General features: G+C 41.1%; 10 protein-coding genes across 37 annotated transcripts; 7 read left to right on the top strand and 3 right to left on the bottom strand.

Annotated features, from left to right (window-relative positions):
- The first annotated feature begins 21,349 nt into the window (after window positions 1-21,349).
- GCM1 (glial cells missing transcription factor 1) lies at window positions 21,350-28,382 on the top strand. The gene is made up of 6 exons (XM_071450765.1): window positions 21,350-21,451; window positions 22,964-23,216; window positions 24,149-24,261; window positions 25,200-25,328; window positions 27,792-28,034; window positions 28,086-28,382. The coding sequence occupies exons 1-6, from the start codon at window positions 21,350-21,352 to the stop codon at window positions 28,380-28,382; spliced, it is 1,137 nt and encodes a 378-aa protein (XP_071306866.1).
- A 12,025-nt stretch (window positions 28,383-40,407) lies between these two features.
- FBXO9 (F-box protein 9) lies at window positions 40,408-59,323 on the bottom strand. 3 transcript variants are annotated; one of them, XM_071442566.1, is made up of 13 exons: window positions 59,059-59,323; window positions 55,237-55,310; window positions 54,070-54,228; window positions 53,584-53,641; window positions 51,156-51,255; window positions 47,941-48,071; window positions 46,640-46,754; window positions 46,010-46,128; window positions 45,650-45,740; window positions 44,541-44,636; window positions 43,738-43,831; window positions 42,836-42,990; window positions 40,408-41,803 (listed from the first exon to the last, which is right to left on the bottom strand). In XM_071442566.1, the coding sequence occupies exons 3-13, from the start codon at window positions 54,214-54,216 to the stop codon at window positions 41,695-41,697; spliced, it is 1,215 nt and encodes a 404-aa protein (XP_071298667.1). In that variant the 5' UTR covers window positions 54,217-54,228; window positions 55,237-55,310; window positions 59,059-59,323; the 3' UTR covers window positions 40,408-41,694. The 3 variants fall into 3 exon arrangements, with proteins under 3 accessions (XP_071298667.1, XP_071298658.1, XP_071298677.1); XM_071442557.1 differs by having other exon boundaries at window positions 55,237-55,314; window positions 59,059-59,197; XM_071442576.1 differs by lacking the exon at window positions 54,070-54,228 and having other exon boundaries at window positions 55,237-55,314; window positions 59,059-59,197.
- Window positions 59,324-59,397: 74 nt separating this feature from the next.
- Window positions 59,398-86,121, top strand: CILK1 (ciliogenesis associated kinase 1). 16 transcript variants are annotated; one of them, XM_071442514.1, is made up of 16 exons: window positions 59,398-59,598; window positions 59,796-59,897; window positions 61,372-61,549; window positions 65,273-65,534; window positions 67,414-67,468; window positions 68,930-69,051; window positions 70,295-70,374; window positions 72,775-72,907; window positions 73,339-73,510; window positions 74,049-74,216; window positions 76,480-76,776; window positions 77,915-78,105; window positions 78,642-78,796; window positions 80,089-80,220; window positions 81,952-82,065; window positions 82,368-82,504. In XM_071442514.1, the coding sequence occupies exons 4-16, from the start codon at window positions 65,434-65,436 to the stop codon at window positions 82,451-82,453; spliced, it is 1,806 nt and encodes a 601-aa protein (XP_071298615.1). In that variant the 5' UTR covers window positions 59,398-59,598; window positions 59,796-59,897; window positions 61,372-61,549; window positions 65,273-65,433; the 3' UTR covers window positions 82,454-82,504. The 16 variants fall into 16 exon arrangements, with proteins under 16 accessions (XP_071298615.1, XP_071298625.1, XP_071298635.1 ...); XM_071442534.1 differs by lacking the exon at window positions 82,368-82,504 and adding an exon at window positions 82,511-82,542 and having other exon boundaries at window positions 59,399-59,598; XM_071442432.1 differs by lacking the exon at window positions 82,368-82,504 and adding an exon at window positions 82,528-86,121 and having other exon boundaries at window positions 59,400-59,598; window positions 65,352-65,534.
- A 1,252-nt stretch (window positions 86,122-87,373) lies between these two features.
- Window positions 87,374-97,313, top strand: LOC139597221 (glutathione S-transferase 3). The gene is made up of 7 exons (XM_071442283.1): window positions 87,374-87,512; window positions 89,852-89,958; window positions 91,754-91,805; window positions 92,521-92,653; window positions 94,686-94,827; window positions 95,868-95,999; window positions 96,545-97,313. Exons 2-7 carry the CDS (start codon window positions 89,872-89,874, stop codon window positions 96,686-96,688), a joined length of 690 nt encoding a protein of 229 aa, XP_071298384.1. The 5' UTR covers window positions 87,374-87,512; window positions 89,852-89,871; the 3' UTR covers window positions 96,689-97,313.
- A 10,783-nt stretch (window positions 97,314-108,096) lies between these two features.
- On the top strand, window positions 108,097-118,602 carry LOC139597244 (glutathione S-transferase-like). The gene is made up of 7 exons (XM_071442334.1): window positions 108,097-108,247; window positions 112,424-112,540; window positions 113,221-113,272; window positions 116,425-116,557; window positions 116,879-117,020; window positions 118,025-118,156; window positions 118,298-118,602. The coding sequence occupies exons 2-7, from the start codon at window positions 112,454-112,456 to the stop codon at window positions 118,418-118,420; spliced, it is 669 nt and encodes a 222-aa protein (XP_071298435.1). The 5' UTR covers window positions 108,097-108,247; window positions 112,424-112,453; the 3' UTR covers window positions 118,421-118,602.
- Window positions 118,603-121,120: 2,518 nt separating this feature from the next.
- On the top strand, window positions 121,121-136,092 carry LOC139597201 (glutathione S-transferase-like). 4 transcript variants are annotated; one of them, XM_071442242.1, is made up of 12 exons: window positions 121,121-121,204; window positions 122,268-122,381; window positions 122,987-123,038; window positions 124,771-124,903; window positions 125,765-125,906; window positions 126,563-126,694; window positions 130,426-130,539; window positions 131,148-131,199; window positions 133,409-133,541; window positions 134,403-134,544; window positions 135,200-135,331; window positions 135,689-136,092. In XM_071442242.1, exons 2-12 carry the CDS (start codon window positions 122,295-122,297, stop codon window positions 135,809-135,811), a joined length of 1,242 nt encoding a protein of 413 aa, XP_071298343.1. In that variant the 5' UTR covers window positions 121,121-121,204; window positions 122,268-122,294; the 3' UTR covers window positions 135,812-136,092. The 4 variants fall into 4 exon arrangements, with proteins under 4 accessions (XP_071298343.1, XP_071298362.1, XP_071298352.1 ...); XM_071442251.1 differs by lacking the exons at window positions 121,121-121,204; window positions 122,268-122,381; window positions 124,771-124,903; XM_071442261.1 differs by lacking the exons at window positions 130,426-130,539; window positions 131,148-131,199; window positions 133,409-133,541; ... (1 more) ...; window positions 135,200-135,331; window positions 135,689-136,092 and adding an exon at window positions 127,014-127,432 and having other exon boundaries at window positions 121,122-121,204.
- Window positions 136,093-136,969: 877 nt separating this feature from the next.
- Window positions 136,970-144,500, top strand: LOC139597249 (glutathione S-transferase-like). Of its 3 annotated transcripts, none has more exons than XM_071442362.1 (7): window positions 136,970-136,980; window positions 139,385-139,498; window positions 140,105-140,156; window positions 141,904-142,036; window positions 142,898-143,039; window positions 143,750-143,881; window positions 144,189-144,500. In XM_071442362.1, the coding sequence occupies exons 2-7, from the start codon at window positions 139,412-139,414 to the stop codon at window positions 144,306-144,308; spliced, it is 666 nt and encodes a 221-aa protein (XP_071298463.1). In that variant the 5' UTR covers window positions 136,970-136,980; window positions 139,385-139,411; the 3' UTR covers window positions 144,309-144,500. The 3 variants fall into 3 exon arrangements, with proteins under 3 accessions (XP_071298463.1, XP_071298449.1, XP_071298458.1); XM_071442348.1 differs by lacking the exon at window positions 136,970-136,980 and adding an exon at window positions 138,219-138,320; XM_071442357.1 differs by lacking the exons at window positions 136,970-136,980; window positions 139,385-139,498; window positions 141,904-142,036 and having other exon boundaries at window positions 140,138-140,156.
- A 2,126-nt stretch (window positions 144,501-146,626) lies between these two features.
- LOC139597227 (glutathione S-transferase) lies at window positions 146,627-157,317 on the top strand. Of its 4 annotated transcripts, none has more exons than XM_071442294.1 (7): window positions 146,627-146,748; window positions 150,649-150,755; window positions 152,147-152,198; window positions 152,432-152,564; window positions 153,144-153,285; window positions 156,119-156,250; window positions 156,978-157,317. In XM_071442294.1, exons 2-7 carry the CDS (start codon window positions 150,669-150,671, stop codon window positions 157,098-157,100), a joined length of 669 nt encoding a protein of 222 aa, XP_071298395.1. In that variant the 5' UTR covers window positions 146,627-146,748; window positions 150,649-150,668; the 3' UTR covers window positions 157,101-157,317. The 4 variants fall into 4 exon arrangements, with proteins under 4 accessions (XP_071298395.1, XP_071298421.1, XP_071298403.1 ...); XM_071442320.1 differs by having other exon boundaries at window positions 146,728-146,873; XM_071442302.1 differs by lacking the exon at window positions 146,627-146,748 and adding an exon at window positions 147,048-147,183.
- Window positions 157,318-158,886: 1,569 nt separating this feature from the next.
- On the bottom strand, window positions 158,887-167,991 carry TMEM14A (transmembrane protein 14A). 3 transcript variants are annotated; one of them, XM_071442383.1, is made up of 5 exons: window positions 167,522-167,941; window positions 166,197-166,282; window positions 164,478-164,579; window positions 160,348-160,435; window positions 158,887-159,349 (listed from the first exon to the last, which is right to left on the bottom strand). In XM_071442383.1, exons 2-5 carry the CDS (start codon window positions 166,270-166,272, stop codon window positions 159,310-159,312), a joined length of 306 nt encoding a protein of 101 aa, XP_071298484.1. In that variant the 5' UTR covers window positions 166,273-166,282; window positions 167,522-167,941; the 3' UTR covers window positions 158,887-159,309. The 3 variants fall into 3 exon arrangements, with proteins under 3 accessions (XP_071298484.1, XP_071298494.1, XP_071298474.1); XM_071442393.1 differs by lacking the exon at window positions 167,522-167,941 and adding an exon at window positions 167,174-167,422; XM_071442373.1 differs by lacking the exon at window positions 158,887-159,349 and adding an exon at window positions 159,356-159,627 and having other exon boundaries at window positions 167,522-167,991.
- Window positions 167,992-204,187: 36,196 nt separating this feature from the next.
- Window positions 204,188-258,688, bottom strand: AGPAT5 (1-acylglycerol-3-phosphate O-acyltransferase 5). The gene is made up of 8 exons (XM_071442229.1): window positions 258,211-258,688; window positions 243,486-243,555; window positions 243,162-243,277; window positions 237,887-237,976; window positions 230,586-230,676; window positions 221,890-222,051; window positions 208,386-208,509; window positions 204,188-206,715 (listed from the first exon to the last, which is right to left on the bottom strand). Exons 1-8 carry the CDS (start codon window positions 258,427-258,429, stop codon window positions 206,490-206,492), a joined length of 1,098 nt encoding a protein of 365 aa, XP_071298330.1. The 5' UTR covers window positions 258,430-258,688; the 3' UTR covers window positions 204,188-206,489.
- Window positions 258,689-262,904: the final 4,216 nt, after the last annotated feature.

Genomic DNA, 262,904 nt, shown 5'->3' with positions numbered 1-262,904 from the left:
TGGAACGTGCCTGGGCCTGTCTGGCCCTTGCTGCCTGACCAGAGGTGGCAGCTGTGGTGGTTTCACCTCAGAGACACCTTTGGCTGGCTGGATGTTGCAGCTGGGCACTTGGGACAAGTCCAGGAAAGCAGGAATTCAGTTTTCACCTCTAGTGGAAAGGCTTTAGGCAATGTGAAGAGGAAAAGGAGACGGATTCTGCCAGAGGGTTAATCCAGAGTTTTATTCCATGGTCACAGATCTCCGGATCTTGGTAACAGCTCCAACAGAATCCCAACTGCATGGTCCTGTGTCTTTTTAAGCCCTGGGGAAAGGGGAGGGGAAGGGGTAGGTGTGCCACCACCCAGGTGGGAGGGGGCAGTCTCAGGGGACAGTGACACCTGGACTGGCCAATGACCCCAGGGCTGAGGGGCATCTTTTGAGCTGCACCAACCAGACCATGCCATTGCTGCAATGTTAAGATTGACAGCACTTAGCAAGGGGGCAAGGGGGAGGGGAAGGGAGAGGTTGGCACACCTGAGGGACTGGGGGAAAGGTGAAACAGGATACTGCTTCACACCGCAACAGACTTGGTAAAAGAGAGCTACTTAAATGGCTGGCTGTCTTTTCCCTTGCAGGCTCTTCAAACAAAAAACATAGACCAGGGAAGTGGGTTTACACTTTGTGTGAAAGGCTCAGAGGTTTCATGCTCTGTTGGTCTCCTCTGGGAGGGTTCTCTGAGTGCCTGAGGTAGTTGCTAAGACAGTTTCCTCTCCTTCACATGCCAATTCAACTATGAAATTGTTGTGTTTCTAAGCAAGGCTCAGTAAGATGCAGTTCTTTGGCTGTTAGGCCATATCTCCAGGAAGTACCTGAAAGGCAGAAGCACCAACCTGGCCTCCCTGTGTGAGCCAGCAGAGATGGGGCTCTGCTTCAAACCTCACCTTCAAGGTTAATGGCACATGGTGACAAAACCCAGTGGCTTTGTCCAGAACTGGCAGGAGATGTGACCTTGGGAACATCAGCAGTGTCTACACCTCTGTGACAAAAACTGTGGCTCCTGGATACTCTTCTACAGTCTCAGCAGCAACTGAAAAGTGAGAGCTGGATGGGTTAGATCAGACATCATCTTGCCATAATTGATGGACCCAAGCACGAGCCTTGGGTTGGCCCACCTGGCTCAGCTTCCAGTGCATCATTGCCTCAATTCCTGATCACTTGTAGTTTTCCTAATAGCTGGGATTGGTGCCTGGGACTATGAGAGAGTCCTTAGAAAGGACTTCTTGTGTTGTAAGGCAGGAGAGCTGAAAAAAGATGAACTGCTGCCAACAGGATGGAGAGGTTTCATGTAAAGCTGGCTGAGGAGAAGGACACAGTTCAGTTATTTGCAGAGAGAATGACCAAGCTACAAACCACTAGGTTGAGATCTTGTGCAGTTCATGAGCTGACCAAATCCCTCCCTGCACTCAGGCTCTACAGCCTCGGTGATGAAATGTTAAGCTTTTGTTCAGCTGTGAATGGGATAGGTAAGCTCAAATGCCAGAAAGCAGCTTTTTTAGGGTGATCCTGCTATTGACATTGAGTGCTGTGTCCTGGATGTGCAAGCCACCTGTGGGCTGGGATTCTTAGGTTGGCAGGAAGAGGAAAAGCAGAGAACAATTATGGAAATCTTTGTGGTTGACCATGTATTTTACTTGATGCAAGAGAGATACTAAGTGTTGGAGCTTATGATAGGACTTATAGCCCCAAAACTCATAGAGAACTGTTCTGGGGGTTGCCTCTGCCTTTGATACTTGGTAGCTGTCTTGTGTTTAAGTTCGTAAAGTGTGTTCCTTGTATGAGACTGCAATGTGTGCTAAAACATATACATTTGTGCAAAAAAAGAGATGTAAAAGTAAGATGGATGCCAAAGAGAAGTATAAAAAAATCAGAGGCTAAATTACTTGAGCTCAAGGGGTTCTGCAGAGAATCCCTTTGAGGCAATGCAGGGAATGATGAAATACAGGTAGAGATCTGTTAGAGAAATGCTGCTCCAAGTTGTAGTGGTACAGAGGATTAACTTATATTGTCACTGTCATCCTCTTGCCAAGAATTCCTGCACCAGCAAAAGTGATTAGTTGTGATCATCAGGATGTTTCACAAACTGATTTTTAGAGCAAACTTTGATTCCATTTTTTATTTTAATCCATTTACTTTAAATAGATGGATATACAAAACAAGGTCCATATGTTTCTCAGTTTCAGTTGAATGCATTTGTATAAGCAAGGGAACCTGGAGTCCCCAGGGCCTCCCATAACATAACAGTACTAGAGGCATTAGTTTTTAAGTCAAAGTATTAAAATAATCTCCAACAGAAAAGAGGGAAAAGAGCAACAAAAGTCCAGTTTAAAAAAAAAAAGTGTATTATGTTTAAATCAGTCAAACTGGGATGTGGAGAGACTCACACGTCTTGTGTTTCAATGATATATAATATAGATACTATATTTTCTATAGGAGGAATGTAAAAAGTCTCTGGTAGATGGTATACCAGTGATTTCAATATGATGATAGGTTTCAGAATAAATGTGAAGAATGAGTAAAAGGAAGTAAAAAGAAAATGGGAAAAATGTAACAGTGCTTTTCTGGAAGTAATCACATCTGATTGACCCATATTGTTTTTTAATTAAAAAAATGCTGTGTAGACAAAGGAAATATCTCTTCCATTCCTCTGGGATAGGTAGTATTTTTAATCTTGGAAATTATTATGTAAACTAGAGGGTGTGGTGACCAGCAACAGGATCCATGGATAAGCAAGGTCAGACTGATGAGCAGGTGCTTTGTCTCAATGCTTTCAGCCAGAACAGAGCCCATTAATAATGTTTTAGGAGAAACCCTGGTGTAAAAACCAGGACTATTTCCAACAGTGTTTGGAGATGACAACATCAGAAAGTACTGTCAGTGCCAGGAAAGATTACATCTCCTACAGCAACTACCTTGATGGCTGGAGTAAGAAATGGAATACTGTAAATCCCCCTTAGGCACCAGTAACAGCTGTTTCCATGGGAGTTAAAGGTGGACATGACTGAAGAGAAGGAAGATATATTTCAAATCATCTCTTCAACAACTTAAAGCTGCAACTGTGGGGAAAAAAAAAAAAAAAAGGAGGAAAAATCTCTTATTTGCTAATTGGTCCATTTTCAGTAGGAGTAATGTGCTAGCATGGGAGGATGAGGCTCTAGCAGGACTTCCTTTTGATGAATACATCAGCTCTCAAGAAAACTGATTTTAAAAGATCTGCTGTACAGAAGAGTTACTGAGATGGGCAAAGAAATTGAGAAGTTCTGCAAAACAGATGTTTAACAAGAACAGTGTTGAGAAGGCATGTAACCTCAGCCAACACGGGTATCACATCAGTAGTTTCAAATTTTTGTGAAGGAAAATGAGCTATTTTAAGTGTATGACACAAATCAATTTGGTATAAGCTACCCAAGAGTCTTCCTAGGCTAGAAATAGGATGAGTGCTTTTTTTGGTGAAATATGGCTCTGGAGCAATTTTCCCATAAGAGTAGTGTGGAGGTCTGGGGGATTGCTTGAAGATGGGTCACTGACCACTTCTAAAGCTGGTAAAACCAGGGATGGGATCCCCTGGCGTGCTGCTCTGCATTCTGGCAAAAAGCAGCTGCTGGTACTCTGAGAAAGTATATCTAAGAAAGGGCAAAACAGAGAGAGGAGAGATGACAGAAGTGTGAGAAACAGCCCTGCAGACACCAAGGTGGGAGAGGAAGGAGGGGGAGGAGGTGTTGCTGGAGCAGATTCCCCTGCAGCCTGTGGAGAAGCCTATGGCAAGGCAGGTACCCACAGTGCAGCCCATGGGAGGCCAAGTGGTGGAGCAGGTGGACGTGCCCTGAAGGAACTGCAGCCTGGGGAGAGCCCATGCTGCAAGTTTTGCCTCGGGGACTTAAGCACATGGGAAAGGCCCACACTGGAACATGAGTAGGAAGGAGGAGAGAGGAGCTGCTATGGACTGATCAGAACCACCCCCACAGCACTTGGAGCATGGAGGAGGTAGAGGAGGTGGGAATGAAGGAGTGAAACAGCCTTGGAAGAAGGGGATAAGGAGTAAGTGTTTTAGTTTTTGTCTTTGTTTCTCACATTCAGCTCTATTTTAATTGGAAATTAATTAAATTATTTTTCCCAGAATCCATTTGGGCCATGACAATTATTGCTGAGTAACCTTCCTGTCTTTATCTCAAACCTCAAGCTTTTCATCTTATTTCTGCCCCCAATCCTGTTGAGGAGGGGGAGAGAGAAGCTGGGTGGGTGTCTGGCAGGTGGCCAAGGTCACCCCATGCCACAGGGACACTTTGTTCTCTTACAAATCAGCAGTCAGGCAGAAGGCAGCTTCCTTGATCAGAAGAAAGATCTGCCAAAGGCCACGAGGTACAGGCACCAGAAAACCTGAAGGCCATTGTGGTACAGCTGGCAGTCTTGTAGATCTGGGAAGATAAGCTCCCTGGAGTGAACCAACTGCTTTGGCTTTGGGGTTTTTTGATTTGGTTTTTTTTTTGGATTTTTTTTTGGTAGTTTATTTGGGTTTTTTTTTTTTTGTTTTGTGGGAGTTTTGTTTGTTTGTTTGTTTGTTTGTTTGTTTTGGGTTTTTAACATTTTTTCTTGGGTTTTTTTTTCCAGATCTAACACATGTTAAAGCAACACATTTTCCAGGAATCTGTCCCATAATTCTTGGAAAGTTTTTAAACGCAGTGTAGGAACCTCCCATGTGCTAATGGAAGGTACTGCAGTGGCACACTGTGTGAAGGAAGCCTGTGTTCAGAAGATCCTGAATTCCCTCATGAGAGGAGTTGCCTCACACCCTTCAGAGGCAGCTGGAGCTCCAGCTCAAACGGGGATGGTCCAGCCACGTGACAAAAAGAAATGCAAAATCATACTCATTGTCACATTTCATTTGGGAGCAGCTGAGACTTCCAGTGAACTGAATGTGTTGCCATAAAAATGCAGTCCCACAGAGTTGTTTACACCTGTGCATTTGCTGCTCCTGCGCTGGTGTAATGGGGAATGCACAACCCCTGGGGCACAACTGCACTTTTACTGCCTGAGACTTGCCTAAGTGGATATTCACAGCATTTCCACCAGGATTAGCCAGCACCAGAGGTAATTTTATGTGGTGATAAACTACTTGGTAAAAATGCTTACAGTGAAATTAAGTGAATTTTTTTCCAAACATACTGAAGCAAGGTATTGTGCTATTTGTGTAATTGGTTAGACATATGGTGTCTCATCCTATTTAGCAAGCAGGAAGCATGTCTTTATCAGCTGTTCTGTCTGCTGCTGGAGGCCAAATGTTTACTAAATGCTACAATCCAATTTTACCAGATGTTGTAGGAAATCAGAATCTCAGCTCACCTACCAGAAGAGCTTTATGAAAATAAAATTTAAAAAAATCTGTAGCTTTGTAGTTATTTAAGTGCCTTTCTTCCTTTAAAATCAATGGCATCTCAATGCTTCAGTGCCTTTCTAAGTCTAACACCTTTCTGTATATTTAGAAAGGATTGTCTCACTGAAAGATCTTCTGTTAATTTATCAAGTTGCTTTGTTTCCCACAGCACTTGGGGTTGGAAGGGAGTGTGAGACCAGCTCTTGGTGTGCTGGCCTGTTAGGGACTTGAGACATCTTTGATGCAAATGCACTTTTGCTCAGTAGAATAGTGATGAGTTTGTGAGAAAGACCAGGAAATGCATCCCATGCATATAGATGGCATAACTATTATAATCTAACTATTATCAGCTGTGCTTCCTTTTAAAATTGTTTGTACAGATTTTTTCAAATCATCATGAAAAAGACTTGTGTTCTCAGAAGTTTTAATAATAAGGTAATAAGTAGTCTTTGCATCTGACTCTGGTTTCCATGCTAAGTAGGTGTGAAGAATTGCTGCCCAGTCCTACTGTATAAAGCTGTACAAGTAGATTTTTAAATGAGTGGGAACTCCTGAAACCAGGCCAGGCAATTTGGTGGTGGTTGCTCTGCTTGGTTTCTTGGTATTTTTGCAATATGCAGTATTTGCCAGAAGCTTCCTTGCAACATAGGAAAATAGGAATAATTAATAACTAATTCTCTCTTGCTCAGAAAGGAACAACATACAAGGTTTCAGAAACCTCCAAAACTATGGGGCCAACTACCTGGCTCCATCCATCCAGAGCACTTAGAATAAAAATTATAGTCAATGTGAGATTTTACTTTTTGAAGTAAAAGTAAAAAAGTCCCAAAACCAAGTAGACAAATACCCACCCCCAGGTGCTCACAACCAAACCCCATTCATCTCACCTTGCAAGGATAATACTAAAACTAAACAAACAAACAAAAAACCCAAACACAACTATGTTCAGCTTTGCCTTCTGGCCTCAAAATCGGAGCGAGTCGATCTAAACAGCATCTGCAGAGGTGTTTTGTCTCTTAGGCAGATGATTTTAAGGAGGCTCAAGAATGGTGTAAGCACAAGCACTGGGGTTTTAAACCTAATCCTGCAAGAGTCAAGACTGGTTAAACCCAGGGCTGATGCCAGCCTGGCGGGCTGAGAGGGGGAAGTGGAGGAGGTGGCAGCGGCACCCGGTAAGGACGGGAGCATCCAGGGCCGCAAGGGGTGCGGGCGATGCGCGGGGGCTGCGCACCCCGGGGGATGCGCTGTGAGCCGATGCCCTCTCCTGGCGACACCTGGCAGGGGACAGCTGGGGACACGCTGCTGCTCCTGCACCCGGAGCAGGAGAATTTCATAGCAAGACACCAGGGACAAATATGCCAGCATTTAGTACAGGCAAGGATGGCAGATCAGTATGTATATAGAGATAGAGATTTCACAGCCAGAGCCTTTTTCCTTGCGATTGCACTGTAGTGTGTTCTTTGTAGATCATGTTTAGCTCCTTCTTTAAAGAGGAGGGCAGGGCAGAGAGGTAAGTATTAGACAAACAGAGCTCCTGACCTGTATTGGAAACATCTGCACAGTTGTTCCTGATAGTAGCACAGATGATCAGACTGCTTTTGAATACCACATACAAGAATAAACCACTGGGTTGTCTTTCATTTCACTGTTGCAAAGACTTTGTAATCAAGAGCATTTCCTAGTGTGGAAACAGGGATCATAAAGGGAGAGGAGATTAAAAGCAAGCATATCCTACATAAGGGCTTTTATAATGCACCTGACCTTGATTGCACAAATAATCTTGGGAACTTTGGCTTTCATGGAAAAGCAGGAACTGTTTTGTTTTGAATTATCAGAATACTGATCTGTGCATCCTGATACCCAGGAATATTTCAGAGCATTTTATAGGTAAAGATGAATTTATGCATTAAAGCAGGAAAGAAAAAAAGAACAAATTCATTAAACTCAGGCCAAATCTCAAATCAAATGTATTTTCTCATTAAAGCTTACCCTGTAATGGTTATTAACATAATACATCACCAGCTGTCCTGCACATACAAGTGACTGGTAATTATTTAAGAGCACTCAGTATTCATCATGCTTTAGAGTAGATAAATTTAGGAGAGCAAACCCCAAAATGTCTGGCCTTGTAAGAAGACCATGAAGAGTGGTGCTAGGACAGCAGCTCCTCTGCATTACAGGAGACAGCATCCTCCCTGCTCTGACACCTCAGTAACAGAAGGCTAGTTTGGAAAAAATGAGGAAACAGTCCAAAGGAAAACATATACAGGAAGCAGAAAACACACAAAATGCTGGGAAAGAAAGCTAATGGGGAGAGAGGCTCTAGCGGGCAAGAAGAGAAGTTTTGAGAAGAGGGACGGGAAGAGAAACTGGAGAATATGAACTGAATTGCTCTCATTTTCAGCAAGGCAAGGGAGACTGTGCAGAGATGAGAATGTGACACCAGATCAGTTTTTCTGACTGGCCACAGTTACTGTCTCTCTCAGCAGTAGGTGTTTGAGTAACACCCAAAACCATCCCTGCTCTCTGCAGAGCAGCCACAGCTCAGCTTGATACAGAGGTAAGTTTCCCTCAAGCAGCATTACGAAATGTGTTCCCTGTCTTTACTCCTTTCTTCCTTTGGCCTTACCTCAGAAGACCAGGTCCCCATCCAGGCATGGATTTGCTTCTTGTGACTCAGTCTGGGTCTGCTGTCACCCTGCTGAGCCTCCTCCTCTCCTCTGCACAGAAACCTGGGGCTGCACTTCCACCACACATGGGGATGTTGCTGTTTGCTGCAAGCATCTTCTCACTAGGCTACCTGGTTGTGTTTTGTTGAGTGGGAGTTCCTCTGCATTTCATAAGCCTTGTCTCCAGACTTGATGGCTCTTGCTAAGCAGAATCATTTAAGTATCTGTAGAGGAAGAAATAGATTGACATCGGAGAGGCATGAATAGCATCCCAATACTGGTGTTGAAACAAGTGCCACAGATCTTTGTGGCCATGTTAACCCTTGATGTCTTTAACAGTGCAGCTTTGTGGGTTGTGTGGGAACACCTCTGTCCTGGGCAATGGGAGCTCAGCAAAAGCTGAGACCAATCTGGCAGGAAAATCAAAATACAGGGCAGTATGGGAGCAGTGGAAGAGGTAGGAAAATGGTTACTAGGCTTCCTCCTCCCCTCATTCCCTCTGATCTGATCTTCCTGGGCCCATCCCCAGCAGCATGCTGGGCTGGATTATCTCCTGAGGAAGTGAGGATGGCCAGCGGCTGCGAGTGAGTTTTCAGTCTGTCTCCTCGTTGAAGCTCCTCCAGTACCATACTGTCCCTTCAGATGCTCCTACGGGGATCTGACAGCTTCCCTGGGAACCCTCCCCCAGGGAATATCACATCCATTGCCTGAACACCAGGTGTCACTGAGGCCCTAAGGTAACATTTCCTTGCTTTTTATTTCAGATGGTATTTTTCAGTTATTTTGTTCAAAATATCGTGGATTTTTTTCTCTATGGAAAAAATATATGACTCCATTTCTGTCAAAGTGATTTATAGAAAAACACAGCACAAAAAATACTCTCCACAAGCAGCACTGAAACATAACTTGAAAGAGAACACACAGCCTTCAGTGTCCAGAAGCCTGCTTGATATTTGTCATACTAAAGCAGCTGTCTATAAAAGCAAGCCTTGTCCAGCAGCTGCTGAAAGAGCAATTCACTTCCGTGGAGCAACTTTTTCTCAGAATAATGATCAGAAACATATTTATGATTGGACCAGAAGTGCACTTTTGTTGCAGAATTGTAATAACTTTTCTGACTATTGAGATGCAGGATCCTCTCAAGGGAAAGGTTATACATTAATCATTTAAGGTATAACATGAAGAAACGAGGTCATAAGGAGACTGAACAAGTTCTAAAAATAATGTGGTGGAGAAATGAAGAAGTCTGCGAGATGCAAAATTAGAGGACATTCTGACTTGACTCTTTTGTCCTTTGAAACTTGAAGATCCCAGATCAAATCCTGACTGGGTCTTTAGGAGTATAAGAACTGAATATGTAAAGGAAGCATCCCAGGTTTAACTTTTAATTGAATGAGGCTGTGTACCCTGCTCACCAATGTTCAGTGAGGATGACCTTTTTTACTAACTCCACTGTACTTTTAGGCAAAATGAGATATTTGGAAATAGCTTGTCTGTACCTAAGATGTCTGAAGTCTTTCAGTTGTCCTCACTTTTTGAGGATGCCTATTGGCAAAGCACCTGTGTTTCTGGGTCCTTTGTCTGCCAGAGAGCATTGAGATTCAGGGAGCTGCAGAGTAAAGAGGGGGACACCTCACTGCTGTTATCAGCTGCCTGAGGGGTGATAAGAGGAGGATGGGTGGAGTCTTCTTGGCAGGGCACAGAAGAAGACCAAGAAATGCAATGGAAGGACAAATGCATAAGTTGCAGCAAAGGAAATTATGATTAAGCATATGGGAAAATAATCCTTCACAATGAGAGCAGTCAAAGACTGGCACAGACTTTCCAGGGAGGCTGATCTCCATCCTTGGAGATGTTCAATGGCTCAGCCCCTGAGCATCCTACCATAAGTTTGAAATTAGCTTTGCTGTAAGGTGGGTGCTCTCCAGAGAGACTCTTTATCCCAAATTATTCTGTGATTGTGTCTGTGCAGAGAGACAGAGACAGACATCTGAGATTTAGTTTACAGGAGGGAAGCAACTGTGATAAAATCACTACTCTGAAAAAGTGGAAACACAGTGCCTTGGACACAGCCCAAATGAAGCATGCCTGAACAGGAGTGGAAGGCTGGAGACAGCTTTGTAGCATATGAACTTTGCATAGATGAACTCTGAGAGTGACTGAGAGAGAGCCTGGTTTGTAACCAGCACTACTGAGCTACCCATTAGTAAGCCAGTGGTGCCTATTTGTTCCTCTCTCTTACAAGGATTCAGTCAAACAGAAGAACAAGCCTTAAAGAAAGGCAAGTTATAAAGATAAAAGAGCAAAGCTGGAAGAGAAATATGTTGCACACTTGGGGATAAGGAAAGAAAATATCACCAAGGGCTTGCAGGTGATGTTTTTTGGAATTTGTTTCACCAAGGGAACAGCGTGCTATCCTTTACTGACAGAAATAAAGGCATTTATCAAAGACATGTTGGCCTTCTTCATCAGTGTTCTCTTGGATTGCAACTGGGAGATGGTGCTGTTCTCTGTGACAGAATGGTGGCTGATGGCACGTACAATCCCCTCTGTTACTGATTACACGGTGTGCTAAAGCATGCATGCCAGCTACCCTCACACTGGCATGCCTCTCAGTGTCCTGTCAGTGCTCGCTGGCTCCAGGCTTTCAGTGGTGCGGAAGACAGCTTTGTTCCTGCCCTGGGACACTTTGTTCTCCTGCTCGGCCGGAGCCCCACAGGAACATTGCTGACTCCTTCCCGTAATTGCCTACACGTGGCAAAGACTCTCAAGATTAGGGAGCCCAAATCATGTTTGGTGCGGTTTTGCTTCCCCCCCCCCCCCCCCTTTTTTTGCTCTGTGTTCTCATTTCGTCCCCAGATAGTAAAAGCCACAGATCTGGATCCTGTTAGGAAAGGAAAGGCGCATGAAGGAGGAGAAGGAGCGGAGAGGGCCGGGGGAGGGGCGCGCTGGGCGCGGTGCGCGCTCAGCCGTGAGCAGGCCGGGCGGTGACTCACTGACCGATACGGCAGCGCCGAGCGCGGGCAGCCCCGCCAGCGTTTCCAGCTAGCCCGAGCATTTACTGCAGCGAAATGATTCCGTGACCTTAAGAAGCAGCCAGGGGCTTTCTCTGGAGACTGCTGGAGAGGCAAAGTAATCTAATAGATGGGAAACTGCACTGAATACATTTTTTTCTCGGTCTTGTTAATGATCTCAGCACGCACAGCTCATTTCAGCCCTCTGAAAATAGCTGGCAAGTTGTTCCTGAGATTTTCCAGTCATTTTAGGGCTGGTATTCAGTTACTGCTGAAGATGATAAGAGATCTTTTGGCTATGTAGTGTAAGCTTCCCAAAGAGATTTTTGAGACCTTTTGTAACATAGGTGTCCATCTCTTACTTATTAAGGTCACTACAGAGCGCTTTCTTCTAACAAAATAAAAATAAAAAAAACGCCCTAAGGCAAAACTAAGGCACAATTTGGGTGCAAACTGCACACAGCTTGGAGTAGAAAGGAGCAATTCAGACAAGCAGTGGGTTTAGGTGAGTTTTGAAGTTTGTTACTCCCAACTTTACATTTCTGGAACATTTTTTAAATTACATGCAACTGTGCTAAATATGAAGGCACAGTACATGAAACAGGAGCTAGTAACATCCAGGACAAGCAGACAGTGTCTGTCCAGAGAACAATTTCAACACCTTATACACGTCCCTTTTAAACCTGTGCTTAGGAATGGTTGCTCAAGTTCCCACATGATTCAAATGGGAACTTGCCCTTTGAGCAGCTCAGGTGACATAGTGATTCCTGGAGTTATGCTGGAGCACACACAGCATAGTGGTGATGGTTTTCTGTTCCATCTCTGTAGAAATTGCTGATTTGTCAACATCCTGAAAGTCAGGCCAAGTCTTCTGCTGTCTGTAGACTACAGCAAAGCTCTGGTTTCTTACCAATGAAGAGCCAGTGGCAGGAAACGAATGCTGGAAAACTGACACAGCGAACTGCTCCACAGCCTTTCACCTGGGAATACTTTGGGGCTGTTCAACCAAAGAAGGGTTTGAAGGTGGCTGGAAGTCTCTTCACTTTGTGAATTATTTCCATAGTTTGTCAAAGACAGGGACAGAAAATGGATGAGAGCAATGTGTAAGGGCATTTTGCATCCTGGACCAGCACAAAGCCCTTTTCCATGTTGTCCTCTGTTTTCTCTCTGTGTTTCATTACATGGTGGGTATGATACTAACAGTAGATGTTTATCACAAATCCAGCCAATTTTTAAATTATTTTCCCTAAAAAGTTGTTTGTTCCGAATAAGATGACTAATTCAAGTTCTTTTTTTTCTTTTGAACAGTTTGTTGAATAGGAGTGAAAGAAGCAGCTTAAACTTTGCATTCCAAGTAGTTTCATGTTTCGACTTTTTTTTTTCTGCTGTTACGTGACTAATAGATGTTGTAATTGTTGCTATAATCATGGCTGAAAAGCCCCTTTGCACAAATTCTTTGTATATAGATAAGTGAATTTTATGGCTTAAAAAAAAAACTTTGGTGAGCTCAGCTGTTGCTGTCAGCAGCAGTCTCCATCTCTGGGATGATCACTCATTAAAGTGATACTCAATCCTCACTTTTCCACATGTCCCTCAGAGAAGCTGCATGACCAAATCTTAATGCCAGTAGCCAGTATTACCCCTTTTGTTGATGTTGCTTTTCTCTATTTTCCTGTACAAAATCTTCTAGAGATTCATTTCTGTGATTTAATTTAAGGGATCAAGAGATATTAGTAATTTTGTGCATCCCAATATGCACAATAGCAGCAAAGGTAGAAGATACCATTTTTATGTCCAAGGTAATTTATAAGAGCATCTCTTGCTTGTACTTACTTAAAACTTACATAGTTCAAATATTTTACATTTTAAATGAGGAGAAGGAACAGCAACATTAAGCAGCAGCTAAGAATGGAAATCATCATTTGCAAAGCCAGAGGACTAAACCATAGTCAATACATGTGGAAAGGAGAGAAGGCTCACCAGATGAAGAGAGGATAGTAGGAATTTGTTTCTGAGCAGGCAGCAGGGTGCAGGCAGTGAGCTTTTGAAGAAGGCATGAAAACTGCTGCCAGTTAGAGCATTAGGACACTATTTTAGCAGCTCTCTTCAAGTTGTAGTTCTTCATATGGACCTTTCCAGATCAATTTGCTGCCTTTGACAAGGTGGAGTCATGCATATACTGTGGAAGGAATGGACAAGAACATTCCAACTTTCTTTGTCTTTCTCACTTTGCAAGAACTTCTGCTTAACAGCTTTGAAGGTAATTGGAAAGGGTGTAAAAAGCAATTTTCATTTATTTATCAACAACAATTAAAAACATGCATTTTTTTGCCACAAAATTAGATGATCCCCAGAGAAGTAAGGAGCTAAAAAGGCAGCAAGAAAAAAGGTAGTTCAGAAAACAGCAGTAAAATTATTCTGGTCTCAGTGCTTTGAAGTGAGTTGTACAGCACCCCAGGCCCATTGTTTCCATAAGGTTAAGATGTATAAATAACACCATAAAATAAGTAGGAGTTCCTGCCATAGGTTGTGAGTGTCCCTGCAGGATTCTGCCCAAACACACAGGTTCCCTGTCTGCTGCTGCCTCTCATTTGTTGCCTTCCTGTTTCTGTGGCCCCACAAAAAACAAGGTCTGGGTTTTCAGGACAGTCAATGACAACTTGCTTCTAATTAATGGACACTGTGCTGTAACTTCTGTCCTTGGTTTCTGCTTTCCCATGCTGATGCCAGTAGCAAGGTCCCTGGTCAGTGGCACCTGGGCCACATTGCAGAGTGTCCTGCCTCGCTGCTGTGACAGATACAAGTCCAGAGACTTCAGTGCAGTGCAGTGCAGAAAAAGCTGCTGGGCTTCTTCTTCATGAAAGACAAGTGGACAAGCAAAATGAAGAGAAAAGGAAAGACAGGCTTGTCCTTCTGTGCTGAGAGGAACAGGAGGTGTAAGGAAACCCAGTGGTGCTTCCAGACTCCTGCTGCAGTTTGTGCCACAGCACGACAGCAGATACTTAGGCAGTCACTGGAGTGTGATCAGGTAATCATCAGATTACCTGAACATTGCTGCTCTGTGTTATTAGATCTGCTGAAAACTGTACTGTATCTAGTTCCAAATGCACAGTCCATCTCCTGAGAGGGCAGTGGTTTCTTTGGAGCAGTCTCAGAACAACTTGCAATACCATGCCATTCATGTGGTTGGGCTTTTACAGCAAGGCTGTACAAACTAGAGCCAGCAGAGCTGAGTAACCCTGGCAGAGCAGCCAGGTAATGTAGCTGCACAGCTTCCAGTGCCTGACCAGCTACCTTGCTTTATGGAGGCATGCCCACTTTTGGTGGAGTGGAGGATCAGTTTGCAGGAGTGCCTGGCAAGACAGTCAGTCATTCTGCAAACATGATTCAATCCAGGCAAGAGCAGAGGTCAGCCTCACAGCTAAAGAACAAACCAGGCATCCTAGGCTACTAGTTTTGCTGCCTACTATTCTATACTAAAAAAAAAAAAAAACAACTACTTGGAAAATGTGTAGGTGTTGTAGATTGTAGATCATTGTCGTGCACTTTACTGTGCACTCTTCAGATAGCTGGGGAATAGGTGAATGTGAATGGAGAAAGAAAGTGAGGAAAGGAACATGACATGGAAAACATTGCTGCTGTTATCACTTCTAGGAAGTGAATCTGTTAGCATGTGAGGACCTTAGCTGCAGTAGAGAGTCTACTCTCTCATTTTCAGAGAACAAGGTGTTGTCTTGTGCCATTGGATTGCATTACTGGAGTTACAGGTATCCTAATATGAATCCATGCTGCCAGTGAAACGAGGTCTGCAACGTGGCTACCACAGATAGAACCAGAGGAAAATACAGGGAAGGTGCACAGGCAAATGTGGGGGTGAAGTCCCACCCACAGGGGTATTGTAGGTGTCAGACCAGCTCACGAGCCTGGGAAACTCAGTTGTGTTCCTTCTCCTGGAGGGATACAATAGCAGAGACAGGCAAAACTTATAAGAGACATTTTTCTCAAGCCAATCTCGAGAAAGAAATAGTAGATGTGCATTAGTGTGATAGATAAGCACCAAATGAGAAAAGGGCATGCTGGCCATAATATTGACAAAGATGCAATTATTATCACCTGATCAGTACAAGCAGGGACTGCCCATGTGGGTGGACAGATCTGTCTGGATTTGGCTTGTTACCAGTTTCCATAAGGCAGAAGTGTAGCTGGCCTTTACAAGTTTTGTGAACAATCTACAAAAATAGTTGCTGGGGACTGCCATGAAGGCCAAGGAGAAAATTTTTGAATACAGGGTATTGGAGGAGCTTTTGTTGGGTTGCAGCAGATGAGACCAATGGCATGGAGGGAGCTGAGATATTCCAGGGTGTGACAATGTCAGGAAGCTACACCAGCCAGGCAAACCTAGGCTTATAGCTGGGATTCTTCTCTCCTAAAATGAACAGAGATAGGACCTGGAACAAAATAAATAATCAAGTGTAATCTGGCACTTCTCAAATTGTAAAAGATCTGATCTTGTGTCTCTGTTAACATTTCCACCAGCCTGCTGTATACTGAGCCCAGCCCAATAGGAAGAGTAGCTGTGATTTCTCAGGAGTAAAGAAAGCTGTGCTCTGTTGCAAAGCAAGTGACCAGAACAAAGCTCAGTTTCCCCACACAGAGCTCCTTCCAGTGCTCAGGCTGTGGAAAAGTGCCTCTCATTCTTGAAAGTATGGCAGACCAAATTAGTTAAACTTTTACAGTTCTGCCTGGACAGTTGAATCTGTGAGATAACATGGTTAGTAGAAAGAGGAACACACACAGGATCTCCACAGCAGCTGATTATCCCAGAATCTGGCTGTTTGAAGCTAGGGCATGGTTAACTGATAGGAATTTATTTTGGAATTACCAGCAGCTGAGGATGGATTTAGTAGATATGATACTCCTCCTGACCACGGAGAAAAGCAGAGCATGCTGTCAGAGCTACCAGAAATTAGTCAGCTCCAACAACTCAAAAATTAGAATGCATATTGCAGCAACAGAGTGGGAACACAGAAAACAGCAATCACAGTGACATATCAAATTCCTGTTCTGAAGCAGAGGGACGTGAAAGACAACTCATTTAGCAATTACACATTCTTTAAATCACAAAAGGGAAAATCACAGAATTGTAAGGAAAAGCACTGCATTCAGTAAGTGAGTGTCAATCCATGAAATGAGATTTTTGCATGCACGTGATGTTCATGCCAGGCAGAACTGCAAAATTAAATGTATTTATACCAGATGCAAAGGCAAGATAAGAAATTGAATATCAGATCAAGAGACAAAAGGACTGAATGCCTTATTCTTTGAAACTAGCAAAATAAGAAAGCAGAATGTCCATAAACTAAGGTAATTTTTAAATTGCATCATAATACTGTCACTAAGAGATTGTAATTTTTAAACATGACCTACAAAAAGTATTCCAACTAAAATTTTAGATGCATAGAAACCAGCGATTCCAGCTAAAGCATGTGAATTTATGATCTTAGTGAAAAAAACCTCACAAAAACAAACAAACAAACAAACCCCACAAAAGAGGACAGATACTTTATATGGTCAGACAGATGAACAAGTTAAGCCAAAATTTTACCCAGACCTACATTTTTTACAGCATCAAAACATTAATTCTGATATATTGCCCTGGTGATTTTGCTTCTGTGGAATAGCTATCATTAATTTTATCCCAGTAAGTTAATATGATGGCTAGAGCATCACACATTTTGCAGAGTGTCTGATATGTTAATACAGAAAAATTAAAGAGATCAATAAAGTAAATAAAAACCTAGACTTCACTGCCAAAGATTTATAGAACACAGCTTTAATAACATGATATCAAGAAATAAAGCGAAATATGCATTTTTATATACTCAAGCATTACAAACAATGATTAAAATGAGCTCAGGCCTCAAACCGTTCACTTGGAGCTATGTTCTTCACATGACAGAAAAAGACACATTCCTAGAATTTGATAGTAAAACACTGGAGAAAAAGAAAAAAATATTAACAGAAGCTAATTCAGATGGGGATGGATATCAGTTTGACTGAGAGGCCTGGCAAAAATATTTACCCTATGCAATACAAGTGTGTGGACATGAACCTCATGTGGCAGAGCCTCTGAAAAATCATGCCCCCAGCTGCATCTCTCTGGAAATAGCCAGAAAAGTAAAATAGAAAATGAAAAATGAGAATATTGCAGCCAAATGACTGTTCAGTTGACACAGAGGAAAAACTAAGATGGTTGCAGGCAGTTGAGTAAGAGCTGTTCAAGAAATTACCATCCCAAGAGCAGGATTTGAATATGCCCTCAGTAGATGGTCCATGTGTCCATCCTTGGTCTGTGCAGTACAGGCAGAAACACACAGCACCTCCCAAGCACTCTGGCAGAGACACCCTGAGTGCCTGAGTAGTAGCCTGAGCCCATGAGGGCAGGAGTGATGTAAGAAAAAGGAGGCCAAGACATGAATCAATGTTTGAGCTTTGAGATGAACTCTGTGCTAATCTGTCTGGTTTACAATCTGTGGTGTAGATATGTCTCTGTTACATGATGTCACAACCAGAGAAGCCTGCAGACTATGTCACCTGAGACAGTGCTCTAGAAAGAGAATGTTTGGAAAAGGTAGGAAACCAAAACTTGTTTTTAAAAGCATTTTTTAAAAATTGTTCACTGAATGTGACTTAAGTAGCAAAGCCAGGAGAACTACACCACCTACAACTGACTTTTTATCCAGAGCAGTCCAGAATTCAGAAGTATGGTAACTGAACAAAAATATGAGCTCATCGTCTGTTACAGATCTCAAGGGCCATTAAAATAAGTTTTGAGAAAAGAATTAAAGAGAAACAAAGTATAAACAAAATCAACCAAGGATTTAAAAGTATTTCTGTCTCAAAATACGTCCATCTTCCTTCTAAGACCCAGATCACAGGGGAGAAGCTTCCACTTTTGGATACTGAATGGTGAAGATAGCATAAGCATTTCAAATGATGTTGAATATAGAGGCAGCCAACTTGAGGATATGTCAGGACAATCTGAAAACAAAAGTTTGTCTCCTTGCCTTATTGAAAATACACAGCATCCCCAGTGAGTGCATTTTTCCACAGGCAGAAACTGTCTTCTCATTTTAAATGACTCTATTTGCAGTGAGTTTATACTCCACATCTGGGGATAATTGTATTGCTTCATCCTGCTGCCACAGTTATCAAACAGAAAGGCTGAACTGGAAGATAAACTTGTTTTTATTTTTAACTTTACAGAATGTATTTGAAAAAAGAAAAAAGTCAGGCCAGTCTGGAGCAATATTCCTCAAGGAGTATCAGTAGCATCTTGATATAAATATGCACATTCCTTGGTTCCTGTGGAGCAGCACCATGAAGCTCTGCAGTAATAGAAGTGGGATGAGAAGCTTGCAAAGGCAAACAGCAGCAGTGAAGCAGGAGAGCTCCCACAGCAGGGTGAAACTTGCAGTGTCAGAGAAAATCATGAACTTGAGGCAAGGCACAAAGGCAGCCATGGAAGATAGTGCAACATAGGCTGTTGGTGGGACAGGTAACTCAGCCCAGGTAAAGCTCCACTGACTGCACCTGATGTCACTTAAAGGTTGTCATCACTGAAAGATGACACCAAAGAGCAAAAGGAAGGCTGATGGAAGCACTGACTAAAGAACCCTCTTTGTGTGCTGGTGAAACGATGCAAGGAAGGAGCCTGACTGGAGACTGCCCTGTGACAGGTGACATCCCCATGTTCCTGCTGGCAGCCAGCAGGACTGCAGAGCTGGCAGCTGGACAGGCACAGCTGCTTTCCTCGGGGGCTGCTCTGCAGGGTTTGCACAGCCCTCTCCAGAGCAGGAGCCTGAGTGCAAGAGGCCTCTTACAGCTCCAGGGCTTTTTCAGTCCTCAGTCTCTTGCTGTAGATGGTTGCTGAAGAGCTGCTGAAATCTATCTGTGCTTATGGTCTGCCAGACTGTCCTTCCAAATAAGATTTCACAGATGATATGGAATTAATTTAACCTATAGGTTCATGTAAATTGGTAATACACATCATTTGTTTTAAAAATTCATAATCCTTTTCCTAAATGGTCAGCACCAAGTACTTGTAAGGAAGATAGAGGAAATTTTCCAAATCCTTGCTAGTTAAGTTAGAGAATATATGGCTTAAATATCTTTCTAAATGTATTGTAACCCATCTCAGATGTTATATAGAAATAAGAATTAAATAGCAGAACTTCAAATATTATTCCTTTCCTATGTTTTTGACTTTGTCTTCCCTTGTGTTCATCTTCCATGACATATCACAGCAACACTAGTAGCAATGCTGTAGCACAAGAGTCTAGAGAAATAAGTAGTGGAAGGCTTTGCCTGCAACTAGTTGAATATGTATGATTCTCTTGAACTTCATTTTTTGTGTGCATTATGATGAAATTATCTGTGTCTTTTGTTAATCTTTAAGGTAATATTTCATTATTGTTTTAGCCCTATTAATATAGCATAAAGGAGAAATATTCCATTTTCTCTAATGAAGAAAATTAAAAATCAATTTCCAAGCCATCTCATTTAGAAAAGTAATTTTAAAAGCAATGAGACTATAATTTTGAATTGTGTAACAAATCAATTCGTGTTTTAGAGCACACAGTAGTCAAGGGTGATTTGTTTAGCAAATTCAACTCAGTTTTCTAATGCAGCTTATATTTTGTTTGTCCTGACCTTACTATCTCCATTTTCATTGTAGCACAGTAGGAAAATACATGGAGACCCAGTGCTTCTTACAGAGGTTTTTATTTCTGATTACTGTGTTCCCTTCTCCTCTGTATTAACATCTCATTTGAACCTGTTGGTTGCCCTCCAAGTACAGTGCCCTCAGTTCAGATCTCTGAATTTAATGCTGACTACCAGGCCCCCTCTGTGGGAGTCTGTTCCCATGGAGGATGTTTTGCTTCTTTTTCCCCACAATCTGAGCCACAACATGAGGCAATGGTGCTCTGACTATGCTGCCAGAGAACCACACAGCCAAACATCTCAAGTGCTCTGCAAAAATCCAGAGTCTTCCTTTAGAGGTGATAATATAACATGAGAAAGTAAGATCACAGGTATTTTATAAATAAGTAAACTAAGGGCATAGAGGCCAATTCACTTTCTGAGGGTCATATATATATGCAGAGCCAGAAATAATAATGAAATAAATTATCCTTTTGAAAGTCTGTGTACTAGACTATCAGGTAGATTTTACTTCTCTCACTACCCAGTAGTCTTTAATAAATCCTTAATTGGCATAAATATAGTGACCTTCCTGAAAACACAGAAACTTCCCAGTTTCCAGAAAGAGAGAACTGATTCACCTTTTCTCTCCTTAGCAAAGGAAACAAAGTTTTTCATGCATGGGATCCTTGAGGATCAAACTCAAAAACATCTCTACATTATCAACCCTGTGTTCAGAACAAATCCAAAACTGCCCTATATCAGCCACTGTGAAGAAAATTAACTCTGCCCCAGACAAAACCAACACAATATTTTATTAAGCTTGGCTGGTACTGAAATTTATAGTAGGGCAGCCACATACTTTAAAAAATTTCAGGGAAAACCTGTTGGTTTTAACAAACATACTTTGGTGGGGTTTTTTTTTCAGTCTGCCATTGAAATAGGAAAATGCAGATAAGCCCAACCTCCTTTTCTATACTTCCCTGGTGCAACTGGTAAGCTCTCAGAGATACCAGCAATATTTGAAATGGTGGAGCACCATTTCTTCTGAAGTGGTAAAGCAGACCCCTCTTTTGCCACCTTTGTCACATGCAGAGTGAGAAATATGTAACAGGTAAGGAGCAACTCAAAAACCACTCAACAGCTGCTGAGCTGTTCAGTCAGTTTGGCTCTGGGAGAACAGAGCCAGGGTTGGATCAGATGTATGAAGAGCCTGTGAGCAGAGTTACATGGCTATAAACCTGGCATGAGAGGAGATTGAGCAAGCAAATCAGATGCCACAAGCACGATTTGCTCGCTGCTAATGATGTCTCTGTAACATCACAGGCTATCTCTAAGCTATATTTTCCACTGCCTTGCTGGCTTGCAAAACTTTTAATGGAACAAGTTTTTCTGGCAGAAGAACACTGATTTTTATCTTTAATGAGCAGCCTCTCTATCATTTAGCTTCAGGAAACAGCTTCCTGGTTGTAAACTGCTTGAGACTGCTGACAGCCAGGCAACTTCAAAAGCAGCCAGGAGCAACTTTCTTGCTGACTTTGGGAAGGAATTCAAAAATGCTGAAAAGTGCAGATGATTCTGTTATGGAGCAGGAGGACTCTGCTTCCCAACATGGAGAAATGACGAGTTGGGATATCAATGACATCAAACTTCCCCAGGTACGTGCCTGTGTCATAGAAATTTATTTAGTTCTGACCAGTCATCTCCACCACTGATCTTAAATGCTTTCTCAGTCATCTATGACTCATTGCCTTTATTCTCTTTGTCACCTCGAGGTATGGGGGAGTTTTGCTAGAAAATATTGAGAAAATATTGACATTTCCATGCATTTCTCCTTAAATGTATTATTGAAAGAGCTGTTGATGCATGAAAAATAGCAATGTTGCAAAGGCATTGTTTTCACTGGTGGATTAGGTGCAGAGAAAGCAGAGGAAAAAAAGATGCCTCCTGCTGTGGGCACTTAATTAGAGCTGTCGAGGATTTGCTTTTTGCCCTGGATAGTGTTTTTGAGAAGGGAGCACAGCACCCACCACTGCCTTGCTACTGTAGGTGTTCAGTCTCGTTGCAGACTGGGCTCCAGCTCCAGAGCTCAGATGGAGGCAAGTCTTTTCACGAGCACCTAGGGAAGCCTTGCTTCATGTTTGCAGAGATTTGCTGGGAGACACAAGAGTGATCTTCCCCTCCCTCTGTCCTTTTCTAGTTCTCTTAGCTAAAAGTTTCAACCATGCTCTCCAGTGAAAGCCCACACACCCTGCACACCAATGTCACCTCCCTGTCCCTCAGCTCTGCGTATTTCTGCCAGATTCCTCCAGCTGCAGTGCTTCAGCATCCAGCTCTGCCTTTCAGCTCCCAGCCCTGCCTTCTTACTGGATCCCAGCCTCCTCCCTACTATAACAGTGTTGTTTGCTCAAAGCCTCCATGTTCCAGAATATCCCCTTCCCTGCCCTTCAGCCCAAGGTCATCTTCACCTGCACTTCAGTCTAGAGGCATCATGGACACCCTTCCCTACACTATCCAGTGGCTACCAGGGGAGCATGGGAATTTTTCTCTTCTTGGTTGATGTTCTTACTGCTGTCATGGCTCTCAGTTCTGGGATTAGCAATTCAAAGGAAATTTCTACTAAGCTTTTGTATCCCTTATAAGAACTTTTCCCTCAAAATCATCATCAGGTATGGTAGATGCTTTACAGCTTTCTGCATTTTACTATATTGACTGTACCCACTGAAGTACACTGATGTGATGTGTACATCACATCACATTTGTGATGGTGTTTGATCACATTACATCACATTTGATTTGGGTCTTTGGAGTTTTTTTCCCAGTTTTATTTTTATTGCTCCTCACTCTGTTGTCCTTGAGGCATGGTGTTTTTTCTGGGTGGTTTTTTTGGGTTTTTTATTCTTTTTGGTTGGTAGGTTGGTTGGTTGGGTGAATGAGAACAAGCTCCTGGCCAGGCCTTCCCAATGCTCTGGGGCCTGCGGGGAGCCACAAAGATCTGTGTTTTTCCTGCCTTATCTCCACTGCTCCCTCCTGACAACCAGCATCACCTGCTGGGGTGCTGGAGTCACCTAGGCTACAGGAAACCCAGCAGGGGTCCAACTCTGCTCAGCTCCTCCACAAGCTTTTGTCTTCCCCAGCCTAAAATGTGGCTTGCTTTTCTGTTTTCACAGCATGTGAGACAGACAGACTGGTTTCAAGAATGGCCAGATTCCTATGTAAAACATATCTATAGCTCAGAGGATAAAAATGCTCAGCGGCACCACAGCAGCTGGGCAATGAGAAACACCAACAACCACAACTCTCGTATCTTGAAAAAGTCCTGCCTTGGGGTGGTGGTTTGTGGTAATAACTGCTCTACCTTGGATGGGAGGAAGATCTACCTGAGACCAGCAATATGTGATAAAGCCAGGCAAAAACAACAGAGTGAGTACAAACATGGCAGTTCATTGTATGGCAGCTCTTAAGTGAACACATCAGAGAAATCAAAGTATAGGATACCCTTTGGATTACCCAGCCTTCCTTCTGTCATTCTTTATATTCCAATGCAACTCTTGATTTGGAACAATGCATTTTACACTTCTTATTGTTGGAGTGTAGTCATCTGCTTATTTTCTTTTTTTTTCCCTAAACATTTGTAAATCTCTATTTTTGCTGGTTAGGGATTGTTTCCCAGCCTTCTCAGGCCCATTAGTGAGGGTACTGAGAAAGCTGCACAGTGCAGGCAGTTCCTGCACTGCCCTGCTATTCCTGCCCACCAGAGTGTTGGCTTCGTTATTGCACTGGCCCAGGAGGCAAGTCTTGCAGGAAAGAAGTTGCTCATAAACTGTGATGACTGGAAAATAGGCCCCACAGTCACGTCACTGGAGCCAGACAATGCAAACAGAGAACATGAGCTGCACACACATTTTTAACAAGACCATTCCAAACAATGTGATTGCTCAGTAGAGTTAGCACATACTGATTTCTGGATCTGATGTACATTTTAGCTAAGAAAGGTATTATTCAGGTGCTCACTGAGGCCAGAACAATGTTCTCTAGAAACACATATGACATTCCAAACACTGACAAGAGAAAAACTAAAAATAAATTATAAGATTGTAATAATATTGTAATAGAAATAATTTTTGAAGGTTATATTTAATAACGAACAGAATAAAGAATAAAATCCCTTCCAATGATTAGTTTGTTTATATTGATTTTTGCTTATGTTTGGAAGTTTTTCACATAGTTTCTCTCAGTGTAATTTCTGAGCACCAAACCAGAAGTGGCAATCTGCCACCAATGAACCATTGTATCACATGGGATTCATCTAACTGGTGTTGTATAGAAAGTGCTTCCCCCTGCCCTTGCTCCAGGGAAATGCTGTCCAAACTGCAATGGACCACTCCAGCTCCTTTCCTGCCGAGGCCATGGTGGTTACCCAGTTACCAACTTCTGGAGGCATGAAGGCCAATTCATATTTTTCCAGGTTGGTATAAAATTACTTAACATTATGCACGTTAATTTTAAAGACTGGTATTTTAAGTTTTATTTTGCAAATTTTTTTTGTTCCAACATATAGGGGTTATTGAATATGACAAAGTCAAATGACTGTAAGGAGAAAAAAATTTCACAAGGTCCTAAGCAACCTGATCTAACTCTGAAGTTAGTCCTGCCTGTGCAGGAGGTTGAGCTAGAGGGCCCTTCCAGCCTAAATTAGCCCATGCTACTATGATTTTACAGCACAGTGTATTTTTTATTTAGGCTTCTGTGAAAACTTGTTGATTTTGAAGTGTTTTGCCTCAGGTACATAGGAACCAGCAAATCCTCAGAAATACCATATTATGTCTTCTCCTTATCCAAGGCACTACGCATAATCATGAGGGAATCTTGGAAGAGGAGATGGTTGTACCCAAGGGACTGTCTATGGAAAATGCCATCTATGTATTATATATAACTTATATCTGGAACACAGTGTATGCAAGTGTTTAAATAATGGGCACTATTTCTGGAAGCTGTAGTCCCGTTTAGTAACATTACCACTTGCCTGCTTTCCACTCTTTCACTTATGTGCAGGCTAAATAAAATTAATTCTCTGTGGAAGCTAATGAAAATTAATGTTCAGGTAAATATGTCTAAACTGTAAGAAGAATTAAAGTGACTGCAGGGAGTTCAGCTGGGGCTCTGTTGGGGGAACTGATAAATGTGGTGCACTGATTTTATTATTTCAAAAGATTTCTACCCTACCCATCCCACTTCATCTGGGATATGCTTATTATTTGAGCTTACAGTAACTAAATCCTATTAAATACAGAGCATTAAATTAGGCCACAATATGTGATTTTGGCCTGTGGTATAAATTCTGTTCCCTTAAGATTATTAACAAGATTGCTTCTACCTTTAATGTACCATAATTACGTTCTAAAGTGCAAAGGAGCTCACGACCACCCACGTCCAGAAACAAAACTAGAAGCAGAAGCAAGAAGATCAATTCAAAAAGCAAAGACAGCTTTTTCTTCATCTTCTCTAAGACTAAAAAGAATCCAGGAGATTGAGGTAACTCTTGCTATTGGTCAATGAAATTTTGGTCAAGCAACCTGTGGTTCAAGGCATGGTGGAGGCTATCTGGGCTTTGGGTCTGGGTGGGAGCAGGCTTTACACCTCCACATTCTCCCATGATCAGGCCAAGAAGGACCAGGGCTGTCCTGAGCATCCTGCTCTCCTTAGTGCTGTCATCCACTGCCAGCAGCTCCTCTCCAGAGGAAATTTGCACCTGGTGGCATCTGGAGATTGCATCTACACTGGTAAACAAAGCAGGGCTGCAGGGCAAGCTAAGTTTCATCACCATTCATGTGGAGCTTCCTGTGCATAAGTTTCTGCCCATTGCCTCTTGTCCTATTTCTTGGCACTACTGAGAAAGGTGAAGGCATGCTCCACCTCTGCTTGTTCCCCTTGAGTTTCAGCGAGAAAGGGGGAAGGTGCATAACCTGTACCTGGTTTGCCTGGTTTGAAGGCAGAAGAGTGCTTTGAAGGACTTTGTGAAGCATTGATGTTAGAACATCTACTCTGATGGGTGTGGAAACATTTGTGAAAGCATCTCCAGAGATCCTTGGGACTGGTGCATGACTGATGGAGGGAATCCCAGTGACTTTCCTGCAAAGGCTGTGTTAAACTCAGTTGTCATCACCAGTATTCACATGCAGTGTGTGTTTTGATATGTTGGGGGGGTGCATTCCCCCAGCCTGGTATTAGAGATAGTAATCCATGCCCTTTCAGCCACAGACAGAGGAGATGATTGCTCTGGGTGGGGACAGATTTCTTGAGTGGACAAGGGGATCTGGGAACCCAAGAAGCAGATAAAATATGCACACAGGAAGTTAAACCCATTTGAATAGAATGTGAATGTAGAAGCTGCAGCTATTTCTACTGGAAATACTCAGGAGGACACTAAAACCCAGAACCTTTTGACACAAGTGCCTGGGAACAAAAGCATACGAAAAACCAGCTAATCTGTCTAATTGTCTAACAAATACAAAAACCATGCTTTTCCTATCACTGGTTTAGTTCTGTCTCCATGAACACTGAAATAGTTTCCACCTAGGAAATATGACTGAGCCATGTGGCTTTCTTTCTTTTATAGCTGAGCCTACTGGTCAGCCTACTTGCTTAGGTCAAGTTTCCTGTAGACATGCCTTCATCTTTCCCTTCCTCAAACATCTTCCTGAGGCTTTCACTTTCAATTGTGTGTGATTAGAAACAGACTAAAGATGTCACAAATGTATAATAGTAGAGCCTGCTTTTCAGCTGTTCTGACTCTGTACAGTCAGACCTAAACCATTTATCCTTGTTGGTTTTCCAGTTCATGGCTCTCCAGCAGGTTTTCCTTGGGAATAACCCATCATATTCATGTTTTGCCAAACTAGCTGTGGTACAACTAACTCAGGAGTCTGATTTGCCACACAGAACCTATGTTGCTCAATCTGCAAAAATATAATCTGAAAAGATTCAGTTTTAATGTGTTCAATCTGGAAAACGTATTCTGAAAAGAGTCAGTTTTAATGTGCTCACAAGAAATCAGGGAGGAGAACTTCAGAAAAAGGTATGAGCCCAAAATAGAGCAAGTGATTTATAGGATGGTCTCTCTATGGCATCTGTGGCAGGTCTGTAGCTGCAGGTGGGCTGGGTCCTACACCAGATTGTTGGAATTTTTTCTCATGGTGAGTGGAGAACAACTGAAAGGCACTTTGCTGCTCCAGCAGTCTGCAAAACCACTATAATTAAATGGATGAAAAAGCAAAATTATAAAGAAGACAGACCTCCAAGCACTCATTAGAAATGAATGTTCTGAAAGGAATTAAAGTTTGCATAATTATAATCCAATAATTGGAGCAATTAAAGAAGTTGTGAAATATCCAGAACAGAAGACCCAGAAGAATAATTATTGTGTGCTGATCCCTACCTGAATGAAATTTCTGTTTGTGGGGTAAAAAAAATGTAAAGATAGGAAAATTTATTTGTTAGAAATAGGGTCTAGTAAAGCTGAAGAATATTTTTGTAGTGAAAAGATCACTTCAGAACAATCAGGATAAAAAAAATCATACTTAGCTTTTCCAATCTGCACAGAAAAAGAAATCTGTGGTGTCAAATATATTAGCATAATTTCATTTGTAGGTCCTTCTTCAGTATATGCTGGCAGTGGACCCAAAGGTCTAAACAACACTTTCAGTGTAAAACAGGCTTTGGGCAAAAACTGGTGAAACAAAAGCAGAGCCAAGAGCTGGGAGCTGTTCAGTTTGCCCCCACAGCCCATGGGCACACCCACTGTGGTGGGAGAGGCTCTGCTGTGCCCTCTGCTTTGTTACCTGTGTTCACAAAACCACAGGATGGTCAAGGTTGGAAGAGACATCTAAGGCCATCAAACCCAACCATCGTGTTAGTTGAGTGCCTTTGTAAGCAGCTCAGAGAGGAGAGGTGCTACAGCACACCTTGTTTTACTAACCCATGCTTTGCTTTCCCAAGTCTCTGACAGGTGCAGTGCCGGCACAGGAGCCTTTGCCTTTGCTTCTTTCCAACCCGGATGCTCACATGCCACCTGCTAATTTCAGGGGACATTTAAGCAAAAGCTCCCAGGAGCCAACGCTGAGCAGCTCCTCTGGGCAGCTTCCATTCCCGAGGAGAGCTGGGGAGGATGGGGCCTCCAGAGAGACACCCACCTGGAGCCAAAGCACTCCCAGAGCCCAGAGGCTGAGCAGTGTCCCTGCCGTGCCCAGCACAGCCCCTTCTCCCCAGCAGTGCACCCACCTCAGCACCCAGCACGTCCTGCCCATGGCAGAGGGTGGCCATGGCCCCTTCAGCTCTGACGTGGGCCCTTTGGGAGATGGACCCTGTGGGACGGAATCCCTGCTGGCCTACGGCGGCGGCTGCCCCTGTGTGCCACCCCCCGCCGCACCTCAGGCAGGGCCCTGCCCCATGGCGAGGGGGGCACGGCCTCACCCACAGCTCCCGCTGCCTCCACGGGGAAGCGAAGGGCACAGGGGTGGGGGAGGGCACCAAGTCTGTCTCAACTACTGCAACAACGACATGTTTCTTAACCTGTACCCATTATGGTGACTGAGTTCAAATGTCCCTGCTCGATCCTCCTTTGGCAATGGGTCCAATTCTCCACTCCTGTGGCAACACAGATGTCAAAGTGCTACCACAACAGGTCTCACTTTAGCTCCTCTTTCAGGCCCCAGAAGGGGCTTTCATACCTGAAGGCTTGTCTTTGTTCCTTTTTATTGAACAGTCTTATTTCCCACCACTGTTTCATGGATCTAATAAAAGCTATCAGCTCCTCTTACAGAGTGCCTTGCTGCCATTCTGGTTTGGTAGTATTTCAACCCTCCTCGATACACAGCTTGTTCAAGCCTGTGGGACTGTGGAAGGTGTGGATGGATGATCTCAAGGACCACAACTATCATGTGCAACCTTCTGCATTCTTCCAGCTTCTTCAAGCAGTCCCTCTTCAGACCTAAGTCCCTGCACTGCACCAGCCTTGGACATGTGTTGTATAAAGCTGGATGAGGACTTCATATGGGATCTCAGGAGCATGGAGTAGGTGGGGAGAATCCTCCTCCTCCACCTGTGGCCACATTTCTTTTGAAGCAGCCCAGGATATGTTTGGGCTTCTGAGCTGCATATGCACATTGCCAGATCGTGTCCAATATACCAACTGCCCTAAATTCTTGTCTGCAGGGCTGGACCCACTTTCATGTATGAATATATTCAAGGTGCCTTGCTGCTTTTTCCAGGCACTTTTCATTTCTTTCATTGCAGACTGTAAAGAACCCTTCAGCATCCATTCCATACATCATCCCCTTTGCTGACCACTACCATAAACTGTATTTCAGCAGGACACATCAGTTCTCTACATTTGTTTAAAAAACTAAAGTGCCAAATAGGAATTTTCTTGCCTGAACTTAATAGCTCAGACACCTTTGGCAAAGATTCCTTTATGTTTTCCCATTACTGACATCTGATGGCTTTGCTGCATGACTGGCCTCTGCTGCTCTCTGAACCGGGTTTCAGGGACCACCAACCTCCTCTGCAGAGACAGGCACTGACACAGAGCCCTGCTGCCACCTCTGCAAGAAAGAGCTGAGGGATGTCATGTACAATGTATGGGGCCCCATTGTCTGGGAGGACAGTATTACAAAACAAGTGGCAATAAAAACTTCACAGTAACTCAGAATGGGATGTATCACATGTTCATCAGATAGGTTCAGTCTTAGCTGTTTTCCCCCCCCTAGTTTTTATATTAGTTGCTAGGGAAACCACTTTCCTGGTGACGGGTGTAGTTCAGAGACATTTACAAGACAAGAATGAATTGTATTTATAGAGTGTTTCAAAATGTTTATTGGAATTTGTGAATGCACAGTGATTTAAGTGGAAAAAATCTAAATGTAGATCACAAAATAACAGTGTACTATAATACATGAAGGTCAACTCACCAAACTTTTTTTTAGTCATTGAGTTACTCCCACACTAATTCCAAACTTGGCATGTTTTTTGATTTTTCAGATCATTAACTCAAAGAAGGAAACTTTGATCAACATTTGTAACAACCTCTAAGACACAAAAAGAGAAATTAATAGGAGCCACGAACACTTGTGCTTCAGGAGGTGAGCAGCAGGATTAGGGACAGGCAAGGCTGCTGGGGCTGGTGTCCCATAGCTGGGATTCCTCAGTCCAGTCACAGAGGTGAAGGACCACACAGGGCATGGCTCCTGCCATGGCCATCTGGCTGTCTCACCTTGTCTCTCCTCTGAATTCCTTGCCTCTCCACTGCAGTGCTGCCAGCATCACCCCTGAGCAGTAGTGCCATTCACAGGTGTGGCTGGGAGGCTCCTTGGTAATTGTTTCCACACCAAAGTTCTATCAGTTCCCCTTACACTCACCGACCACTTCCTCTGTTTTTAGAAACTTCCAGCAAAGGGGATTTGATAACCAATCCTGTTCCATGGCTTCTCTGTTCTAATCCCAGCTGGTAGCATTTTTTCACTCATCTGACTTTCTTTCCTGCAAATCAGCCATTTCTTCGAGTCTTTTAAGATGGGTAGAATCCAGTTACTAAGTTTCACAGGTTTCCTAAGGGTCTATTACAATCAAACCTCTCTACAAGATAATTACTACAAACTTTTCTCCCTGCCTGAGAAGGAGGAGCCTTTTTGTTGGTTTGCCTTTGAGTCTTAATCAAAAGGTTTCCAAAATGAAACCTACTCCAGTGATCTCAGCTCCCCTGAGTAGCTCCCTGCCATAGAAGAGCCATGCCCCCTTGCAGCTTCCATGTTTGTAATCCTGCACAAGCAGGACTGTCCTGCAGTTTGGGGTGACCCAAAATTCATGCAGTGTTCATGCAGCGTTCATCACACCCAGCCTGTTTCCAACAGAAACAAATTTCAGGCTCAAGGAGGACAGGTTCTTAATTTTTAAAAAGGAGGAACTAAACCTTTATGATTTTTCTTAGGTTTGACACAGAAAGTCTTTCCAGATTTATAACCTCCCAGGGTCATTTCCAAGCTCTTGAAACAACTTCTATGCTGGCAGCAACTCCCTCCACTTCAGGTACATTCAGCACAATGGGTCAATATAGCACCAAATTTATTTCTGTTTACAAAGATACCAATCCCATCTCTGACCTTCAGAAAAATTAATTTTTCAATGTGTTTGGGACATGTGAAAAGAAACATATATGTATCATTGCTTTAAGCCTCTTTTACCAGTTCTAAGGTACTGTGCCCAGCTGGGCAGTGATAAGAATAGTAGAATCATAGGATGGTTTGGGTTGGAAGGGACCTTAAAGATCATTTAGCTCCAAACTCCACTGGAATGGGCCAGGACACCTTCCACTAGAGCAGATTACTTAGAGCCCCATCCAGGCCCCCTCTAGGTACTGGAAGGTACTATAATGTCATCCCAGTGCTGCTTCTCCTCCAGGCTGAACAGCCTCAGCCTTTCTTCATAGAAAAAGGTTTTGAGCCCTGTGATCAACTTAGTGGCTTCCTATGGACTCATTCCAAGATGGACAGGTCCATCTTTCTTGTGCTGAGAGCCCCAGACCTTGATGCAGCACTCCAGTCTAGGTGGAGTGGGAGAATCAGAGGTGAAAGAGCACTGGATGCATGATCCTCTGATCCTATACTTAAGAAAATATGATGAATGCTCAGGTTATTCAGATTAACTTCATTAAGAAACACCAATTGATCTGTGAGGATCCACCCATAGGTAACCCTGTGAGCTTGTTCTCTCCTGCAGAAAATGGTTTTCTGCAAGGCCCATGTGCAGCAAAGGATTAGGTAGCCAGCAGAGATGCAAGGAGATCAGGGTGTAGATGATTACACAGGCAAAATGGTTTATTCTGGCTTATTGCTGTTTCTGATGGCTGTAGCTACTGGCAAAGCTAACACAAATCCCCATACATGGCATGGATGATGATACTACATTCCTGAGCTCTTAGCTCTGAAAGCACTGGGCTTAGTATCTAAGGCTAATTCTTTGGGAGCAACCTCTGTGCTTGCTCTGAAGCAAGTATTGTTATATATAAGGGCTCTTTTGAGGCCCTCATAGTATTACAATGTTACTCAGAATCCTACATTAGCCAGGCTGTATTTTACAGAAACCTAACTTCGATGTTTGGAGGATTTTGACTCATGCAGCATTTAAAGGTGAAATAGACACATAATGATAAGGAACTATAGGACTGTGCCCCCTGTTGACAGAGTGACAAAACTTTCCTTTGTCCCCTCTAAAAGGAAAGAAGCTCAGAAGTTTCTCTCCTCGATTCGGTGAAAAAGCCACCTCATAGGCCTAGAGGACTTCCCCTCAAACTTAAGGATAGCTAGTTGGACTGGAGCAAAAAAGTCCCGCCTGGGCAATTTACTAGAAGAGAAGAAGAGAACAAAGAAACTAATTACTTTTGTAAGGTGTTATACCAGGAGCAAGGACCTCCTGCACCTGGCTCAGTTTTTCTCTGTTATTTTGCTTTTTATTAAACCTTTTTGTTTCCAACACTGCAAATGAAGCCATCCTGCTGGTTTTTATGCCTCCAAGGGTAGCTGAGCTATCTTGGGTGTGTTATAGGCCTCCAAGAGGTTATGAGACCTGGCTCAAGGAGGCTACTATAACAAGGAACTACCTACAAGGCAGCAACTGCACACCTGAATTTATTAGCGCATTTATCCTGAGAACATCAGATTGAGAAAGGGTAATGTTTTTGTATCAGTCACAGCAAAGGGAAAATGAGAAAACAGAACAGGGATTTGACCCACATCTCTCCAGCCCTGGAAACATACACTGTGTTTCTTCTGGCTTTCCTCTCCCCAGGACCTCTACCTTTGCATGTGAAAAAAATTGCAGGTCAGACTGAGCAAAGACATATTTTTCTTTTCAACCCCTTGTACAAAGCTCCTGCCCCTGGGAAGATTGGTGAGGCTATGGACTATTTTCTACAATATGGTCCTAAATGTATTTTCTATATTTTTAAAGAAACAAGGTTGTCAAACTTCTGGTGGTAGAGAAAACTCCAGCTGAGGAAGCTTTAGGGGATACATCTCCATTCATTGTAGAGAGCTTTTCTTTCCTTGTGGTCTTTGGGTTATTTAGTAATCTGTGTTTCTGGTATTTCTGGCAATTTTGCTCTGCTTTCCCTCAGGGTAGTAATTTGGGGAGTTTTAATAACTATGGTTCAGAAGTCAGTGTTTTACTTCATTGCAAGCAATATGTAGAAGTGACCCCTGTGGTGGATCTCAGCAGGGACATGGCTGGGAAAAGGCTCTGTACTGAATCAGGATCAGTCAGCATAGATTGCAGGAGTCAGGTTCAACTTTGGGTGTTTAGATGTGCAATTCCAATTGCTATTCATGCTCTGCTTTGATTACTGATTGCATCTGTTTTACCCTGACACCAGCTGACTTCCTTAATTTTTCTTTTTAAATGAACTGTATCATTTTCCCATCCTCCTCTGCCTCTCCTTGGTCCCCATGCCGTGTAAATCCTCTTCCTCCCTGAGCTGCTGCAGTCCCCAGGCACTAAGGGGTTTTTGTCTTTCACAAGGTGAACTTCCCCAACATTGCTCATCTCCTGAACCAGGAGGACTCACCATCAATGCAGGGGAAACAGGTTAGGGAACACTTAAACAAACCCAACATATGTGAGTCCATGGGCCCTGATGGGATGCACCCATGATCACAGAGGAAGCTGGCAGGTGTTATTGTGAGGTCACTCTCAAAAATCATTGAAAAGTCATTGTGATTGGGAGGGTCTGAAGACTGGAAGAAAGTAATGCAACTTTTGTCTTCAAGGAGAATAAGAAAGAGGATCTGGGAAACTACACATTGCCCAGCTACGCCTTGAAATGTGCAAAGGTAATGAAAAAAATCCTCTTCATAACTTTGCAAACACACAGAAGACTAAAAAGTGATTAAGGCCAGTCAGCCTGCATTTATGAAAGGGAAACTGTGCTTAACCAACCTCAGAGCAGTCTACAGTGAGAGGACTGGCTTGGTGGATTGAGGAGAAGGCAGTGGGTATTTTTTATCTTGTCATTAGCCTGTCTTTCAGCACAGTCTTCCAAAACATCCTCAGAGACAAGCTGATGAAATATGGGATTGTTAAGTGGACAGTGAGGTGGACAGAAACCTCTGCTATGTTGGGATTCTGATAACAGTTAGGATCAGCCATAGCTCTTCTCATACCAGAGAGCTGCAGTCTCCAGATGTTTCTGTTTTAATCAGCCATGTGCAGTGTGGCATATGCAGGAAGTTATCTGAAATGTGGCATATGAAACACCCTGGGGCAGCAGGACACAGCCTTTGTGGCCCTGAAGACAGCAGCATCAGCAATGTGGTTGCCACAAGCATGCTTTGCTCTCCTTGTTGTATTATTTGATTTCTGTGAGCAATGTGAGATGATCTCCTGTACAGCATAGATGATGTCTTAGGGAACAGGACAAGTGAGGAAGGTCTTTGGCCAGCTTTTCACTCTGAGCTCATTTCTGCTGTTTCCAGTTAGTAAGTGAGGAAGCTGAACTATCTTGGGGGGGCATGCCTCAGATAAGTTTTTTTCATTTCTCCAAATCAGATTTAAACTTCACATCTTTTGGCAACGGTGTCATCAGTGATGTGGCTTAAATATTTTGTTTCCAAGGGTTGTCCAATCTATTTGTTCTTATGAAGACAGACAGAAGGCTGGGTGGCCTTGGCAGCTTGGTGAGGTTGCAGACTCTCCACACAGCAGATCTTGCCTGACCCCACAAAAAAGGTCTGGTTTGCTCTTTTCTGTAAAACTAATGCTTTCTCAGAAGGTCCTTTCTAGATGCCCACCAAGGGAGTGCTTCAATGTTTTTAAAAAGTTGATCTCTTGACAGCCCTATTCTTATAAGAGAAATAAATCTCATTATTCAGAAAGAAGTGTTAAGTTTTTCTAAGCAGATCTTTTTTTCTTGTCAGTGGGTTTTTCTTGGCCATCCACATCCCCCCAAACAACATACAGCTACTCTTCTCCAATCTGGATCACTCCTTCGTACTGGAAACCCGATGTCCTGAACTCCAGACAGCCTTCTCCCTCTCTCCTGTCATTGCACAGAGTGGATTTATGGTTTTCTACACTTATTCTCAAAGTTTAATTTCACTTGTAGAAGCCTATGCAAAATTTTACCTACTTGACTAAAATCTTGGTCTTACATGGCAGAAATTGTGAAGCTGGGCTTGGCTTCCTCTGCCAGACTCTCCCTTATGAATTCTTTGGGTTCTAGTAATGGAACTGTATTAAATTATTATAAAGATCATTTATGATTATAGAAATAAAACCTGAAAATAGATGTTGTATAACAGGCTTTCTTCCCATGCAGACATCAGAAATATGTCTCTTTCCCCCATTGCCTACTTTCATCATTGGAATTTGGTTCAACTGAATTTTTGGTCCATCTGTCAAATTTATTTCAAAATTGGTCAGCAAGTTCAAAAGCTTTTGGTGGAATCTGTCAGGCATGACAAGATGACAGGTTAACATTAGTTTTGTTAGAGAACTGTAAAAAAGGCTCTACAGAGGCATCTGGACAGGCTGAATTGATGGCCCAAGGCCATCTGAGGCTCAACAAGGCCAAGTGCTGGGTCCTGCACTGGGGTCACAACCACCCTGTGCAGAGCTACAGGCTGGGGGCAGAGTGGCTGGTTCTGTTGGGTCTTTTGGGAAACTTTAACTTAGGCTTACTGGAAACCTGGATAACCTCTTCTCTGTTCAGGTGCCATAAGTTTAAACTTGGTTTAGGTTACAATTTTTCTATAGCAAGAGCTTGATTAGAAGCTGAACTGCAATTTTAAGACAAGAGGATCAGGAATGCTGCTGTGCTGCAGCGTGGTGATCACCAGTTGATAACAATGTGCCTCATTGTTATTTTTTAAAATTCCTGTGGACATTAGTAATGACATGCTGACAATAGACTATATGATTATGGTTTCATAAAAGACTCTGAGTCCTTCAAGAAGAAAGAAGAAAAACTTGATTCGCTGTGTTGCACACACCCAGACAAATATTCATCTTGTCATTAGACTACTTTTTGTGGTAGTTTTTCAGGTTCTACAGACTTTGGTGAGCTGTTACGTGAAATGTTTAAAAAGGCACACTTTTTAAAGAGGGAGTAGGTTTCAAACAAAGTTGCTGGCAACTGTGTTAGCCCCCCACAGTCTTCTCCCTCTATTACCACTGGGAAATGTGGCTGACTTTAATATCTGTAAGTTTATTTTTCTCAGACCTTACTCGCCAGATCACCATCTGTCTAGACACTGTCAATTACTAATATGTGTACTCAAGGCAAGTGTAAGGGTACTCAGTATTTTCTTTCTAAATATTTTTATGATTAAATTTCCAAGGAGAACAGATCTAACCCACGATGTTCATGTTTGTCATTTAAGGCAGATGCCAAATTGTCCAAAAGAAATTGAAGACCTTTGCATTGATTCAAAGTACAGAAGTTGTGAAAAGTACTCTGAACCTCAAAGGTCTTAATGAAGTTTGTAAAACAGGAGCAATATTTTCCTTGGGTATCCCCTCTACTCCCCAAAAAAATCAGTGAGGTGTGGGAAGGTCATACCCATTTGGATAAATCAGCTAGTAAAAAACCCCTAAAGCCCCTGATATACTCTTAATGATAACTGTAATAATAACCTACTATTACAGATAATAACTGTATTACTTTCATACACATTTTTCATATAAATCCTTTCTATGAAGACATATGTGTATTTTACTCTACACTAAGCCACTGAATCCTATTCTCCAACCCTGAGATGCCTGCTCCTCAAGTTGTCTTGAAAGCAAAAGTCAGCTCTTCATGTGAACACTGAGTCAGGAGGCAACCTAAAATGGGTTCTAGGGAAAAAGGAGAAAAAAAATTGTAGGTTTTTTTCCTAGAAATATGCAACTGAGAGCCAATAAAATGTAATGCCCCTATAAAATATCTTAACTGGCCATCCCAGGTTAATAAACTCAAGTGTGAAGTACTAGAAGCTGCCTGAACACTCCTTGCAGTAAGAAACCCCTACAGTATCCTCTTAAAAATATGAGCAAGGATTGCTCCTTTTTGCTCCCCGAAGACAGCAGGTGATGCAACATCAAACTTTGGTGGAGACACACATCTTCAGTTCATGGGTTTACCTCTCTGCTCTCACCGAGGCACCCCATTCATATCCATGTTTACCAGTTTTACAGGGTTTCTGGGGAGGTATTTGTTATTCCTTATTAAAGCTGTTCTAGAACAAATAGATTACTTGCACATACTGCAGGGCAGGATGTCCAAAACCCCCAAAGCATGTCTGTTTGGCCCTGGCTGGGGCCACCAACCTTGCCCCAGCAAATGTAGACTGGACAGAAATGTTCAGAGCAGGGCAGGGACTGAAATGATGACTCCTGCTTTGGGAATGTACACTCTCCTCCAAGTGGCACTTTGTTTCAGTGCATCATCCTTCATCATATAACTGTTCATATTGGCTGCCTCAGATCCCATTTGGAAGCTGTGATTCAGATAATTAAAATCCCTCCCAAGAACTGGCCTTTCTGTTTATTCCCATTCAGCTGTGTTATTGTGAATGTCTTCCTAGTGCAGAAACATCAGGAGATGAAGGCTTGCCAGGCTAAATGTAATGTGTACTGATTGCTTGGTCCATTTCCTCTATTTTTCCTGGAATGTTCTCAAAATTTAAGTTGTAGGGGAAAATAAATATACTTAGTTTATGAAGTAGAAAGAAAAGCTTCACACTGTGGCAAGCCACCTCACGGCACAACAGCAACAGTGTGCACTGCCCCGGGAAACACATGAAGCTGCATCCAAAGCTCTTGTTTACTACTAAGCTGCAATAAGCTGCAGGGGCAGCACTACCTCAGAAATTAAATTTAAATAGAGGAAAAAAATCAAGCTGGCAAATTCCTTTGCCAAAAAAAAAAAAAGTTAAAAAGTTTGCAAACTAAATCTGGCAGAAAATTAGTTTTAGCAACTTCAGCAATCTCTTACCCTCACGGAAGTAGAATTAATTAAAAGTTGTTTACTTAGTGCATAAATTTAGTATGTAAATGCAGGGGTCACGGTGCTTGTATGAAAGGGGAAATTAATTCCTTCAGAAATAAAATGAGTGGAAAAAATGTCTACTCATCTTGGCCTTTCACATTAAAGAAGTATTTAATTTGGCAGGATTTAAAAGTCCTAGTTTCCTTACCTCTGCATCATATCCAGCTGTTCCTCACAGAGCATTCTGAGGCTAAATTAATAAACATCCTACAAGTATCTTCAAAAGATGTCAAAAAACTTGCAGTTGCCAAGGAAGGATGCCAATCCCCAAAGATGCAGGAATGCTGTCTTCAGAAGCAGTCATGCCCCATGATTTTTTTCTTATTCATACTCTGAACATGTGTTCCATGGAGTTGCTCTGTACTGTAAAGTTAACACACGTCTTTTTCTGCCTTGAATGATAGGTACACACCAGCACGGTGCACCTTTCAAATGGGCTACACTACCAGAGCTGAAAGCAGTCCTAGCTAAAAGAGAATGCCACTTTTATATATCCTCAGAAGGTCCACTGGATAAGAGTCTTCTTTCTCTTCCCAATCCTTTGTTTCAGTCAGTTTTAGGTAGGACTTCTGGCTCTAACAGTTATTTTAAAGACTCAGGAACTAGACTCTGAACAGGCCAGAGGCAAGGCAAAGGTACTGACTGTTCCTTTTAAGCAAGAAATTATACAAATTATTTTAATAAGCAAGCTGCTAGTCTTAGCATAAAGGACAAAGCTTGAATCCAGACTGAGCAACAATTAAATGGAAATCTTTGATTTCTCTACAGGTGTTAGCAATACGAAGTAGCATAGGTAACACTAATTTCTGAAATCCAAATTTCACAAATGTATGGCAGCTTTTATGTTTTTCTCGTATTGGACCATAGAAAAAATAGTGATGCACCTCAGTACTTCAGGCATTTTAAAGCCAACACAAGTTTCCAAATACCCTGGCACACATTCCAAGGGAATTCTGAATTTAAAAAAAAAAAAAACAAAAAAAACAACCAAAACAGATTCTATTGTTCTCTTCCATTTAAGAACCTCATGTAAGCACCACACGTTTTTTATATCCTGACCAGCTTGGCTCAGGGCTATTGAGTGACTCAGGAGCTGAACTAGCAGCTGGACAATGTCTACTTGCTGGTCCCTTGCTCAGGGCACTGAATTACAGAGTCTCTTTACACAGAAAGTTTAACTGATGCTAATCTCCAATCAGACTGAGACAAATCAGTTTAACACTTGATCACCTGAGCATCTTCTCTACATGAAACAGTGCACCCTGCTGTCTTTAATTCAATGTATACAAGAGATCTACAGCTCCAAGAATTATGTTTCTGTCACCTTTTGTAGTCTCCCTTTGATTTTTATAAGTTAACTTGTCTCAACGCCTTCAGTAAACTCTTGGGAAAAACGACTGTATAGGTGCACACCTTATTCTTTTATCAAGTTACTAATACAATTAGTAAAGAACAATTTCATAGCAGTAAACTAGTTATACCAACTAATGTCATTATATGATAATTACAAGCACAATAAAACTAAATTATAAAAACACAGAGCCTCTAGTAATTAGAGCCCTGGACTACTGAAAAACACTATACAGAATGAAGGAAAAGCAACTAGTCACCAATTCTTTGCTGAAGCAGGTGCTATTTTAATAGCTGCACAAGAACAAACAGTAATAGTATCTGCTCATTAACCATTTCAAAATACAAAACTAACTTGACTCTTAAATTGCTTATTGCAAGCATATTCATCACATCTCAGTCTCAGAGATAGAAGGCTCAGATAATTTTCTTGGTGAAATTCATAAAATCTCAAAATAATCATTGCTTGAGACTTCTGTTGAATCAACATCTCTATTTGTAACTAGTTATCTTTTCCTTACGCTCGGACTAATACATGGCCAAAGCAAGGAAAAACAAAAGGTCAGAAGAAGCAACTAAGTCTTGGTATGAAAAGAGTTCTGAGTTAAAAGGCTCCTCTATTACATCCAACTTACTTACTGGACAAGGCTGTACCTAAACTAATAATCACTATCACCATCTGACTCTTTTGGCAAAACTTTGACATTTCTCAGCAGGCAGAATCAGACCTTTACCTTTCACCCTCAACAAAAAGTGTAGGTAATTAACAGATTTTCCTGTTTACAAACTTTGCAGTATTTCAGAACCTCAAGCAGATATTCTAAGCAGTTGCTTTTCCTTTGAGCAATGAGAACACAATAGACTCTTTATTAAACATTCTGTTTATGAAGTGATAAGTGAAACAGCAGTCTAGGGACACAGACAAGGTCTTGTAGGCAGAGCCTTATTACAGTAGCTAGAATCATCATCAACTTTTGAGATATACACATCCTTATTGAGAACTCATGTACCTGAAAACTTCTCTACTTTTCTCATATAATCTGTAAGCAGTGTAATAAAAAGTCATTAAGAGGTTAATTCTACCTGTCAATCTGCCTGGCATGTAGTTTATGCATGGTAGTTCATAACTAATCACCATTAACTGTATGACAATAAGAATTTATTGGGAAAATAAGAAATTGCAAGGGATTGCATGTTCAAAATCATAATTTATTGATGTATTTTTTAATCATGTAGCTCCTTGCAAAGATACAGTTTATAAATTATAAAACAAGTATAGTTCTTTCCACAGCTTCCATATTTTAGTCCTGAAGTCCAGGTCAGTATTTTGAAACAAGACGGTCAAAGGTAAATTATGCAAAATGGCTTAAAAAAAAACTACAGTAAAAAGCTTCAGTTCTTCCAGGATCAAAGATACACACATAATAAGCAGCATTACAATGTCTGCACTACACCCCCAAGCGATAAATGCAGGAGAAGCAGCGTACAGTACCTGTACCAGACCTCAAGGAACACTTCATGATTAGCAGTACACAGCACCTGAACATCTACAGCAGCCTCAAAATTTATTTAGTAAAACAAATGCTCAAAGGGTTTACAGCATGTGTGGCAAGGTTAGATGATGGGTTGTAGCAGGTGACAATCATGTCCAAGTGAGCCCTGCTTACCTGTGCATTCACACCAGGCCAGTGCACAAGCAGTACACACCACCATTTCACCCCTGCCCTGTGACACTGCCCAAGCAGGGCCACGTACCTGCAAACTCATCCTACAGTACAAGGGAACAACTCACTGCCTGCATCCCTCTCCCCTCCACACACATCCCGTGGAGAAGGCAGGCTCCACTGAACCCCTACCAAGATCAAATTACACTGATGACAAACTGCATTGGTGGGAATGTACCTCTGCAGTTAAATTTTATATTTTGTGCTTCCTCGCCGTTGACGGTTTTTCCATAAGGTTGATGTCAACAAAATGCCAGATCTTAAAGGCAAACAAAATAAGTTTAATTTAAAGAAAACATTTATTTGAAGTTCTTTTAAGTCACAGACTTTAACAGATGACAACTTTTTCCCTTTTCACATTTCAAGTCTTCAGCAGAGACCATACACACTGTCCCATCAAGAGTGAGATTTTCCTATTGATTCCTTTTAAACGAATCAGTGTCTAGGCAGATGAAGATTCACATTTTAAGCAAACTGATTTAAAATTTAAAAAAAAAAAAACCCAACACAACAAAACAAAACTTTGTTTATCAAATTCTTATCACAGATAAAAGGTGTTTAACACTCATAAGCTTCTCAAAACAAAATCTCAAAACAAAATCCCAGCAATTCACAATCAAATACAACATACTGCCTTCAAGAAATTTCCCAGAATTTTAAAATGCTCCAAATATATACACATTTATAACTTAAGTGCTTATTAGCTACAACCTTTTACTCATGCAAAAGTTGTGAGAGGAGAAGGTGTTTCTTAGAGCGGCTTTTCTGAATATGCAGTAAAACTCTTCACTCGTGCAAAGAACAAAGGGGTGTACATTTTGTCAATGTCGAAAGTAGTAACAGCTGTCTCACCAGTTGATCTGCAAAGAGCGTTGTAAAAGTTAAATGAGACACAAGTTGCTGTTTGAGTCCCTATGTTCCATAGTACAGTGTGTGCATCAAACTACAATTGGAATAAAGTGTCTTTTGTAATGCCTTGTTCTGAAAGTATTTGAATTTTAGCTGAGTAACACTATACAGAATCCACTTCTACATTCATACCTAAGAAACCACTTTCTCTTTCCACTCTTATTATGAGCTCCAAGACCTGAGCAGTACAGAAACTTCATTCTGAAAAGAATGTCTGCAGTATAAATCAGGTAGGACAACACTAGATTTTACAAAAGCAATTTTTCTGTTTATGGAAGTTACCTATACTCCCAGCCCCCAAGTAGTTTTTTTCCTGCATTTTATATTCTCACAGCTCAATAGCTAAGCTATGTTTCTATAAAAACACTGAATATTAAGAACACTGGAAGACAAGGACTAAATCCACCCTAACTGCCAACATCAAACATCTGGAAAGCCAACTTGCCAGTAATTTGAAGTGTCAGGTGCAAGAACAGTGGTCATGGCTCCTGCCTGGCAAGTGATCAGAAGGGCTGGTCACATGCCCATATTCTGCACTGCTGAATTATATAGTTAGAATTAGAATTCTCACATGAAAGTACAGACATCTTTAGTCTGCACATCCACAGTGGAAAAGATATTTATCTCAATGAATACACACTTTCCATACCCCCTCACTAACACCACATTAAGTCATTCAACCCTGATTGAGTTCTGAAATCAAACACTCTGCATAAATCCTTTAAAAATCTAAAAAGCTATAGTTACACTACTTAGGAAACTTCCTATTATCATTAAAACAGGTTACTGAAATCTTGGGATTTCTTTACGTAAAAGTTCATTACATATTTCAAATCAGGACCAGTTACTGTTTTCACTACATTTTGTTAAAGTCACCAAAGTCTCAGACTCTACATTTTCTGTACTTAGTACTGGACAAATTAATGCCACCCATAATTCTACAGTTTAGTATCTTTCTTTGCTCTTGTTCTCCATTTACTCACCTGCAAGTGATGTGACAAGAATGATGTATCCACACAAGTTTGTTGAACCTCTGGCGCCCACTGGAGCACAACTGTAGTCCTACATGGAAACTGTGATCCGTTTCTTGAGCAGGAACTCGGCGGAAATACCTGTATTTGTGGTAATCAACTGGTTTCTGTACAGAGAAATAAGAAGTTTCATGACCTACAAAGAACACATTGTGCAACTATTTATCCTAAGTAACTGTAAGACCAGATTGCTAAAACTCTCATACTTATAAACAAGTACTACTGTTCCTTCAAAATACATAAATGTGTATGTTAATGATGGAAGAAGTTTTCACAGAAAGCAAAAGAAGCATGCAGGACACCACCCAACTGTGCATAGTCACTGTAACACTTCTTACTCTTCAAAAGTTTCTCTTGACTAGCACTGTGGTCATCAGAAGAATTTTTAAGTAAGTTGATCAAATAATTCAGAGTTCAATTAACAAATACTGCTTATATAGTTTTACTAAATGTTGTGGAACATAACTGCACACAGTCAAATCTGTTCTCAGAAAATGACCTGTTCATCCTTCTTTCCCGTTAACAATGCTGACACCTAATACCCCCATATATGGAAACTAAGGGGGAGAACAACTGTTTCAATTTGAACCAGGTATTTATTTGCTGTAATAAATTATTACAGATTTGGGGACAAAGGTAAGTGACATCACCATGCTTATTTATTTGTATTTTATTTTTAAACAGTTTATAAATAATTTAATTTTTTAATTAAATTATTTATAATTTAATTATATTGTGTATATTAATAATAATATTAAATTATTGTGTAAGGCAAATCTTTGGGTCCCTTAAAACACTCAGTCTGAGTAAAATCTTGTAAATCTATTTCTCCTCTATTCTATTTTTCTACCTACCTCTTCCTTTTTCTTCATTATTACAGCAAATACTTTGGTTTGATTGTCTGTTTCCTGGGAAAGGCGATAATGGCCAAGCAAGATTGCATCCGTTCTGGAAAGTTAAAAAGGAGGATAACGTCAAGGACATAAAAATATTCTGTCTCTCAAAAGTGTGATGTTCTTATAATAAAAGTATCAGCCATGAAACAATGACTCACTATATAGCATGATGATACAAACTATTTCTTATTTCCATTCAGTAAAGCCTAATCAATGATATTAAATGGTGAAAACATTTTGGAAACTTGCTTCTAATTTTCCCAAACAGGACAGTAAATATAAGTTAGTTAGTTCTACCTGGCCTACTGCTAAATATTTACAGATTTCTGGTGAATGGCTCAAACCTGTTTTGAAGTTGCAAATGATTTTCTATGTTTTTATGTCCAAATATCAAAAGTACTAATTGCAACATATCCCACTGAAATCTTCACTTTCATTCTGTTAAGGAAGTGTGAGAAGGCAGGCAGTAATGAAATAGTGTCTTTAAAAGGATTGTTCCATCTACTTGCCTTAAAAATTTCAAATCACATAATGACAAAGGAAATCTAATTACAATATGAGGACCCTAAAATGAAAGATACCTTTGCATAAGGATCAAAATTTTTTGTAGCTCTTAGAAGAGAATTATAAACATCTATAACACAATATAAATAACATTGTTTTGCTAAGCCAGGATATAGAAGCTTAAGACAAAAGTAAATAGAAATTGCTAGGTAAAAGCAAAATTAAAACTGCAGAGCCAAATACTTTATTTCAATAACCTTGTGTTTTTAGTCCGTAAGCGAGGAACTATAGATTGAGGATCTTCAGGAGTTGTTAGCATCATAACTTGACCATCTGGAAGGAATCTCAAATACCTGCAAAAACATAATTACACAATGCAAACCTAGAAAATATATTCCTTTCCTGTTTTTTTCTTTTCCTGTTTGTTTGCTTTTAAAATCACAGGATGTTACCCAGAAGGATTTAGAACTTAATTGGTAATAGCATTTCAAAACACATTTCTTCACACGTAACAGAAAACAAAGGAGATCAGAAATCAAAATAGAGTTATGAATATTGAAAGAGGGAGTTATGAAGAGTTATGAAGTTTTGTCACCTCTACCAAAGCAAGGTGGCTACTCTGGCATCAAAACTGACCTCAAGTTTCTCCATTCCTGTCCACTGAGACCAATGCAACAAAATCCCAATTACTGTATCAGTATAAAATTAGTAATGTCCTATGGACTTTTTCAGGTTCTGGAACCTGATTGATTTTTACTCAAGTACTGTAAAAATGTTTGAGACTACAGCAATAGCCATCAGGTTCAATGGTTTCTATGAGCAGTTTCCAGCCTCAGAAGAAACAGCAGAATGAAACAATAAATGCTGGGAGCAGCAAGATGAACAACAGGAAAAAAAACAAGCTAAGGAAACAAATGGCAAGGCATTTACAGCAAGATGAGAAAATTCAGCCTCTTGATTTTTACAATTGATTACACATATGCTAAATGACTGCTCTTGTATAATCACATGTATTCTCTTTGCTAAATTGTGTCATGGGTTGTATCAGAGTTGTAAAGCAAAAGTTGTTCAGGGAAAGAAATCTGTAGGTCAGTATTAATTGTTATAAGCCTTCAAGCTTTCACCACATGGTTTAAGTGAGCATGAAACATGCTTCTAAGCTCATTTCTAATTATCATGGAATTCTATTATTAAATCTATTATTAGATTCTATTTCTAAAACCTATTCTCAAAAAATACACATTGCTTTACACACTGTAGTCTCATTCAGTTTTCCAGAATGATTATTGTCTGTGATAGCCAGGGGTGGATTTAAAGAACTTAAAAGAGAGAAACATTTCACTCACTCATTGTACTACTGCTCTACCTGTAATATTCCACTTGGTGCCATGCTCTGTAGAAACCATCAAGAGACTGTTCTCCTTGACGTATGTATTTTGTCTTGCTGACATATACACCTACAGAAAAGGAAGATACATGAACAAAAACTAAGAATGTAAAATATTTATGATGAAAAAGCCAATAATCTAAAACTTTTGAGTATGGTTTTGTTATTTAAATACATGGAGGTTTTTATTTTCATCCCTTGCACCTTTCCCTTCTATTTGCAGATACTCGACAAATTGAAATGCACAAACTCAGATTAGGTCTATCAACATCACAAACATCAAACCCACCTGACTGTTTCTGTCACACAGTTACAACTATTTCCAAAAGTACAGCTTACCATCAAATCGAACGCGAGGCCTCTCCAGAAACATGTCCCTCCAAGACGCATATGGAAGAAGTTTATTGCAGCTCCTGCCCCATATTTTCAAACAGACTTGATGCCAGATTTCAGGATCTCTAGTGAAAACAAGAAAAAATGAAACCCCATAACTTCCCTACAAACCCTGTTTAGCTTTTATATATCAAAGTAATGCTCTCTTAATTAGCTTGGATGCAAAATTTCTTGAACAAAAATAGCTCATAATTTAAAACCCTTGACTAATTTACTTCATCCTGGAGTGTTTGAAAGCTTTTTCCTCTTCCCAGTGAAACTGAGGAACAGAATGTCATTTTCATCCAAGTACAGAACCACAACACTGCAGCACCCCTGGCACGTCTCTGAGTGGCTATATGAGCATGACAACAACATTCTGGAGACTTTAAACACTAATTTACAAACAAAGTAGAACAAGTAATAATTTCTGCTAGATTTTTATTACAGTAAAGTAATCTATCGCACAAGTAGTAATGTATTGAGAAACTGATTAGCACTGTCAGGAGCTTAACATGAAAATGTTCATGGGAAGGAAAAGCAGGACATACTAGTGCAAAAAAAGAAGTTTCACTCTAGATAAATTATCTACAATACCTGGCACAAATGTAAAATCCTCGACAAACAAGAGATAATTGCTCCAATGATCTCAGATCCAAGTCACTTGAAACCACCCATCGGAAAATGTACATTAGTACTTCCATAGGCAACGCTAAAGAGAGAAAAGAAATCCTTGTTAGATGCAACCTGTAAATCAACAGGTTATTTATAATTCCAGGTTTGACTTTGGACTTTCCATTAAAAATCCTACTTTTCACATTGTAACCCAATGCCAGAGAACAAAAAAAATTAACTTAAAAGGTTACTATATATTAGATATGAAGTCTATAAAGGATCCTTTTGATCCTTTTCAGCTGAACTTCTGAAGGTGATGTAATTTTAAAAAGTTTTCTTTCTGCTATAAAGAAGTCAGTAAAAAAGATACTATAACACAGGACTAGCTGGAAAGTAGAAAGACCAACATTGCTGCTCAAAGACACATCTCCTGAGATCATTTTAGCGTAATGTCTGCAACATCTTGTCTTGACTGGTAAAAAAAGAAAATACATTTTCCCAAGTGTACAACGCACCAGTTATTAAAATAAAATAATGTTTAAAACCCTGTTTTCTTTATGTTTTGATTTACTTCACTGACTCTATTTTCTTTCCTTGACCAGATCAAAGGAGATCAGGCCAAGATTTCAAAGTGCAACTGATAATTTAGGATGCAGAACCAAGCCATCTGTTTTTAAGAGAGATCATAGCTCATATACACTCTCTACAATTTAGATCTCATAAGGAAGTCTCAGGATAACTGTCCTAGAACTGAAGCACTGAAAGTCATTAACCTTCAAAGGACTTTCTAGCTTTGTTATTTAGTCTGACCCTGAAAACATACTTGTTGCAAAAATCTCATACAGAATCAGATGAAATCAAGAAATGTAAAGATGCATAGTCTACAAAACAATTGTTTCTTACTCACACTTAAAAATTGTAGTAACAACTGTACTTGCAAACCAAACTAAAAGAACGGGAAGGAAAACTGGAATACACTTACTTCATCAAGTCCATTCCTAGAAGTTGCGACTTTTAAGTATGCCTCTGATCCTGAAAATCCTACTCAGAAATACTACTTGGAAAAAGCTTGTGTGATAAAGACAAGATCTTGATGAGAACAACATTTGTTTACCTAGCTGATAATGTTTTCTCCTTTGTATCTAGCTACAGAAGTAAATAAAGAGATAATGTATGTGCTTCTTCAAAGGTGACTTTTGAATAAAGGAGAGAAATGTTTTAATGAAGTGAAACATCAATATAAATTCTGCCTCTCAATTCTTAGAGAGTATCTTAACTCTTACCTGAGATGTGGGTCTGGCTGACATAAACTTCAGGCTGACAAAGTTTGACTGAAGATTCCTGAAGAGTTAACTGCTGCTGGAAATCTGTCAGGAGATCTGCCATTTTGTCATCCTCTTTGCTATCCTCAACACTAGAAAAGGGGCAATGCCAACACTGTAATTAATATTGGACAAAACATACCAACAGATGTCCTCATCTTGACATCAATCCACTGCCATACTCCCATTCAATAGAGTTGTTTCCTGTACATTTTTAAAGCAATCACATTTCATCATACAATAAAACAACTACTGAAATATGATTAAGGTCATTAAGACATTGCTGGAATGCCTCTGAGAGTAACAACTGCGGCTTTTTCATTAAATTCCCATCCCAGTTTTTTGTTTTGTATTTCACTTTTTTATTGAAGTTACTGAAGAATTTCTTGACCTCATGAAAAGAAAAATCTTATCTTTTACTTTGTCTAAGATATGGCATATGCAGGAAATAAAGTGTCGTTAAATGAAAGTTGTATTTTGTAATCCTTCTCATGATGTAAGATATTGGAAACAATTAAGGATTATTTTCCACACTCGTGCTATTCACTAAAGAGTGATCCTTGGTGGGTGTATTCAACAGTAATGAAGGAAAACTACTTTTGTACCTATTCTGTAAACAGGCAGAAATAATAAATTTCAGGAGCCAGAACAAGATAGCAGAACATAAACAACAAGCTTGCTACTCATCAGTAAATTTGAAGGATTACTAAGTGATAAAAGAACATTACCACATTAATAAAAGAAATCTAAATTTAAGTTGTATATCACAATATGATCTTTTAATAGCTGCCTGCTTGCTTGTCCCAAATAACCAGAAACGACACAAAACTCCTTGAGCACATCACAAACCACCTTTTGTTCCCCGACTTGGTATACTGGCGATTTAAGAAATCTTACACTCACTTTTTAATACTGTTCAATTCTACTCTAAATAAGCTACTAAAATGAGTTGAGAATATAAGCAAGCAACTGGTAGACCTACCAATGGGTTTTGAAGTATCATAGAGAAGACAATTATGTTTGGGCCTGTCCTAAGACTACAGTAAGAAGTGGCACTGAGCATACCTTCCTTTATTTTGATGAATATGATGGTCAGTCCCAGTACCTACAGGCCACACTGTAAACTGGTTTTTCAAATCTAATTGTGTAATCTGTTTTTTCTCATCAAGACTGTATGAAACACCTACAACAGTAATTTGGAAAGCACAAACTAAAATCTCTCCCAAGAAATACATCTCTACAAGTACTGCTTTTAAAGAGCAGAGTAACAGTTGAGACTAAGGGTTGTTTTTCCCCTCACTGCCACAAACTGCTTGGAACAGTACAGCAACATTTAAAAAACTAAATAAAAATCTACAGAATTGTAGAATCATTTAGGTTGGAAAAGACCTCTGAGATCATCAAGACCAACCATTCACCCGGCACTAAACCACGTCCCTAACTGCCACATGTCACATCTTTTAAATACCTCCAGGCATGGTGACTCAACCTCTTTCTGGGCACTCTGCTCAAGCACTTGACAACCCTTTCTGTGAAGATTTTTTCCCAATATTCACTCCAAAGCACACCCTGAGGCCATTTCTTCTTGTCTTGTCGCTTGTTATTTGGGAGAAGAGACCAACCCCTATGTCAATACAAACTCCTTTCAGGTGGTTGTAGAAAACAGTAAGATCTCCCCTGAGCCTCCTTTTCTCCAGGCTAAACACCCCCAGCTCCCTCAGCTGCTCCTCACAGCCCTTGTGCTCCAGACCCTCCACCAGCTCCACTGCCCTTCCCTGGACTCACTCCAGCCCCTCAATGTCTTGCTCACAGTGAGGGGCCCAGAACTGGACCCAGCCCTGGAGGTGTGGCCCCAGCAGTGCTGAGTACAGGGGGACAATCCCTGCCCTGCTCCTGCTGGCCACACTATTGCTGATACAGGCCAGGATGCCATTGCCCTTCCTGGCCACCTGGGCACACACACACTGGCTCATGTTCAGCCACTGTCCTATCAAGCAGGACCCCACGGTCCTTTTCCAAGAGGCAGCTTTCCAGCTACTCTGTCCCCAGCTTGTAGCTCTGCATGGGGTTGTTGTCACCCAAGTACAGGATCCAGTACTTGGCCTTGCTGAAATTCACACAATTGGCCTTGGCTCATTGATCAAGAATATCCAGATCTCCCTGCAGAACCTTCCCACCCTCCAGAAGGACCACTCCTGCTCAACTTCAGGTCAGAGAGTCTTAATGGAGTAGAGAAAATGATGCTAAAGTAAGAAAATAATCCTATAAAAACCAAGGTTTTTACATGACTATAGCACATGATCCAGTAGTTTTCCTAGTGCACAAATGCACAGCAAAGATTTCATGCCAGCAACACATTCAGATATGAAACTAATGGATGGAAATAAAGCACTTAGCTCATCCTACACTCTTTTATATTAAGTCAACAGCTGCATTGGAGCTGTACATCCTGGGGCAACAAGACTGAGCAAGTAATACGACAGTGACACAGTTGTGCTTTCCTTTTTCATTCTCTCTTTCATTTAATCAAGTTAAAACTCTGGATTTTTTGATGCAGCTATCAGGAGCACCAAGAGCTGCTATGAGTAAGCAAGAATTTGGGAAGCTGTTCCATAAGCTTGTCTACGTTAGGCTGCAGGGGCTGGAACAGAAGTCGTGGCCCTCCTTAAACACAAGTCTTGGGCTCAAGTTAGGGCAGCCTTAAGTCACTGCACAAAGACTAGACTACTCAGATTGCCATCTCTGAGCTTCTAAACCTATTGCTCTACTGAAAATGCTCTTGTTTGGCTGTGTTGGCACAGAACAGATTATTCCTTTGCTTAATTAAGATGCCTATTTTATTAGTATGAAGCTTTAACTAATTAATCTTTCTGTCATCTGAAAATTTGTATATCATCCTAAATCTGAAATCAAAAATCAAAATAGTGACTGATGCTTTTTTTTTTATTAAGTAACACCATAACTATTTGTAATCCTTTGCCCTGACATTAGCTAGCTCCAAACAAGCTTGTTACTGCCTTTGGAAAATATAGTCTACTCAAGTGAGAGTGAGTAAGTTTTCCAGATACTGAGAGACTTACAACTGCATATTACAGCAGAATATTGATATCCTTCAGATAAAAAAATGTAATGTTTTAGTACTCCTATGCACTTAATTAGTAAAATTTCATACTCACCACCTCTTTCCAACTCCATCACCATCTGGGGACCGTGTATAGGTGATCTTAAACTCTATATCAGGTACAAGCTGCATGGCTAGACGATAAAACTTGATGGCTGAAAATAAAGGTTTAATGTTCAAACATATCCAATGTCCATACTAGCTTATCAAAGCAAAGACTATTTTCAGAGAGATAGTTTCGCCTAAAAGCACTAAAAATGTGGAAAATGCCTTTGCCTAGGCAAGCTTGTTCAGTCTAAACTGCTAGGTTTAAATTCAATACAGAAGACAGGAACATTAAAGACCTGTTTTCAAAACTAAAAACCTCATGTACTTTTTCAGAAGAAAGAGTTAGCTCAGCTTTTACAGATTTACCTTAATTACCACAAATTCAACTATGGAGTTGAAAATTTTACACTAGAACATTACGAACTCCTGATGTTGTTTGGTGCCTGGCACTTGCAAAGATTTCCCAGAGAAAGAGGTTCAAGAACATCATTGTGGCAACAAACTTATTTAAGCTGCAGAATGTCTTCCTACTGAGTCAGCTACGTGAATCCTTCTTAATTTAAATTAATTTGATGTATGCACATTCAATCTATTTTAATACTAGTAGTGAAATCATGTATGCATGTATATGTTTCTTTGTATTCTGACACAGTGATACCAAGATCAGAGGGCAATTCTTCTTTAGCTTGGACTCTTAAAACCAAAACTCAAATAGAACATCAGTCAGTGTGGAGCTCAGAATTTGTCTGATGAGTCTGAGAAACTTGAGTTTGGGACTAGTAAATGTTCCTATTTCCTTGAGTTCATGACTGACAAATAGTATCCTCTGGCAGTTAAAGATTGGAAATACCAGGAGCCAGCTAAATAGAGAGCAGTCTCAACTTTAGCATTTCATCCTGCAGACAAGGCCTCTGCTGTACTTAAGCAAGAACAAGCTGCAGCACATAACTGTCTCACAAACATCAGGAATCAGCAGATTTCAGAAGCAGGTTTAGATTCTGGTGACCTGGGCCAGGTCAGCAAATAAAAGCCTGGTCTGAAAACAGATGTCCCAACATGTGCTCAGTAATATATCTGTGTCTGGCATAGGACTGTGCCCCTAAGGTCTCATATATCATATAGATCTAAACTAAAAACCTCATGTACTTTTTCAGAATAAGGAGTTAGATCATATAGATCTATGTGTAGAAATAGTTCAGTTTAGTTTCTCTGAGTTTCAAATCAAATTCAATTGAGAAAGATGAATTCACATTCATGCAATCCACATGTCTGAAACACTTTTGTGACTGGAACTGTTACATATTAGTATTTCTTTCCTGCTTTTTAGTTTTAGGTTTTTTGTTCTGACATTATTTTTTACTGTGCATCCTTTACCAAACACCCACCATATCTTAGCCTAAAGTAATCTTGCCCTGTAAAAACACGTAACAAATTAGAAATTGAGACAACTGATTTTATTAACTACAGGGGCCTCATATTTCTCTCAGTTAATATGAGATATGAAACAACAACCAGAACTCCCTTGAAAATGAAGGAAAAATTCCCATGGTGAAGTGAAAATTTTGTATTCAGAAAGTGGCTGAGTTCAGGAGCTTCCAGAGTGCTCTGAGATTTCTGTATCTTAACTTATTTTGCACCTGCACTTTAAACACAGTGGCCAAGCCCTCTGGTGGATGAGCAGGATGGCACATACATTCTGCTTTGCTTTCTTTCTCATGTGAAAGAACCAGAAAATTGGTATCTCCACTACTGACCTACAGGACTTGGAAGTTAGAACAGTCTTCTTACTCTCTAGACTCTGAAAACTAAATATAAGAAAAAAAGACTTTGAATTTCCATTTTTACTAGTGCTGATAGCAAGAGTGCAGGTAAGCAAGCTAAGCACCTTAAATATTTTCTGACAAACCTCAGACTACCAGATTTGAATGTTCATTGCCAGAATTCTTGAAAAAGCTATTTAGCATGCTGTGTTAATAAAAAAAAAAAAAAACCAAACAAAACCCCCCAAACCCAAAGAGCCCTCTCCAAAAAGAGAAAAGACCAAAACACTCACACAACCAAACAAAAAAGCATTAAAGCAGTAGATTTGTTCACAGCAGAATGATGAGAACTGTGAGCACAGGAATTAGTTTATTGCCTTGATTAATTATTATCCTAATTTCAAGTTGCAGAAGTCACATGAAGAGGCATTCTAAGATACTGTTATATAGCCTGAAAGAAATTCCTTCCTTGATGTCATTTTTACTTTACCTCAACCTTAGAACTGATATGATGGTTCCTTCTATAGCATGTTTGTTTGCTTATCTGAACGATGGAGCTCTCAAACCACTGTTAGCCCATAGTTTAGGTTCAATGGCACAATGAAGATTTGCCCATAAATCACAGGTGTTAAATTTCTCTACAATAAGGGTGTTCGTTGTAGACTTTCATATTACCTTCATAAAGGGCCCCATTTCGTTCTTCTTCCACTGCCTTCAGGAAAAGTTCTTTTGCCTGCACAATAAATTACACAGAGCAGTTCTTTAACTCCTCATAAATACAAGTGCAACATCACTTGACTTAGAATTATTTTTGATCTTACCTACTGTACCTATGACAGAGATACCAAAATAAGTCCATAGAGAAGACATACTCATGTGCTACAAGACATAAGATGACTGAAATTCCCAGTTAACAAACTATCTGTATTCCTGCTGCTCACCCCTTACATACAGTCTTTCAGAAAGCAGATTGTGAAGGTGACACCAAGGCAAGCATAAAGAAAAATCACTGTAGGATTATGTAGACATCAGTATGGAGATAACGAGATAATAACCTCTGCTGTTTCTCCAGATTTAATTCAGCATTAGCTTTTAGAAAAGTTAAAGTGGAACAGTAATACAGACAAATAGAACCTTAATATTATGCATATTTTTCTGTACCTTTTCCTCTTTTGCTATCTCCTGTTTTCCCCTAGCATCGACAGATTTTAGTCCAGGTTCTCTTGATGATGCTCTGCACGGCAGAGGTTCCAACCCATTAGAACTCACACCTGGGGAAAGCTCAAACATCCACTGAGCTCTGAACATCTGGAGCTCTGCCTAAAAAACATGATTAATTCTACATAGTATCACATATTCAGACAGCATATCTTCTGAGGAGAAATTATAAAGTACAAACACAAAAAAGAATTTCAAAACTATGTTTTCCAAGTCTTGATGGCTTCAGTGAATTTAGGCATAGAAAGTCAGCAGTTGTTTTATGGTAAATTAAAACAAAAAAGTGCACAAGTACTTGTTCAGTCTCCTTCAATAACAAAAGTGCTTTTTTCTGGGACTGTTCATCTCAGAAGAAAAACTGATGTTTCAAGAAGTGCTTGTTAGTACTATGGTTATGACCTAAGATTCCACAGAAAAGTGATCTTTTCTGTGATGTGATCTTTTCTCCAGATGTGATCATGTTTGTTCTTGTTCATGTAGAATTATCATAAGCAATAAATCAATTAGCTCGTAATATTAAAATTTAGAAAATCCAGGTTTTTGTACACAAGCATTCTAAGCTATCTAACATTCAAGATGGCAATTTATATAATATACAAGTAAGACCTTACTTCTTTCTCTTTTAAAAAGTATGGACTATGCTCTGTGAAATAATACAAGTTGCAATTCCTGTCATGCCTTTTTGGAGCATCTTTGAAGTTACACCTTACAGGTCTCTTGCAATCAGCACAACTCCTGGGGAGCACCTACACAGAAATCTAGTCTTGTAGGAGAACACACTTTTCTACTACACTGCTTTTATCAGCTTTCTGGTCCAGTAGAAAGTGACAAGTTAAACTGGAATTTGATCACAGAAATTGCTGTCCAAGTTCCACAGCTCTTTGAAGAAATTCCAGATCTGTCACAAGCTTTCTTTTCATCTACACAGATAGCTGAAGACTGAATCTGACACTTGGAACACAATGCAAAGTTTATCTCACTTTTGGAGGGGCAGGAAGATTAAGCATTTGTCAGATCAACAAATGTGTGGTAAACAGATGAAGATAAGTGATGCAGTTTAAATCAAAGCAGTAGTATGTTTGTAAAAACCCACTAGCATGAGAGACATACCTGAAGATTTGTTTCACCAGATCTTTCACTGTCATCAGTTCTTACCAAATCAGCGTGACAATCTTCTTCAGCTTCTGCCTAGTAAAGAGCAGTCAAATCTCATTACAGGGTCTGCATAAGTCCCTACAGCACATTCACAAAGAACAACTGTCATGGACACACATTAAAAAAAGAATTAAGCATACTTCCCTTTTGATGATAAAAATTAATTTTAAAACTAATGAGATCATGAGTACTTCCATATTAATGAAGTTCATATTCAATGAAGATGGGTTTTGCATTTTAATCCAACACAGATTAGTTGTGTATCACTTGAAGCCTTCCATGCTGCAATACACCAGCATACCTGACTAAATAAACTGTGTCTGTGTCAAAGCACAGAGCAAAAGCTTCAGTATTAAAAAATAATGTCCTTTGTCCAACAAATTAAAATTTAATCACTATCTTCTCATTGTAAAGATAACCAGTAGTTTTGATTTGTTTAATATTTGCAAGAGCACAAAAGTGCTTTGAATTAACAACAGATAGTTTACATATACATGTGAAACTAAACAAGAAATGTACTGGAAAATAAAATAAAAAGCTAGCATGAGAGCTTGACAGTTGGCTTTATTTACAGTACAGCTGTGAGACAGGTTAAACAAATAAAACCTGAAATAAGACCTTTGCCTAAACCTAACATGGCTCTACATAGGAAGTTAAGCTAGCTAGTTTAAGAGAAAAACTTAAAAATATGCAAATTATTATAGTGAAATATATTAAGATTTATGGAGTCTATACTAAAACAAAGTAACACTAATTCTGAGCATTAATGAGAAGCCACTACAATGACAATAGCAAGATACCAGTAAGGGGGAAAAAACACCTCAAAATCTCAACTAAGACATTTGTTTAAGGTTCTTCCTGCAGCTGAAGCAAACCAGATTTTCTACCATTCTGCACTGAAATTCACATCTAGAGTTCTGCAAGTAGATAATGCAAAGTGAGATTACAAGCAGGCAAACCTAACATTAAGATTATCACAACTACTTAAAAAAGTTTTATTTCCCACTCCTTCCTATTGTACTCAGTACTCAGAGACTTGAAGTGACATTCTGTCAGTGAGATTCTACCAAGCTCTCAAAAAGAAATCTCTACCTCCTGCACAGTCAAAGTGCAGAAATCAAAGCATTCTCGTACTCAGAAAATTTATACCACTTTTAGAGCACTTGGAAGTTCAGATCAAACTACAGACTACCAAACGTAATGGGAAGGCAACCTTTAATCTCTCTGTCTTGGTGACAAGCACCTCCCTGGAGTTAGCACATGTCTTCAGATTCCCCAACAACCATAAACATACTGGTTTGTCATTTCTAAAAGTGCTTTCACTGAGGTTTCAGATAATTTATCATTTACAATTGACAGACATGGTTGATTGGCTGAAGATAAACAGATATTCAATCTACTTCTGCATTCTCATTTTTAATTTCCGTACATTTTTCATTTCCCAGTAGAGGAAACAGGTGAGCCAGAACACTATAAAACAGTAGTGGCATTAAATCTCAGCAAGAAGTAAATAACTTGGAAATTTAATGGGCTTTGATTCCAGAATTTAATTGCAGGCAGTTAATGCCCTATGAGTTGTGACAGTCCTACCACATTATTAGCATCCAGGAGTATTTTGTTGGCCAAGCAGAGCCAGCCTAGGAATGAGCTAGCTCTGAAATGGGTGTCTGTAAGTGCATTATTATGGCAGTGGGCTGACAGAAATAAGGCTTATTCTGTCTGTGCAGAGTGCAAGTCTTCTGGTTTGCAGCTGAATTATGTCCAGGCAGCTCTCCAGTCTGGGCAGAATAAGCCTGGTTTTATCTGCAAAATGCAGAAATTAGCAATTTCTGAACTAAATCAACACACTATCTTCTCGTGCATAAAGCCACGCCCATTAAAACCTTTAACTCCTGAAGTCTGTAAACAAACTGATTTAAGCTTTGAAACTGCTTAGAAGGTTAGGAAGCTGGATGAAGTTTACCTCATTCAAAAACCTTATATTTCACTAATCTGCTCAACTCTTGATTTTCAACCCCTCCTCTCCATTCAGCTGCTCTATTTCTTCATTTCTGAGTCACAGTCAGACATGGTAGTGGACCAACTGCATCCAAAATGTCATTTAATGCTCTTTGAAACTTAAATATGCTCTCAATTCAAACCAAAAATACTATGAAGACCTGGCCTACAGTCTAAAAATTGTCAAAAACCATCATGAAATTGATTACAATTAATGTTGTCATTACCTTCCCTATACTGTACGCATGTGTGATCTGCAATCTCTCATATCAAAGGTGTGTCTTGTGGCAGTAGTAGCAGCCTACTAAATGGCCAGCCCTCTGAACTTACTGGTAAAGCAGTGAATTCATTACTACTGCATAGGAATGAGCTGGAAAACTGATGTCTATTAACAACCTTCCACTATTTATCTGACCTGCTGAAACCCTATGATTTTGCTGGGACAAGTGAGTAAACACAGGTACTGTGAAGCAAGGACCTTCACCAGCAGACAGCTCATGAGATCACACCTAAAGCACTTCACAACGTGCACAAACTGGCTCATTGCCCCCACTCTGAGAATACTTGTGTTATAGTTTCTAAAATTCACAGAACACTGCTCTAACAGCTACTTAGGGGATAAATCTAGATAGTTCATCGTTGTGCTGCTGGCCTTTCTCCTGATACAAGTCAGCTGTCACATGGAACAGTGACTTCATCCTGACTGAAAGGAAGACATCATACTGTGTACTGGCTGATTGGCTTGGTTAATTTTCCATGAGGAAAGTAGTAGTCTATCAAACCACCAAAAGGTAATATGGCAAAAGTAAACACCTGCTTTAGACAGCAACTCATAAGAAATGAAGTCAGCTGAGTAGATTCAATTCTGATTTGCTTGCAAAGCTTTAGAGACCATTTGCCAAATGCAGAACTAGTTTATTTGCACAGTTCAGTTTTGTCTTGCAATCAATAATTGCATGCTGATTTCCTCAGAGTACATTAACCGCCCACTAAACTGTCTGTAACGTCAGGACCTTTAATAATTCTCATCTCTGTTTCAGCAAAATAAAACCAAGATCAGAAACAGCTGGAAGCTGAGTGTCACCAGTTGAACAGGGCTGTGTTATGTGTGAACCATAGAGAACTCAGGGAGGAGCAAGCACGGCAAAGCAAAACAGTGACTGCCAGCTAACATTCCTCTTGGTTTTATAAAAAAAATGAGAAAGCCACCCTATTTTTCTGTAAATGTGGTAGAAATAACAGTGTTCAAAACCAAGAGTTTTTATAACCATGGTGAGACATTTTAACAGGTCCTGTGTGATAGAAATGGTTTAACTTTGAATGATCGAGTTCTCATCATGGATACTTGAATCCATATTGAGGCGCAGTCAATAAAGCAATGCCGAACCAAAGAGTATTTCTGATATGTTAAATGACAAACTCAGCTCGAGTGCCTGGCCCATAGAGTCCTTTAAATTACTGAGTGACTTTATGCCACCGCATTTTTGATGGAAGAAAGGGAAAGAAGGGCACGCTCCCCTGTAATGACACAGGGATTTTGTTCACGCGTTCCTACGGAGGGCTAGATCGCTCCAGAACCAAGCAGCCCCACTCATCAAAACCCTCTGCGGGATCACGGCACGTTTCCCACATGCATCGCCCGTGCCCGGGGGCGGGCAGGGCAGGGCAGCCTGCCAGCAATTCGGCCAGGGGGCCGCTCCCACGCACACCCCCCTCGTCCTGCTCCCGCCCGGCCGTCCCTGCACGGCAGCCGAGCCCCCGCCGCCCGGGCCCGCTCACCATGCTGCCGACGCGCGGGCGGCGCTGTCCCGTCCCGGGGGCTCTGCTCCCCCGCTTGGTCCGTGTGTCCTCCCTGCCCGCGAGGGGCACTTAGCAGAGTTCTCGGTCGGAGAAGCGCACCACGCAGCGGGAGTCCCTGCGGGCCCTGCGGACGGCAGCCATCTTCCCGGCGAGCAGGGCCGGCGGCGGGAGCGGCGGGACACGGCCCGGGCGAACCCGCCAGGTCAGAGCGCCGCCTCCCGCGCGGGCCGCTACGACGCGCGACCGCACAAGACTCCCCGTCCCAGAACGCACCGCGGCCCGTGCCGCCTCTGCCGCCAGCGGAGGCGCGGCGCAAGGCCTGCTGGGGAGCGTAGTCCGCGGCGCACACCAGGGGAAGGGCGGCAGAGCAAAGGCTGCCGGGAACTGTAGTGAGTGGGAATCCCGGCAGGCGCGATCCCAGGAGTGGGAGCCGAGGTGAAGCGGCGATGTTGGGGAGCCGCGATTTCCGCTGTGACTGCGGTCAGGCCGGGACCTTGGCGCAGGCAAATTGCCTACCAGGTAACGGGAGAGCGCTCGGTGCCGCGCTGTGGAGATAACAGCGGTGCCGAGGCCATTGAATCTCGTGGCCGTGGTAATTTGCCCGTCCACTTCAGTGAGCACAGTTATCACCTGCTGTCAGCACACGCATTGTCAGGTTTTCTAAAAGTGGACGAAACCTATTTTTATAAAAGCGTATCACAGTCTTTTTGTTCCAGAAGAAAACCACGTGTATGGATCTGTGGACCTTTGTGCCAGTCTACTGCCCTGAGCGTTTTCAGGAAGACGATGAGGAGGCGTGTGTCTTCTCTGAAGAGCAGGTGAGCGCTCAGGCTTGGGCAGCGGGCCCGGGGAATGGGGCTGCAAGGGCTCTGGGAGCCGGCATCGGCAGTGGGTTTCCGATCTAGGTGAGTGTAGCGCTGATCCCTGGCCGGGCAGCCGGGGGTGGTGCGGAGCGGGGCACTGGGTGCTGCTGTGGACTGTGTGAGCAGTAGAGATGACACGGCATGGCCACCTGAGGATTTGAGATGGGGTGCTCACGGCTACAACTGGTTATCAGTAGTGCTGCTTCTCGTTTGGAGTCAAAGCTGATTTTCTCCTACCTGGGTGTGCCTCTGCTTAGATACTAAACGTTGCATTTTAGTAAAAAATCCTTCACTGTGAGGGCGGTGAGGCGCTGGCGCAGGTGGCCCTGAGAAGCTGCGGGTCCCCCATCCCCGGCAGTGTTCAAGGCCAGTTTGGGTGGGGGTCTGAGCAACCTGGTGTAGGTGAAGGTGTCCCTGCCCATGGCACGGGGGTTGAAACTACATGATATTTAAGGTCACTTCAAATCCAAATAATTCTATTATTCTGTTGGGAATGGAAAAGCCTTGCCTGTAACAACAGAAAAACGGCATCCTGTGGCTGTCGCACGGCTGAGTGCTAATACGTGATTGTGCACATGGGCTGTAGTATGGGTAGCTTAAAGCAGAAATCTCATGTAAGTGTACACTGCTCCTCCTGGCTTCACTGAGAATCATGCCTGTCTGTTGGAGGGAATTTGAGTCTTTATGATATATCCATGTAAATATAAAGATTAGCCTCTGACTAGATGGGGTGGGGGAGACACCCAGAGCTTTGTTTTTCCCCACACCTGTTTTAGCCAATGAATGTCTTGTCCTACACTGTATTCCTGAATTACAGCACTAGCTCATCCTGTCTTTCCAAACCCTGAGAATTAACTCTATGCTTTACTTTTAAAACCTAAGGGATGACGTGTAAAAAGAAGCTGACACTTCCTGAATCACGATTACAGTCCTGATAATCAATTGTTTTAGAACAATTTTTTGTTCCTTGTTTTCCTTTTACTGCTCTTCCTGTTATGTCTTAGGCTGATCCTGTCAGAGCCAGAGTGAGCTGCTGCTGCTTGGGTGAGGAAGGCACAGGCCCCCACTTAAAATTTCGATATTCTTCCCATTTGTTCACAGTTTTGTATTTCCACATTCTAGTTTTGTTGTTTAAACTCCTCTCTGAGATGTGAGAGGCCCATCAGTGTGGGGTTCGTGTTTGTTCGGCTGGGTTTTGTTTTCACAAGGATCACAGAACTCTTAGGGTTGGTGAGGTCTTCTGGAAGTCATCTAGACCAACCCCCCTGCCAAGACAGGGTTACCTAGAGCTGGTTACACAGGAACACATCCAGGGTGAGTTTTCAATGTCTCCGGAGAGGGACTCTATGACTTCCCTGTGCAGCCTGGCCCAGTGCTCTGCCACCCTCAATGTTCTTCCTCACAGTTAATGGAACCTCATGTGTTTCAGTTTATGGCTATTGGTCCTCGTCTTGTCACTGAGCACCACTGAAAAGAGTCTGGCACCATCTTTCTTTGCACCCACCTCTGAGATACATCTACGCATTAACGAAATCCCCTCCCAGTCTTCTCCAGGCTGAACAGGCTCAGCTCCCGCAGTCTCTCATAAGAGAGATGCTCCACAGATGGTTTGTTTGTTTTCTTTCTCCTTAACACCCAGCTCAGCGCCCCCTCTGCGAGGGGCCCGGCGGCTCCCCGGCCGCAGTCGTGGGGCGCTGTCCCCCCGCGGGGAGCCCCGCCGGGCCAGGCCGGGCCGGGGGCGCGGGGGCCGGGCCGGGGCGGGGGCCGGGGCCGGGGCCACGCCATGGGCCGAGCGAGGCCGGCCGGGGCCGCTCTGGGCCGCAGCTGCTCCGCGGGGCGGCGGCGCCGCCATTCCGGGCCTGTCCGCAGGCCGGGCCCGAGCGGGGAGACGCGTCCGCGGTGAGTCCTGCCGGGCACGGGCACGGCTGGCCGGGGGACCCGCGATCCCGTACGGCGAGGAACGGGAGCGGGGGCACGCGAGTGTACCGGGGTCGGGCCCGCCGCAGTGCGGAGGCCGGGCAGGAGCCGGGAGCTGGCCTGAGCGGCGGACCCGCCATCGCTCATCTGTCCCTGCCTGCGTGTGCAGCTCATGGGGCACCCCCGCAGCCCTCCGTAACAAACGGGGCGGCCGCGGGGACCGCACCCATGGACACCCACGGCTGTGAACCCCGCCTTTCTCACTGCTGCCTGCTAGTAATACCTTCGAGTAATTGCCACGGCGCAGGACGAGTTTGAAAAGGCACATGCTGTTTGTTTACTTTCTGCGTTTCTCGGCTGTGGCACCGCGAGCCAGTTTCGCTTTCAGTTCTCAGTGCTTCAGCACTTCAAACTGTAGTGGATACGTATTTAAAGGGTTCATAAGCGACAACAGTAGGTTTGAGTTGTACTTAGTTAAAAAGCATTCTCGATATATTGAATTAGGCTTGCTGTTAAAGGCGTTTTGCTGTTCGATTTCTGCGGGGATAAAAGTATAGGTGAGGTAGAGTTTGAACTCGGAGTTACAACACGGTGGAAATAAGGGGTTTACATTTTACTCTGTAGTATCAACACACTTTTTGCTTTAAGATATTTTTGCAGTTTATATTTACATCCTCTGGTGGTGTGAATTTGTGTAGATTGTATTTTTAAATTAGATGATACATGTTGTAGCTCTGCAGACTGCTTGTTGGGAGACTCATGCTCTTTTCAGTAATTTCAGTGGGGCTCAGGCGAAACAGTCTGAAGGCCAAGTAAAGTAGATTTTAAAACAACCTCACTATTTTATCAACAAGAAATGGTGCTGATTGAGTTAACCAGAGAAGACTTCATTCAGGTTTTGTCAGTGAGTTTTCACACAGGTGGATTTGTGCTTCCAGAGGAGCTCGGTTAATTTCTGTGCATCCTGGCATGTTTTTTAGCATTAATTCCTCATTGAAATAAGTGTTTTCTGACTTGTTGTTGTTTTTGGTTTCCTTGGAGTTTTTTGTTTGTTTGTTTATTTTGGGGTTTTTTTGGTTGATGGGGGTTTGGGTTTTTTTTTTTGGGGGGGGGGTATTGTTTCAATAGGGTGGGGGTTGGTTTTCTTGTGTTTTGGTTTTTTGTTTGGTTTTGGATTTAGGGGGTTTTGTTGTTTTGGGGGGTTTGTTTTTGTATGTTTGGGGTTTTTGTTGATTTGTTTGGTTTTTGTTTTGGGTTTTTTTTCTCACTTTTGGTCTTCACAAATATTTCAATTAGTCTGTTTTGGTCACATTTGACAATTGCAAAGATAATTTCATACAAATTTTTTTGAAAATTGGTGGCTGTGGGAAGGAGAGGCACTTAATTAGTATCCTCAGTAATGAACAAATAGTTAGGTTCACCACTTCCATCTGTTCAAGAGACATCAAACAAACAATCTATCCAGCCATTGGTGATCATTGCAAGTAGTGTTAAACATCTTTAGTTTTGCTGTGGTTCTCAAATATGAGGCAAGGGTGCTCCTCCACTCTTCAGTCACAGTTCCCTGAAAGGGATGTGTGAATGGTAAATAGGGACAGCATAGGAGTCTGAATTTTAAGACATCACAGCTGTTAGGATCACAGTTTCAGAACTGTATCATCAGGGCAGCATGTGCGGAAGAGTCCACAAGTCCCAACTGTGTTGATTTGAAATTACTGTATAAAATTGTTTGGATATTAATACATTTTAGGTTTTCAGACTAGGAGAGCATTCGAGACAGTGTCATTGTTTGAAATCTTGTTGCCAAGGATCTGAATGAAGGCTTTTGAGCTGCTATCCAGTCACTGACCATTTGGAGTAAGCAGGTTAAAGCTTTTTAACCTGGATGCAGACCACTGAACATAGCTTTGTGCTATTCAGGTGCACAATCTGAAAACCAGCCAAAAAGGACCTGGTACTTGAAACTGCTGTTGTTAGGGACAGGCTCTGTGTTCCCTGGCAAGTAGTACAAAATGTGGGATTAGGTCTCTAATGTAAGGTGCTCAGTCCTGGGTCTCTGTAGTAGTGAGCGTGTGGAAAGAAACAGATACTGCTACAGGGCAGTTCCTGCTGCCTGTCTGGGACACTGACCAGTGTCCGAGATAGATTTAGAGACATGCTGCACGATGGGTAGATTGTCAAAAGGTCTTCTAACTTCAGATTTCCTGGTCTTCATTCCTGGATCAGTATTAGTGGGGCTAGTAGGCTTAGAAGATGGAAAATAAAGGATGTTCACAACTTCTTGCATCTACAGCATTGTGGCTCTGCATTGATGTCAGTTCAGAGTTCCAGTAACATAATCCCATTACCTCTAAAATCATAACACAACTTTGTGAAATAAGGGAGATACAAGGCTACTGCAGGGAAAAAAAAGTGAAAATGTAGTTAAAATACACATTACAGAAGGCAAAAGTCACAAGTCATGAATATTGTTTTCTTTTTAAGGGGTGAAGAATAAGAGAATGCAAGTGACCAAACCTTCATTGCAGGGGAATTTTATTTCAAATGTATGATTAGTTTACATAGAATGGATTCCATTTTTTCTGAACTATAGTGGAGGAAATACCAGCAACAATTACATTAAACTAGAAACAAGAAGTTCTTTGCTTTATTATCTAGCAGAGATTCTGTGGATGCCCCATCCCTGGAAGGATTCAAGGCCAGCCTGGGTACTGGAAGGTGTCTCACTCAGCCCATAGCACAGGGGTTGGAACTAGATGATTTTTAAGGTGCCTTCCAACCCAAACTGTTCTATGGCGGTTTTTTTGTTCATGCAGTGTCACAACAAAAGATTAGGTAGATAATCTGATGTAGCCACTACTTCTAGAGACTGATTCATGCTTAGAGTTACTGTAGTAAAATACGTTTGGTCTTACCTGACATGAATGTAATATTCTTCCTCTGCACACTTTGTTTAAAGGAATGCATATGGCTATGCTCTCTCACATAGGACCATATGGAAATTCAGGATATTGGTTTAACTGATGGCAGTGTGACTTGTAAGGTGATGACTTACATGCCTAAAAATCTGGCTAGGACAGATCCCCTCCTATTGTATTGTAGAGCTTCATTTTTTCTGCTAGCAGATGATTTTCTCCAGGCCATGAGACTTTATCCTGTGACTTTAGCAATAGTGTCTCCCATCAGGGCTGCCTGCAAACTTTCTGTAAGGTACCTTTAGCTTTCACTTGGGACTGGCTTTGGGGATTATACCCAGTTACATCCAGATACAGGCTGGCTCTTTCTGGTGAGACACCAGGACAAGTGTATGTGTATGGCTCACGGGGACTGTTCCCTTGGAGGAGAGTGGAGTCTGCAAACAAGCAATCTCAGAAGGGTACAGAAATCAAATGGATTATGTTCTGTGCTTTCAGACCAAAGGCTAAATCTTGAAAACATGATTCCTGCAACTGTTCACACTGTCCTGAGTGCTCTGTATTTATGCTGCCACAGAAAGAACTGGTTACACTTGGAGGAGAAAAAACACAGGAAACGCCAAGGACTGAAATGCGCTTGCAGCTGAAGTGTCCTCATCATGAATAGGTACAAAACTATCAGACAGCTTGGTGATGGGACCTACGGCTCTGTTCTCCTAGGGAGAAGCATTGAATCTGGAGAGCTGATAGCCATTAAAAAGTAAGTGTTCTCATACATTACTTAATAATGCATAGTCCAGGTTTTTCCTTTCTAGGTCTGCATCAACTTGGTCATGCTGCTTTGAGTACTTCACATTCTGTGCAGCTTTTTAGTATGGAGTTGTATTTGGGCAGCATGATAAAGTGCCTTGTATCCTCCAAAGCCTCAGCAGGAGTTAAAGAGGGTGAGATATATAGGCTTATTGTGTAACAGCACTCTGCTGCTATGTGCAGTCAAACGAGTTTTACGTATTACTTAGAGTATTCTGCAGTGCTGCTTTGGAATCTACAGCCCTTTTGCTGCTGCATACATGGAACATATATTTTGTAGTCTAATTTTCAATGGAATATTAATACTGCAGTGATAATTTACACAACTGATCTCATTGTCCATTATCTGAATCTTTTATGCTGTGACATACTGGTCTTTTCAACTGAAGATTTTCTTGAAATCCCTTGAGAAATTCACTTGATTTTTCTCTTCTGCTTCAGTAGTGACTGTAGTTGGTAAATGGCTTATTTGTCCTAGCTATGGTAAGAGACAGCTGTAAAGCATTGCAGGCACCTTCCTGAAATACTGACCATGACAAGGGACAGATTTGTCAAAAGAGCTTTCAGTACAATGCTGTTTTGTATGAGCAGTCAATAGCTGGCTTTATCAACTTTCTAAGTCCCCTCTGCTGAGGGTATTTTGCCTGTATCAGACCTTGCTTAGAAGGTCTTGCTTTAATTTTCAGTTTGCAATATGGGAAAAACTCAGAAAAATCAGAACAAGCCAGAAGTATTCTCTTACTTAGGTGTTAATGCCGGTCCTTTGTTAAAAATAGAAGTGGCCCAGTAACTGAGTGCACAAGACAGTAACTGCAAAAACACTGCTAAAAAAATATCCAGACCCCTTAATGACATGAGGGGCTTGTAGTTCTTAAACTACTCTTAATTGTGAGAGCCATTTTCAAACTGGAAATTGCTACAATAATAAGTAATACTTAATCATCCTTAAAGGCAAAGGCTCAGATCCTCAGAGAGTGCCCAATTCCCTCTGAAATCCAGACTCTACACAGTTGAGTATTTTTGTGAGTTTTAATCTGTGATCTTCTGTGTGCATGTATATGTGAGCCTTCATCCTTTTGGTCTTGACGCATAGAGTTACGTCTCAAAGAACTGAGTGGTAATCAAAATGTGTTTGAACACACAGGACCATACATTACACACAAATACTGTGTTCAGAGTTACAATCTGGCTTGGGAGAAAACTGCCCCACAGTTTGTTTCTGTTGGAGCAGAGTTGCTTATAAGCTTGAAGGGGAAAGCAGAATTTGAAAAGCAGTTGGCATGATAGATGCACCTTGCAAGGGAAGTAGAAACATGGGGAGTAGTGGACAAAGGAAAATGTGGAAATACAGCAAAATACTAAAATCACAGAGAAATCAAAAATAGAGAAGAGGGGCAAGGAGGATATGATAAATTGGAGATCCAGTGAAGTGATTGGATCTTATTTGATTTGTGTCAAAACTGTCAAAACTACCCTTGTTCTTTTTACAGTTAGACTCTATTCTACCACATTGTTATAGCAGAAAGAAAAATAGCATTCCTGGGCTTGTTGAAGGCTCTGAATTATTTTCAGCAGGATACATATATAGAAAAATGCAATCCTGTGTAATAGGAACTATTATTTGACTGTAATTGTATTTGAGTGTGTATTCTAGTAAATCAACTTGACTGTACCTTGTCTAGAGATGTAAAGTCTTTTGACGAAGGAGCTAGCATCTTATATTTTCATGGAAGAACCGTATTGTTAAGATGCAGTGAGGCTTTTGGTTCTAAGAACAGCTGATGTTTTCAATGCATTATTAGTTATTTTTTCCCCCTCTACTTTTGTAGAATGAAGAGAAAGTTTTATTCCTGGGAGGAGTGCATGAACCTTCGAGAGGTTAAGGTACTTGTTTTGTTCAGTGATTGACTTCAAATTAGGTGATCACTGTCACATCAAATTCTTTACAACTCTTGTGTCAAAACACTACTCCCAAAGTGAGCTGTAGCATATGACATTACTGTTCTGTTTCCTGACTCTGCATTAGAAGGGAGTGTCTTATAAAAATGCTTAGTGAAATTCTGTAGTCTTACAAAAATTATGCAGTTGTAGAGAGCTGTAGTGAGGAGTGTGTGAGTAAGAGCTTTCCTGTCACAACACCTGGAGTTGATTGGTGCTTGTTTTTCAGAGCTTGAGAACACATGCCCTTTGTGCAGCATTAACTTTTGTACATGCAGTTGTTTCTCTATAGTTGGCTTGGGGACAGGCATACAGCATGAAATTCTGATGCCAACAAAACTTTGAGGGTAGGGTCTAGGGGTCTCCTTAATTTATAGTCAGCACTGAAAACATGCAGAAAACCTAGGTAATTTTTCTTACAGTACCTTGTAAAAATGGACATTGAGTACACTGAAAATCTAAAAAAAGAAGAGCCAAGTTTGCTAGTTTGAGCTAGGGTAGAGTTAGTTTTCTTTGTAGCAGCTTCTATGGGTCTGTTTTTTGGATTTCTGACCAAAACAGTCTTGACAACACAGGTGCGTTTTAATTATTGAGCAGTGCTTTCACAACCTCAGGCCCTCTCTGTTTTTCATGCTTCCCTGTCAGTGAGTAGGCTGAAGGTGGGCTAAAGGCTGGGAGGGGACACAGCCAAGACAGCTGACCCAAGGGACCTGCCTTGTGACATTGTGCTGAGCAATAAAAGGTGGGGAAAGGAGGAGGAAGCAGGAGACCTTCAGAGTGATGGCAGTTGATTCCCAAGTAACCATTATATGTGATAGAGCCCTGCTGTACTGGAGATGGCTAAACACCAGCCTGCCCATGGGAAGCAGTGAATGAATTCCTTAGTTTGCTTTGCTTGTATGCTTGACTTTTGCTTCACCCATTGAACTCTGTATCTCAGCCTATGAGTTGTCTCACTTTCTGTCCTTCTGATTATTTTCCCCATCCCACTTGGGGGGCTGAACAAGCTCAGCTGCCTGCAAAAGTTAATCCACAATACCAAGGAAGACTTTCCAGGGTTGTTCTTAGTCTTGACTCTAACCTGACTGTTGCCAGTGCAGGTGCAAGAAGAGTGTGAATTCTGCCATTAGGAAGTTTCTTACAGAGAAAATGCAGTTGTTTTGGTGCTGACAGTGACAGCAGATACCTGGCTTTTGAATGACCAGCACATTAAATTGCTGTGTAGACTGCATATGCATGTGGTAATACTTGGAGATCTGTTCTTTGTTCTCAGATCTGTCTGATTATTTAAGACACCAAAGAGTTATTGATGTTAATCCTTCTGCAACAATGAAAAAAGTTGGGGTTTTTTTCTCCTTCACTATATTAAGACCCTCTTAAAATCTGGTTTGTATTTTCTGTTTCTAGTCTTTGAAGAAATTAAACCATGCCAATGTGGTAAAGCTAAAAGAAGTTATCAGGGAAAACGATCATCTGTATTTTGTGTTTGAATACATGAAGGAAAATCTTTATCAGTTAATGAAAGAGAGGTATGTAACAGCATCACCCATTCCTATATAAATTAATTACTTGTGTAATGTGCTTTTAACACCCCTGATACTGTTCAAAGGACTTTGGATTATTTGTTCAGGCTTGGATCACTATAGCTTAAAGCTGCAGGCTGCAGCAGGAGCTGTGACTGTCCCTTTGAGCATATCCCAGCCCGTCTAGTGAGTTTCCAGTGTCTTGTCCCACGTTAGTGTGGTAGGGTGTTCTTTTGAGAGGTAGAAACTGTGGGTTTTAATAGTCCTCACTCTGTGGAGGCCTTGGACCTAGAACTTGTGATTTTTGTGTAAGTACTCCCATGGTGCTTTTATAAGAGATTGGTATCACCATCTCTTCTTTTATGGCTTCCTCAAATAAATGAATAAATAAAAAGTAGTTGGAACAGTAATCAAGAGATGTCAAACTTCGGATTGCTTCCAGAAATTATTTTTCCTTGCTGTTTGAACTGACATGACCAAAGACTGCTTATTTCATTTGTCAGCATTCTGAATAAAATGTAGCTTTTTGGTATTTGCTGGAGCATTAAGAAAGTCTTAATTTTAGCCTTTGGGCTATGATAACATCCACCAGAGGATAACTGAGGGCAGAATTTCCTGCTTTGAATTGTTTCTCTCTATGGACCATAGTATCAGCCTGGCAGATGACAAGAATCTTCCTTGATTCAGCAAAGTAAGGTCATTATTATAATACATCTATGTGAATGCCACATGAAATACCTTTTTAAGCATAAAAACACTATGCATGCACAGGTATAGAAAACTGTAATTTAATTGGGCACATATATGGATATATATTATATGAAATAATGAACTTTGAAGAAATGGTTCAAGTCTATAACAGAAACTAGTTATCTTTGGGAATGTCACAGAAATGCTTGATATCATACCTTCTTATGAAAACAAAAAGCCCAGATGTTTCTAAGAGTATGTTTTTCATCATACTCTACAGTTTAGCTAGGCCATGGACTTTTTAAACATTGTGTAAATCAGACCTTTAAGAATGTGAATTACTCCCTTAATTCTTAGTTAATTGTCAGTTTTGTGCCAAGGGACTGTAGAATAAGAAATAAGAATTTCTTCGGTAACAAGAAAAGAAAGTAGGCAAATATGAAAAGCTGACTAGCAGTTTTATTTGTCACTGCTACCTTTTATCTTTGGTTCATTAGATAGCATAAGCTAATGTATGAATTTAGTCATGAATATTTATTTCTTCCCTTTTATTCCACAGAAACAAACTGTTCCCTGAATCTACAGTTAGGAATATTATGTATCAGATCCTGCAAGGGCTTGCATTTATTCATAAGCATGGTAGGTTACATTTTTGTTATAAACCTTCTGAATTAGAGACAGATAGTGTTTGTGTAAGTTTTTTGATTAATACACAAGCAATTACATTACTAACTTTAGTAGCAGGAATGATCAAAAGAATGGCTCTGTATGAGAGAGTCAGATGATTGAAAACACCTGTATTTTATGGTTGCCTAATACTTCATTCTGGAGGTTTTCTCAGTTCCTTTTCTGTAGATTTACACTTTCTCAGTCTGGCCACTCAAGCTCGTTGGATGTTAATGAACACATTTCTTGATAGATTTAAAGGTCCCCTGAAACTGAGAATAAAGAAGAAATTACTCTTTTCTCCAGGTACTAACAGATACCTGAATAAAACACACATTTTCTATAAGATATACTTAAAGTAAGAAAGTCTGAGTGACAAGCAGCTTTCATTGCGTGGGCTTTCGACTAATATTTATAACAATGGTGAAAGCTAAAGCTGATGTACCAGCCACTAGTAACAAGACCCACTTAACTAATAAAGAAATCTCAAAACAAACATCTTATTTTAACAAAAGCTTCCTCACTGTTTTGTTGCTGACCCCTGCAATTCTGTCCACTAGATAAAGTGAGGGTTCTGGTGCTGGGCAGCTCTCTGGGTTATCAGAGAGAACTGACACCAGTGGCCGGAGTCCTCGAAGTGAAATGCTTATAAGGACCAGTGTTACAGTTCACTTGAAGAGCACATTTAACTGTGTTTTGCAAAATACTTTCCAGCTAATGACTTTATTCACTCTTCTAAGGGAGCTTGGATACTCATCTGAAACCTAACTATAAATTCCAGTCTGTTTCGGTGACATACATAATATGTAAACATAGAAAAATATTATGCTTTATATGCGAAAATCTAAGCCAGATTTTTTCAGTGAATTGTCAAATGGATCACAGCATTTCAGAACAGCTTTTATTGCTATTTAACTTACTATAGCTGTTGAGACTGAACAGTTCTGTGTCAAAACTGCCTTCTTCACTGACCTGCTACCACACTAGACTTGTATTTCTGCCAAGATGTTGCAAATCTATAGTTAAGAACACCTGGAAATATTTGGCAAGCTCAACGGGATGGTTGTGATGATATTGTGGCTCACAGAGTAAGAATGAGTTCCAAGATTGTCTCCACAACAGTTTTGGAAAAAATCACATGAACATTTTTTCACTCTCTCTGTTTCTCCATTCTGTTCCTGTGTAGCATAGAAATGCTTGTCAGGTAAACTTCTTACATTCTTTGTCCATCCAAACTCTTAAGCATCTTTTTATATTTGAGTACACAGTGGATTGCTCTTTCTACAAGTTTGTCATGAAATAAATTGCCTCACAAGCATTCTCTTGGTGCATGTCTGTGCAACAAAATATAGAAGTGATTGTCCTAAATGTTATGAACAGCTTTGATTGCTTTGCCTGGTACCTTTCACAAAGAAGCGGTAATTCAGGCTGGCACCAGAATGTCAACTCAGCATCCCTAGGAAGGATGCAATCTCCTGGTTAGTAGATACCTACAGCACTATGTCTTCAGTGATGTTATACATTAATCTAATGAACAAAAGCTAATCTAGTTATACTGGACAATGTAGACACATCCTGTGTCAATGTTTAGTCCATTCTCTGTGGGAGCATATTTAAAGTCATGGAAAAAGTAAGCATATTGGAGTCTCTGGAAAGGAGCTGGGAGAGCTTCAGTTAGGTACTGCAGAGGGAGCTGTATCTCAGAACAGTGGTTCAGGGTGCTTGCAAGAAAGAGGCAGAAGGACAAGATTTCCAGACTAATGGTGGAAGCAAATTTCAGAGACAGTAGTCAATGATACACAAGCCCTCTTCTCTCATTTGTATTAAAAGAGATCTTGCCAAGCATTCATTCATGGTCGGTTTTTGCTGAATGCAGGGAACACTAAAAAAATGCACTGAGATCCTCTTACATGGTGTTGAGTAGCTCAGTGCTTGCCAATTTTGTTCTCAGATTTAAAAAGAAGTTTGAAGCGCAAAAAAAGCCCTCATTGTTTAAAATAGCATTTTATGTAATTGATTGATAACTTCATTGGTCAGTTGCCAGTTAGAATGAAACTAGCATTAAAATGGTGGAAATTTTTTTATGTTAGAGGAGTGTCACTTGAAAGAGAGCTGTCTGAATAAATGCTCTGAATTGTTACAAGATAGCCATCTTGTGTATACTCTTTTTTCACAACCTAATAGAACAACACTGTACTGATCAGCTCTGCTGATCACATAGTAAGTACTTTGATATCTGTGTGGTGCTATTTCAGCTTTGATGCTAAGAACTAAAGCAAAACTATCCAGTTGGAAAATAAAGGATACAGGAAAATAAAGGATACAGCTGTGAGTGACATCGCAATCCACATCAATATTTCATTTGAATTTCAGGGTTCTTTCACAGGGACTTGAAACCTGAAAACCTGCTTTGCATGGGACCAGAACTTGTGAAAATTGCAGATTTTGGCTTAGCTCGAGAAATCCGATCTCGACCTCCTTACACCGATTATGTATCCACAAGATGGTAAGTGCTAGTGCTCACTTACATTGTAAGAACTTGCAGTCAACACTTGAAAGTAGTACAGTACTGAATTCGTGCTGGTTGTTGTACTACTTTTGATGCCTCCTCATTATGAAACTTTTATTTAAGCTTGGTGTAATTTGAAAAGCTTCAGTTAGTGCAAGATAGTTTACAGATAGCAACAACACAGGAGGAGATTGGGAGTGTAGTAAGGCAGGTGGGAACATGCTAGGATTGCTGTGTCAGGAAGGTGTGAGAGAGTTTACAGAAGATTATATAGTTTTAATCAAAAAAAGAAAAACAGTCTGTGTACAGGAGAGGAGGTGTTTAAATAATGTTTGCTCTTAATAGCAAAGAATGAAGAGGTGAGCAATTTCATGTATGTTTCAATTGTGTTGATTATTGGGATTTCCTTTTCTTTCTTTCCTCTACAGGTACAGGGCTCCTGAAGTACTTCTGAGATCCACCTGCTATAGCTCTCCAATTGATATTTGGGCTGTTGGGTGCATAATGGCAGAAGTTTACACACTGAGGCCTCTCTTCCCAGGCGCCAGTGAAATTGATACTATATTCAAAATTTGCCAAGTCTTAGGGACACCAAAAAAGGTAACTGAAGTGATATTCCAGACTGCACTAATCCTGCAGCTGTTCTACAGTACACAATGGCATGGTAGCAGTAAGCATAAAAAGAATAAATTTTCTTCCTTATTGTTAATTTATGGTATTGATCTCAGATAAAATAAACTAAATTAAAACTTATTTTCTGTGCAGTAATTATGCTGTACCTGACACATAGGAGAGGAAAAATAGGCCCCTGCATAGCAAACAAAGTCCTTAGACTGTGATTTCATTAGGTGGGAATTTAATTTTTTCTTGTACATTGCATAAAAACCTATGGTTTAAGAGGTTAAAAATTGGGATCATGGCAAGATTCCTGTTTCCTGATTCCGTTTGTGCCCTTGACTCTGTCAGATGTACAGCAAGACTCACCTCTCACCAGAGGTTTAGGGTGAAGATTCACAGTGAAATTTTCAGTATAAGACCATAGTAACGGTCTGTTTCAGGTAGAATATGTGCTAGTGTGTTTAGGCACTGATACTTCACAGCTGAACTTCTTTTGTGTTTGAAAATCTCATTCTTGCAGAACGACTGGCCTGAAGGCTACCAACTTTCAGCTTCCATGAATTTTCGCTGGCCTCAGTGTGTACCTAACAACCTAAAAACTCTCATACCTAATGCTAGCAGTGAAGCAGTGCAGCTCATGAGAGACATGCTGCAGTGGGACCCCAAAAAGCGGCCAACAGCTAGTCAGGTTTGATTTTATTTTCTTTTTGTCTGCTTGTGATTTTTTTCTTTTACTGCAAGGAACAGTCATTTAGCAGTTGCTCAGGGGTGCAGTTCTTAGAAGGGAGGAAAATCCAAGGACAATTTGAAAGACAATGGTAATTAAGAGAGAGTAATTAATCTTTTGCATGAAACATCAGCTGCTTGGGGTATGTGCTTAATAATCAAATGTATAAATACACTTAAGTGTAATCTAGTCACTGTGAATAGCAGCAGAGTGAAGGTAGGATATATGGCTGAAGGCTGAGGTGCTGTTCTTTCATAGTGGTGTGCCACAGAATGACTGGAATCTGGTTCCATCATCTTGCCCTAGGCAGCCTGTGCCAGTACTCAGTTACTCTCAGAGTAAAAAAGTGTTTCTTGATGTTCAGAAGGAGTTTCCTGTGTTTCAATTTGTACCCATTGTCATTGTCACTGGTCACACCTGAAAAGAGACTCAATCTCCTTTGCACTTTCCCTTCTGTTTTTTTGCATACTTTGATAAGATCCTCAAGGACCTTCTCTTCTCCAGGCTGAAAAGTCCCAGCTCTCTGGTTTTTCTCATATGTGAGATCCTCCAGTCCCTTGATCACCTTTGTGGCCTTTTGCTGGACTCTCTCTGCTATGTCCATCTCTCTCTTTTTCTGGGGAGGCCAAAACCGGACGCAGCAGTTCAGGCATGGCCTCACCTGTGCTGAACAGAGGGGATGGATCACTGCTCTTGACCTGCTGGCAACACTCCTGCTCAGGCAGCCCAGGACTTAGTCTTATTTGCAGCAAGGGCGTATTTGGTAGCTGTTCCATGTCCAACTTGGTGTCTACCAGGTCCCTCCCTGCAGAGCTGCTTTCCAGGTGGTTGACCCCAGCATGGACTGGTGCATGTAGTTATTCCTTCCCAGGACTTGGTATTTATCCTTGTTAAATTGGTGAGGATCCTGTCAGCCTGTTTCATCAGCCTGCCAAAGTCCTGCAGGGGGGCAGCAAAGCCAACCAGTGTGTCAGTCCCTCCTTCTACGCCTGTCATGAGCAGGCTTGCTGAGGGTGCACTCTGCACCACCAGCAGCATCATTAATGAAGGGGTTGGAACAGTATTTGCCCAGTAATGACCTCGGGGGACACAGATACTTCCTGGCCTCCAACCGAGACTTTGTTTCACTGACTGCCACCCTTTGGGCCTGACCTTTCAGCCATCTGTTAGTCCACCTTGCTCTCTGTTCCTCCAGCCCAGTGTTGCCTGGATAAGGCTTGCTTTTGCTGGGCAGCCTCAGCTCAAGTGCATTGCAGATATGTTCCAACATCCTGTACATAAGCCTTGCCCAGGTCATCAGTATTGCATATACAGGTAGTGGTAGCTGCTGGTTTTGGGTAGTACTCAACTAATACAATGAGCAGGGCATCTTTTGGAAAACAGATGGGATTCTTGACACTTGACTTCAAGGCCTATAGCTGAACCTTTGTGATTTAATTAGACCTTCAATATAAAGTGCAATTAAAATCTTGAAATTTAATGAAAACAGTTAAAAAGTTAAATAGATTATGAATTCTCAAAGGTAACAAAGAACAAAAAAACGCTGACTGTAACAGTATTTAAAAGCATTAACAAATGTTTTATGGTAAAGTACAAATAGAGTGAGGAATCTGAGCTTTTAGAAGCTTTTTGCAGTAAGAAGTCTTTGGGAATGGAAGATGAGTGTGCCTGAAACAGCAAGATAGATTAATTGCCTTACTGACAACTTCCTAATTACTTGTAAGGCAGATAAAAATACTTTTACTCACTAACTTTACTAACTTGTCAGAAAAGGTAGAGACTAATTTCCATAAGGGTTGTGTTTCTTTCACTTAATTCAGTCTCAGAAGGGGAGAATGGAGGAGATATCTCTGGGGTCATTGAGTTTTGCTGGCTGAATCTTGTAATGATGAGGGGGATGTGTTTCACACGTACACATGAAGAGACAGCATGAAATGAAACATACCTTTAGCTGCCATATACCTGGTTAACTATCTTAATTCTGCAGAACCTTTCCCTCTGTAGTAGTCCACAGAGGATTTGATAACTCAGTATCTCTTGAAATTTCTCTATTATTGCAAGTTTTTTGAAGTGGATTGTGCTCACTGGAATCTAGTGTTTAGAAATGGGTCTTCTGCTGTTTCCTACCCCATAAAAAAAGGAAATTAAATTTGTGCTGGCACATAGGACTGGGGTAAATGAAAAACTTCGGTTTTCTAAGCCTAACATCTTTATTACTTTTTAGGCACTTCGATACTCGTACTTCCAGGTTGGGCATGCCCTGGGCATTCAGGAACTGGGAAAACAAAAGGAACTGCAAAATAAATTGTCTCTGCATATTAAGCCTGTCCCTCCAGCACAGCCCCCTCTGAAACCTCATGCCCGAATTTCATCAAGGCCTTTTCAACAAAGCCAGTCTTCTCAGCACGTGGTGTATGCGTGTAAGACAGACAACTCTGGGGCTGAGCACAGTAACTATGCACAGGAGGACAAGTCTAACCAGGTTCTTCTGCCTGCAATACACAATAAGGTTCCTCAGCAGGTAAATGTCCATCTAGCATAGCATAAGCTTTCTGATACTGTGCCTGGCTTTTTTCCTTGTGTTTCTTTTTCTTGTTCTCTTTCAAGGTTCTTGTACTTCACAAGACAAAAAGGACAGTGAGTGGAACTAAAAAATGGTTCCAATGTTCCAACTTTCTGCTAGAAACTGGAAGTTCCTCTATTGAAATCTAAATTCAGTTGCTGTTAAACAAGCAAGTAAATTTCTCGTTTTAGAGCCATTTTGTAGTACCCTTTACACCTGCACCACTTACAGGATGACACTGATTTCATATGAATAAAAAGGATGTAAAGTGTTCAAAATATTAATGGGATTGATGCCAGAGAGAAAAGTATGAAACTAAATAGTATTGAAATGATGGAGAATATTGCCAGAGAGAAAAGTATGAAGCTAAATAGTATTGAAATGATGGAGACTATTGCCTTCATCCATTTAAGGCATCCAATTTATTGACTGGGAATAATAGTCCCTTTGGTCTTCCAAACTGGACATGGAAACCAACAGATTCTTCTTGCAGCATGAGAATGTACCCTTTCTGTCTACCTATGAGGAGACTGGATTCATAAAATAGGTGATGAGAGCAGACAGTGTGAATGCTACTGCTACAGGGTCAGTCATAAGCAGGGTCTGTACTCACCAGTGTCACACAAAGTCAAAATGTACTGCTGAATCTGAATGACTGAAGAGACACAAATTTGTGCCTGTGCTGTCCTGCAAGAGAAAAAAAAAAATTAAATGTCTAGACACAGGCTTGTGCAAACATAAGTGTTCGTGCAGTTTTATATTCCCAACATGGGTCTAGAAGTAAAAATTGAGCATAAGGTGATGGTTTGGGAGGTGCATACTGGAACATGAATAGGATTGGAATTGAGACCCAAGAAACTTCTTCTTCTGTAAGTTCAGGATGCTTTATTACAGGACAAAATGCAGAAGATCTGTAATAATGTCAGCAGGCTACAGATTGTGTTCTTAGGATGTTAGATGGAAGTTGAAGATTGTTGTTACAGCTCTACTACCACTATTACTCTTTGAGATAGAGGAAAAAAAAGTCCTTTTTACTCTTGTCACCTAGATTGTGGTGTAAGCATGTGGATTTGTTTCTTTTCAATCTTTGTAACAGAAAACATCTGCTGAGTCTGAGAATATAAATGGTGAACTTAAACCAAAACCTAGGCGAAGATGGGGACATCTTCCCAGGACAGTTAAGAGTTCTGAAGACTGGGATGATTTGGAAGACCTTGATTTCAGCTCTTCCATCATGAGAATGGACTTGAAAAACAAGAAGAGGCAGAATGATGAAACTCTTTGTAGGTAAGGGGGTTTTTATGTGTATGTGCTATTTGGTCTATTTCTTTGCCCTTTTCCTCTTTCTTAGTAATGTTGCTCTTCATGCTTTCTTTGTATCTAGAAGTGTATATTTATACAATTTCATGTTCTTTTTTTTTCCCACTGAAAATTATAACTAGCTTAAGTCTTTCAAGTTAATTTTTTAATATATACTTTCTATTTTACATGTGGACTATTTTGACATATTCCACGCATATAAACTGGTTTTGGACAAGTCTAAGCTGCAGTTTCCATGGATCGTATACAGAAGAGAGAAACTTACTGAGTGACTTACAAAACTTTAAAAGCAGTATATAAGGGAACTAGAAGCACAAATCTGATTTTCAGGGGCACTTGCATGACTTCGGGTTGATAATATTCCCTGTTGCCTGTGTGTTTATGGTGTAGCAAACACATTACAAGGAAATGATTCCTGGAGATGGGGTCTAGTTGAAAAAGTCAGCTGTGAATATACATGTGCTATAAAAATTGGACTATACATACCAATTTTTCAATTACAGATTTGAAAGCATTTTGGACCTGAAGCCTTTGGATGCTGTAGGCTCTGGCAGCAGTGCACGAACTTCCCATGCGACCTTTTTGCGGCAGGACACTCCTACATCGCGAGTTTCTGCAGCAAAGCAGCACTACTTAAACCATTCTAGGTATCGACCTGGTTAGTAAAATACTTTTCCTTTTCTTCCTGCAATTCCAACAGGAGTATGGAATAGTCATTGTACATTAGCTCTTATCCTTTGAACCCGTGGAGGCGGACCAGTGCTCAAAGAACACGAGGACAGAAAGAGCTTGTAGTGTAAATGGCCACAACACAAACCGCATTCTAGTAGTCTAGCAGTACAAACTAGGGGACAGGACTGTTGGTACTTCTTCCTCCTGATGGATACTTTTATACTTGGAAGTGCATTAGAAAATGTCTCTATGTGTGCCAAACTATTCCCTGTCTCCCTAAAAATTATAAGACTGGTCTTCTAGACTGGAAAAGAAATTGTCATGTGTTTACCTCATGAGCGTATAGTGCCATGAATAACAGGCAAACTAGTAGTGGGAATAGAATTACATGCCTGTCTTCATGATAACCTCTGCTGTACTGACACCAGTGCTGAGGCAGGATGAAGTACAGGAGGCAGACAGCATGTCTGCCAGTATTTAAAATGAGATGAATATAAGTATATTCCTTCTCATAATTTCTATTCATAAAGGTAGTGTTAGCTTTCTATTCATTTGTAGTACTACTTCTTCAAAATTAATTAAGTAAATTAGAAGGTATTGTGACAGCAAACTCAGTCTTTTTTCCTGAAATAATAATTGACTTCAAATTGTCTCACTTAGAGTTTTGGTAGCTAAAACTTGTTTTTACTAGAGGAAATTGTAAAATTTTGATCCCAATACTGCTTTTAGCCATATCCTGAATTGTGAGTGCATTCTTGAATGTTAGGTACCCTGCATAAATATGGGAGCTATATTAAAAACAAATAATAGGTGTCATCTGAACTGTAGTGCAAACTGTTTGCATAATCTGAGGTTTCAGTAGAGACAAAGAGTACAGTACTATGAGAAATGGAATTGCCATTATTGCCTCTCAAGTTATCTTGTTGCTGTTAGGCTTTTATTGGAAGCACAGATTTCATGTACATAGCAAGGTTCACTTTCTGTGACATGAGAGTATTTGTGGTCTTGATGTAAGGACCCTGTCCTGTGATATAAGCAACCATTGATGCTAGTGGAGCTACTTACATTGTGATTTCTGCAGGATTAGGGCCTGTGGCTAGTTCCAGCATTCCTGTATAATGAGAGGATGGAAAGTGATTCAGAGTTACTGAGAGGGGAGAGGTTTTGGCTAAGTTGAACCAGACATCTGCTCTAAGATTGTGCATTAGGTGGAATGAATGCAGGTCTGTGTGGCAACAGGGATTTTAGTGAAGTAATCTTTGCATTTTTGCAATATAGGAATAAGCACCAGGAATAACATAGTCTCCACTTCAAACAAAGAGTCTGTTCCATCTAATCACTGGCCCAGTTCTGATTTGTCTGGGAAAACCTCTGGTTTGGGAGGAAGTGCTACCAACAGGATGAATTCAGGTAAGAAGGTGTGCTTAAGACTCTGAGGAATGATGATAAGTGATGTCTGTGCAATTCCCCACCGGTGTATTTTGGAGTCATCCATTTCCAAAACATCAGTTCTGAAGACACCTGCTTACCCTGTCTGTTCTTTGCGTTAAAATCAATTATGAGTGCTCTTCTGTGGGAGACTGCCTTAAACTGAAACATAGTAATTTCTTCTAATGAAACTCACAAGTCTGACATACCCCATGCATAGAAGGCTGGACAGCTTAGTTCTGTTCAACCTGAAATACTTGCTCCTGCTTTTAGTTTCTCTCTTCAGTTTCTTTAAGTCATGTTTTCTCATTTTCAAACTATTTTAGTCCACCTAGTGCATAAATGGCTGTCATTACAGGAGGAAGCTGGTATCAATTGAACTAGCCGTACACACCACTCTTGTTACATGAATAAAGCAAAGAAAATCTAAGAAAATCTATCATTGTGTTTTTCAATTGATATTGTTTAAAATAATGTAGTATAGTTTAAAAATTCAGACAAAAAGCAAAACTCTTTAATCTTTCTTCTTCAGGGTTTTTTTGGCAGTTGGTATTTCAGATATTTAATCACTGTTTGAGTTGAAGTAATTAATTTGTAGATTTTTACATTAGTTTTTATCAGATATACCATGTTAATAACACGTTGGTGGTTTTAGATTGTATCTATGTTTAGATTGTATCTATTTCCTCTCTAAACCATGGCTTCAGGTTTTCATGTGATACAGTTCTGCAGTGCCATACTTCTTTTGCATATGTTGTTTTGAAAGTGTTTTATTGCCAAAGTTTGTGTTGAATTTGACCCAAAGAAGCATTTTGGGCCTCTAGAAACTCAGGTTAAAAAAACCCCAAAGCAACAACTTAAAGTTTTGGATGTAATTTAATCAGAAAGATTTAAGATGGGAGGACACTGTAAATAGCTAAACTACATGACAACCTTTATATACATAGGACATCTCCTTCCTGGCTCTTTTACAAGTTTTTGTTTCTTTTGTAGCAGCATAGGATGTCATTAGATTATTCTTTATTTATTACCATCATTTCCCACAATAGGCTTTGCCACTGCTCTAGGACAGCGTAGGCACATGTGTGATGGCCCTGTTCTGTGCATGATATCTTGTTTAGTGCCCCTCTGTGCTATAACAACTCTAGATTGTTTTGTTCCATTTCTGTGTCTTATCCTACAGATCAGTCAAATTTATTTCTGCTCATCTTAGGGACCAGTTTTGTAGCTGGCTTTCAAAATCTGAAATGTGAATCTTTACCACATTTTTAAGTTGTGCTCTCACAGGCTTCACTAAGAGCTTTGTGTAGCACCAAAGCCCCAGACTCACTACATAGAAACCATGAGTCAATATATTCTTAGCACATAGTTGCTGAAAGTCAAGCAAGATAATTCCAATTGAACTGCTAAGTTTTGAAAGCTTTGAGAAACCTTGAAAAAGCTGAGATGTCAGAGAGAACTGCCATTCTCTCTGACAGGTACAATTTGTACATATTTTCCATTCATCTCTAATGCATTCTGATGCTGACACTCTACTGAATGCAGGTGTTTATATAGGAGCTATAGGATTCAAGTGCCTTCAGTTAAGTTCTTGTTTTGATCACTCCATGATCAGGCTTGGTCTTGAAAATGATCCCTCAGGGCACACCTTTGTCTCCTGTTGACAGTATGGGAGATTCATTGTGTTCAGGTGTTCCTTGCCATTTCTTTCAGGGCCCATAGGATCAAGTGGTCTAACAAATGCTTATGTCCCTTCATTTCTGAAGAAGGAAGTAGGTTCTGCTGGGCAGAGGGTTCAGTTAGCACCAGTTGTGGACCCATCTTCTGGTAAGTCCAGTACTATAGTTCTCTTGGTCCTTTGGTCAGTACTCCGGTGATGCTGTATGTATGCAGCACTGAACTACTTCTCTTTGCTTTATTTTATTTGTCAGTATATGACTGACTAGAAGTATTGTTTGTAACCTTGCAGAACTTCATATGGAGAAGGATTTGGTTTGTGTTTACTTTGGTTTATTAAATATGTGGGTTTATCTACAGCTTATTTCAATGGTACCTATAGGTTGGTGTGAGAGCTGGCGTAGAATTCACACTTGCCAAATCAGCGATGTAAATATTCTTTGTCTGCTAAGGTTTTAGGGATTGGATCCACTATTGTTTCACATCAGCAAACTTGGTTAAAAAAGGAGACTCACTTCCTGAAGAAGTAAGGATCTGAACCTGCACCCAGTTGTTGTTCAGTATGGACAGCTCTCACAAAACCTTTTTATCACAGAATTTTTTGTCCTTTAGATTTTGCAGCTCTGACATCGGTCAGACCCCTTCTTGGATGGCCGTCGTTCAGCTCGCCCTCCAAGAGCTCACCGCGGTTGATGCCCCTGCCGCCGGCAGCGGAGCCGATCCACGGCCGCATTGACTGGTCTGCCAAGTACGGCGCTCCCCGGTGACCGAGCACTGCGGGCATCCCCCGAAATGGTGTCCAGCGTGGGACGTGCCGTACTGCTTTATATACCTGTGTGTTTAAAAGGAGCAGATCTTACATGAATGAGACATTTTTGGAGGGTTTTTTTACTACTTTGCATTAATCTGAATGCAATCTTGTACCTTTTTGTATAAAAATGTTTTGTTGTATACATGGGTCCAGTTATTTTCATAAAAGTGATGCATTTTGTATATAAGGCTTAGGGTATTTGGCATTTTTATACAGTAAATTTTTATAATGAACTTTTAAAAAATTTAAATTTTTTATTAGACTCAACTTTTTTTATAGAAGTGGATTAAAAAAAAACGTGGTGCAATATTGCAGTGAAGAAGTACTGAGGAAGGGGCATTCATTAGACATTTTCTGAAGTTTTATGTGCTAATTGAGGCTGTGTAATTTCAAGTGATGCCATGTCTCAGTGCCACACTTCTGTTGTCCTATGCTCATTGCTTCGTACTGACATCAGAGGGAGTGAGTGAGCGACTTAACAGTGTAAACTCTCCTTCACAGTCACTGAGAGACTGCTAAAAGATAGTGGGAGGCACCTTTTTTTAAATTTATTTTTACCTTTGAAAGGTTTTTTGTTGGACTGCTATTCAGATTTACCAAATCTTACTCTTGTTTGGTGAAGGGTAAATACTCTTCTGTGGATCTGTTTTCTGACACAGCTTTCCTTTTTCCTGCTTAAAAGTTGTTCTTTGGCATTGTTCACAATGAAATAGAATGTGGACCTACCTCTGTTAAATTCATGTAAATGGTCTAATGATTTCTAAGGAGAAAAAAGAGATTCTGTTTCATCTTTTTCTTTTGTTGCAAATGTAAAAGCTGGAGATATATTAAGAACATATTAACAATAAATTAATAGCACTAATAAAACTGGTTTCAGAGTAACAAAATATTAATGATATGCCAGCAACGTAGTTTAAGGAAACAAGATCTATGCAGCTGACTTAATTTTCACAATTGTTCTAAATCACTTAAGGAAAAAAAACTTCAAAAAACCAAAACAACCCAGAGGAAATGAGTTGGTCTAACCTTACTTATGTTTATACTCAGTTCTTCTTCACTCAATACATCTTTTACAATGTGAAGAATATGTCAGCTTCCATAAATTTGGCCCAGAGGCTCTACAGGAAAAAATGGGATCTTATGTGGTCCTGTTAAAAAAATGTTGTAAAACTGTGCTTGATTTCACTGAAATTGATAAATTTTAAATTGGTAAAACTGTTCTTTGAAGAGCAGTTTAACTCAGTTTATGAGAGTATGATTTATATCAAGGTATAGAGAAAAGGAAGTAGCCCCATAATCTGCTTTAGTTCTACTCTGGAAAGGAGTGCCAGAGTCCAGCCGTCAGCAGAAGATTCTTTTAGAGCCAGCATTTGTCTGTTCTGCACCTCCTTCTACAGAAGAAAGATAAAACTGTTCAGTGCTGTGGGAGAAGACCTTCCATAGCTGCATTCTGGAGCAGTGCTGCCAAAGCTGAAGTGTGCTGAGAAAATGCATCTCCCTGAAGAAGTGTGCAGAAATACTGATCTTACTGAGCTCATTGTCTGATCAGCTCAGGAAAATAGTTTATTTATGAGACTTAAATCCAGCCTAAAGGGATCAGAGCAGGTGCATTTCTCAGCTTCCAGCCATTTCACAGGAATTGAATAGTTTCTGTGTCAATGAGATCCTCTGCATGGGATCTGTCAGCACACACAAGGGGCAGCTGCTGTGATCGAGATTGAGAACATATTCTGGCCTTTTCAGTGCTTCCCATGGTGAATGTGTGGGATTTTGAGGAAACTGTACCCTAGGGTAGGCTGCTGGTTCAGTGCTACAGGGGGAACCACAGGGAGCACTGCCCACTATTTGCTTTTATAGGCTCAGCCCACAGTGAGACAGTACAAGACAAAGAAAGAGCAAAAGTGTGCATGAAAGACTTACACATGCCAAAGACCTCTTGTGTGTCCTGCTGCCCTGTTATCTGGGCATAGCAAGTACTAACTCCAAACCATACCTAACTGCTTCCACAGCAGTGATGCCAATGCTTAGCAGTAAAGTAAAGCAGCCACTTGATTTGTAAAGTGCACACTGATGGGTGTCTGTGGGTAAGTGGAAAGGGAAATATGTATATTTGTGGTAGAACTGGAAAGACAGTTGTTTCTCTTGGAAATAAATACCTGTATTTATGTCTATGTTTCATTTAATTTATTTTATCACCAGGTAATTTGTCTCAAGAATGGACACCCTGAACCTATCGCAGTATCCTTAGACTTAAGTAGGCCATGTAAGTAGTCTGGTCTGTACACTTAGTTCCTACAAGTGGAAGGAGACAAGTCATGAGAGCAGGCAGCTGAGGCTTGGATTCATCATACCTAAGTATGAGCTCCTTTGTTGTGAGGTGACTCACCCCTGGTGAGTGAGAATCATGTCAAAAGAAACCCGTCTCATTTGAGAGCATACTAACATTCTGGAGATACCTGAGTCTCTACTGAGGAGGGGGACAACTCTGTGAGATTTAAGTAGCACAGGATGAATCTGAACCTGGCCTGTAATCTCTGAACCTTTATCAGGCCATCAGTGATTCTCTTGACTATAGCATTCAGGCTTTAGTTGGTCCAGTCAAAAGATTAGAAAAGTAAGTTGTACTTATAATTTTCTTTTTTTTATGTATCTCCTCCTTTCCTAAGTTAAAGCCTTTTATTTTTGGGAAAAAAGCTAATAATCTTGACATTGAGAATCACAGCTAGTTTTAACTTAGTGAGACAGAAAATTAGCTAGATGTAATGGCTGTATCCTTTACTCAAGCACATTCTTACTGAAGCTGGAAAAGTTCTTTTTGAGCAGGATAGAGCTGAGTTTATGTATTTTACCGTGCTGTCCCTGTGCAATACAGATATGGAAAAGATAGAGGTCTTTATATACTGAAATCTGGACAAGCAGCATATCTGAGAATTTATGATATGTAACCTACTACTTTGTGCTTTAATATTTAGCATCTTTGTGGAAAATGTTTTTAGAATTGTACTGTTTACATTTTCTCAGGCATAACATGTAATAATAAAGGAGTCTGACAGTGGATTCATTTACCCCTGTAATCCATATTTTCCAAAAAGCATTGTGTAAGTGCCATAATGTTAGCAAGAAGAAAAAAAAGCCAGAAAATCCACTCTCTTGGTGTTCCTGTATCTGATATGGCTGTTGATATGAGCAGGATGTTCCATAATGTGAGGAGGAAAACGTGTACTGAAGGAACATTTTAGAACTTAATATGGAAGGAGGGGGTGGAATTGTCAGAGATGTGGAGAAATAATGGTTCTTGTTTATTCAGTGTTTTTGTTCAGCAGCATTCTAAATGCTTGTTTCATTCCTTCTGTGTCAAATGTCCTGCCCAGAATAAAGTTATCCTTGAGGATGCACTGGCTGACTGACTTGTTCTTTTATTCAGTTTTTAATGAAAGCACTTTAGTTTGTTTTTTGTTTGGTTGGGTTTTTTTTAGTTGGAGTTAGTTTTTTTTTAAATAAGCCACCTTGGAGGGACACTGCACATTCACTGGCCACATGGTTTGAGTGTAAGCATGTAATTCCTGCAACACACTGTGAGCTCCCTGTAAAACTGATCGCTTAGTCTTCCTTGGCTGTCAGCTCCTCTGAAACTACCTGCTAGACTGAATTGCAATATGCATAACAGGAGGACAGGCAGCTGAACTAGATTGTTGTGGGTCCCTTTCTAAGGGAAATTATTCTGTTCTGTTCCTGTTCTATTGTTCTGTGTCTTGTGTCACCTCTTTAGCCTTCTCCCCTGCTTTCAAGGCGGCAGAAGCTGAAAACAGTTTATACCTTACAAGCCCAGCCCTTTTGTTAGCTATTTAAGTGGGCTGACAAGCACTTGCACAGGTGAAGAACTAGGTGAAAAATATATTTACATTTGCAAGTATTCCAGTTTTACCTAGTGGGGGGGAAGTGTGACACGAGTAGCTCACGGATTTGTAGGTGAGTGAGGAATTGAAGAAGCGATACAGTGAAATAAAAGAATTTGCATACACACACCGTCACTCACGGAATGTGCGTATGAGCACAAAACAATGGCAGACTGCCCCATGCAGCGCCTCACTTGGATGTGTCTGCAGTCTTGGAAGCTTGACTACCCTACGTTCTCCTACAAATGGACCTTGAGCTTGTTTGGAGGTTCTAGCAGGGGAGCGCAGCTACCGTATACCCTTGACCGATGAACGGTACCGTCTCTATCGGGGAGGTCGTCCTCTTCGACCGAGCGCGCAGCTTCGGGAGGGACGCACATGGAGCGTTGAGGGAGGAAGGGGACACCCGCCTAGCCAGCCAGATCAGCCGAATCAACCCTGGCGATCAATGGGGTGACAGATGTCGCAGCCAGATCGCCCTCACATCCAGACAATAAGCGCTCCTCAGAATGTATTTATAGCTCAATACTGCCGGCTCCCTTTACCTCATGGCTTGGAAGACGGCTCAAAACCCAGTGACACAAGGCATGGAATCATCACTTTGTAGCAACAAAACCTAGAGAAACCAGTTCATAACCCAGTTTAAAAATTTTAGCGAAATTCTTTATGGTGAGATGTCTTTCCAGAAGGCTTTGCGAAACTTGCAAATTTACGGCTTCCCATTGGCGGCTGCTCCGCTCGTCGCCGTCCCGTGGCCTGGGCGGGGAGGGCGGCAGGCGGAGCCGGCTGCTGAGGCTGCAGCTGATCGCGGCTGCGGGCGGGGTCGGCCCGAGTGCTCTGCCTTGGGCGTCGTGTGCTCGTTCGGCATCACCGCTTAACCCTCCGTGTGTGTGAGTAATGTGGGCCCCTGGGATTTCCCTCTTCCCGTTCCCCCTCCAAGCGGTGCTTGGCTCAGGTGAGGCGGGCAGCCGGGAGTCTGTGGCGGGCTCAAGCCTGAGCCGTGGATCCGCTCCCGGTCCCGGGCTCCCCGTGTCACAGCGCAGACCGCTCGTCATCTCATGTCTGCCGAGGGCTTGTCCCCGGGAGGGGAGGGAGCCGATGGCCCCGGGGCTGCTGCCTGTCACACGCTGAGCAGGGGACGTGCCCCGGGCTGCTGTTGCGGGTGCAGAGTGGAAGCGCTGCTGGGCTGCCGAATGCAGGCAGGGAAGATCGGGCCCCAGAGCCCTGGACTGTGCGGAACGTGCCAAGCACAGCTGCTCCCCTGGCCCTCTTCACCGATGTCCTTCTGCTCCGTGTTCTCCTTGCGTGGGAGCGATCGTTTCTTGCACTGATATTCATGTTCCCTCATTGCCCCGTTCGCCCAGGTGGCCTTCATCAATCACAGCAAAGGAACAAATTTTTCACAAAGTCCATTTTCCTGTTGAGGTGTCAGGCTGAGGGGAATGGACAGCAACCTACCAGTAATTGTGGCTCCAGGCTGCAAATTGCTACTTTACTTCTTTCTGATAAAGGGCAGAGAAGGGAGAAGCTCTTTGCCCATCACTGAGTGCTCTTTCCATCAGATTTTAGTTCACAAGTTGGACTTTCTCTGCCAGTATGGTGTAGCAGGCTCAGTCCTAGGAACCTAGAATGCTACAGCTCATTTCAAAGTTTGTTGATCCCCTGGCATTTAAGAAGATATTATTTATAAAGTATTATAAAAGAAGCACCCACCATGCCTTTACCTTGAGGTGTGTTGGGCATCAGTGACTTGCTTATGTCCTGTGACCTGTTCACTGGCCTGCTAAGAGCACGTCTCCACAAGCGGCACTGAGGAAAAGCGATTCTTCTGTTTCTTTAGTTTTTTAAACTACAAGTTACAAATCACCTTTGCCTTTTTTTCTTCTTTCTCTGTGAATGTAACTGTATTACAAGTAGCTCCTGTTTAATTCTGTTCTTTTGTGTTGTTCACAGTGATACTTTTCTAATTCACTGCTATATTTATCAGTGATAGAGATAGTACTTGGCAGTGTTTTAGTTCCCTGTCACCTAAGAGCAATCAGAGGCTCCTGAGCAGGCAGGGTGGAATAGCCAGGCTCGTTTGAATTCCCATGGCCTGATGCACTCTCATATTTTGTGTCCTCTTTTCATGCCTGCTGGCTAACAAGCAGATCACTTTGTGCATGCTCAAGGTCTTTTTTCCCTCTGCTTATGAAGGAGCTCTTGGAACATTGGAAACTGGAGGTTATTGTTCACATGCCAAGAGCCTCTTTTCCAGAATTACTTGAACTGTGGATTGAAGTGACAATTCCTTACAGAGGGAAAACAGCTCTCAGTTGCAGCAAGGACTTGCTATAAGGGAGTTCTGCATGTGAAATGCCAGTGTGATTAAATTTGATTGCTCTTTTGTCTTATGGCTCTACAGCAGAATCCAGTTTCTGCTGAGGCCTAAACAGTAGTCTGTTCAAAAAACAACAATTAATAGCCTCATTTATGAAGTCATTAAAGAACTTTATGGACTTTTCAGATGATCCAATGCAAAGCAGCATTGGATCATCTGAAAAGTCCATAAAGTTTTGCATAGCAACAGGGTTTATTAATAGAAAGAAATGCAGCCTCTAGAAGGATAAGTAGTGCAACACTCTGAAACTCTGTATTTTAATCTGGATTATTACAGAAGAAACAAGCCATTCTTCTGAAGTTTCTACTGATCCTCATATTGTGATATTTTTGAAGTTTCTACTGATTGCTAGATCACCACAGCGAGAAAAAAAAGTGAGAGGCTTAAAAGTACATTCCCATGCTTCACCCAAACGAGTAGAATTAATGTTTAGATACTTTTGGCATTCCTTGATATAAGATCTGCCAGTTTTGGAAACTGGGTTTCCTACCTCTTCTCCTTGATCAAGACTTGGCTTTTAGTGGTGTCTGTGTAACTTCAGTGCTAAAACTTACATTTTCTAAACGTTTTAAGGTTTTTCTTCATGGTGATTTTTTTTTTTCTGTTATCTCCTACTTAGCAACTTGATACTTACTTTTCCTGAATTTCAGGGGGATGAAAAGTGTATGAAATAGTTTGACTTGACTGTGCAGCAAGAAAATCAAATCAGTTTAGACTGAAACTTTGCTAAAATATTTTATCAAAAATTAACTTAAATTTCTGTTGTGTGAGTGACCAGTGAACCATTATTCCAGCTGCCATCAGATTTCTGTATAATTATTAACTTTCTATCTCTTATAACTCTTTTAGATTACAGAAAGTTTGAAGTCATGTCCACAAAACCAAAACTTTACTACTTTGATGGAAGAGGCAAGATGGAATCGATTCGTTGGTTGCTGGCTGCAGCTGGGGTCGAGGTTTGTTTTAGAGTTTTTAACTCCTAGCTGCACATCGGTAAGCTCGTCTTTGAGGCAGATCACATGTCATTAGTCAAAAAAGAAAAGGCATCCCAAGATGCAATAGTAAATGAAGGTTGGCTATTCAGTGTAATTAAATACTTTTACTTCAGGCACACAAAAGCATGGCTTCAAGTTGCATGTTTTCTGAGCAGTGACACTGTAAGCAGTGGCACTTGCTTAACACAAGAATGTGCAGTCCTTAATTAAGCACTTGATTAATGAGCCAGAGCTGCTGAGCTGATAGATGTGTTGCTTGCATAACAAGTGTTACCTGTGCCTGGTAAAACAGCAATTTACTTTCTCTAGTCTTCCTGTTTTCAGTTGAATGCTCACACAGAGATTTTTGTTTTATTTTTCACTCCACTGGCTGCATCCTCCATAAGCTGTAACACAAAATATGTTGTGTCTAGCATCATTTAGATGAAACTTAGGAGGGTGAAGTGAGCAAATTGACTCATATGTGTAGGGAAATCAGAAATCTTTAAATACTTGGGTAAAACAGCTAAAACAGCCTTTACTTTTTTTCTGATGGTATATGATTTACTTATTAATTTGCTGGCCATCTTGGTGGTAAACTGGTAATACAGTTTGAGGACATAAAGGACTAGTATTTGCTCTGAGTGCCCTCTTTTACACAATAAGCTGTTACAGTACATACAGTTACTTGTGAACTGAGCCAAGGAATACAAGTTTTTTAAAAAGACCACCAGTGTTTTTTTGAAGGCCTTGCAGAAGACAGAACTGTCTGCTTCCATCCATCATTTGTTCCTATGTTTTAAGTCCCTCTCTCTTCTTTTTTGAGTTTAAAAAAAAGCTGTTGATAAGTACCAATTACTACATTTTTTCCCATGGAATATTATTTTCTCAGCTTCTCCTCAGCAGAAACCTGGGTCCTGAATTTTAGACTGTGATCATCCTTGCTGTGGTTGAACATTGGCAGTGTGTTAATGTGCCTGATCTTCTGGGGTTTCTCTAGTATAGCAAATCCTTAATTACTGAGTGGCACAGATGTTATGAGAAGCTGACTGAGCAAGGCATTTAGGGATTGGTAACATCAACCATTTTCTAGTCTCCATGTTGTGCACTGATCACAGACATGCACGGCACATGCAAACACATACATGTAGATGTCTAACTTTGGGGTCTTAATCTTGAACTCAGTTTCTCCATAAATAACACTGATTGGACCAGCCATCCTCAGCTGTACTGAGTGCAACTACATCCATCTGATCACCAGCAATTCTGTATCTTTTTGTTTCTCATCTTGTGAATATTTAATCTCAGGAGTCTGAAACATGCATCTATATCAAACTTCCTGCAGGGCTTGCTACTTGTACACTATTTTGTAAAAGCTTTGTTTTAACTTCCAAAGAATTCGTTCCTGTCTAGCTCCCAAATAAAAATATTGCACAGCAGATTTTTTCCACATTCCAGAAAGCATATTAAGGACAGCTTAGACTGTATTGTTGATTGTTACACATTATATTGCCTGTTTAATACCAAACAAACCATCCTTACTCCAGTTCTTATTGCCTGTTCTTCTGCTAGGGTTGCCCTTAGCACCATTTATCGAGTGTGACAGTCCAGGAGATACTGCCAGCACTTCTGTCCTTGGTGTGTTCTCCCTTTCCCATCTGAAATGAAAAGAGCCATGATGTATATTCTTTTCCTTTTATGGTGCTTTAAAAGTTTATCTCTTCTAGAAATGTGAAAAGATTGTTATTTCCTCTTCTTCCTCACTCTCTTTTGTCAGTTTGAAGAAGAGTTTTTGGAAACCCGAGACCAGTATGAGAAACTCCTACAAGGTGAGTCCATGTGGAACCTCAAGAAACCTGAAATCAGACTTAGAGAAGATGTGTGAAGTCTTTGAAGACTTTCCACACAGAAGAGTAAAGCTGAGAGCTGTGAGCAGCTGCTGAGGCTGTTTTTTTCCACATGTGGACAGATGAAATTGCAAACTGAGTATCTTTCCAACCTGCAGGGTTTGCCCAGCCTCTGGATTCTTCTGTTCTCCATTTGTCTACACATCCCACCTGGTCCCACAAACTTAACCGTGGGCTTCAGTAACCAGAAAATATGTATCTCAAAATTTCATGTTATATCCTGATATAGCCTAAAGATTGGTCATAAGAGGATCTAACATTTGCTTCAAATAGTGTTTGAATAATGGAACAGAGGGTTTTTTACATTGTTTGGAACTAGACACTTTTTACTCAGTTGAGATGTTTAGTGTGATTGTCTCCACTGCATTTCAATTTCATTTCAAAAGCTGCTGTACATAGTCCTGACTGAAACTTCAGTGAAATTTTTTTAAAGGAAGGATGGTAACCCGCAATAATTGTGCTTTTCAGTTGAATTTGTCTGCACCACTGGAATTTATTTTTTGCATGGAAGAACTCTAGTTTAGTACAATGGCTACCCACAGCAAGCTTACCATAAAAGCAATGTTCCTCTGAAGACAGCAAGAAATCTGACATGGAGTTATTACATCAGCTGAATAATGTGTGTCTGTCCTTTCAGGTGGATCCCTGCTGTTTCAGCAGGTGCCCATGGTGGAGATTGATGGGATGAAGATGGTGCAGACCAGAGCCATCCTCAGCTACATTGCAGCAAAGTACAACCTCTATGGGAAGGACCTGAAGGAAAGAGCCTTGTATGTAACAGTATTACTGTTCTTGAATTTAGTATAGTAGTTCAGATGCATCTAGAATTAATTGCATAGTTGCACACACACGTGTGGGCCTCAGCAATACACAACTTGCAGTGAGCCTGAGAAGCCACAGTTAGATGCAAGCCAACTGATTTGTCCTAACTCAGTTGCTTTTCACATACAAATATTTGAGTCATGGCTTTATTGTGCCTTACTGAAAGATTAATACAGCCTGACAGGTATTTGAGAGGTGACTGGCATGTAGATGCTGAACTACTTCTGTAACCAGAAAACTCTGGAAAGAAACGGTTAGTTTCTAACTTTGGGCTACACAATAAGAGTGGTCATTGATATTATCTGTGGTTGCATGATGTCCCACTGCACTGCAAAAACTGCGTGGTTTAGATCTTTGGAAGCTAGGGAAAGAACAGCTAGAAGCTGTTGAAAAACTATTGGTTTCATGTGAAATAACATCTGTGTGAAATTATGTTGTTCTTCTATTATTTCTAGAGTCCCATATTGTTGTTAGATTTCCAAAATCCATACCTCTTGGGTGTATTCTCATGGCTGCAGATCTTCACTGCATGGACTCCTTCTTCTGCACACTGTTCTCTCTTGGGTCAGGGCTCCTCCAAGGCTCTCCCCAACCGGCTCACCCGCCCTCTTTTATCCCGGTCATCTTCATCAGTTACAGCTGCAGCCCAATTAAGGACATCACAGCTGCAGCCCATCAAGGGCAACCGGGACCTCTGGGGCAAAGCCTCTATACACATATTTAAATACAATACATATCCTCTACTATATTTCCCCCTTTGCTTTTACTTAAGTTACCAGTTATACAGATGTTTAAATACAATACATTTACTCATGACTCACAGGTCATGTACAACACCCATATTCTCCCATGACTCACAGGCCATGTACAACCCACATAGCTCCTTGCTTAAAGGCCATACTCTTTCACAGCTCCCTGACCCAAAGGCTATGTTCCGTTGCTGCTCTTGGCCGCCACAGCTCTCGGCTGTCTTATGCTCTGCTAACTATCACATCAGGTTCATCACCTGTTGTTCTTCTATTATTTCTAGAGGCCCATATTGTTATTAGATTTCCAAAGTCCATACCTCTTGGGTGTATTCTCATAGCTGCAGATCTTTGCTGCATGGACTCCTTCTTCTGCACGCTGTTCTCTCTTGGGTTAGGGCTCCTCCAAGGCTCTTCCTGACTGGCTTACCCGCCCTCTTTTATCCCGGTCATCTTCATCGGTTACAGCTGCAGCCCAATTAAGGACATCGCAGCTGCAGCCCATCGAGGGCAACTGGGACCTCTGGGGCAAAGCCTCTATCAGATATTTAAATACAATACATATCTTCTACTATAAAATTACATCTTGATGTTGTGTCTGTGAAGAAAAAAGAAGTATGATGGGGCTGTCTCAGTATGTAGCATTTTAAAGGTCCATCTACAGTACAAAACCTGCTCTCATAGCTCTGGGAAAGGGACAATCCAAAGAACTGCTATACTGATAATTTAGCTGGATGAAGAACCTGGTATGCTACAGACTTCCAACCCCATTATTTATCTATTTGTCACTACTTGGACTTTGGATGAAATTCTGAAGATGGGATACTTTCAGACAATTAAGTCAGTTGGGAATGACTCCTTGTGGTGCTGTGTGTTTCTTTGGTGATTGTGAAGTGATCTGTAACACCAAAGGTACACACTTAATCTCTGTGCAATCCTGTTTAAACCTGCACAATGAAGCAAGTAAAGAGCCAAAATCACTACAAATACAAATAAGACTCCCACTGTGACATATTTTTTTAATTGCAGAAATCATTTCCATGAGGGGGTGTGTTGGAGATTGCTTAAAAAAGCATTTCTCAGATCACACTGCAGCCTGGAAAGGAGTGTGGGGGGGAAGGCACCACGACAGGGGGATGGGAAATGCAGTGTTTACTATCCTAAAACAAATATAAGGTGATTTGGCTTGTGAAGGTGCCTTCTATTTAAGGTTTTTGTTTGCTTTGGTTTCAAGGATTGATATGTATGTTGGAGGAACTGATGACCTTATGGGCTTCATTTTGATGTTCCCTTTCTTATCAGCAGAGGATAAAGAGAAACAACGTGCTTTAATAATTCAAAAGGCGACAAGCAGGTATTTCCCAGTGTATGAACAGGTATGGAGGAGGATCATTTCCTTCCCTGATTCTGGAGGGATGACAATGGGAACACTGGGTGTTTCACCACAACCAGAAGCAGAAGTGTCAGTGCAGTACTTTACACCAGAACATCCATACTGTCTGTTGGCTGGAGGGGGATCAGAGCAGTATCAGATACATTGGAGTGGGTCAACCCAAGAGACTTTCAATGTATTTTCTTCCCCATGTCCAGGTGAGGAAGGGAGTGATACAGCAGCTTTGATGGACTTCTGGTACCCAGCCAGGGTCAACCCCACCACAGTAATTTGCATTGCAAAAGCAGTGCTAATTGTCTTCTTTGTTTAACATTTCAAATACATCTCAGTTGGGTTTTTGTAAACACAGTAATACACAGCTATCACTGCTGGCTTCTGGCCATACTGTAATCTTGGTGTTTCCCTAACTGATCATTTGAGAGATAGGACCCAAGAGGTACTCTCAATGGAAATTAATATGCATGGACAGGATGATCTAGCAGGAATAGTTCCTCTCTATTTTAAAGACTAAAGAGAAAACAGTTTTTCACTTTGCAAGGTCTCCTATAGGTGGTTGCCAGGGTGCATTCTGCCCTATAGTCCACTTGTTGCATCTTAGCCCTATTGCTTTAGGCCAATCTCTTTTATACTATATATCTCTTTTATACTTTTATAGGCCTCTCTTTTATACTCTCTATTTTCCCATTGAAGCTGTAAAAATATATAGAAAAATTCCAGATAAATTAGACTTGAAAGATGTGAATACCAAGAAGGTGTCTAACCCTATAGTCTAGTACACAAGGTTACCTAGAGTTGTAGGAAGAAAGGATTGGTAAGAAAAACTCTGAGATTTGGTATTCTGGATTTCTGCTGTAAAATGATCAGTGACTGCTGGTGTATCCCCTGTTCCCCCTTTTAGCTGCATGAGAGAGAAGGATGAAAAGGAAACAGTAGTGTGTCAAAGAAGGTGTGCCTATGAATTCTGAAAACATGAACCTCAGCTGGCTGTCCACACCTGAGTGTTTTCATCTATGACATTTCTAGGTTTTGAAAGACCATGGGCAGGACTTCCTTGTTGGCAACAATTTTAGCTGGGCAGATGTTCATCTTCTTGAAGCCATTTTAATGGTAGAAGAGAAGAAGTCAGATGTGCTCTCAGGCTTTCCTCAGTTACAGGTACCTTGCTTTAAAAAGATGTCCATATGGCTATAAATGTGATAAATTTTATTTCAAAGTCTGTTCCGTGTAAATAATTCCACAAACATTTGTTACTTTTTCATTGTAGTCTTGCTTTTCCTGCTTTAGGAAGAGCCTTGTAAGATGTTTCATCTAGAGAAACTGTTATATTTTGGAGTAAGCCCTGTACACAGCTGAAGAAATGCATCCTCCCTTTTTTTGACACTCACCAGTTCTGTGATACTGCTAAGTGGAAGATATTTTCTGGATCACAAGAACGATCTTAGTAATGAACATCTTAGAAACCACAGATAACTTAACACTTCATCCCATGTCAATACAACATAGATGGCTCATTTGTTACTGTGGAAAATAAAAGGGTTGAAGAGAGTGGGAGTAAAATTCATCCACACTTGAAACCATATTTCCTGTCTTGTCTCCACATACAGCTTGTTAAAGGATGTTACACAAATCAGTAAAGTAGGGTTTTTTCTTGTATTACTTTCTGTTCTTTAAATACCCTGTACTTACTGTTTGCCTTTTAGGCATTTAAAGCAAGGATAAGCAGCATCCCTGCAATCAAGAAATTTCTGGAGCCAGGAAGCCAGAGGAAACCTGTTCCTGATGATAAATATGTGGAGACTGTCAGGAGAGTTCTCCGCATGTATTATGATGTAAAAGCAAATTAGTTTGCCTGGCTGCAGGCTGTAAGAGAGCTGCCTGATTGCACATGTCCAATTACACTGTGAAGGAAGGCAAAGGGGTGTTCCAGAAGTGTTTCAGTGGGAAAGAGGTTATGCCCTGACACAAAATACAGCAGGCAGGTGTCTTTTATAACACTTCAGTACTAGCCTATTTTCTCCTTCATTCATCTCGAGATTTTTTCTGGTAATTTTAAGCAAGTGAAATGGCAGCAAGCACACTGTCTTCCTAAAGACTTTGTGGAACAGCAGAAAAGAGAAATGTGAGTTGCTGACTGATAGCTTCAGTATGTCGTGCTATTTCTGAGGACTTTTTTCTAGATCCAGATCAGATTTTTATATGATAATTGCTTCCAATGTAGGCCTTTATTCCTCTTCAATATCACTGTTGGCAAATGAAACAAGTGGTTTTGAAAAAAAGTGGGAGTGAGTTCTTTCTCCTGCAAGTTCTACTGGACATCAGTGACTTGTCTAAATGTCAACACTGTGCCTTTATGATTAAGCTGCACTTTTATTACTGAATTAGGAAATAAACTGACTGCCAAATGATGCTTTTGTTTAACTGCTGTATCTAGAGGACCTGTACTAATCAAATAAACTTTTTATATAGTCACATTGTCCTGTTGTTTTGTGAATGAAAGCTGGGGCTTGCAAACATAATTTTTACTTTTCTTGGAGGATAAATTCTTTTTATTTCATATGAGGAGGGCTGTTGCTAATTCACATGCCTCATGGAAAGGTATACTTTGTTTGTGTTTATAAACAAGAGAATGGAGATGTGAAGGGGAGGTAGTAAACCATCGCACAAACCTGATATGGCTCCTGTCTAGTACCAACCAAACTCAAAATGTTTCTTTTCCTCTTTTATTAAAATTCTATGTTTTCCACAGACAGCTAGACAAAGGAATTTAAAATTGTTTTAATCACTTCAAAAAATGGCACTTAGTTTATGAAAAGCTGCTCTGCAGGATGTTACCTTGGTGTTTAATATTTTTTATTTATAGTTCTACATTAATGACATAGCTTACAAGAAAAGACTTGTGCTCAATCTCTGATGGCACTGGTTTATTCCAGTGTTAGCTGTGGGTTGAGAAATGAGGATGCTGCTTGACACTGGGATGTAGTAAGTACACTCATCTGATATTTGATGAAGAAGTTCCCCACTTGTGAGCTCATCAGACTCCCCAGCTTGAGCAACGTTGAAGTTTTCAGTGCTACAAACACTTTCCCCTCATTGCCAGGTATACAAAGTTTGTATTGACCTACAGTAATTTATCAGCTAATGTAGTGTCAGTTGCAATTACAGTTCAGTCCTTGGTTTAATCTCAGATTAGTTCATTAGAAAAGTTTGGAAAACACTGTGGTTGTTGATCATAATTCCTTTACTAAGTGAACTTTTTCTCCACAAAATGAGGCAAGTTTTTGTGTAATGCTGTTCAAGAGTTCCACAAGCAAAGATGTAGCAGATGTAGGAGGCACCTCTGCCAGTACCTGTTGGTGATAAGCCTAACAGCTGATGATTATTCCTATTAGTATATACAGTGGTACAGCAGCAATGAATGTGAGCAGAAGAACAGCTGGCACTGAAGCCTTGTCATCAACACTGCATGTGTTTGGGACAGGGTTAACTTCAGCAGAGCTCAAGAGTGGTTTTGTGGACTGAATGACACTTAAACAGCATTTGGTGCACTCTTGAAGCACATTTTTCAGTTTAACTTCACCCAGAAAGAACTCCAGTTTGTACACTCCAAGATCACACTATGATGGGAGCCAAAGCACAGTTAAGAAATTAATTTTTAAAACATCCTCCTGTTCCAGACCACTAATGCAGACATACCCTGTAAGGCTCCAGGTCTGGCCCAGGTGATGGTTCATTTCCTGATATTTCAGTAAATTGTTGATAAGAACTTCCAATTTTGTTTCATTTTTTTTTTTTACTTATCTTCTTGGTTTGTTTTGAAGTGAAAAATACCTAAAGGTGTTTATACATCATGAGGACTTCTCCATACAAAATCTACAGCCATGTTTGCTTAGGCAAGGCTGCACAGTGCTGTGGGTTAACTCTGATAGCCTTATTTTTATATTCCCATGCAGGTTGGTCAATTTACTTTCTAACCTGTAAAGAGCAGCAGGTTTACAAACTGTTAGGGTGATCTTCCATATTCTGGGCAAACTAGGGATGAAATCAGCTTAAATCTAAGCTTTTTACAGAATATCTTTTTTTACTGAGCAACCTTGAGTCCTGGTAAGCACTCTAGCAGTAATTATTTAGGGTGTTAGCTGACTTCAGTAATGCTTTTACAACACATAAGAGCTCTTCAGTTCTATTACCAACCTTCAAGACAGTGGTAAACAAGAAAAATGTACAGATGTTTGTTGCTGTTTCTCCTATGTTTCACAATGTTGCCAACCCAATAATTCCTGGCTAAATGTTACTTAATGCACAGTAACCTCAAGATTTGTTTCACTCTTACCTGTCACAAATCACTTAGGTGTTAGACAGGCAGTTTTGATGTGTTCTCCAAGAAGGACTAGGAGTTTTCTTCAACTCTTGCTCTGGTAAGACCTATTTATGTACAAATCAGCCTGAGCATCATTCTGATAGCCAAATAAATTATGCTTGGTGGAGGTAAGGGTTGTGATCCTATACAACCATTTTTGGTTTAAAACACTCTGCCAATGGAATGACAAATTAATTTCCATTGAAAACACTGGGATAATTCTCACTGATCTACTAGCAAGTACAGGATATTTACTTTAGTACCAGTTATGGTTTCTGATGATGGTATGGGATCTTTACTTGTGCTTGCTGATGTTTTGGTAGATTGCAGTTAATTCCAGTGGAACTCTGCTATTTGTTTAAGCACATCTGAACGTGCAAAAGAAGCATCACCTATTCATAGGAATTTTTCAAGTCTCCTGCATGCTTCTTGTGGCACTTCTTTTCACCTGACTATAGCAACATGAAAAAAAAAAACAAGATGCCAGATCCAGGGAAAACTAGCCAGGTCGACTGACTGGAGGATTCCTAACACTGCTTCTAGCAGGCATTTGGCAGATATTCCTATGTTTAGTATAACTTGCCAATTGCCACCATAGGCAAAATGGCAAGGGGAAAATGATTTGGGGAAAATTTCTTTATAACCAATGTTATAAATGATCAAATCGGAAGCCAAATTTATAAGAAAATTTAGCAAGGATTTATTAGCTCGTCATCAAAATAGAATTTCGAAAACCAACCACCACAGCCAAGAGTCAGCATCGAGCCCAGGTTTTGGCGCTGGGTGAACAAATGATCTGACCTCCCGAATGGCAGAGTCTCCCCCTGTTCGCACCGACTGCTTCTCACAGCGAGCTTATATACAGTTTATTCTGCCTGGGGCAGAAATGACCCAATGTTCCTTTGTGTCCCTTCACATGCAGAACTGGGGCCATACATGTGCAGGGGTAGACAAAAGTCCGGTTCCAGGTGTCTAGATGATGTCAGAGCACTCCTGAGAAGTCAGTATTCACATGTAAAGAGTGGCACCGGTAGTAGATGCAATCTCCGATGAGCAGATCACTCTTGAGTGGCCCAGACATTCCAGGGAAGTCAGTGATCATGGCCCAGGAAGGTTCCATTCATACATCAACAGGCTTGATATTATCTTAACGTTGCCCGGGAACTAATTGAATAAAAATTAGGCTCTGCTCCCGGCTGGAGTGGTCAGAGACATAGCTTGGATTTTACAATATTTTATACATAACTAGCATGAATTATCTCTACCATATACTACAACCAATTCATATAGTTGGTGAGAAAGAAAAACAAAAACTTGAACACCTTCCTCCCATTCCTTTTCTTCCCAGACTCAACCTCCCTCCTTTGTTCCTGACTCCTCTGCCTTCTTCCCTCCTTCTCTTCGTGGGTTTGCAGGCACTTTCTCCACTGTTTTCCCCTGGCACTCTGCCGTACTGCGTTTGCCCCCTTGTTAAACTCATTCCCCACTCCCGCCCAGGCCGTGGCTCAGCCGTGTCCAGCAGGGGGCGTTTGGAACCGGCTGGAACCGGCTGTGTCTGGCTGGAACTGGCTTGAACCGGCTGTGTCCGGCTGGAACCGCCTGTGTCCGGCTGGAACGGGCTTGAACCGGCTGTGTCTGGCTGGAACTGGCTGTGTCCGGCTGGTGCAGCCCGGGCCTCCCCTCACGGAGCCGCCGCTGGAGCCGATGCCCCGCACAGCCGTGCCTGGTTTAAAAGGCTGGTCCCTCAGCAGGTTTCCAAGCGGGTCGCGGGGATTACGGGGACCTGCTGGTGCTGACCACACCTTTGAGGGTCCAAGAGGGCGGAGTTCGCGTTCCAGAGGTGTGCAGGACGTGGACACCAGGGCGCCTGGACACTGCTGGTGCAGAGGAGTTCTCAGGAGAAACCTGCTGCACTCGGAACCCAGCCTTGCTCCTAGGAAAGGCTTTTTTTATTTGCTGCTAGGGAAAAATTTGAGCCGTAGGCAACTCCTCGGCGTGTCCCCGGGTTCCCTTTAAACAACTCAGGAGCTCTGGGCATGGAATTAGCCTGCCATTACTTTTCCTGCCCCCAGGTGGGGCCCTGCGCTTTCCGCAGGGGCCCGCGGCGGGGCCTGGCTGGAGCGAGGCGGTGCAGCCCGGAGCCATCCTCAGCCAGAGCCCCAAAAGTGCACCCGCCTGAGGGACAGACCCTGCTGCAGCAACCTCCAAGCACCAGATGCTCGGTTTTAACATGTGACACTTTTGGAGTCAGTGGCAACAAATAATATTTTCAGAATGTAATTTATCTGTAAGGCATGGTTAACCTCTGAGCGCCTAAGTGGAAGCATGTCTGCAAGCTGCCTTGGAGTGCAGGGCAGAGAGAAGGATATATACACACATTTCCAGCAGCTCCTTCCAGGCTCTGTTTCAGTGCAGATATCTGTTGGAATTTCTCGTGCTGCAGCCTGTGCCTGTTGCCTGTTCTACTTTAACTATGGTCCTCTGAGAAGAGCCTGGTCCTGACCCCTCTGCAACTACATATTAGGTAGGTGAAGAAAGAAACCAGCTCCTTGGCACTTCACTATTTCACATTTTTATCAAAGAGGTAAAGGAATAATTCGCACATTTCATAGTAGATAAAGTAATAATAAGTAGGAAAGTTGAAACTCAGTGATCTGAATCAGTATTCCATCCATAGGAATTAATAAACCAGAGGCATTTAGTCTAGTTAAATGCAGTTTGCCTAAATTCCCACTGATGTGAGAAGCAGGAACTCAGAGGAGGAGCAGCTGAAGAATACAGTGGATAATCAGCCATATGCCAGCTCTCAGTGTGCCACTGAAAACGCTTATGTGACCTTGGTGTATAGTGGAGATTTTCAAATAGCATCATTGTATGTTTGACTCTGACATTGACCCAAGAGCTACCTAGCTGTAGGCATCACTTAATTCTAATGCAGAACAGGGGACAATTTTCTAGTCATGCTGCAGATTTGTGTTGCTTACCCTACAAGCACTACTTTTCATTTCAGACCAATTTCAACACTGCAGCTCTACCATTTAATCTCACACCTGGAAATGTCATCCCAGAGATGGAATGGAATGTTAGGCTTTCTGGAAAGAGAAGGGGAGCTTCACCTGATCATTGAGCCTCAGATGCCAGAGCTTAGTACATAGGACCCCAGCCCTGCCAGCCTACTTGGATACACATTAGTTCAAGCAGAGAATATCCTTCCACTTACTTTCTCAAGGATGTAGTTATCTTATTTAACTCTTGCTATTATTCAGCAGACAGTTTTGCTGCAGAACATTAGTCAAGGGGTGATCTGGAAGACAACTCTTCTGGATTCCTTTGAAAACCTGATTGAACAATTAGTTCTGAGAAGTTTCAGAATGGGTTGCACAGAGACATCTTTGAAATAAGCAGTATAACTCTGATACTTTTCAGAGCATCTTGTTCTGCATTCTCCCAGAGTATGCCCACAGAGCAAAACAGAGCTATGACAGGAGTGTTTGTGTTTTAATTAGACAGGCACATTATTTTTCTAGTGCCATGGTGTTTTTTGCTAATAGTAACAGGTGCTAAAATGAAGGCAGTGTAGGGCTGAGGCTGGAGAACATGTATCTGCAGGATCTGGGGGTAATTTTTAGCCTTACCACGTAAGACTTCACTAGTTGGGTAGTGTCTTGTCTCTCCTTGAAGAAAGAGGGATGCCTCTTCAGAACTAGCAACTGAACTGTATAGGTTTGGGCCCCAAAGATTTTTGTGTCTTTTCTGCTCATTCCAATATAGAAGATTAGGAATCTCCACTTTCAGCAGTGAAACATATCCCCATCAACACTTTTCTAACATGAGTGTATGTCCTGTATTTTATTATTACAATTTTATTACCTTGTGTATAAAGACCACAGGCAGTTTCAGCATGGTTCTTAGGCACACCCAAGCCATCTTTCAATATTGGTGCTATGGTAAGGACTGTGCAGGTCTCTGTGTACATCCATTCAGTTTAACCCCTCACCATGCAGGCTGGTGAAAAGAGGCCTCTATGTGTAAGGGAGCTGTTGCCTTTGTGAACTGGGCACTGAGGTCTATAGTGCTAACTAGCTGGGCAAGATGAACCAGATTCCTATTCCATTATCAAACTTGCATTGAGAACTTCCCTTTGAGAACAAGAGAACAAAAGCACATGAAGGTTTGTATCTGACTCAATGCAATTATCTTTCCCTTTACTTTTTATGTATCTTGTACCATATTGCCAATTTCTTCTGATATTTTTTCATTTGTAGTTTTTATGGGAACGTAACAACTGTTGTACATGCGCAACCTACAGAACTGACTAAGGATGCAGAAATAAACCTGAAATGAAGGTTTAGATTGTTAATGACTTCATTGCCTCTGTTCTGGAGCAAAACTCAGAAAAGTCATTAGGTTTTTAATTCCTGTAAACATTTTTCCTCTTGAATCAAGCAGGTTACAATCTTTCATATCTGTCAAACTTCTGTGGACAGAAGTCCAGCAACTGATGGAAGCTGTCCTGATGGTAGAAGAGAAAGTCCCCTCCATTCTCTCCAAGTTTCCTTTTCTGTGGGAAATTAAATCAAATAGTTATGCACACATATTCATTTTCAGTTTTGAGGAAGACAGGATGTTTGGTAGTTTCTTGCACTCTTACAGAATGCAGATGTAATCAAGAGAGTATCAGGAAATACAACCAACAGAGCAAAACACAAAAGGAGAAAAGCAGAGCTGAGAAATGCATGTGAGAAGTGAATTACAAATCAATTAGTTACAAAAATTATTAGATAAATTATTTTTTATGCATGTGATTTCAGTACGAGAGACAGAGAAGGGCTTTCATCTCCCCTATCTTATGATGGAAGTGGAAGAACACAATTAAATAAAAGCAGCAAAATACAAGCAAATAAAAGCAACATTTTCACACTAAGACAGTGGATCTCATTGTTAGAGGATGTCATTGAGGCCAGGAATTTAAATGGATGAAAGTAATGTGAAGGATATCATGAACACAGTGAAATCTTGAAAGATATTGAACATTCAGGGCTAAGCAGCTCTCCAGTGCAAAAAGATTAAACTGTGAAAGGCAGGTTATCCCAGTATTGATCACTGTGTGGTTTTTAACCTTGTGTTGTAGGCTTGTACCATCTGACTTGTATCTGCTTTTCTCTGAAGTTGGACCATCTGCTCTTAGGAAATTGCCTCCTCCCTCATCAGCCCTGAGCCACCATCTAATGAAGCTGATTTCACAGGCTTTTTTTGGCTTGATTAAAGGTTTTCCCACCCCTATTCCTAGTAGTAGAAAATAAAAATATTCTTTAAACCTAAGTTCAGGTTATTAGTAGTTTTAGTTGTAATAATGCACATAAAGTGAGAGTCTTAGAAAGATCCCCAGAACACAACAGATACCAAATAGAGGAAACATACACTAATACAAGTTTATATCAAAATGTGATGTAATTACAATACATGGGCTATTTAAGTTAAATATTTTACAGTTAAATTTGTTAAATATACTAAAGGTATGTTTCAGTTGTCTTGGAAACCTTGATCTTGCCTATCTCGTGCCTTGATAAAGCAGCCCTTTGACCATGTTGAGACAGATCAATAAAGACTAAACAATCCAAATAACAATGTACTGAAAACCAGGTCTCCATTTAAACTCTCCTCACAGCACTACAGTGGGTGTAAATTTACAGTGGGTGTAAATCAGAATTAGGGTTATTGTTTTCAGACTTTCCTATGCCAGTGGTCCAACTGAAAGCCAAAGAGCTCAAGGAAATATGTGTGAGGGTTACTACAGGCTTGGTTAACCTTGCTTTGGGCAGTCAGTAAAGCTTCCTGTACAGAACCTGAAGGTTTGCAGCAAGGCTTGAGTGATGCACGACTTGTTCAGACTACTCATGTGGACTCAAATTATCTTTATCACAGTGGTGTTGTGTGTCAGTTTAGGAGCTTGCATGTTTAGGAGTGCAATAAGCAGCATGGGGAGAATCCTCCTACCCTTCTGTGTTTAATGTGGCATTTAGTGATGTACCCTGTGCTCACCTCGGAGAGGATGCTGCAATCAGGCATCATTCCCCAGGCCAGCTGCTTGGTGTTTTGTGAGGATTGCAGGTAGGTACATTTTGACAAGACTTTGAACCTACCTCATCTACAGCACAAGGAAGTGTGTCTGCAGAGTAAAGTGGGAAGGTGACATGCCAGGGCATGGTATACTCACTAGTTAAAATCTGCCTTTGCCCAAGCCCAGATCCCTTCAGCAGCACCTGGGCCCCATGCCCACTTCTTGAATACTCATGGGTGTGGCTTAACAAATCATGTGTAGAAGAAACTTATTTTCTTTTCTGCTCTGGAGGTTTACAGAACACCTATTCAAGTTATAGATAACAGCAACCTCCTTGATATGATTACCTTCAGGTTCCAAAGGAGCTTTGTAATTACATTATGAAAGGCTGTGCTGGAAGCAAAATAAAAAGAGAACAAGGGAGAAAGTCTTTCTGCCAAACAAGAATGGGTAGAAAGGGAACAACCAACAAATCTAGATGTGGCCATAGTCAGCAAATCCAAAAAGTATCAGAATGCTTTGCTTGACCACTCAGTCATCCCTGACCCTTAAATTAGGGACCTCTCCCTCCCTCTCTTTGCCACCAAGCCTACTGTTGTCCTTGGCAGCTTTTGAGACTGCAGAGAGGACAAAGAGACTACAGTTACGTGCATGCTCTTCTGTAGTCTCTGTTCCACACACTCAGGTGCATGCTAATATTAAACACCTCAAAAGCAGGAGTAGATTAATCTTGATTCAGTACTGGATAAGTATGAACAAATGCTCCTTTCCTACTCAGCTATCTCTGTATGTGCTGCATTCCTACTGGAGCCACATCTGCATTACACAGGGATCACCGTGCCCATGCTTGGTAAAGCATGCATTTACATAATGTTCAGGTATTCCAAAACAGGGTACCTATTCTGCCAGCTGGGGATTTTTCTGGGCCTCTGCTGGACTTCTGATTCATATTTAGGAATTTTCTCGAGAGTAGCCTGGTAGTAACTGGGTTTGACATAGAAAAAATACAGAGGCATGCATTAAATGTCATGCTTTACTCAGCACGTTATGAACTTATGAGAGAGTTAGAATTAGGCAAAGTGTAAAGAAGCACCATACAGTTCAGTTTTGCTGACAGCATCAACCTCCAAAGCACATAAATTACAAATTTGCAGGAAGCCTCTAAGGGAAGTGCACCCTCTGAAGAAACTGCCAGCAATTGCCAAGCAGAGAAACCATTACAAAACTCCACCTGAGAGGAAAATGTTACCTGGAGACTTTTGTCCTGAGATTCCCCATAGTGAGGTGCTAGTGAGATTCCCCATAGTGAGGAGACCTTATCTTGGCACCCAAATCCCTTTTTCCATTTGCTATGCTATCCTTGTGTCTGTTCACATCCACTTTTAGTTTTGGGATTTTTTAGCTGAAATACAGATAGAAAAGCTGAAACAATTACTTCTCATGGGTAAGAAAATCATCATTTATTTAATCTCTGAGTGTTAGCCATGTACATTCAATTTCAAAAATTAATGCTATTGCCTTGAGACATAGAGTGGGTTGTGACATAAACTGCTTGTCCAATTTTTATATCAAGTAAGCTTGATATTGTATTTCAAAGTAATTGAGCCCTGTTATTCCATACTTTGAGTAACTTCTCTATGCCATACAGCAGCAAAAATAAAGACCTGCCAAATAATTAAATAAGCCGAGAAACTTTAGTGGTTTTTCTTTAAATTATTACTATTACCTTAAATATGACCCAGGAAAAATCTATCATTTTCTCAGTGTGTTCAAATGTCTTGCTCTTGTATTTGGGTAAAATGCCCCCAAAATTCCAAGAGAACAGTTTGAATAGATGGCTACCTTAGAAACTGTGAGGTTGGTGTCATGGTGTAGTCAAATCAGCAAACAAAGACTGTCTCTGCTTGGGTGTCAGTTTTCAGAACCATACCACTTTAAACTGGATTGTGTCAGTTTAAGAGCAATGGGAGGCTTTTTCTCTTATTGGGTATGGCTGGAAACTCCCCCAGGCTGCAGAGTTTAAACAGCCCTGGGGAACCTGCCTGTGCTGGGTGGGGTCTGAGTTAAGGTAAGAACTTAAAAATTCCTTTTTCTTAAAGTGTTTGCATGACTATTTTAAAGTGACACAACTAAGTTTTTTAGGGCATCTGCTGGTCTAATGTGAATTCTCTGCTTTCCTTAGTTCGTCTGTGTGCCAGGTAGACTAAAAATTGCTTGATAGTTATTCACCAGTGGAAGCTGCAGGAGAGAAAATGCCAGAGAAAGGTGTGTTTTAATCAGGAAATTAATTCTGTGGTGCAGTCTAGAGCTGACCAAGGCAGCCATGAAACTACTGAGAGGACAAAGTGCAAGTCTCGAGCACTGTGTTGTTTCTTCTGGGTTTGAGCAGGAAAGCTGGCCCATGGGATATGCTGGACTCTAATCTCAGCTCCAGGGCTAAACAGCACTTCATGCTGAGTGCTCCTGTTTTTGGAAAATGATGATCTCTTAAATTGTTCTTGCATCTTGAGATGTATGCTCAGAGAAATTCTGGACAGGCATGTTACTGAGGCTTACAAGGCAGTAGGAAATGGAATAGAAATATGGATTTTAGACAAAAGCAATTTAAAAATTGTATGTAGTCAAATTTTGTGTTGAAGCTTTTGCTAGATGTCAGGGCAGTGTATGCAGGATGCAATTATTTATTTTACTGCAGCATAAATTCATGACATGAACCAGTTCTTCAGCAGTGTCTGGGTTAGTGCAGTAGTCCCCAAATGTCCTGAGTAGTGTTTTTGCTATAGGAATCAGATATTACTTAATTAAACTTAGAAGGTTTTGCATTCCTGTTCTCAACAGTCCCTGGACATCTGGCTGTTTGTACCTTTTGCAAGAGTCAATTTTGCTCAGCAGGAGCAGTCAGACATTGCTTTTCAGGAGCAAGAAACACCAGCTCATATCGTGGACTACTTCTAAGCCTGGTGGTTTGTACTGTTGTTATGCAATGTATGTTAGACCATTTCCTATCTCTTTTTTGTCCTTCTGCCATATGGTCAGGCTGACACGTTTCTCTGGCAATTGTATAACTTTAACAGTTCAGTAATTCATGGAGCATTTGATAGTTTACTTCCACTAGAAGTCATAAATCCACACAGCTTCCATAGCTGCCCAGAGGCACGGCACACTCCAAATGCATACTGAGAATCAGCATAAATATTTACAGACTCGGAGCAGCCGATAGATCTTTGTTAATGCAATTAATTCAGCTGCTTGTGTGCTCAGCTTTGGACTGAGTGGTGGAGTTTCTGCTGCTTTATTCTTAGTAGTTAGTCAATAACCTGTATAATAATGTGACCACCCACAAATAACAATTCCAGATTGGTATTTAGAAACAGCACATCTGTTACATCTGCTTGAGCCTTTTAGGGTTTATGGCTGGTTATTGCACAGCTGTGATGTCATTCCTTTCCCAGGTGGAAGGAGTAGCATAGTGGGATTTGGCATGTCAGTTACTGTCCCAGAGGCTGTTCCTTGCCCTTCTTGTGCAAACAAGGTGAATGATTTACCACAGTGTGGCAGTCCCAGGACAACTGCAGCTAACTTCAAAATCTTCAACACACAACCTTGTGTGTTGCCCAGTGAATGGGTCCTTCATCACCTTAGGTTATCAGTATCAGGGGTTTTCCTATTTCCCTGAAAGAGCTGTCTGGCACTGGCAGAATCCTACAACTTCTGAAAAGTGTTAGCTTTTAGTATCTTGTCTTGGAATATTTTGAATTATTTTAATATGATTTTCAGATAATAGCTACTCATCTTACTGAAGAATATGTAAGGGAACTACAGAATATCTGTGCAACAAATTGTAACTTTGGCCCAATGACCATTTTTAATTAAGGCAAACACGAACTGAAAGTACCTGCCTATATGTGAGCTACAGGTGTCAGCTGCTGTATAATCAATGGAGATGCATTCAGCAGATCTAAAGATTTAAAGATTTAACCAAAACTCAAGAGGGTTTTTTTTGGGATTTTTTTTTTTTTGGTTGGTTGGTTTTGGTTTTTTTGGTTTTTTTTTTTTTTTTTTTTTTTTTATTGGTAGTGTTTTTGGATGGTTTGGGGTTTTTTGTGTTGTTTTTTTTTTTTTTCTGTGTGGGAAGGTTAAGGTAACTAAAATCCACTCAGAGCTGACAGTTTTTTTAATTAAAAAAAAATCTTATGGCAAATTTTAATTCTATGTTTGTCATTGTTCTTCTCACATAATTTAATGCTACATAAAATCTCTTGTTCATGTGAAATGATAAAATGATACCTGAGGCTTCTTACTCCTACTATTCTTTGCAAATAAAAGACAATGTTTCCAGAAGGATTGAGGTTCATATACTTGATATTTCTGACGTTGGCTTTTTTAGTGAAAGGAAAAGTCTTATTTACTGTAAGTTTCTGTGCGTTACAAGTTGGGGCAATGTGTGTTGACATGATAGAGATGCAACGAAGCTGACAAGTATGATAATGAAAGAAGCACTAGCTAGTTGTTGTGAACTATATTGATATACTGCCCTACAGTGAAAAGTAGTCACACAAGATGCAGAAACTAATAAAACACTGTCCCTAGAGCCAGACATTGTAATTAGGAACAGCTATTCACACTTTAAAACTGAACATACTTTTTTCCATAATGTGTATTTGGATTATGTTTATTAAATTACCCCAAACATCCCTATTTATTTCAGTAGCATGACTTGGTTCTTACTGGAATTGCTCAAGGGGCAACTCTCAATTTTGATTTTTATTTAAGTGAAGTTTGGGCAGAATATGTTCCAAGTGTACTTTGTTTTAAGTACACCTACAAAGAAAGCACTGTGGCTTGAAGAAAACATACTACTGGAGTGTACTGAGCCTGATTCAAATAGGAAGTGTCAAGTGGATGCAAGGTGTGACAAATGTAATGATGCAGCTTTGGCTTTAACTCTGGGAAAACTGGAGTCATCTGGAAATTTTATTAAGTGAGGCACTCTGAGCCATTAGGATATGATTAGAAGATCTATTTTAAAGGGGTTTTTTTCCTTCTGATCATCAATGTATGATACAAACATCTTTGTGAAGGGGAATGCTATTTGTGTTCTTTCAGTAATTAGGGCACGGAGCACAGAGCAATTAGGCCTGGATGTAGAAGTGCTTATGCTGACATCTGAGCACTGCCATCCACATACCCCATCCACATACCCCATCCACATACCCCATCCACATACCCCATCCACATACCCCATCCACATACCCCATCCACATACCCCATCCACATACCCCATCCACATACCCCATCCACATACCCCATCCACATACCCCATCCACATACCCCATCCACATACCCCATCCACATACCCCATCCACATACCCCATCCACATACCCCATCCACATACCCCATCCACATACCCCATCCACATACCCCATCCACATACCCCATCCACATACCCCATCCACATACCCCATCCACATACCCCATCCACATACCCCATCCACATACCCCATCCACATACCCCATCCACATACCCCATCCACATACCCCATCCACATACCCCATCCACATACCCCATCCACATACCCCATCCACATACCCCATCCACATACCCCATCCACATACCCCATCCACATACCCCATCCACATACCCCATCCACATACCCCATCCACATACCCCATCCACATACCCCATCCACATACCCCATCCACATACCCCATCCACATACCCCATCCACATACCCCATCCACATACCCCATCCACATACCCCATCCACATACCCCATCCACATACCCCATCCACATACCCCATCCACATACCCCATCCACATACCCCATCCACATACCCCATCCACATACCCCATCCACATACCCCATCCACATACCCCATCCACATACCCCATCCACATACCCCATCCACATACCCCATCCACATACCCCATCCACATACCCCATCCACATACCCCATCCACATACCCCATCCACATACCCCATCCACATACCCCATCCACATACCCCATCCACATACCCCATCCACATACCCCATCCACATACCCCATCCACATACCCCATCCACATACCCCATCCACATACCCCATCCACATACCCCATCCACATACCCCATCCACATACCCCATCCACATACCCCATCCACATACCCCATCCACATACCCCATCCACATACCCCATCCACATACCCCATCCACATACCCCATCCACATACCCCATCCACATACCCCATCCACATACCCCATCCACATACCCCATCCACATACCCCATCCACATACCCCATCCACATACCCCATCCACATACCCCATCCACATACCCCATCCACATACCCCATCCACATACCCCAGCTGGTTGCCCGGGGTATGCAGCAGCTCGGTACGAAGGCGCTGTCTCTGCCGTGCTCTGGGAGAGGTGCAGGTACAGCAAAGCAGCGACAGCCTCCGTGTGCCTGTCCCACTGGAAACAGAGGGCCCCCACGCCCAGGGGATACTTCTCAAGGCACATGGAGCCAATGCAGCTGGGTTCTACATCTGGCTTTGAGGGACACCTCCCAGCTGCCATAAGCAGCAAGGAAATGGGCTGTAGCCATGCAGCTGGCTACAGGAAAATGGCCAAGGAACTCATCCTGTTTAATGAAATAAAGAGATATCAACAATTCATTCACTCCTATTTGAGGGAAGATATGGACTGCATATGAAGCTGCAAAATACACATATGGCAAACAAAGCTAGACAAATTTCAGCCTGCTGGTAAAACTTGTTTTCCTTTTCTTCTTTTCAATGATGATGATGGGCAATGAGGTGAGGTGAGTAATTTCCCTGAGGATGTGGCAGGATTTTCAGTAGCTTTGTATAATTGTCTTCATAGGCAGCAGTTCCCCCTGTAGCTAGGGACTCATACCACTTGTTTAAACAGGTCTGTGTTTGCTTGCAGTCATAAGAAACCTCCCCGGCAGCACTGGGGAAGGCTTTACAGATTCACACATCTTTCCTTTCCTAGCACTGGCTGTGTGGTGTCACTGGCCTGTCTCTCATTTTATGTTTGAACCAAATGAAGTTTAAACTTCAACAGCTATATAGCGAGAATAAAAGGTGCTATCTCCCCTCAAAGCAACGATGCTTAAAACACCAGTTTTATGAGATACTGTTTCCTGCTTAGTATCTTTCAGGGAACCAGGAGCTCAGGATCATGTCGGGGAAGCCCAGGCTTACCTACTTGAACGGAAGGGGCCGGATGGAACCCATACGATGGCTGTTGGCAGCAGCTAGTGTGGAGGTTGGTTGACATTTCCAGTAGAGTGTTACAGACTGGTGTTCTCTACTTTCCTCAGTGAGGGACAATTTAACATGCATGTGGCAAATAAAAGCTGCATGAGGGTGGCTAAATTCTTTTGTCCAATGGCACTGCATGTTTGTAACTACCTTGTTCCATGGTTGATACTTGGGCTGCAAACTCAGTGGCATTCAGAGTTTATTAGAAGTCATAGCAATCTCCTGATGTGATTAATCATAAGGGAACAAAATGGGGATTTATTTAAAGGGCTTTTATTAATCACACGTTATCTAGCTGTGCTAGCAGTCTTATTAAGTTTGCAGTTGCAATGTGTGTATTCTGGGGTGGGGTTAGAAATATTTGATGTGCCTTGTGTTTCCCTTGGCATTGGCTCCAACCTGTCGTGTTTCTGTAGATTCCTGCACACTGTTTGAGCTTGGTCTTCAGTTATTTCTGAATCAGTGCACTGATGCAGAAGTGTCCAGGCCCTCCTTCTGCTCCCCATCAACTGCCAGGGTGTGTGAGGGATCCTTGGGACATCTGCACCTAAACAGTGCAGCTGCAGATCTGGCCCATTACCTTTTGTTTGATTCAGTAATTCTGGGCATGGTTATGTGCTATCACTTAACAGAAGAAAAATGTTCAAATACAGCAGCGTGACACAATTCTTACTCCTTTTTCAGTTTGAAGAAGTTTATTTGGAAACAAAAGAGCAGTATGACAAGTTAATTAAAGGTAAGATTCCTGACACCTAAGACTTAGTCCTTCAAAATAAGTGTCCAGCCTAGCTAAACTTACGGTTTGAAATAACTTACTTAAACCAGTGGAAACTTCTGGGTGCACACCTTGAATAGTGCAATACTAGCTTTGAGTAACCTGCTATTTCCAGTGCTAAATAACTGGTATAAGCTAAAAGGTAGAGCTTCTCTGATTGTGCTTATTCTAGTACGCTAAACAAGCAAACACTTCTACTTAATACAACTTACTTACCTATGCTGTTGAATGGGACATTCCAGCATGGTACCTTGCACATTTTTGGTCCAGGACAAATAGAACTCCCTGAGCCTGAGATGGGAAGTTTCCCCTAGTTAAAAAGCATGGAGCCAGCAGGGAGACCTGTGGAAAGCCTGGCATGGTCAAAGCAGCATGCCACAAAGGCTTCATGCCAACTTTGGGAGCAAGACCAGTTCTTCCCACACACCAGTGCAAACCACTTGCCACTGCCCTTAATATCTGGTCAGAGTAATCCAGCAGTGAACCCCTCTACAGACACCCTGGAAAGAGAAGACCTTCCTGCCAGAGTGGAGAAGGAGTTGGGATAGTGAGGAGCAGCACAGAGAGCATACGCCCCACAGTTTACCTGCTGCCCAAGACAAGTGAGAAAAACCTCAGAGCAGGCTGGGCTTGCCAAGCTATACAAGGAGGCTTGGAAGAGGTCTTGCCTGCATTGTGGCTGAACGCAGAAAGAAAAAACTGTGTCTAAAGAAATTCTGACAGGGAAAACTAAAGTGAACAAAAATAAGATAGAAGTGGTATTAAGTAGATAAGAATTAAATTTGCAGGTCCAGTTTTCTGGGACTCTTACAATGTGGGAGGACAGCACAGTGTACAGAAACCAATTATAGCTCTAAATGTAAGAGCACAGGTACTGAAAGCTCAAATTTCTATATCTTTCACAAAAGTAGGTTATCTAGAAGCAGTGATACTGTAACCAGGATTGTATCTGAGCTTATTGATATCCAGAGAGAAGAATTAAATGGCGGTGAAAAGGATAGGGAAGTTTTATCAAGATCAAGTGTTTTATATCTATATATTGAGCTTAAGATGGTGAGAACACAAAGAAAAAAGGTGTGGTTTAATAGAATGGGTTGAAGGAAGATAGATAAATTAGTCATCCTGATAAAGGGGCCTCTGGAATGTTGCCAGTTGTGCAGGGCAGGACTCAACAGGAGTAACTCCACGTTACTTCTCCCTTAAACTTTTCTTCTCTCCCTACCAATATGATTTTTGACAGTTTCCTGTGTTTAGACTCTACCGCATCGTTAGACTGGCCCAGGCATGACTTTGGCCTGTGCCAGCTGATGATCCTCCAGGCAATGCCCCAGCAGTGTCAGGATGATGCCTGGGCCAGAGGCTGTTCCCAACAGGCAGCTTGCAGAGAGACAGCTGTTTTGGAGGCAAAGAGAATTAAATACCCTTGGCCTGTGCAGACCTGTACCTCTTGGCCTGCGGGATGACTAACCTGGCTCAGTCTGTGCAGCCAAAGGTTGCCCAGGTGCTACGTGGGTATCAGTGAGCTCTGCTGGTTGGTTACAAATAGCAGGTGATTGTTTTTTAATGTGTGCTGCACAGACCACCTTTGGAGAGAACAACCCAATCCCTGGAATTACGGGTAAACTCCTTTTAATCCTGCATATGTATTCTGTGCTGTGGTTATGTGAAGTGGTTCTCCCTACAAAATGAGGGAGGAGAGGCAGTCCACTACTGATTTTAAGAGGGACTCCTCTTTTCTGTAGATAAGAAACAAATGGTGTATTCAGTCATATTTGCTGTGTTGCTTTTTGTCAAGGGCCAGAAAGACAAATGTTATTTTTCACTTCACATCTTTCTGCTGAAAAATATCCTTCCAGATCTATTAATTTTGCTATTCTATTGTTTCTGCTAGATAGGTACCAAGTAATGTTTCTTCCTTAAGATGCAGAGGTGTGTTCTGGAAAGACAAGAACACACATGATCTTTCTGTGAATGTTTACAAGAAGCAAATACAAGCTATTTGTTGCTGCAGAGATAACTACTCTTTGAATTTCAACTGTCAATTAATAATGTAGAATGAGTGAAGAATATTAATTCTAGCCTAGCAAGATATTTTAACAGCTCTGAAGAAAAAGGCAGGCAGATGTGCCTGTTGAAATGAACCTTCATATCTGAAAGAAGAATTCACCAAACAGATATAAATTGAGCAATTAAAATAAATCATTGACTTTGAGCAACGCAAGTGGCAGCTGCCTATTTGGATTTGGAGTTCTGCTGTGATTATACACAGGGCAGAATTGTTCTCTGGATGCCATTAGTGTGTAGATGGAGGAGGGAGTGTCTCCAAAAACAGTGAATTAGTCCAACAGAAAACTGGTCTAGAATAGACTGACTTTGCAATGCTAAATCTCTGTGTGTACTTAGCTCTCAGAACTGCCTCACTGAAAGCTCAGACAATTGCTCCTACCAGCACCAGCAGAAAATGGGACTATAAAGATGTTTCTATATAGGCCTAAATTGTTAGAGAATGGCACTGGGACTAGGCCTGTAAAATCTATGGAGACACTCAAACTCTGGTCCTGAAGTGACTGTGTGAAACTTATTCAAACACCAACAGCTATCACAGGCTCTGCCTTTAGCTCTGTAGCTTCAGGATGTTTAAAGGGACCTAACCCCTTCTTGTAACCCTGCAGCTTGGTCTTGCTGCAGTACTACCTGTGTATGTCCCTGTCAGGGAATTGATCTGCATTCAAAAGAATTGGATTTTTTTCAAGTTCAGATTTACTAGGTATCTTCATTCTCCTCCTGTGCCTTGGGTTGGAAGTGCTGGTTCAGGCTTTTCCTGCCAGCATGGGCGGTCTCCAGAAGTGCAGAGGTGCAGGCAGGGCCAACTCCCACCAGCCACTGAAGCTCTGTCAATGCTGTCAAGCCCAGGGCCCAGCTGTGCTGTGGTGACTTTGCAGGAGTGTGATGCAGGCTGTTTGATCCTCTCCACAACGTTAGTTGAGTGCTATGAGTTGTACAGTTAGAGCAAGACATTAGTGGTCTACACTGCAAGAGAAATGTGCTCAGTGTCTCCTCCTGTGCACCTTGCAGGAGGAACTAACAGGCTTTCCTTCACCTCTCCACCCTAGATGGATTCCTGCTCTTCCAGCAAGTGCCCCTGGTTGAGATCGATGGGATGAAGATGGTGCAGACCAGAGCCATCATGAGCTACATAGCAGGGAAATACAATCTCTATGGGAAAGACTTGAAGGAGAGAGCCCTGTATGTAACACCTCCTATCACTAACAGAGCAGTCAGTTATTTGATAGCTACATTATATAAACCAAATTCAATCCTGTAAATCCCATATAAAGGCATCAAAAAGGCTAACAATAAGATTTAACCACTGCTTCTGAAATGCTCCTAACAGAAACAGGCTTCTTTTCTTTTAGAAAAATATTCAGGTTTCGTTCATGCTTAGTTTTGGCTGTGAAAATTGGCACTATATTGGTGATATAAAATTCCTGTAAGTTGCCTTAGTTAATTGGAAAACAGATGAAATAACGTCTGTGCTTTTTTCTCCCATCTTCCCCTGACCAATAGGATTGACATGTATGTGGAGGGAATATCAGATCTGATGCAAATGATTTTGATGTTTCCTTTCTCTCCACCTGATGCAAAGGAGAAAAATCTTGAGTCAATTAAGGAGAGAGCAACTAACAGGTACTTTCCCGTCTTTGAAAAGGTAAGTGACAGCAAGTATGTGTCTATCAAACTTGCAATTATCCAAAAAGTTTCTGCAAAATAAAAATGTGTTTGTAGTGTGGGTCAGTTTCCAATCCTCAGCTTTTTTGGCTATCAGAAAAGGGGAAATAGAGCAGCACATCTTCCTCTTTTTGTTTGCTTGTGTTGTCAGGGCTGTGGTATTTGAACATCTGTGAAGCAGTATGTTCTCAGCTGTACAGAAAAACTTTTCACTAAAAGTTTTGGGATTATTTTTCTTGAAGGAGTAGTTCTAGACTTATATTTGTTTGAAGCCCATCTCTCCGCCATACTTAATTTCATTTGGAAAAGTTTCAATGCAAAAGCAAAAATTCCTTGTAGAATCCTGTAGAAAGGAGTACTTTAGTAAAACTACAGTCACAGATTTATAAAACAATAAACCCAACCCATATGATTCACGCATCTGGCAATATTTCCCACTTTTGTAATATTGATCTAGTTTTCTTGCAAAACAATAATAAAGGCTGAACATCACACAGGTTCTTAGCACTAAAATAGTCTGTTCCCAAAAGCAGGGATTTTCTTTAGTTAGTTGTTGCAATTCTGCATTTCTAAGTTTGCTTCCTGATATCAGCATTGGACATCACTTCACATGAAACATGTGAATGGAAGTTCTGTGAATTCCTTAAATTGCTTGTTGCTTCCTCCATTGTCCCTGTTTCTAATTCTAGGACTGTTACTAGTCTACTGAAGCATGTGGTTTTGTTTTTGTTCCTAGTGCCCATCATCATCCATTATTACTTAGTGACCAAAGTTTGTAGTCTGTGTATTAGAACACAAAATGAACAAAACTTCATTTTTTCCCAGCAATAATGAAATTTAGGCTCAGCTTCAGCTGAAAGGTCCACCCTGAAATTTCAGATAGAATTGCTGCTCAGCTCTGCAGCTGTGCTGTGAGGTTTAGCTGCCAAGGATGCCCATATGCCCCACTCTCATCTGCAGCCCATGTTTTCTTGTCTTCTCCAGGTTTTGAAACAACATGGCCAAGACTTTCTTGTGGGCAACAAATTCAGCTGGGCAGATGTTCAGCTAATGGAAGCCATTTTAGCAGTGGAGGAGAAAGTTCCTGATGTGCTCTCAGGGTTTCCTCAGTTGCAGGTAATTTAATTACTGAGCATGCTGTATTCAGGAGCTAGAGGTCAGTCCTGAAGTAATCATCTCCCCATGGTGGATAATCACATTTTTGTGGCTGGAATTCCTCTCTTGCTCTGTTTTTTAATTATTTCAATCTTTTTTTAGGTGTTTAAAACCAAAATGAGCAATATGCCTACAATTAAGAAGTTCCTGCAGCCTGGCAGCCCAAGGAAACCCCCACCAGATGCCCATTATGTAGAAACGGTGTTGAAGGTTTTTAAGAAATGAAATCCTTGCCACCTTTGATGAGACCCAAAATGCTGGGAGAGCAGGAGAAAGCAGAGCAGCAACCCCAAACCCTAAACCAAAGGAGAAGGAAGCTCAGCAAATTAGTATTGTTTTAATTAAAACCAGTGCTAGAGGAACAAAGCAACCCATACCAGAAATAAAGCATTCTGTTACACTGGCAATGTGACAGCAGCTTTTTCTTTATTGATATCAAATGCTTGGCAAAACATGAAAACAAAGGGGTATGGAGGAAAAGAACTATTTGTAGGGTTGGGAATTTATTAATTTGGAAAAAACAATGCAGTGTTAGTATTGTCAAAATACAACTTGTTGGAGAAGATATTTTCTACATGAAAAGAAGCTCAGAGTAAGAGCTGTGGAAGAGAAGAAAGAGAAGACTTGCAGCACCACTTAGCCTTTAAAGAAGTAGACTTGTTTCAAATTTCCATTCTCAAATATAAAGCTTTGCATGAATTGGATTTTTAAGGTCCCTCAGTAAAGTTTTTGCAAAAGTTTGTTTTTTTTTTTGATTACTTTTGTCTATAAATCAGGTATTTCAAACCTGAATGATCATACCAGCTACTCCCAAGCTGCTTACAAATATATAACCTCTTGAGAGCAAAGTGTTGGGAAAGCAAGGTGCAGTCTGCTTTGCAGACTGTGGCAAGGCAGAGGGGGTTTATTTCTACACCTTTAGGACAGAACACAGAGCAACAGATACTCACAGTACATTTAATTTCAAATAAAAATATTACAACAGACAAAAAACAGCCCTGTGAAGTGGCCTGATGCAACAGAGAAGCAGCTGCTTAGAAGGAAACTGTGTTCCAACAACTGTCAGTAACCAGATCTGATGCTTAATAGTCTATGACATGAGCAAAGAAAAAAAGAAATTAGAAAAAATATGGAAAAATGAACCTGAGGGAGACAACAGAAGAATAATATTTCCCAAAATAGCTCAGTGAAGTGACATTTCTGAAAGTCAAGTTATGAGACAGACTATATTGGACTTAGTTGCCTGAAATCTCAATGGATACTTGTGACAGAACAAGAAATGTCAGTGTTGGCATTAAATCACCCTCTGACGAGGGTGCTCCTCTCCCCTACCTCTAAGGGAAGGCTGAAGGGACTGGCTTCATCAAAACTTTTAACTATCTCAGTTGAAACACAATCATTCTTGAGTAGTTCAGCTGTAACTGAAGAGCATGCTGAGGGATTCCTCCTGAATTTGGACCTATTGGAAGGAGACTAGACAGCTAGACCAGATGTAGATGTCTACAAAGTTAGGTGAGATGGGTTTTTCTAAGTTGTCTACACTATCATTAACTTTTAGGCTTGAACTCGTGTTTCCCTACCAGGTGATCACTAGACTCAGGATGTCTCCTAGAGTTTATCAGGGGCAGGCCTACAAATGTCAAATCCAGACAAGTTACCTAAAAGGGAGTTTGGGTTTGTGAAACAGCCAGATACACATTGGTGCACATGTCACTGCATGAGAGCTTCAATCTCCTACATTATCCTAGATTCTGTGTCCTAAGTCATGTGTGTCCAAAAATGTGGGAAACACTGTTTCCAACAGTGTCAGAGGCTGGATGGAAGACCTTCCCAAAATGTAAGGAGGGGACAGAGGGACATAGAGCCCTAACCAGAATGGGGAGCTACAAGAGGTGCTCTCAGTCAGGGGTCCTCTTTTGTGAAGCCTGGCTCCCCTTATGTGCCATATGGGATACAGTGTTCCACATGGGGACTAGGCACCTCCTAAAAGACAATACATTGAGTGGTGACTCTTTTGATGCCTTGTCCTTCTGTGATTCTAGCTCTAAATAAATTATTAAGTTTATTTTATTGTCAAGCATGGAACACCAACAGTAGGGATTGACAGGACGAGGATCATTTTCAGCTACCAAGCAATCAAGGATGCATACAGGAAGGACATGAAAGAGACAGCCTGCTGTACTGTAACTGCAGGTGATGGCTACAACAATATTACCCAGGTAGGTTAGATAGGCAGGAAGGTACATGGGAATGTATGCTGTATTTGAATGTATGACTTTTTGAAATCTATTGAGTTGTCCAAAGAAAGCAGTCAGGAGTGCAGAGTGCAGTTTGCCTTCTGATGCCTCACTTCATTTAGTGTCTCTTTCAGTCAAATACAGTCTTTGGTGTGTATTTTCACTGAGTCAAATTCAGGAAAAATAAAAAAAACAAACCAACCCAGATGTCCAGAGAGGATTCAACAGAAGTCACCTGAAGGAATATGCACTAAGAAAGGCATAGAAGCTTGTGAAAGATTCGAGCTGAATTAGTTGATGTGATTTATGTAAAATGGCAATGTGTAAAAAGTAAAAAAAAAAAACAACAAAACAAACCAACCAACCAAACAAAAAAACCAAAAAGCAAACAGCCCCTAGAATAAAAGTGAGATTGCCATAGCAGTATTCTTTTAATCTGAGTGAGCTTTTCAGCTGTTATAATTATTTTTAGCTAGCATGGTAACAAGCAATGAAAATTGGAGGCATATAACCATTTTGTGCTAGCATAGATATTTCCAATGATCATGACCTCTGATTTATTTTACATTTCTACGTAGTCAGCATTAGTCAGGAATTTATTTTCTGTAGGTGGGAAGTAGCATAACAGAGATAATGGTTTTTGTTTCCTTAAGAGAGAGAAGTCTCCTGTTTGCAGAGAGCTGTTTGGAATGCTCAGTGTAGGAGGAGCTCCAGAGTTATATAATCTTAAGGCAGAACTGCTGTAAGTTCAGAGTGGGTCACACTGTGCAAGGTAAGTGAGTTTTTTACTTTATTTTCCCTAAAATGCAGGGACTTGTACATGAAACTCAGTCATTGAATGGGTTTTATAGAATAAATGTGTGTATGTATTTTCTTTAATAATATGGATATGTGTACCAAATGTTAATTCTTAATCAGCTGCTTTTGAGGTGCACAGAATTAGAAAAAGTGCAGATACAACAAGTGGGGAATGTTTCCTCTCACCTCCTCCTTCCTACTCTAGAGAAGCTGACATGTTATTTACACGGGGATTATGGTGGTGGTTTGGCCGTTTTCCTTTTGCTGCTGATAAAGCTTCAGCGTTGTTGCTGACAGGGTGCCAATAGCTGTGAGGCTGGTCTAGGCTGGGCACTGTTTGGGTGTCTTTGTGGCTGATGTGCACACATGGTTCTGAGTGGGGTGGGTGACAGTCTGCCTAGAAACTGTTGTTGCTTTAAGTTTCTGCCTAGAAATTGTTGTTGCTTGAAATTCCAGCAGAGTTGGAAGTGGACCAAGCAAGCATTGCCCTGTGGCTGTGCCTGTGGTAAAGGCAAATCTGATGATACCAGGGGCAAAATTAACTTCCATGTTTTGGAGGTTTTGTCTAAAGACATTTCAGAAGCATGGAGTGTTGTAAAAGGGATTGACTGAAGGAAAGAATTCCTTCCTGGCTGGTTATAATGGAGCATAATGGCTGCTGGAGAAAGCAGAGCAATTGCTGAGTTTGTAGCATGTATCTGATTAAACAGTAACTGCGTTCTGAGATAATGCCAAAATACACGAAGAGCACATGCAGCTTTCTGGTCAGAACAGAACACATTGGATGCAAAGTTTAAAATACTTTAAAATCCTTGTTCTCTGTCTGGGCCAATTTCTCTAAGTCCAGAATTTTGCTTAAATACTCTGCATGTGTAAGAAACATTTGAAGGCAGAATGAATCATGGCAGTCACTCAATATAATCTTTTACCTCCACTGTTGATTAATTAAAGTCTTGAACCATAAATCATTGGTTTCAAAAAAGAAAGAGAGAACCAGTTAGAGACTCAAAATTGCAAACCTTCTTTCTTCATTGCAGATACCAGGGAATCAGGCACGTGGAAACATGTCTGGAAAACCCAGGCTACACTACTTCAATGGACGTGGCCGCATGGAATCAATTCGGTGGCTCCTGGCAGCAGCTGGGGTTGAGGTTTGCTTCTGGTCTTTTGTACTGAGACCCTGTGACAAATATGTGCTTCTCCTGTTCCTTCTGAAAGTGTGACTGAGCAGCAGCTTCAAGCTCTGCCTTCAGTGCATTGCTGAGCAGGCCAACAGGGACCACGAGCTTGCCCTAAGCAGGGGGCAAGTTCCTGTCTCACTTGCATGCATCGTGTGCAAAGCCTGCAGGTAGCACCACAAATGCTCCTCCCCTGTAGCAAGAGAGAGAAGAAATTTAAAACCCCAGCAGCAGAACCTGGCTTCTTAATCTTCTGATTAATCACAGAGGTCAAGCACCTGCAATTCTGAGTACCTTCAGTTAAATTCCAATGTCCAATGTCCAAAACTACAGTTTTGTTTTTTTTACCTCTGACAGATTCTGATACTAAACCAGAGATGGTGTATGGGAGTGTGTGTGTTTCAAGATCATCCATGGGTTTCTGTCACAGTGATGGCCATGGTGCCTGACAGCTTTAAAATACGATTTATGTTATAAAAATATAAAATGGCTCAAAACACATCTCCTTAGGCCTTCTTTACCTAAATTTGGAGAATCAAAATCATGGAATGACAACAGAACTTTTCTTCTTCCTGCAGTTTGAAGAATCTTTCTTGGAAAAAAAGGAGGATCTGACAAAGTTACAGAAGGGTAAGTTTCCTTCACTTTTAGATAATAACAGCTCAATAGTAAAAATAGGAAGAATCAGAATTATAATTAGAATTAGAGTTACTTGTCTGAGAACACTTAAGAATTGTTAAATCTTAGTGCCTTATAATGAAAGTTCCTTAACTGGATTGTACATGAGCTCTCATACATGCAGAGAGAGGTCCTGCAGTGTGTTAGCCGATATCATCCACCCAGTTGCTTCGATCTTCACTGAATCCAAGATGGGCTGAGGTCAGAAAGGATGTCTCAAGATTATCTACTCCACCTCCCCCATTCAAGCAAGGCCCCCTCCAGCCAGTTACCCAGGACCATGTAAAGCTGGGTTTTGCGTATCTCCAAGGTTGGAGAATGTACAGCTTCTCTGGACAAGCCACACAGTCAAAGAGCCTTTCTTGAAGTTCAGATGGTTGACTCTCCTTTGCTGCAGCTTGTGTCCATTGCCTTCCATCCTATGGCAATAGAGACCTTTGTCTTCAGATCATCTTGAAAGTCTTTAGCATCTTAGGTTGCCTACAAAGTTGTTGTTTTATGATCCCTATGAAAACAGAGTTCCAGATTTCCAAGTTTACCTGTTGCTCCCAAGGCAGCAACCCACTGTGCTGGCTTCAGCTTCAGTGTTCCTGAACATGATAATCATGTTTCCTCCAAACCAAATTGCATGGCTGTGCCCTTCACTTGGCCTGTGGAAACACAGCTGAGCTTGGGTTAACATTTGCAGTCCTGCTGTCCTGTAGGAATAATGACATGGTCCCCCTGTTACAGGCTGCTTTTCAAAAAGTATTTTGGGACACAATTATAAACCTAAATGCACCCTTACAAAAAAGAACATAGCTGATCAGTCATCTGAGTCAAGAAATATGATTCCTTAAGCAAAAACTCTTGCTGACGCTCCGACCTGACACCTCTCTTTCTGGTGATATTACTTCTTGCTAGGAAAAGGCTTCTGCATGCTAGCAGAAGAATTTAATGGCTCCAGCCTCACTCCAAGTGATATTTGGGTCTTGCAGGAATCTCATGGAACTCACTCATTGTTCCCACTTCATGCTTGTACAGATGAGATGCCATTTATAATGTCAAAAAAGTTGTCACAAAGATCTTCTTTGCTTTTCTATTCACTATTGTTTATATATTCATTATTATTCACATTATATGTTGGCCAGTGCTTAGAAAGTCCAGATGTATTTAGCAGAGCACGACAGAAACTGGCTGGACCAGATCTTTCAGTCCTTCTCATCTCTATGAACCTGCATGAAAATCACAAGAGCCATGCAGTGCATGTATTTTTCAGCGTGTGACTGCTGCCAGTTCTGCCTTGGGCTGTTTCCTCAATCTGAAATTCCCACAACTTCATTGCTATTGTATTAAGTTGTTATCATGTCACTAAGAAGAGGCTGCTGCATGGTGAGCATTTTCCACACCTGCCTGTAAGAATGAGGAAGGTTGCTACCAAAAGGTTGTCAAGCATTGGAACAGGCTGCCCAAGGAAGTGGTTGAGCCACTGCGTGTAGAGGTGCGCTTGGGGAGAGGGTTTTTAGTGGTGGAATTAGGCATTGTTGATTTTACAATTGGATTTGATGATCTTGGGAATTTTTATCCAGCCAGATTGATTCAGATTCTAAAAAAAAAGTAATCCATGTGGTTACTTTGCCTTACACATGCTGGTGGTTCTCACTGAGGGACTGAACTTCTCCTTGTGTTATTCCCTTTGGCCTAGATGGATCCCTGCTCTTTCAGCAAGTGCCAATGGTAGAGATCGACGGGATGAAGCTGGTGCAGACCAGAGCCATTGCCAACTACATAGCGACCAAGTACAACCTCTACGGGAAGGACATGAAGGAGAGAGCCCTGTACTGTAACAGTACCACCTTTGCTTGTTAGACCCCAGCTCCCCCTGTAGCTCAGGAAACACAAGGGTGTGCAGCTCACAGCTCGATTCAGTGGCAGAGGGCAGCACTGCATGAGATCACTGTGGCTGCAGCTGATGTCTACAGCAGAGAGAGCCAGCTGGATTCCATGGGGCAAGCGAGCCCAGGAATCATCAGTCAGAGGTCAATGCACTTGCCAGAAGAAAGCAGTCAGGGGGGCAGACTGTCCTTCTGATGCTGCATTTCATTTTCTTCTGCAGTTGTCAGCAGCATCATTTCCTCCTCATCACATTCAGGGAAATGTCTTTTAAGGGAACAAAAACCCTCCTCTCACTACTAACCAGGAATTAGTACAGATTTAATTACAGGTTATTAGAGGACAGGACTCCTGGGGCACATCTTTTGACCTGAGGTATTTCTGAATGCTTGAAATTACTAAGCCCTGGTAAACACATGTGTCAAGATATTTGCTTGAAATGGTATGGACCTGCTATTAATCTTAGGCTGATTGGATTTTTAACACAAGTCTGGATGGCACATGACAGTTTTGTAATCAGGTTCAAAAACCCATATTCCAGACAAGAATCAGTCCCAGTAAGAAGTGGGAGTCCTACAGTCTTCATGTTTCCCTAGGAATTTTGCATTTGCCTTAGGCCCAAGCTCCCCCCCCCTTCCTGGCCCCAGTGCAACTGCATTCCAGGGGGAACTTTGCCAGGGTATTGGTGTGTGTGTGGGATAGAAGGGGCAGGGATTTCCCAGCATCTCAGTGAGGTTGTGTCAGGAGTTATTGTGCTGTTCAGACCTACTGTGTGTGACCTGACCAAGTGGATCTCTTCCTTTCAGAATTGATATGTACGTGGAAGGAATGTTCGATCTGAATGAGTTACTAATGACATATGAAATCCAACCAGCAGACAAAAAGGAGCAGCATTTTGCAAATATGATGGACAAGGCTGAAAACAGATACTTCCCAGTCTTTGAGAAGGTATGTGGCTAAGAGTTGTAGCTCAATTGATGCTGTTACCTTGAACCTCCATCCTGGAAGCACACAAGTTTTATGGAGGAAAACAGAAGAGAAGCTATCACTGGAATATCTATGTTCTGGTTTTTAGTGGTGCTGGGATTAAGGTGGAGACAGGATACTACAGAGGGGACAGAAGGCACTTCAAATCTGGGAGAGATGTACAGCTGCAAAAACCCAGCACACCCAGAGCTCCCCAAATGTCCATGTTTCAGAGTGTCTGTTGCTTCAGACAAAAGACACTACAGCACCAGCTTTGACATCAACTTCCTCCTGGATTGTAGGTGGCCCATAGATGCTGTGTACCATAGATGCAGTGTAAAAGCATTGCAGTTCCTCCTGTATGTCATACAGCTCAGCCTTCAATGCAGCTACAGCAGCCAAGGCATGTTGAGCACAACTGAGCTGCCAGACAGGAATGTAGAAGTGAAAGAGCTGATAGATGATGCCTAGGATGGCAGTGCCTTCAGATCATTGTTTGTACTACAGGTGTTTGAACTGCATTTCCTTCTTTCACAGAGAACTCCATGCAATGTGTGACCCTGCTTTGAAGATATTACATTATTTATGAGAAAAGAACTGATAAAAGACATCATCTACTTCTGGTTCTCTGTTTTTAGGTTTTGAAAGACCATGGAAAGGACTTTCTGGTTGGCAACCAGCTGAGCAGGGCAGATGTTCAATTACTTGAAGTTATTTTGATGGTAGAGGAGTGGAAGCCTGATATCTTTGTCAAATTTCCTGTCTTGCAGGTAAATGAATGGGCAGTTTGAATGGAGCCTTAATTGGAAAGGACCACTGATTTAAAGTGGCTGGGAAATATGGGAGAGTGAGTGGGTCAGAAGTGACATGAAAAATAATAAAATACCCTAAGAACTTTTAGCTGGCCTCACATACTCAATGTTATTGCCACATTTTGTCACTACAACCCCAAAAGCATAAGAGAGGGAAGCATATAGTTTCTTCTGCAGCATCAAGCTGTAATGTGTCTTTCAGAGCATGGATAACATTAAAATGTCTGACAGCTGCAATGATTCTTAAACATGGCGCTGTTTTGATTTTGTTTTGTAGAGTTTCAAAGCAAGAATAAGCAATATCCCCACAATAAAGAAATTCCTGCAGCCTGGCAGCCAGAGGAAACCACCATCCGATGACAGTGTTGTAGACAAAGTGATGAAAATTTTCTACTCCTGAGCAGCACCCTAAAGCCACAGAAACTCTGTTTCACTGTATTTGCAGATAGTAGCAAGGTGAAATTAATCAAAAGAATGGAAATGTCAAATTAATGGAACGAGTGAAAAAATGTTTTTGATCTTTCCTTAGCTACAGGACTGGTTTTAGCCTACTGCAGACACTTCACTGTGAAACTACATGAGTGTAACAGCAAAGGAAATAGTTCACTAAATTTAAGGGGGTAAATTGGACAACACATAATGCCTTGAATAACTAAAAAACTACCTGAAATAAATTCTTACTATTGATACTCAAAACCTGGCTGTTCATTGACTTCTTGCTGCTACCTCTATGCCTAAGATCTGTCCAGTTCTGTTTTTATTGCATTCCCAAGAATTGTTGGAAAATTAGGAGAGATTAATCCAAACAGTAGTCATGTTTGTTTGTTTTTTTTTTTCCCCTAGGAAATTCATAGAAAAACCTGCAGGTTCTGGTTAGCTGAGGCTGAAAGTTTGGATTCAGCTTTCCTCTGAGCTTAACTTGGAATATCCTTGGACCAGAGCTCCTACTGCACCTCTGCTTTGCCACTAGACACTTGAAGTCTTGTGCTGCAGCTTCAGCCATGTTTCCTTTATCAGAGGGTCTATTGCAGCAGCTACAAGCCCTTTGAGGACTCTGAGAAACAAATGCTGGGCACCAGCTTAAAACTTACTGAGAAAGGAGGAGCCAGGATGGTGTCAGGTCTTAGTGAGACCCTGGAATGCAGGAATCCATGTTGACTTATGTCACTGAATATGAAAGCAAGTTTAATACAAGTTGTACTGCAGTTGTTCATTCTAATCACTTTGATCAAGCTCCACTACTAAGGTTAGCAAGACTGTTGAACTTTGATAAAAATGTGCATTTATGCAGTGAAATGTGTTCCTGCCCAGGGCAGGAGGGTTGGAACTAGATGATCTTTAAGGTCCCTTCTACCCCAAACCATTCTATGATTCTGTGATACTACTTAAACACCAAATCAAGCAAGTTTGTAAATGAAAGAGTCAGTGCCCTAAATCCAGCTACAACTAGAGCACTGGCAGTTTTCAGCTGGGCAAACTCAGGGCTCTGTAGCTCTTGCTAAAGCCAACAGTTTCTTCATAGGAGACGTCATGCAGCTGGAACCAGTTTTTGTCATCAAAAAAGGAAATAAACCCATGTTTTTCAGCAGCAAAGCATGCTGAAAGATGCAGAGAGTTGTTGCAGGAGCTGTTTCTCTCCTGCCTCACTGAAGCATTTGGACAACACTTGCAGCTCGTGTCCAGGAAGGACCTGAGGGAGAAAGCCCCTCCTATTGTAACAAACCGATTGTATTGTGTGACACACTGCAAGTTATACAACCTCCCTGTGTAACATAAGAAGAATATTCCTGCCCACTGCCATGTTCAGGGTAATTCGGAAAACTTTTGCATGTATTTGTTGACCTTGACCGCAGGTACTGCCTACATCAATATTAACCACGTAGATTAGATAGGCAGGATGGTGCATGGAGGATTATTCTGCACTGACTTCCTCAGATCAATACAGTTCTCCAGTGAAAGTAGTCAGGAGTGCAGAGGGCAGTTTGCCTTCTGATACCACACTTCATTCGTTCATTGTCTCTCACAGTTCTCTTTGGTGTGTATTTACACTGAGTCAAATTCAGGGAAATGTTTTTGACCAAAATTGTCAAAACCCACCCCAATGTCCATTGATGGAAGTGAGCAGAAGTGTCCTGAAGGAATATACACTTAGCAAGGCATAGAAGGTTATGTCAGATTTGAGGTAAATTAGTTGATGTGATTTATGTAAAGTGGCAATGTGTAAAAAGTAAACACCCAGAAAACATTAGAATAAAAGGTGATTGGCATAGCAGTATTTTTTTAATCTGAATGAGCTTTTCAGACACTATAATTATTTTTAACTGGCAAATAGGAGGCATATTACCATTCTGTGCTGACACAGATATTTCCAATGATCATGGTCTCTCATGTAGCTTACACTTCTGCATTGTCATCATTACTCAGGGATTTATTCTCTGTAGGTGAGAAGTAACTAAAGAGAGATCATGGGTTTTGTTTGCTTAAGAGAAAGAAGTTTCTCAATTGCAGAGAATTGTTTGCGATACTTGGTGTGGGAGGGGCTCTAGAGTTATATAATCTCAAGGCAGAACGGCTGAGAGCTTAGAGTGAGTTGGACTCTTCGCAAGGTAAGTGGGTTCTTTTATTTTGGACATGCAGGGAGTTGTTGTATGTGAAGCTCAGTTATTTAATGGGTTTTATAGATTGAATGTGTGTATCTACTTTCTTTACTAACATGGTTATGTGTACCAAATGTTAATTCTTAATCAGCTGCTTTTGAGGTGCACAGCATTAGAAAAAGAAGTGCAGATACCAAAAGTGGGGAATGTTTCCTCTCACCTCCTCCTTCCTACTCTAGAGAAGCTGACATGTTATTTACATGGGGATTATGGTGGTGGTTTGGCCGTTTTCCTTTTGCTGCTGATAAAGCTTCAGCGTTGTTGCTGACAGGGTGCCAATAGCTGTGAGGCTGGTCTAGGCTGGGCACTGTTTGGGTGTCTTTGTGGCTGATGTGCACACATGGTTCTGAGTGGGGTGGGTGACAGTCTGCCTAGAAACTGTTGTTGCTTTAAGTTTCTGCCTAGAAATTGTTGTTGCTTGAAATTCCAGCAGAGTTGGAAGTGGACCAAGCAAGCATTGCCCTGTGGCTGTGCCTGTGGTAAAGGCAAATCTGATGATACCAGGGGCAAAATTAACTTCCATGTTTTGGAGGTTTTGTCTAAAGACATTTCAGAAGCATGGAGTGTTGTAAAAGGGATTGACTGAAGGAAAGAATTCCTTCCTGGCTGGTTATAATGGAGCATAATGGCTGCTGGAGAAAGCAGAGCAATTGCTGAGTTTGTAGCATGTATCTGATTAAACAGTAACTGCGTTCTGAGATAATGCCAAAATACACGAAGAGCACATGCAGCTTTCTGGTCAGAACAGAACACTTTGAATGAAAATTGTTCTGATTGACTGCTTCTCTGTTTGAGCCAATTGCTCTAAGTACAGAGTTCTGCTTATATACTCTGCATGTGTAAGTAATATCTGAAGGCAGAATGATACCTGGCAGTCTCTCAATAAATCCTAACTTCTACCTCCACTGTTGATTAAGTAAAGTCTTGGATGATAAATCATTGGTTTCAAAAAAGACAACTTTGAAAGCGAATTAGAGAGTTGAATCCAGGATTAAGAATGTTTATTGTGCAAACCTTCTTTCTTCATTGCAGATACCAGGGAATCAGGCACGTGGAAACATGTCTGGAAAACCCAGGCTGCACTACTTCAATGGACGTGGCCGCATGGAACCAATTCGGTGGCTCCTGGCAGCAGCTGGGGTTGAGGTTTGCTTCTGGTCTTTTGTACTGAGACCCTGTGACAAATATGTGCTTCTCCTGTTCCTTCTGAAAGTGTGACTGAGCAGCAGCTTCAAGCTCTGCCTTCAGTGCATTGCTGAGCAGGCCAACAGGGACCACGAGCTTGCCCTAAGCAGGGGGCAAGTTCCTGTCTCACTTGCATGCATCGTGTGCAAAGCCTGCAGGTAGCACCACAAATGCTCCTCCCCTGTAGCTAGAGAGAGAAGAAATTTAAAACCCCAGCAGCAGAACCTGGCTTCTTAATCTTCTGATTAATCACAGAGGTCAAGCACCTGCAATTCTGAGTACCTTCAGTTAAATTCCAATGTCCAATGTCCAAAACTACAGTTTTGTTTTTTTTTTATCTCTGACAGATTCTGATACTAAACCAGAGAGGGTGTATGGGAGCGTGTGTGTTTCAAGATCATCCATGGGTTTCTGTCACAGTGATGGCCATGGCGCCTGACAGCTTTAAAATATGATTTATGTTATAAAAATATAAAATGGCTCAAAACACATCTCCTTAGGCCTTCTTTACCTAAATGAAGAAGAATCAAAATCATGGAATGACAACAGAACTTTTCTTCTTTCTGCAGTTTGAAGAATCTTTCTTGGAAAAAAAGGAGGATCTGACAAAGTTACAGAAGGGTAAGTTTCCTTCACTTTTAGATAATAACAGCAGGAATAATAATAATCATCATCATCATCATCAGAATTAAAATTAGAATTCGAATTGCTTGTCTGAGATCACCTAAGAATTGTTATGGCTTAGTGCCTTAAAAAGAAAATGTCTTAGACTGGATTGTACACTCTCAGAAGTGCATACTGCAGTATTAGGTGATATCATCCACCCAGTTGCTTCAACCTCCACTGAATCACAGAAGGGTTCAGAGGGGACCTCTCAAGATAATCTACTCCACCTCCCCCATTCAAGCAAGGCCCCCTCCAGCCAGTTACCCAGGACCATGTCCAGCTGGGTTTTGCATATCTCCAAGGTTGGAGAATGTACAGCTTCTCTGGACAAGCCACACAGTCAAAGAGCCGTTCATGAAGTTCGGATGGTCGACTCTCCTTTGTTGTATTGCACTAAATAGTTGATTTAGTTGTTGTTTTGCACTGGGTGTCTGGTAAATTGCCCTGATCACATGGTCTGTCTCCTTCTCCCCTTTCCCCCCTAAGCCCCAGTAGTAGTGGTTTCTCCTTGGTCTCCTCCTCCCCTCTCCCCCTCCTCACTTGTATCCCACTGCCTGTGGTTCTTTTCCTCCACACTCCATTCACTGGTTTAAAATCTCTCACCATCAAGCATTCCTCCTCTTTTCCCCCAGGGATGTTACCTGGATTTCCAGGTGACACCTATCAAGAAATAAAGTAGGACTTGGGTCCCGAGGAGAAGAGAGCCTTGAGTCTTTTACTTTTGTCCTCGTAAAGGCTGGGATGGGCGGGGGTCCAGAGCAGCCGGATGGGACCCGAACGGCCCCAGAGATCAGCCCCTACAGCTGGCACCCAGTGGCCGTCTTCCACGTCTCTCACTCCTTTGCTTCACTTTGTGACCATTGCTTTCCATCCTATGGCAATAGAGGCCTTTGTATTCAGATCATCTTGAAAGTCTTTAGCATCTTAGGTTGCCTACAAAGTTGTTGTTTTATGATCCCTATGAAAACAGAGTTCCAGATTTCCGAGTTTACCTGTTGCTCTGCAGCATTCCTGCCTCCCAAGGCAGCAACCCACTGTGCTGGCTTCAGCTTCAGTGTTCCTGGTCATGATAATCATGTTTCCTCCAAACCAAATTGCATGTCTGTGCCCATGGCCTGTGAAAAGCAACCTGAGCTTGGGTTAGCATTTGCAGTCCTGCTGTCCTGTAGGAATAATGACTTGGTCCCTATGTTACAGGCTGGCTTTCAAAAAGTATTTTGGGACATAAACAGAATGCTAAATGCACCCTTACCAAGAGGGACATAGCTGATCAGTCATCTGAGTCAAGAAATATGATTCCATCAAGCAAAAACGCTTGCTGACTCTCTGACCTGATACCTCTCTTTCTGGAGAAGTGTTTTTACTTCTTTCAGGCTAAGATAAGAATTCTGTGTGCTAGCAAAAGCATTGCCTGGCTGCAGCCTCACTCCAAGTGATATTTGGGTCTTGCAGGAATCTCATGGAACTCACTCATTGTTCCCACTTCATGCCTAGACAGATAAACTGGCATTTGTAATGTCAGAAAAGTTGTCACAAAGATCTTCTTTGCTTTTCTATTCACTATTGTTTATATATTCATTATTATTCACATTATATGTTGGCCAGTGCTTAGAAAGTCCAGATGTATTTAGCAGAGCACGACAGAAACTGGCTGGACCAGATCTTTCAGTCCTTCTCATCTCTATGAACCTGCATGAAAATCACCTGTGTTAGAGCCATGCAGTGCATGTATTTTTCAGCGTGTGACTGCTGCCAGTTCTGCCTTGGGCTGTTTCCTCAATCTGAAATTCCCACAACTTCATTGCTATTGTATTAAGTTGTTATCATGTCACTAAGAAGAGGCTGCTGCATGGTGAGCATTTTCCACACCTGCCTGTAAGAATGAGGAAGGTTGCTACCAAAAGGGTTGTCAAGCATTGGAACAGGCTGCCCAAGGAAGTGGTTGAGTCACTGGGTGTAGAGGTGCGCTTGGGGAGAGGGTTTAGTGGTGGAATTAGGCATTGTTGATTTTACAATTGGATTTGATGATCTTGGGATTTTTTATCCAGCCAGATTGATTCAGATTCTAAAAAAAAAGTAATCCATGTGGTTACTTTGCCTTACACATGCTGGTGGTTCTCATTGAGGGACTGAACTTCTCCTTGTGTTATTCCCTTTGGCCTAGATGGATCCCTGCTCTTTCAGCAAGTGCCAATGGTAGAGATCGACGGGATGAAGCTGGTGCAGACCAGAGCCATTGCCAACTACGTAGCGACCAAGTACAACCTCTACGGGAAGGACATGAAGGAGAGAGCCCTGTACTGTAACAGTACCACCTTTGCTTGTTAGACCCCAGCTCCCCCTGTAGCTCAGGAAACACAAGGGTGTGCAGCTCACAGCTCGATTCAGTGGCAGAGGGCAGCACTGCATGAGATCACTGTGGCTGCAGCTGATGTCTACAGCAGAGAGAGCCAGCTGGATTCCATGGGGCAAGCGAGCCCAGGAATCATCAGTCAGAGGTCAATGCACTTGCCAGAAGAAAGCAGTCAGGGGGGCAGACTGTCCTTCTGATGCTGCATTTCATTTTCTTCTGCAGTTGTCAGCAGCATCATTTCCTCCTCATCACATTCAGGGAAATGTCTTTTAAGGGAACAAAAACCCTCCTCTCACTACTAACCAGGAATTAGTACAGATTTAATTACAGGTTATTAGAGGACAGGACTCCTGGGGCACATCTTTTGACCTGAGGTATTTCTGAATGCTTGAAATTACTAAGTCCTGGTAAACACATGTGTCAAGATATTTGCTCGAAATGGTATGGACCTGCTGTTAATCTTAGGCTGATTGGATTTTTAACACAAGTCTGGATGGCACATATGACAGTTTTGTAATCAGGTTCAAAAACTCATATTCCAGACAAGAATCAGTCCCAGTAAGAAGTGAGAGTCCTACAGTCTTCATGTTTCCCTAGGAATTTTGCATTTGCCTTTGGCCCAAGCTCCCCCCCTGCCTGGCCCCAGTGCACCTGCATTCCAGGGGGAACTTTGCCAGGGTATTGGTGTGTGTGTGGGATAGAAGGGGCAGGGATTTCCCAGCATCTCAGTGAGGTTGTGTCAGGAGTTATTGTGCTGTTCAGACCTACTGTGTGTGACCTGACCAAGTGGATCTCTTCCTTTCAGAATTGATATGTACGTGGAAGGAATGTTCGATCTGTATGAGTTACTCATCATGTATTTTATCCAACCAGCCGACAAAAAGCAGGAACATTTTGCAAACATGATGGACAAGGCTGAAAACAGATACTTCCCAGTCTTTGAGAAGGTATGTGGCAAAGAGTTGGAGCTCAATTGATGCTGTTACCTTGAACCTCCATCCTGGAAGCACACAAGTTTTATGGAGGAAAACAGAAGAGAAGCTACCCCTGGAAAATCAGTGTTCTGGTTTTTAGTGGTGCTGGGATTAAGGTGGAGACAGGATACTACAGAGGGGACAGAAGGCACTTCAAATCTGGGAGAGATGTACAGCTGCAAAAACCCAGCACACCCAGAGCTCCCCAAATGTCCATGTTTCAGAGTGTCTGTTGCTTCAGACAAAAGACACTACAGCACCAGCTTTGACATCAACTTCCTCCTGGATTGTAGGTGGCCCATAGATGCTGTGTACCATAGATGCAGTGTAAAAGCATTGCAGTTCCTCCTGTATGTCATACAGCTCAGCCTTCAATGCAGCTACAGCAGCCAAGGCATGTTGAGCACAACTGAGCTGCCAGACAGGAATGTAGAAGTGAAAGAGCTGATAGATGATGCCTAGGATGGCAGTGCCTTCAGATCATTGTTTGTACTACAGGTGTTTGAACTGCATTTCCTTCTTTTGTGGACAACTCTGTGCAATCTGTGACCCTGCTTTGAAGATATTACATTATTTATAGAAAAGAACTGATAAAAGACATCATCTGCTTCTGGTTCTCTGTTTTTAGGTTTTGAAAGACCATGGAAAGGACTTTCTGGTTGGCAACCAGCTGAGCAGGGCAGATGTTCAATTACTTGAAGTCATTTTGATGGCAGAGGAGTACAAACCTGATACACTTGCCAAATTTCCTCTCTTGCAGGTAAATGAATGGGCAATTTGAATGTACAATGAATTGGAAATTGCACTGATTTAAAGTGGCTGAAAAATATGTGGGAGAGGGTCAGAAGTAACATGCAAAATAATCAATTACCCTAACAATTATATAATAGTATAAATATATATTATCATCAAATACCCTAACAATTTATCTGGCCTCACATACTCAATGTTATTGCCACATTTTGTCACTACAACCCCAAAAGCATAAGAGAGGGAAGCATATAGCTTCTTCTGCAGCATCAAGCTGTAATGTGTCTTTCAGAGCATGGATAACATTGAAATGTCTGACAGCTGCAATGATTCTTAAACACGGCGCTGTTTTGATTTTGTTTTGTAGAGTTTCAAAGCAAGAATTAGCAATATCCCCACAATAAAGAAATTCCTGCAGCCTGGCAGCCAGAGGAAACCACGAACAACAGAGGAAGATGTCGCCAGAGCAATGAAAATATTCCGCTCTTGAGCAGCTGTCTAAACCCATACAAACTGTATGGGTATTTCATTGTATTTCCTGTTAGTGGCAAAGTGAATCTAATGGAATGAGTGAAAAAAAAAGGGGATTGATCTCTCTTTCCTTAGCTACAGGACTGATTTTAGCCTACTGCAGACACTTCATTGTGAAACTACATGAGTGTACCAGCAAAGGAAACAGTTCACTAAATAGGGGGTATATTGGACAACACTCGAGGCCTTAAAAAACTAAAGAGAATACTTGAAATAAATTCTTACTTTTGATACTCAAAACCTGGCTGTTCATTGATTTCTTGCTGCTACTTCTATGCCTAAGATCTGTCTGCTTCTGTTTTTCTGGCATTCCCAAGAATTGTTGGAAAATTAAGAGTGATTATCTCAAAGAGTAGGTCTTTGTCACAATACAGCTAATCTGTAGCTGGACAAATAAATCTGGCTATAATATGAAACCTGTTTTGGCTCTTCTAGTTTGATAAATAACTGGGTAGGTGAAGAGTAATAGGATAGATTTGAACTCAAACAGAGCACCCCAACTAATCCCTCTCAACCATCAATGCAGAGACATTACTGGTAAGAGTATTGGGCTGTGTCAAGACCCAGACCAAGCAGCAGCTGAGACCTGGTAGTTTAGAGCTGCCTATAGAAGAAACTCTAAACAATAAAACACGTGGCTTGTTGAGGACTGCTTGGTGAGTCTGTGTTGTGTCTGCCTCCAACCAACCACCCATAACGTAAGAGGTCATGTATTTTTTTTCTGGGAAATGCCAGGAAAAGCCTGCAGGTTCTGGTTAGCTGAGGCTGAAAGTTTGGATTCAGCTTTCCTCTGAGCTTAACTTGGAATATCCTTGGACCAGAGCTCCTACTGCACCTCTGCTTTGCCACTAGACACTTGAAGTCTTGTACTGCAGCTTCAGCCATGTTTCCTTTATCAGAGGGTCTATTGCAGCAGCTACAAGCCCTTTGAGGACTCTGAGAAACAAATGCTGGGCACCAGCTTAAAACTTACTGAGAAAGGAGGAGCCAGGATGGTGTCAGGTCTTAGTGAGACCCTGGAATGCAGGAATCCATGTTGACTTATGTCACTGAATATGAAAGCAAGTTTAATACAAGTTGTACTGCAGTTGTTCATTCTAATCACTTTGATCAAGCTCCACTACTAAGGTTAGCAAGACTGTTGAACTTTGATAAAAATGTGCATTTATGCAGTGAAATGTGTTCCTGCCCAGGGCAGGAGGGTTGGAACTAGATGATCTTTAAGGTCCCTTCTACCCCAAACCATTCTATGATTCTGTGATACTACTTAAACACCAAATCAAGCAAGTTTGTAAATGAAAGAGTCAGTGCCCTAAATCCAGCTACAACTAGAGCACTGGCAGTTTTCAGCTGGGCAAACTCAGGGCTCTGTAGCTCTTGCTAAAGCCAACAGTTTCTTCATAGGAGATGTCATGCAGCTGGAACCAGTTTTTGTCATCAGAAAAGGAAATAAACCCATGTTTTTCAGCAGCAAAGCATGCTGAAAGATGCAGAGAGTTGTTGCAGGAGCTGTTTCTCTCCTGCCTCACTGAAGCATTTGGACAACACTTGCAGCTCGTGTCCAGGAAGGACCTGAGGGAGAAAGCCCCTCCTATTGTAACAAACCGATTGTATTGTGTGACACACTGCAAGTTATACAACCTCCCTGTGTAACATAAGAAGAATATTCCTGCCCACTGCCATGTTCAGGGTAATCCTGCCAAATTTTGCATGTGTATGTTGACCTTGACCGCAGGTACTGCCTACCAATATCAATATTAACCATGATAGGCAGGATGGTGCATGGAGGATTATTCTGTAATGACATTTTGAAATCCATGCAGTTGGCAAAAGAAAACAGTCAGGAGTGCAGAGGGCAGTTTGCCTTCTGATACCACACTTCATTCATTGTCTCTCACAGTTCTCTTTGGTGTGTATTTACACTGAGTCAAATTCAGGGAAATGTTTTTGACCAAAATTGTCAAAACCCACCCCAATGTCCATTGATGGAAGTGAGCAGAAGTGTCCTGAAGGAATATACACTTAGCAAGGCATAGAAGGTTATGTCAGATTTGAGGTGAATTAGTTGATGTGATTTATGTAAAGTGGCAATGTGTAAAAAGTAAACACCCAGAAAACATTAGAATAAAAGGTGATTGGCATAGCAGTATTTTTTTAATCTGAATGAGCTTTTCAGACACTATAATTATTTTTAACTGGCAAATAGGAGGCATATTACCATTCTGTGCTGACACAGATATTTCCAATGATCATCTATCTTACACTTCTGCATTGTCATCATAACTCAGGGATTTATTCTCTGTAGGTGAGTAGTAACTAAACAGGGATCATGGGTTTTGTTTGCTTAAGAGAAAGAGGTTTCTCATTTGCAGAGAATTGTTTGCGATACTTGGTGTGGGAGGGGCTCTAGAGTTATATAATCTCAAGGCAGAACGGCTGAGAGCTTAGAGTGAGATTGAGTGCACAAGGTAAGTGGGTTCTTTTATTTTAGACATGCAATGAGTTGTTGTATGTGAATTTATAGATTGAATGTGTGTATGTACTTTCTTTACTAACATGGTTACGTGTACCAAATGTTAATTCTTAATCAGCTGCTTTTGAGGTGCACAGCATTAGAAAAAGAAGTGCAGATACCAAAAGTGGGGAATGTTTCCTCTCACCTCCTCCTTCCTACTCTAGAGAAGCTGACATGTTATTTACACGGGGATTATGGTGGTGGTTTGGCCGTTTTCCTTTTGCTGCTGATAAAGCTTCAGCGTTGTTGCTGACAGGGTGCCAATAGCTGTGAGGCTGGTCTAGGCTGGGCACTGTTTGGGTGTCTTTGTGGCTGATGTGCACACATGGTTCTGAGTGGGGTGGGTGACAGTCTGCCTAGAAACTGTTGTTGCTTTAAGTTTCTGCCTAGAAATTGTTGTTGCTTGAAATTCCAGCAGAGTTGGAAGTGGACCAAGCAAGCATTGCCCTGTGGCTGTGCCTGTGGTAAAGGCAAATCTGATGATACCAGGGGCAAAATTAACTTCCATGTTTTGGAGGTTTTGTCTAAAGACATTTCAGAAGCATGGAGTGTTGTAAAAGGGATTGACTGAAGGAAAGAATTCCTTCCTGGCTGGTTATAATGGAGCATAATGGCTGCTGGAGAAAGCAGAGCAATTGCTGAGTTTGTAGCATGTATCTGATTAAACAGTAACTGCGTTCTGAGATAATGCCAAAATACACGAAGAGCACATGCAGCTTTCTGGTCAGAACAGAACACTTTGAATGAAAATTGTTCTGATTGACTGCTTCTCTGTTTGAGCCAATTGCTCTAAGTACAGAGTTCTGCTTATATATTCTGCATGTGTAAGCAATATCTGAAGGCGGAATGATACCTGGCAGTCCCTCAATAAATTCTAACTTTTACCTCCACAGTTGATTAAGTAAAGTCTTGGATGATAAATCATTGGTTTCAAAAAAGACAACTTTGAAAGCGAATTAGAGAGTTGAATCCAGGATTAAGAATGTTTATTGTGCAAACCTTCTTTCTTCATTGCAGATACCAGGGAATCAGGCACGTGGAAACATGTCTGGAAAACCCAGGCTGCACTACTTCAATGGACGTGGCCGCATGGAACCAATTCGGTGGCTCCTGGCAGCAGCTGGGGTTGAGGTTTGCTTCTGGTCTTTTGTACTGAGACCCTGTGACAAATATGTGCTTCTCCTGTTCCTTCTGAAAGTGTGGCTGAGCAGCAGCTTCAAGCTCTGCCTTCAGTGCATTGCTGAGCAGGCCAACAGGGACCACGAGCTTGCCCTAAGCAGGGGGCAAGTTCCTGTCTCACTTGCATGCATCGTGTGCAAAGCCTGCAGGTAGCACCACAAATGCTCCTCCCCTGTAGCAAGAGAGAGAAGAAATTTAAAACCCCAGCAGCAGAACCTGGCTTCTTAATCTTCTGATTAATCACAGAGGTCAAGCACCTGCAATTCTGAGTACCTTCAGTTAAATTCCAATGTCCAATGTCCAAAACTAAAGTTTTGGTTTTTTTACCTCTGACAGATTCTGATACTAAACCAGAGAGGGTGTATGGGAGCGTGTGTGTTTCAAGATCATCCATGGGTTTCTGTCACAGTGATGGCCATGGCGCCTGACAGCTTTAAAATATGATTTATGTTATAAAAATATAAAATGGCTCAAAACACATCTCCTTAGGCCTTCTTTACCTAAATGAAGAAGAATCAAAATCATGGAATGACAACAGAACTTTTCTTCTTCCTGCAGTTTGAAGAATCTTTCTTGGAAAAAAAGGAGGATCTGACAAAGTTACAGAAGGGTAAGTTTCCTTCACTTTTAGATAATAACAGCTCAATAGTAAAAATAGGAAGAATCAGAATTATAATTAGAATTAGAGTTACTTGTCTGAGAACACTTAAGAATTGTTAAATCTTAGTGCCTTATAATGAAAGTTCCTTAACTGGATTGTACATGAGCTCTCATACATGCAGAGAGAGGTCCTGCAGTGTGTTAGCTGATATCATCCACCCAGTTGCTTCGATCTTCACTGAATCCAAGATGGGCTGAGGTCAGAAAGGATGTCTCAAGATTATCTACTCCACCTCCCCCATTCAAGCAAGGCCCCCTCCAGCCAGTTACCCAGGACCATGTAAAGCTGGGTTTTGCGTATCTCCAAGGTTGGAGAATGTACAGCTTCTCTGGACAAGCCACACAGTCAAAGAGCCTTTCTTGAAGTTCAGATGGTTGACTCTCCTTTGCTGCAGCTTGTGTCCATTGCCTTCCATCCTATGGCAATAGAGACCTTTGTCTTCAGATCATCTTGAAAGTCTTTAGCATCTTAGGTTGCCTACAAAGTTGTTGTTTTATGATCCCTATGAAAACAGAGTTCCAGATTTCCGAGTTTACCTGTTGCTCCCAAGGCAGCAACCCACTGTGCTGGCTTCAGCTTCAGTGTTCCTGAACATGATAATCATGTTTCCTCCAAACCAAATTGCATGGCTGTGCCCTTCACTTGGCCTGTGGAAACACAGCTGAGCTTGGGTTAACATTTGCAGTCCTGCTGTCCTGTAGGAATAATGACATGGTCCCCCTGTTACAGGCTGCTTTTCAAAAAGTATTTTGGGACACAATTATAAACCTAAATGCACCCTTACAAAAAAGAACATAGCTGATCAGTCATCTGAGTCAAGAAATATGATTGCATCAAGCAAAAACTCTTGCTGACACTCTGATCTGATACCTCTCTTTCTGGAGACGTGTTTTTACTTCTTTCAGGCTAAGATAAGACCTCTGTGTGCTAGCAAAAGTGTTGCCTGGCTGCAGCCTCACTCCAAGTGATATTTGGGTCTTGCAGGAATCTCATGGAACTCACTCATTGTTCCCACTTCATGCTTGTACAGATGAGATGCCATTTATAATGTCAAAAAAGTTGTCACAAAGATCTTCTTTGCTTTTCTATTCACTATTGTTTATATATTCATTATTATTCACATTATATGTTGGCCAGTGCTTAGAAAGTCCAGATGTATTTAGCAGAGCACGACAGAAACTGGCTGGACCAGATCTTTCAGTCCTTCTCATCTCTATGAACCTGCATGAAAATCACCTGTGTTAGAGCCATGCAGTGCATGTATTTTTCAGCGTGTGACTGCTGCCAGTTCTGCCTTGGGCTGTTTCCTCAATCTGAAATTCCCACAACTTCATTGCTATTGTATTAAGTTGTTATCATGTCACTAAGAAGAGGCTGCTGCATGGTGAGCATTTTCCACACCTGCCTGTAAGAATGAGGAAGGTTGCTACCAAAAGGGTTGTCAAGCATTGGAACAGGCTACCCAAGGAAGTGGTTGAGCCACTGCGTGTAGAGGTGCACTTGGGGAGAGGGTTTAGTGGTGGAATTAGGCATTGTTGATTTTACAATTGGATTTGATGATCTTGGGATTTTTTATCCAGCCAGATTGATTCAGATTCTAAAAAAAAAGTAATCCATATGGTTACTTTGCCTTACACATGCTGGTGGTTCTCACTGAGGGACTGAACTTCTCCTTGTGTTATTCCCTTTGGCCTAGATGGATCCCTGCTCTTTCAGCAAGTGCCAATGGTAGAGATCGACGGGATGAAGCTGGTGCAGACCAGAGCCATTGCCAACTACATAGCGACCAAGTACAACCTCTACGGGAAGGACATGAAGGAGAGAGCCCTGTACTGTAACAGTACCACCTTTGCTTGTTAGACCCCAGCTCCCCCTGTAGCTCAGGAAACACAAGGGTGTGCAGCTCACAGCTCGATTCAGTGGCAGAGGGCAGCACTGCATGAGATCACTGTGGCTGCAGCTGATGTCTACAGCAGAGAGAGCCAGCTGGATTCCATGGGGCAAGCGAGCCCAGGAATCATCAGTCAGAGGTCAATGCACTTGCCAGAAGAAAGCAGTCAGGGGGGCAGACTGTCCTTCTGATGCTGCATTTCATTTTCTTCTGCAGTTGTCAGCAGCATCATTTCCTCCTCATCACATTCAGGGAAATGTCTTTTAAGGGAACAAAAACCCTCCTCTCACTACTAACCAGGAATTAGTACAGATTTAATTACAGGTTATTAGAGGACAGGACTCCTGGGGCACATCTTTTGACCTGAGGTATTTCTGAATGCTTGAAATTACTAAGCCCTGGTAAACACATGTGTCAAGATATTTGCTTGAAATGGTATGGACCTGCTATTAATCTTAGGCTGATTGGATTTTTAACACAAGTCTGGATGGCACATGACAGTTTTGTAATCAGGTTTAAAAACCCATATTCCAGACAAGAATCAGTCCCAGTAAGAAGTGAGAGTCCCACAGTCTTCATGTTTCTCTAGGAATTTTGCATTTGCCTTAGGCCCAAGCTCCCCCCCCCTTCCTGGCCCCAGTGCACCTGCATTCCAGGGGGAACTTTGCCAGGGTATTGGTGTGTGTGTGGGATAGAAGGGGCAGGGATTTCCCAGCATCTCAGTGAGGTTGTGTCAGGAGTTATTGTGCTGTTCAGACCTACTGTGTGTGACCTGACCAAGTGGATCTCTTCCTTTCAGAATTGATATGTATGTGGAAGGAATGTTCGATCTGAATGAGTTACTCATGAAATATGGCTACCTACCAGCAGACAAAAAGGCAGAACATTTTGCAAACATGATGGACAAGGCTGAAAACAGATACTTCCCAGTCTTTGAGAAGGTATGTGGCTAAGAGTTGTAGCTCAATTGATGCTGTTACCTTGAACCTTCATCCTGGTAGCACACAAGTTTTATGGAGGAAAACAGAAGAGAAGCTATCACTGGAATATCTATGTTCTGGTTTTTAGTGGTGCTGGGATTAAGGTGGAGACAGGATACTACAGAGGGGACAGAAGGCACTTCAAATCTGGGAGAGATGTACAGCTGCAAAAACCCAGCACACCCAGAGCTCCCCAAATGTCCATGTTTCAGAGTGTCTGTTGCTTCAGACAAAAGACACTACAGCACCAGCTTTGACATCAACTTCCTCCTGGATTGTAGGTGGCCCATAGATGCTGTGTACCATACATGCAGTGTAAAAGCATTGCAGTTCCTCCTGTATGTCATACAGCTCAGCCTTCAATGCAGCTACAGCAGCCAAGGCAAGTTGAGCACAACTGAGCTGCCAGACAGGAATGTAGAAGTGAAAGAGCTGATAGATGATGCCTAGGATGGCAGTGCCTTCAGATCATTGTTTGTACTACAGGTGTTTGAACTGCATTTCCTTTTTTTGCGGACAACTCCATGCAATGTGTGACCCTGCTTTGAAGATATGTTTTTTTTGAGAGAAGAAAAGATAAAGTTATATTTTATATGTTTACATATTTTATTTATATATTATATTTTATTAACAGAGCAAAGACTTCATCTGCTTCTGTTCTCTTTTTTTAGGTTTTGAAAGACCATGGAAAAGACTTTCTGGTTGGCAACCAGCTGAGCAGGGCAGATGTTCAATTACTTGAAATCATTTTAATGGCAGAGGAGTGCAAACCTGATACACTTGCCAAATTTCCTCTCTTGCAGGTAAATGAATGGGCAATTTGAAAGGAGAATGAAAGGAAAGGACCACTGATTTGTGGCTGAAAAACATGTGGGAGTGAGAGGGTCAGAAGTGACATGCAAAATAATAAAATACCCTAAGAACTTTTAGCTGGCCTTTTTATTTGTGGTACCTTCTGTCACTAAAACCCCAAAAGCATAAGAGGGGGAAGCATACAGTTTCTTCTGCAGCATCAAGCTGTGATGTGTCTTTCAGAGCATGGATAACATTGAAATGTCTGACAGCTGCAATGATCCTTAAGCACTGTGCTGTTTTGATTTTGTTTTGTAGAGTTTCAAAGCAAGAATAAGCAATATCCCCACAATAAAGAAATTCCTGCAGCCTGGCAGCCAGAGGAAACCGCTAATACGAGAGGAAGAGGTACCCAAAGTGATCAAGATTTTCTACTGAGTCTAAAGCTGCAGAAACTATATTCATTATGTTTGCTGACAGTGGGAAAATAATGAAAACACTGAAAACCAAGTCTTGATCCTACCAGCAAAGGCAATAGTTCACTAAATAGGGGGTATATTGGACAACACAGAATGCTTTAAATAACTAAAGAGAATACCTGAAATAAATTCTTACTATTGATACTCAAAACCTGGCTGTTCATTGATTTCTTGCTGCTGCTTCTATGCCTAAGATCTGTCCGGTTCTGTTTTTATTGCATTCCCAAGAATTGTTGGAAAATTAGGAGAGATTAATCCAAACAGTAGGTCATGGTGTTTTTTTCTGGGAAATGCCAGGAAAAGTCTGCAGGTTCTGGTTAGCTGAGGCTGAAAGTTTGGATTCAGCTTTCCTCTGAGCTTAACTTGGAATATCCTTGGACCAGAGCTCCTACTGCACCTCTGCTTTGCCACTAGACACTTGAAGTCTTGTACTGCAGCTTCAGCCATGTTTCCTTTATCAGAGGGTCTATTGCAGCAGCTACAAGCCCTTTGAGGACTCTGAGAAACAAATGCTGGGCACCAGCTTAAAACTTACTGAGAAAGGAGGAGCCAGGATGGTGTCAGGTCTTAGTGAGACCCTGGAATGCAGGAATCCATGTTGACTTATGTCACTGAATATGAAAGCAAGTTTAATACAAGTTGTACTGCAGTTGTTCATTCTAATCACTTTGATCAAGCTCCACTACTAAGGTTAGCAAGACTGTTGAACTTTGATAAAAATGTGCATTTATGCAGTGAAATGTGTTCCTGCCCAGGGCAGGAGGGTTGGAACTAGATGATCTTTAAGGTCCCTTCTACCCCAAACCATTCTATGATTCTGTGATACTACTTAAACACCAAATCAAGCAAGTTTGTAAATGAAAGAGTCAGTGCCCTAAATCCAGCTACAACTAGAGCACTGGCAGTTTTCAGCTGGGCAAACTCAGGGCTCTGTAGCTCTTGCTAAAGCCAACAGTTTCTTCATAGGAGACGTCATGCAGCTGGAACCAGTTTTTGTCATCAGAAAAGGAAATAAACCCATGTTTTTCAGCAGCAAAGTTGGGTTGTTGCAGGAGCTGTTTCTCTCCTGCCTCACTGAAGCATTTGGACAACACTGGCAGCTGCTGAGTGCCACCAGAAACTTGGCCTGTGGGTACTGACTCCATGCCATGAGGCCTGCTCTGAGGATGAGCTCCTGGCAGGGCTATGTGGTGTCAGGACCCCCCACAGAGACCCCAGTTTTTGGCCACACAGAGCCAGAGGCCCTGGCACAAGGATTGCTTGCATGCCTTGCACAGGGGCTGCAGCCCCAGCCTCCCGCTGCTCACACAATCGCTGCTGCCTCGGGGGCCTCTGAGCCTGTCCCCTGCTCTGGGTGTCCTGGCCATGTCCCTGATGTGCAGCTGCCTTGGAGCCAGCCCAGTGGAATTGTTGTCCAGAAAATCTACGTTTGTTACCCAGTGTGCAACGAACCCATAATTACACACTTAAGTGAGACATTGACTATTAATTTCAGAGTTAATTTCAAGCCTGGTTGCTTGGTGGTATTCCAAAAATCAATAACATGTTTTTACTATTTATTCATTTTAGCAAGCAAAGGCATTAATGTTCATTGACTACAAGTCGTCTAGTTCTCTTAATAATCAATGTTCTCTCTTCTATTGGTTCATGATTCTCCCTCTTCTCATGCTAATTGGTCTACATGCTCACTGGGTCTTTCTCTTCTTTTGATTTCTTGAGTTAGTGGGCTGTGAGTCAGTAGTGTGAAAATCTCTCCCTGCCAGAATTATCTTTTACCCGTTCAGAGCTGATCTCAGCAAAGTTGCTGAGTGGGCTTTTTTAGTTTCTTCCTTATCTTGGGAGTTCTGCCAAATGCCCTTGAGGCCCATAAATTCTGTATTTTATGTATCCACTATCAGAGGTACATCGTTCTTTCCAAGCCTTGTAAACTCCCCCTAGGTTTGAGATCATTAAAACATGGTCAACTCTTAACAAGGCAATTCTCCTGACAAGTAATTTCTCTTTCCCACAGCTGGACTTCACTTAGACCTTGTTAGGTAGCCGCTCTCTGTTTCACAGATTAGAACTTCTTTCTTGTTGATTAGGCTTGAAAGTATACAAAGATCAAACATCAAAGCACATCCTTTGTCAAGAAGATGTTTACATATTCCACATTTTGCAACAGAAACTCGGCAAGACTGCAGGGACAAGGCTGGGGGGGCTTTTCCCTGAGCCGCCGTGCTAGGGTTCGACGATGCGCCCGGCGGGGCGGGCGGTGGGCACGGCGGCAGCCGAGGGGAGGAGCGGCCGCCTGACGGGGCGGGAGGGTCGTGCGTCGGGGGCCGGGCTGTGTCAGTGCTGTGCCGGCGCTGTGTCGGTGCCGTGCCGGGGCTGTGGCGGCGGAGCGGCTCGGGCACACGGTACTGCGGCGGCGGGCGGGGGGCGGGCGGCGCCAGCCCGGTGGAGCGAGTGGTTCTTGCCGGGCTCAGGGCTCCTGCCCGGTTCTTGCCGGGCTCAGGGCTCCTGCCGGAGGGCAAAGGGCGAGGTGCGTGACAGACCGGCTGGCCCTCAGGAGCGTCCTGCCGTGCTGCTCCAGGGAGTTTGCCCAGGGGTTATTCCCCAGGTTGTCTCCTGCAGCAGGGACCAGGACGGGCGGGAGGGTGGGCACGGAGGGCGTTTATTTGTGTTTGGCTCTGGTACGATCAGCGGGGAAGCTGAAGAGAAACTGCGCTTTGGAGTGCGAGTTTTGCAATCTCTGGGAGTACTTTGCCTTTCCCCTCGTCCAGACCTGCGGCGGTCGAAGGACGCTTTTCGCAGGCGGACTTGGCCCGAGCCCCAGAGGAAGCCACCCGCTGGTGAGCAGCTGCAGTGTTAAGATGGTCCGGAGGCCGGGCCGGGCGAGGCAGCGCTGGGCTGCTGTGGAGCTGCCCGTGCGGGACGGGGCCGAGCAACAAAGCGCTGCAGAGAACTGCTCTGGGGCCCGTATCCAGATAGGAAGAAAGTTTAAGATCTTGGATCAGATTATGAGCTTGCTGCTAAATTCATTTACTTGTTCCTCACTGAAAGGCTGGTGCCTGAATTGTTTTGGACGAAACAACGTGGGGTGTTTTTAATACAGCGATCACAGCAGTAGCTGCCTCTCTGACACCTTTGTGGCTGTGGTCCAAGGAAAGTCTGATGTGCTAAAACATCAAGAAAGTTTGTGATTAATTTTCAGGTCCATTCTTGCTATTCAAGAAAGACAATTTACCAATTTTGCGACTCTTTTTTCACTGCTCAATATTTTACAAGTGATATCCATTACAGAGCCATAAAAGGGTCACCAAAATAGTTTGCAGCCCTATGTAAGTGTTCAGCCCGAGCCCCAAAATCGGACCTTTAGCAGTTCATTTGCAGGAAGATATTCCTGGCTTTTCAGGGGATAGATCCCGGTTTTCAGTGGAGCACTGAGTTGAGACTGGCAGTCAGTGATCTGCGTGGGCTGAATTTTATCAGCCAGCTCTGCTTTGTGGAGAGGTCAGTTTGCTCTTTCTGCCTATGCTAGCTTGTCCTTACAGTGTGTTTCTCAGCCTTGATCCCGCTGGACCTCCCACTGCTGGAGGTTAGAATGTTTGGCCATTCTGTGAGGGTTTAAGTGCACTTCTCCTCTGGTGAAGTTGAGACCAACACTTACTTTCTGAGCATCAGGGAATGAAGTATTTCTGAAGTATAGAAGGTCAGGAGCTCTCTTACTTGTTATAGTGTAAGTAGTACATGGGAAATAGAAATGAGGTTTAGATCATGGTCCTGTGTGTGTAGGGCCTGGTAGGGAGCTGTGCCAAGTCCCTTTCTGAATGACTTGTTCAGGTGTCAGCCAGGCATCCAGCAGTGCTGGAGTAGATGCCAGCTCCACTAGAGACACAATCTATTGACAAGCACATCCTTTTGTATCAGGGGAACTTTGCTACCAGGGACTGAGGTGTCCAGGGACACAGACACTGCCAGGGTGTCGTGGTTTTAGTTTGAAACTGGGTAGAAATCCTAATTTTGTGTAGTGGTTTTGGTTTGTTAATTTGAGATTTTATTACTTTTGAGATTCTTTTGATGAATATATTAAAGAGTGTGGTGGGTTTGGTGTTGGTTAATTATTAATGTATTTATTTTTTGTTGTGAGGTAGGATAAGGAGAAAGGTAAAGTAGGTTTAAAATTTTAAAAGAGTATAAAGAAAAGTTTATTAACAGTAACTAAAAGAAAGAGTAATAAGAATTAGAACAAAATTTTTAGAATATTTCTATTTATTTTATAAATTTTTTCTTACTGATAATGTAAATAAAATAAAAAATTAGTTTACTATTTTTAAAATTTTTTTTTTAGTTTACTTAGGGAGAGAAGTCTTTTTTGTTAATGTTATGGAGACTTTTCTGTAAGAAAAAAACCCAGTTTTCTTGTGTTTTTTTAACGAATAGTAATTGTTCGGGGAAATCTGTAATTTGAAGTTCTTATTTTTTATAAGCTTTCTTACAGTTTGTTTATGTTGATTTATGGGGTATTGTTTTAAAGATGAGTTGTTAAAAGGTAAAAGTTTTTATTATTTATTTTTAAAATTATTTTTATTTTTAGGAACGGAGATTTTTTTTTTTTCTTGGGGGTATAGGATTGCTTTTTAGAAACTTTTAATGGGATTACTGTTATTTTAATATTTGTTTATTTTAATATGGAGGTTTTTGTTTTATATTAATTTGATTTTTAAATTTTTTTATAGTTTTAGGTGTTATAGGGAAAAAGAGTTTTTTCTCTATAGTTTATAAGAGGATTTTAGTTTTAAAATTAAGATATTTCTTTATTTTTTTCTCTAGGATTTGCTTTTTTTACTGGCTTTGATGTTTTTATGTTGTTTTTTTGTATGTTTGTATTTTGAGGGTTTTTTTTCTTATTGAGGGAGGCTTGATGTACTGAAAGGGTTAACATGTTGTTTGGATCTTGTAAATGATTTGTTGGTAACTTGTGAAAGAGAAAAGAGGAAGTTCTCGGGTTTTTTCCATGTCTAGTTTTTTATTGACGTTTTCTATTATTTTTTAAAATTCTCCTCTTGCTAAACTATGACACAGGGATAGGTGGAAGCTGAGCAGTGGTTTTGAAAATCTGCATTTTGGATGGGGGCACCTCTTTCTCTTGTGAGTCAGTTGCTGACAGAGTGATGGCTGTATGCTGTAGAGCCTGTGCAAGACAGCACCCAGCACAAAGGACTTCAGTGGCGTGGCCCAAGGATGCAGTCTCCCCTGTCATTGTTGTGCTGTCTGTGCCTCTTTATTGATGCCTTGGGATTATGGCCAAAATTTCTACTTTGTGGCTCAGCTATGTATTGTGAAGTCAATGCAAGCATAAATAAGCCTGCCTGTGAACAGATAAACCTTTGGCTTGACAATGAAGCACTCTGTTAGTCTGTGCCTCTGTCTTATGAAATTTGCTTCATTCTTCTGTGACCCATTAGAGATAAGAGTACAGTGTTAGCTTTGTTTCCAGCATCAGGCAAGCTCACATCAGCTGCCCATGTCATACAGTGGCATGTGACTGCACATGGTAGGAAATTTGAAAGGACCAAGTGTTTCATCCCAGTGCCATCATCTGATGGGCTGACTTGAGCCCCCTGCTGCCAGGGGCATTGCCCAGGCCTTATCTGCCCAACAGAGGTCAGTTCCATCCATTTGGTTTTTGATTTTAAAGTTAAATGTTCAGGGCAGATAGAATATAAATCTCTGTTACAGTTTGACTGTAGCAGCTGGATAAGGAATGTAGAAGCCCTGGTGATATATGTTGCTTTTAAAAGCATATTTGTAAAGGCACAGGAGCTCAGGGCTCTGAATTGTCATATGAGAGAGGTGAAAACAGTGCTGGTGACACTAGTTTGGTGTTGTTTGGAAGCCATTCATTTGATACAGTACATTTTTCAAGTATGGTATGACATGTGACAAAACCCAGCACCTACTGAAGAGATTGCATCACTGCAAGGTTAAAAATGTGCTAGTTCAGGAATACCCTATAGTTCTGCTTTGGTTGTAAAACTCAGTAAGCTGTTCAAACTACAATAATATATTATTTAGGATATTATATTATCTTATTGTCTTGATGTGGCTGAATGGCTGAACATTCTGCTACTGTGTAGTTTTTCTTTTATTCCATTCATCCACAGGAAACTTGGTTGTATCAAACACAAGCATGTAGGACTTGATTGTTCTTCTACTTTCTCATTTATCCAACTGTATTTAATAGTTTGGAGTGGGACATTCAAAATGCTAATTTAAAGCATGCTTCCATAAGATTATAATCTTGATTTTATCAGGAAACAAGAACTCTGAAATCATGGCGGGGAAACCCAAGCTGCACTACACCAAGGGAAGGGGGAAGATGGAGTCAATCCGATGGCTGTTAGCAGCAGCTGGGGTTGAGGTTTGTACCTTTTTTTATAAAGTGATTTGTGATTAAAATAGGTATTCTCTGGAAGGGTTTCCCAGTTGCATCTGTGCTTAGGGATATGCACATCATCACAAATTGTGATGCAGAATGCTTAGATTGAGTGATACACTCTTGTGTTTTATTTTATGTATTCCTTGAGCCATAGTTACACAGTGAAGAGATTTTAACATATAAAGAGAATTGATGGGTGTAATTTTTGAAACATACTTTAAGATGAGATTGTAAATTGTTGCTACAGACAAAACTGTGACTTTTTGCCAATGCTCATAACTTCCCTGTATCTCATGAGTCTTCTCCACTGAAAGACCATGCATACCACATGAAAACTTATGAACATTCTCTCCAAAGAAAGCACCTTTTGTTCTTTGGGTCAGGACCTGAGTAGGATAAATCAGCAGATGTGCCCCAAAGGCAGTGTTAGGGGATCTATCTAGATTCACATCAGGTGAAGGCCATCCTATGACATCTTAATTCCTACATTAAGTTTTTGTTTGAATACATTTTTTGGAACTATTTATACTCTGTTGGAAATAAAAGGCTTTTTTAAAATGGTGCTCACTTGAGAATATTGCTGACAGAGAATTTGCAGAACACAAGTGCTGAGGAAACCAAGATCTTGTCCTCATTCAAATGTCCTTATTGAAAAAAATAAAAATCCAGTGGATTAAAGATGCAGATAAATGCTGTGTAAGAGAGGCATAATTTGCAATAGGTTTTTCAATATTTCATGTGGCATCAGCTGCTTTTTAATTGAGTAATTTGGTATCAATTTATGGTTTATGCAGGTGACTGTGGTCTTTATAACGAGGAAGTTCTTTCTGGAGCTTAATGCATGGAACAATCCTGTGGAGCTGGGGACACCAAAGTCTTGGGTTATAGTCTCTGCTGGAGCAGAGATGAAATAGGGCTCTGTTAAGGCAACTTTCCTGTCTGACCATCCAGGAGCCTCTCCATCAGTCCTTAAAATAATTTAATCGTGGTGCAACAACAGAGTAACATTATGACTCCAGGGAGGGACTTGAAACATAGGAAACTGCTGGTCTTTTATACCCTCACAGTCTAAGTGAAGCTTTGGGGTCATGGGGTCCTGCTGTGGCTCACCTGGCCAGTGCCACACGTCCCCATGCCCTTTGTTGTGCAAAGGGAGGCAGTTCCCAGCTCTTGCCTTGGGCTTCAGGGCTCCATGAGCAGCTGGAACTGCAGCTGCTCACCCAGCTCCTGGCACTGGATGGATTCCTCACAGGGTCAACACAATGAGAGAAGTATGGAGAATGGTGTGAGAGGTGAGCTCTAACTGCCAGACTTCCTTCCACTTCTCCACTGCCTTTGGAGTGACAGTGTTGTTTTCTATTGTTGCTTTTCAGTTTGAGGAACAATTCATAGAGACAAAAGAAGACTTAGAAAAATTGCGCAATGGTGAGTCTGTAAACCGTACCCTAAACAGAAATTCACACACACAGAACAAAAGAACAACAGGAGGTATTTTTTTAAGACCTGCAATATGATCTGACCTGTAAAGAAGAACTTCTTCCTTGTGTATGCTTTCATCCCTGAGAATTAGAAATGTCTTGTTCTCTTACCAGGTCTCTTCCTTATTTTCAGTGTAGTATTTCAGTGGCCTGAGTAGCTTGATCTTTTTTCTTCCCTAGATGGAGTCCTGCTGTTTCAGCAGGTGCCCATGGTGGAGATTGATGGGATGAAGATGGTGCAGACCAGAGCTATCCTCAGCTACATTGCAGCAAAGTACAACCTCTATGGGAAGGACCTGAAGGAAAGAGCCTGGTATGGTAACAGTGTGCCGCTTACTAACACTCCTCCATGATTGTTAATATTTACAGAAAGAATGTTGCTGTGAAGTATCTGCACAGCATTAGTATAAAGGTGAGTATACCTAGCAGACCGTCACTTACTGTAGAGAGTTTATTTTGTGAGAATGGAAAGGCACCTCCAGAGACTGTGGAGATTATTATGGACTGGCAATTTTTAGCCAGCATCCTCTCATGATTAGACCTCAAAACTAATTTTTTTTCCCCTAAAGTGGTTTGCATGTGCAGTCTTTTCTCCCACAGCATAAATGAATAGATTATTAATGGAAAATAGCATGAATTCCACTTTAAATACATTACTTGCAGCCTTTTTTTTTTTGCTTATTGCATATACTGTGAGCCCGTTTTACAATTTGTGCTTTGAAAAAAGCTGGAAGTTTTCTCAAAGTGGAAGAACCAAGAAAATAAACCAGTGTATTATGTTACATTCACTAATAAACATTTTACTTAGTGATCATTTCAAAGTTTTATTTCAGGAAAATAATCAAAATGGGAAATTTGAATGATCTATGTTGAACAAAAATATTTGTTCCAGGATTGATATGTACGTGGAGGGAACTACAGACCTAATGGGAATGATCATGTATCTCCCTTTTCAACCAGCTGATACAAAAGAAAAGAATCTTGCCTTAATCATTGAACGAGCTACAACCAGGTACTTCCCTGTTTATGAAAAGGTAAGTGATAAATGACCAGCAGTTCACAAAGACAGTGGGTTCTGGGCTCCCCCTCCTACCCCACTCCCCCACTATTCCCACACATATACTTTCCAGAAGGCAAGTGACAGTAGAACTCTAGAAATGTATGATGGAACCGGTATCCAGCAATGTGAAAAGAGGGCCACAAAATAATTTTTGGGCTGGTTTCAGTACTGGGTCTCTTTGCTGTCTTTCTTTTCCAACCTAGCTTAGTGTTGGAAAAGTTGTAGTTGATGGCTTCCAGTGTTTTGCCTAAATGCACCATTTCAATACTTGTGCCAGCCTTCAGTACTTATTGTCTGGAAGTGTAATGTGTTACAGAATTGTTAAGGGTAGAAAAGACCTTCTAAAGATCATTAAGTCTAACTGTCAACCCAGCACTACCACCATATTCACTATCAAACTGTGTCCTCCTGTGACACATCCACATGTTTCTTGAACACTTTCAGAGTTGGTGAGTCCACCAGTTCCCTGGCAGTCTGTTCCAGTGCTTTGCAACCCTTTACATGAACAAAAATTTCTTCAGATCTAATCTAATCCCGCCCTGGTGCAATGTGAGTCCATTTTCTCTTGTCACTGGTTACCTGGGAGAAGAGGCCGACCCCCACCCTACTACAATGTCCTGTCAGAGTGTTGTAGAGAACAATAAGGTGTCACACTCAGCCTCCTTTATTCCTGCTATTCAAAGTAAAATACACTTGTGCTTTACAGCTAAGGATCTAATTCTGTGATCTTCCTTAAATCAATTGCTTAAATGTATTATATTTAGAGACTATGATTTTCTTTCTCTGAATTGCTACTTGGGCATCCTTAGGTGTGCACAGAGAGGCTCTGCAAGCAAGATGCATGTAGCATAGAAAGCATAAAGCAATTATTTACTGGCTAGCATGCACCAGAGCCTGAGCTGTGAGGGAAGGCATTGCTGTGCCTGCCATCCCCTTAGAGCGCATGATGAGGCTTTCTTGGCTTGGGAGGAGTTGGTCAGGAGGGGATGGATTGTTCTTTTCTTCTCCCTGGAACATTGCCTGGATGTTACTGAACTGCCATTTTCCACCAACTTGCTGTTTGTTTTGTTCTTTTATTTCTCCTGTAAGGACATTTTCAATTTTTTTTTGTGTTAAGATTTTCTTGTTTGAATTGAGCCAGTTGTGATCCTCATCTCACAAGTTTGCTTCTGTTTGTAACTTTTCCTTTGGTGCCACATGTGGTTGTGCTGTACAGACTTTCTCACAGTGCTTTTTCAGGGCACAGTGGTCTCCTCGGAAATCTGCCAAGGGTACAAAGCTGTGCTGTTTCAGAGCTGAGCTGGGTTTCCAGCTTGAAGCCTTTGTTACCAGGCAGCTGAAGTCCACTCAAAAACTACAGGAAACTGCAATTTCATGTCCCACTTTATTAGAGTCTTAAATTGTACAAACAAAACCCACAGAGGCCTCCCTGTAAAATAACAATGTAAATGATAATCCAGCACTTCTGTAATCAGAGTTCATATATATCCACTCCCATACCAATGGAAGGCTGTGCTGAGACATATTGATTACACACCCAAATCTTTCAAAGTCTAATATGTGTTTTAAGTTACTATAAAATAAAAATGCACCAAAATTCTCTAAGCCTGTGCTTAGGTGGCAGAAAGTACTGTTGTGATATGTTTTAGCATGTACACTCCATGTAGGAGAGTCTTTAAAGTAACCCCTATTTGCTAATGTAAAGACACAGCTGAACTTTTCCATTATTTTAGCCTAGTTAATTTTGTTAAAATGGTTAATAATTTTCTTTCTGTACCAGCTGTTTAAGATGTCTATTGATTCGGCTTATCAGGGTTTGCAGTCTATGTGTTACTCATTCTGGAAGCTGACAGGAAACATACCTAGCTGTGAGAGTTCACTTTAAACACTCAGCAGCCAGATGGAGCAGCAAAAGGCAATACAAAGCCCTGCAGGCAATCAGATGCTATGTTTGGAGTTTCCACACGGTGTGATAAACAAGCTGTGCTAGACCTTGTTAGAGCAGTGTAGGAAGTAAGTATGTGAAGGGATCAGCTGTGACTCTGCCCATGATTGCTGCCTCTCTGGTGGAACTGACAGATGGGCCTGGAGAAGCAGTTGGCTTCCAGAGTCACAGACTGATGTCTTACTGCACATTTGTTAATTTGGAGTAGCCTTGGTGTGACTTAGGCACAGACATGGCCTCTCTTGCTCCTGATGGGAGGGTGACAGTCCTCAGGACAAAGGTAGGCTGGAGAGCTGGTGACTGCTCTGAAGCTGTGCTGCAATGTTCATCTCAACTTGTCCACTACACTTGTTAGATTTGGCGGGCTGTGATTCTTGCATCAGCAGTTTGCCATAAAGGAGTCCTTCCTTACAAGATAAAGGGTGGGAAGGTTGTATTCCTTCCTTCTGGACATACTTCAAACTGTAATCAGCAGACTCAAATTTTGCTGAAACATCTGGAAATTCACTTAACTTTTTTCTTAAAAATTAGAGGTGTGCTTACGTGTAAACTGGCCTGACTACCTCTTCCAATTACTTTAGTCCTGTTCCTTTTGTGTGATTAAGTCTTTCTTGTGGTACTGGACTTGGTATACAGCTACCTGGTACAGTAGGTTAGAATGAGAGATGGGACTGCACACACTGAAACATGAATTCTGATTTAATTTTTTGTTGAAAGAATACGTATCACTTTCTAACTTCATAGGTTCTTGCATGGCTTTGCTCTGATGTGTTTTTTTCAGAAATCTGTCTGCAATGAAATACCTAGATAAAATAGTTACATCCCATGTGAATTTTTTTGTTTATTTGTTCATACTTTATAGGCCTTAAAAGATCACGGACAGGATTATCTTGTTGGCAACAAATTAAGCTGGGCAGATGTCCATCTGCTGGAAGCCATTTTAATGGCAGAAGAATGTAAGCCTGATGTACTGTCTGCATTCCCTCTGCTGCAGGTCAGTAATCATCTGCTGTTAGTATGGAAGGTAACAAACAAATTTCACTGACTGTTGTTGGAAGTTAATTGATGTTTACATCTTTTGAGCCATTGTACTGACACTTCTCTGGTCTGCTTGACTACAAAAACCTGCACTCAGTGCACTGCCTTGCCTCAGAGCTGCTGGGGACTCACCTTTCTCCAGTTCTGCTTTTCCTAACTGTTCTCAGCTGGCAGGAATTCACTCACTAGTGCTACCAATTTGGTCCTTTAACTGCTACTTCCATATCTTCTAACACAGCAGCAATATCCAGAAGGAAAGTCTGTGCCCTGGTGTGTCTGCAGTTCCTGTCCTTTTCTTTTTGCCAGCAAAATTACATTTTTAAGAAATCATATACAAAGAACAGTTAAGTTTCCTATATCTTGACTTCTGTAGTGCTTTGCACTGAGATATTCCTGTCTTTGCCTCTTTTTTTTTTCCTCAAATATATCTGCAGGATTGCTATGTGGGGTTTTTTCTTCCACTTTTTACTAGATGAATCTTAACTCTTAAATATTAATTTCTCCCATTCCTATCTGGGAAACAAAGGTATAACATCAGCATTACAGATCAGAAAAAGCTAATACCTTTTACTGTTTAATAAGTATGTCTGACAAGTAAAAATCCAAGTCATCTGATCTTTAAATTATAAAGGATGGAATTATAATTTCCTTTATCTCACTGGCTTTACTGTTGTTTCTTACAGGCTTTTAAAGGAAGAATCAGCAACATTCCAACAATCAAAAAATTCTTACAGCCTGGCAGCCAGCGGAAGCCACCAACAGATGAGAAGTTTGTTGCTGTTGTGAGGAAAATATTCAATATCTAATCTGATGAAAATAACCCAACTGTAGTATATTACCAGAGCTTGCTTTGTAAGAGTAAATTGCATAGATGTGCTCTGTAACCTGCATCATATGGCCAGTGTTGAAATAATACACTGTGAATACACTTTTAAATTAGAGTAAAAGGCTGATTAGGATCTGTTGAGTCTAGAAAGAAGAATTTAATGAAGCAGTTATATGAAATAAAATATGCTGACACTTGCTGTGTGTTCAATTATAATGGATGCCTGGTAGAGTAAAATGTTCAGTTGTAGCTTCTGGAGTACTCTAGAAAAGCCACATGATCCCCAACTCCATTTTAATAAACTGCCAGACAGAGGAGCCACACCCTGAAAACTGAGAAGTCATTTAAATTCAGGCCTAGAATCTTCTGGGTTGGTTCTCTAGGTGGTCTCCTAGAAAGGTCACTGTCTCCCTGCTGTATTTCATGGCTTAAAAATTAAGGAAATAAAACCTTTTAAAATAAAACTAAAATTCATGATCCTTTTAAGTTTATGGGCAGAAGTAAAAATCTTTTCTAATCCCCACACGAATCTCTTAGGAGTGATTTTTTCACTGAAAGATCAAAGTCCTTGTGTTTAATTGGCCTGCTGTGATTTTCATCTGCTGAGAGCACTTATTCCCTTGCTCTTCTTTTGCTGCTTGGCTGGCTGGTCAGTGAGGCAAATGCTCCTTGAGTGGTTTTTTGTAAGGTTTTACCTTCTGCAGTCACTTCCCAATTTATAAAGCCAAGTGCACTTGCTGCTTACCTTTTCAGTAAGAGTGTGTTTTACCTCAACAGTGCCTAAAGTATGCACTCCTATGTCAGATCTTTACCCTAATTTGATGGGAACAATCACTGTTCCCTTAAGAACATTGCCATAAGCCATCCTTCTTTGCACTTAGTTGTTTCTCCTCAGCGGGACTCCAGCTGATTAGGCAAACAGTCAGCCAGGGTACATGAAGAATTGCTGCCCAGCAAAGTTAACTCCTTCCCTGACTTGTGCCTAAGAAGAGCCAGGTGCATCTCAGAGGTACAAACCACAAGTGCCCCAGTCACCTGGGCACTGCTGACCTCCAAACAGGTTTACGTTAGGATTCCCTCAGTAGCTTTGCCCAGCACAGCACTCGTTTCACTGGGCTATTCCTCTCTTCCAAACAAGTGCTATGATTTAGGAACCATCACAAAGGAGGTATCATGATACACAATAACCTTCATAAGCAAGCTTTGTGTGAAAAAAATGAAAAGCAGCAAAATTTCTGTTTGTCTTCAAGAGGGCACCCCCCCATACTGCTTCCTAATGATTTTGCTTATATTCCCTGTACACTAGAAGACAGTCTTAGCCAAGCTGTGAGACTTCAGGAATATTTATTTTGTACACAAATCAAAGCAACTTAAATCCCTGAATAGTTGGTGACTGAACAGTCTCTTCTGCTTACCAGGGGGGAGTTCAGCAAGATAATCTGTGTGAGAATGGAATGGCAAACCTGTCCCAGAGTACTGAGAGCTTGCAACCTCTCTGTGCAGCATGATGATGAACCTCAGCCATGGTTCATGTCACTGGCAATTTACAGCATGGAACATGTTTTAAACCACTACTGAGTACAAAGCAGAGCACCAGACTCTTTCATTGACAAAATGGCTCACTCCTCTGCTTAAAAAACTGATAAGTTTCAAACCTGTTACATTTTATGTGAGCACTGATTTTTTTATATGTAGAACTAGGGGAACAAGAGCGTGGGTTGGAAAGAAAGTTGGTTTTTAGTGCAACACAGTACAGGCCCGAGACCTTTTTGATTTAGAACTGATTATTTAATCTCAGAAACTACAAAATTATACTTCAATACAAGATACCTTTTTAGCATAAACATGTATTTATAGATATTCTTTAAGAGATACAGTGCAAGAGTAATTCAATTTCCTGGGGCGCTCTGCACCCCTAAAAGAGATCAAACTTACAAAGAAAAATCCCATGAATTAATAGACCGCTTAAATGAAAGTAGATCAAAATATACCAACAAAACACTTGCTTTAGTTTTTAAAAAAGCTTTTAAAATATCAACATATCAATAATTGATTAACAGGTACAGATCTTTTACAGAAAATATAAATGCAGTGTAAGACTTGTATTCAAACTTGTCTTTCAAGTACAGAGACCATGTCTGTTTGGTGGGCATGGCAGTCATATTCTAAATTCTCAGTTCTAAATTCTCCTACAGCAGCATAAAAACAAGCCTCAAAATCATCAATAGGCTGAAAAAAAAAACAAAACAAGAAAACATAAATATGGCTGTCATTAATAAAATGAGTGTAAGTCATCATTAAATAAGAGTGCATTCATAAATAACTGACACTAGAGTCTCTATTAAGCTGTCTTTTCAGGTGTCCAGATCTCCAGTCTTAGTGTCTAGAAAAACAAAGCCCACCTAGGCTGGAAAAGCAATCCACAATGGATAGTAAAATTTTCCAGTGTAAGTCCCGATTCTTAAATGTTGACAAATTGCTTCTGATTTTTTCCTCCCTGTATGTAACTGAAGTAAAACAGAATGGTGTTATATTAAATCTGTAATATTAAAATGAAAAAGCAACCGTTACTATTCCTTCAGGAGATGGGGATTCTGATTTACACCTCGAAAATGTTTTGCACTACAGATTAATTGGGAAAAAAGTTTTGAACTTACTCCATAATTTAATTCCAAATTAATAGATTCAGAAAATCATATTTTCCAGAATGCTGAACAGCAGCAATAAAGCAGCTGGAGCAGCCAGATTTTTTTTTAAATTTGCATTAATACTGGCCAAAGTTCTTAGGTCAGGTCTAAAATGTCCTGTTTTTCAACAGTATTGTGCTTCCAGTAGTTTTGAATGCAGCACTTCTAAACCAAAGTGTTGGCCTTTTTTTCTAAGATGACTATGTTGTATGAAATTAGACTAATTTTATATGTATGTGTTCGAAAACACTAAGGTTTATCTAGGTTCTTCCAAATGCCTTATCAATATGCATTAATGTTTAATTGCTGCCCTCTCCTTTCTGTGCCGAGAAAGTCCCTTCTCACCAGCTGTATCTGCCTAGTAAGATGAAAAAGCTGCTCACTGGAAACAGGACTGTGACCTCGAAACTAATTTCACTGAAGCTGTATAGTTGCTGAATAACAGTGACTTCCACCAACAGTGTCTTGAATAGGGTGTGAAATGGCAACTATTTGATAACCTGTGAAATCTTTACCATAAGATCTGCAATATGTATTTACCTCAGGCATGCTACTAGTCCGGCTGGCATTAATTTCTTGGACCTCTTGAACCTCATTCCCATTATAATGGTCAAAAGAAAAGATGAAACTGTAAAAGACAATCCAACATGTTTATGTTCTCACTTTTCTCAGTGGACCACTCAGGAACACGCAGAGTTATCAAAGGCCATTTCTGTTTTTCTATGAACTGCAATTTAGTGAAACATTAGATCAGAAACAGAGTCTATAAAACCATTCTTACTTTTCCAAAATACACCATTATGATTTCTTTTAGCTACAAATAAAGCTTCTATGTGCAGCACAATGCTGAATCCTATTCCATGAAGACTGGGTAAGTTTGTCAGTCAGTCAATTCTACTCACCAATATCTAAATTCATGGGGATACGAACAAAGTAGAAAGAATCTTGGCCATAGCAGTCACATGAATATTGAATTACAGAAATAGTGTCTCATAAATCCCACCAGTCTAGATCATTGCAGCTGTTTTTTAACTATTCAAGGAGCTAGAGCAACTAGCTCAACTTCTTATCTGTTTTATTTTTAGAATATTAGCTCTTTAATTGCTGAGCCTTAAAAACTATATTGGAAGGTTTGCCACCTGGTTTTGCTACAGAATATGGCTATCAACATCTCCTTCTTCATGACTACAATTCCTCTGGAGCCTTTTGCTATGAGGGAAACTTGCCTGTGGGCAAGGTGGGCAGCCCAAGAGGGCAATAAATGCAGCACAAGCAGCAAGGAACAACTATGAAAGAAACTACATCTTCTTTCTGGAGTAGTCAAATCTAAAAATGGAGGCACCATTGAACTCATCAGGCATAGGGATTTCACTTTGAACTATGGCTGCAGAGTGCTACATAAATGAGAAGACTGAGGAGAACACATGAAACTGCAAAGATAGCTACCTTCATTAAATAACTGGCACTTGAAATGCTTCCTAGAAGTGGGCAGAGAGGCAGGACTTCTCATGAGTAGCTGGGCTTTGTCACTTTCACAGCCAAAGTAATGGCAGTCACACAGGTCTCTTCCCTTTTTATGGTGTAGTTAAACCATCTGGCTAATTCTCTTCAAATTCCACTGTCTAATCCTGGGGCCAGTCCTGTGTTCATAGGTCAAAAATTAGTTTTAAACTCACTTCAGCATACAAAACAAGCCCTGACAGTTACAAGTATCTTACAGAACTCTACCAACCATGTGCACTCATCAAAGATATGCTGCAAAAAAAATATTATGCTCCATTATCCATTGCTCTTATTTTCTAGTCAAATAGCCTTGATCCTCTCAGGAATGTCTCAAGGAGTGAACTATTCCACAGCATGTGTCTTGCCAGAGTCCTGAGTATATTTACAGTTTATTACAAACTACAAAGCATATTCACTCTGTAATGTTCTTTTTTCCCCCATTTGCTAGTACCTGCCTTTTCATATGTTCCAGAGACTTTTTAATGCATTCAACTTTCAGACCAGATTTCAGAAAGTGCTATACATTCACTGTTTCACCTTAAACCAAAGAAATTCAATAAATCAAGACCAATTCAATCCACTGAATCATATACAGATCAGAATCAACTTGCATTATGAATGCTACTAACTCTTGCATACTGAGCTTTGAATTTCTAAATCTACTTCAAACACATAAAAATGCATTAAACTAGACAAGAAAACACAGAGCTTATTTCAGGTGAAGTAGGAAAATGCCTGAAATAGTAATTTATAAAACAACTAAGAGAATTTGCCTGGGGTACCCATTGGCTACATACTCTTTGTATGTAGGACAAGTTACAACAACCTTACTATCAAGGTCTTGTACTAGAATATTACCTAAATTACTGTAGGAGAGTCTTGCATAGGTGAAAACTACTGTCAATAATTATGGTTTGGATGGATGGGTTGTTTTTAGATTTCCTATTTTACATTGTAAGTTACTGCAGTGGTTTCTAAGTTCAGAGTGGTCACTTTGATGCGCTTAATTTCCATCTTTCATTTGTGCTCTAGCTGCTTTTCACATTTTGGCATGTTAGGCACAAGTGAAAACATTCTAGTTTTCTACAAAAGCAATACACATTTGTAATAAAAAGCAATTAAAACCTTTCTTTGTAAACATTCTAAACTAAGACTGCTTTAAAAAGTCTTTGTTCCTTTTACTTTACGTAAGAAAAACTTTCTAAGGCAGTTGTAGTGAACTCAATCTCATCTCATTGCTGTAACTTCTGCTAAAAAAGTACTGTACATTTCTCCAGTTGAGAAACTCCTCACATGCCTACGACTACATTAAATGTAAAAGACTGGGGGGGTATTTTAGATATCAGACATTCAAAAGCACATTAATGGAAAATTTTGTATTAGTCCCTTCAAAACCTGGGAATTCGGAAACAGGCAGCGTTTATAAAGTTTTAATGAGTCTTCCATAAGTTCTGTATCTAATTTAGTGACTTAATTGACCCATAGGAGTATAATAACATACACTACTTAAAAGCATCTCACACTAATGATTATAAATGTACATATATTTAAGGCTATGTCTTCATTCCAAAAAAAGTTTTGGGTTTTTTTTAAACAGTGGGATAGCTTAATCTGAGCAAGGTCATGGTGGCAAAACTGGAAATCCAATTTAAGGCCATCTAGGAGCGGATCAGGTCCACAATTACCACCTTTAATAAAGAACTTGCTGGGAACACTTTGCTGTCAATGCTACTCAACATTTCTTTAAAATGGAAATTTTTATAACTGTGATTGGTGCAAAGCACAAAGCCAGAATGAACAATACACCACAAATTCCAAGATGAGAAAAACTAATTGTGTACTCACACAATCTGGATTAAATGCATTTTAAATGCATTTCTGCATGTGAAACCACAGCCTAAACCACCTTTGCTAAAACCATGAGTGAGACAAGCTCCCAACAGCTCTTATTGCAAATTCACTTGTGCAAGGTTTACGTCCCCCAAAGGGATTGCAGTTTTTTGCCTCCATGAGGGTTTCATGGCAAACTAGCTGCCACGACAATTATTGCCCAGTCTGTATCCTGTCTTTCTTAGCAGCAAAGGAAAACCCCTAAGTTAAACTGTTCCATTCCCTGGCAGCTGAGGATATGTTACATTATGCAACAGTGGATCCCACATCTCCATTATTACTCAGATTGCAAAATTCAATCTGTAACTCTAACGATTTTATTGTAGTACTATGTCCTGTTTATCAGCTTGATTGCTCAATATGTACAATGTTAGGCAAACATCTCATAAAAGGAGTAACACACACCTACTGGCTTTGTGTCAATGATCTGCCTTACCTTGTAAATGGCTCCTGAATTTTGCAAGTGTTGAAGATTGCATGCAAGATGTTTTCCATTAGATCTGTATGGCAGATTACCTCTGTCAAGTGGGCAGTTTGTTTTATCTCTCTCTTTGAGTGACCACATTCACACCTCCCTCGGGAGGGGATCTCTGCTGATAACAGACTATTGAATGACAGTGCATGACTGATAAGAACTATGACATCCCGTTGTGAGATGCTCCGCCCAGAGGGAGGAGCCAAGCATTGCTACCCAGATATAACCTGAGATTCTGGAACACCAGCATAGCTCTCTCCACAGGATTCCCCAGAGAAACAGCAGCTGTCTTCATCTTCCACGGGATCTTCAGAGGAAGAATACATCCTTCTCTACAGATCCCCCTTGCTCCAACAGAACCACACCTGATACTTCAGGAGGATTGCAGCCCCATTTCCAATTGGACTGCTACCAACACCCCACAGGGTGTCAGGTGGGGTTCTGACTCTGTCAGGGTTGATCTAGTGTACTGCATTGTTTATTTTATTTTTTTTTCTTTTCCCTATTAAAGAACTGTTATTTCCTGCTCCCATATTTTTTGCCTGAGAGCCCCTTAATTTGAAATTTATAGCGATTCAGAGGGGTGAGGAGGGTTTACATTCTCCATTTCAGGGGAGGCTCCTGCCTTCCTTAGCAGCCTCCTGTCTTTCCAAACCACGACAGCAAGCTAAGCTGAAGTGTTGAACTCTAGTTAAAACCCAACATTTAAACCAAAGCAATACCAAAAATTTACTAAAAAGAGAATTTTACATGCAGTTCAGGATGCTGCTTGTTTGTTTGTTTACTGTAGTGAAACACTTACACAATGATATCTTCACATTTCTGGGATCACACGTTACACAGTAAGCTCCATAACCAGCCACAGAGCCAAAGGTGAGTCCAGCAGCTAAAGAGATTTTACTACCTGCAAGAAATCATTCCAGTGTTATTTCTCAACACAAGGTCTTTAAGCTCAATCTTTATACAGCAGCTGTCTCTCTACAATAGAACTGATTTTGGGTGAGCCACATTGCAGCTTAGCTCACCCAGCATGAAGAGAGAGGTAATATTTCTGCAACTGGGTCATTCTAATGTGTGGGATTAGGGGCAAAGTCAACTAAGTTAGAGGGAGATGATCAGGATCCAGTAATACTTGCAACTTGGGAAAAGTACAACCCTAAATTTGGCTATTTTCTCTATCACACTTAAGAAGGATTTTTGTAATTTCTCTGAACTGTATGTTCATTTTAACTATATCCTACAGCACTTAGGAGTCTACAAAAATGGTAGAAATGTACCAATATATATAAAGAGTAAATTGGAAAACATGTGTGGTCATAATGTCAGGCCTTTCAGTCTGACATCAGTCCTGGACAAAGAAATGCTATCACCAACATCACATTTAATGAATAAAGAATGAAAAAAACCAAAAAAAATGGCAGCGAGGATGAAAACAAGGCTTCTAAAAGTAACTTGACATCTTCTTGCTATTGAAAGACTGGTTCATAAATCCCAGATATATCCCTAATATTTTAAATTTCTGAACAGACATTTTTCTTGGTACCATATGATAAAAGTGTAGAATCTGCACAGCAGACCTTATTTGAATTAAACTGATCCCCAAATGTTTATAAATAAAGAATTCAGATCCCCAATGTCATTTAGTTCCCAATCCTTTTGAGTATTTTTAATCAAGACTCTGCAAGAAAATGTAAATCATAACCAATAAAAAATTATCTAGATCTGCCACAAGGATCAACCAAGTATTAGAGTGAAGAGAACAGGTGAATGGGATAGTCAGTGAATGCAACCGGCTGCAAACACAAAACCACAGCGTTTTCAGAAATTCGGCCATGTCTCTGAGAGCAAAGCGTGTGCACACAACAAAGGGAGATGGTGACCCTGAACCACAAGAATGGTGACGGACAATGGAGCAGGGGCGGTGACCGATGCGCTGCCGGGGCTCTGCGGGGAGCAGACAGGAACCCGCCCGCAGCTCCCGCCCGCCCATCCTCGGTACCGCTGCGACCTCTGCCGGTGCTGAGCCGGGACACGGGACTGCAAAAACCCCTGGAATACCGAACTGCGCTTTGTGGTACACTGCCACCTAAAACCCGACTCGTTATCTTACTGTGAAAAGGCACAATTCTAACAGTACCAGAGAATTAACCATCAAAAGGAGAGGGCTTTCTCCCACCGTGCCTCTGGAAATGTCAGAATCAAGCCTGGATTTCTCTGTAGAAAATAAGCTTTAATCAAGGATAGACCGTGCTCAACATAGGAATGATTGAAAGGCAATGAGAAAGCCCAAAATGTGTTTAAGGTCAAAGATAACATGACAACCTCCACTCTTAGCCCTGAAAACAAGCTCACTTAAATGCTTAAGTTAGCCCAAGAACATCTCATGAAACTCAGTGCATTTACAGCAGCATATGATGGATGTAAAATGCAGCTGTGCTAATTACAGCAAAGTTTTCATGTCTCACACTGCACAGAAGAAATCAAATGCTTCATTTCCAAATCCTTCTGTCCCAGTACTAACCTTTACGAGTGTATGCTACAACTCCTCCAACCACCAGCAATGAAGCATATGCAAAACCAATCCAGTCAACAGCCATGGTCCCAGCCCTGGAAAAAACCAAATATATTGCAACTGAAGGCAAACAAATTCCTTCCTCCTGGTAAAAAAGAAATCATTATTTAATGGGTTCTAAATAGCACTACACTCTCCTAAGGCATGTTTAGCACCGTGTCAAAACATTCAGAAGGTGAAGGTGTGCCTGCTGGCTATTGCACCATCCTTTCACTAACTGCTGCCCTTCCTTACACCCAGTATAGGGATATACCATATTTCCATTAGGGGATTTTTTGGGATATATGTGGCATACAAGCTTGACACCATCCAAAGCATGTTTAGTTGTACTTGTGTCATGCTGCTGAGCTGAGAGCACACTATGGATTCGTACAGGTCTCCTGAGTGCTCAGCGCAGGGCTTGCATTTCCTTTCACCAACACTATACCTGGAGCACTTCAAGAGGCATGTAACAAACACTGCAGCTGGCAAAAAACCGAATTTTTAGAGTCTATTCAAAGTTTCCAGACAGAAACTTAGGCTGTTTTGGGAAGCTACACATACAGGTACTTTATCCTGTATCTATGCCCCTTTTATTTCACCTTTACATTTCGGTGCATTGTCTGAAGTTAGGTTTCTGTTCCGCAGAAAGCATTTTAAGGCTCTGTTGTGATGCTGGTCCCTACTTCGCTGGCAGTGCTGTGTAAAGGCAGGAATGGCAGTGCCGAGCAGCCAGAGAGCCCCTGCAGCACCACGGCCTCTCTCCCATCAGCGGTGGGACACACCTTTGCCCTCGTCCTCCCAAATTAATTAAGCACATCCTTCTTTATACCTCAGCGTCTGTGCCCTTGACCACAGTGTTAAAGGGTGCTAGCAAAGAGTGCTCACTCAGCATTTCATTTCAGGCCTTTAGTATTTAAAGTAAGCAACTCGCAGCGAGCCCACACCTCCCCAGGTCGTAACCCCTCAGGACAAAAGGTGGCTTTAGGGGGCCATGGCACCCCGGAGACCGAGGTTTGCAGAGGCGGGGCCAGGGATGCAGGGGACAGGAATTCCCAGGCCTTTGATGTGCCTGGCCTTCGTGGCCGCCTCCCGCCGGGTCTCTCGCTTCCCAGCGCCGCGGCGCAGCCCCCGGGCGAAGGCAGGCGAAGGCGAAGGCGGCCCCCGGGCGAAGGCGGCCCCCGGGCGAAGGCAGCCTCGGGCGAAGGCCGACGCTTGAGAAGGGACGGCCCCGCGCTCCGCCCAGCCGCCCGCTCGCCCCCCGCCGTCCCCGCGGCAGCTCAGCCCCGCCGTACCTCGTCTCGCCGCGCCGCCCTCCGACCTGCCCCGGCCCCGCCTCCGCGCCCGCCGGGCTCCGTGGGGCGCCGGCCCGGCTCAGCCCTTCAGCGGCGGAAGGAGGGCGCCTGTCGCCGTCGTGGCGGCGGCGCGGCCCGGCCCGCTCGCAGCGCCGCTAGCGGAGCGGCGGCTGGCGGCGCTCGGCGGAGCCGGGCCGCGGGGGACAAGCGGGTGGCAATGAGCCGGCAGGGCCCTCGCGGCCAGGGGGGCAATGGTATCCGGGGGTGCATCGGGAAGAGCGTGTCCAGCGGGAGGTGATTCCTCCCCCCTAGTCGGCCCTAGTGAGGCCACATCCGGAGTGCTGTGTCCAGTTCAGGGCTCCGCAGTAAAAGAGAGACATGGAACTACTGGGGAGAGTCCCGCGGAGGCCACAAAGATGAGATGGGATCTGGAGGATCTCTTTTATAAGGAGACGCTGCAGGATTGAGTCTGTTCTGTCTAGACAAGAATGAGAGAGATCTCGTTCATGGGTATAAATCAAAGCTGGGTGTTGGGAGGGCGGTGCCAGACTTTCTGGTGGTGTGCAGCAAGAGGACAAGGATCAATGGCCATAAACTAAACCACACAAAGTTTCGGGTCAGTTGGACAGAGCATGGTACTAATAATGAACTAGACGGTCTGTATGGGTCCCTTCCACCCCCAGCAGTTCTGTGAGTCGTGGCTATGCTGGTGCAGTAGGGCAGCACACTCTGTTGGGGCCCCTCAGTTACTGTGCCCTGCTCCAGGGTGGGCATCTCCTGCTTGAGACTCCTTATCCAGCCATTCAGGCTCTGGAAAGGTCCATGGATATTTTACTCTTTTAAGGCCAACCCCCCTTGCCGTGTTGGGGATGGAAGAACTCAGGAATGAAGGAGTCCCATCTGCAGATCCACTTGTCCCCAAAGTGCGCCCATTCCACGGGGACAGGGTGAGGGTCTGCTGCCTGCAGCCCCCGCAGTCGCCCTGTGACTCAGCAATGGGCGCTCATTGCTGTGTCAGGCACCCTTCTGCCCCCTGCCCCTCTCATAAGCAGGTTCCTCTCTCTCCTTGCTTGTGTTTTTTCAAAGTCTGAGGGCTGCTGCATGAAGCCAGGTGAGCAGGCACGTAGGCTGAATGCTCGGATGTGTTTGTCAGGGTAAATATCAGGCACAAGCCCTGACACTCTGATACTAAACACGTAGCTAATTTATGAAACTGCTTGATGTGGTTATTTTAACACCCTGACTTCTTGTCTGCTAGCCCTTTCTGCTGGACCCATTCCACTGCAAGCTATTTTTGTCCATATTTTGTCCCCCTCCGCAGTGTTTCTTCAGCTTTTTCTCAAGTGAGTGATTCTTGACCAGCACAGGACGTGTCCTTCAGGGGTGATACAGGGGTGCCTGTGTGCGATGTTCCTCACACTTCCCTTGTTCCCACAAATAGACTGAGCATAAACATGGCCACAACAGGGAGAGACTCACAATGCCATGTGATAGGACTTGGATACCTGCCTTCTTCAGGGGTCATTTGAAAATCTCTGCCAAAATCCTGTGTTTCCTTTAGATTTCTTTGCTTAAAGGTGTGGGAGTTTTCCGCTCCAAAGAGCTAACTGGAAAGCAAATCAACATTCTCATTAGGGTAAACGTATCTAATTTCCACTCCTAACATTCCATTTGTTTTTTTCTGGTAGTGTTTAACTGCTGCAATACAAACCCACTCCATGTGAGCTGTCCAAGTCTGTCTGCTCAGTGGAAAACAGACTGCTCTCCTTATCTCACCACAGTGTCTGTGGGAAGGAAAACTTAAGGTACACCAGCTCTGGAAAACAAACACAGGACACTTGAGGGCAGGATGGCTCCAAAATGCAAACAAAAAGTGGATTCATAAGCTGAAATCCAGAAAGTGGATTTCTTGATGAAGTAGTATGAGACTTGTGGCTCTTGAAAAACACAGTAAAATAAACAGGGAATTAAATGGAGTAGAACCATGCAATTCTATTTGAGGAGATTCCAAAGTGCAACAAATACAGTATCTTTTGGCACCTCTAGGATAATAACCAGCTGTGTTCATTGATTCAATGATACTCATCACTTAATAAGACTGGGTAACCCTGAAGTCTGAATAAAATTTGAATTCACATAATTATATGCTGCTTATTATGTTCCCTTCAATTTTCAATTACAAAAAGTATTTGGTACTGTTTTCCCTAAGGTTTTACTTAACTATTGTCTGATGTGAAATGGTTGCTGTATTTTACAGCACAGATGGGAGGTTTTGAATAGGAGGACAATTAATTAAATTAGTTTTTGGTAGCATGACAAATCAAACACCTCAGTCCTTACAGAGAGCTGTAACAGAGTTAGCAGCAGAGCCAATGTTACTGTTGCTGTGTGCTTTCTAGTATAGTTTTCACTTGCTTGTTACTGCCAATCTGGGCTGAAATTCCCCTGTTGAGTGTCTGCTTCCAGCTGTTTTATTTTAGCTTGTTTTGGTTATTTTGTTTTGTATTATGATTTGTTTGCTTTGGTTTTGGAAAGTTCCATTTACAAAAATTGAGCCAACTACAAGGATGAATTTAGGCAAAAATACATGGTTTTGTCCATTATAAACATAGCTATTTCACTGAACAGCCCCTAGCATCTCTTTGCTTTGAAAAAACAAACTTTCAAATCTGGCAAGAAAATTGTCTTAGTTTCAGGGATATATTTTTCCATCTTCAGGAAAATGTGACCTGAAGAGGAAAAGAGCTAAAAGCGTTGAGTGGAGGCTTCTTAAAATTGTACAACCCTGTCCCTAGAAAGTTTCACCTGTATTATGAGTTACCTTGTGTTAGCCCCAGCTACATTCTCACATGGATGTAGGCATTCTTTCCTGAGAAAATCTGAGCTTCTGCCTTGCTTTGCTTATGTCATGTCTAAAACAAGAAACCTCTAAGAGGCTTGTGTAACACAGCCCATCTCCCTCCCCTGGAGCATTTTTGCTGAGGCTACCTGTGGTTAGAGAAGGTGTTGGCAGGAGGAAGCACATAAAAAACCCCATCTCTGGTGAGATGTTTGTGCTTTTTGTTGGTCTTCCTGTATTAACACTAAGGGCTACTCATAATCGTAAGCTTCCAGTAAGCTTTATTTCTAACTGCTATCCCAGAACATAAAGTGATTCCAGAAGGGATCTGGAGGGGAATGGTGTCTCTCTCTGAATGGAAGGAGTGGAAGAGTGCCTCTGAAACCCCATAGACAGAAGAAAAGGTACTGAGATGGGGAGAAGACAGCAGATAAGCACCCTGAGAGAGGTGTCATTCTGGAATATTTTTGTGCAAGGGCTGTTCTCCTCATTGGGTGGGATTATGGAAAAGGAAGAGGAGATAAAATACTATTTCTGAAATGCATGTTCAGAGGCTTCAGGTTTAATGATCTAGTTAATGAAGGGGGGAGTCAGTGGTTATATTCCAGTACAAAAAACTTATGTTTTTATATTATGGATAAATTCTGTAAGCTTTTATATACACACACATAGGCAGATAAGCGGTGGGAAGGACAGTAGTGTCAAAGTAACAGAAGGTTGTTTTAAAAAGCTGAGGAGGTTGATGTACAGACTGATGTACAGCTTTCTGGGCTGACTTTGTGGGTTATTACACTGCAGTTCTGAGGTGTCACTTCCTTGAAAATTTAGTATGAAAGCTCAAATCTGGAATCATCAATCAAATAGTAAAAGGCAGAGATACTGTTTTTAATAATAACTATGAAGTAACCTGGTGGGCAGCCACACAAATTTAAGGCCTTTTCTATGAATTAAACATATATTAACATGGACTAAAGGCTGCAAAGGAAAGAGAGATGGGTTCTTGGGCAGTGATTTCAGAGGAGATTGTGCTCAAGTTTAACAGGTCACTGCTACCAAAAGGACCTCTTCCTTTCCAGTTTTGTGTTCCAGTCTGTTAATTTATGAAGTAATTGATGAGTTTTGCTCCATCTCTCCTAGTCCTCAGTGACTGAGTCAACTCAGTAGTCTGGCAGAAACAAAACCAGGCAGAAAAGTTTATCACCTTTTGCTGAATTCATTCAATCAGTCATTTGTTTAAATAGTTATGTCAGGAGTCTTTACAAAGCATCAGAACACATCAGAAGGAAGAGATGGGATTGCATAACCAGCTGGGAGGCTGGGGAGAGTCTCTGTAGGCATCAGCAAAAAAAAAGTGAGATAACCTGAAGCTGTGCATTTTCTTTGACTTGTCAGGAAGCTTTGCCTGCAAGAAACCATTAGGTATGGCACCAACTGAAATTCTTGGTGAATTTGGGGAAATGCAACCTATGATTATGGTTGGTCAGTGGTATCTCAGGAATCTTCCCAGATGCTGAGTCCAGCAAACACTGAAACAAGGTGCATGCCCACAGAAACCTACCTATGGGCCTTGCATGCTGACAATATCCACAATATTAGTGTGAGAAATTAGGTTCTAGCTACATGTAAAGGTGGAGAGGCCAATAGTAACAAAATGCAAGAATGGTGTTGTGGTGTACAGTGGTTTGAGAGAGCAGATGTTAGATTGTTTCTGCTCACCAGGCATAATCAAAGGGCTGTAGGTGGTATTGAGAGTGAGTGGTTAAACTGCCTTGGCTTCTGCTCAATGTAGTGGTTTTGTTTTCCCAGTTGAGTTCTCAAAAGCTGATAGATTTCATCTGAAGAAATGGAGGTTTTTCTCTTCAGTATCTCAGGAATCCTCGGTCTAACTAAATCCAGATTAGGACCACTATCTGTTCTCTGCTACTGATAAATCCCACATTTTCCGTCTTTATAATAAGCATGTGGATTTTAAAGTAGTTCATGAAGTCAGAGTGAAACTCGAAGGGATTTCAAAGTTATTTGAAGTGGCTTAATTAGTCATTATTTGGTGTTTTCAGCTGGTTGAAAATAACTCATGAGGATGAAAGTTTCTTGGGTCAAAGAAGTGTGTGTATATTTTGTGTGTGTGTATATTTTCAGACCCTTTCCCTAATATTTGTTGTCCTATGATAGACATCAGATCTCTGATACCTCTCACGACTATGTGCTTGTACAGAAGGTCTGTTTTCACCTGCACACACTGAGAGACAAGTTTTTCAGACAACAACTCACTGAAGGACAGAGGCACAGAGGCACTTGCCCTCTCCAAGATACACCAAGATACACCAGATACTCCAAGAATTACCTAAAACCTGTATGTGCCTCAAAGCTTCCTGGTCTGAAAAACAGTTTGAGGCTAAGGAAGCTTTAGGATGAAAGTTCATCTATAAATGCCCTGTCCTTACTCTTTCCTAGATATCAGTTCATGCCCTCTGTTCTAACTCTTTCTCTCCTGCCCATGGCCATAGACCAAGACAAGAACATGAGCTGGCTGAACTTTGTTCAGGTCCAGTATGGGCAAGCTTGTGAATGGGGACTATCCACATCATAGGCATCCTTCAGATCATTCTCACACTAAAAAGAAGGAAAAGTAAGATACAACATCCCTCCCAGATGGAGGAGCTCTCTGAGATCCTAGCTTTTATGGGGTGCACAGAGTGTGACTCAGGCTGTGATTTTGCAATAACTTATTTCAGTTGCTGAATTCCTCATTCTTAGTCACTTCCTTGACCCATGCATTCAGCGAGCTCTGTGCTGAGCCATGATGATAAATCATCAGAAAATTTAGCTCACTGCTGACATTTTTGTTCTGAAACTGCAATCTTAGATCTGATCCTTAGAGATGATCTTTGCTTATGTATTGAAGAAGGGACTGAAAGATGGAGGGACAGTCCCACTCAAACCCACATCCAATACTCTCAGGGATCAAATACAAGGAAGTGAGGCTACCCACAGCATGAACCTCAGAATGGATGTAATCAGGATTTATACAATCAAGGCAGTGGGTAGAGTGAATAAAGATTGATGTTTTCCAAATCCTCCAGAACTAGAAGTAGGGGCAGTTGTTGAAAGCAGTAGGAAATTGGTTTAGAAAAGATAAAATGGAATATACTTTTTTTTGTAGCAGATATAATGAACTTGTGGAATTTACTGCTGGCAGAGGTTTTCAAATTGGTCAGCACACTGGAAAGGAGACTAAACAGTTAAATGGACTGCATATTCATAGAGAGATGCAAAAAGAATTTAATAGGGATATGCTCCCTAGCATCCCTAATATGATGATTGTGGATGCAGGAGGACAATAAAGGAAATTTAAATGCCTGGCTTGTTCTCTTTAAATAGTATCTCTTGTTATTAAAGAAAGGATACTGGGGATAGCTGGATGTTGGTCTAACCCACCAGGACATCCTTTATGTTCTTTTCAGGACTCTGATTTTGTATCTACAGGTATGTGAGGATAAATACAATGTTGGTAGGAGTTTGTATTTTAATTTTTGAAGATGATACCTCAGGGTTCTCTTACTTCAGTGAGACCTGAACCATTAAGTCACCAAAACTGCTTTGTACCCTATTAAGGAAACATACACTTTTAAGACAGTCCAGATAATATCAGTGCTTAGATAGGGACTCTTAGACTGAACTATAGCCCTCCTGATGTTGAACTTTCCCCTGAGATCCTTTTGCTTTGTCTGCATAGAACTTGATGAATACTCATGTCTCAGGAAAGATTTTGTTAAGTTGTGATAGAATTTCCCCCAGGATATCAGTGTATTTTGGAAATATTACTTGAGAGTCATCTGTTGGAAAATATCTAGTGCAGCTGAAGGAGAGAGAGTGCCAGATTAGACAGATTACTAGGCATGAATCCCAGCCCTTATTTGTATGAGTATCCCATCTGCCTTTAGATAATCACATTAACATCAGGAGTATTGCTTACAAATGTACTACTGAGAAAAAATGGTGAATGGCTTGGGCCCTCAAAGCAACGTTCTTTTTCCAGCACTTTCCTATTGAGATTCTGACCTTTTTCTCATCAGAGTTGGTACATCCATAAGGAAGACCACCCACTACTCAGCAGCCTCGGGTAATGATTACCAACCCATCTTTTACATCTATCAGAAGTAGCTTTTTTAAGAGTTCAGATGTTGTTTTCCTTCCCTTTCCTAAGCTCTTCCCACACTTAGAGATACACAAGTACCGTGTTTCGTGCTTGGTTGATTATGAAGCCAGATCTTTTGTCTCCTCTGAGGGATTTTTTGGTGCTCCTCCAGTGCAGATGAGCCAGGAACCTTCCACAAACATGTGCTAGAGGAGCCCCCAGTGGGTGGTGAGACTGGTATCTCATGGTGGTTGTCATCAGGCAGCATGGGTTAGGATATGTCTTGCCAAGCCTGCCTGGAGAAGCACAGCTCAGTGAGACCTTAGGGATATTGCCTAATAACAGCAGTAACTTAATTTGAAAAAAAGAGAGAAAAGCTGTCTCCATTTTTTTGTGCCTGATGATACCCAAAGGAGTACTGCTGGGAGTGCAAAGGGAAGATTATGAGCATCAAATGATAGAAAGTGTTTACATGTCTACTGTTGGGTGCAATTACTCACGCTTGGTAAAGATGAAGTAACTTTTCTTTATACACCTAAAAGAAGAAGCCAAGTTAAAGTACTTACATAGATCAGCCACAAACGTGAAAGTGGGAAATAATGCCAACAATACTGCAACATAAAATCCAGGTTTCAAGCCAAACATCCATGAAGGAAGAAGTATTCCACGGAAAATATCATATTCTTGCAGTCTTTCTGACCACAGAGTTACACTCATTATGGTAAAGCTATAACTGCAGCCTTGTGAATAGAGTGCCGCAGACAATGGTCTGTCAGTGTTTTTCCACTATAAACTCTCATGTGAGGTTTGCAATTTTGTGAAATACAATTATCTTTGGCTGGGATATTCAGCTACATTCTCATCCCAGAAACTGACCTCTTTTGTGTGCATGTTTGTTTCCTTTACCGAGTTGTTCAAAGTTCATTGTTTGGTAAGTGTTTGAGCCTTTCTGATTGCTTGGCTGCTTGTGCCTTATCTGTACTCTGAGGATGTGTGAGGAGTTTGCTGTCACTGGTAATGCATCAATGCTTTGTAATATTTAGGGCTGTCAGGCTGTTGCAGAGTCCACACTTTGGACCAAGCTGCCTACATTTGTAGTGATGTGGTTTGGGAAAGTCAGGGCAGCGGGATTATAGCAAATTAGCACTGACTAGCATACCCAGGCATGCACAGCAAAACGTGCTTTAGGGAATACTAGAGTATATTATTATAGCTATGGAAGGAAGGAGAATTGGCCAGGCCAGTTAAATGGGTAAAATTGTAAAGATTTGTCTTTGTTAAAGAACAAGAAATTCTGAACTGGTGTTTCAAAAAAATCTCATAAAACCTGTAGGATTAGAGAACCCCTGCAACATGCAAAAAACACTTTTGCAGTTCTGATTGTGGTGATAGAGATCCAAATCAGCCCAGTTCATTTTTTTTTCACAGATAACTCAAGGGGGAAAATACAGAGCCAACACTGAATGCTGATCCCCAGATTGAAGTATGCTTAGTTACAAATGCTAACCATGTAACATATGAACTCCTGTATGAAATAGGACATCTGAAATAACTGTATGTGTAATGCCTTACTTAAAAATATTTATTTTGAGACAAATATTACATGCACTTATGGGATCTCACCTGTAGTTAGATACAGTTTAATAAACATGAATTTATTCAGTGTTAATCAATGCTCTGGAAGAAAACATGAAATCCTTGTTCTACAGAGATCTCTGGTTGCTTCAGCAAGTCGTTACAGGTTGTGGGGTAAAGCTGCTGAGTTCACATAGTTTAAAATAAATATGAATCAAAGCAGTTTATTGCTTTATTGGCAGAGTGTAATTATACAGCAATCAGTAAACTCTGGAAACGAGATCAGTAGTACAAATAGGCAAAGCATGCTAGAGATTTCTAAACAGTCTTCTATAACTAATCTGAGAAACATGCAGGCACAGAGTTCTATGCACCCCCTCAAGTCATGGGCAGTATGTTACAAAAACACCCCCCTTACCAAAGATTGCAGCTTTTCCTATTTACATGTCTCCTGTGGGAGATGTGGATCCTCTATCTTTTTACAGATTCCTGAAGTTCCCTACAAGTCATGGGCTGAACCACACACCCTTGAGACAGTTGTGTCCCTTCCAAGGTCTGTCCTGTTACAAGTTTTCACACTTCTTTAATAATTTTTTTTTCAGTTGAGCTCCTGTTTTGTGTCAAGTCTTTTTGTAATTCCCCAGTAGCTGTTTAATCTGGCTGATGATCATCTTCTGTAACATGATCAGTTTGGACAAATGTTGGCTGGGCAGTTGGGTGTGTTTCATCTGCAGACACACACAGATACTCAATTCACACACATCTTTATCTTCAGGGATGACCATTACCTATGCCATTTGTCCAGGGTGTGCTGTGCATCCCTGCCAGGTCCATGCTGAGGAAGGGCCCTCCCTGGGAGGTGCATGGGCCACAGGAGCAGGGAGAGGAGCAAGGGGCATGGCTGAGCTGCCTGCAGCCATGGGGCTAACACTGTTCAAACCAGTGACTTGTGTTCTGGATGCATCCCCCTCAGTAGATGGTAATGATAAGTGGGCAAGCAAATCTATTTCCAGACTCCCTTCATGCTTCAAAATCCAAAAATAAAATTAACAGTTGCATTACTAAATGTGTTTTGAACACCTATTATGATTCTCAATAAAGGCATCATAAATGGGATGGAAACAGCAAATTGGATCATTGGAAAAACTGCAGAGAGACCATCTGGACGTGGAGCTTTAATTGATTGTAAGAATTTACATTTCACACTCCCACAGTTTACATTTTTTGAGGTGATAAAGACATGTGGATGATTTTATTTTTTGGATGTTTTACATAAAATGAAGACCGATGATTGAAACTGGAACTGGAGTCAGGAAATAACTAGATTGTGTACAATGTGGTAAAGTGCTAACAAATACCCATGTGCTACATGATTCATTTAGTATAAATGCCAGTTGTGGATTTGATTTGTCAGCAGTTGGCTTGGGTTTTGTGGTTACTAGCCAATAATTTAACTGATGATTTGATAACAGAATTTATTTGATTCTATAACAGAATCCTCAACTTTTGGGAATGAAAGAGAGTTGCAGTGATAGTGAAATGCATAAACTATAAGCAGAGCTGTTAGCTGCTAGAATGGATACTGATATGTTCTGGGGCCTTCGTGCAGCTGATGAATAGCCTACAGTATGATTTATGGTGGTAAATCAGGACAGGGAATAGAACCAAGTGACTGCTATTGTTTCAATATGTCTTCATGCAGTGTTTTTGAATTGCAGATACAGAGGCAAAGAACACTCTGGGTCTGTCTATAAATACAGCTGCAAAGTATAGCACCGCTCTTGCCTCTGAGTCAATCTCAAATCTGTGTTCTTGGCATATCAGCACTGGCCCTAGGGAAGGGCCATCTGTCAGAGGTAATTGAAAATGGAGGCACTGACCATCTGTGGTATTTAAAGTCTCCTGACATTTTTTGTGAGCTAAAGGATAATTCAGTGTTAGAATTTATAATGTGTCTACTTACTATTGTCTACATTTTTCAAGGGAATACCTTACTCTTGGTCTGTTGTCTTTAATTTCCATTGCCCATCTCTTTATGTCACACAAATCTATTTTTAACCCCTCTCTGCAGTTCACTCTTGACAGAAGTGACCCCTGTAAATCTTTGTAAGTTTGAGAATTTTTAGAAGATGTGCTGTGTAAATTACAAGTTACTGTTATTGCTGGACCAAGAAGAAGCTTCCCTTAAAGCCTTAAGATTTGACCAGGCTAAAATGGAATTAGATCTGGTTTCTACTTTGCAAAAGTCAATCAATGCTGTAGTACATTGCTTTCCCATTTTCCCTATGGTGTAAATGATTTAGCAAATGGAAAGGCCAGCTCTATTCCAAAGAAAAGATGTATAAATATATAAAGGTGCTTGCAGACTCCGTGTATGTGTACAGCTATAGCTGTTAACACGAAATAATAATGCACACTGCTTGTGGGATCAAACTCTTGGTTACATTAAGAAATTAATAAAGATTTGTAATGCTTATTTTACATATCGAACCGTTGAATTTTATTTAAACATTTTTTGGGTGTGTCAGTGTGAAGGAAACCAGCTCTGTCAGGCTGTCAGGTACACAGACACACATAAAGAGTAAATTTTCTTTCTTCCAGAAAAAAAAAAAAAGTTGTTGGAATATTTTTTTTGTTAATTATGCTTCTAATCCAGGCATTCAAATACTGTACATATGCTGAGCTCACACGAAGAGAAAGAAAAGATATAGAGAATTTTTAATAAAAATGCACTCCCAGCAGGATTTGAAGTACACTTCTTTGAAATACAAAGCCAGAACTTTATTATCAAAGCTAAGCAAATTTTCTGAACATATTCAAGGTACTGTTATGGTAACTGAAGGAAGCCTGTGAAGTTGCTTGGAGTTCAAGAGTATAAAAACTAAAACACATTTATGTTTCAGCAGATGGTTGGCAGAAATCAGAATGGAGCCCGTTTTTCTGAGCAGGATCTGCATGCACACAGAATACAGAGAGGAGAGACTAAAGGCTCATTTTCTGCACAGCCTTGTGCTCTTTCTAGGCAAACACTCCATCAGCGTTAGGCAGTGGGGCTCTGAGTATGGGATGCAATATGGAGCACAGAGCAGCTGAATATGAAGGCTGTGTATTTGTGTCCCAGAGAAACCAGGCAGGGAATACACCAGGGTATTCCATCCTTTCCCCATAGCATCCTCCTCTCCCATTTCATCTTAATACTGCAGTGCCAGGAGAAGAGTGCAGCATATAGGAGTTGCAGAGTAGAGAATGCAGAGACTGCCCATGGCATGCTCATCCCTGACACCTGAGAGTAATGGTGATGTTGGCAGTCCTGGCCCCTGCAGTGTGCTGAGGCTGCAGTGCTCTGAACACCTGCATGAAGCAGCATGATTTGGACCACAGAGAGTGCTGTGACCATCTGCCTGTTTATTTTCAGAGTTGGAAGCTGGCAGCTGGTTGTAGAGCTGGGAGGAAGGTGACTTTGTCACCTCCCTGTTCTTGCCACCTCCAGAGCCTGCTTCTAAAGGCCTGAAATAAGTTGCCAAAAAATATCACTGAAAGACTGACTCTTTCTTAGGGTGGAAGTGTTCTTCTCAACCACCAGAGACTGTAGACCAACCGGCTTTGGTTTCCAACAGGAAATAAATCTATTTGGATTTTAGTGGTATTTTTCTTCCCTCAGAAGCCTTTTGAGGTAGAAATAACTGCATGAATCCTGTGTTAGGATAATTAGTCTGACACAAACTAGCTATCGAATTCATCACCTGAGGGAGTTTCTGAGCTATTCTTGGGTACCACATTGCCTCACAGAAGCTTCTGCTGTCTATTGCATTCCTGCTGCTGTTTGCTGTCTCTGAGGAAAGGAAGGAATTTGCACTTTTTTAGGGGTTGGTTTGGAGGCTTTATAGAGGGAGGAGGTAAAATTGGTTCAGAGCCTTCAACCACAGACTCTACAAAATGCTTGTTTCCAGCATGGACATGGTGCTCGTGGTCAGATTCACACTTCTAATACTGCAGTGAAGGAATGTACTTCTGCAGCTTCTAATGCTCTACCACTGTTATCTCCAAGTCACCATCATCTTCTGGGATGCGAAGCATCTAACTTCAGCTCAGTCTGTCAAAACAGCTGGTGATCTGAATTCCCTTTTTATGCCTTTGCATAGAACAACATCTTAGCTGCATTTGATGACAGTGGTTTTGAAAGATAAGGAAGCAAATTCTCACTCTTGTTTATGATTTCAGACTCTTTTTGAGAAAAGGTTCAGTGCACCCACATTTAAATGTAACTTAGTATTCTTCCTTCCTATTTTTGAAACTTACTGTGCATGTATATTATGGAAGACGGATGTTACTAGCACAAAACAGTGTGCTGTTATCTATTATACCATGATATATTTACTGAGAAAATTTCAATAAATAAACCACAGGCTTGAACCTCTGAACCCTTCTAAACCAGCTGATTCCCATGGTGGATTCAGGAGTTTTTATGGATGGATGCTGTGTTCTCATGAGAATTTTACTGAAGCTCGTAGACTCGAAACTGACTAGCAAGAGAATTTATGAGGTTACATGGGAACGATCACATCTTTCATTCCAACACCCTGTGAGTTTATAAAATGAACCCTTCCTTAAAATGTGTTAGAAGAGTGTTATTGCAACTTTAATAAAATACCTCATGTTATCAATGATTTCTTATCAGTCAGAACAGCTGGTTAATTTTACCAATTTTTCAGTTTTCAGTTATCCTAGATTAGAGAGTTAGTTAAAGGTTTTTTGCTAAAAATTGTGGGGGAAAAAAAAAAAGAAAGAAGGGGGAAGGTCATAAATTACTAAAGGCATCAAAGAACTCTTGTCAAGATGGGTAATAGAAAGGGTGAATAGTGTCCACTATGCATTTGCTTAGCCTCTATTCTGTTTATCCTCTTGAATACTCTCTAAAATTCCTCTTGTGATTTTGTTTAAATTTAGAACAATCTTGATGTTCTGTAGCTGCTCATTATCCCACTTGAAATTTAACTTAAAATGTTATTTTGCATCATATAGTTGAGCTGGAAAGTTGCCTAAGCCAGGAATTGAGGTCTGTGCTAGTGAACTACAGAGGAAGTGGTCTAAGCAAGACTCCGTTCTGGGGATATTCCAACATTTTATTACATTGTGTGTACTAATGAGTAGAGAAAAGGACTGTGAGCCAGGAAGGGCAGAGTTTTAATCAAATGACTCATGATATGGCCCTCGGCAAAATACGTGACCTTGTAATTCAGTCATCTTAGCTGTAACACTGGGTAAAAATAGGGGTTCAGTGTAGTGTTCAGGCAGAGATACAGTTGTGCCTGCTTCAGCTGCATTCAAGGTCTGCAGTTTTTTTCCTCCTATGGACTAGATACAATGGGAAAACAGAAGATCTCCTTTCAGCTGCTCCAGAGAAGCTCAAATCCAATATGACATATTTTTCCCTGAACAAGAGCTTTTAAAACTGTCAGATGGTGGTCAGTCCTTTCCTCTCTCTGATTCACCTGTGAGTGATCAAATTTGTTGGCCATGGTGGTGATCAGGTGCCAGGGAGACCAGGCACAAGGAGGATGAAGATGTACATTTTGAATGGTTGGTTCAAATCAGGTACATTGCTGGTGCAGTTTGCCCAACCAGACAGAGCTAGGAGACTGTCTGGACTGCACAGTTTAGGACACTGATGCCCAAAGGCTGTTCTTTAATTAATTAGTACATGATGTGCATCAGATTTCCAAGTGGCACTGCAAATGCCGGCTTGGCCACCAACGAGCTGTGGTTGTATAAGATGTCACAGGCCTTGTTATAAATCAAGGGTACATCTTTGGTACTTGGCTAGTGCTGTGCTATTTAAGAGCAGCCTGTTTCTTCTGCTGCTTCCTTCAGCTCAGTCCTTATGGCTGTCTTGGATCATGGCCCCAGAACTCCACCTGGGAAGCTTCAGGCTCTCAGCAGTGTGTGAAAGCACTCACCTGTCCCCAAGATCCTGTCAGATAAAAGGTGCCATACAGAAATATCAAGGAAACCTATTGTGTGTCTAAATATTTCAGGCTCTAAAAGAGGAAAAGGACTGGTTCACTTTGCCAGATTTGGAACCACCCATTTTATTTCAGTGTCACATTACACACTGCATTCTCATTGTCTTTCAGAAATGTGGGGAAGAAAACCTGGGGAGGTTTTACTGCTTACCTGATCTGCTTTCATACCTTAAAGACCTGTTGTGATGGCAGAACAGAAGGAGTTGGAGTATCCTTGGTTCTTAGCCTACAGACTTAGCAGAACTGCATTTTCATATGATTGTTTAAGCATAGGGAAAACATAATAAATATGTCCCGTATCTCTAATCTTTGCTATCTTAGAACAGGAAGGAATGGGCAAGGGAGATACTGTAGTGCCTTTTGTAAATCAATTGATCTGTGTATTTTCACATGTTTATGCAGAGCAGGTTGACTAAGCCTCTTGTGCTTCAGAGAGAAAGTATCCTTGGGCTAACATTTTACTGATCCTGTGAAGATTAAAATAGGAGGAAACTGTGTACAAACAGGACTACAAATCATTGAAGTTATTTAATAAGAGAAGGGCACTAGGTTGGCTCAAAACCAATCTGGAAAGGGTCTTTGTTGACCACATCTGGCCTAATTTTTTTTCTATCTTATGTATTTTTATGAATTTGGTTATCTTCTCTTTGACAGTTCACATTCATTAGGTTTCTTGGTTTTCTGGTTTGGTTCATGTGAGCACAGCAGTTTGGAGCTGGATCATTATTCCTCAAGTTCTGCAGCAGTTAAGGAGCAAATGCAGAAACATTGTTTTATTCTTTAATAAGATCTTTACATTTTTCTCATGTTTATCAGCCCACAGCATAGCATGAATCAACAAAGATGTTCATTTTATATCTCTGAATGACCATCAGGTTCTCATGGGACTATGTTGCAAGTAATGCAACTGTTAGGAATGGGCCAACAACAGTTTTGGTATTTGGTGTCTCTGGCAAATAAAAAATTGTTCCCCTCATAATTGTTCCCCTCAGTCATATTGCTGATTATCTGGATCCTTTTCCTGATGGCCACTGCCCAGCAGAGGGGATGGCTGCTAAGCCTGTATCTCTACTAGAACTGCCCTACTTTTCTCTCTGAACAATTATTTCAGGCTCTGGCAAACGTCTGTTTGCACAAGCAGCTGGCCTGGTGCAGTGTACTGGCTGACACTGGCATGCTTTTATTGCCTTGTTCAGGTCAGCATCCTGCCCTGCTGCCTGTTTGCCAGCTCTGGCCCTGCCAGCTCCCTACGCTTCTTCAACCAGGGCTGCAAAACACAAAGCTTACTAGTAATTGTTTAGTGGTTTAGAGGTAGTTTTAAATGTAGGAAAACAGATTTGATTGTTGTGACCTAGCTAGGAATTATGATTCCAACTTGTGCTTCCAAGTGTGCTTCACTATTTTAGATATTTTCTGGTAAGATATTATTTGACCTTTGTACTATCTGTCAATGATGAATCTCTGGCCTAATCTAGGATTGTGGTGCCCTATTCATCCATTCTGTTTATCTGCTAGCAAGAAAAGCACTGGCTGTTCCCTACCCATCCGCAAAGAAGAAAAAATGCCAAGAGCCTTCTCATTAGCAGAGTTCAGGCTGAGAGAAGGGATGATCTGAGCAGCATTTCAATTTGGAGAACTTCAAATTAAAAAAAAAAGAAAAGAGGAAAGTCTTAAGAATGTTTTTGAATTATGGTTTCTGCTGGTTTTTAGTCAGAGTTTGGATTAAAAGAATGAGAGAAGGAATCTCCTTTTCTTGAGGTATTGATGTTGTGGAATAGCACAGAAATGTTTTGGAAATACTATGCAGCCATTTTCCTTCACAGCCAAAGAAAGAAAACCCAGGGGAACTGTTGCCTTCCTAATTGTGGAAAAGTACAGGCCTGCAACCCAAACATGCTTTTCCCATCTTCATTTAAATTATGCATTATAGTTTAAACTTATTTCCATAGTGTGGAAAACAGTGGATAAATTTGAACTCTAGGTCATGAAAGATATACATATGAATATTTGCAGAAAATGTCCTCATTGGGTGCTGTTTCAGAGTATCATTTCCATTGTAAAATTCCACATCCTTAGGACAATTATGTTGAAGAAAGTTAATTTCATCAAATATAATTGAAGTATATAAAATGCTCTTTAGATATGTTTAAAAATATAGTCTGAGAAAATCTCTTTCTAATGGCACTGCCATTTTATTAATCTGTCTTTTCAGGCATGTTTTTGTTGGCATTTTCATCTATGTTTGGCCTCATTTTTAATGAACTTTTAACTGCTTAATAGTCATTATCTGGAACACAAGAATCAAAGGTAGTTAAAGTTCCTCAGACCTAAGAAGAATAGACAGAAGTACTGCTCAGCATTTTATACAGTAAGCTGTGGAACAATGAGCTATAATTATCTCCTGTTAAAACAGCACAATAAGAAATATGCCAGTTTAGGTTTGAAGTTGGCAGCTGTTCAGAAGGTTGAGACAATGAGAAATTGTGGAAATTCATTGCCTTATTTTTCCCTTCATGCCTCTTCTATGTCAGTTTTTTAGGTTGTGTATGGATGCTCAAAACTTAGTTGCTCTGAAAGCTATGTATTTCATCCCCTCATTGTTAGTAGTGGTAGCCTGAAGCCAATAAAGCTCAAAAAGATGTCAGTTGTCATTTTTCTAGACATCAGGCAAAACACCATTCAGCCTCACATAGTAGTTACATACAGTTCAAATAGATGGGAGAAAAAAGGAGGTGGCAGCATCCTCACTTTACAGATAAGGAATTAAAATAAATTTAAAAGATGGCAAGTGTATGGCTCATCTTACTGACCTGATCTTACTGGCCTGAGCTGTATGCAAGTTAGATGTTTTATCCTGAGCTAGCTGCTTGAGCTCCTTCCCTGGTAGACACAGAAAACCCTCACTAATTTATCCCATCTCTCTTAAAAATCTATTAGAATGGATAGAATGGGTGATCCTGTGGTAAGGCTCTTGCTCTATCTCTCCACTGACTATAAGGGAAGCCAGAAGTGAAAGATTTTGTCCCCAGTCCTCCCATTGCAACTGGAGGGACTTCATGCAGGAGTCGGCACTTAGTAAACATCATCTTATTGGACTGCCCATCCATCCAACCATTCCAGGTCTCTCTGCAGAGCCCTCCTACCTTCCAACAGATCAACACAGGCTCTCAGATTAGTGTCATCTGCAAATTTACTGATGGAAGACTCAATCCCTTTGTCCATGTCATCAGTAAAAATATTGAACAGAACTGGCCCCAGCACAGACCCCTGAGGGACACCACTGGTGACTGGCCCCAGCTGGATGCAGCACTGTTCACCATCACTCTCTGGGCCCAGCCATCCAGACAGTTCCTAACCCAGCAAAGAGTGCTCCTGTCCAAGCCATGGGCTGCCAGCTTTTCCAGGAGTGTGCTGTGGGAGACAGTGCCAAAGGCCTTGCTGAAGTCCAGGTACACAACATCCACAGCCTTTCCCACATCCACCAGACAGGTCACCTGGTCATAAAAGAAGACCAGGTTGATCAAACATGACCTACCCCTCCCAAACCCATGCTGGCTGGGTCTGATACCCTGGCCATCCTGCATTTTGGCCACAATAACCCCCTGCAACATTACAGGCTGGGGATGGTGAGGCTGGACAGTGCTCAGGCAGAAAGGGACCTGGAGGTGCTGCTCGACAGCTGGCTGGACATGAGCCAGCAGTGTGCCCTGGTGGCCAAGAAGGCCAATGGCATCCTGGCCTGTATCAGGAATAGTGCAGCCAGCAGGAGCAGGGAGGTCATCCTTCCCCTGTACTTGGCACTAGTGAGGGAACACCTTGAGTGCTGTGTCCAGTTCTGGCCCCTGAGTTTGGGAAGGACATTGAGACACTTGAGTGCATCCAGAGGAGACAACGAGGCTGTGAGGGGCTGGGAACACAAGCCCTGTGAGGAATGACTGAGGGAGCTGGGGCTGTTTAGTCTGGAGAAAAGGAGGCTCAGGGGTGACCTTATCACTCTCTACAACTCCCTGAAAGGCGGCTGTAGTCAGGTGGGGGTTGGTCTCTTTCTCCAGGCAGCAACTGACAGAACCAGAGGACACAGTCTTAAGCTGTGCCAAGGGAAATATAGGTTGGATATTAGGAAAAAGGTTTTTACAGAAAGAGTGGTAAAGTATTCGAATGGTCTGCCCAGGGAGGTGGTGGAGTCACCATCCCTGGATGTGTTTAAAAAAAGACTGGATGTGGGACTCAGTGCTGTGGTTTAGTTGAGGTGTTAGGGCATGGGTTGGACTCGATGATCTTGAAGGTCTCTTCTAACCCAGTGATTTTGTGAATATGATTCTCTAAGTATGAAACACAGGAGGTGCTATCAGAATACAAAGAAACACTTTTTTTCTGTGAAGGCGACTAAGCATTGGCAGAGATTACCAAGAGAGTAATCTAGGGAGTCTTCATCCTTGGAGGTAATAAAAAGCCAGCTGGATATGCTCCTGGGCAGCCAGTTCTCGGTCATCCTGCTTGAGCAAGCGGGTTGAACCATACCATCTCCAGACATCCCTCTGAACCTCAAAAACTCTGTGAATCTGTGAAATTGCAATATTAGGAAATATAAAATATCATTAAAATTATAAGGCTATTCATGTTAAACTACTGAACCTGCCAGGAAGTTCAGCAATGTTTCTGAGGACTGTTCAAAGGGAGTTGTCAGCCACGTTTTTTTGCATGAACAATACTACGGTGCTTTATGTAAAATATTCTTTTATGAGGACTGTCTTCTACTGGAATTGGACTCTTCTTGAGGTACAGATGGGTGAAATCATAGCTGCCATCCACCAACAATTTCTTTAAAATTCTCAGCATGGCAGAATACTCCAGAGCAAGTGTGTTAGATGATTAGACACCTACCTCACGTTCAAAGACATTGCCTTGCTTATACAACCATATTTTCTTGTTCAGCTTTGATGCATTTATCTAGGCAGACACTCTTAGCTGAGCTCACAAACACAGCTGTATCCAGACAACGTGAATTTTATCCCAAGGAGAAAACTGAAGTGTTTGGTGTGTCCACAAGAGCTGTGGAGTCCTCAGTTTACACCTCTCCCCGACTGCAGCTCTGTGCTTGTGCAGAGCAGGTCTGCACTGCAAACACTTCAATGAGCCATTGCCATGGTACTCAAGCCATCAGTGCAGCGCTGCTTGTTTGTCTTTCTTTTTACATGAACTTTGCAACCCCAGTACATGGAGTTATCACACATGGTTGTGTCTAAACTCCAGGTTTACCTGAGTGCCTCTTTATTACACTGCAATCCATACAGCAGGTTTGCCCAGGTGTGCAAACAGCACGCCCTTGCTGCTGGCCAGGGCTGGCATTCTGCAGGGAGCCTGCTTTGCAATTGAAAGAGTGTAAGACAATGCTGCTTTATCAAAAAAAAACTAGATAGGAAGACAAAAGATACTATTTACTGCTACTCATTAACAGAATGAGCCCTGAAACCCTGGACAGTTTTCCACTGTCCAATGTGTAAGATTTTCCATTGCCAGTTAACCTTTTAATTTTATTCTTACCTAAACAGAAAGAGTCAGGACAATGAGGGGATAATTCACTTTTATTTTAGGCTTTACCCCAAGGCAGTATTATCAAGTAAAATAAATACCTTGTATACTAAAGTATAGAGATTTGGGTCTAGGAAAAAGAAAAAAGACATAGACAAGATTTAGATGGGTCTATGTGAAGCTGCAATTCTAAAAATTACTCTTGTTCTGCCCCAAATTTGGAAGATTCAACAGAATTGAGCTGTATTAATTTCAAGGCATTACCTATATACAGATATATGTTCCTAGAAACACACATACATCTATATAAAGTGATTTACAAACTTGAGCAGCATCACATTTGAGTCAAACAGTGAGAACAGAAAGAGAGGATCCCTTTCCTTCACCTCCAGTGTGGACTCTCATGGCCTTCCTTGGCATGGAGTGGGCAGCCCACACCAAACACCAAAGAGAAGTTTCCTTGAGAAATTCCTTCTGTATTTGACACAAACATGTTAAGGTTAGTTAGAATTTGTGTATCCTTTGTGAAATATATCCTTATTTTAAAGTGAAGTTTTGTCCTTCTGCATGTTCAATTTTTAAGATATAAAATATACCAGGCATTTGTGAGATGGAAAGCTGATGACAGTCCAACAAGACAATGTACAGACAGAAAGAGGAGAGGAGATAGAAAAATATAATGCTGAATTTTTGTGTGTTTGACTCCATGCTGAGTTTTAACACATTGTTTCATGCTTTAATCTTTGTTTGGTATCTCACTTGTTATTGTAACTTTGCCTAATTTTTCTCTCTCTTTTCTTTCTTTATGCTATTTCTTCATATAAATACAAAAAGCACAGCAGTAAGCATTAAAAACAGACAGATCAGAATGACTTCATTTGGCTTACAGCAGGGATGACTTTTCTCCCTTGCCATAAGCAGAGCCAAGGGGAGAGAAGATGTGAGGAATGGATCTCTTTAATCAGATGCAGACTTCTCACACTCATACAGTTTTGAAATCATCAAGGCCACACTATTTATCTGTCCACTCTTCCTTACTGTCCTTTGCTCTCACCATTAATGCTTTGGTTTTCTTGAGATATACTTTATGTCACATTGAAATGATTGAGAGATGGTTTTCTTGGTGCAATTCATTGGCTAAGAAATGAATGTTAGTGACCACCTCTCTATGGATTTACATGTAACTTTGGAAAGCAGACATGAAGCTTTACAAAGGTGGCCCAGTAACATTACAAACCTACCTGGCAGCAGCAGTTTCCCAGCTTGGAACAAATAAGAGCAGTGAAAGAGGCCCCCAAGTTTAATGCCCCAGGTAGGCAAGGGAGAGCGAGTGCCCTTTGTGTGCAAGCCAGGAACTGGTTACCTTGGCAGTCAGTGAAAGTCAGATCAAAAGGCTGTTTGAAAACCATGGCTTTTAGAAGCAAAGATGGGAAACAACATCTTTCTTTTCTAGCTCTGGAGCTGGGAGATAGAGGAAACAATAGCTATTACACAGATAGAGAGTCATTTGAATTCTACCTCTCTGCACCTGATCAAACAGGCTGCAGCTGAAAGGCTGATGTGCCATCAGGCTTCCTGTGTGATACAAACCTGATAAAAATTGTTGCACCTGAAACACCTGAAAGCACAAAGCTTAGAAGAAAACACATTCCAGGAAGGAAAAGTGGGGCAACACAAAAAGAGTCCTGACCCAGGGACCCTGTCATTCTGGCATGCATGGACTTCAGAGAAAGAACAATGGGAAGAGAGAAATGGTCTTTTCTCCAAGTATGCCTTGGATGGGCTGCACAAAAACACTAAAGACACACTTCCCACCTCACATTTTCTTTAATATAATCTTATCCCACAACACTAGTACATAAACCCCATGTACCCCTCTCTTATTAGAAACCCCCTCTCAGTCCAGGATGATAGTCTCCTACCTGCTACTCTGGAATTCCTAACATACTCCAACCTTCCTCCCTTGCTACAGCAGCTGGAATTCCATATCTTATCTCTCTCCACAGTAGCAGAGTAAACCAAAGAGGTCTGTCAGCTGGCCTGCATGCAGGGGCTCAGCAAGCACACCAAAGTGGTACACTGAACCCTGGCACCCCACACCAGCCTTGGAGATTTAAAAAACCTGACTGGACAGGGTCCTGGGAAACCTGCTGTAGGTGGCCCTGCTAGATGACCCCAGACTTGGGTCGGCCACTTTCTGAGGTCCCTTCCCACCCCAGCCTTACTGTGATTATGTAAGCCCTGAGCTCCATGAGAGGCAAGAGGAATTATGGAACTTAACTGCCCTGTTGAGATTCCCAGAGGTACAATTTGAAAGGAATCACCAAGCACCAAGCCTGGTTTTAACCACATTTGGTACCTAAATGAAGCCTCTCTGCAAACCTTGGTCAATTTTTCCTTTGAGAAAAAGCAGACAGGAGAAAACATTACCTTCCCTGATGCACTTGGCCAAGGACAGCCCCCAGTGACTGCCTTGCTCCTGGGCAGCAGGAGCAAGATGCAGGGATCTATGGGCTGCAGCATGAGGAATTATGTGAACTGATGGAACAACGGGAAATGATAGGGACATGCATGGGAGCAGGTGAAAAGCTGAAAACAAAATTCCAGTTTAGTCAGCACATTCAATCCTGACAGCTTTAGACAACAAAATGTAAGTCAATACTGCATCTCCAGGGCAGCATGGGAAAGTCTGGTGGCTGTGTTCATTAGGAAAATTAACTCTTAAACATGATTGCTATGAAAAGTATATCCATTTTAAAGTGAAAAGGAGAAACTTGTTCTGGTAAAGAAGCTGTCAATTCTATTTAAGGGATGGTATATTCATATCCCCATTATGATCTGCTCTAAGTAAAAGAAACAAAATCACTGCATTTTCACTGAGAATGTTGTCAAAACAACTTTTAGTGCAGCTATTTTGAGAAATAAAGTAATACCATGCAATCAAAAAAACATTATATTTAATATACTTCTACATTTTATCCACTTCCACAGTGTTATCCACTTTATCAACTTTTCAGCTTTATGACAATTTCAGTGTTGGCAGCCATTCTGATTTTGTGTTAGCAGCAATGTGAAATACAGAGTGTGATCCCTGATCGTTTCTGTCACCACTGGGGAGGGCTGTACTATTTATTTGCAGTGATCCAAGGCTGATGGAAACCAATGGCATGGCCAGCATCCACTGGGCTGGGCTGGGTTGGGCTGGGCTGGGCACCACAGGCTATTCAGCAGGTCAGCTTTGCCAAGTTAATCTTACAGGGCCTGCCTCCTAGTTTGTGTTGTTCTTTTGCTTTTGGTTTTATTTTGATTTTTAAACTATAATGTTGGAGAAAGCATTTGAACACTAGAAAATTGTTCTTTGACTGGAGCCATCAGAACAGTGAAGGGAAAAGTTTATCCTGATGTCCTGGGGACTTTGAAGGGGCTTGTAGTGACATCTATGTCATTCAGGGGGCAATGAACACATCTATGGGAGTTGTACAGGATAAGCATGTTTGAGATAGTAAAACATTGTGGCTGTATTAGCCTGGATTAAACACAACCTTTTAAGAATGCATACTGACAGACTGGAATAGAAGCCTCACCCTACTTGCTGGCAGCATTACCAGCCCTGCAAGCTCTGTCATCAGGAAGGTGACTGAAACAACTGACAGCCTGGCTCAGAGACTCATTGCTGTTACCCCTGGTCCTTTAATTTTAGTCTCATGTTTTTTTCCTGCTCACTCTAGCCACTGTCCTGCTGACCCAAGTACAAACCAAGGAATAAACTATGGCAATGGAAAGTGCTACTGAGCTGTATAACTGCCTCACACTAGAGACTGGGCTGATAGCACTGTTTTAATAAATAAAAATAGTCTCCCTAATCCCATGATTTGTCCGTCCTTAACAAATTATATCAGATTATTTGAACAAAGGGAGAGATGTTCTTTGTGTTTCATAGACCAGAGACAAATATAGTGGGAAAAAGAAGAGCTCTCTATCACTGATAGAGAAAAAGGGAAATCAAATGACAAGGGGAAAAGGTGATTAAATGCAGGTTGTATAATGTGAGTTTCCCCAGACAGCTATAGGCCAAAATTCAGTTGGAATGTGGGACTGTGTCCAGTGGATGAATACGCTGCTTTTCCATAAGAATGCTGGGAAGTGGTGCATGTGACCTGACCCGGTATTACTTGGCTCTGGAGAGCTCAGGTGAGTTTATGGCATGCCAAGCTGCACACTGCAGTCATGCCAGCAGGTCTGCTCCTGGGTCTAGCAGGATTTCCCTTTGCAACCCAGGAACATCTACCTTAAAGATTATTATAAGCTTTCTCTTCCTCATTTTACCACTTCATGCTATCTGGCTTTTGATCTCTCCCAAATTAGATTATCCTCTTATCCATTCCAGTTCCCCTGAAATCAATGAAGTCAATGTAGTATAAGTGGTGGTGAGATTGTACTAGAGATTAAAGAAATGCAACAGGTTTTATATGAAAAATAAAGATCCACTCCAAGAAACAGCATGTAATTCAGGATACAAAAAAACCCAAGGCAAAACATGGTGGAGAAAAGAGTACCTCAAAGTGAAGAGTGGTAAAAGACAGAGGGAAGGGCCAAGATAAGTAACAGAAGTTGCAAACATGCAAGAAAACAATACACAAAGAGATACACTGTGTGTTTGGCTAAGAGAGCAGTGTTCCATAAAGCACAAAGAAGGGAACAAAAAGAGGGAAGACAGCATGAAATAAGGATGATAGAAACAGGACAACTGAAGAGAGAAATAAAGTTGAAAGCTGAGAATGTGGAATGCTTTTCCATTAAAAAAACCCACAAGCGCAGAGAAATATAATGAAATAGTGTGCTGAATGCATCCTGTTCAGGCTCATTTTCCCAGCAGCAGTGATTACTGCAACAACCAGAAATGGGAGAGCTCTCAAGGTCATCTCATCTGACTGCCTGCAGAGCAGAGCTTCTCAGAGCCAATAGTCTTTTATTTGATTCCCCTAGCTTTTAATAACAACTAAATATAAACCAAGCTCTTGGCAATATGAGTTATGTTCTCTGTGAGCAGTAAAAGCATGTGCTTGATCTTGACCATGAGGGGTACACTGTGGAGGCGAGGGAGGCTGTAGGTTTCAGTGAGTATGTTGGTAAGGACAAAAGTTAGAATGATGGCCAGTTCAGAGAGAGGTGATGCTGGTTTGTCTGTCCTTCCACAATTCACTCAAGAAGACAGGCCCCAAGGAGCTCTGCAAAGCTCTGCTCTCGTAGAGCACAGTCCTCTGATGTGAGACAAGACCAATTCCTCCTTTTTCTGTTCCTTGGTTCTCATTGACTGTGGGCTGCACAGATAGCTGCCCATGGTATGTTGTTGAATACACACCAGGATGGGCATTCTGGCTCTGCTGCAGGTATTTCATTACAGGAGTTTGAGAAACACTATTATAATGTAATAAAATACAGCCCTGCTTTAATCATGCATCATTCTGCACGGAGAGTTAAACAACAGGAATGCTTAGGAGATCATTAGCACCACAGAGCAAGTCATCTTTCCTGAGAGGAGAAATAAAACTTGTAACAGTCCAGTGACTATAATGCAAGTTTGTTGAAAACCAGATAGGAGTAATTTACTCTGAACCCAATGGGGATGTGTCACAGCTGATCCCTGTGCAGAGCCCACAGCCCCAGCCGTCTCATTGTGCCAAGCTTTCAGTGTGAATAATGGTGCTAAGCTTCAAGGTTTGTTTCTTATCATCCTCTAAGTGCACCACTGACTACCTTGAAATGCATTTTAGAAGTTTCTGAAGTAAGTTAGAAATAGATCTGCCCATGGCTTAGATTTTTCCTTCTAAAAGTAGGCACATAATTGCATTTTCTGGGCTTCCTGTTTGCTTGAGCAATAGAAATTTCTGGATCAGAGTATGGCACTTAGCCATGTAGTTCACTAGATGCAGTACATCCAACATTGCCTAACAAGACTGATCTTTTGTATGGGAACATTGCTAAATATAACTCGGCTTCTGTTGGTCTTCACAGGACAAAACAAGTAGATCCATATCAGCTGGAAATCAAGAAAACAAGGGGGCAGAGAAAGCAGACCTGACAAGAGGGCAGATTTCTCCTGAGGCCCATCCTCAAAAGGAGGGGGGTGGGATACTCCATGAGAGGATCTCAAGACACACAAGCCAAACCACACACACATTGCTCTGGCAGCTCAGTTTTTAACAATCCCTGAAAGGCTGGCACCCCACGTCAACCTCTGTGCCCCAGGCCAGGGGCAGAGGATGGGTGATGCCTCTGCCCAGGGGTGGCTGCCCTGCCTGCAGCCCTTCCCCCTGGGCTGCAGGTGCTGATGCCCCAGGGGAGGCAGAGGGACAGGGCCCAGCACCCACCGAGCTCAAGGCAGCCAATCTGCACCACGGGTGTCTATGCCTGAGCTGCTCAGGCTGGGCTTTCCATAGACACATAGTCAATATAATGAGCCAGGCGGGGCTCTCCTTACAGCCTGCAGACATATAATCAATATAATGATTCAGGCCAGACTCTGTTTCATCTTGTCCTGGAATTGATGTCTAAAATTGTTCAGATGAAGGAAACACTGGACATGCATTTGTTTCCCAAGTGATAGTATAGAGAAGTAAAAGGGCCTGGACTCCTCTGTCTGCTATAAGGCAGTCCAGATCTGCTCTAGCTGTGTATATCATGGATGTCTCAAGTTATCTGAGACAAGTGTGATGCCAAATGCTTTGTCTGCACAGCTATAGCTTGGGGACCTGCTGATCACCACCCACAGATTTAAATCAAACACCCTTTTTCTAGCTGGGACAGCCAAGAATTGAGTAAAGGAATGCAGAGGGCTTGGCATGGGATCCAAAGACAAAACAGTCCACACTAGGGATCCCTCAAAAATGAGATGAGAATGTCTTTTTTTTCTGGAGGAGATGGAAGTTAAAGTACAGGGATCTCTCTTCTCTTTGGTTTTTGCAGCAAAGTAGAAGATATGGGGGCATGGGGGGGGAAGTATTTTGTTCTATGAGATTGGCTCATTTGGTCAGAGCCAATTTGGTGCTAATATTTGGTGCTAATAATGACAAGGCTGTGGGTTCAGTTCCTGTGTGGGCCATCCTCTTAAGAGTTGGACTCGATGATTTTTGTGGATCCTTTCCAACTCAGAATGTTCTGGTTAGTCAGTACATGGAAGCTAAGGCCCAGCTAAATAGGCTCTGCAGGGATAAACCACATGTGACACACCCTGTGTTTTCTGAGGGTGCTCAGTGAGCACCACTGGGTTTGCCTTGCCTTAGTCCTCAGCCCCCTTTGATCTGGCTCTGATTGCAGCTCGCTGACCCCACACCACACACCCTGAGACCACGTCTGATTCATTACCGACCAGAGAGAACCTCAGATGTAGAAATTAGTCCATGGTCCATTAATGGAGTTTCCTACATAAAGCATGGGGCATTAAGGCTTGTTACTGTCACTGGTTTCTAAAAGCAGCTAAACTGAAGCTCAGAACTGCTTCACATATTTTCAGTAGGAAATCATAAATCTTCTCCATCATTTTGGCATTCCTCTTCCTTTTCTGCCCTGCCATGAAATTCTGTTTTCTAAACTGATTTTCTTGGTTTCTGCTGTGAACCTGTCTTGCTACTGTCACTGGTTTCATTTATTTGACCATCCCACAGAAAAAGGAGCAGGCACTATCTTTTATTCCTCCCTGCAAACAGTATTTATGCCAGCATTGGAGGAGAAGCATCACGTCCTCTTACAGCACCCCTCGGGAGTGAGGGCTCCTTGGACGGCAGGTCTCTGACTCAGGTTCTGGGGGCCTGCTGAGTGCAATGAACTCAGGTCTGTCAGACAGAGCTTTTTGGGTCTGTCCTGGTTTGGGCACATATTGCACATCACCTGGGAATGATCTCTCCTGGGCTGGGCACATCGCCTGGGAATGAACCCGCCGCTGCTTTCCCTCGCCCTTGGTGCGCCCTGCTCAGTGAGCTCCCGGCCCTGCTCTGCGTGGGGGGTCAGGGGGGCAGCACTGACTGTAAAATCCGAGGATCAGCTCCCTGCCCCTTCCCTTTGCTGTCGATGGTGAGAACGGCCCTGAGCTGGGATCTGCTGGTTCGCCACGAGATGGTGGTAGAGGCAAGCGCTGGGCTGGAGCTGCCTTCGGGCGCCCGCCGCCCTTCCCTCCCGAGCCGGCCGTGCCCCACGCCGGACCCCTTCCCTTCCCTTCCCTTCCCTTCCCTTCCCTTCCCTTCCCTTCCCTTCCCTTCCCTTCCCTTCCCTTCCCTTCCCTTCCCTTCCCTTCCCTTCCCTTCCCTTCCCTTCCCTTCCCTTCCCTTCCCTTCCCTTCCCTTCCCTTCCCTTCCCTCTCTCTGGGCACCCGCAAATACCGGCAGGGCAGCACACTCTGCTCTCATTAGCGCTTATTTGTCTCCCTTCCTGCCTTCTTTACCTTTTGGAGTTACAGTGCCTGCCCTGCATCTTGGACCTGCCCTCCCTGTTGGCTCCGTTCCCAGCGCTGCCGGCTCTCCCTGCTGCGGGAGCCAGGCCCGGCTCCAGGGGCCGCTCCCAGCCGAGTCCCCCGCGCGGGTCGCGCCGCGCAGGGAAGGAGCGGGGGCGGCTCTCGGCAGTGGCTGCCCCGGGGCTCGTTTGGGCAGAGCAGGATTATCTGCCAAGGGCAGGTGGGAAGGCTCCGTCACAGCCCGGGCTCCCCGGCGCTCTGGCACAGGACTCCTGAGGGAACATCAGAAAGTGCCTTCTTAATATGCATTGGCTACCTTAGAGTAGCCGCCGTGTCACAAAAGCCGTGCATGCAGGGCAGCTCAGGTTTGAAGCTTCATTATAAACCACACAGAAGGATCTGGGATTGACTTCTTCGCTGCCATGAAAACCAGCGTGTCCCTTCTGTATTTGCTGCTTAATGTGGGGAAACACCAGATAAGGGAAAGGAAAAGCTACCAGTCCTCATGCCCAAGCACGCCTGCATTCCCTGTGTGCTGCTGTGCTTGCTGTGGGCACAGTCCTGGAGCGTGTCATGGCATCAGCACGGGCATGCTGCTGGATAATCCCTGCCCCCTGACAGCTCTGGCCCCCTGGCTTACAAGCTGTCATAGCTCTGTGCTCTTCCAGTGTAAGAGCTTCTCCCAGGATAGGAATTAGGTGGGAAATGTTTCAAAAGGCTGAGCTAGCCCATGTCACTGTGGGGGTACTGGGGATGGGAAGTAGGATAAGATGGGGCGTTCAGCCCCAGGCTCCTGCCTCCAACGGAGACTGAGCTTGCAGGGATGGAGTGTCACCCACCATGGCTGTGGCTTGCTGAGAGGACAAGTGAGTTTGAGTTCATTTGAGGTCATTTTCAGGGAAAAAAGTAGTTGGTACCCCAGTGCTCCAGTTTGGTGAGTGATGACAGCAGAAGTAAAAAAGGCAAAATACACAGAGGACAGAGCCTCACAGGACTGTGGTAGCTGAGTGCCTTGGAGTGGATATGAGCAAGGGGAGGCTCGTGTCAGACAATATGTAAGACAGCATCCACACTGCATGTGTCAGCTGGGCCCAAATTCTGGGGTTTAATCCAAGATGCTGGCTGAGCTGCTGCTGTTGTGAACAAATTACATCTTAACAAACACTGGACAAGCCTCTTGGCTCATACTTGCCTCTTCACCGAGATCTCTGCTTGTCTGAAGCTGCTCCTTGGCTCTGTTCCTGTGCAAACTCAACAGAGTCACTGAGGTGGCAGGTGGTGTAAGAGGAACTCTTGGACCCAGAACAGAGAAGGATATGAGGCTTGGCAGAGTGCTAGGGTCTTACAGCTCTGCTTCTCACAACCAACTCGCACAGCATGAAGATGCAAACTCCAGCTGCACTGGCAGGCCAGCTTGTCTGCAGGGCTAAGATGCTGAAACTCCCCAGAATGAACCCCATGAGCCTGAACCTCCAAGGCATGTGGCTATTGCTAACATGTAGTACTGGCATACTGTATGACTGAAGAGCTGTGTATTGTAGGGTGCTCTTCATGACAGGAATAGCTTCTCTTTTCAATTAAAGCCTGCATTCTTTCCTTCAGCCTTAAGTCTCATGTTTCTAATGCACTTCATTATCAAATTGTCAAAATTCTTTGAGGCAGAAGTTAGTAATATCAGCCAGCCAGTTTGGTTACAGCAACACTGACCCCACCTGGGTGGCAGGACTGATCCCAAGCACTTGAGACACATCCGTGCTGGATGATAAAGGTACACTCAGGAACAGTGTTAGAAACTGATACCCAGTGAACAAAACACAGTATTTGCTTACACGAGGAAACAAAACACTTAGATATTCTGCACATGACTTAGCTACTCTCTGCTCAGCCCTTTGGTTTAGTTAAACCCTTGTAACCTCATTTTTATAGCCAATCTTCCTAGGCATATTACTGGGTTTGGCTCAAGTAGCCAAACTTCATTACATGGAAAGCAAGTCTGAGATATGTGCAGCCATAAAATGGATTCACTGAAGACATCAAGTTAAAAACAAAGACTGATCCAAACCACAACCAATCCCACATCGATCCTTGAGTCCAAATTTTCTCAGAGTTTGAGGCTGAGGGAGGGAAAGATGCAAGTTACATAGATGGCTGATAGTGCAACCCAAGTTTTGGACTGCCCAATGCATCTTGCCTTTTCAATCCTGGGATTATTTATCATTTATATATATATTTTTATTATTTCTTACTTTTACCCAATTAGCAAATATTTAGCCACACTTTGCTTGCCAGGTGTGTGTTGAAGGCTGGGTTTTCTTCAAAGTTTCAACCAAAATAGCTCATATTTCTGAGAGCATCTTTTTTTCTTGATATAATCATGGCCAGATTGAAGCCAAACAAAAAGCCACTTTCCCCTCCCAGTACTCTGGAAATCCTTGAAAAGCAGTGGTGCTTTTTTTCTTATTGGAAGAGGGACTTGGAACTGGACAAAATTTAACCTTGCTGTCGAGATGGACTTTTTATACTCTCAGTGAAAATTTGGCCAATTCATAGAGCTTTGGATAAAAACCAAGCCAGCTGCAGTTCACATGTGCTTGCCAGAGGCCAGCCAGAGATTGCAGGCTTTGTTCTCTAGTGAGTTCATGAGCATGGGACAAGCTCCAGGACTTGGAGTGGGACTTCCCTAGAACTTGCAATTCCTAACTGCTTCAGGCCAAAGCAGCTTTAAATCCAGATACTTGAAAGTACAGATTTTCAGGTTGGTTTTTTTTTTAACTGTTTGTTTCCAGTCTACATGAAGGACATCAGTTGAACTACATTCAGTGGAGGTGAGACATGCAAGAGGAGATAATTTGGAAAAGTAGACTTGGAACAGACAAAGGGAATCCTGGCAGAGAACTGGAGGAACCTGAAGTCTGTGAGCACTGAGGTGGGAATCAGGGGATGGAGAGGAGACTAAAGCACAACAAAGCATGGAGGCAACTGGAAAGTGGTGTGTGGGAAAAGGATGTGAAGGATTTCATTTTGGCCTCTTTGCATGTTATTCTGAGCTCATTTAAGAACACTTGAGCTCACTCAGATGGTCTTCCCATCCATTACTGACTCCTTGGTAAATAAACCTGGCTATGAAGACAGAATCATGCATTTCTTTCTGATACTGTCATGGTGAATATTATAAAAAAGTGCCAAAACTTCACAAAATAAAGTGTTTGTTGAACACCTCTAGAATGCAAGGAAGAGCACTGCCATCATATTACAAACAGAAAACCAGAGCCTAGAAGTATTTCCTGATTATTCAACCCAAGAAGTACATTGTACCAGGTATAGTGATGTGTGCATGTTCTTTATGTGTTGCCTTCTCCAACAGCTGCAAGTCCTAAATTCTTCTGCAAACTAATTTAATTTAGATCAGGCACCTAAGGAATAAGGGAAGCTTATAACTTCATGTGGAAAGATTCGACCTGAGCTGAGAAAGAAGAGAGGGATGAGAACCTGGAGCCTGGCAGACCCTTATTCAATTATTCTGTGGCATCATTTGATCCCAAAATTGCTCCAAACTTGGAGGGTTCAGGACTACTACCTTCCTTTCCAGGATGTCATATAATTTGGAGAGGACTTTTTTTTCTTAAACTTCAAATTTGTTCTACTATTAGAAAAGGAATATGAAGTCTCTGTTTACTTCAGCTGAGCCTGGTGTGGCCCCTGAAGACACTGCCTCTGCCACACACGTGCTGTAACCCCTGTGGTGCTGCCAGTGCCCACCCTTGTGCTGAGACTCGCTCTTCAAACAGGCACGTGCTTGTCTCACTGTGGCTGCAGCTCCGTGTTGGCCTGAGTTCCCACTCCTGGCTTCTGCAGGGCTAACTAATGGGCTGCCCAGGCTTCATTGCAGTGCCCCATCCTTGGTGATGGGACATGTCCCAGTTCACACCTCTGCTTTCATACGTGTTTGTGCTGCCAAGAATGATTGTTAGTTTTAAACAGGCTCTGAAAGCAGCGGCCAGCATTCCAAAGGGATACACAGGATGAGCTAGCGACAGCAGCCACTTGGCATTTCCAACCCTGCAGTGCAAAAGGGGATGTGTTCTAAGCATTGAGACTTCTTGAATCTCTTGTGATTTTGTCAGGAATACAATTGAAAGTATCAGGATACGTACGCACAATCTCTTATTACTGTTTAAACTTAGAAAACAATACCATATCCTGTGCCAACAGAACTACTATGGGTTATGCAGAATTATTTGTCAGCTCTTTGGAATACCTTTCCTTTTCTGGACAATAAAATCACCATTTCTCCAGCTTCCAGAGAACTTCTATTTCTCTGTCTTTAAACAGCTGTGTGAACCAGGTTATTCAGCTATGACTACAACCAAGTCCTAGCTACAAGTGTGGGATTCCTGAAAGAAGTATTTCTGCATTCTGATTTATCTCCCCTGGCTATAAAAACAGTGTGTGTTTTTAAAGTCTTTTTAACATCTCTCAGTATGTGACCATACTAATGCAATCCTTTGTGATAAACAGGAATTTATTAAAGCATCCTGATGTCAAACCAAATTTTTTTATACCTCATGAGACAAAAAGTGAAGACTTCGTAGTTTATAGAAGCCAAAAAATACTCATAGCTTATACAGATTAGGGTAAAAATTTTATAGCCTGTTTATCATGAAAAACTTGGGTGCAAACTAGCATAAAGGCAATGTCATTTTCTGGACCTATAGTGTTTCTGCTAAAAGTGCAATAGGACACTATAGGAGATGCAAATGCCTGCTAAACCGTGACAGCCTTAAGCAGTGACTGTAATGCATACAGCATGAAAAGCAATTTAACTTAATACCTCCAGTTCAGGTTTCAGCCTTGAGAAATCTGCATGTTCTTCTGTTGTGCTTAATGATGTTGTACAGCATTTGATACTTTTTGGGATCATTACAGTGTCAACTCTCCCATCTTGGCCAACTGGAAATTAAATTCTGTTTTCTTGTGGTCCCAACTGGATGAAATAGTTGCAGAGCTGAATAAAGCCAGGGTCCGGTTATATCCAGAAATTCAAAACTGCTTTGGCAATTTCAGCCTTTGTGAGTGTCCCTGAAGAAGACAGAGAAGGAAGGTCTTGGTGTGGGGTGTGGGACACAACTACTGTGGTGGTGACAAGATCTGCTGGTGCCCATGGCACGCTGGACTCATTCCTAACATGGAAAGGCACTTCAAAAATATGGCACTTCCCCTATTCCTTTCTCTGTGACCTCTGCCTGCAGACTAATGTGAGCCATGGGCTATCTCTGGTTCCACCTTGTTCCTAGGGCAATTCAGAAATGCCCTAGGACCAAAGCTGAGTGCAGACATCCACGTACCCAGCCAATGCCTTTGGCATCAGGCAGTCATGCTGGTCCTATAAATCTTCAAATCTCTTCCAAACCTAGCCAGGTGAAAAGCAGCACTGGGAACTCCCTGAGGGCATGGAATGGTGGGAAAAGTAAAATATCTCTGGTCTTTCTCAGGCCAGGAGTTGTTGAGGCTGTATCTCCTATTTCTCATCCCAGTGACTGGGCTTTGATGCCCTAAAGTAGGCATAACTCTGCAACTCATTGCTCATCCCTACTTCAAAGCACCAATGAAGCCCAGCCCACCCTACAGAGAGAACACCACATCCTGGATGCTTTGCCAACAAGCCAAGTGGGTTTTAGGACCTACCACTCTGAAACTGGTTGTACTGGCAGCCCGTGGTGATGGAAGCATGGCTGTGATGGTGGGACTGGGATTTGAGGGGCCTGTTTTCTGCAGAGGTTTTGTGGGGAGCCCAGCAGTTCTGACCAGCAGCTCTGTCACTGCACAGACAGAAAACTGGCAGCAACTTCTGCCCCCGAACATCTGCATCCTCTCTAAGTTCTCTGGGCCTGTCAGGCAAACAGGTTGAAATGGCTCTGGTTCGAATTAGTCACACAGGGAATACAAACAAAGGCATCAAAACGTCCTTCGAAAACAGGGTTCCCACAGAAGATAAAAGGCTATGGAATAGTTTGTACAAGCCTAACTAATGGAGCTTTCACATCACAAATATGACCCAGGAACAAGTCACTGTTTTTCAGGGGATTGTCTGGCCTTTGCCTTTACTCAAAACCATGCCAAGTGCCAGTCAGTGAAGGAGCGGGCTCTGGCACAGGCAGGAGGGAGGGAGATCCATCTCAGATGTCCAGTATAGACTTCACAGAGTAGTTTGGTTGGAAGGGACCTTAAAGACCATCTAGTCCCAAGCCACCTGCCACAGGCAGGGACATGTTCCACTAGCCCAAGTGGCTCAGAGCTCAACACTCCCTCTTTCAACAGCAACATCTCCTTCCAGCCCAACAGCAACAGACCCCTGCCTTTCCACTGGCATCTGCCCACTACATGCCAGTCCTCTAAAGGAGAACATATTAGAAGGACGTGGGTGGCAGTGGTCAGTCAGCAGTTTATCAGGCTGAAAACAAATAGGGAAATTCTTCAGTTTCAGAAGAATGAAGGAAACCCAAGATTTGCATCAGTCTGAAAAGTATTGGAGGACTCATTAGAAAAAAGGGACTGCAGTCAGCCCAGAGTAAAGCTGCAGATCTGGGACTGAAACTGGACAGGTGGGAGAAATATTCACCATGCTGACAGGGAATCTGGTCAATCTGGTCCTCACACAGGAAACAAATTTTCCCTGGAATCAGTCAGATGTGGTCATGCCTGACTAGAGCTGAGGTTTCTAATATTCGTTTCAGATTATTGTTGCTTTTCCTTCTCTGAACATGCTATGTTTTGCTTGTGTGACTTTTGCTATTATACAAACTAAAGTAACAATTTCTTCTTTTGTCTTATGCTCAGCAAATTGGGCAGCACACTTCACTGGGCTCCAAACTGATGAGACAGGCATGAAAATGACAACAAGAGAAACCCCACTGTGTTTGCTCCAAGCCCAGCCAGCAGAGCCCCTGTGCTAAAAAGTGACTTAGAATTGCAGGTTAGGACCAAACCCTGGTTCCCATCTTTAGAATGGAAAAGCATTTATAAAGCAGGTGCCAAGATCTTGAACCTGTTAGCTGGTTTTCTATTGCATATTTGAAATTTCTGTCATTAAATGTTTTTTTATTTGGAGGTGGGTATGGGAAAAGTATCTTTTTTCACTTTTAACGCTAAGCCAAAAATCCCAAACCTTCTCATGGTCCTCTTCATTATCCAAACACAAAATAGTTACCTCTCTCTCCCTTGAAGTAAGTATAAACATTCTCTGCAAGCTAAAATGCCAAAACAATCAGGGGCCAACTTTAAATACTAAAAGAAGTTTTACAGGTATGCTACATTTGACTGAAAGGAGAAAAAACAAGTATTACAGCAAAATGCTTCAGAGGAGTTAGCAAAGGACTGCATCTGGGTGGAGCCCTTGTGTCCTCCTCAGTCATTTCTTCACTCCAGTATCAAGCAATGTTTTGTCACTTCACTTTTTGTGCTCTCCATCACGTAAATTAATGCTTGCTCAGCCCAATTCCTTCCCCTAAGGAAACACAAGGATGTCATTTAGTGATCTTGCAAGTTTTACACACAGCTTGTGCATATGAACAGAGTGGTACTTGTGGGAGGGAAACAGCTCTTATCAGAGCCACTGATACAGCTGGCAAAGGCAGTTTTTGAACATAAAGGTCCTTCTGAGATTTAATACATCACTACAACTTTGGTGGCATTGCTACCAAGATATGCTTCAGGTATTTGTTTACAGTACTTCTTCCCTGCCCCTGGGTCTGTCCACCCTCTGCCAGTGCTGTCAGGCCAGGGCCTGTTGCCACTGAGGCCAATTCCTGGGCAGAAGCTGGTCCTACACACTAGTGAACATCATTAATGAGCAGCAAATGGTGCATGTGCTCAAGGGCAAAAAGCTGTTGCCACTGGACTGACCTGGTGGTGTGCTGCATTGGAACAAGTACAGATCAATTCCAACACATTTCTGGCTGCATGGGAAAAAAGACAAAGTTGTTTTCTTTCAGTTCACTGCTTCTCACACAAGTCCTTCCATTGGGGACTTAAAACCACACTTGCAGCCTTTGTTTAAACAGCTCCGAATTATAAATATGAAAGTGCAGAAAAAATTGAACAAGCAGACAGGACAGAAAAGTTGAATGAGCATTGGCTCTTCTTATTTTAATGAAGAAATATTTCAAGTTAATATCAGTGCATATTTAGAAATAGCATGTGATACTCCCAATGCCAAATACATCAGCAAATTACAGTTTCAAAACTTTATAAATTAATGGCAAGGAAAAAAAAGATTAACATAGAGAATAAGGTTCAAAATAAACATCCTGTTTGTTTGCTGCACTGTGTCAATTATATTCCTGGTACTTAAACAGCAAGAGAGATCCAATATTTCATGTAATTAGGCTCTCCAAAATAGCAGTTATTTTCCTACAAATGAATTAAGCATTTTGCATTTATTTTTGATGTATAATTAAATGTTATTCTTAGCTGTTACAAAGAAATTTAGCCATGTCAGAATAAAATTTCATTCCATGACTGAAAAAACTCACACTAACATAGGAACATTGCCTTCTCATTATACCCACTGGTAACAGTCAGCTGAGAATAGGAAGAACTACATGTAAGCACATTTGGCTGTTACATAAAATGGCTTTTTTTTTTTTTTTCACAGCCTCATAACAATACTGTTTTTCAACATTGTTCCCAGTCATTGTTTTTAAAATGGTTCATCAACATATCCTGAATCAATCACCGATATAAATAACTCCAGTGACAAAATCCATTATGGAAGGACACAGAACTGCAAACTGAAAGTTGTACTGAATGATTTTAAGGTGGAACTGTAATTCCTCTGTAATACTCTGTTGAAAACAAAAACAAAAACAACCCCACACAGTAAAACCTTTAATTAACTGGCAATGGTGGAATCTGAAAAACTGAGATATAATTTTAAGAGATGTTTAACTCCCAATGGATTCTAAAGCAAGACAAATCGTACTGAAGCTAGAAAAAGATGCACATTTAAAGCTTGCAAGTGTGATATAAAAATATTCTCTAGTTTTTAAATTTTGATACAGGAGTCCAATTCCCTAATGGAAGAAGATAAAATACATCTTCTTTCCTACCCCATTGCTGTATATATAGACTGTTCCCTATGAGGAATCAGGAAATGGCTTTCCCCAACAATGATACCAGCCTTGGGAATCTCAGACTTTCATAGAGTTTGTTGATTTTGCTTTTTAAAGTATATTTTCAAGCAGGTGAAACACTGATAGGATATGCATTTCATTGATTATTATCTACTGTGCAAACCATATACATCAACCCCATAATTTCAACCTAAGTGCAGTCTGCATGGCCTAGAATGACTCAGAATGTAGTGGGATACTACAGCACAGAGATGACTGCTAGCCTATGGAACACCAGACTAGATCAGGTTAGTGGGAAAGGCACACACTCCAGATTTACCAGGAACACTGAAGGTTCCTTGTGACAGTGATTCCGTGCACTTCTCAAACAACAAGGTTTGCTTCCAGAAAACCGCGAGGTAACGGGAAACTTCTGCTTATGGCACATACACGTGGAGGAGGGGTGTGAGCTCAGCTGAACGCTCGTGCTGAGAGGGGTAATGCAGACACAAGGGAGGCTACAAGGGTTCTGGCCAGAAACAAAAACTTCACATTTCCTTACACTGCACACATTCCTTTTATGCACAAATGTGAGGTGCGCAAAATAAGCTGTTTGCTCGGTACCATTTAATGTTTTGCATATGTAAAATAATCGCCTAATACTGCAATATAATCAAAAGTCATGCACTAGATAAACAGAGCTTCTTCCCCATGAACAGTAGTTCTCAGGAACATTTTATGCTGCTTCTGGTAACATCTCATGATTTGCCAGCTTACACAGTCCCTTTTAAAAAACACAGTATTTAGTGAAAACTGAAGAGCAAAATTAAGAAAAAAAAAAGGAAAATTTTGATTTTAGTTGCGATACAGCTGGGATAGATGCAACTGAGCTGCTGTAATGCACCAAAGAGTAACAAAAATTCAACATGAATATCAGAAGAATAAATATATACCCTAAATTAATCTCTGTAAATACATTCACATGTCCACATAAGACACCCTTATGCATAACTCATACTTTTTCAAATCTGCAGAAAGAGATAGATGTTAGTTCATGGGGAAAGCAATTTATCATATGACTTGGTTTATCTGTCATTATTCCAGCAAAAATCAGTAGCAAATTTGAAAATCTACATTTATTTTCCCCAGACCAACCACACAGAGGCTTAAGTCACAAAATCTATTATTTCCAATATTCGATCAATAAGGCTTTATTTACACTTTTTTTCTATAAAGTCAGGAAAAAATTTGGTGGAATGTGCAAGAAAAGACTGCACATTTCACTGATTGGAGACTAACATCTGCTTATGGTTTAATGCTAACCCACAGGCAGCCAATTAAAGTTCCATATATCCATGTTTTTACATATAGTTTCCTTCCTGATTCTGTCAGAAGCATACTAGCAGTCAGGCCACCTAAAAACAGCAAAGATGGCAAAGTTTTCTTGAGGCTTAGTTTGGAATGAACACTTTTCCCAGGGAACTTATTTCTTCTTTTAGAATCCTTTGCATCATAAAATTCTATTAGTAACCTATAAGCAGAGAAAAAGGAGATGGTCAAAGTCAGACAGTAAGACATTTTAAGCAAACTTACTTTCATCCAGTAACTGCTTCTAACCAAAAATTTTTAGTAAATAATTTCATAATATGTAGCAGCTCCTCTGTAACAAGTTCAAACAATGAGTACACCTTACAAATATGATGCATGTCAAAATACTCAACCTGAAACCTTGGAGGCATTAAGGCCATATTTTCCTTGTGGACCAACTGCAACAGTGAATATAAAAGTAGACAAGAATTGATTTCTTTCAGCTTTTAGCAAAAAAGTCCAGAGCAGTGTACAATATTGTATGACAAAGCAATACACTGTGCACCAAAGGAGGAGGAAGTATCTTCATAAAATAAATTAATAAATAACAAGGACATCCAATACACTGAATATATTGGAAGCTAAACATGCAAGAGTAAGATGCTGCATTACTGGCTTAGTAGTAACCTTTTTCCTCCTAGTTTTTAAAAACAGTAATAAATGGGTCTGGAAATTTTGAGGTTTTGTTTTAACTATCTCTAAATTTGCTTGACAGACTATTTGGTCCCAGGCAAGATGTTCCAGTGAACAGGAGCTTACAATGACACATGGATGATTCAGTTTTGTTCACTTTCACTAGATAACTAAAGGGACAGACATTGGATAGCCTTTTATTTTATGTATCAGCTCCTTGTCAATTTAAATTAAATTCAGACTTTCTATTTTTCAAAAGTAGTGATCCTAAATGTCTAAGACACTTTAGAAACAGTGTCATGTTTACAGATAGTCATGTTAACTTCTACATGAATTCAAAGTTCTCAGGAGAAATGAATACATTTTCCACTTCCATGGAGCGTGAGACTGGCAGAACAATATTAAAGAACCAGGGAAATTTCTGTCTTACTCAAAGTATTCAAGGATTTAGAAAGTAAACAGATTCACCTCCCTTAAGCAGGACTTCAGGTCTGGCAAATTAAACCATCATCTCTCAAAGAGTACTTAAATCCTACATTTAGACACAAAGTCCTTCTGGAGAACAAGGTCCCCCAGGATCTGCTGCATATACTCACTAGTGACCTTATCTGGAGATGCTGGAGGAAGCCAGGCACTTAACTTCTGCCACAAGTCAAAAATGGCCAAATGAAACTTCTACTTCACCTTGTTTCCCCGGTGAAGGTAGGAATTTTGGGGTTAACTGTGTTTTTATCCACTCGCTGTCTGGATGAAAGATTTGTAAACAATTTTGGCAGAAGAGATTAGATCAAGACCTGCCCCTCTATCACTCCAACTTAACACTGATTACAAGGGCAGAATCACACTGCTCTTTCTTGCTTGCCTACCACAGGCATCTTACATTCCTGTGCAGGACTTAACTACGAGAAGATGAATGGAGAGTATTCAGATGAATGAGTCTTGCCTGCAACATGGACTCACATTTCTTCAATCTAAAGAAGGACAAAACCTGAGGAATCCCAACCTCCTGAGCAAAAGGTTTAACCACAAGGTCATATTATATTGTATTATAGTACATTAACAGGAGTACCAACATCACCCCCTTTTCAGAGAGCCCTATAGCAGGCACCACTTGGAACCCAGAAATCATGGGTATATTTATTAATATAAAAGCAATAAGACAGAGTCTTCAAACAGAAAGTTCTACATATTTCTACTCACTTATCCTTTATTTCAAAACGCTCATGAAGCCACCTTCTCATATACATCTGCTCTTCTGGAATGTCCTTCAGATCAATTCGGTCAATGAAAATATGAACTCTTGGGCATTCCTTACAAAGAAACTCTAAGAAGAGAGCAAAGCAACATGACTGAGTTACAAAAACACTGAGTTATAAATACACCAAAAAATCTGACTGTAAGTGCCTTGGAAGCCTAACTTCAGTGCTCAAAAACCTTCCCTCCTTATGTTTGGATCCTGAGCACTTCACTGAACTTAGAAACCATCTGCCCTCACACTTGAAATGGTGGACCACTATCATGCACAACACGGAAGAACTGTCCAAATATGCCCCTTGTTAACTCTAAAAGGCTGTGCTTGAAAATATTACCCTCTACTTTAGTAGCAATCTACTCACTCAGTAGTGTCAGATGCAGTAACTTTGATGTCATAAATCCTGCAATTTTGTTTAAAGTTAGTAATCCTCCTTGCTTGTCCTTTTTAAAAACTAAATTTTGTTTGCTGCTGAATGACAAAATTGGAATTATAGTGATTTCCCAAAGCATCTCCAAGAGAAAGTATGCTTCAGTTTAAGCAATAATCTGTAATTAAAAAGTGTAATAGGATAAAAGACTTAGAACAAAATGTTGCTTTCTATTTTGTATCCCTTCCTTTTTTTTCTGTCTCACAGAGCTCGAGATAGCCCTATTGCAAACTGCCTCCCCCCTGCCCCCAAATGCCATTTCCTCAATTTATCCCTAGACAAACTTACCAAGCAAGCATTAAGGACAAACAAAACTCCATTACTCAAATGGCCTTGTGGGATTTCTTACAACTAACAAGTGGTAAAAATACTGGGCATGATTACTGTAATATACTGCATATTGTAAATGCGAAATCCTGCACAGAGTGTATTGGTAACCATTCATATCTATCAGTAGCAAGGGGTATGGCAGTAACCACAGTAGCCCTGGCCAGAGATTTGCATGATGTGAGGATAGAAGTCCTCAGAAATTTGGATAGTAATCCTATTTTGAAAAGAGACCGGAAGTGCCTTCCTACAATACATGCAGGCAACAAATGTAACACAGACTGGGTGGTCCCTTTAGGTTGTTGACATTTTTCGGACAGCAGTGCAGATCCACAGAAGACTTTGACCCGTAACTGTAAGGGGTATCTGGAGGAATGAATCTGCAAATAAATTGTTACAGCATGTACATCTTTATTGTTGTCTGCCAAAGCAGATATCCCCCATTTGTTTTTCATCTTTACAGGATTATTGATTTGTAAGGACTCTGCTGTAAAAACAGTCCTTATCACATACTAGAAATTGCCTTAAGGAATTTTAAAAGCCTGTTCATGCAAATGTGTGTGTGTACTTGCAGAGGGGGAGGGAAGGAGAAGAGATAAAGAGATCCCTAAGGTCTTGAGGTGCTTGGATGCAGAAATCTGTGAGGTGCTGTGTGGCTGTGTCCGGACGTCATGCACAGAGCCCGCAGCGTAAAGGGAGAACACGGCCCCGCAGCATCAGCTGGGGAGCTGGATGAGGGCTCCAGCCAGGCACGAGTCTACCTCTTGGCCATGGAGCAGCAAACACAGCTTTTGCCAAGAGGCTTCTGGTAGAACCTTCTCCTAGCTATTAGATGGCAGTTAAGTATATAAGATGGCAAGTTAAGGACCTGGAATGATGGTATGAGATGAATGTAGACATTTCCTTCAGATTTATGTGCAGTGCTTTTACTAACCACAAAGAAATCGATATTATCTAAAAGAAATTTTTTTTCTCTTGCTTTAATGTGAAGAAGGGATTTTGCAGGACTGTTTCTCTAAAGATATTATCCAGGCCACTACATGAAGGTCAGTGACTATATGGGCACCTAAAAGCATTCTATTAATATCTTAAAGTGACAGATGTATTATCCATGTCTTAAATGCTTATAATGTTCATGATGTACAAATCCTCTTTTGAGTGGCATTACCTATTAAGTGGAATATTCTAACCATATGCAAAACTCTCTAGAAAACAAATGCTTGGAAGCCAGATGATCTGGTCTTTTCAGAAAAAGTAATAGGCTCCTATATAAAGCATCTATGGTATGCATATTCAGTTAGAGCTGAAGATTGAGCTTCAAAAGATACTTAAAACATTCTGTGCATTGTATAGTGTATGTTTCTTTTGCTTCATAGCACATGGGCTGTTCTGTATAGGAACAAATAAGTCCTTACTGATGTTACTTATAACTCTGTTATAAATGATTAAGGAAAATTATAAACCAATCAAAACTCAAGACATAAGTATTTAAAAAGAAACACTTTCCCCCACAAAAGCTGAAGTGTAGCAATTCTATAATTCTACTTAGAGAACAAAATCCCCTCCTCAAATACCTGAGTGTTGCTGCTGGCTTTCCACCTCCGGCCCAAGTTCCAATGCAAGCTGATTCTTACCCTGGTCTTCTTCAACTACTCTAAATTGAATCCCCATATGTGAAGGTCCTAAACTTTGTCATTATTTCCCACCTTTTATGAATCCCACTGCTTTTTCCAACAACCTCACCCTCCCTTTTGAGTTTGACTTAGTTCAGCCTCACTCAGGGCTGTGTGATCTGCTACTTCAGGTACTACCCTGAGGAAGGTCATGATTCCCACACATTGATTCAAAGTCCTTTTATCCAAAGCCTGGGTATTCAGGACATCTGCAGATGACACTGTAATGCATGCAGTCAGCCAAGTGAGGTAATCTGACTAGTATTTAATTATCCAATTCATGTCAGTGTTTAATGCAACTAACCAATCTACAGTGTTACAGCAATCACATAAGAACCCCATTGGATAAGGACAACATATTGGAGGTTGATTGTGAGAAGAAACAGCTGGATTTTATCACCATAACCTCCAAAAGTTTGTGGTGGTCCCATGACCCTTAATTTCACATTAGCTTAACTCCCAAAAGGCTTATGTAATTAAGCTAAGAAACAAAATCTTATTGAAGCAATTTATTATGCACAAATTACATCCAACTTCAGGGACACTAGCCCTTAAGGCCAACATCTGACAGGCTTTTCAGATTCCTAAACTTGCCAGAATTTGTTATAATTAACAGCAGGAACAAGCAAGCCTGAACTTTCCTTCAAGAGACAAAACAGAAATGCAAATCAGACATTAGAAGCAAACATTATGTTGGGGATAGCATTAGTCAAGAACCCTGTACAATTTGGGTTAAATGAACACTAACAACTTTTGTGTGGGAGCCAAATGGACTGGCTTTCGTGTGGGACATAATTTCCTAATAAAACTTCCTAGCTGGCTAAATAACAGATACAAGCACAGAATGTTTATAATGCTTCCAGTGACCAAGCACAGCAGAAAGAAGGAATTGAAAATTGTAATAAAGTGGATTAAACATTTTTTGTTATTGAACTGCGACACTGAACTGTATCCTTCCTTCAGTGAGACAGGATTCACACTAACACAAGGCTTCAGAGGGGGAACCACTGCAGCACTGGGATTAACAAAGAAGGTGCAACAGACTCCAGGAAAGAAATTGAATCCAAGGAATTTTTAATTGGAAACCAATATTTGGGGCTCCTGCAAAATTCTACCAGTTCTCAACTGCTCACCTTCAAAAGCCAATTAACTGTCTTTGGAATTACTAGAATTACCAGGGAAACTGAGGGAGGAGAGAAGCTGTGAAGCAGGGATTTTTCTGTAACTGAGAAGGGACAAACGACTGGCCTCAGACTACCTTCCCCTTCTGAACCACATAAATTCATTCCACCACTCCAAATTATTTGCCTTGTCCCTTAAGAAAGTTGTGACAGCAGTGTTACACTTAAACAGATATTCCAGTTTTCAATTACTAATGAAGCCTATTTTTATATGCACTTTAAATATGACAGCAATAAAGTAGCTCAGATTTCAACCTCCTACACCGACTCTTCCACTGCAATGTAATTGTTGCCAAAGTCCTTCAAAATTAAGAATGGACAAACTGAGGCCTTCTGTCTACTTTGAGAGCTCTCAAATCTCTCTGTTTTAATAGATTTCAGTAATATTTGTGATAAACTGATAGTGATATCACAGGAAAAAGAAATCTGAATAATGTATATTTATTCTAAATAACTAGAGCATTTCAAATGTGTAAAAATACATCTCTTCAGTAAGAGAACACTGTGTGTTGTGGTTTGCATAGTTTTACAGGCAAAACCAGCAGAGACATTCTTCTAAACTGTAGACTCTTTCTCCACTTCTTAAACTTGCGTTAATCTGGACTTCAGCATTCAGCTACCAAAGCAGTTTGTACACTAAGTCCTCTTCAAAGAAAGAAATCCCATCTCTCCACTTCCATTTACTTTGTACACCAAATTAACAATTAAACAGCAAAACAAACATAAATTTAAGTGCTGCGTTGTTTCTCAGCTTCATGCTTTCCATCATCCCAAGCTGAGCTGACAGGAAGCTATTTCACGACTTGCTCTAACAAAATAAAGCAGCAGTAGAGCAAAGGAGCACTAGACAGGAAAGCAAACATCCAGGGCAGCAGTGGAGGAGCAGCACCTGCGAGTACCTGCGAGTAGTGAGGATGTAGGAAGTGTGGAGGGGATGCTGTGCAGCCCAGACTGAAGTTCACAGCCAGGAAACAAGCCTGCACTTGAGGAATAGAGCTCTCAGGAATGCTGCCAGTACCTTGTGCAAGGACTTACATGCACACAGAGATCAGCGAGCCCCTGCATGCACAAGGGGCACAGTGTAAGGAGGGTACAGCTCAGGAGATGGGGGATGTTTTGAAGTGGGAAATGGGATGCGCCTGCATCATTATTAGGCCAAGGTGCTGGCCATGAAAAGTGAAAAATCGGAGACTCTTTCTACTGGCAGCTGGGCAAGACTGAAAGTCAGAAAAAGCAACTTGTTCAGATGGATGTAACATGAGGTGGATGTAGCTAAATTCGCTGTGGGGGCGGATTCAGAAGTGCCTCTGTACCAACACGAGGAGCCTAAATATGAGGTCATTACAAGAATTACTGGCACCTAGAGATCACTCCTTCCTGTAACACAGGCATCCTGGTGGGCTTGCAGGAGTGGGCAATGTTAGCAGACTACCAGGAATGACAGAAGAGGATGTACAAGTGAGGGTAGGGTGCTGTGCATGAAAGATTATATGAAGTATAATAGCTTTATATAATAAGGGGACAAAAGCACAATAAAGTCCTTGTGGATGGAAAATCCAGATTCTACTAGAATATATATAAGATAAATAATAAAATTACTTCCAAGTAAGCTTAATAATAGTGAGCAGAAACTGTGAAACCAGACTGGGACCTGCAAGTTCAGGAATGACAGCAGGAGGCTGACATTCCAGCTACCTTTATTAAACTACATTGATACTTCAGCAGGAGAAGCAGGGAGAAAAATCCCAAATAAACCCAAACCAAGATGACCCAACCAATTGGACAAAAACATCAGAGAAGAAAAAAAAATATTTCCTGGAAGAACTAGTAAGTAAGAAAACCCACAAGAAAAGATGCTGTTCCTGGTGTGGTCTTGCTCTGCAACCACAATACAATTAATTTCAGTGCTGTAGAGAAAGAATCCAGCACAGAAATGAAGAATTCTTTGGGTTGGCCTCTTCTCCCAGGCAACTAGTGACAGGGCAAGGGAAATGGCCCCAAGGCACAACACAGGAAATTCAGGCTGGATGGATATTAGGAAAACCTTCTTCACTGAAAGAGTGGTCATGCATTGGAACAGGCTTGCCCAGGGAAGTGGTGAACTTGTAATCCCTGGAAGTGTTCAAAAAATAAGCAGATATGGCACTTTGTGATAAGGTTTAGAGGGTGTGGGTGGTGTTTGGTTGAAGGTTGAACTTCATGATCTTAGAAGTTTTTTCCAACTTTAATGATTCTATGAATTAAAGGAAGTACACAATGGGAGGGAAGGCAAAGTGTCAAAACACCCTAAAATATACAGTCCAAAAGAAGGCAACCTAGAAGCTATTAAAAAACTCACCAAATACCAAACCCCAGAAAAACTTGTAATAGAAGCTTGCATAAAACACTGTAACACTGCCAAAGGAAAAGTCTGTGTGGGTCTGAAAACCTGCTGTATGACTTTAATGGGAAAATCAAGGAGGCTACCATGATACTCATACCTTCTTCTCCCCTCTGAGGAATGGAAAGCTCGTCCAAATAAGGAAAAACCACAAAACTGCTCATGCCAAATGTAAACATAAACTTAAAAGGACTGAAAATGAACTTGAAAAATAGAATTTTTAACTTTTTTCAGTATATTAAAAGCAGTAAACTTGATAAACCACTGGTAGGATTGCTGGATGATAAAAGTGTGAAGAGCAGCACTCATGGTCAAGTATAAGCCCATCCAAGAGAAGCTCATATATCTGCTTGCATAATTCTTTCTTGTTGAAAATGTTTGATTCCTACACCCACTGCATTCTTTGTACCAGATCATTCAAAGGAACTAGATCAATAAGTAAATAGACAGAAAATATTAGACTAAATATAAATAAACAAGTCAGATGTCAGGAAGTCACCAAGACCAGACAGCATTCATCCAGAAGCTCTCAAATGTGGAATTTAAAAACAAAGATGTGTAACCTATCATCACAAACAGCCATTGTGCCAGAAAAATTGAGAGTTTCCCTTCTACAAATGAGGACTTTAGAGATGATGCTGGGAAATACAGAAATACAGACCAGAGTCTTACATCACTGGGTAAGATAACAGGTCTGTAACAAAATCACTGAGCACACAGATTATCACAGTCTGTTTGAAAAAGATTTTGTGGGGATTCTGTAAAGGGAAATCCTGTCCCATCAACTTGCTGGATTTCTACAACAGTGTCTAGGACCAGGTGGATAAAGGAGATTCACTGGACTTGATATTTTTGAATTTTCATAAAGCTTCTGACAGGGTTCCACATTGAAAGCTATTAAAAAAATTAAGCTGCCACAGGATTAGAGGAAATGATGTTTTAAAGACTGAAAGCTGCTTAAAGGAGAGGAAGCAAATGGAAGGCCTTAGGGATGGAAAGGACTTGGCCACTGGGGTCCTCCAGGATTGATGCCAGGATTGGTTTTACTCTGTCTCATGATTGATGAGTTGAAGAAGGGAGCAAACTGTGAATGCTCCAGTTTTTCACATCTCTTTCAGAAGACCCTGAGCTCTTTTGGGTAGTCAAATGTTGGCTGAACTTCAAAAAGCCCTCAAAGCTGAACAAACAGGGTAAAAATGTGGCAGCCAAGCTTCAGTGTAAACAAACATGGGGAAAAAAAATAACTGATACCTTGATTACATGATGCTTAACTTGGAATTGGTGGTTACAATCTGGGAGTTGCTGACCCTTCCCTAAAATCATCCTCTCAGCAGCAACCCCAAATCCCCCAAATACTGGGCAGCTTGAGGAAGGACATCAAGAACAAGGCAAAGAGAGTCACTCTACAGATAAAGATTATGAATCCACTTTTTAAATATGGTGTGTAGTTCTGGTCTCTGCATCTGAAGGAGGATGTAGTGGACTCAGAGGAGGCCACAGAAAAGACCAACTAAAACATTTAAGGAGGAAAAGTACCTCCATCACAAAAAAGGAGACATGAAAAAGGCAAATTTTCAGTTTGGAGAAGGGAAGCAGAAGAAAGGATATGACAGCTTAAAAAAAATTATATATATATATTCTAAAAAAATTCCTGAAGATGGCAGATAAGAACTATAGTTCCACAAATCCTGAAAATTCGAGGGTAAATAATCACTTGCCTGTATCTTCCTGAAGATGCTGAGATCTAAAGAATCTTAGAAAATGGTATCTATAGTTTGCTACACTGATATTAACAATGGAGAGCAGCACAGTGTCATTGTAAGTTGTCTTGCTCTTCTGATGAAAACCCACAGTACTTGCACATTATAGCTCACTGAAACAATCTTTGAGTGGCTTTAATCTGTTATTCTAACAGCTGCAGTCTGGCCTTTGTACTGCTCTGTAACAATATGTGAATATTGTATGTTGGCTGAGTTAGCAGGAGGTTTTCTACAAAAGTGTAACAGTTTTGATCAATAGGCTGCCAGGAACAGAACCTGGATCAAGTTAGGTCTATGGATTACATCTAAAGGGTTATCCCACCATTGGTAACTAAAAGTGAGCAAATTCAGGAGATATCTGTGTCTTTCCTGGAACATTTTTAAAGTTTCAGAAGTGAAAAAAAAATCAAACTAGACAATTAAGAAAAAAAGCAACAAGAAATACAAGGAGTGGACCAGTTCAAAACTCTGTTCTCTATAGCAAAAACACAGGATCTGTTAGGAACTATGCCAGTGCTGCTAGCATTGATGTTTTTGCCTTTCTTTCAGTCTGTTTTGATAACAGGGAACAGCACCACAGAGCAGAAGGAAAGGATTGTGATGCATAAAACCCCCAAAAATAAACACAGACTCTCAAAGCAGCAACATATTTTTGGCCAAATCTGACGGTGTGAAGAAGTTAAAGTTGTTTTTGTTATCCTCAGGGTTTAGATACACTTTTGCATAAAGATCAGGAGTTCCTTGAGCCTTTGTAAATAAATGGTTGCTTGGGGAGTGGAATGCTTCCTCTCACATGTGCACGAGGTCCAGGGTGCAGGGTGATTTTATTTATCTCCAGTGTAAATACTTTCAAGAGCCTCTTGTGTAGCAGAGGTTTCCTGATGACCATTTGTCTTCAAATCCCAAATTCCCAAAGGGAAGCTACAGATGCTTACCTTCAGTAAGAGCTGCTTGGGAATACCTGAGATACACAATAATCTGGTTTACAATCAGAGAACACATGCCTGGGGCTCAGAAGGAGTTGCAGAGGGTCATTACCCCCACCAAGGGGGTGTGAGCACACAGATACAGTGCCCACAGGGGTTTGTGACTTGGGAAAAGTTAGACACATTTAGGGTTGCCTGAATCTTGCATTCTTCCTTAGGCATCCAAGATTGGCTGATGGTGGAGACAAGAAATTGAGTCACAGGAATTCCAAACACAGTTGACATCTTTGTGTCCTTGTTTTCAGATGGATAAAGAAGCAGAGGTGCTACTCATGCTCAGACTGACCTTCATTTTCTCTGATGAAATACATCAAGGCTTTCATACACTCCCATAAACTGATGCTGCTCTTTGGTGACATGTTGTTTTTGACCAGAAGTACAATGTTTAATTCTTACAGCATGAAAGGCCTAATCTACATCCTTTGGTTACTCTAAAACAAATGACATTTACTCTTCAATATTCTTCCATGGAATAGAAGATGACAACTAGCACAGATCTGAAAAGATTATTAGTAATTTCATAACTATAAAACTTCCTTTGGACTGTTTCATACTTCTGTTAATGTTTATCAGCTTAATAATTCAACTTTTTAATTCTTTCTTTGATGGTTACATCTGTAACCATGTGTTTGTTATCCTTCTTTGGACCTGGAGAGACAATGGATGTGAACAAATTTGGGCCACAGTCCAGACAAAGACTGTTTTCTATCGCTCCAGTTTCTTGTCTATAGTCTTGTCTTTTCTATAGTCCCTGTCTAACTGGGTCCTAACAAAAGTGCAAGCTTTGGGAAAAGTGTACTTTCCCTGAGGGAAGTTAGGCCAGTCTGACCTCCTCAAATTATACTGATCAAAGTGATGTACAGATTTTCAGAAATGCTCACATACACAGGCTTTCAAAGTGTTTGTTCTGGAACTGATATACAGCAGAGTCAATAACTCTCAAGAATTCCTCTGACTTCTTTAAGTCAGAGTCTATATATACTTGCTATTTTTATTCAGTGTTTATCATTGTCACATGCTGCTATTTCACACACTCTTTCATCTACAATGGCCAGATAAATACCATCTGGTTACACTAAAGCCTTCAGGCAGAATAATAAAGATGTAGATGTGTACATAATGCTCTTTCAGGTGCAAGAATGATAACAGTTCCCACGTCCCACGAGACCTGCCTTTTAACACCAGACAAAGCTAGATGTGAACGTTTAGCACATTTATTCAGAAGGGGGAAAACCACATTCTCATCCTTTCTTCCCAAACTTATTTCTGCTTTTCACTTGATGACAGTGTAGTAAAACAGTATCAACAAATTCAAAAGTTTCTTGTCCTCCTTTTCCCTTCTAAACCTGGGATGTCCTTCAGCTGTGCTGCAGTGCCCATATGACTATTAGCAACTTATTCTAATGACCACAAATAAATAGTGCCTATCAGCCTGGTCCTCCCCAGGCAGGACCATGGTGTTCTGGCATTAATGATCTGGACAAGCTATCTTCAGGAGTAGAGAAAGGGGAGAAATCTGTGGGAAATTGCTGTCCTTTGGAAAGGCTGCCATGTGCCAGATAAACTTGCACCAGAAATGTGCCAAGATCCAAACTTGTAATAAAGGGAATGAACAAATGGTAGGAAAAAAAAATCCATCCATTGATTACAGCTGGATGTGAAGCAACAGCAGAAAGCAACATCCCTGTGTAAAGCTAATCTAGTCTGTCAAGGACTGTCACTGTCAAGGACTAATCAAATCTGATGTCTTCTAAAACAAACTTGCCACTGAAAAGTGCCAAAAAATATTAACATGCATAAGTAGTGACAAAAAGCTCAACACGTTCGGAAGTATATACTACAACGATTTGCCTGCTCTAAAATGGCACCATGTTATATCAGGTATGTTTGGCATTCACTGTTCTTATGGTGAAACCCATACTATGCTGTGTTTTAATCCTATTGAGCAAGTCAACACTATATTTAAAATTGCTGGACTTGAAAAAAAATTTCAAAAATTGAATTTTGCTAAGAAAGACTACTTAGACGAAAAGTTGCATACTACAAAATTTAAAAAGCAATTCACCCTTTCTTCAGATTTTTTCCCGTTCACATTTTGCCAACAATTTCTCAGACAAAGTGTGCTAGTACTCCTCACACTAAAGTCACTAAAAGGTTCTTTTTAATCCGTTTTGTCTACTACTGAACACAACAGCCAAGAGCTGATGATGTCCCAGGTAGGTATGGGTTTTTCCTAAAATGGCACAGGCTCTGCAGAGGAATTGAGATTTATAGAACTGAAAGCAAAATGCATTTCAAGAAATACTGTATCTGTGTGGAATTCAGATTTCATTCACATGGGAAATGTCATAGTATGGGAAATAAAGTCCTCAAGTAAAGTTGTGTTTATCAGAAGTTTGTTTTCTATGCAATAAATTTCCATCAGTGATGCTGGATTGAAAAAGACATGTCAGCCTTATCTTTTAAAAATTACCAGGATTGCACTGCCATTTTATTCCGATGAGAATGGAAAACAAAATTCTCAACCAGCCCTGACACAAATATGAAATGTTCATATGAAATAGGATGTCCTTTTCATGTGTGCATAACTCAATTTAGCACTGTGAAAGCGAAATAATGCTAAAAAATGTCACATGCATAAGTATGCCTAATTCATTTCTTGTTATGCTCCTGACAGACCAGTTGCTGGACTTCTGCATAACGAATGGTGAAATGATCTTGATCTCTTACAACAGAAATTGTTTTTCTGTCACTCTCTGTCTGGAGAGCCCAAAAGAATGACAACTATATTCCACCCTGTAATTCATAAAGTGTTCTTAATCTACATAATTTATATTATATGAAATACATGTGACTGCCACAATAGCATGGAATGTGATGTTGATCTATCATGGATCTATGATTTATCTGCTCTGTAAGGGGTAACAGCTGGTTGGCTGCACTTCATTCTGTATTACTGCCTTATTTTTACCCCAAGGCTGAGCCACTAATTACCCCAGCCCTAACAGTAAGCCTGGCTGAAAGATATGCCTGGACTGCTGCCATGGAGGCTCCAAAAGGCTGGATGTGGAGTGGCCACCCCAAAGCATCCGATTCCTGCTTGACACCAGGGAAATTCAGCTTGTTGGTTCCCCTTCCATAATTATATCATGCTTCATGCAAACCATAAGGTTCAATAGGTGAAGAGGTCTTGTAAGGAATTTGAACATTTGCCATCTTATCATTAGGTAATGACATTTTAATAGTTTAATTAACCATTAGGCAGTGAGAAGTTCAGCATGAGAATGGCTGAAACTGCCTAGTAATTAAGTCATGAAACAAGATATGCTGCAGGGAAGGAGAAACAATCCTATTTGTTTTGAAGGGGGTCTTAGGGTTGGGTGATGGGACAAGAAGGGGGCTGCTCAGTCTCCAAAGGCACAATAAAAGGGTCAGAAGGCATTTAAAAAAACCAAAAAACTGTAAATAATAAAAAGAACTTTTGATATTAAAAATGCCCATTAGGAACAAGATGTACATAGAATAAAACCATCCTAAGACATGACAGTAAAATACAATGTTGACAGTTTTGTTTCTCACCTATCCTGAAGAACTTTAAACAGGGTGAAAATGTAAAAATAGACAACTGCAGAACTTCTAATCAACTAGCACCTGGGAAGCAGTGCATGTGACACAAGGAGTTACACCTGCTAATGAAGTGATATGGAAACAGCTGCACTACAAACTATTTTTAGCAGCAGAAGGAACAAGTCCCAGTGACACTGGGTGAGCTGAGGAGCAGAGAGTTAGATAAGTTCCCTGCAGGTCCCTCAGTCTACACCGATCCCTCAGCCAAAACTCTGGAGAGCTCTGTGGAACTACTGTAGCTGTTTTTTCCCCACTTGGTATTGGTAGTGCAAAAGACTCTAAAGTGCCACTTTGAGCCAACCAGCAACAGACAGTCAGGCACAGATACAGCTGAGTAACACAGCAACTACAAACGGAAAGAAAGATGATATCTGGCACTCCAGTAACAGTGCAGGCAAATTATTTACTTAGGAATAAATTATCAGTCCACCACCAAGCATAATAAACAGCAAACCCTGAAGCTCTCTGTCCCCGAGTTTTCCCCAGCAGAAACTCCAGAACATGTTTTCTGGTTAGAATACTCAAGGAATGTAAAACCAATCTGATTTTCTTAAGGTCCTTAAAGGTAGGTAGTTTAAAGTACTAAAGCAAGTGAAGCTCACTTGCATAAAATGCTGTTGAGTGTTTGTAAGATTATTGGCTGTGTGCAGCAATTTGAAAATTTGTCAGTAGAATACTACTGCTGTGCATTTTACCTTTAAAATATATGCACTTCAGCAATTAGATGTACATGTGTACATGTACACATATGTAGCACAGCAGAGGAAACGAGAGGGAATTTAAGATGATGCCAAATCCCAGTGCTAGAAGAAACATGAAGGTAAATGGAATCTACTGCCTATGTCTCCAAGTTCCCTTTGACTGCAAAGGGCACTTGTATTTAGAATTGGAATAGGGAAGCAGAGGGCAGAGGGGTCAAAGGTAACTCCTGTAAAAGCCCAGTGATTAAAACAATGCCCTACCAGGGGGCTATAGGATGGCTGAAGTGCTGTGGAGATTATCTTCAGAGCATTTCAAAGCACTGAAGTTGGTTCTGTATACAAACAAGCATACAACAGCTACAGCATGTCTCATAAGCCTCCACTCACCTGTCATAGATGGTGCCAGTTTTCTTTGCCCTTTGTGGTCCACAGTACCTTCATAAGCCACAGTCACATCATACACTGCATCCAGATATTCTTTCATGGAGTCAATGGCTACATGAGTCGCCTTCACCCGTGGAGTCAGCACATGCTTTAATATAGCAAGTCCTAGAGGGAAAAAATAAAAAATAACTACAGTGTTTGAAATTAAACTGGACTATATCCACAAAAGGAACATCACACTAAGGAATGTCAGCATCTCCATTCAAAATCACAAGAGGTTTATTTTCAATCTCAATTCTCAGTTGAGAGAGTGTGCATGTGTACTCACTGCTTATGCTCTACTGAACATATGTAGAAGATGAAACAGAAATCCTAAAGGACATTAACAATAGGAAAGCTGCTCAGTAAGAGGGCCCTTTTTTACAACTCCTCACTAGAAGTAGTGATGGTTTCAATGTGGCTCATGAGTGATGACACAGCACTTCTCTTTACTGTTTATGTGTGTCCAGCTGAGGTGGAAAAAAAGAGCAAATTATCTGAGAAATACTAAACACACATAGCACCACCTCCTGAAATTCTGTATCAGAAAAAGATTTCACAGATAATCACAGAGAATTTTAAGCACACCTAATGCTCATCCAGCATTTTACTTCCCAAGGACAGAGCAATTTTGTGAACATACTGAATCCTAACCTACTCACTATCCCAGCAGAATCTTAGCAGCAGTGGGGCAAAATACAGCACTGAGAACCAAAACCAAGGAGGAAATCTTCTGTGCTTCTCTGCAAACAATCTGTTACAATTGACTTGGCTACTGACAAACTCTTAGTGACAGAAATCGACTTTTAACTTTTCCAGGCCAAGCCACAGAGATTGGTATGTCAAGGACACAAGAATATCAGGTTTAACATCACACCACACATCTTAACAACAGTATTTCATATCCATGTTAACTTCAGTTGACCACTTCCACTTAGAGCATACTTAAGAACATTAAAACACATTGGGCTCAAGAGTATAAACCTGGTTCTTTTTCCAGAATTTTAATATACAATGACTTTCAAAATTAAAACCAGCAAGCAAATAAGCCCAAATCCAAAACCGTTTCTTCACCTGAACATAGCTCTTCCACATTTACTTGAAAGGGATTCTAGAAAAAAAAAAAAGCATGCTATGTAAAATTTTTCAGTATTTTTCTATGAGTATCTTTCTCAAAGAGAAGTATCAGAAGAAAATCGTGGATTTTCATTTCTAGCCTATTTTTCATTGGCTTACCATCCATTGGTGAATCTACTGGTTCCTGGTGGGTGAACAGGAAATTTTTCTAAACCAAAGTATTGTGTTATTGCTTTTGATACCTTTCTGCTTGCTAAATCAATTCAAAACATTCTATATTATGTCCTGATTTTGTACTGAACTCCCTTGCTGGGTAAAACATACTTTGATCTAACATTATCAAAGTATCTAGTGAACATTGTAAGATAATGCTCATTTCTACACCAATCTTAACATTCTTAAGAGTAGAAAATTTCAATATAAATCACTATCTTGATTTTTTAATATTTGCTAAGAATCTCCTTGTCTGAATGCAAAGATAAAAGACTTTTTATCAGCACTCCTTCTGAAGCCATTGTTCCATGCCTTACTGGCAACAGTGATAACTGTCTATGCAAAATGTTATATGGATCATGTAAATATTTTGAAGCATAACATAGTGGTAGTGTTTTCTTAGCTTGTGAACTGTTACATCAAACAGCTAATTATGTTATGTTTCAAAATGTTTACTCTGTAAATGAAGCACTGAATATTCTTGTGCTGTGTCAGCAATGATATTAGTGTGGACATGACACTCCACAACTCTTGCTGAGCGAAATTCCCAAACATATTCTAAAAACACTCTCATTCCTTTCCTGCCCAACTCATCTTCCCCTTCACCAAACCATTACTGTGAGGAAGAAAAAGGGAAAATTGTGAGAAATGAATCATCTAGACAAATTATTAAGTTAGGTATCTATGGCTATTAACTGCTAATTTTTTTTTTAATCCATGTCCAGTTCTGATGATGAAGATAGTCAGTGACAATCTGTGAAGTGCAAATGAGCCATCCCTATTCCACATGCTCTCAGTGAGCTCTTGAGAGTTTAAGTACAATATGAGTATGTATCTAAATCAATAAAGTCCATAATCCATTATTCAGAAACACTACAGTGCATGATAAATATGCAGCAACACCAGTTCAGCACATCCTTTAAAAGAATCTGTTCTATAAAAACATTATCACATATTCTTGCAATTACTTATGATCTTTGCTAAAATCAACATAACAGAATTTAAAACCAAGTAGTTACAGTATAGTTACCTTGGCAAGCTGCCTGCATCCAATTCACAAAACACACTGTGCTTAAACTGTTTTTAATGTTGTGCAATACAGTTAGGACCCTCTGTCAAAGTATTTAAGGTCATGAGATTTTATTTTAAATGCCAAAGAAAATGAACTAGATACTAGTAATATTGGAATGTTCTACCTTAAAAAGCCATAGCTTTGCTCTTCTAACTTTTGAATGATAGACATTAAAAAAAAAAAAGAAAATCTGAAGAAATATGATGAGGAGTGATACTTCAAAAATCATCCATTTACTACATTATTGTAAGATGCAGAATTACATCAGAAAGTCTGCAAGAAAACTGAATGAAATAAAATAATAACTTTGACAAGTACAAAGGCTATAATCATTAACATCTATAGAACTGATTTTTTTATCTAAACACAAAATAACAAAAAGACACTAAACAAAACATCATTTATCCAACTTCATCAGAGTGAAGTAACATATAATAGTGGCTAAGTACAACTCTGTGTAGAAGATTGCCATCCTCTTGATCCAGGCCAGAAACTCAAAGAGCTGTTCAGTACAGGCAGGCCATCCACATTTTCAGAGTTGGACTTTGTTAGTTATATTTCTACCCTTGATGTGTACACACCACATTTGAAAAAGTAAACAGTAAAAATTCTCAGCTCTAATTTAAGAATACTCTATGTGTATTTCATCAGCATTACCACATTTCATCAACAAAAGTTAATTACTCACTGAAAGTGGATGTCAGAATTAGTTTGAGGTCTCCACACCTCTCTCCCCTCCCCATGAAACCATGTATTGAAACTCAACTTTCACGTACACAAAAACTAAAACCAGGGTGAAAAGCAATGAATTGATTTCAAGAACAATTAGATCTTTCCTTTTCCATGTGAATGTGTGTGCAGTGAAGAGATTAGACTGAATTACTAATTAGACAGAAAAACTGCAGCTCTGCAGTTATGTGCAGTGTCCCAAGTACTCACCCAACTCTTGAGCTCCCACCAGCTTTCTGGAATGCCTCCAGTGATTCAAAGCTTTACATATTGAAACCAGAGTCCATAATTAGATTTAAAAAATAACAAATAGTGGGAGAGCTCATCCATTTGTATGCTAGTATTCCATCAACTTACAGAAACAGGACTCAGATGATAGCAGTATAAAAAACTGCATGCACTAGTAAAATTGCTTTTCTGTTACCATGTACAAAAGTATACAGGAAATGCAACTAATCTCCACGGGAGAGCATGACCAGCCCACAGCAAGACATGGGAGACACCACACATTGGTACACTTTCTTCCAAGATGGGTACTTACAGAAATACAATGTAGCTTCTTGTTTCCCATCTTAATTTCCTATGGATGGCTTTTAACAACACAGACCCTTACTTCATTCTAATGCTTGGTCTCAAATGCTACTCAAGGCCCATAACCTACTCTTTTTTAAAACTATATTCTTTGTCCACATCTCACTGAGCACTTTCAGACCAAGCTTGCTTTCATGAAAGTGTAGAATAAATACCACCAAAAGCTATTTTCTTTAGAGACAATTCCAAATAACTTTTAAGGATACTGAACACTTTGAATTGCCTTAGAATACAATTGAAAACTAATGCCAAGATCTAGAAGGGAAACATTTTCAATTCGCTCCATTGAAACACCTCTTTTTTACATGACTTGTAAATAATTTTGAGATAAGCATATCCTGCACACACAAACATCTTAGCAGAAAGCATATTTGTCAAGCTAAGCTTAGCATTAAAAAATATTTACATTAGCAACTTTTCTGCATAAAACCAAAGAAGATAATAAATGCATACCTTAAATATTTGCTTGATGAAATGACCTTTGTAAGAAATTGAACATTAATACAAAATTCCAAAAACGCCTTTCACCAAGGAAGATTGTTTTGTCTTCATTCAGCAAAAACAAGCCAAGTTAAATTTATGAAGCTTCTCATCCCTTTGGCTTTGACTTTTCAGAGTTAGCAATATTAGGAGTAGGAGGGCTTTGGATTATTTCTATTTATTTTCAAATTTTTAAAATGCTATATGTTAACATCTTGATAGAATTAATATTCTGCTAAACCAAAGAAATTTGTGGTGTTTGGGATATTCTGTGCAGGGCCACGATTCAGACCCAATGATCCTGATAGGTAACTTCCAACACAGCATATTCTGTGATTCTATGACTGACTACTATAAAATGATAAGAAATCCACACATAGATATTTTGGCTACATACAAATGAAATAAATTTTATACCAGAAGTTCGCAAAAAAAATAACCATCATGTGTATCACAGGGTTTATAAACATTTTTCTCTATAGTCTAACATCATTAAAAAGACCCAGGGTTAAAAGATTTACAGTTTGAATTAAATAGATCCAATAAAAATTACCACTTCTATTATTATGACAAACTTAGTTAAATCCCTATGAAAATATGAGTCCCACCTATGTATTAAGACTGGACTCAGCAACTCAAGCTCACTGACTAGTGGGGAAGAAGTCCTGCACTTTTAAGATTTCTAAACCCATGGAACAGAGCCTGAAAGGCATCACCAGTATGTAAGGTGAGTGACTGCATCAGACTTTGAAGACAGGAACCATGTTGGCTGACTACTCCCACACAGTGGAAAACAAAAGCAAACTTGACTACTGACTATATACTTAAATACTGGAAATTGGAATGCAAAAGCTCAGAAGACAAGGGGCAAAACCCATGCTATCATATTCCTAGTTCTTTGAGAGAGCAGAGGAAGAAATATTTGATTATGGGAATGTTGCAATATGTACCATTAGAAACATGGGAGTCACTAACCATACTGAAACATGGAGGGAGTGCCCATCCTGGTAGCAATTCCTGGAGTCATCTCACCCAGGCACCTACTTTGTGCCAGGAGAGGACAATGAGGTGTATCAGGCTCAAATCCAGCTACATGGCACACATGCCCCTTAGCTTGGAAGCCTCCACCAGAAATGAGAAAACCTAACACACATCTACATCTGATATTGTGGCAACACGTGGCTTATGTAGCTTGTTGTAGCTGTAAAATTCCAGTAAATATTATTATTTTGGTCAAAAAATATAAATACTGGATTAATTACCTTAACTTTACAAAATTCAACTTGTTCTATGATTAACTCCTGCATTAACCCTACTACAAATAACCCAACAACTTAGTTTTAGAGACTTTTGCTTTCATTTTCAAATGTCAACAAGTTTCTTTCCCAATAGAACCAAACAAACATATTTTGAGTTTACCTTTTATCCCAGGTAAGAAGCTGATCTGAGGGAATCTTCTGCCACTTGTAAAAGGTGTGAGTAATCCTTCAGTTTTTGGAGGTACTAGCATTGCCCTTAGATGACAACATTCTCAGTTCATCACCACAAAATCAGTATTCCTGGAAGTAACCAACTTTCTGTTGCTAATTCTGACTTGAATTCAATTTACTGTACAGAGCTTACAATGGACCCACTCTGTGTGTTTGATTTGCTTGTTTCATAAAGAAGAAAACCATCTTTTCTTGCTAGAAATTGAGATTTTGTGTAGAACTCAAGCCCTATGGTAAAATAAACTGTAACATGAATTATTATTGGTATTTTTAAATGCTGCCTCTCTTTCAAGGGCTTAGAGTTTTAATTTTTTTGCTGCTTGATATCCTTCCATCCTATTCAGAGACAGTTAAGATTTATTTAAATATTCATATCAACACACACAATAGTTGAAATCAGGTATGTCACAATACTTCATTGTATGTCAATATCAGCTTTTCAAAAATTAATTTTAAATTTCATTTTGTCAAACTGGTCCTAGGATCAACTGTAAAGAGCCAGTAACTGTATGCAAAACTTAAAAAGAACATCAACATATGAGATGCAGCTCATCAACTGGTCCCACTAAGAGCAGGTAATTAAGTTCAGCCCAAGAATTCTGCCTAAACCAATGAATCTTCTCTAGAAGAGGATGAGAGTAAAAGTAAAATCCCACAAAAGCCTTTTTATACTTCCTCTCTGCAAAACTACTAAAACACATAAACACACTAATGTCAAAACCAGTATTTCAGACAGCATCATAAAAATTGAGTTATGCTTGTGCTCTAGGAATAGCTTTGTTATCTTTGGGGGTAATAGCTCTGATTCTAACATCGGTTTCTAGTTTATTTTTTCTTAATTAAACCACTTTTCCCAATATTAGACTTGCAGTATTTTGTCAACATAAAATTGAGCAAAAATGTAGAGAAAAAAATCATTTCAAAGTAAAAAAAAAGGAAACAAATTCCCCTATGTGTTGCTAAGGCTCACATTGAAGCACCGTGCTCTGTAACAAATATACTAAGATGACAAGACTAAATGATTAGACTACATTATATCCCCACAAAGAATCACATGCAATTTTATTTAAACTGTAAGTTACAGTATGTCCTCCTCACTCCTCTGGCTGGCAGAACTGCTGTGTGTTACTACCCTTCCTACAACTGTAGGAAGTGAGAAGTCCCTGGGATCTCTCGGACAAGCATGGCAAGGTGTGTTTGCTGGAGCTCAGCAGTTCCCATAACAGCGCTCCGGGGAGGCGGCCGAGGCTCAGCCTGCCCATGGCCACGGTGGCTCCCACGCTGCAGCCCCTGCACCCAGCCGGCACCGCGGGGACACCGGGGCTGCTCAGGGCAAGCCCCAGGCCAGGGCCAGCAGCACTGCACAGCAGCAGGGTGGGACCCTGGGGAGCTGGGATCACATCCTGCCAGCAGCCACGTGGAGCTCCCCATCCCCACAGCTCCCAGTGTACTGGGATGTGCCCTGGACTGGCACGTGCTCGAGGCTCAGCCCTCAGAACAGCCTGGTTCTGCTCTCAGTGTTGGCCCCTGCTTCTCAACACACCTGCACGAGGGGAGGGATGCACCAGTTCCCCTGAGCATCTGTATCTGTGTGGACATGCAGGTGAGCAGGGCCCCAGGGGAGCATAGACTGCCTCCCATCCTCCTCACCTAAAAAGTGGGACAGAGGCCAACAACAAAATAATTTAGCAGTGGGGAGAAGGAGATCAAGAGGATTCTTCAACAGAATTGGAGATACTTCTTGCTTAATAATTATTTGTTGTGAGAGTTTTTAAAAGGAGTAATTGTTGCAAAATAAAAACAGACCGGTACTGGAGAGAAAACCATTACAAGAAACAAACAGGTGCTCTGAAAGCACAAAAGCAGTGTTTTACTGTTTTGCAGACTGCAGAGATATAATTAAAAGGTGAAATAAAATAATAGTAAAACAGTAAGAGCCTTTTCCCTGAAGAAGAAGGTGAGGAAAAAAAAAACTATCAAACAACCCCCTCTCTCTGAACTCTCAAGGAACCACCAACCTAAATGAAACATTTGACTTTCATTTCCGACAGGAAACTGAAGCGATGAACAAATACATTATGACTTCAGCTCTCCTGCTCATACACGCAAACAAATTCCATTCTTCCCAAGGAGAAGAAAAGCATATATCCTTTTGGACAAGAGCTAACAATACTTAATAGCTTGATTATATCAACAGGCTGATTCACAGACTTGTGAATTCATTTCAGTGTGTCACAAAGATGAATTTACCAGACCTATTTGTTAGTCTTTGTTTACTTTTAGAGTGAATTATTTCACTTTTGGTCAACAGGAAAAAACAAAATCAGGAAACATGCTCACTGAAGTGTTGGATTTAAAGTTTACGTGCATACGATGTGAGAAAGTATGAAAAATCTTGGGACTCTTGGATTTTCTGCAAGCCTTTCTGAAAATGAAGTAATTCCATCTGTGTTATAGAGACAATGCCAACAATCAAAGCAACTCCAGAATAAAGTTCAACCATGGAACAGTGAGACTGGAAGGTGAGAGAGGAAGAAAACCAAAATGCCACAGGAGTACTAACACTAATTAAAAGTGAAATGGTGGAAGACTCTTTCTTTTAAAGCACAACAAGCTTTATGCAAAATATTCTTTATATTGACTAACAACTGTAATTGGAGCTACAATATCAACTTAGATGGACCAGTGCCCTGATTCAGTGTAGGCAATTCCTACAACCTTAAGGAGCAAGAAGATAAGTAAATACACAGCCATAGGTAGAAACTGCAGCGAGCCTTCTGGAGTACTGTTACTATTGTACATTGTAAAATGTGTGAAATGTCTGTATGTGAACTACCTTAATCTTATTCTGTAAGCAAAACAGTAGTTTATACTATTATAAAGCTTTAAATACCAAGCAGGTTTAAAAGTCCAGTTAAGGTGAGATGATCTTCATATTATGTAACAATTTTATATAATATATGTTAGCACAGTAACAAAAGAATTCTTTCAAAATTTTTTTTGCTTACCTTCCTTTTCAGCAAATGATTGACTATCCGCAATGACTTTTGGTATTTCTGGATTGTAACGAGTCCCCTCTGGAAAAATCACTAAATACATCTGTGGAATTAAAAAAGAAACAAAACAGACAAGTTCTTATGATGAATGTAAACTGACTGCTTTTACAGAAATTATCAACACTTTATAGGTCCATATTGTATTTAGCTCACACCATTGAGTATTGTAAGGATCAAAAGAAAATCAGAATACTTGAGCTAAAACTTCTTAGTCCTAAGAAACTTACTGCTCAAGGTTCATAATAATTTCCTTTGAAAATACACCATAGAATATACTCCATGTGATTTAGGAAGGGAGACAGCATGTGTCAACAGAAGTCAGCAATTCAGGAGCAGCTGATATCAACAAGAATATCAGTTTGAAGAGATTTTGAAAAGACAGACAAATAAATCACAAAGTGACCAATTTTTTTTAATAGTGATCTTGCCTCTAGTCTTTCCTTATACTGAAATATACAATAATTCATTCTTTATTAGAAATATTATAAATTGAAATGATAGATCTTTTGTGCCTTTTATGTCTCTCTCTGAATTGGATATTAAATATACTAGGAACTCAAACTCATAGTTTAGCGTAATTTGAACTTTAAAGTCACATTCCTTTAAGCATGAGTGTCTGCAAGGTTAGATTTCCCCAGTAAATTAATTTGCTTGTCTTTCAGCACCAAATCTATGGGTTCTCAAATGACTACACACTACTACTACTAAAGGTTGCCTAAGTATCTGCATATCTGACTGTAAAATTATGTATCCAAATAGGAGGAGTCAAATTTGACAATTTTCCATTTTCTTTTGAAACAGAACAGAGGGGTTTCGGGATTTTTGCGTGTGTGTGTGTCATACATAATCTCCTACAAACAAAGCTGATGCAAAACATCACTTAAACAGTGAAAATTCCATACTGGGGGCTCCTCTGCAGAAGCAACTATGGTCACAAATGATAACTGCTATGGAGTTAAACACAACACATTCATAGTAAAATGACTACTGTAAATACTTAATTTATTAACTTTGAAGAAAGCAGTCTCAAGAAACATTTGAAAGAAAATAAGATAATGGATTTACAAAACAGTCCAAGGAATATTATCATTGATTAGACAGAGACTTTGAGAATTGGAGTGCACATCACATTAAGATGCAAAGTTAAATAAAAACTCAAAAAGAGACACATAGGAATGCAACTTTGTGCTTCTGGCCCACAAAATATCAGTGTGTGCTGGTATTTGCACTTAATGATTGTGGAACAGCTACAAAAAGGGCTGAATGCCAAAAGACAGGCCCCAGCAAATGACCTCTCCAGAATCACCCCACAGTGAGGAAGGTTGAAAGGTGTACTAAAATGCAGAGGTGGGAAGAAATCTAGGAAATGTGCCAACCAGAGAAGCCAGCTGGAGATCAAGAAAAAGGAGAGCTGAGTACATAGCCTAGAACCTGACAGGGGAAGAAAAAAGGAAACGAACATCAAAAATAGCAAAACCAGTGTCAGTAGAGTAAAGAGAGTTAGGAGAAAGACTGTACAGTATGTTTGGGGGAAACTGGCAGACTGCAGAGGCAGGTGAAGTCCAAGAATGTTCAAGGACCCACAGAAATGCAAGATGTGTATAGATCTGGTGGTGAGGGAACAAAAGAAAATGGGTTTAAGAGTCAAGGTGCTTACTTTTTCATATATAACTGTAGCATAAGTATAGGGACAAGTACAGGAATCCTTAGACCCAGATGTAGTCCACACTTCCCCCAGTCATCTTTGCATTTCATATAAGAAGTATAATGTTGAAATATTTAAGTGACTAAGTAAAACTTTAGGACATAACATTCAAATCCAGATGCATTTTTCTTTCTTTTCATATATGTGCTTATGTGCAAAACTTGTAATTTGGATGCTTAAAATGGTACTTCAAGATGAGCTGTTCCAGTTGCACCCCCATTAAAGACTGCATTGCTCAGCTCTAAAGGGTAATACAGAGATGGTAACAGGTTATAGAGCATAGGAAATGAAGCACACAGGACAGGAATACCAGTCTTGGTACACAGCATTTACAAGCAGGCAACATTGTTACCAGTCTTCAAAGCAGATAATCACCCCCAAAAGCTGGTTGCACAGGGAACAGTATCTACTTACTGCAGTCCTATGTGTAACACAAACCAGGGACTGAAATTGTATTTTACTTATTAGTAAACCTCTACAACACAAGTAGCCAAACAGGTTTGTTGACCAGAATCTGAATATCTCTTGAGTTGAAAGCATACCAACAAGACAGAGGACTGGCCTTTGCATTAAATTCAGCATGTAATAACCTACCATATAGCTCATTAGGACTGTTTTAACAGTAGAATTCATGAATGTAAATAGATGACCTACTTATACTCCCATATAGTCCTGCACAAGACAAAGATATCCTGCAGTGCCAGAAGCACTTGTACAACTGGCTTTTCTCCCACCATGGGCAGCAGAAGTTAAATCCTTAAGCACTATTTCCAAACACTGTAAGAACTATAAATCTCTAAGATTTTAATAACTAAATAAGCTCCCCTGAACTTGAAATAAGAACTTGTAGGAACATTTTAATTGCCTAGAAACACTAGCTGCAGTTTAGGCTATTTTTAATACAGATTTTTGAGTTAGGGCAATTAGCTACATAAAAGTTACACACTTTATTGCTGCAAAATACAGTGCTCATGTTCAAAACAGCAGAGAGACAGTTTTGGTTTACCACAGTCCCTGATTCACTGAGACATCAATTTTAACCCAAGCAATAGGTGCCTATGCTCAGGTATGCATTTAATTCCATCTGTGTAATGGGTGGGTGTCAATAAACTTGGTATCTCTCATCAATTTGAAAGTTTCAAGGAGTGGATCAGGATTCATTTAGTAGAACCCTACTGATTCTTGTTGGAGACAGAAAATCAAAAAAGATGCAAGTCTTTTGCATTTTGCCAGTCAGGGCCTGAAGAGTCCCCAGTGCAATGTCCATGCACTTGCCCCAACCCACAAATGCAATGAATGGGAGATGGTAACTGCATTCTCCCAAACAGCAATGCTTCCCCAGCACTGTCAGGGTCTCATAGGCAAACAGAAATGGCAATGGCATTAAGAGGGGGTCATGCTCCCAGAGAGGGGATAGGGTAGCTGAGGGAGTCCCTGAGATAGCTGAGATAGCAGAGTGCCACAAATTGAGCTGGTGTGAGTGAAGCACAGGAAAGCAGCAAAGCGACACACAAGTCCCTGGAATACAGAACAACCATAAACATACAGCAAGAAAAGGTGGCAAAGGGCTTTGGAGAATGTCCTGGAGTGAGTAGATGCTACTCTGTAGAAGAACATAGGGCATGAAGAAGTGGTAACTACTGACTAAAGGTATCTTGCATTTACTGTGCTGCTCTCACGTGAAAAAGGGAAAACAAATATTTTCATTTACAAAATTCAAAATTGTCTTACACAATGCACTTGCTTAATTTTAGTATTATTATCACTGCTATTGTATCCTGACAGCTAAACAGATTCATATCTGCATCCATTTAGACCACTGCCTAGAAAGTATGCTTCTAGTGAATTGGATGAGAAACACTACCACTCAGATCAGTAACTGAAAAGCATATGGTATGAGAAAGCCTATCTGGTATAATTGGAACAAAATACAAAAGGTGATGTGGAAGAAGCAGGCAAGGACATCCGTGATTTATACGGTTGTCAGGGATTTGCAAATTAGTAACCATATCACAAAATTATTACATTAAGCCTCATAAGAGTTGTATTAATTAAACCTCTATGTTTTTATTGTTTGATTTCTTTCTTCATATGACAATGATTGTTCTATGACTGAATGAATGACAAAACCAAAACACATAGCAATCAGCTAAATATTGGTTGCACAGGGTTAAATCCCACATCTCAGAATGCAGATTTCCTACTCTGGATGCATGATGAAAAAAATAGAAGTGACATTTTCAGTCACAAGACATATGATTGCAATTTGTTAGCAATCAGTCAAATTTTATGGAATTTTAAACCAAATCACATCTTGAGTGAGTTTTATCAACAGAAGTCCTAATAATGCACCATTTAAGCATATAATTCAATGAGAGTTTGAAAAGCAAAGTGACTTCCAGAAACAACTAAGAAAATATATTAGTTCAAGATGCCCACTAAGAAAACACAGGTGCAACAATGTTTCAGTCTGCTATCAGCTTTGTGCCTGTCTGACACTGCTGGGCTGCATCTGGGAAGAGGCGTGGGCCAGTTGCACAGCTGAGGGCAGGAAAAGGGGCTGTTTATAGCAGACAGGTGGGTGCAAGTCACAAGACAAGGTGAGCAAGGAAAATCATGCAGTCCACTGTTGTCTACACAAAAAGAGGCATATCAGAGCACTGAGCAACTCATACTGTGCATGTAAGAGGCCAAGAGGCAGCCTTACTTTGTCTGTCAGTTTTAACTCAAATTTACTTGTCATACCTTTAAAATAAAAAAAAAAAAAGGTCCACAGAGAAGCAGTAAAGAACTTGCTGTGCTAAGGAGAACAGAAGACTGGTTCTGTTTTCCTACACATCTTCAATTTCTTAATGGGAAAAGGGATGGCTCCAGACAGACTGAACATTAATCATCTGGATTCTTTTGTTTAAATTGTATGCGGAGAGAAACTGTAAATAACAATGTGACCCTTAACACAGATTCCCGTCCATCTCTTCTTTATTGGTATATAAATCTTTCCTGAGCAGCTGAAAGGCCAGCTCATCTCTAGCACCACATTAAAGAAAGAACTCCACCATGTACACTCAGAATGATTAAGCTACACCAGCTGCCCACTACAGTGAGGAAAGTCCACCCTGAGCTGTACCATATAGTGCATGAAAATTCCAGAGTCATAGATTAGTTATTTTTGCATGAAGCTGATGAGTTCAGGGCATACTTGATCAAAATGTCTTCATTTTAAAAGCAATATGGTTGCTTGTAAATGTCATGCTCAGTTTCAGAACTGCATGAATAATGCAATAAGGACACAGGTTATCACGTTCTACAGTAGTAACTGTAGGTTAAAGGCCATTTAAGAGCATCTACATTTAAATTCTCAGATAAAGTGGGCTAAAAGAAGTTTAGTTTTCCCTCAAATGACAGCTCAATGGTCTGTGTCTTTTACCCCTGCAGATGCAAACATTTGCCTCAGTAAACAGGCTTTTAACAACTTTGGTTTTGTAAATTTAAGTGTCACTCCCTATACATTTCACTGAAAGATTTTAAATAATTAATTTCTGCAATACTTATTTCTCTTCTCTACTGCAATGCCTGATAATATGAGGCAAATGGCAACAACTGCCTGGTATCCAGATCCAGGTTCTGTGCTCATTTCCAACAGCACCAAACTCCCAGAGAGCTAAACAGCAGCAAAAAATAAGCATACCCAAGTGGTCTCATAATAACTAGGCACTAACTTTGATAGGTTAGGTATAGGCTTTCAATCTACACACAACTCAGGAGGGAGAAGAAAGATGATTCCACAAAGACTTCTGGATTTATTTCACTTACTAACCACATGGAAAGCAGAACCCACATCAGTTCTTATCTTTAAAGAAAAGCATTATGCTTAAACCTCTCCTTACATTCCAACTGTGCTAAAATGACACACTGCAGCGAGGCTGAACACCATGTACAGGTTTCCAAGGACATAATCAGAAGAGTTTCTAGGCACATCTTCCCAAGATTGTATTAAAAGAAAAATATACATTTTTCTAAAGGAGATTAATTCAACACAGACTTCAAATTAATACTCCTACCACAATGTAAACCTTATAATAACAACAAACTCCTGCTTTTTAGGGGGTGCAGAGGGAAGGCAGAAAGCCAGACTCAAGCAGAACCTGTCTTTTTAGCTAGCAAGAAAGCCATGGGCCTATGCAGGAAAACACCTTGCTGGCTTATTTCATCCAGACTAACTAAAATGAACTTAACCAGCACTCTGCAGGAGGAAAAATTGCTTAGGGGGATGACAACAAGCATGTTTCATACATCCTGCAAGCAGCCTTTGCTTATTCCATTACATCCCAAGTTTTACAGCAAGCAGAATCTTTACCACTGACATATGGCAAATAATGAGGCAACACAGCCTATTTATATCCCAGAACCCTCCCTGCTAATGAGGGTGCAGGTTGCCACCACTGAATATGACCATCTTCTCCATGAACATCCTTGATTAGATACTGTTTAGTTGTTGTAATGTATTTCTGGCCTAACTTATATGCTAACAATTGGAACTTTCTTTTCTTAATTATAACACAAAAAAAATAATGTTAAATCTTAACTGAAGACAAAAAGAGTTTGAGCACTGTCTGAAATAGGGACACTTTACTCATTTAAGCCCCTCAGTAAGCACAAGGTCAATTTACTTTTTCAACAGAGACACATGCACAACGATAAACTCACCATCTCCACATAAGAAAAAAAAATACTACTATGAATGTCAAAACAGCCCATGAACTCCTTTTACCCAAGTCTCAGGATATAAAAGTTTTGACAATATGGGGAGCCTAAGTCCTAATAACACAATTTTAAATAAAGTGGAAGTTTCACTGTTCTATATCAAGGCTTGCTTAGTTGTTTTCTTTTAGCTTGGCCAAAAAGGAAGAAAAAAGTCTAATGCACAGCAAGTAATGGAAGCAAGCACAGTGATTCTAACTACTGAGCCACAAACCATACAGGGAGTCATGAGAAAAGTCACTTGGCAGTAACAGTCATTCTTCAAATAGAAAATTATCAAGAGTTTGTTTTGGTTTTTTTTCCCTCCTCCAGGCATAGCAGACAAAGTTATTCAATTCTAAGATGTCACTGCCATTAAAAATGATTGATCATTGTGATGACTAATTAACATTTGGTAGGAAAGGTTCTTGACTTTTAGAAGTCGAGTGTATCAGTCTCTGACAAGCACACAGTAGTCAAAATGTTGTCTTTTGAAACAGAGGGTTTCTCCTTTGAAATAGAGGTTTCTCAAGGAAGGTACTATAGTTCATGTTCTAAGTCCAGACCCCCCTTGTCCTCTACAGAGAGGACCACAAAGCTGCTGTCAATCATAAAGAACCAGTCAAACTTTCCTTAGTTTAATTAGAGGTATCACTCTAATCACAGAAAGTAACTGTAAAAACACAGAAAGAAAACAAATCCATGATTACCATCTTAGTAGTTTGTGGATATCGGGCATGGCTCTTTTCTCCAACAAGCCTTTGCCATTAAAAAAGTCAAAGAAATGAGAAGGAAGGTATAAGCTTACTGGAGTCTCAGCTTTCATCTGGGCCCGCAACTTCTCTCTCATTTCTTTCTCATTGAATTTGGCACTTCTTTTTACATAGACTCCTCCATGCTATCAGAGAGAAAAAAAAAGGGGAAAGCATTAAATATTTAAGTAGTTTAAAGTAGAATAGCTGACAGAAGAACAAACAAGAGACAATGACAACTCATCTTTATGACTCACGCTGCAAATTGCCTACAAGAGTTTCTCTTATCACAAAAACATGTGAAACTAATTTTACATTTGCATATACTTCAGCTCACAAAATCCGTTTAAATAAAAATCAGATATAAAACCCCCCCAATGCATTAGACACTTGAAGTGTCTTGTTTAAAGGTGCTAAGTGATTAACTAGAAGATGGCATTAGAAGTCACCCCAGGGTATTTATTCCTGGCAATGCTGACATGCAGCTTCATTTGTGTATCAAGGCAAAATCACAGAACTGAAGTTACTCACATGCAAGTACTTACAGGTCAATGCTTTCAATTCTATGTGCCCTCTCTTAAATAGTAACTAATGCAAATACTGGAAATGCAAGTATCATACTTCTACATACATACTTCAAAATTTATCAATAGCACAAAAGTAACCAGCATAGTTTTTGAAAACCTCCATGCATTTTACTAGAGAACCAGACTTTTAATAAAGAAGTTATATACCAAGAAAATAATTAAATAAGTAAACCAAAATCTTCACAAAGCAAAGAATTTTGTAGAAGTATTTTTACTGAAAATTGTTATAAAAAGTAAAACTATGTCCTGGAAGAGATTAATTTTATAACTTGTTGCACACAATTTATCACAAAATTTCATTTAAAGTACACACAAAGAAAAATTTGCCCTATCATTTCCCTCTTCCACCACATTGTTTTATCTACAGAGAAAGAGTATGTAAACAAACATGCACCAACTATGAACTACTGATACAATGAAGTCTGGAAAAAACATGATTAGCTTCCAAATAACAGAATTTCAGGTTTAAGGTACATTGTTTTCATGGGTTTTCTGACTGACTCCATAACTTGGTAATACCCTTTTCTGTTCACCATGACAATTGGTATTGGGATTTGTCAGACAACTTCTGTTCATTTATGGTTTTGCATGCTCTTAACAGAAAGATGACAGCAAGATTAAAACTACTAAGAGCTGAGCCTCACTCAAATACCTGATCTCATGAAAAGATACAGTACATGGTAGAAACAGGACTGGTGGCTGTATGCAGAGCTGTGTCCCTGGCATGGACAGGAATAAAATTGGAAAGGTTAGGAGGAGGAAGGCAGAAGAAGGGGTCATGCAAAGTGCTTTCAGCATTCTCTTTTCATGGTGTGGAGAGATGGCTGCTTAGCTAGTGGTGTTGGATGTGACTTTTGAGTTGTTCTTCAAAGATTGTAGTGACAGGGAACAGAAAGCCAATGACACATTAGCTGCATACTAAATATTCTGTCTTAACTTTATCATCTGTGGTTCCCTCCCAAGGTGAAGTAGGCAGCTCTAACACTCAGCTCTGCTGCTGTGACTGGCAGGGGACCAAAACCATGAACAGAATTCCCCAGCTCACTGAGCTTGGCTGTGGCATGGTGTTGGGACCATCCCACAAGCAGTTTAACAGTTTCAGACAGAAAGCAACATGAACACAAAAACGTTTCTTCAGCTGTGTAGCAAACAGAGAGCCTCGTTATCTCCACACTCCACATGTAAGACCGTTTTCAAGATCTGACACTATTAAAGGGAAACAGAAGTCTGAAGCAGACTTAAGTCCAGCTGTATTCTGACACCCAACACAATCACCCCTTCCAGGAAGGGCAAACTCAGTTCAGTATAGGAAAAATTCATCTACTACATAAGACTTCCATGTAATAGGTAGGTCATCATTCTCTGTGAGCTCAGCTAGGTCAAGCCTTGATAAATGAGTGAAACCTGGAATTAAGGCATTCTCTTACCATCAAATTACTAATCAGTTGCAGTAAACTGGAAAAATACTGAACCAACTTTTCCTTGTTTGATTTGTCAACTTGGACAAATGAAGTTACTATTGGACTTTTTGGTCAGGGACACACACCATGACACCAAAGATAGATCTGGTGCTGCATGTCAGACATTTTAATGCTCAGAAATAGATTTGCACTTCTCAAGTAAATGAGCACAGAGTCATGTAACATAAGAACAGACAAAGTATCACAAGATCAGCGTTCCCTGCATTCACTCCAGCTCCTCCACCATGGCAGGTCCCCATGGCTCAGGGGTACAAAGCTAAAGACAGGCAGGATATGTGGCTAAAACTCGGGAACAGCCAAAAGGGTACACAAGCTGATGCTGGATAACAGAAAAGATAAAGACATACTCTCTATGACAGAAAGTCAAGATAACTGTGGGGTATCAAAAATACTTTTCAAAATTACATCCCAGCCTCATCAGGGATATAAGATAAATAGGAATGAACTGGATAGTATAAGCAAATAGGAGTGATGAGATGAATTGGTAGAAAATGATAGGGACAAAAAAAATAATTCAGATCCACGCAAAAATAATAAAGACAGCTTTAGGAAAAGAAAATTATTCTACTTAATAAATCAGACTTGGAACATAATAGGTTAATTTAAGTGTTTCTTTTCTTTCCTTGCTATTAGATAGCTGCCTCAAAAAAGAATGCTAGCTATGTGATTGTATACAGCTCAAATTCCCCAACTTGTATTGCATTTCCTTTTCAGTAAGAGATCAAATATATGAACGCTCTTCAAAACAGATTTCTGGAAGTACTGTTTTTAAGGTTATAATTTTTTTCCGCTGTACTTTAAAAGCCCCTCTCTCAGTCAACAATGGATTGTGTTTACAAATATACTTCCTTTGTGCCTGAATTTTGCTCTCCTGGACATCCAGACCACGTTTATTTCCAAACAGGATGTTTACCTGAGGAAGGGAATATGAATTCCGTAAGCATGGCGTAATTATGTGGCTCTGGAAACTTTTAGTGGAGTGTAAGTGACATCACTGACAGAACATCAACAGGAAGGGCAGGAAGTGTTTTATGTTTTTGCACTGTTTGGTGTGATAAAAACAATAAAAATACCTATTAGCTTGCACTGCAGGCCTTCTGCATCCCGTCTCAGTCATTTAGCCATATATGCATCACCACTGCCTGTCAATTGTGTCACTGATTTAAATATATACATAAATGTATATATAATCACTTCCCACTAAATCTTGCATAAGTTTTATTTTCTGAGGAGTCCAAATCTGAATAGATTTTATTTAATATATACATGTTTTGATTAAAAATGTAGGTAACATTCAGATTAATTTCCACAGGAACCTCCTTTTAACAGTCAATATACAGCTCAGGAAACTGAGCACCGGATATGCCACATAGCAAAAGTAATTTTCCAAAATCTTGAAAAAAATAATTTCCGGAAATCTAGTGATAGTGGATGGAATATATATCCTGTTTGTATTTCAATTAAAGCAGACTTAAATCACCACCACTGTAATGACTAAAGGCAAGGACAAAGCCTATTTCCATGCAGCAGATCAGTCACTTTGGTGGACAAAAAATGTAAAGAAGCGTTAAGGGCAAGCATTAGAAAATTGAGAATTCAATTTTCTCCTTTTGCATACCCTTAGTGAGGTATGACAGGGTCTGACAGTTTGTAGTTATTAAGGGGACAGGGACAGCAGACCTACCAATAAAAGAAATTGTGAACAGTTTTCTCATTTTCTCTGCAGCATACACTTCTCTAAACATACCAATTTTACCAGAAACTATGGCAATCACCCATGCTCCAGCCTAGATCTATAGCCTGCTCACTAAAGTGCTCATTCAAAAGACAACAAAGATTTTCAACCATCAAGCTGAAGACATTGGATGTGCTGCAAAGATGAGGGAAAGAGTAAATCCTCCTATTTGGACATACACCTGTAGTTGCCTACTCTTCAAACACTCCTTTACAAATTAGTATGTTGTTCCAATCATATCCAACATAATATTTTTCTCAATGTTCTCCACCTTCTTGCCCTCTTGGACAGGGCTGACAGTAAATTCAATCAAACTGTCTAATTCTATTAGAAATATTTTCCTAAGCATGTGGGGGTTTAGTTTTGTTTTGGTTGGGATTTGGGGTTTTTGTCTGTGTGTTTGTTTGTTTTGTTGTTTTGTTTTGGTTGGTTTGGTTTTTTTTCTTAATTTTTTTGCCTGGGCAATGGGGTGAGGGACAGAAAGCAGATTAATATTCAGAGAACACATGAAGAGAAAATGCAAAAGACAAAGGAGAGAAATCTTATTGAATAAGCACTTTGGAACCACTACCCAAAACTCTATGTATTTCTATTCTAATAACTAAGCACCCATCTAAACCCTGAGATAAGTATCATGAAGCCATTTCTGCTCACCTAGAAAAAGGACAGTACTTCCAAACCCATCCACCTCTACATTTTATTTTGCTTCACATAGAAATAGTTCTGCTTTCAGAAAAAGCAAAGAACAGACATGACAGATTCACAGAGGATTTTAGGGAAGTAAGCCATCTACACTGTTCTCCACCATTTTAGACTGAATATCATATCCACTCAGTATGTTGGCTGCTCAGTGACCATGGCCCACTGTTTCTCATTAATTGTAGAAAATTGAGTCACATCAGGCTGAGCTCTCAGACTAGAAAGAATAAAAGGAATATTATGCAGAAAGAGAAGAAAGAAAAAGGTAGGAATACTGTTAGACTCAGGTTTTTGCATAATTGAAATCCAAAATAACCATCAACATTTTCATGGACGTGGGATCTGCCTTTCCTCCACACTACACTAAAATCCAATTTCTCTCTTTTATATTGTGCTAAAACCTAAACAACTGAAAAACAAAGAAGTACATCAAACAGTAATGCAAATTTCCTTCCAATTTGTAGCATGATGAGTCTGTTTACACCTGCTAACCTTCTGAGAGCATGACTACAAACTGGAGTTTTAGATTGTGAAAAGAACAAAGTTTTAGAATTTTCTGAAATATTTAGAATATTCTGAAATACTCCTAATAGACTCCACAGTTTTAATTCTATTATAAGTATTCATTTAGAAAAGTAAACTGAATTTTTAGTAACTCTTTCTCAACTTAGATACACATCTAACTACGCTGAGTGAAGCCAGTTGTCTTCATGTTCAAATAATTGAATGCCAGCTCAGAACCACACCTTCACAGCATGCATGGAAAACAGGGAGAAAGTACATCTTGCATGTTTGACTCACAAACAGCAAGGAAAGAGTGAAGGCTCACCTGTGAAAAGTACCACCCGTAGAGTGGAAGCCATTTTAAGCCATCCTTCAGGACATAGCGGACGTGCCCCAGAGCGTTCTGCCTGATGGCCAGCATGTCCGCGATAATCCAATCAACTGCAACGACAAAAGCCCAAAGCAATCAGCTAAATTACCTCCTAATTGCCACTGATGAAACTAAAAGTACATGTTGTATGTATAAATGTCATTAAAGGTTTCTGAACTAGAAGTTCTTGCTTGTTAGGGCAAGCCTGGAAAGAGACACAGTAAACAGACAAGCAGATTTTTAAAATCTATGAAAGTGTTAAGCAAAAGAAATACAAACCTGTACATTGATGATTTGATAAATATATTACATTTTCTTTATTTTTTGGCAAATCCCCGTAGATAATTACCTAAAAAAAATTAAAAAATATGCAGTATTACTTTATAATTTACTTTCATTGCATTAGGCAGTGATGAGATCCAATGCAGTAATAGGCTTTTTACTATGAAAACTGTCAGCAAGTGAGCATCATTAACAGACAAACACCCTATCACTACATCAGTACACCACACAGACAACTGTCTTATCAACAAAGCTATAAATATTAATTAATGATGGCTTAAGAAACGTATTCTGTTCTTGTGCCATAGCCCCAGAACTGGATCCACGGAATGTGACCTAAAGCCACAAGCTCCCTACATTAATATAATTGAAGTTAATAAGGAATCACAGACATGTACAAAAGAATCATTTCATTTATACATCTAATGAAAAACACATGCTTTATCCAGACACCTGCTATCATTCAACCTAAAATGGTAAATTTTCCTGGATTAGATCAAGAACAAAATCTCAACCATTTGCCATTATTTTAACCATCAAGAGTGAACAAAAAAAGCATGAGGTTAAGGGGTGCCTTAGTCTATGGCTTCCAAATAGCAGTTTTTTTAATATGTTTTTCCTCTGCTACATTAAAGACATACTTCAACCTTGTAGTGTCTCACCCCTGAAAGGCACTGGTCTTCTAGTGAAATAATCTTCTGAGAGCATGACTACAAAACAAGATTCTGATGCTAGAATCTTGGTCACCCTTTTAAAATGGGTTCATTCAATTAATTAATTTCTCATTTTATATTTGAAAATAATTTAAATTCTGAACTGAAGAAACAATTCAGCTATTCAATTACCTTTAATAAACATTTTCATTACTTAATGAAGCATAGTTTTTCTAACCAGTACATTCTAGGTAGGCTTTCACCATTGTTCTGCCAATGGACATACTCCTTGTCTCTAGAAGTTGGCTGTATCAGACATACATGCTACTTTGAAATTATTCCATTTACCAAAAAAGCTAAGTGCTATATGGAAGGTTTACCCATTTATTTTCATCACTTCCCTAGTCTGGGCAAAATTGGAATTTCATCAGGAAGAACTAACATTGATCTCTTAATCGGTATAATTTAGTATGCCAAGTCTCATATTGATCCTTACAGGAGGTCTCTACCAGCATCTCTGGAAACTGTGTCCATCTCTCAGGTAACCTGTGATACTGCATGGCTAACGTCTCCTATTGTTAACTTTAGGCAAAAACCCCACAAAACCACTGTATGTTTCACATTCCTGCTGTTTCTTCTTTGAAAATACAACCACACTGTTGATCAAGTTTTGTTTTGAAGGCCAAAACCAGATATTGGTGAACTGAGATATTCAGTTAATATGTGAACAAGAGATCATTCAACATAGAGTAAAAGAGGATATAACTTGAATTATTTTTTTCCAAAAATGAAAAAGAAAAGGCATGCCAAATAAATTCTAACGGAACAATATCTGTAACAAGTCAGTGGACAAGTATATTCTGAACAGTATCTGAGAAATTTGAACAAGATTCTGCTATAGGAGTAGTCCTCTCATTGAAGTACCAGAATTTATAACCTTACTGCTGACACTAGGTACCACTCACAGTTTAGAGCAAGGTACCTATCTAAGGGTTGACCTTACAGTTCAGGTGCACAAATTCCTCTGAAATAAATCTTCCTACTCTTACTTATAGAGTTAAAACTTCATTTTACAAGTGTATGCTTTCCTAGCACTGTAATGCACAATGTCCATAAATTCTGTTTTCTTTAATTTCAAGTTAAGACTCCACTATGCAGTTTCTGGCAAAGAGAATTTTAGAGTAAGAGAGAAGGCCCAATACAACAAATCATTAAACCAGAAGGTCTTGAATGTTATTTGAGCTTTCCTAAAATGTAGAGAAAAACTAAGAACAAGAGGAAAACAAAACTTGCCCTTGACACCAAGAGCTGCCCCACACAAGAAACAGGGTTTGAAATACACAATTTAGAACTTCAACTTGTAAATATTTCCACTTTAATGTACCAAGTCAAAATCTCAGAGCAATCAGACCCACAATTGAAAGCACTCACTTTGGACTATCACATGGGTAAAAACAAATATAAAGGATCATTCCCATAAAAAAATACATATGCCGGTGTCCGCCAAATATAACAGTTAATCTGCGTAATTTTTTATTTCAGTAAGATTGGATCTAGTTCACTTTTTAACCTCAGAGGAACACCCACTCACTGTTCCTGTAAACAACTTCTATGCACAACATTATGGCTTACCCTAAGGGTTAGATGTGTTTACGTGTAATGGACCAAAATCTTTTACTCATGATAAAACACACAGCCAAACTGTTGTACAGAACTAACAAAGAAAAAAAAAAGTCTTATTTATATTAGTTCTCATTAAACACACAAAAACTGGATGCTTAATTTCAAAGCAAATGTAAGAATGAGAAAATCTGAAAGCTCTGTGTTGCTTGCTCAGATGGCTCAGTCTAAGAGGATGCACCAGCTTTATCTGCAGCATCATCCACTTCAGCACCGCCCATCTCACAGATCTCCAGGGAAGGCTTACACAGTTCATCAAAGGCCAGCAAACAGCAATTCACCTTAGACACTCTCAGTTAAAGAACTGAGATACAAACTTACAACTGTTACTACAAGTAGCTAAGAATGGCAGCTTCCAGCCGGCAGTCCCAGGAGACACCTACTCTGTGGGCACCCACGCAGCTCTCCCTCTGAGACCAAAGCATTTTTGCTTTATCAGGCTTCTGAAAATATTCACCATACACAACAGAAGTGTAACAGTTAAGAGCTTTGAATTCTACAGAATGCCCTTTTCCCTTTGAGATGGTGTCTGAGGAATTAATCTGCCTGCGTATAAGCAGAATAACCTACTCAGGACAAGACTTGAATTTCTGGCCATCTGATGTGTTTAGGTAAACCAGAGCACCTAATGTATATTATAGCTGCAGAAGGAAACAATACAGTACTCTTCTTCATGGCCTCCAGAAAACCTTCGACTCCCTGCTGTTTCTCTTAGCTAACTTTGCAGAATTCCTAGCTGTAGAGGCTGTGCAGCCTCTAACTCTTTCTCATTTTTCTGGTGCAGATGTTTGGGGGCCACAGTGAATTAGACAATCACAGGATATTCTGAGTTGGAAGGGACCCACAAGGATCCTCGAGTCCACCTCTTAAGTGAATGCCCATATGGGGATCAAACCCATACCTTGGTGCCTCTAGCCCTGTGCTCTAAGGCAGCACTTGAGTGACTCACCTGGGACAGCAGGGCAGAAACAGGAGTCCACATTGCCCACCTGTATTCAAGCCCCTTTGGATGTAACCTGAAGACATCAGAGTGGCTTAAAGACTCCCAGCCCTCCTCAGAGGAGCAGTGCTGCTCCAAGGATGCACAGAGCATCGGCAGGGCTGGTCTTGCCCCCTGCAGCCAGTGCCAGGGAAGCAGCACAGGACAGGCAGGACATGCTTGGGAGGCAATTTGAATTTTAGTATAGTGTTTCACATATTTCATGCATGGCTGTCCAGACACTACAGTACACATATATTCTACCTATCAGCTTAATGAACTGAAAAGTGCCCTGTCAGCCACAATGAAGCAAGTGAGGAACCTGTTCATTTAGAATAGAATCTGCTGTTTAAAAAAAGGCACAATGAAGTCAAGCAAAGAAAACAAGTCAATAGGGAGAGCAACACAGCAAGCCAAAGTAAGCAGACTTGAGGCAAAATGTTTAAAATGCAGATGTACAGTCTAACACTGCAAACATTACTTGTGTACACAACACTGAAATGTGTGCTTTTAGCCAGGTTTTGGTTGCTTAACAGTCCAGTTTGCAATAATGGGTAATACAATTAATGTTAATGTGGGCCTTTCACATCTGTTTACACAGCAGCACTGTCAAACTCAATACAGTGAGGTCTCAAATACAGGAAACTGGATGCTATTAGATCCCTTCTGTGGGAAGGCTGGTACCCAGCTTCCATGGATGCCACACACCAAGCTGTTCACAGGCTCAGCAGCCACAAGACACACCTCAGGGTGTCCTGTCCAGGTGAAGCTTTGATGGATTAGCAGGAAATGACAAGTAGTTCTGCTGGGAGAATGTACTAATTCAGTGATAGGCTGATCTAGGCATGCAAATGGGAGCTCCTGGGTGATCTGGTGACACCAGTTTCAGCTTCCCTACCAGACTGCTTTTTCCAGTGCAACATACTTAACTATGGCTGTGCTAATTGTGGTAGCTCATGTAGCAATATGGAAGAGTTCTGCATGGCAGCCACACCTGAATAACCCATAATATGCACACATTTTCACTGAAACAAAGTGGACACTCCTAATTTAGAGTTAAGAATTTTATTTCTTGCTTATGAAATCTTTACATACCAAAGAAACTTAAATAGATCATTTAATCACATCCTAGCACTATCAGCTCAGTAAACACAGCCATGGAAAAAATAACTGTAGGTAAAAGTAATCATACTATCAGAAGATCTGCTTGCAGGTCAACTGGTGATCACATCCAAGTCCTAGCAAAGAGATTAACTTAATATTTTAATTGGATGTGGCTCATAATGGGAGCAGTTAAAAGCTGATCTGCAAGCACATCTTCTGATAGTGTGACTTCTGCTTCAGCAGCATTAAGGCAATACAACTGGTTATTGCTGGTAAAAACTTGGGCCAACTCATCTGGTGTCTATCAGTCCATCAGCACACTCAGTCTTGGTTCCTCAGACTTCTTAACCCTCCTCCCTTCTCTATTCAAAGATACCAGATGGGAATTAAAGAATGATGTTCCCATCTTTGCTGTCACTTCAACAAAACTTACGTTCACTGGAGTACTTTATGAAAGCAGAGCACTGTGCTCAGGAAAAACATCAGCTTCAAGCACAGGTAATAGAAACTGGGAAGAGAGATAAAAGCAGGATAACAGGGGAAGAGCATTCCTTCCCTGTTCTGGAGAACAAGTCAAGACATCAACACTTAAAAGGGACCACACAGACTTCCTACTCAGCTGTACTATCCTCACAAAATGCACCTCTCTCCACCTCACTATTTCTTCACGATTAATAATGGGGACTGTGTGCTCTTTGGGCCAAGAGCATCTCTGTTAGCTGGGCACTATACAACACATCTACTAAAATAAATAGTATCCTAAATCATATTTCTCATCTGTTTGTTACAAACTCTGGATACAGTTTTCTGGTGAAAGGGTGGAGCTTGCATGACAAACCACCAAAACAACCAGCACTTCCCCGGTGCTAGCTGACCTCTGCAGCCCTGCTGCGGGCATCAAAAACCTGCCTCATGTCTCAAGTCCTTTGAGCTCCCAGAGAAAGCACCTCAGACCAGAGAATCTATTTACCCTGCTTGACTAGAAGCAGGCTCAAGACAGGATACAGACAGGGAATCTGTACTTGGGGCTGACACATTTCTCAGGTTTTCAGCTGTCTTACTATATGAATTTTAAATGTTTATATTTCTTCATAGAAAACAAGGAAGCACTTTTATTCGCATTTAACAGATACAGATTTCACTTGCCTACAGCATAAGGAATATGAATAGAACAGAAGAGGAAGGATTTTGATCTTATTAGTTGCATTTTCTCTAGATCTGAAAAAAAAAGTTTATAAATTTTCTAAAATATCTTTAGGACACATAGCTTTAAGGTAACGATCATACTATTGCTACATGTCATAACCTCTTTAGGGGCTATCTGCTCAACACAGAATTGCACAAGTCTGAAGTCTGCTGCTCAGACAGCTCTAGCAAGCTCAGCAGCAAGCCATAAAATCACAAAGCAACCCATTTTATTGAAGCAGAGTTCATTCAAGCATTCTGCAGCTATGTATTTTGCTGGGGTTCAGTGGGAAAAAAACCTTGCTAAGAGATTAAACTGTGGAGAATGTTGAAAAGATTCCTATATGTAATGTAATTCAATTTTAAAAAATACATTTGTGACTTGATTCAATGAGAGAGCATAGATCTTTAGAAAATACACTTACTGTCATTTAATTTCCTTTTTGTAAAAAAATTATAGTAGCAACTTATTTAGACTAAGTAGGACTAAATCATACCATCAAATGTTAAATTTGAAGCCTGTACATTCTTATTTTCATACTAGCTTTTAGCCTTATGGTTTAAATTGACCAACTTTTATGAGTGGTTGGTTATACTTCATTCCATGTACTAGATACATGTATAAAAGTCACTTTGTTCTGATGCTGACTGTAAAGGCTTTACAGATTATGAGCTGAAATAAAGATAATTGTCCGGTGTACTCCTTAGTTCTCTGATGAATCCTTAACAAAATTTTTAAAAAGCATCTGTATATCTTAAATGTTCCAGTCTTGATAACAGGATAACCCCCAAGATTTGCCATGATTTTAAGATTCTGATATCTAAAGTCTGAAAAAAATCCTATTTTCAGTGCCCAAATAATTTACAGATCTTTCTCCAAATTACTTGCTTTTGGTTACAGTACAGTTCAATGGCACAAATCCACCATTACAATCAGTGACCACCTGGGAAAAATCAAAACTAGAGTACCTAACTTTCATCATAAATCAGCAGTAATGAAATTTTTAAAATAATAACTGCCTATACTTCAGACATATTTGAAAGGTAATTATTTATATGACAAAATTTCAACAGGAGTATTTTTCTGAACATTTGGCATTTTGGTATTATATAAAACCTGAACATGTCTTCTACTACAAGAGTGGCAGTAAGTATTGCACCTGTTTCAATAAGAGAAAGTCTCCTTTATAAGCCTTTTGCATCTCTGGAGACTTCTTCATGTACATTTCAGTAATTTCCTTAAAAGAAGGGCAAAAGTGACCCACAGCAAATGTAGCCATTGTTTACTTTATTACACTTCTGTAGTGGAAAATATGTAACATCCATTTAAGCTCACTCGGGAAATACCCTTTGCCCACCGCACAAGAGCAGGAAACCTTGTGGCAGTTTGCAGTGTTTCCTCCAGCCATAGCTCTTTGTAACAGGAACTTGGCTTTTAAATGCATTGGATTCCACGGAGGAGTTGTTTGCATCTCTACTTGTAATACTGTTACAAGTGCTTGTAGCAAGTAGAGACTGAAAGCTGCTGGGAAGCTCTCGGTGAGTTGAATGAATGAGGATGATTATGAAACCTCTCTAGTCCCTGCTTGTGATTGTGGAATAGGATTTCTGAAAGCTTCTCCACACATCCTCAGTAGGTATTTAGAATTTAGGCACTCTGGACTTTCACAGTAAGGCAAAGGAATCACTGCACAGCATAAGAATGCATAGGGAGATACCTGCAACAATTCTGCCTCCAGAATTGAGCCCAGTAAACTGATCAGCCTCAAAAATCCCCACATTACAATCACTCTCATCTATCTGCTCACCACCAGAGCATGTGAAGGAGCCAGTTCCCCTGCAGCTTGCTCGGAACTATGTACTGTTTGCTTACTCAAAAAGAAACATGCATGCCCCCAGACTCCCATGCAGCCCTATGAAATGGAACAAAGTAACTCTTTGAGTCAAGCCATAAATTCACCAGGTAAAATTATTTCAACTACCACAATACAGGTTCAAAGCAGTCCAAACTAATATTATTTTAATATCTAGTCATGAACTAAAAAACAAAATTTGACCAAATCATGCATAGTTTATTTTACATTTAAAAAAATCAAACTAGCATAAATGCTATTTCCTACTCCCACAGACGATCTAGTTGTAACAGAGAAGATGACAAGTAGTATATGACAGAAAAGAAATGAACAAAAGAAAATAATTTCCCTGGCATTTTATACAAATCCCTTCATAGCATTCAAACTGATAGAAGAGAGATTAAAGAGTGTTTTTCCCCTGAGAAGATATGCTTCCTCATAACTGTAATGTCAAAATCCCTGACATCTGAGCCTACTTTATCTAACACAACTAAGACTGAAAAAAAGAATACCCCCCTGCAAGCCTATGGCAAAAAGTTTGAAATAAGTGCACACAAATGTTTAACTATGAACAGAATCTTCTGTTAGCAAGAACAGTGTCTGATGGTAGAGTACCAGGAGAAAAAACATCTAAATTAACAATCATCCTTACATAAAGTATCTGGACATATTATGTAAGCAGAAGAAAAGGGCATGGAAGAGCACTGTAAAACTCCACAGCCCAGCATCTGCCAGAACACAGCTAAACACAAAAAGAGTATAATGTATAAAACTAATGCTGGCTAAGAAAATATCAATAAATATCACTTTTATTTTCAAATGTAACAAATTATGCTAAGTCAGGACAAATTTAATGAAAAATCCACATACCAAAAATACTAAGATATTAAAAATTAAATTTTTAAAACCAAACTATAAGATTGCAAAACTTACTGGTCAAATACTTGGAATCAGAATTTGTAAGAGCACTCAAACTTGCTCTTTGACTCCTTAGCTTTTCCTACCTGACACATACTTTCTAATATTTTCATAAGTACATGCAGCTAACTTAAAAATGTAAACACACATTTTTTAAATTGTGGACTGAGACAGATTCAGTTGTGACTTGCCATTTATGAAACACATGCTAGGCAAATCTCCACACAAAGCTACTAGTTTATGAACCCAAACAGCAGTTTTGGTTCAGGTAGCTGATATTTGATTTCTAAAAATGCTAACTAGACCTCAGTTTTTATTTATTTTATTTTTCATATATCAGGCAGTAAGTGGAGGATGATCAGGACCAGCACTGAATGCAGAACCTCTCCATCCCAAATTCCTTCCAGATTGCCCCAAAGCCAGATCTGCAACAGACTGGAACTCTCAATGGTATATTGTTGAACAAGAGTCCTGAAGGACACCACTTTCACCTTCAGATCTACAGTCAAAGGCACAGAATAAAAATGAAGATATATGCAAATATTTGGTCTGCAATATCTAAAACAGAAAGAGCACAAAATTAACACACCTAATCTATTTTTGCTACCTCATAACACAGTTGAACGTAAGAGTCTAAAATTAGGCATGCATCTCAATTTGAGAGCTGCATCCCTCAGGCTTAGCAGGTATCACTTAATTTCTGTTCTAATAACACAGAGAACTTAGCTGTGTACTACAAAAGACATATATGCCTGGAAACAGCTGTACACTGAAATCTCTAATGAAATGAAGCAGGGTAAACCTTCTTAATGGAGCCAGAAAAATTTCATCACAGCAGAAAAATTTCACTGGGCTTCTTTCAAAAGTTTATCACACAAACATGATACGCTTCCCTACCTTCTCCTAGTTTCTTTTCAGTCTTTGCATTGCGCCAGTCCCCACATTTCTATCACTTCCCCAAGACCTTTACTTCATTATTTCCACCATTGCAATTAAGTTACAAGCATGATTATTTTAACCTCTCAACACACCTCACAAGAACTAACACTGTTTCACAAAGCAGCAATGTAAGCAGGTACTAACTGGGGTTACTGCCACAAGCTACACGAACGAGGAAAGCCCGAGCCCTCAGAGGCCACTCAGCTCCAACCTGAGCTTAGAGGTTTGCCTTGATGGCAGCTCTGCACATTCCTGCTCAGCTCCCACACCATTCCAGAATCCTCCCACTCCTGAGCACAGGCAGGAGAGCTCAGGAAACTCAAGAGCAGGCTCATATACCCAGGTTCATGCCAAAATGCAACTGCCAGCACTTTCCTTCCAAACACAACTGAAGAAGGGTGAAAAGTTCTGTTTCCTTTGGACTTTCTGGTTATGCCACTTGCCTGGGAAATGGGTCCTCATCTAAAGAGAAGCCAAACCCTATCACTCACATCTACCGACAGGAAGCAGTCAGAAACCAAACCTTCACCCTGCCATGCCTGGTTATGATGCCTCCCCCAGCTCAGAGAGGGAAGAACCAGGTTCCTAAGAGATGACAAACTACCCCACCAACAGCAACCAAAGCACCTCCTTGTATGCTGCAACTTGGCTGTCAAACTTGCACTGCCTCTTGCCTTCCCACTTCCACCTTGGACCCTCAAGAATTACCTGTTGGACAGCTGAACAGCTTCAATAGGAAAAGCAAGACGTAAGTAAAGATTATCTTGTCTGGGAAGGTTGCTGACCTGGGAACAGAGATGGGCACAGACACTCACTTGCATTGCAAATTGGTCAACAGCTCCAAGGCTAAGCATCCATCCAAATCTCAGACACCAAGCTCTCCTCACACGTTTCCTAGGAAGCCAAGGTATGAAAAAGATCCCAGGTTCTACTCCACTGGAAAGTATTGTCAAGAGTTCTGCAGTACATTTGCTCCACAAAGTTTTACTTTGCTCTAAACCTAAGTGGTTTTCAACCCTACTGAGACACAGCAAGTCCAAGCTTCAATATCAATCCAGGAAGCACTTCACACTGTTGAATAAGCATCTCTTGTATTTTAAAAAATAGTTGTTTAGCTCTAGTAAACAACACCGAGGTATTATCTGATTCTTACAGCCCTTCCAGAGTCCTGTAAAGACAACAAAACCCAGAATTTCGTAATGTCTTTAATAAAAACACCGCTTCCAAAAAATTCTATTCATCAGGAAGTGGGGGTAGAGAACACAGCAGATACAAGTGCTGAACAAAATCCTTGAGCATTAATTCAATTATGGATTTCATTCAATTGTCAAAACCTTTCAGATGAAAATGATCCTTTAGGAAGCAGTCTGAGTGATGATTTCTTTATTATTTCTTCACCAGCATTCAGTACAAAATATCAAACACAATTACAACAAAAAAAGTTGAAGAACATTTAGTCCTCATCTGATCTGAAACATGTGCACAATCATAATAGGCATTAATTTCATCACTCTGACAGCAACTGGGATAAGACGCTCAGGGTCAGAGAGAGATGAGAGCATTTATCATATTGAATTACCAGTCCTTTCAGCCCTTCAACCGTTCTAATCACACACATATTTGCAGCCATCCTGGTTTTCACATTCTATGGCAAGATTCAACTGTTTATAGCCTGTTTGAAATGGAAGAGACCAGACTTCCCTGACACAGTAAAGAGAAAAGTAGTAACAAAAGCACAGTTCATCAGCTCCTTGATGATTCAGAAACCTCGGGCCAAACCAACTATTGGCACCTGCAGATGGAAGTCCTCCAAAGTGCATGAATTCTACCTAATTGTACCAGGGACTGCTCTAACCATCACTGATAAAATTAACATCCTTTGCTCTCTGAGACTCTCTTTACATAGAATCCTTTTCACTTTATACAATATTCCTCCTAGAAAACAGTACTGCAGGGCACCTGCCTCTTATGGCAGGATAGGCGAGAGGTAACACAGGGCCAAAGCAGGGACGTTCTCTCTGTGCCACTTTCCAATACCCCTTCTACACATTTCATTACTCTGAGTATATAATTCTAGAGATTATTGAGGAGCACTGTCACAAGGCCACAGATTAATTAATTTAATATATTTACAGCTGCTTAATAGAATTCATGGATGCCCACTAAACTGTAATTGCACTGACAAATTTACACAGTGTTATAGGATTTCACTTTATAGTCACACTGGCTTTGTCAAGTTTACCTCACAGCACTGGGATGTTGTTGTTGCTTTCTGTACTCTCAGTACTGGTTCTTCAGTCTTCTACTGCCAACTCTTGCATGACAGTCAGCAAAAAGGACTATTTTTGGCAATTCGTTAATGAATTCTAATATTATTGGAAAACCTAAACTGATGCCAAGGAAGCTTGAGTTCTCTCAGGCTTTGTAAAACAAAATTGTTTCAATGGAAAAAAAGAGTCTGACAAAAATTTAAAAAGAGAAAGTATTTACAACTAAATACTTTTTTACTTACCAAGTAAAAAACTTTTACAGTTACTTCATGAGCCACTCTCTAGGATCTAAAATATCCAGAGCTCACAGCAGTTGTAGCTCTGGAATTATTTTATATCTCAAGGCAAATACTTAAGAGAAAGACTAATATTTCAAGATTTTCTATCAGACAGATCAGCTTATCACCTTACTTAGTTACATTTCAAAACAGAGGAGTTTGCTATAAAGATAAAAAGCCTTCCTAGCATGGACTACAGTTTTTGTTTTTAAAGAATTTGTTAAGAACATCCAAGTCAAGAAGAACAAAGAAAAGAAGAAAAATACACTTGTGCATGCAGCTGTTAGGGGGAGACAGATTTAGATACTTAATGGATTAACAGCAAATGATAGAGAGAAACATCACCTCTTGACAAATAAATAAATAGAAAACAAATATCACAATAGTATTTGAATAAAAATATAGTCATCCATGTTTATGATTGTAACCAACTCTACCTTATTAATACCCACTCACATTACTGGGAATTTTGGAAAATTATTTTAAGATCAGACACTTCAAATATCCACAACTGGTTTAGCATGTTCTTGTATTGAAAAACCACAAATACCTTAAGTGTAAAACCAAAGAATGCTAAACAGTACATAACATTAAAGACATTTTAAATACAGTAAGGCAGCAATAGTGCTAAAAGTCACTTAAGCATCTGTAGAATCCTAACGACTTGAGTGAGACTACAAGTTCCAGTATTCTGATGGATGAGGTTGTCTCCTATTTATTCAGGCACAAAAATAAACATCCCAACAATCTTCAATCGATTGAGTAAATTAATAGACTTGAAAGAGATGCAGAATTCCTCCCTGCCATGGCTCTTATGGTGCCTTAATGTTGGTGGAACCCTACAGCTGTCTTTATGAAGCTACTATTTTTGCTGGTTTATTGGAATTAAGTTTAATGATGCTACACTTCTGCATCTAATTTCATGCCTGAAGACAGCCCATCCACAGCAGGTCTCAGGTTACCATCCCAATCTCACACACTCAGGCACATGGTTAACTTTCCACTGTGAGTTTCAAGTTAAAACACGTGCAGCGTTCACTAGAGTAGGTCTAAAAAGACACCCTGTTTCTCTCCCTTAAACAAGTGGGGACTATCTTCCAGTTAAATGACACATGGATCTATAGCTCTTACCTCTCTACACATGTACTGTATTTTCCAAGCTTTTATTTACCTTCCAGTCATGGTTACTATTTTATTTATCCTATGACACATGCCTCCTCCTCCACAGTTTCTTATCATTATTTGTTGCTTACTGTGACAAAGCATCTCTATTTCAATATTCTCCTAATTGATCTCCTGTTAGTGGCTTATAATTGATCATCACCATGTTTCTGTTTGTATGAAGTTAATCAATGCAATGAAACAGAGGCCAACAGATGATGGCTGCCTTGCTGTTTATTTTGGTTAGCATTTTCCTTTCTTTAATGTCACAGGCATTTTTTGGATAAAAGTTCTTTTTAAAACTCTAAGTGTTTGGTACTGTCTGCACAGCAGTTGTAGGCAGCTTGAGTAGCTTTTTCATTACAATTTATACACTAATTTTTGGCTCTCATTCTTAGAACAGATCAAGTTAAACTTCTATACTACTACTTTCAGCACTTAATGACCAAAGTGTGTTACTACACATTAAAGTATCTGCACTAGAGACACTACATAAAAGAGAAGGCAGCTAAAACTATAAGTACCTGTGAACTACTGCTCCTTCTTCCTTTTTGGTTTTTTTTTTTAGTATATCAAACACAACACAAGTTAGCTTATTTGGACAAGAGGTAAGGCAAAGCTACATAAAATACAAGATGAATCAAAACCTATCACCAAAAGAAGATCTTGCTCAGTTTTGTATCCGTTCTATTTACTCTGATGTCAAACTGCAACTCTTGTATCTTTAGCTGGCTTAGTGGGTTTCCCAAGAGTCATTATGAAAGCAAGGCCTACAACTGCACTCAAGAGTGGAAACTAGGGGAGATCCAGCCTGATTCTGAAAGAAATGCTTCATTACAGAGTGGAAAAAGGCCTCAGCCATGAATATGAGAAGACCTCATTTGTACGAGCTCTGTCACCTGTCAGCATATATTGCTATTCTCTGCTCTCAAGCACCTAAAGCTGACACTAGCCTCAAACAGCCTTCTGTATATTAAAAATATTTTGAAGGTCACGTTTAGACACAGGAAGCACCTGTCATTTATTATTTTTAACATGCACAATTAAAAGTCTCCTTGCCTACTTTCCAAATTACAGACAAGTACGTAACCTCTCAAACTCTGAGCACTTTGTGAGGTATTATCACCTGAATGCAAATACCCCTCTGATCATACAAGAGAGGCCTCCAATTTCAACTTATTAACCTGAAACCGAGATCCTGAAGAACCACAATCCATGACTGATCCAAAATTTAAGGGCCAAAGAGTGACAGGAGGCAGACTGCACAAAAACTAAAAATCTGTAATAAAGAAAAGATTAAGTAATCTATTTATTAAAAACTCATACGTGTATTATGTACAATTATAGCTGATGGCAGCTTTCTCATCTGCTGCCAATTTAATGCTACAGATGTGCAGCACAGGCCACAGGGGTTCAAAGTGTGAAAAGGCGGCTGCCATTCAAGTGCTGATAGAGCACGACCGGTGTCGCATCTCTTCCGTTTCCCGACCTGCAAAACGAACACAACACCAACACTCCGTGAAAAGCATCACCAGAGGAGCAGCGGCGGCTGCGGAACGAGGCGGATCCTCTGCGGTGCCGGGCCCAGGCCACGGCCGCACCTGCCCGCGGGCCCCACGGCGGCCGGCCCGGGGGACGAGTCCGGAGCCGGCACCACCGCCGGAGCCCCCCTGCCCTGCCCGGCCCGGCCTAGCCGGCTCACCTGCACGCCCGTGTAGTTTTCGAAGAAGAAGAGAACCATGCTCTGGTAGATGGTGTACAGCCGGTCATCCACCTCGCGGTAGAAGCGGGCGGGCAGCACGGCGGAGAGCAAGCGCCAGGCGCCCCAGGCCAGCATGTAGGTGGGCGCCGTGCCCATCATGACGGCGGCGGGCAGCACGTAGCGCATGGAGTAGGTGTGCAGCACCAGCGACAGCAGCATCTTCCCGCTGCCCCCGGCCTCACCGGGACACCCACATGGGCGGCGCGCTCACACACAGCCCCGCAGCCCCGCCGCCCGCATCGCCCGCCGCGCCGGGCACACCCGCCAGGCGGCCGCGAAGCAGCAGCGGCGGCGGCGACCGCGGCCGGGAGGGACGGGGAGAGAACGCGGCGTGAGAGGACACCGGCTCACGGCTCCCGCAGCGCCGCTGCCGCCACCATCTTGCCCGGCGGAGGCGGAGCCGCGCCGCAGGAAGGCGGCCCCGGCCCCGGCGCTTCCGGGCGGGCGGGAGGGGCCGAGCTGGCGCCGGGCCGGGCCCGGGACTGGTCCTGAGAGCAGCCCCCGGCCTGGGGCACCGGCTCTGTCCGCGTCCCCCCCACCCCTCCCGGCCGCATCCCTATCGCTCCCCATCCAGAACCGGCAGTAGTGGGGGCCGGGCTGCTCGGCTCCGTGCAAAACGAGACACACGTGTTTATAACTGATGAGCTTAGTTTGTATTAATTATATCTTAGCATAGGTTCGAAGAAAATTTAGTCCTTTTTCCTGGCCGTCCCCCGCCCCCTCCCCACCCTCGCACTTTCGGCCTGTGAGCCCAAAGCGGAGCAGTAAAGTGCAGCTCTCCCTTTGCCAGCTCCAGGCGCAGCGATGCTCAGGGTTTAGGAGGCATTTCACGTGCCTCGCACTAGCAGGCAGCTGCCTGCCTCGCCTCGCTTCTCTCACCCTCGGTCTCTGCCCCCCAATACCCTGTTGGCAGCAGAAGCCAGAGGCACCATCTGCTTTTGAAGAAAACGCAAGAGGTCTTGCAGAAAACAGTCAAATAACCTTCCCAGAAGAAATTGCTTATTGAACTCTAGGCTGTAGTGAAGTGTTTATTCCTTGTCTCTAAAAAATAAAGTTATATCCTGAAGCTTGTGGAGCTCTCACTGTTTTGAAAGAAGTGGGTGTGCAATACGTTCTGCTAAGATCTGCTTCCTTTGCCAGGTTTTAACTGGGACAGGCTTTGTCCTTTGCTGTTGTTGACCTCCTGCTAGTTGGTTTTTAGTGTGCATTGAAAATGGCATCCTTCAGTTCATTAGTCTTAGGTATAAAAAGACATGTCTTTACCAGTTTTAAAATGTTTCATTTTTATTCCTTTGTATGTTTTTCGCCATATTACAAAGATGGCCTGTATTTTCCTTGGTGTATTTTACATTACAAGTTTTCCTTTTTTGTTACTGTTTGAATTTTATTTTCTCCTTCCACTTTATGCTTTTTCAGCACTCTTAATCTTTTACCATCCCATACCACACACACATGCCCATGTTCACACACTTTGTTTCTGCGTTTCTTAACTGGATATTTTCTGCAGGTTCTTTTAATGTATTTTCTCTCTTTGTGAAGTATATATTATCTGACATATAGACACCATTTTAGTTACATAAAAGGTACAGAGTCCATGTACTTGAGCTTAGGGCTTGATTTACTAGTGTAATTATATCAGTATGATGTTGTAATATAGGGTTGTAATGTCTGCAACTGAATGAAACTCAAACTTTTCCATTAGAAAAACAAATATACCACAGTGATGAGATCTGGGACACTGCCACCAAGTCCTTGCTTTTCTTGATTCACAGTTGCTTTTTATTGCAGATCCCTCTGAATTGTGCCACGGGAATTTCAATACCGGTCTTTCACATTATAGACGTCAGAGGAAAATAAGAAGAATGTTCTGATATTTGCTATAACTTGTCATTTCTAGTCCTACGAAAGCATAGGCCCCAATAACACCTCCTTTAACCAAAATGCTCTCTGGGCATTTTACTTTCAGGTGGAAGAAGAAAAATCACCCAATTTATGGCAATTAGTACTCCCCAGTTCAGATATTAAGACTACAAACCTGGCTTTATTTTCTTCTGTATAACAACCTTGATATTTAAAAGAATAAACAGTGTTTCCCCTCTGAAATTTTGGAGGAAAAGCATTGGTGAGCCATCTGTAAGGTGCTCAGTCTATTTTGTGTGAACATAATTATTTGGTATGAACCTGATTATTCTAGTGTTTCAGGTTATTCTGCTGGTGGTTGCCACACCTAAAGTGGCCAAGCTCACCAAGCTCTGGGAAAAAATCAGACGTTAATCTGATAGTGGAAAATATCTGTAACTGCCTCTAGAAGGAACCACAAACTGTGTCGATAAGGGCCAGCTCTGAACATCAAGGGAGTTTCCCCTTTTGCTACTCACAAAACCATGTTTCACAATTCCATCACCTACTCACTTTAATTGTCAACAGACTAAGGAAAGCCTGGTAACATCAGATACAAATCAGTGTCCCTTGAGCTTTAAAATTTAAACCTTTACAGATGGTCCTATCTTCAACAATAACTTGGAAGGTGATGTATTGGTATCAGTTCTGTTGTTAAATGAGATAATGTTGATAAAAGAGATACAGATATTAAGGCCAAAGGTCTAGATCCAAATAATTCCTGAATTCCTAGAGTCAAGGACTTTGACTGGGAGCTTGGGCTTGCTATGAAGTGCATGTCATGTGGGGAGCTAAGCAGTGCATAATAGGATCCATGACCATCATCAGTTTGTGCAGAAAGTTGATTGCAGTTAGCAGACTCAATATGTGTTTGTGTAGGGTCAGGTAAACCCAAACACTGAGGACAGTGGTCTGAGTGTGGTCTTACAAGTTCTCATTCTGTATTTCAGAAGCACATGTGTCCACTTGAGACACACAATGTGTTACAAAGTTTGGTAACACACTTTTTAAAATGTGGCTAGAGAAGATACTAACAGACTTCAAGGGACTGGATTAGACATGGATTCAGTTTGTTGAGGGTATCAAACTCATACTTCTCATCATTGAGGTGGGTGACCTGCAGGGTAAGAGTAATGAACATCTCTCATGTTGAAGGTGCATTTTTGTAGTAATTGTTTAATGTGACATAAAAAAATAATTAGCCTAGATTACAATTAGACTGGTTTAGACAAGTAGACTTGTTTAGATTACAGGTCCTCTAGATGCGTGCCTTTTTCTAACAATGGCCATGACCTTCTGCATCTGTCTGCATTTGCTCAAGGAAATGAAGACTTCCTTGAATCCTGCAATCCTCTCCAGCCTCAGGTGAGAAATGTAGTAGTTCCTCTCCATCCCTGACTCTGTCCTTGCAGGGCTCCTTCAGGTTCCTCTGCCCCACTGGAAGCCCTGGCTCCCCTCACACAGAGCATAAGGTTGCACAATATCTGGCTGGTCCACCTCAGCAACATCTCTACATGCCTGTGTTCCACTTGTTCCATTCCTTACCTTCAGGTCCTGCCCAGAAAGGATGTCTCTTGCCACCAGAAAAGGAGGAATCACACTGGACCAGCTTGTATTCTGAGCTAGTTCTTGAGGATGTTTCCTGGGTGGCACTGGGCATGAATGTGGTTATGGTGGGATTTACACAGTCTTACGCTGGCAGTGATAGGGAAACAAGTTCAGCTTTACACTAATTGAGGCAGGTTTCAGCTCTTCCTGTCTCCCAGGAGATTCCTTCTTATGGATTTGGTTATACTTTTTGCCTCTACAAATCAGATACAGATGAAATAAGGATGTGGCAATCTTCTTCCAAGCTCTCCCAGCCTTCTCCAAATCCCCTTTTGTGGTTCAGGGTCTGGAGACAGGTCTAATTCACCAACAGATTTATTCTACGTATGTCTACCCATTTTTCCCCTTACCTGTGAGAAAGGCTTTTAGCCACACTGCAGTCTGTGTGACAAGCAGTAGAATCTCCTTTTGTTTTGAACCTGCCTCATCATAATTTCATTTTATGTACCTTAGAGCTTGTATTGAAAGACGCAGAAACCCCCTTTCCACTCTCTTTTTAAAGAGATGATTCCACTCATGATTTTTAAAGATCTCCATAACACCCCATTTAGGCGATCTGTTTTCTTCATGAGAGATATTATGTTCACTCATAAGATTTATCCATAAAAATAACTTGCAGAATCTCTGATACATGTCTAGTATAATATGTCACCATTTAATAAACCAAACTAGTAAATGAGGAGAGGCACATTTTTTCCAATGGTTATAAAAAACATCAGCTGACACCAGAGATATGGTGGTTTTCAAGACTCTGCAGATTGTGGAGGAAACAGAGTTTTAAGGAGCACACACTTTTGCATCAAGCTGCATCACTATCATCTTTCATCTGCCTCCAAGTTTTCTCTTTCCTCTGTTTCCAGTCTTCACCCATCAAACTCTCAATCTCCCTTCCAAAATACATCCTTTGGTTCTCAGCTCTTCTCTACATGTTTTTTTTCCAATCTCCTTCCCAGGCAAGCCTAGCTAATTCTAATCCCATGACTCTGTGCATCCCATTCACATTTCTCACACAATGTCCATCTCTTTTTTTTCCTAGTGAATCCTGGTTTGCTCTTAATTTCCCCTGAGAGCTCCTAATCCTGTTATCCACTCTTCTTTATGTCAAATTCTCTTTGCCAGAGCAATTC

This window comes from Agelaius tricolor, unplaced genomic scaffold (assembly GCF_023055355.1).
Source record: "Agelaius tricolor isolate 1412-34295 unplaced genomic scaffold, bAgeTri1.0.p SCAF_1, whole genome shotgun sequence".
Taxonomy (NCBI): Eukaryota; Metazoa; Chordata; class Aves; order Passeriformes; family Icteridae; genus Agelaius; species Agelaius tricolor.
Note: the sequence above shows the minus strand (reverse complement) of the source record. Positions and strands in the feature narration are given on the sequence as shown.

Coding starts and splice junctions, on each gene's coding strand:
- FBXO9 (XM_071442557.1), bottom strand. Junction 46,129..46,639: donor GGATTTTACATTTGTGCCAG/GTATTGTAGATA, acceptor TGTTTTCACTAG/AGATCCTGAAATCTGGCATC. Junction 45,741..46,009: donor GCCTCGCGTTCGATTTGATG/GTAAGCTGTACT, acceptor CCTTTTCTGTAG/GTGTATATGTCAGCAAGACA.
- AGPAT5 (XM_071442229.1), bottom strand. CDS start 258,429: ATGCTGCTGTCGCTGGTGCTGCACACCTACTCCATGCGCTACGTGCTG. Junction 243,556..258,210: donor AAAACTACACGGGCGTGCAG/GTGAGCCGGCTA, acceptor AATTTTTTTTAG/GTAATTATCTACGGGGATTT. Junction 206,716..208,385: donor CGTTTTGAAATAAAGGATAA/GTGAGTAGAAAT, acceptor CTCTGCTTATAG/GTTACTAATAGAATTTTATG.
- CILK1 (XM_071442485.1), top strand. CDS start 65,434: ATGAATAGGTACAAAACTATCAGACAGCTTGGTGATGGGACCTACGGC. Junction 65,535..67,413: donor GAGCTGATAGCCATTAAAAA/GTAAGTGTTCTC, acceptor CTACTTTTGTAG/AATGAAGAGAAAGTTTTATT. Junction 78,797..80,088: donor CCATTCTAGGTATCGACCTG/GTTAGTAAAATA, acceptor TTTGCAATATAG/GAATAAGCACCAGGAATAAC.
- TMEM14A (XM_071442373.1), bottom strand. CDS start 166,272: ATGGCTGTTGACTGGATTGGTTTTGCATATGCTTCATTGCTGGTGGTT. Junction 160,436..164,477: donor AAATGTGAAGATATCATTGT/GTAAGTGTTTCA, acceptor TGTCTTTTACAG/TTTCATCTTTTCTTTTGACC. Junction 159,628..160,347: donor GGACTAGTAGCATGCCTGAG/GTAAATACATAT, acceptor GTTTTACTTCAG/TTACATACAGGGAGGAAAAA.
- GCM1 (XM_071450765.1), top strand. CDS start 21,350: ATGCTGAAAAGTGCAGATGATTCTGTTATGGAGCAGGAGGACTCTGCT. Junction 21,452..22,963: donor ATGACATCAAACTTCCCCAG/GTACGTGCCTGT, acceptor CTGTTTTCACAG/CATGTGAGACAGACAGACTG. Junction 28,035..28,085: donor GGCTGAGCAGTGTCCCTGCC/GTGCCCAGCACA, acceptor CTCAGCACCCAG/CACGTCCTGCCCATGGCAGA.
- LOC139597244 (XM_071442334.1), top strand. CDS start 112,454: ATGTCGGGGAAGCCCAGGCTTACCTACTTGAACGGAAGGGGCCGGATG. Junction 116,558..116,878: donor GACTTGAAGGAGAGAGCCCT/GTATGTAACACC, acceptor CCTGACCAATAG/GATTGACATGTATGTGGAGG. Junction 118,157..118,297: donor CAGGGTTTCCTCAGTTGCAG/GTAATTTAATTA, acceptor ATCTTTTTTTAG/GTGTTTAAAACCAAAATGAG.
- LOC139597249 (XM_071442362.1), top strand. CDS start 139,412: ATGTCTGGAAAACCCAGGCTGCACTACTTCAATGGACGTGGCCGCATG. Junction 139,499..140,104: donor TGGCAGCAGCTGGGGTTGAG/GTTTGCTTCTGG, acceptor TTCTTCCTGCAG/TTTGAAGAATCTTTCTTGGA. Junction 143,040..143,749: donor ACTTCCCAGTCTTTGAGAAG/GTATGTGGCTAA, acceptor CTCTTTTTTTAG/GTTTTGAAAGACCATGGAAA.
- LOC139597227 (XM_071442294.1), top strand. CDS start 150,669: ATGGCGGGGAAACCCAAGCTGCACTACACCAAGGGAAGGGGGAAGATG. Junction 150,756..152,146: donor TAGCAGCAGCTGGGGTTGAG/GTTTGTACCTTT, acceptor GTTGCTTTTCAG/TTTGAGGAACAATTCATAGA. Junction 153,286..156,118: donor ACTTCCCTGTTTATGAAAAG/GTAAGTGATAAA, acceptor CATACTTTATAG/GCCTTAAAAGATCACGGACA.
- LOC139597201 (XM_071442242.1), top strand. CDS start 122,295: ATGTCTGGAAAACCCAGGCTACACTACTTCAATGGACGTGGCCGCATG. Junction 123,039..124,770: donor TCTGACAAAGTTACAGAAGG/GTAAGTTTCCTT, acceptor CCTTTGGCCTAG/ATGGATCCCTGCTCTTTCAG. Junction 133,542..134,402: donor GACATGAAGGAGAGAGCCCT/GTACTGTAACAG, acceptor TCTTCCTTTCAG/AATTGATATGTACGTGGAAG.
- LOC139597221 (XM_071442283.1), top strand. CDS start 89,872: ATGTCCACAAAACCAAAACTTTACTACTTTGATGGAAGAGGCAAGATG. Junction 91,806..92,520: donor GTATGAGAAACTCCTACAAG/GTGAGTCCATGT, acceptor CTGTCCTTTCAG/GTGGATCCCTGCTGTTTCAG. Junction 92,654..94,685: donor GACCTGAAGGAAAGAGCCTT/GTATGTAACAGT, acceptor TTTGGTTTCAAG/GATTGATATGTATGTTGGAG.